This window comes from Anas platyrhynchos, chromosome 4, assembly GCF_047663525.1.
Source record: "Anas platyrhynchos isolate ZD024472 breed Pekin duck chromosome 4, IASCAAS_PekinDuck_T2T, whole genome shotgun sequence".
Taxonomy (NCBI): domain Eukaryota; kingdom Metazoa; phylum Chordata; class Aves; order Anseriformes; family Anatidae; genus Anas; species Anas platyrhynchos.
In genome coordinates this window covers 73657033-73889956 of record NC_092590.1, presented here as the reverse complement: position 1 = coordinate 73889956, position 232924 = coordinate 73657033, and the positions used below count along the sequence as shown (strand labels likewise).

The 232924-nt window shown below is 45.0% G+C and overlaps 7 protein-coding genes and 1 non-coding gene across 32 annotated transcripts; 4 read left to right on the top strand and 4 right to left on the bottom strand.

Moving 5' to 3' along the window:
- Positions 1–2206: 2206 nt before the first annotated feature.
- KDM3A (lysine demethylase 3A) lies at positions 2207–31694 on the bottom strand. The gene is made up of 25 exons (XM_038178761.2): positions 31220–31694; positions 28496–28651; positions 26596–26706; positions 24924–25026; positions 23934–24058; positions 23544–23616; positions 23370–23458; positions 21060–21211; positions 19111–19682; positions 17785–17986; positions 15224–15438; positions 11973–12125; positions 11758–11853; positions 11286–11413; positions 9611–9797; positions 9174–9343; positions 8125–8361; positions 7693–7864; positions 7124–7214; positions 6410–6540; positions 5493–5612; positions 5261–5400; positions 3679–3855; positions 3461–3595; positions 2207–2955 (listed from the first exon to the last, which is right to left on the bottom strand). Exons 1-25 carry the CDS (start codon positions 31388–31390, stop codon positions 2875–2877), a joined length of 3987 nt encoding a protein of 1328 aa, XP_038034689.1. The 5' UTR covers positions 31391–31694; the 3' UTR covers positions 2207–2874.
- Positions 31695–35735: 4041 nt separating this feature from the next.
- Positions 35736–101561, top strand: REEP1 (receptor accessory protein 1). Of its 8 annotated transcripts, none has more exons than XM_072037877.1 (11): positions 35736–35754; positions 69062–69134; positions 71843–71919; positions 73751–73871; positions 75466–75579; positions 80834–80899; positions 85019–85187; positions 91304–91339; positions 96940–97088; positions 98329–98396; positions 98477–101561. In XM_072037877.1, coding segments are annotated over exons 1-11 (918 nt in total). In that variant the 5' UTR covers positions 35736–35752; the 3' UTR covers positions 98520–101561. The 8 variants fall into 8 exon arrangements, 6 of the variants coding, with proteins under 6 accessions (XP_071893978.1, XP_038034395.2, XP_071893977.1 ...); XM_038178467.2 differs by lacking the exon at positions 35736–35754 and adding an exon at positions 47173–47276; XM_038178468.2 differs by lacking the exon at positions 35736–35754 and adding an exon at positions 47842–48029.
- Positions 101562–102257: 696 nt separating this feature from the next.
- Positions 102258–104386, bottom strand: MRPL35 (mitochondrial ribosomal protein L35). The gene is made up of 4 exons (XM_027455750.3): positions 104227–104386; positions 103926–104100; positions 102759–102903; positions 102258–102628 (listed from the first exon to the last, which is right to left on the bottom strand). Exons 1-4 carry the CDS (start codon positions 104255–104257, stop codon positions 102440–102442), a joined length of 540 nt encoding a protein of 179 aa, XP_027311551.3. The 5' UTR covers positions 104258–104386; the 3' UTR covers positions 102258–102439.
- A 64-nt stretch (positions 104387–104450) lies between these two features.
- IMMT (inner membrane mitochondrial protein) lies at positions 104451–121670 on the top strand. 4 transcript variants are annotated; one of them, XM_027455739.3, is made up of 15 exons: positions 104451–104611; positions 107953–108029; positions 108314–108503; positions 109496–109616; positions 110230–110310; positions 111374–111475; positions 112558–112694; positions 113398–113501; positions 114562–114697; positions 115776–115905; positions 117513–117527; positions 118768–118991; positions 119719–119850; positions 120268–120397; positions 120724–121670. In XM_027455739.3, exons 1-15 carry the CDS (start codon positions 104567–104569, stop codon positions 121329–121331), a joined length of 2232 nt encoding a protein of 743 aa, XP_027311540.1. In that variant the 5' UTR covers positions 104451–104566; the 3' UTR covers positions 121332–121670. The 4 variants fall into 4 exon arrangements, with proteins under 4 accessions (XP_027311540.1, XP_071893971.1, XP_071893970.1 ...); XM_072037870.1 differs by lacking the exon at positions 117513–117527; XM_072037869.1 differs by lacking the exons at positions 110230–110310; positions 117513–117527.
- A 751-nt stretch (positions 121671–122421) lies between these two features.
- Positions 122422–140815, bottom strand: PTCD3 (pentatricopeptide repeat domain 3). Of its 2 annotated transcripts, none has more exons than XM_072037871.1 (24): positions 140670–140815; positions 139375–139421; positions 138367–138406; positions 137153–137198; positions 136436–136504; positions 135163–135267; positions 134604–134727; positions 133431–133549; positions 132608–132681; positions 132234–132321; positions 132056–132116; positions 131687–131769; positions 130880–131024; positions 129811–129861; positions 128847–128930; positions 128241–128269; positions 127640–127743; positions 126380–126458; positions 126198–126288; positions 125714–125799; positions 125102–125250; positions 124682–124723; positions 123450–123608; positions 122422–123133 (listed from the first exon to the last, which is right to left on the bottom strand). In XM_072037871.1, the coding sequence occupies exons 1-24, from the start codon at positions 140738–140740 to the stop codon at positions 123046–123048; spliced, it is 2034 nt and encodes a 677-aa protein (XP_071893972.1). In that variant the 5' UTR covers positions 140741–140815; the 3' UTR covers positions 122422–123045. The 2 variants fall into 2 exon arrangements, with proteins under 2 accessions (XP_071893972.1, XP_071893973.1); XM_072037872.1 differs by lacking the exon at positions 140670–140815 and adding an exon at positions 139587–140515.
- LOC113843674 (small nucleolar RNA SNORD94) lies at positions 131837–131979 on the bottom strand. The gene has a single exon (XR_003497343.1). It is a non-coding gene; the product is annotated as a small nucleolar RNA SNORD94 (small nucleolar RNA).
- A 47-nt stretch (positions 140816–140862) lies between the features above and the next one.
- Positions 140863–172345, top strand: POLR1A (RNA polymerase I subunit A). Its single transcript, XM_027455734.3, has 34 exons — positions 140863–141029; positions 141530–141734; positions 142358–142507; positions 142593–142700; positions 143528–143613; positions 143716–143825; positions 144329–144415; positions 145028–145130; positions 145616–145778; positions 147575–147748; positions 147956–148078; positions 148862–149089; positions 151812–152066; positions 152402–152593; positions 153317–153460; positions 153831–154014; positions 155532–155614; positions 155733–155891; positions 156214–156312; positions 157196–157348; positions 157542–157624; positions 158218–158383; positions 158887–159108; positions 160441–160655; positions 161263–161430; positions 162386–162521; positions 163272–163429; positions 164245–164359; positions 165005–165118; positions 165963–166247; positions 166655–166855; positions 167610–167727; positions 168735–168899; positions 171546–172345. Exons 1-34 carry the CDS (start codon positions 140953–140955, stop codon positions 171644–171646), a joined length of 5130 nt encoding a protein of 1709 aa, XP_027311535.3. The 5' UTR covers positions 140863–140952; the 3' UTR covers positions 171647–172345.
- Positions 172346–198764: 26419 nt separating this feature from the next.
- On the top strand, positions 198765–231921 carry ST3GAL5 (ST3 beta-galactoside alpha-2,3-sialyltransferase 5). 14 transcript variants are annotated; one of them, XM_072037864.1, is made up of 7 exons: positions 198765–198859; positions 219605–219716; positions 221000–221114; positions 223379–223722; positions 225098–225284; positions 227780–227938; positions 229215–231921. In XM_072037864.1, exons 2-7 carry the CDS (start codon positions 219607–219609, stop codon positions 229476–229478), a joined length of 1179 nt encoding a protein of 392 aa, XP_071893965.1. In that variant the 5' UTR covers positions 198765–198859; positions 219605–219606; the 3' UTR covers positions 229479–231921. The 14 variants fall into 14 exon arrangements, with proteins under 14 accessions (XP_071893965.1, XP_071893967.1, XP_071893964.1 ...); XM_072037866.1 differs by having other exon boundaries at positions 198807–198859; positions 219605–219726; XM_072037863.1 differs by lacking the exon at positions 198765–198859 and adding an exon at positions 206022–206182 and having other exon boundaries at positions 221000–221108.
- The last annotated feature ends 1003 nt before the right edge of the window (positions 231922–232924 follow it).

Genomic DNA, 232924 nt, shown 5'->3' with positions numbered 1-232924 from the left:
CAGAGTGCCTGGGCTGGGCACTATGACGGGAAAGTCAGTGAACTTCCCCTCCTCTTCCCTGGACAGAAGGCTCTGCTCATCTGCCAATCCCGTAACTGATCAGGGCAGTTTTACAGCCAGTAGCCAGGCTGTAATAATTCATCTGGCACTGAAGTGAAAGGGGAGCTGCCTTCAGCTTAGCCCTGTCAGGTGCTGCTGCGTCATTGTCCCCACAACCACAGTGTGGTGGCAGCTGCTGTTTAAGTAGCACATTGTTAGGGCCTTAAGAGGCCAAAACACAAGGAGAGGTCTCTCCTTCCCAAGAAAGACTTCAGGCAATGTGATTTCAGGCATCGTGACTCACCGCAGGCAGAGTGTGAGCAACTCGCCCCTTTGTTCATCTCTCACCTAAGAGGCTTGTGATACTCCTGTGGTGCTGACAAAGGAAGCAGTTGCTAAGACTCGCCACCAGAAAAGCCTGTAATGGTATTCCAACAGCAAGAGCAGAGGAGCAGATAAGGTACGCAAACAGAAACCTGGATGCTGCCCAACAACATCCAGTTTCAGCCATAAAAGCAAGGAGGCACCAAGCACCCTTCCCTGTCATGCCAGAGAACAGGAAAAGGTCCCGGAGCAGTCAGTGTAACCTTAATGTTTGGAGTACCAAGCTCAAGGGTTCCCTCTTCACTGCAAACCTACCAAGAGCTGGACCAGGACACTTTGTTTCCCCTGCTCTTAGCACTGCAGCCAGGACAGATCCCAAAGGAAGAAAAATCACTCAGAGAGGCAGTGGGATGCAGCAGTTGAGAGCTGGGATAAAAACAGATTGTGTAACAAGGTTCAAACTCCAACTCCCAACAATGTGTCTCTTCATACATCCGTGCACATTTGCATGCATCAAGTCAGCATGACTCATGGCACTCGCTGGGTGGTGAGGTACCTGGCTGCCAGCTCCCCACACATGCTCTAACCAGGATCCAAGAGAAGCAATTAACTGCTTTGTTTCATTTACTTTAAACTTGCTACTGCAAGAAAACATTCATCTGAAACACTGCCTTGCCTCGAAGGATATGTAACTAGCTCAAAGTGCCAAATCAGCCTTGTTTTTCCTTCAGGAGCTGGCTCAGGCAACTGGAACAGGCCAGGCTGTTTATTATCAAATAGAGATGGCAGCAAGGGAAGAGGGAGGGACATTCTCACTGAACACAGCAGAGACAGGGAGTAGCTCTGCTGAATTTAAGCTAGCAGCAGCAGCTCAGTGAACTGGAACATTTCCCTGCCCCAGGAGTAGCAGAGCACTGGTGCTGACTCACAACTACCTGAAGTCCTCACCCAGCATTAGGGATCCTCTCCTGTCTTTTTGAATGCCTCTTCTTAAAAAAACAACCTAGCAGCCAGATCAACTGGCTACCCCAGCTCTAAGTGGTCACAAAGAACTCCACCTAGAGGCAATAAACACAGGATCAAGTTAATTATGTCTTCGTTTTGCATCTTTAATTCTGGATACCTCCTTCTGCCTCAATTTTGAGGCAAAGGAAGTAAGCGTGCCTATTCCCAGCAGACAAACCTTATCAGTCCACCATCTGCTAAGTTGATTAAGAGCCTTACTCCCTGCAAGAAATACAGCCTCAGGTACAGTTCCACTACTGAGGAACATGTAAGGAAGTTTCTCTCAAAACAAAAAAAACTGGCACAAAGACAGAATAGTTAATGCTGATCAACAGTAGCAGGTGAGTGTTGTGGGGAGGGGAATATCCAGTGTGTCACCATGTAACAGGGTTCCCCTCCCTCCTGTCTCATCCCAGCAGCTGTCCTGTGCAGTTCAGTGCTGAAAAGGGCACTGAGGAACACAAAAGTTGATTTTATTTCAGCTTGTTAGATGACAGATGCACTTCCCCTCTGCTTGTTTTTACAATTTGATTTTCTTTTTTTCAGTCTAAGTAATTTTAGAGCAACGTGCTTTTTTAAGACTGAGTCTGCAAAACTCACTTGATATAAACCATTGTACCAGTATTGGTTGAGAAACAGAAATCAAGCTAAACCATGTTTCGGTTAACCAAGAAAGCTATAAACAGAGCTATCGCTAAATTAAATACCATAAGCTTTCAGATAGTTAAAAAAAAAGTATGAACAGTATGATACACAATTTGCTTCTGCATTTCAAAGCACTGCACGAAATTAATTACATTTTCAAGAGTCAACTGAAGAAGCTGGGCAAGGAGCAATATCCGAAATAGAAGAATTTTATGTAGACCATTCAGTGTTAAAAACCAGAGAATCAAACATAAGTTCAAATTAAAGATCAGTTTCAAACAGAAGACATTTGATTAAAAGTTTCTTTTAACATTTAGAAATTTAAATACATTTACCTAAAGATGGTTAATCCCCACCTCTATGTTACTATACAATAGCTTAAAGCTACTTTTAAATGCTAGTTCTATGTTAATGTGAAATTACAGAACTGCATTCTTAGTTTATTTTTATGTAAATCGGTTATTAAATTGGTGACTCCATACTTCCTCCCACCCTAAAATAAATTTTTAAAAATTGGAGCTTTACAAGTCTCGGGTAATATTTTTCAAATGAGTAATTTGGAATAGTTTCCGACAGTTCTATAGGAGGTATTTTGTACAGTTTGGAGAGCAACTCCATATAAAGTTCTATTGCAACTGAGCATTCACAGTATGCCACAGTCCATACATATTACTACATATACATATCAGGTTTGTAAACATTGGAAGAATACACAGAACATAGTACCACGATCCTCTGGTACTGCTGAAAGGAAGATGAGGTAACATTCAGATAATCTCAAAGTCCACAGAGGTCCTGACTGAGTAGTTAAAACAGCTGCCAGCGCTTCTGTTTCATAGTGTGTGGTTAAGGCTTTCTAGTTTATGGTCTGCTAAGGCTGGATTCGTTCGCTCTCAGTATCCCAACTGCATCTTTAACTGCGTGGTATATGACATTCTTCACCTAGGAGGAAAAAAAGAGACATTTAAAGTTAAACAGCATGGTTTGGAGCAGTTTGGAAGACACTGACACACAGAAGACACCTGCAGAGCTTCCCCAACTTCTCTGCACCCCACGTGGCTCTCCTTTCAGGACAAACAGGCTCATCAGCACCAGCTCCACTCACATCACTAACTTGTGAGAACAAGATTCAAGTTCTAACAGGTTATAAACTGAAACTTAGTAGCCTGGGGAGAGTATTATGGGTTCAACCAGAGGAAAAACAGCAGAAAAGGAAAAAGGTAACACTTCAAAACTATCTCAGAGGGCCTCCACAGAGCTACTGAACATGTGTAACAGTCCAAACGCCTACTGAAATTCCTACTGAAATTCCTTTTTGGAGGTCCAATGCATTAAAGCTGATCCAAGTGTGAAATGTTCTATAGATGGCTAAATCATTACTGCATGGGTTTGGTGAGGATATTTTTTTTTAAAGGGAGAAAGGGGACAGGGTTCTCCTTGAGCTTACCTGCAATTTATCTTCGTGGTTTGTATGTGTATGTGACAGATATCTAAATTCCTGAGTGAGCCAGAAGCAATGCTTGACGTGCTCTGGGGATACAAAGTCTTCTGCAACTTTAATACAACTGTACAAGTTATGAACCTAGAGAGAACAGACGAGTATTAGCCACATGTGCAAAGGTCTGCCCAAGCAGTCAGACTGTAAATAGTGTCACTGGTCCTTGCCTGGTGTGGAGCTCCTGCTGGAATGAAAACTACATCTCCTAGAAACTGTACAATAGCCCAGCCTTGAACTCCATACTCCTGGTGAAGGCGTTTTCTTAGAGATCTGTCCAAGTACCAACTTTGATCATGAATAGGGTCGTGATCGACAGGATTTTCTTGACCTTGTTCTTCAGCAACCTGAAAAGTCAGGAAAAGAAATGTATTATAATATACCAGTCCTACTGGATAAGCAAGATACGTGTGTGGTATGACTTATGCATGCATGCCAGATTGAGTGACTTACACCACGTGGCCAGGTGTAAGAGCTGTATGCAACCCTTACTCAGTCCTTGGTTAGTGAAGGCTGCATCATTTTGCATTCCCACTCGCTTCACAGACACATTGCAAAGGTGGATACAATAAAAGCAAATAATTCCAATTTACAGTAAGAAGAAACAGAAGGCTTAAGTGACTCATGTTCCCAACAGGAGCCACTGCCACATGAAATGAGCACTCTTACACTACTACAGCCTGTCACTGGAAAAAACATCACCAAATGCAGCAGGTGCCTGCCCCAAGGCCAGCACTAGTCGGTGTTCTCAGTGACCAAAACAGAGGACGCTAACACAGTTTTCAGAAGACACCGTGCTGGGAAGCACAAGGACTTTGTATGAGAAGTTTGAGGGGTAGGAGGAGGCGGGGCGAGAATTGGGCTGCAGCCTGAGAACTCATTTGTGAGGAGATGAATGGCTTGGTTCTACCCCCAGGTAAGGTGCTGAAGGCCTCACACCTGCAGGCAAGTAGACTGGGAAGAGGTGTGGGATACAGGCATCAAAACAAACCACCACTGCCTATCAAGTTCAGCATCAAGTGTATCACGTATAGTATTGTATAGTATCAACAAAGAACAAATCTTAAACTGCTGTAGCTTCAAGCTTTTGTCCAAGACAATAGGCTGACAAAGCCAATAGTTGCTCAAACCATCCCATTTATCTTAAACACTATTTTTATTTTATTTTTTGCTTTTAATGTGCAAAAGATGTTCCAGAATTAAGATAACCAAAAACTCTGGACCATTTGTGATAAATTCAATACTGAAATAAGCCCTTTTGGATATAGTGTCACATTTCTTTCCTCCATTAAACTTTATCTCCCATGAAAACCATCTGCAGAACCTTGTACTTCTCCCCTCAATCCAAACCTCATAAAGGAAGGTATGGAAAAAACATAGGAGAAGAACAAGGGAGAACCACAAAGCACATCTTACTCTGACATCCCCTAAGAGCACCTCATATGCATGAAGATAGGTCTAGTTTAATTTTCTTTTTCTGAAATCTAACAGCACTACATTCATTCATTGCTTGTGCTATAAAAAGGGTGGACTAAAGCAGTGTATCTAGGTCTGGGGTAGCTTCAAACTTCCTCTCATTACCCTCCTACAAGATCCAAGTCACTCAAGAATTTTTGTCTTTGAAACAACACAAGTACGTTTGTTTCTGGTTTCTAGAATAAATGACAGAGAAAAGAGGTTTAAAAAAAGTCCAAGGATGTATTTGTTAGTCTACACAGACAGCAAAACAGTTTCAGATATAATGTTGCCTACCTTTTTAAGGAATTCCCGGATCTTCTCTGTATCTTTAGCAGCATAAATGTGCCACAGAGCTCCAGGTTTTTCTCGACTTTCAGTGAAGCGCTTAATTGTCAGTTCATCAGAATCACCATCTTGTATGGTTTTAAGCACTTCTGTTAAGAGTAAACACAAGCAGTTACTCTCAAAGTTATGCTTTCCTCCAACCACAGAAACAATCCCCTCCAGAACAAAAGAAAGACTTCACCTTCTTCTTGATCAGCCTGCCCTTTGGGGATACCCACATAAACCATTACGTTAGCTGCATCAGACACATCCAAATGGAGATTTGTCGTGCCGTATTTTCTATCTTCTGGTGTTATTAAGCCTGAAAAAAAAAAAAAAAAAAAAAGCATCCACTATGTTAGCAAGAGAAATAGAAATCTTATGCCACTCTAAGCAGAACAATCTCAAAAGCCCAGAGAGCATTCACTTTCATAAGCAAATGCCTCCAGGACAGCAATTTACTTTATTGCCAGACCCCTGCACCACATTATTTGTGTCTTAGTGTTAAATTTACAGACTACCACATCAGTCTGTACCTATATCTAGGCTGTAGGATATATAAGAATTACCTTTAAATACAGCTACCAGAGGGTTTTACCAGAGCAATTTAGAATGAAGTATACTCAGCAACAGTTTCTTGTTCACTAAAGGCAGCTGCTGCAGTATTTAGCAGTCAGGATCTCTTAACTGGCCATGATCATACTTAAAGTTTAAAACGTTTTTTTGTTTGTTTTTGAGTGACAGACATGGCAGATGAGCCAGCCATGGAAAGAACTGCTCAGAAAGAGATTAAAAATTAAATGATACAACCCAAAAAGGAGAAGTGTCCAGAAGTAACAGAACAAATACATGTGGCCAGCTATAAGAAACTGAGGCAGTATTTACACATGTGGAGCAAGCTGGAAGTAACTGGCAACAGGCTGCTATTGGCTTGAGCCCACCCAGACAAAAAACACTTTACATCACCACATAATGATCATCAGTTAAAAACGAGCCAAAATTAAGTTTTCCAATTAAGTAATTAATCAGATGATCTACTACTAGAAGGAATCTTCTAGTTTATAGTAAGCTTTGATTCAAACGTGTGCAGAATGACCTATAGCATGAAAGACTCCTTACCGTATGCATTGTACATCTTGGGGCCCAAATCTGGTCGTACGAAGTAGTTGGGAAGGCGAGAGGCAAGGTTGAGCTTGCCGCCTCTCCTTGTGTATTCTGGCAATGGAATATTTTTCATCAAATCATCAAACCTAAAAGGATACAGCACGATTTAGTGTTAGGAAATGATAAAAAGGCAGCAGACTAAAAAACAGCAACAAAAACTTTCTTCAGTCAAGAAAACATACTCCTTCATCCCATGGTGGTGGAATATGGTACACCAGGAAATGGAATTAAATAGGTAAGACTGGAATACAACCGGTGTATATATTTTTTTTTATTGCATGTTGCAACTGCAGTGTTATTTTTTTGTGCAATTATCTTAAAAAGTACCAGATAAAGTAAGTCGCAACACTTAAGACGGGTTTCATGAAAAACCCTTCAACGAACTTTAGATTTTTTAAATGCCTTCATTTTGAAGTTCCACAAGTTTAAGCAATCATAACCAATTTTAGGCACTCATTTTACTTATCAATATATATTTTACTACTTCAACAACCATAGAACTTGTTCGGCATTTCTAACTATGTCAGGCATCCCTGAGAAACAAAATGGCTCACATGTGACCAACCGCTTTTCAAAGCTGAAGCAGGCATTAAAATGTAACAGTATTTCTACATTCTATTATTTTGGGGGTATACCACATAAATGAACAGTTTCTTTGGAAATTCATACCGAGAAGGCATCATGTCTCTGAAGTCTTCTCCTGGAGGCCAGTCTTTAAGCTTCAACACCATTGGCTCTCCCTCTTCTGTCCTCAGACGACCTATTGTCAAATATTACCAAGCCTTAGTTTTCAATAGCTTGTGCAACTCAAAATGTAAAGGACCAACTGCAGCAAAGCCCAATTACCGTGTGAACATCAACCTTAGACATGATTTTGTTTCACTTTGCTGAGCATAAAGCAAAGTGAACCTACTCACTAGGAAGATCCTAAGCTTCTTAAGAATGCTTCCCCAAAAGACTAGAGGCAGCCAAAACATCCTCCTCAGGGAGAGTCCTTAACAGGGCTGGCAAAATTTCTACTTAGTCCATCATCCTGCAAGCATACATGGTGACAATACCTGGCAGACACTGTCTGCAGAAGAAAAAGCCTGCAGTGTCTTTTATTCTGCTTGAGGCTGCTAAAGGATGGCAAGTTCATGCTAGGGCAAGATTATTGCTGCTGAATATTTTAACTACTGGAAAACCAAAACAACAACAACAAAAAGCCATAATAAACAAGCAAAAAAAATCACGCTTACTTGAAATATCTTCAAATCCATCCCAGAAATCCCCTACAGTAGCGCCAGTGATGATTTCATTGGTCCTGCAGTTAACCAGATCTACTTCCTGTTGGCCAAATTCCTTCCTAAAGGACTCTGGTCTCCAGAGGTCTGCATTTAGTTTGTGATGCACTCCGGACACCATTACAGGCTACAAAGAAGAAGACACCCTTAAGAATCATTAAACACCAAAACCAGTAATCCCAACCAAAATAGGGTGGGTAATCCATATAACATACTGAACAAGTAGTAAGGTTTAGATCCTTAGATAAAAGGATGGATAAATGTTCAGGTAATCCATTTTATAAAGTTTTAGTGTTGGTTATCATTGCAGTAAGTTTTAACCTGCCTTTTACGTAAAAGTGCAAAGGATATGACTTGAAAATGGCCAAAGTAGCACATCTCAAATACCTGTCCCTGCTTCCAGCACTCCCTGAAGACGTTCCAATTACTTTCATTGTTGGGATCTTGAAGACATAGTAAGCGGTTATCACACAGCCAGTAGTGAGGCGTATCAAAGCCCATTATTGTAGGCTTTATAGTCAGTCCTTGAGGTTTCCTAGGCAAGTCTGTAATGGTTCTGTTTTGCACCAGGGAAGCAAAAATATCATCAAGGATTTTGGGTGTAGTCTTGAGTCCGTTGTCTGTCTGATTTAGGGGAAAAAAAAAAAGAACAGAAAAAGTTGGTGTACTTCTCTGTTGTCTTGTTCTTTGTACTGCAGACTTTAAAGGTGATATATTTAATGTTGATGAATTGATAACATTCGCCACTTCAAAGATTTTTTACTCCAGCTCACCATCACACAGCAAAAGAAAAGCCTGCAGAAGTTCTGCTGTCTAGAAATTCACCATCACTAAATGCCAGTGTCACTTCTGATACTGACTACAGCATTCTGGCAGAAGTGGTTCTACCCTGATTTCAGCAACAATGCAGAAACCAATGAAGTACAGCATGGAACAGGGCTTTCTTCATATCAAAGAACAGAAATGCAGTTTCATCAAAGAACCCTCCAGGCCAATATTTTACCCCACCACTTTCAAGTTGCATCTGTAAAAGCAAATAAAGCCTAGGAGTATCTGAAGCAAACCAGCCTGCAAGCTAAGTACAAGAAAGTTACCCAACACAAAAGGTTTTTAGCTCCATCTCCACATTCCTTGATGGTTCTCTTTGAGACTACTTAATGGACACACCAATTAATGCAGCTGCCAGACATTAATCCTGAGTAAATCTGTCAGCTTTATCACTTGCTTCCTAACCCTCATCAAGCAAGACTTCCTGATAGTTAATGGGGCTATCTGGAGCACTGCAGGAGACACTGAATTAAGTCCTTTTTCCCAAGCTAAGAAGGAATTTAACCTACTGTGACAAGTGTCTGTGATAGTTGATCACAGGTTTAGAACAGTAACCTAAGCTTGGTATCAACTTGAGCCACTACAGCAAAAAAAAAAAAATTGTATACCTTTCCTCCAGAAGAATTCAGGAGATTCCGCAAGAAACCTGTGTTGTTGTTGCTTACAGGTGTTAATATTGCACTGTTGAACGTCTGCAGAGCTGCAGTAGGCTTGGCTAAACTAGGGAGTGTCTGAAGAGGCTTATTCTCATTCTTTGAAACGGGTACAAGGAGTTTTTCTGCAATGAAGAAAAGAAAGAAACATCTGAAAATGAAGCAAGGATTAATCCTCTGAACCAAAACAAATACATGCTTTGAATTTTATTTTTTTAAAGGAGATGAGATGCTCACATATACATATGTACATATACACACACATCATCTCTCAATACACTGATGAATTATTTATTTTGCTAGACTTCCTTAAAGATCAACATTTTAAAATTATTATTTTAAAATAAACAAATAGACAGAAAGGGTTTACTCTTTACCAGTTCCACACATACCTTTGTTTTCTTTATTCACGTTTCCACTCGTTAGATTTGATAGCCAACTTAATGAAGGAGAAGTGTTCACTGAAGCAGTTTGTTTACTTCCAACTGTTGATTTTACAGGAGGATCATGTGTAGTGACTTGTGGGCTCAGGACTAAGCTGGTATGCTGAAGGCTGGTCCTCTCTCCAGGTACCAAGTTCTGGAAAAAAAAAAAAAAACCACAAAGGTGAGAACTTGATTAAATACAAACACTCTACGCAAAAATAGGTAAACCGAGCAACAATAAAGATACGAGTAAACAAAATAAGAAGGTTTGGCCCTCCATTAAGTAATCCGATCTCCACAAGAGGTCAGCATCGCATCTTAGTATGGGTGAGAGATGAAAATCCAGGAGAAACTGACCTCCCAACTTCAAGAGCAGATGGAGTCCCTCACTCCTCAAGATAAATAAAGATAACTGAGTTTCCCAGATTCATTTTTCTTGGACCACTTTGGGAACCAGATACAGTTTTAACAGCTGCTCTCTCGCCATGCTAGTAACAGCTGATGCTCAGACCAGGGCTAAGCCTGAGGTCTACTTCACTACATTAAAACTTGTCTGTAGAGCTTCTAATTTTTTTTTTTTCCCCCTCAAGAAAGCAGCAGAAATCCCCTTACCTACCAGGTCTAAAGCAGCTATGTGAATCAGTGCAGCTCTGCCCTGGCCAGCAGAACACAAGCACACGACCCACTGTACATCTCCCAGGTAGCTGAGTTATTTATTTGTTTGGAACTTCAACATTGCCAGGCTAATAACCACAACTACTGCTTTAGCCTGGGATTTCTGGCTAAATTTCTCTTCTCTGCTCAAAGACATGCAATCAAGAAATTATTTTGCACCTGCATCTGCTTATTGCTACATTTGTTTCATCTGTTAGTGACCGCTGATACTTGGTAAGAATTCCAAAATACGACATTGCATAAAATGCCTCAAACTGTAATAAGCTTATCCCCACACCACCTGTGCAACAATGTAAAACAATTATTTGCCTCGTTTTGCAGAAAGGGACACACAGAAAATTCAATGCTGCTCTTTGTTCAGGGTCACACAGGAAATCTTGAGAAAAAGACTGAAGCTAGGTCAGCCATACACTAGCTTTTTGACTACATAACCATCCTCCTTGCTTTTAACACTTCACAATGTTCCTCACCTCTCCTGTAGATTACTACCAACACCAAAATCAAGTTCAGCCTGCTTCTTGGGCTCAGGATCCCGTATTTCTTCTCAAAATAAATTTACAAATAAGTATATAGAAAATTGAAAGTACATAATTTAAAGGACACTGCTTTCTTGCAACTCTTTGCAAAATTAATTTAATTTGTGCATATTTTGGAAAAACACTGGGCTGCCTAAAGCCCATCCAGCCTGGCCTTGAACATTTCCAGGGATGGGGCATCCACAGCTTCTACGGGCAGCCTGTGCCAGTGCCACACTACCCTCTGAGTACAGAATTTCCTCTTTATAGCGAAATCTAAACCTACTCTCTTTTAGTTTAAAGCCACTGAACAAAGACCTACATGGTGAGGTTAGCAGCAGCAGTCACGACTGGCATGTCTGTGCCAAGTCTGACTTCAGATATGGGTAGATTGAGGCAAACCTAGGGATTATTTCAGGAACACAGAGAAGAGAGAGAAATGGTAGCAATACCTGTTTTGAATCCTCCTTTAGAGTTGGCTTTGATAGTGCTTTGAATTGCTTATTTGCACAGGGACAATTTGCCTTTATTCCCCATTTTGTTCGTACAGAGTGAACAATATCACCAACATCATAGAGTGCTGAAGGAAAAGAGTAATTAATGAAGCTCACATTTAATTAGAACACTCAGCATTCAGTACCATTTTTAAAGTTGCATATACCATGCAGCTGGACAATAGCATAGGAACACACTTCATCTTTACAAAGAAGTCACAAAACTTCACGTGTAAAGGTCAAAGATAACTGAATAGTACTAAGTACGCAGGCTGTTCCAGATTATGAAGTGAAACCCTTTGACAATAGATGCCAAGCTTTAACTAGCTTTAGATATCAAAAAAGTTGCTTACTGCAATATCAACAACATACAAAAGACAGCAGAAGCCAACAACTTTCTTTTCCCGTCCCAATCAAGTATTTTAAATACCTTTTCCAGGAATTATTTGTGTAGGCATTAGATTCTCTGGCTCATGTACCTGCCCCTTCACACATTTAAACCAGGAGAAAGTATCTGAGTCATCATCTGTAAAACAGCACCATTAAGTAGTTTTATTAGTACGCCTTTCATCTTCCTTTTGGAAAGCTACAGCTTTTCTTACCCACCTCTTCCCCTTTGTGTAAGGTAGGGATGTGCATTCTCACCTTCATTGAGGCTTTTTTTCTTCATCCTGTAACAATCGACGCACACACCGAAGCCACACTTGGAGCAGACCCAGTGAAGGTTGAAGATTGTGGTGTCGCACACGTCGCACATTTCTCGAACCCCACGAACTGCACGCTTCCAGGCTACCTGTTCTGTGGTAATCGACAGGTTTGGCAAAAGCATTAGTTTAAACAAAACCAAAATATGAATGCTAAATATAGCAACATTAAAATACTTTGCGGATACAAGAAAGGTTCTGTCTGTTCTCTATTGGAATCCCAAAACAAATCCTTTGTAGTCACAGATTCAGAAAAAGCACGCCCAGAACAGTCTGAGCAATCAAGATCATTTTGCTTTCTCCTTTGCAGCACCCAACTACACCTGTTACTCCTGACGTGCTTTTGTTCGTGTTAACATGCAAATTGTTGACACTCTCCTAATGGAAAATTCCACAGCTGCCCTAAAAAAAGAAACCTAAGCTGCTACTAGCAAGCTAGGCTTAATTTCTAGATTGCCAGTCAGTTTGGACTTGTCCTCTACAGTGTAGTACAGACTGCATGGCATTCTCTCACTTTCAGTAAGTTTTCTACATGTTATGGTGTGTATCAGACCTTCTCAGAACAGCTACCTGCTAAGTTGTTCTCTGATTTGTGCAACTGACTGTTCTGTTCAGGTTTATTACACACCCAAATAATTAATCTTTTCTCGCTTCAAGTCATTTCACGAATTCCCATAAAAAATCCCAAATGATGCCAAGTGTCTTCCAAAACACTGTGGGCCCTCCCAGGGCAGCGTTATGTACGTATCATTCATGCCTGTACTACATTTCATCATGTAGACAGCTAAAAGACTAGACTAGACAAGAAACAGCTTCTGCCTCCTACCTCCTCCACACTCATAACTTCTGAAACTTTTCTGCCACGTTTCTTAATGTTATGAGCAAGCTATGAAAGAACACCTCCCTAAAGTATGCTTTATAAAAATGAACACAAGCATGCCAGGATTTAAGAAAAGTTCCTTTTCCTCTGCATATTACTCATTAACTATGTATGGAACAAAAGTAGAATAGTTTGGCACAATTTGCTCATAGCAGGAGGTAAAAGTTGTTTCACTTCTTGCTTCAAGATTCTTCTATGAACCCAAGGCCTATCACCACTTCCTTTCTTTTTCTTCTTCACTTCTTAAAATTGTGTTGTATTTATTATTTTCTATGCCAATCCTTTAATTCCCCAAACAGAGTATGAAGGTTTTTTTTTTTTTTTTTTTTTTTTTTTGCTATTTTATATATAGTTTGACATCTCAGTTTCCTGATTCTGTCCTTTTGCTCTCCCTCCCATTCTTTCATTTCCTCCCTGTCACCTGACCCTGCCTTCTCTCTCTCTCCGTAGGCCTCCTTTTTGCAGGAGGTTGCCAAAGAGCTGTGTGACCTAACCAAGCCGTTCTTCCTCCACTGGTCAATCTTTCCCTACACAGCAATAAACGCACGTGTGCTTCTCCTATTGAAGGAACTCTTTAAGGAAACTCTCCCAAACCGTTTTCTCCCTCACAATTGTCTTGAGGCTCTACATACCTGCCACCCCTGCCTGAAGGGCTTCTTTGCCCTATCCTCTCTATTGCTACATGATCCCAAATTCTTTCCTCACAGTCACTCTTACTCAAGCTGCGTGATACCTGGGTCCAGAAGCCTGTTTCCAAGAATCTTTTCCACCAGTGAACATTCTTTTTAAAATTTCATTCTTTGCATTCTTTTTAAAATTTCAGACTGATTACCTGCCATCAGCAAATTCTGCAGCACCTGGCAGAATACAGAGGATGAACAGTTCTACCCACACCTGAAAAGCAGTAGCTCAGAGTCAATCCTTCTCTCTAACTACTAAGACATACACTAAGACACTAAACTATTTCCTTCCTAGTCAGGGCATTAAAAATCTCCTCCATTTTCATGAAATCGAATTCCCTTACACACACCAGCTAGGGCTATAAACAAGCAAAGAGGAAATCAAAACATTTCGCTCCTTTGAAATCACCTCCAGAACTGACATGCTGACATGTTTATGCTGTTGTTGTTTTTTGTTCTTTTTTTTAAGCAGAGTGTATTTGTTGCACATATGCTAACAGATGCATTATCTGATACTAAGAATACACATCTACACCCTTTGTTTCATGAATTCCCCCCCAGATTTCATCCTTCCAAAGCTGTTTTGATATTCTTGTCTGTATCTGTCACCCTAGCTATTGACACACTGACTCCAAAGGCCTGAAAGCATTCCAGTTCAAGTGAAAAACAGAGTTTCCAGGTTCCAAGTAGCCCAGGGCAGGACCCCACAGCAAGCATTTCTGAAATATTTCGAGTCTTTCCTTTCCCTTTTGAAGGCAGTCAATGATGTTCAGGTTTTTTCTTCTATTCCAAACCTTGGAGTGACTGGTAAAGTGACATGACATTTACGTAATGCCTATACCACCCAGCATGCAGAAGACACTGGGGTAGACAGTTTTCTAAGCTGTATTGCTTCTGTCATCTAGTTATAACAATAACTAAAACCAAACACCACACAGTCACAATTTTAAGAGCCATTCTACTCTGAGGAGTGATTTTTTGCTCACATTTGCTACAGAGAGAGTCTGATGTGACCAAAGAGCTCTGTAATACACTTTGAGGTTAGCCCTGCCTGCACCGACAGAGCTCTAAAAGCAGTTGCCCCATCAATAACATCTCTGGGCTGTCTGCAGTAGGGCTGGATTCACAGCTGCTTCAAACCGACCTACTGGAAATTGGTCCCCTGCTTTTAGATGGAGGAGAAAGCTTTTTTTACTGACTTTACAGGCAACGTTAGCTCCGTCATGCACAAACAACAAAAAAGGAGCAAAACAACCTACCAGAATCTGTGCACTCAACAGGAAAGCTTTATTTTACTTGCATGCTAAAAATAGCTGGTTGTCAGCTGCCTGCTGCTGTAGCCTTTTTTTTTTAAACACTTCATTTCATAACAGCTCTACACTTTCTTTGTGACACAAAAACTGAGTATTTCTGACAAAGAATGGTAGAACTATGGTTTCTCCCCTCCACGAGCAAAGAGCTGATAAAACTAATTCATGCTAGACCTTAGGTTTCCTCTGAGAGCAGAGGGCAACACCCAAGTCTTAAATGGCCCTTCCAAATGCTTGCAATGCATTTTCACACAGGTCAAAAACTTGAAGTTTCACGTAAAGTTATGAAGATAGAGATATTTTAAACACAAATGGCTCTTACTGTGTGGTTCGATCGTAGACATAACTTCCTTCTCAGATATTACGAGCTGACAGAAGTGGTCCCCAATGTTGGCCAGGATGTACTTTGCTGTGTCCAGATCCAGACCCACAACGTTTTTTGACAAAGGCAGCCACAAGCTAATAGCCTCAGGGTCATACTTGTTTGGAGTTAAGAAGCCTTCCTCACGCAGTAACCCATGCTTATTGAACTGCAACCTGGGGAAAGAGGGGGTAGGGGGAAAGAGAAAAACCCATTACTTCAAATGTTTCAATACTTCACATTCAGCCCAGTGAGTCAATGCTTACACTGTAAACGTGTACACCATACATCAAGGAGTCGAACACTTCATGATTGCAAAGGACATGACTAAACACACTTGTCAGAAGTGCTAGACGTGTTTAATATACTGCTCGTTTAAAGAAAAGGAGACTCATAACAGTTTCTATAGTAAGGTGGGCTTCCTAAAGATGTTTTTTAATCACACTAAAATTATCAGGTTATCATCATTTTAAAATTGTGCTTGCTTTAAGGATCATATCCAGAGGAAGCAACAGTAAGAGATTTATCTGGAACCAGGTGCAACTCAGAACACAAGTGTTACTTAAAAACACTATATATTTAAGTAACCATTGGTTCTGAAGTAGCTGCCAAAATGTTTCCAAGAACCCATCCCTTTTCTACAGCAAAGTTTGAAGATATATTCTCAAGTGATTCTGACAGGCAGAAAGAGTGATATCTGGAATTGTTAGGAGGTTAAGTAAAAAAGCAATCTACAGTTATGTTTATGTTCTCAGGAACCTTTTTATTAAGTGCTATTGAGGGAAGTTGACTTGTGATGACAACACCTGCTCACTGTATCACTGTGAGTGGCTAGAAAACATGCTGGTGGCTGATATTACAAAGAACAGCAGTTTTCAGGCTTTGCAGATTTCACATTCAATAAACACGGACTGTTCCATTCACTTTGACTTCTGAACTGAAAGATTCATCTGCAGTCCAAGTCTGAATTTTTTACTCTGAGAAGATGACTTAACATGGCCTGTAGTTACACACATTTGAGCATTTCAACAAATGCCACAATTATCCCAAGACTGACTACAGTAAATCTGTACCGGAGGATACATCACGGATTAGTAACGCATCTTCGTGTTTAAGCTTTCAGCTACGTGCCCTGCTTTTGGGTGTTGGAGAGAAAGGAACCTCAAGAAAAACAATGGAAAAGAATATTTTCTTGTCAATAAAATGTCTGTAGCTTTTCTGCTTTCAAGTTCTCTCTCTTCAAAAGCTCTTCAGGCATAGAACTTCTTTCTTCTACCTAGAGGCCCCCCAAAGAAACCCATTCCTCTGAAAATCAGAAGTAGAGCTAAGGATTGGTAAGCTTTCTATCTCCCTTGTGGGAGGTGGTATTTGTTTTTCTTCTCTTATATAAGAAGTGTTACTTTTTCCCTACATAACACAGTCCATATCTCAAAATTTAGATGGGTGGGGGGAAAATAAGTAGAGGCACGCAACATCTGGACTTGAGATCAAACAGTTCATGGAAAAAATTTATACAGCTTGAAAACAAAGGAAGGGACATGTTAAAAACAGCCAAACACAACAGTTTGACAACATCCACCCTGGACTTACAGATGTGCTTCAAATAACAGTTTAAAGCCCTTTTTGAAAGGGTTCCTTATGGTGGCTTAAGAACTGAAGACAGAAAACAACCAGGGGCCTTGACTGTTCAGCTCAAAAAAATAAAAATAAAAAACAGGCTCACAGGGGAAGATCTGAAGCTGCAGATCAGGTTTGGAGAAAGCAAACAGCACTCAACGCTCACTGGGTTTTCCTCAAAGTTGCCTTGCTCCCCTACCCCACCTGCTCTCCTCAAAACCCAGTAAGCACGCTGAGTAAGTGTTTTTATAGCAAGCCTAGAGAAACAAACTCCCAAGCATGAAGTGGAAAAAAAAATGGAGCAAAACACAACATGAAACCAGGGCTTTGCCCATCACTCTTCTATTGTTCTGGGCTGAAAGGCCATGGTCACTTACTGGAACTCTTCCCCAGCTGTAAATGTGTCTAACATTTTTCGTGTCCCACTGCTGAACCCTGGGGGACACGCACAGAGTCTAACCTCTCAATAGCACCTCCAATACTAGCAAGCTGAAGCACTCAAACTAAACTCCAGTTATCCCCCTGGCATTCAGCCCAGAATAGCAAAACAAACAGCTCAAACTCCTGCCAAAATATTTTCTATTCAAATGAAGTTGTTAGAAGATTTCTAAGTGCTAGAAAAACACACGCAACCCCTCCTTGCTTAGGTATCCTGGCCTTATAGCTTAACAGCTACGCGCTGACAGCCAGCAGTTTTAAATCAGAGCCCTGAATGGGAACAAGTCAACCACAAAGCTGTTCTTCACCTGGCCCAGGAAAAGAAGATCCATATTACAGCTAACAGTGAGCACTCAACAGCCCGCCTTGGAGAGAAGAAACAACAAGACAGATGGCCAACTCCAACAAGTGACTTGTTCTTCATGTTTAACTACCACCAAGACCTACGCAGTTAATATTTCTCTTACCTTCTGAAGTGAAAGAATCGACAGAAGACAGTGGACTCTCTCTGATCTTTGTTCTTTCGGTAACTGTCCAGGCGGCACTCCCTGCATTTATGCAGGTGAGGTGCGATGTTATTGCAGGAGCCATCCTGTACAAACGCCTCTCCGCTCTGCTGCAGCTTCTTCACTTTAGCAGCATCTGCTAAAATTGACTTGCGGACCATGACTGTGGGGAAGAGCAGTGAAAGTTACACAACCTTTACTAATTAGCTCATCATATAAAGGTACAAGCAAAGGTCTTGTCATGAAATGGACCTGTGTCAACCTTTCCTATACATGTTACATTACACTGAAACAAAATAATGTGTAGACCCACATAGTCAAGTTACACAGCCTGGGGACCCAACCTTAACAGATCCATTCGCCCCTCACTGAAATCTATTTTGAAAGAGTGGCTGCTTCCAACAAAAGCACTTCTTCCACTATCAGGGCTTGAGTATCTGAGCATGGAGGAGACTTCAGAAGTATTGAGGACAGACATACAACCCATCCATTTCACAGCCCTCAAGGTGCAGTGGATTTCAGCAGCTCACCATAGGAGATGCCAAACGTCTCTCTGCCTCCCACACTGCAGGTGAGACCCAGCAGTGACTGCTTGGCTGGCTGTTCACCCACCTTAGTTAAGGAACAGCACGTGGTAATACAAGACCAAGCAACTTGAGATTAGAAAGAGGTGGGTGTGCAGGGAGATTCCCAGAAGCAGGACGATCAGCTGCACCGACGCACGGCACAGACACATTTAAGGAGCTGGGCTCCTGGTGACAGCTACAGCAATTCCCATCCTGCCACACATGGAAAATTTGGAGCACAGCAAGTGGAACCAGGCCACAAATAACACGGTGGCCTTTTTTTTATTTTTCTTCTTGACAAGTCATCAAAGGAAAGTCCCTTTTGAACAAAGCTTTGTTGAGAACATCCACTTCTCATTACAATTACAAAATTCAGGGCCACAGCTAAAAAAAAAAAGCAGCCTCATTACACCATCAGCTTCTGCATCCCAAACAGAAATGTATTCCTGTAACCCGTTTTGCCATTCTGTTCTTGGAGATATTCTGTAAAAAACTTTGTTTCTAGGAATTATTAGTCCTTTTTTCTTTTGCGGGAAAGAATATTTTCCTGTTTTATTGTATTGACCTTGTGAAAGAGCCCACAAGTGACTCAAATTCCAGATCACTTGTTCGCACAGTCTAAATTACTGTTTTTGTGTACGTTACAAAGGATATACTTGTATGACATCACACAGAAACCACAAGGAGTTTCAAATGACAGGAAGTTTTAAAAAATACTTGCCATTATCCTGGATCTTGGCACTTCCAGTCCAGAAGTTTTCATTTTCGCTTCTCTCAAAAAGAGCCTCATTTGAATTTCTCCTAATAAAGAATTCCATGTCTGCGTGTTCGTCAATCTTGTTTCCTTTTTGGCTGTTCTGGCTGTTACAGCTGCTTTGTGATTTAACTCCAGACTCAGGAAGAGAGAGAAGATGAGCATCGGAGGTTGAGGGCCGACAATCTAAAGTCCTCTGCAGTTCAACAGTGCTGTTGACTCTTGGTATTGCTATGGGAGAGTTAAGGTGTTGCATCTGTTTTGCAGGAACGCATTCTTTTGGAAAGTTTGTGGTGGGCTTCATTAAAGGTTCATTTGTATTTTTCAAGCTGGTTTCCTTTCCGTTAGCTGAATCAGTTAAAGACGAAGATCTTGAGGTTGTCAAAGAGGTATATTTACCATTTTGATCGTTAGGATTTTGCGTTTGTTCTTTAGATATATACGTCACTTTGGGGAAGGCAATCAATTCATCCTTCAATGGTTTAACTCCAGCATTAAGACAAGAAGGATGAGTTTCTGGTAAGCTCCGTCTACATGTGCTGAAACATAACACGAAATACTTAGAGAAGTATGTGTCAAACAAACCACAGCATCAGCTCTTCAAACCCAGTCACGTTTAGATCTTGAAAGAAGTTTAATCATACTTTTAATTCTGACACTTGAAGATGTAAAGTTGTGCGAAGTTCAATAGATTTGTGTTTGATTTTTGTTTATTATTATTTAGAGCTGGAACCAAATGATAGAACTGTACATGCATGTAGATACACACAAGTTTAGCTACTGCAGCTACTCCATTACCTTCTCACAACTACAGTTACTTTTATTTTCTCCATGTAACTGTATAACCAAACATTTCACATGCATGTTTGGATTAGAAGGCTCCAATACTCCAGAAACTTCAGCAGGGACTGTGCTTCTGGCTGACACTACAAGCCTATATTGAGACAGTAAAACTACTCCCCCACAATAAGATCAGATGAAAAGTCACGTTTTCTACAAGCCAATGCCACTTCTTGTAAAGGAAACACAAATTCTGTGTATCAGCTATCACACTGTTTGTACTAAGTATATAAATCTTTGTGACAGAACCGGGGGTAAAGGCACCACATTGTAACCTTCGAATTCTGCTTTTGGAAAGGAGCTGTGGTTTGCACTCAGGAAAAAACAGTTACATGCTACAGTACAGTTCCCACACTTGCTCTAGTCAGAAAGCTGAATAAAGCACAGCTTTCATTTCAGACCCCAACTGCCTTTCCTCCCGTCACAGCTGCTGTAGAAATTTGTGTTTTTGAGAGATTGATCTGATTGAAAAATGCCTTGACCATGCCTCTTAAGAGTTACTTTTATCACAAACACAGCATCAGCTCAAATTTGTACAAGGAAAGTTTGGAGTGGTAACCTCAGTACTGAAAGGTTTTAAGCTCCATTGGATATTTTCTGGGCTCCGACAGATAACAAATAAGTTTAGAGCCAACACAAATACCTGTTGAACAGAAATGTAATTGAGGACCTGTACTTAATCTGTAAGCAAACAGCCTACAAGAAATGTGCCTGAAGGTGTCCTGTTTAGTTTTTCTCAGGAAGGCAGGTGGGGGACACGTCTGACAAGAAGTGGACACCATGGAAAGTCCTCCTGTACTTCTCATTCAACTATGGATGGGCACAATGACATGGGAACACCAGCTTGCAACACTGAAGGGCAACTACTTCAATTTAAAGACACCCCCCCCAACACACACATGGCAAAAGCAAGAAAATTACATACCCAGTGCAATTAAATCTATCACTTTCCTATGCCAATGTTACAGAAGACTTGAGTTACTACAGTTCCGTAAAAATTACTTCTGAGTTTACTCTAAGAACTTGAATTATTTTTGGAGGAGAGTAGTCCATGCAACCATAAACTGATTCCTTACCCCTGAGGAGTTTCTGCACCAAGGTTGGGAGGAGAGTTAGCTGGCAGGGGCAAGCCTTGATGCCTTTGGTCTTTATTAGCAGGAGTACATCCTAGCAATGCTTCACCAAACACCGTTGGTACTGACCGCACAGGTCCCTGACTCTGAGAAACCTGCAAGAAAGATTTTAACAGTTAAAATACTTAAAACGCCACCACCAAAACAAATACTGCTTTACAAGGTTAAGCTTAAAAATAAAAATATATTAGTGATTGTTTAAAAGCTTGAAGACCATTCCTCACTCAGTTCAAAAGATGTGAAGCCCTTTTAAACATTATAGCTTCCAAGAAACACTGTTCCTGTGAATTTGTTCCTCCCTCCTCCCAGTTACCACCATAGACTTCAAGTGGTGCATGTGACATTAAGGTGGAAAGGAAGATAGAAAGCTCTGCTCTTCCTTGTTACCACCAGTGCAAAGATCTTTCAAAGTTGGTTACAGTAATCAGAAACAGCTTTCAGAGCTCTTCTGAAAATCCCAGGGAAAATTAGAACTGTGAAGTTAAGAGTTTACCAAAAATCTGTATGTGAACTTCCCTGCAGTGAGAAAGTCTTTGCACCAGGATTCTACAGTGTCAAGCGAAGAAATCTTGTGCTGATTAAGTAACCAGCTTTATAAAGCTACAGTTCTTTTAGGAATACAACAGGCCTATCGAATTAGGAGTCCTTAGAAACAGTTGTTTTCCATGAGACTCCCTCCTCAGCTCTCAAAACCCATAGCCCACTCCCACATGCTCAACTTACTGCTGCAACTTACACCAGGCTCATTAACATCAACTCTAAAATATTTCCTTTCTGCTTTGTACAACACAGCTGTCAGACATCAAGGCAAGCTCTCAGAAAAACCTTGGGGTTTATTAACTCCACATTACAAGTCAGAGCGCTATCACACAGTGAGTTTAAAAAACAAGTTATAGCTTCAGCTTAGCAATCCAACACATTCACTCTGCCAAAATCAAAGAAATAGAGCTTATTTTCCTTATCCAAGTACACTTACTTGCAACTATTTTCTCAAAATGCGTACAAGACATTTCCCAAAGAGTAAAAAAAGTGATAAAAGATCCAGTCCTTAGAAGGAAGGCAGACCAGAAAACCAGAACTAAATAAACAGCAGCACCGCTTTAAGGAAAAACAAGCCATGAATTCAGATCGTGGTAACTCTGCTGTAGTACATTTGGAATATGAAATAAAGACTGGCTTTGTATGCATTGAGCGAGTGGCTCAATGGCTGAATGTGCAGAAAGCTCAAGAATGGCAAATTGAGTGCCTGAAAGACACTAAAGGTACTCAAGCATGAGCTATAGCAACAACACAAGCAGAGTATGATTGCGGTGCGTGAGCTACTTCATGCTGATTTGTGGCACAAACACTCTTCCTCCTCAGTAAATACTAGACGGATCACTCTTGTCGCTGAGGAATCTTATCTTGTACTTGCTACCTCCCTGCTGCATCCTTGTGAAGCTGTTAAAGATCTCTAATAATGATATCCAGACTGTAACTAGATCTACATACTGACTCAGCACAGAAACCAATAATCAAAAACACAAAACAAAAACACAAATAAAACATCCCCTACTACCACCACCAAAGAGCTTCCGTAAGGCTAGCTCCACCTAAAGTGTGATTTTTGAAGCACCAGGGCAAAAGTATAGGGTAAGTCTGAAGTACTGCTCTTTAGTCAAGCCAGTATTTGACATTTTCATTTCTAGATAAAGTTACTCAGATCTTCTCCTGGCCTTTCAGGGAGCTTTCTTAGGATGGAAACCTCCCAAGTCACTCAGAAAAGAAATAAATATTGGCATGCAGGTACCCATGTTCCCTTTTTGTACTGACAACATTCTTTCAGACCTTTATCTGTGTAGCTTGGATCCTCAAAGCATGCAAGTGTTGCTAGAGTTTTGGGGCTTAAGTACAGAGCTAAGTAGTTAGAGAATGAAGGCAAAAAGCAAAGGCTACGCACCTGAGAAGTGCCTTGTGCTTAATTGCACTGCAAAATACATGACTAGGCAGGCTGACGCCTGAGCGCAAGGAGGGGGCAGAAAACAATTCAGAAAATGAAAACCTGACCTTCAAGGTTTAGTAACTTTTTCTCTGATTACTGCAAGGCGAGATGTTTCTACCCATGCCTAGACAAGTTTCAGTGAACACAACGTATCCTCCCAGGGATTAGGTTCATTATTCCACTTTTATACCTAATCCTTATTTAAGGCCATTCTGAGAAGTGACATGACTAAGTTACATAACACAGACACACGTCACGCAGTAAGGCATTACCTCGGGAGAAGATTTTGTGTGTTTAGCATCAACGCTTCCACTATTCTCTGTGGATTTCCTTTTCACGCCCCCAATTTTTTTAGATTTATCTGGAATGGAAAGTGATCCAGATTAGTCCATTTTAGCACAAATTTCTGACTTGGTATCTGAAGTACAAACAATAACAGCTCTTACCACATTTTCCATTATTGTCATATATGATTTCAACATGAATTAACTCTGGATCGAGTGTTTTTAAAGCTGGAATCTTGGAAAGGAACGAAGAAAAACAACAGAGGAGTCAGTTAGAGGTGGAAGTTACAGTCTGAATGTATTTATCTTAGGTGTTGTGGTATAGACTATGCTTAGATACTTGACATTTGTTATTTGACAGTTCTACCAGCAGCACGAAGTAATACAGAAACACTTTGGGGTAACAGATTGCACTGCACCACACTGATCCCTACTTCCTCCTAGCTTAAAACGTAAAGGACAGAATTATAAATGGTGCTGGTGGGGATACAAATAGAAGACCCCAGCTGTTCCCCCACCTCCGTTTGTAAGCCCACCCCAGCTGGTTCCTACCTCCTGACAGTTGACTTCTAGAGTCCGTGTAGCTGGATTACCATTCACAACGACTGCTGTGAACCACTGGGTAGATGGATCCAGGCTATAAATTCTAATTTTTGAACCAATGATATTTTTTCCACCTTAAAAAATGAAAGAAAAATGCTTCAGAAAAAGGGTGCATGAAGACCATCACGTTATCCAGGTATCAATGTGAATTTGCCAACAGTACTGGATGCAAGATGAGTACATAAAACAAACTGAGAACCTTGAGACAACTTCCACATAGCTGAGGGAGGAAAATAAAAGCATGATAATCTACGTTCCAGCTATCTGCTTCTCTCAAATAGTTCAATTAAGCTTCCTGGATGTTCAGACATGCAGCAGAAGCCAGGCTGACCTCCAAATTTCAGACAGTAAGACAGATCAATGGACAAGGAAGCAGAGATTCTCTGATTAGATGGGGAATTTTCCCCTTTCCAGTATCAGGGATGACAACTCTAAGCCGTAATATTTTCCTTTCCACAAAAGCAAGATGTTTCTTGCATAAGCAAACATGACTAACAAAGATGCTTGTATCTACCAGTAAGCAAGAATTTGAGGCCAGCAAATCTAAAGACAACAATTTCAATTTGACTAATTAGCAGCCTTTGTGTAAAACTTTGGAAGTTTAAAAAAACACTACTTGAAGACAGCGAGTAACTCCCGGTAATTTCAGTGAGAATTGCTACATGTTTGTTAACAAACGTGTTTCACAAGAGTCAGGACACCTATACACATCTAAGTTGTGCACTCGCTCTTACAACAGAAGGACTTAACATTGAATTCCCCACAATTCCTCACATTTTCCAGTCATTGCTGCAAAAGCAGAATCAGTATATTTTCTTCTATAAAAAAGCTTTCATTCCTAGAATGGATTATTATAATTAACACCATCAGCGCAAAGATTTCCCTTTTTTTTTTTCGGTATTTATTGATGAAATTTTCTGCTACAGAGCATGCTTATACCTTGTACCAAGCGTGTTTCATCTAAGTGTTTCTTCACCAAAGCCTGAATTTCCTCATTAACATTTTGATCGTCCTTAAGATGAAGCCTGGAACTGTCCACATCCTATTTAGAAGCAAAATATAGAAGTTGGCATTAAGGATAAAGCTTCTGATTAACAAAGAGGCATGAGTATTTAGAAACAAGATAGCAGCAATTCATACAAGCCCAACAAGTTTCTCATTATTCTGTGTTCCTTCAGTTCCCAGCATATCATATTTATTAACCCAGACATCACTTCCTTACCACTAACCTGGGACAATGACCAACAAGCCAGCCTGGAGGGAGCTCTCCAGATCTACTTTAACATGGCTCTAAAGAACAAAATCTGGCTTGGTTTTACTACATCACTAATGAGAACTAAGTTTAACCAAACTAATTTAGGATTAGGTTCTTAGAACTAGCGGATACAGATTTTATAATAGTCCCAAAGAGCTGTAAATGCAGATAGTTTGAGTTTTGTTTCTATTTATTTTATAACAATAGTGCCTGGATCCAGTGCATGTCAAGACACCATTATACATTATAAAACGTTCATATGAATGAAAACAGAGGCAGCTACATCTAAATTGTTCATAATTATTCAGCACCATGTATTTACATCCCCTCTTCTATTTTTAACTAAAATAAGCTCCTCAACAACATTCAGCATTCCTAAATCGGAAGTTGAGAGCAAGTTTTTAACAATGGCTCAGAGCACCAGTAAGAAAAAAATGACTTTTTTTTTTTTAATATCCAAAGCACTGCTCTGGTATTTGTAAGAAGCAGAAGGCTCGAGAGCCAGCAGTGAGAGAACTGTTATTCAAGATGCCAGAAAATTAGCTTTCTCCATTGCAATATTGAGATGAGGCTTCCATATAAAGAAATCTTTACTTGCTTTTTGAGCCAACGCAGGCAAGCTGACAATCTGCAACTTGCATCTAGTTTTAAGACTGTTTTTTTGTTAGTTCCTCAGAATAAGTGGTCTACTTGCTGACTGGTGACAAGTTAAAGTAGTAGAACATTAATGGTGGCACTACTAGTGGGCTCTCCGTGGGACTAATTTCTACTTTCTACTAATTTCATTCAGGGTTTCAAGGGTCTTTTCTAGAAAAGTTAAATCCTTTCCCAGCAGCAGATCCTATTCCTCGTAACGCCTGACCAGTCAGCCACGCAGGGCAATTGTTTCAGCCTGCCTCTGCCTAATTTTCACTAACAAATTTTCCTCCTGGTGCTCAACAAAGACATTATAATTCAACCACCTCGTTTACATCCTGCCCACTTCCACAATTGTTTCAGATTAGAAGTCATGTGTTTCCATTGAGCAGCAAGATTTATTCCAGACATCTCTGCAATTCCTTTCACAGCCACGGTCACAAAAGGGAAACGTTCCAGATTTTCCCCTGCCATCAACACAATGCAACTGCTGCCACCTGAGCTGAATCTCTCTCCTGCTACACTCCCTCATCCAGCTGTGCTATATGACCTGGACACACACCACACCCAGAATTGACATTTATGAGTTGTGGCAATACACACCTACTCCAAGTTTTTACCCGTTTAAAGCCTTGCATTTAGAACACATTAACTACAGATATCTTAAACAGCAAGATAAGAAGGTTTACATGTCACGTTTATGATGCTATACAAAGTTACCTGGATGGGTGTCAAAAGGTCTTTAGAAAGAAAAACACATCTCTCTTCGCCCAGATAGCGCACCGACACCATTGATCCCAAACCAGCTTTGTCCACTAAGGATTTGTACGTCTAGAAAAGTGATAAGCATTTTCTTAGGAGCAGAGTAAGACCTCATCATGTCTCGTGTTCGTTTAGTTACAATAATTTTAGTTTTGCATCTGTTTCCCTGTTAAGGTCTCCCATCTACATGTAACTCTTGAAATAACGTAAGCGTATAATAAACTTTCTCATACAAGCCTAATAAAGAAGTCACTGGATTATATTTGAAATTCATTTCATTTATTAGAAAGAGTAACGAATTGATGTTAGGTGGCTGTCATTAACAATCATTAACCACTCATCCCAACATGAATGATTTACTAGCGTGAGGAGTTCCAGCTGGGGATGTGTTCATGAAGACCCCTCCTCATGGTAGAGCAGAGGGATATCTAGCAAAGCACTGAAGAGCTGCTGCAGGGCTTGCAGGTGAGTTCTTAAAGCTCACACAGCACTGATAACATACTGAAGCCTTAGTTTAGGCATGAATGATGACTTAGCCTCAGAGTTATACTGCTCCAGTCCAATGATCTTGTCTTCAGGTAAATCAAAGGCTTTAAGAACAGCCACGAAACAAAGACTTTAAGAAGCTTCTGAACTCTTCTTAATATGTACAACATGAAATTTTGTCTAGCCCTTCAGCTAACAGCCCTGAGTGGGTACACATTTGGTGCCTGGAATATCACAAGCAGCAAGAATAACTCCTCCTTATGCAAAAGATCCATTTATGCCCCATTTAAAAGAGAAGAGGAGGAAAAAATTGTTCTGATAGAATATGTGTGGGGGTTTCTGAAGGACGGGTCATGCAAAGAAAGATTTTCTTCCCCTTTGCTGCTTTTAATTCAGTTACAACAGCACTAGGAAAGGGGCAGTATCACTGTAAGAGCAAAAGCAATCACTCCAGGAGCTACTGGGCATTACAAGTTTTGCAAAGCCATTCTACTTGTCAGTACCATAGTGTCCTGTACACTCAAATCAATTGCTGTAATCAAAATTTAAATAAATAAATCCCCACATGCCTTTTGTGACCTTTCTTTCCTCCCTTGAGTGGTAGGAAAGGGGGAAAAACATCTTTGCCAAGGTAAATTCCAACACTGTGTTTTATCCCACCTCACTCCTACAATGAGCTACCTAACACATACACAGCATGAACTGAGCCTTTAAACACACCAGGGAAGGAAACCTTGTGGATAAAATGCAGATGTGAACTGTTCAGATGCACGTAAAGAACCAACAGCTAAGTTGAAATAAGCAGAATTTCAGAACATATCAGCAGAATCTAGTAGTAGATATATTGATATTACTGCAAGGGGAAGGAAATAAAGTTAAGGACTCCTCTTTCCACTTCTTCTCCCACCCTGTTTAGCTCTATATCCAGCGAGTATCTGTTCAGATCAGCTTTGCTTAAAACAAACCTCAGCTAACACGCACAGCTAGCTTAGGAGTAGCAATACCCAAAGCAGCCAAGTAAAACTACACTGGCTGCATACATTAGCAGAGAAAAATCCTCCGTTCACCTCCAGCAGCTGATCTGCACTGCCAGCCATGCATGGCAGTTGCAGGAAGCTTCCATTTCTGGCTTGGGAAGCGTAGCTCAGGTATTTATATGCACAAAAACTAGATCTCGCAAGTGATCCGTGGCAGACAGCCATCACGTAAGAGTCATTCAAATTATTTTTGTCTCACATCATGAATTACTGAAGAATTAACAGTACTTGAGGCACAGTACAAAGAACCTAAGATAAAAGTAGTGAGCAGTAAGCCCTGTGCTTAGAAGATGGCCATGCAGAGCCCAAGTGAGTCAGGCCAACCGTGTACTTGCCATGGCAGGCCACTGGATAGGCGTTATAGAACTGCCTTGAGTTCTTCTTTCGGCCAGCACCAGCTTTTGCTCCACCAGGAATGCTTTCATCTTATGGCAGTAGACCTCTATCCATCTTCTTTTTTCCCATGATTCATCATCAAATTCCACGCAAATCTGTGGAAAGGAAGGAAAGTAAATAGCTTAATATTCCATCCCATACAAGATAAACATCACGAACAGCAATTTCTTCTAAAAAATTAATTAGAAACACAACGAAAACAAGAATATTGCCCTCTTGTCACACAATTAAGTGATCACCAAAGCATCCTAGACTGACTTAGGATTTCTAAGTGTAGTTAAAATTAATTGGCTCGTCATCATTACTGTCACACAAAACATTCCCATTGCTACGTAACTCAATGACCTTCCCATCTCAAAAAGCCCTTTATTGATCAAGGGGAATTCGCTGGGTTAGCTGGCCCACCAGTGTTTACAGTCGGGGAAAAAAAGCAAACAAGCAAAAACAACCTTTAAAGGACTGCGTAGGACAGTAGCACATGCATTTCCCACTATATTTAGGGTGTTTGATGAGTTGTTTTTCCAGAAATATTTTCAGAATAAGAGTCCCAAAGAAAAACTTCAGTTATTTTATTGGAAGCCCAAGCGAGAGTAAGCCAGTAAAGGAGATGAAATTACATAGTGTGGTTGTTTCCTGTCTGCTTTTAATTGATATTCATCTCCACAAATCTCTGAAGCACGTACACAAACTTTTCAAGAGGAAAGCAGTTGTCACTGTGCTAAAAACATGTTTTCTTGGCCAACTTCTTTGAGGTGGCATTGCCATTCTTTGATAAGCAACACTGAGATGATCAAAGGATTGGGGAAAGAAAAAAAAAAAAACACCACCACAAGTAAAACCTTGCCTGGCTACAGGAATTTAAATAACTCGGTAGAGAATGACACCTTCAGAGATCTCTCCTCCTTCCCAGGAAATATCACTGTCCTAAATATAGCACCTAGCTCGTTTACCCTAGAAGTGGAGAAGCTTTAATTGAGTGAATCTTAGAAACTTCCCCTTGCGATCAGCTTCCCTGCGAGGGGAGAGGCAAGTAAGAGCACGCACGTAAGAGTGGCACGATCACAGGCAGGAACTGCAGCCCTGACGGGTGCAGAACCGAATTGAGGCATCCTGAAGTTCACGGAAACGGTGAAAGAGATAAGCAAACAGCACAACTACCAGAACCAGAATGGCTTGTTTTGGCTGCATTATCAACACTGCTCAAGCAGGAAAATACGGTTGAGAAAAGGCTTGCCAACATCACAGGCAATCGTTCATTTCTGGAGCTCGGTCCTGACGTTCTATGAGAAGCAAGGCGGGAAAGATTAAGGATTTCTACTCTTCTGGATGCTTTTTTCAATCCATCACTATCTCGGGTGGTCCTAGACATTGCTCTTCCTTGCGACAGAGGGAAGGAGGCAGCACGTATTTTGGAACGAGAAGTTCTCTATGCCTCGATTGTCTGCTTCACCACTTCTTCTACGCTTTTACCACAGATCGCACGAAGTTAATCGCTTCTGGCAGCACCGTAACCAACTACAAGGCGCTCAGTGGAGCACTGAAGTCCCCCAGAGCACCTGTTCCTTCTCCCTTTTAGTCCCAGAGGAAGCCCTCAAGAAGTTTTCTGCAACAACATCCTTCTCCACACAGCAAGTAAGGGACGGGCACGGCCCCGTGGGGCAAGCTCCACCCCAGGTACACACACAGGACCAGAAGCTCAGCCTCCAACAGCTCAGGACTCTCCACAACACCTCCCAAAGTTTGTATGTTCAAGAAATAAATGGAAAGCTGAGCTTCCTTGTTCAGAAAGGTGCTTCCTCGGTTAATCAGAGGTCACGAAACTCTCCCCGTTAAAAAAATAAGGAAACAATTTTAATGGGAAGACTTGTCATGGGACAGCCCACCCAAGTCCCTTGCAGAAACAAACTGGAGTACCAAGATTCTGTTACTGTACCAAAGTTTTGGCCTTAGTAAATACTTCATATCCTAAAAATACTTCAGGTAGCTTTCCTGGCTACAGTTTCTGAAGAGGTGCTTACAAGCTTCTGTCAAAGCCTCCCAATTTCCCCCCAGAACACACAGTTAACGAATTACACCAAGCTTGCAATAATTGACGGGGCACAGAAGAAGCCCACCAGCAATCACCATCAAGAAGCAGCCACCATGCAAGAAGAGCCTCCGAGCCTCCAGCCCCATGCGCGGATTTGCTACATCTGCAGCACTGATTGCAGACAACAGAAGCATTTGTTCCTTATCAGCCCTTTCAGAGCAGAAGAAAGAAATGCCAGCACTCCGAAAAGGAGCATTTTGGTTCCATAAGCACCTCCAGGGGAGAAAATCGCTTACAAGCGAGGTCTCCAACCACACTTGGGGAACACACAAGCAGGTAATTCCTGCACATCGGCTACGAGAAAAAGTTCTTGAGGCGCTGGTGGAACACAACCACCTCCAGTTAGTTCAGGGCCATTTCCGGCAACAGCGCCAGCACCTTGGGGCGCTTCAGCCGGCGTGCCAGCTGGGCAGGGAGGCTCACGGGGTTTGGCTTTCTCCTCCTTCCACCAACCTCTGCCCCTAAAGCAGGGGGTGTTTGTGGGGTCCGACACCCCGTGTGCCTCAGAGCCCGCAGCGGGACTCCGTGAGGCGAGCGGCCTCCCCGAAGGCCTGTGGGGGCAGCTGGCGCTTACCTTGAGGTCTGGCTTGGAGATGTCGGTGTGGGAGACGGCGCGGATCCTGCCCGCCTTCCAGGGCCACTCGGCCACGCGCTCCGTGTCCCAGGGCCCCTCGTCGTCGCCCAGCAGGCTGAGGAAGCGCTTGCCCACCAGCAGCGACCAGCTGCCCTCCAGCCTCAGCACCATCTTAACTCATGGAGGGGGAGGACGAGGCCGAAGAAGCAACGGAGAGCCAGCGGCCTCCCTCCTCACACCCCCCTCCCTCCCCCTCACCTCGTTAATTAATTAATTAATTAATCAATCAATCAATCAGCCGTCAGGAACCCCCCCCTCTCGTCAAAGCGGAGGCCCCCGCGGCCTCTTTGTTCCTGCCTCCCCCTCAGGAGCTCGCAAAGGGGGGCAGGAGGCGGCCGGGCTCCCCTCCGAGCGCCCCTCAGCCGCGCCTCGCCCGCTTCCTCCCCTCAGCGAACGCCTCAGCGACGCCTCCCCCCCCCCTCCCCTCCCCTCCCTTCCCCGCCCCCCCCGCGGCCTCCACACAGCGCCGGGCGCGATCGCGCCGCTCCCCCTCAGCCGCCTCAGCCGCCGCTCCTTAGCCCCGCCCCCCGCCGCGCCGCCCGCCGCTCCCATTGGCTGCCCGGCGCGGGGCCTCCCGCTGCGATTGGTGCGGAGGGGGAGGTGCCCGCGGGTGGCCCCGCCCCCAAGCGGTCTCTCGGTGTGTGTGTGTGGGGAGAGAGGTATCCCTCCGCAAAGAGTCCCTCCACATAACCGCCTCCGCGGAGGGTTCGGATGGGGCCGAGAGGGAGAAGCGGCGCGGTTGAGGCCGTTTCGCTCCGCGCCGCTTCTATCGGTGCGGCAGCGGAGGCGAGGTTTAACCCACAAGCGCCCCTTTTGGAAGCGGCGGAAGGATCCGCGGAAGGGCGAGGGGTGCGCTTCGGCCCCTTATACGTGCGATCCGCGGCGTACTCAGATATAGCACGGGGGGAGGGGGCACCTGGCGGGCGCTCGTGCGCATGTGCACAGTGGCAAGGTGCACCTGCGGGGGCGCTGCGGGACGCCTGCTGCGCATGCGCACAGGGCGCCGGGCGCCGCCACCTGCCCGCCGGGCGCCCCTGCGCATGCGCGCTGCCGCCCAAGGGCGGGTGGGGGCGCCTCGTGGCCGCCATCTTGTGTGGTGGTTTGGGGCTGGGGGGGGTGGGGAAAGGGGGCTCCTGGGCGGCAGGAGGAGGTGCAAAGGGGGAAATTAGGGCTTGTAGAGGTGTATTAAGGATATAGAGAGCTTTTGGGTTGGTTTTTGTAGCCATATTTAAGAGTTTATGGGTTCTGCCACCTCACATCCTCCATTCCTGTCATGGTGGACCTCCATGCCATGTGAAAGGCTGTGGCAAAGGTCGTGAAACCAAGAAGTTAAACTGAGAAACTGGCGGCGAGCAAGCTGGTTGTGTCGTGAAGTAACCTAACAAGACACGCCACTCATCTTTTACCACAAGACTTTCCTACGTGATGGCGTGGGAGGAAGAAGAACAAAAATGAAGTACCCAAGGCAAAGAAGTTATTGAGTCATCCGGCTCAGGGAAAGCAGATGGCATTCACCTCATGTTTTCTCCTGGTTCCTCCCATGACCAGAAACTTACCAGGCCCCGAATGCCCACCAGCTCTGCTGCAGACAAGTAGGATGTTCCTGCCATGGTCAGATCTTCCACCATTTTCTCAAGAATGTAGCGCTACTTGTGCTAAGTGTTTTCACAGAATCACTAAGGTTGGAAAAGACCTCCAAGACCATCTGGTCCAACCAGCCCCCGACCACCACTGTCACCACCAAACCATGTCCCCAAGCACCAGGCCCAACCTTTCCTTGAACACCCCTAGGGACGGTGACGCCACCACCTCCCTGGGCAACCCGTCCCAGTGCCTGACTGCTTCTTCTGACAGAAATGTCTCCTCATTTCCAACCTGAACCTCCCGTGGCACAACTTGAGGCCATTCCCTCAGTCCTATCACAGTTACCTGCAAGAAGAGGCTGACCCCCAGCTCTCTACATCTAAAAGCTTTCCCCACCAGTTTGCTGTAGGATTCTCCACTGAATGCTTAACTACTACATTCAAACACTCACATATGGCTCAAAAATTCCTTTTTCACCATGACGAGGGAATTCCTGTCCTTCATACTGGGGATCAGGCAGCCCAAATTCCCCGGTAACTTTCAGACTTCCTCAGTGATTCCTAGCAGTAAGATGAACCTGGCGTTACGCAACATTTTCAGCAAGGAAAATAAACGAACAAAAGTGGATAGTAGAAAATGAGTCTAATGCATGAGCAACCACAAACAGCCTGGAGAAATGCTCATTAACAGCCATCAGAAGGAAGAATGGGTAAGTTTGCTTCTCAGATTTAAATATTTAGCATATAGACCAGGCTTACAACATGGAACTTGCAATAAGATGCTGTATAAAGCGAGCTGTATTTGAAACTACCAAATGACTTGTGTTGCTATTGTAACAGCAGTTGCACACAATGTATTGTACATCCTACAGTGTGCGTTGTATACCCTCCTTATTTTAAGCCCTTAGTTTTTATGCATGGAAAACACTTGGACTCAAAGGGTAGCTGATTAATACATACAGGAAGAGAAGTGTTAGGCAATACAGAAGCGGTATGAGCTGATACAATAGATCTAACTGTTGGTAGCACACCAGTTGCCAAAGGGTAAACATTTTCTGCAGGCACCGTAATAAAGAAAAGCTTTAAGGAGGGATTTGAAAGACAACAATGTGAGGTTTGTGAATAACCAGCTCCCATGTGCAAAGAGTAGCGTGAACATCAGAAGTGGTTGTTGGAAAAATGATACGGTTTGGGTAGGATACCAGCCTGGAGGGCCAAGAGTAAGAGAACAAGGATGGGATGGCAGCTGGGGTGATGTTGTCCATGAATGACTTTGGAAGTTAACTCAGGTTTTTGAAATAACAGATGAGCCAATGGCAGGGTGCTAAGAGAAGAGTCATCTGATCAAAAAAGCAACATTCTGAATGTAAATAAAGTCAAAAAATCAGCAAAGACCAGATGAGAAGATGGCAAAGTAGACAAAGTACAAGTTGAGAGGGGTCTGGACAAGTAAGTGAATAAATAAATAAATAAAAATCAAGCATTCAGGGTGTAAACAAGTTTTCCATCCTGATAGAGCAGAGGTATCCAAAAGTCGGGGCTAGATGCTGAAGGCAGTTAATTTTATTATTATTATTATTACGAGTAGGGAAGATAATTAGCTACTTGCTTCACTTCCCTAGGATTCTTTATCCCTTGAAGGATTTAGATAATGACCAAATATCCTTTTAAAAGTATCTAGCTCCTTTAGGAGATATAAACTTGGGGTAACCAGTGAAATTTTATGTCAAGAATTAGAAGATGTAAGATGTTAAATTGTGGCTATAAACATCTATGAATTTGTTGCATACTTTGAGAATATATTTCCCAGTCCACTTAGACGGGATTTTAACCATACAATACAGAAAAATAAATACTTTTTTTTAGCTGATTATTTTATCGCTACTCATAATAATGTCCACAAAAACATATCTACTAGAAAAAAAATATCTATAAATGCAGACTCACTCACACTGTGTGCTGATAGAAATATCAAAATGCTCAGAAATGGCTTTCAAACAGACTATCACTATGATAATGGCACAGATGCAAGTATCTCCCTCTGGTTTATATACATCTGAGGAGCAGAATGCTATTCAAAGTATCTGCTAAACAAACTCTTGCTATAAATATGCAGGATGATTAAATTACAAAGCAGTACGTTTCCACGTTTCCACCTGTTCTGCAGCCTGCACGGAGTCTTTAACATATTTTTTACAGGCAGGTCTACTGACTGGGTTGAGATGCTAATAAGTAAACCTTTACCTCCTATTTGAGAAAGGAGTAATCTGTGCAAACAGGTGCTTTTTAAACAGTAAGCGCAGAACACACTTGAATAAATTCCTTCTTTCAGGTACCATTTAGTAGGTAACGGCAGGTTTCTCTTGTTCCCAGCCTTACTAGGAAAAAATATGGGTAAGAGGCTTTGGGTGAAGAGACTTGTGTTTAACAGTACACGTGGTAAAAGTTCTCAATAGCCAATTTTGTAACTTTCAATGCCGAAAAATTTCCGTATACAGGAATTTAAGCCTACTTGTCTGCGTATAAAATCTGGACATGCTACTCAAATAGTTGTGCTTGCAAGTTGGGGTCCCACTATCTAAAAGTATTAGATATCATCAATCACAAATATTTTACAGAAAGGGGCATTTTATTCAGAGTAGGGCCAGCACCTAACATTATTTTTTTTGTTCTCCAGAGATATATTCCCTGATAACTGAGGGCAGATGGTTTTTCAACACCCTCTTCCTGCATTTCCAAGTTCAGCCTACAAGTCTGCGTGCGGTGAGGACAAATGCTTCATGGTCAGTGCAAGATCTTCTGGATGCTGTTTTTTCTTAAACCTCTCCAGTAGCAACATTTAAAGGTCTGAGGTCTCAACCAAGCCCCCTTGGATAAGCAGAGAAAAATAATGTAAGTACTTCACCTCCTTCCATGATTAATGATGAAGGTGTAAGGACACATACTAAAAGATGAAAGCACACATGGTCAGACTACTACAGTGCTGGTCACCTAACTAGAAACATGGATTTGGGGGATGCTTAACAGCTTAATTTCTTTAGCATGTCTTGAAATACAGTCCTGAAGAATGAGCGATAACAGATGACTAGAAGCTTTGTTATTCACTAGCACCCAAATTGATGTCGTTTAATTATTGCTCTAATAGATAAGTAGATTGGTTACTGCTCCTGCTCAATCCAGTTGTTGGGTGAACAGATAAAAGCCTGTATGATCTCATTTCTGTGGCTCGGCCACATTACCTCAGCTCATCTCACACGGATCAGCTTTGCAGACTAGCAGAACTAGTTTCTGCTCTTTTTTTTTCCATACTACTCTCTTCACCATAAGTTAAAGTGAAATAATTTGCCTTACGTTGGTTAATGCCTTCTCCCCGTGTAAAGTTAAAGGAAGGACGTATTTGGGCACAAAGTACATTGCAGTGCTCCACAGAGTTTATTTACTTAGTGAAAAATCCCATAAGGGATGCTAAATTCTCTCTTTTCCTTTGCCATACGTGCTCTACAGTGGAGGGTAACTTGCTTTTCTTTCACTAACGACGAGTTAGTAGGATTTAGGTTTGCTGTCACAACCGTAGACACAGGGAATTGTGAGAGGACTTTTAGGATTGACTATTTAAGTTTTGATTGACCATTAATTTAACATTTAATTATTAAATTAGATGTAAAGTAATGCCCAGGGATTGGGAGTGGATTTTTTTTTTTTTCAGATTAATTGTAAATTTAAACAGCTGTTCATAGATAGAGTGATGCAGTAGCAACCTTTCAAAAATAACCATGAGCAAACATTAGACATGAGAAGTGTGGTTAGTAGTTATGTGCAGATTTGACTTTTGTTTGGAAAAAAAAAAGGGCCTTTCCCTACAGGTGTTACTACCTTGTCAGCTATTAATTGAAAGGGTTCAGGATAACATTTTTTAATCAAAGAATGCAAATCAGTATTACCTTGAGGCATACAGTTGGATCAAATCTTGGAGAGCACCAATGCAGCAGGAACGTTGTGGTGGTATCGCTACCCGTGTACGCAACGAGCTGGGAAAGCTGAGGCAAGTTATGCCATGAACTGTGAGCAACATTATTTAATGAAGAAAATTGTTCTTTGTTAATTAGCTTCACTTCCAGTAGCCTCACAACAGGCTGAGAGCAAGTCATGTTACTCATATTCTGCTTCTTAGCAATGTCCAGGCTCTTTCACTGCTGAAATAACTCAATGTGGAGTCGGTGAAGGCCAGCCAGCCATTGCTTCATTCCCTGCCAGTGCTAGAGAGGCTCTTAAGGTGTGTTACAAAGTGCTTCCTCCTGTCTCTTGTAAACAGCACTCTCTTGTGACCGAGTTTCTTTCCTTGGCAAAAAAGTTACACCTTGCCCTTGGACAGGAATTTTCTGCAACTCAGGCTCCTGGGAAGTGTAGCAAGGCTTTAGGTCAGTGAATGCTGGTGTACTTGATAGAAATGTTACTAATATTGACGGAGCCTGCTACATACTTTCCTAGGACTGCTTGGACAACATTTGTAGGGCTAAATTTGTTTTTTTGAAAGCCACATCTGTGTTCTGTTGGAAGTATTTGGGATGCTTTCGACCTTGGTAATTTGATGTAACTTTTGATAAAGTAGTAAACACAGAGAGACAGTGGTTGTTGTAAATTACAAGCATGTGGAATTTGAAGAAGAACTTTGCTTGGGTTTGAATGTATGTCCACTAAAAAGAGAAGTCATCATCGTGGGTATGTTGTTTATACTTTAACCTTACCTGAAGCACTGAAAATTCTTCTGCTCCCCACAGAGGATGCTGACTTCTTGACTCTAATTCTTTCATCCAGCCACTTACCAGCTGTCCTTTGAACTGGAGCAGTGGGTGTTTGGTAGAGCGTTAGCTCTTTTACCTACTAGTGTAATAGCTCCGATTCCAGTGGGAAAATACAGGATCTTCTAATGCCAAGGGTCAGCTGAGAAATAGCTTTCTTGGAAATTCCGCATGTGGTGCTGCTACCACGCTAACAAAATAACGCTGTTAGCTTCAGTATCACTTAAAAAAGGGGGAGAGAAAGGGGAATATAACGATCCCAGCTACTTGTGAATGTAGAAGAACTGGGAATATTTAAAACTGTAGATTTCTAAATGTGACCTAGTTGCTATAGCACAGAACTGGGAACCAGATCTGGAATCTAACACTCAGTTTATTATTAGGCAGATAATTTAATTCACTTCATTCCTCTCTGAGATGGGGATGACAATAATCATTCCTGAATCTATAATTCTTATGAATCGCTTTGTGTTGTGCACCTGAAAGATGATGAGCTACTAATTAAACATTATTTTAATCCTCAAATTTCCTTTTAAACTTTAATAAGTGTTTACATTCCCTAATGGCAGGGAGGAAAAAAAAAAAAAGCATGATTGTGAAGCAGCTGCTAAGAATTTTTCCCCCAAGATGTTTAATATTAAATGGGGATTGAGTCATCCGTTTCAGATAAAGAGAGGATGCGAGAAATAATACATAAGCAAGAGGAGAGATGGAGTCAAAGCAACAAAAAAGCTGGAACCCCTGTCCCTTTGAAGGAGCTTCCACCTTCCCCTGCTCTCAGCCCGAGCTGGAAATATGCTCGGCAGCTTGGGAGCAGCTGGGAATTTTGGGGAGTTTTTCGGTCTTTCCTCTCCTGCCGTGTGCGGTGGCCAGGCAGAGGGGAGCCCTGGCCAGTTTTAGGGGACAGCAGCTGGGTTCCAACCTGAAGCCTGCAGCGCAGCGGGGTGTCGGTGCTGGAGCTGGTGATTCTGATGTGCTTGGCTGTATTTATCGCTGTGAAACTCTCAGCAATTTCCTGCTCCTCGCTGTGAAGCTCCCTGCATCAATTGCACGTCAGTAAAACTAACAGATTCCTCAATCAGCTCTCTTCACAGTTGTCAAAGACTAATGCCTGTTCTCCCAACACTAGAGTTTTTTTTTTGCCTGAAGTTAAAACAACAGAATCAAAGCAAAATCCTGGCTCCAGGGAAACCAGGAATTTCATCTGTGTTTTTTTAAGAGACTCTGTTAATCCCGTCTTCTCCTGAAAGGAAGATCGTAAACTGTCTTGTCCCTTATCTCTTCTAAAAAGCTCTGCTAAAAATCTCTTCTAAGAACTCAAAATTGAACTTTTGTTGCTTCCTAATATCTAATGCCCTTACTAGCGTGATTACTAAACTGCAGTTCTCAAAAAATCAAACAAACAAAACCACACAAAAATCACCAAATATACAATATGATATACAAATATACACCAAACAAGCAAAAACCACCAACAACAAGCACAAACCAAAACACCTACATAAACAACCTTTCCCAGTTTCCTTTGCAGAGCACTTTGTGCTGTAGCATGGGCTTCTGGTGCTGCTTCTAGCTCTTATTTCCTATGCACAAATCATCACAGATTAAAATGTACAGTTTTAGTTTTCTAATGAGCATATTAGAGGCAGCTCCAAGTCACTCCCAGCTCCCTGTTGTCCAGCAGACCTGGACACACAAATAAGGTGTGGCTTAAAACCCATGTATCTGCCTAGGGACAGCTGGAGGTGGATCGTGGGTTTGTCTCAGAAACGAGTAGGAAAATATTTTAGGTGACTGAAGATAAAGCTGAAGGGGATTTTATAAAAGCAATGTTGGAAAAACACAACTCAGCAGATCGCTGATGACTTTGAATTTTGGAGGTGCTGGTTTCCCTGCCTCCCACCACGGAGCTGATGAGCGTTGTGCCCCTGGTTGTAGCAGCCATCGGATGTCTCACTGCGTGCCACATGTAGGGCACAAGCTGCCAATACAAAACACTGCACATTGAACCAACTTCACCTGCCAGCAGGCATCTAGTTGTCTGGGCACACTCCGTAGGGAGAGAAGGGAAGCGTCTCCAGCAGGAGATTCATACTGAAATAGGTGTCTGGAATAAGTGGGACAAATCACCCCCTAGAGGTGTTTTATCTTCCCCAGCTTCTGCAGAGCTCTCTGATTACTGACTCACCCTCCACCCTTTCGTTTAGGGTAAATGCTGAGCTAGACACTAACCTAAGGTGGGATGGAGTCGGTGCTGTTCTTAGGTTCAGACATTGTTACCTGAGCTAGGTAGGCACTGAATTCATTTTCATTGTCACGGAAAGCTTCTGTGAATGAATGTCAGTGGGAGATGCTGACGAGCTGATGAGCAGTACAGTTTATTTTCAGGGTTCACAGGTTTCCCGTGGGACAAATGACCTTACGAATACTGGAAGAATAAAGACAGGAGACACAAGAATTGGTTGTGGCCATAAAAGATCTTTTAAAGAGGGAAAAAGAGAAAGAATTAAAGCTCATTCTTTCATCAGAATATTTCAAACCACATCTATTGTTTGTACACGGAGTGCAAAATAGTAATTTATGCTCACAGGCTATAACAGATACCAAATAATTTAATCCTGTGTAAGAACTCTGAGCACTTACATTCCCTAGCACAGCATTTGTTAGCTGTGCTGCAGTGTGAAGGAAGGAACCTTTTTTAGGTTGACCATCTGAATCCGAATGTTTGCTCCCCGGATTTATCTTCTGTGGACTTTCAAAGTTAACAAAAAGTGTGTAGGGAAAATGGAAGCTTAACTAGCAATGGAAATGTTGCTTTATAAGCACGCAGTTAGCATAAGAAACCAGAATGTGCTGTGACTGCAAGGACTTCGTGAGCAGGCCGTGACATCTGACGGCTTACAAATGCTCGGGCGTGCGACAGGGATGTTGCTCCACCTTCACCCCGGGACCGGCGTTGTGACCAAACCTCTGCACTTTCATTTTCCTCTCTGGCATTAGCAAATATTTACCCACTTTTAGAAAGTACCTTCCCTTCTTGAGAGACGCACTGAATGAAAGCAGGGTGACATTACCGCCAGCAGGTAATCCTGTTAATCTAACACACACCCTGTGGGTATATTAATTATGCTCAATACCACTTGATCGCCGTGGTTAGATGCACAAAGGCTATTAGAGGGATTAACTCCTCATGTCTGCAGCTGCCCACTGTGCGCGTTTGCTCTAGCCCCAAACCAAGGACTGAAGTCCTCCTCCTCGCAGCGCGTAGGAGGAACACCCTTGACTTCTGCAGGACCAGTTTTCCAGCCAGAAAAGCGATGCCTTGCCCCAGTTGCCAGCAAGAGGTTTGTCACACAAAGGGTTGTCGAGCTCTGCCACGCTGCTGCCACCAGGGGAGACGACTTCAGTGCAAACTTCTGCTCTCCTCCTGCCCTACCAGTTCTGCAGAGGTGTTGTCAGGTTAAAGCTGTCTCACGCTGCTCTCTGCTGTGATAGCCGCAGCTCACAAAGTCACGTCTAGGCTGCTTTATAAAATCGTAGCCGGAGACAAAGCTCTCTCCAGCGTGCTGTAGCTTCAAAGCTGGCCCTGCTTTGAACTAGAGCTCGGAGCAGATGACCTCCAGAGGCTACTTGCAACCTGAATTATTCAGATATTCTACAAAGTCAGGTGTAGCTTCAGCGGCGTGGAGCTCGGCATAAATTGAAAATCACCCCCTGGATACCGAGGACGTACTCGTGTAGCTGTGTCGGAGAAAGCTCCGTGTTGCTACAGCAACACCTTTATCAGTGCCCCAACTGCTTTCAGGGTAGTGCTGGGAGGACGGTGTGATTCGCTGGCATGTTTCTTGGGGAGTGTAGGTGGATTTTCACAGTCCTGCCGTTGGCAGTGAGAGATTCATTGGCTTTCTTTCGTCCATTGCATTCCATTTTGGTGGTACTTGGGAGAATCTCCTAGCTGAAATAGACAACAGAGGATGGCTGAAACAGGGTCTGAGGGAGAAGAGAGTACAGAAAACACCGCCACCTGCATGCACAGCAATTAAAGGGTCTCTTATTGGAGCTGGGAGGGAGAGTCTGTGCTCACACACGCTTCTCATAGCAGCCCAAGAGGTTACATCTCATAGTGTTCCAGCTGGAGCATGGCTGAAAACTGATAAGAAAAATGGAGTTCCGGAACTAAGCCTCTTATTTTGGTTTTGTGGTAGTTTGTTGTACCAAAGCAGAGACTTTTAGGAGTCCCAGTTTCCATTTCCAGCTGTAGCCTTTTGCTGAGCAGTCGGACTGGAGGCCAATTTGTGTGGGAAAACTGTTGTTGCTTTCCTTGGGCAGCCACACGTCGCTCAGAGATGTGTTCAGACGTTATCACATCTCAGTACCAAAGGCTGGGAGTGCTCAGCGTGCTATTCCCGCTTGCTCTGACCTTGGTTGTAAGCAGGTACAAGTCCAGAAGCCATTAATTGGTCCCATTAAGAGTGGCATTAAAGCGAGTTGTTACAAGTCTTCAAAATGGAGAAACGTTTGTAGAGACTGGGTCCTCTATAAATATCCAATGGAAGATAACTTGGACGCTCTTATCCCAGTAGGTGCATTTGCCCTTTGTTTTCTGAAGCCTTTACATTGTTTGTTTGGATCCTGCTTTTGTTCCTTTTCAGTTTTGGAGCTCAGCCTTGTAATCCCAGGGAAGGCTATTAATTCTTGTTTGTTCTGCCACGTAATGGCAGAGAAGCAGGATGATACTGCAAGTTTTCTTATCCCCTGACTGCGGGGAAAAAAAAAAAAAGTTATATAATACATCCATATAAAGAAACTTATTTTCTCTGGCATCGTTTTACTGTTTCTATGATTAAATAGAGCTGCATCTAGCTGCTTTTAGGGTGCTGCGATTTCATACTCATGATTACATTTATGGTACAAGAGTCAGTGTCTTTAACGTGCCCCGTGCTCTGACACTCACCGTTTCTCTTTGCACTTGTAGCTGAGGAGAAAGCAGGCATGAGGCTTTGCACACCTCCAGAGGAACAAAAGGAGGTGCCCATGGAGGAGGCATTGGCTTACAGGAAGAGAAAGCATCTGTGCTAGGAGGATGGGAAAAGCCCTGGAGAAATTAGAGCTCTCCCAGCGAGGTTGCTGCTCACCTGCAGGTACTCCTGAGGAGCTCCCGGGGGGAGCACCTCGGGCAGGCGTGCCCGCACACCTAGCTCCCTTCTGCCTCCCCATGGGCTCTTTGCACAAAATTGAAATCTGGAGTCCTGGTTTGTGCTGGGATTTACATTGAGCCTGAGGGTCAACAGCAGCTCTTTATTATAACTCCCAGTGAAGTAGCACACCGTTACTGAAGCTTGATTTTACAAACCCCAGCAGCCTGGTAATTGCTGGGTAATTTCACCTGTACGCAGGGTACCTCTGAGCAGAGCGGTGCCTGCGATATCACACGGCTTGGTTAAAGGCCATCAGCAAGGGCTGGCGAAGAACCCCGCATTGCTTTCCTCTGTCACTGCCTTCAATTTTGTTATTACATCAGTCTGTGAACACAGTCTGTCTCTAGAAACTGCTAAGACCAGGCTGCAGCAGCCCTTTAGCTGTCCCCTGGCATAACTAGGGCTGTCCATAGCCTCCCTCACATTCCTTTGTTTCCTTGGAGGAAACCTTGTCTCTTTTGCCCATGAGAGGGGCCCCTTCACTCATTATTTACAGCTCCTGGTTATCTTTAGCATTCCCATCTGCATGGCGCCTGGGTGAAAGCTCAAGGCCATGCACTGACCATATTTCACTCGACATCCCTCTTTAACAAATCTCATGTTCACACTCGTGCTTAATTTCCTTCCTCCCGCCTCTCCGTGTCTGCTTTAAGGGCAGGAGCGTGGCTGAGTCATCCTCTGGTACATTCACTCTTGTAGTCATTGTTAAACACTGCACAGGAACAAAATTCAAAAATCCCATCCTTCCAGTGCGAGAATCTAAGAATTGATATTCTGGATCAGTCCAAAGCTCCCAATATCTTGGTATCTTCTCTGTAGCTGATACTTAGCACTCTGAAGAGCACACACCTGCAAATTTAGAGAGTAACCTTCCCCTGGTCTTGACTCAGGATGCATCAGTCACAGCAATTCACCCTTTCCTTTTTCAGAATGATCAAATGTCCCATTTTAAAACAAAATAGACTTGGTCTTGCTGCTGGTTTCCAGCCTTGACAGTGTATTTTATAATTAGAAGTCACTACTGCAGTTCTCCTTTTAGCAGTTTCCTTTCCTAGCAGGATGAACATCTCTGCCACACACGGCTTCTCACTCCAGCAGCCATGCAGACCTTTTGTGTTCAAGAAGAAGAAAAGCCTCAAGAGGAAGATGCTCACGATCTGAACCTGCTACGGGGAAATCGCGAGCTGACATTCCCCAGCATCCAACCAAGGTATCTGAACAGCTCGTCCTCCTCTGTTTGTAGGCTTTGTCAAATCTGCATGTCCTTGTTTGGCAGGGGCAGGGGGGAGCTTCATAAAAATATGGGAGGTGTGTGTCACATCCCTCAGAGGAGGCGGCTTCTCTTCTTTCCTGCTAAAGCAGGAGGCTCTACACTTTGATCAGAAAACCTGGTGGTTGTACATCACTGGGCTGAGGTGGAGAGATGGCAGTAGGTAACAAGGGACAAAGAGGCTAATTTGATTGTCAGAGGGACTCTAATTACAGTGGTAGCTTATTAGGGTCTTTATTGGAATTCCAGGCAGAAGGAATGAGTTCCTGTCCTTTTCTCATTGATTTACAAAATGCCATAATCCAAGAATTTTCTTCATCCTGAAATGGCCAAATGGAAAACATGCTAAATTGGGATCATTTTCCACAGAGCTGGAGGGCCTGCAGACGCCTCACAGTCACTAATGAATTAATCTGAGACACATGGATATGTTCCAAGGGAAAGAATTCTTGTAAGTAACATGTCAGCTACAAGAGAGGGCATGGGAAACAAAGAGCAGACTTCTCAGAAGCTTCTGATGCACAACTTGTGGCGTTCAGAGCTTAATACTTGGAGATACCGAGCACCACTCACTGATCTTCCTGCAGTAGAGTTTCAAATCAGAATATCTGGGGCCAAGCTGTCTCATTTCGGTTAGCTGAAGTGAAATGATAATTCAAGCGTGCTGGTCTCCACGTTGTCCCCAAGCTCTTGTAGTGAGTCACTGCGAGTGCAGAGCGGTTCTTAGCAGTTGCAGTTCCCAGCTCAGATGCCAGACCACATCGCTTTTCAGTCAAACAGGCATTTCTTAATCTCTCTTTGCTAATGGCCATGGCTCTAAAGCAAGTAATTCAATAAGAAGGCTGGAAATGGCAGCCAGGAAATGCTGACTGGCTCTTCATGCTTTAACAGTGCTCCCCGCAGAGCATTATTAACCTTTCATACCTAGTCATATCTGTTGGTGTGGAGCTGTAGTTTTAGACACAGGCATTTTTTTCGTTGCATTGAGGACCTGCATTCTTCTTGGATTTTGCTCTAAATGTCCACGTCGTCTTTTTAGGTTATTTTTTCCTTTTGCAAGTGGAATTCAGGAGGTAAATTGAAGAGATCACCGAGAAGAAAACATCTCCCTTCCAAAAGGCTGGCTAAATGTATCTATATACGTGTGTATGTATATATATCACCTGTACGTATGTTTCTGTGTATATGCATCCATACCTACGTACCCACAAACATATCCACACGATCTCTGATGGGTTGCAGAACGTCTATTTCCTGATCAAACTGTCTTTCCTCTCCTGGTACTTTTTAGGTACCATAGCCATCCTGTACAGGATAAGTATGCACGGGTGGTACATGTCTATTTTATTTATATTTGTGTTCATTTTGTTTATTATTTTATTTTCTTCTCATGAACCTCAGCACCTAAACATCACCACAGGTTTCCTGTCTGGTATTTTTCTCTGTGCCTGGGGATGTTTCCTAACTAGGTCATCTGCTCATCTCAAGGTATTCTGAAATGTCTCCAGAATTGTCTAATCTCGTGTAGGTTTGATCTGTTGAAGGATTCTTTGTCCCCCTCTCTGCACTGGCAATTTCCTGACCTTTTCTGGATCTGGTAACCTGCTGCGAGCCCTGCACATATCTGTTAGTCCCTCTTCTTGTCATGGCTTGGCGGTTGTGTGAGGCTGACACCCTCTCTCCTTGGGGCCAAAGAGGAATGAGTCTGATTCTCATCGTGCTTTTGGGGGTCTAGCTTTTCCCTGGAGGCAGTGAACTCGTCGAGAAAAACAGTTTCTGCTAAGAGGAGGCTACAGAGTGTTTAGGGCCGGGCTGGTGGCTCTCCCATCCCTTAGAAAGCTGTTTTATTTTGTTATTGTGTTTGGCCAACAGAGCTGAAATCATCCACTGGTGCAATCTGCCTAAGATTTTTTACTGCCTGACCTTCTTCCACTTCCAAAGCAGTTTCAAAATGTACCATCAAGCACCAAGTGGCATCACCACGCAGTTGGCTGTGGAAATTAATTCATATCCCTGCAGCTTTAACTCTTCTTGTGTCTCTTCATTATTTCTTTACAGACTGTGTCAGGCAGCGTAATAGCAAAGGAATCCTCTTCGCAGGCTGTTTGGAATATCACACGCGTAGTCATGGGGCTGTGACTTATCCTAAGACAGAGCCCGTGAAGAGAAGGTAGGGGGCATTGTCACCCTTCCACTGGTGACTCGGCAGAGTTTAATTTCTCTCCTTCACCCTCTGTTTACCAAACAGCCCTTGAAGCAAAGCCCTGTGCGTTCCCATGGGCAGGCTCCTTAGGTTTTCCATCACCAGACCTACTTTGTTACCCCTCTTTCTGCATTTTTTTGAGGCCCAAAATCAGTCCGCAACCATCAGGTAGTGGTCCTGGCAGCTGCTACAAAGCGGCAGCACAGGAGGGGTTTGTGTCCTGCTTACCCTCATTACACCAACATTTGTGCACAGAGATCTGTGCCATCTACTTGATATCGTCATGTCATTAGCTGTCATAACGTGCTGGAGCGTCTGCCAACTGCCAGTCTAAAATCCCACGCTAAACAATCCCGATACATAAAAAGCCTTTGATAACAGGTTTCCGAGAATCTCTTTGGCTATGGTATAGCAGCGAGACAGCTACAGGGTGATTCACCACCTTAGGCTTTGGGCTAGATGGCCTGATGGCTTCTTCTGGAGAGAAGCAGCTCTTCCAGAGAGCAATTTTGTCGGAGAGGATGTCTAATTGACACTTGCTCGTAGCAACAGCCCACCCCACGGCAGGGATGTTTGGTGGTGGCCCCAAACCCCAGCTGTGGTTCCCAGCTTGTCCATAACCAGCAAATTCTGGTGTTTGTCCTGGAAATGCTGCTTTGGCGAGGAGGTGGCAGCCTGTTGCGGGGCCCAGCGTGGGGTGGAAGTTCCCTCTGGTGGAGGAACGGACCCACTACAGAGGTTGGGGCCTCGTGGTGCTGCAGGTGCTTGGCTTTTTGAGGATCCACCTGGGAGATCGCTTCTGGAGGTGCCAAACTTCACGTGTGCCCGTGATGCAGCTTTAGCTTTTATTAAACTATGGATTTTGTGGGAATTGGGTTGAGAGAGCCTACGTGGGATTTGACGGGAGCCTCGTTAGGGAGGACTTTGAAGAGGAAAGGTGTTGGGTAAGGGCTGGGTGCTGCGAGGTGAGCTTCCCCTGGCCGAGATGGACAGGAGGATGGCTGAGCCACCCTCTGGTGGGCTGCGTGTTCCTGGTGGACAGGCTGGGAGAGCTGGGAGAAGGGAGGCTCAGGGGGTCCCCTTCGTGTCCCTAAACCCCCGAGGGGAGGCTGCAGGGAGCAGGGGCCAGGCTGAGAGGCGCTGGGCACAGCCTGGAGCCCAGGAGCTCCCCCTGAGCACAAGGCAGCCCTGCTGGGCTGGCCAGGGATGGAGCCTGGCAGGGGCTGCCCAGAGCCTGGGGGGCTCCTCCTGGGGGGCTCCAGGAGCCGCTTGGAAGTGGGGCTGTGCCCCCAGCTCGGGCTGCCCCTACTGGATCAAATCCTAAATCCCCAAATCCCAAATCCCCCCAAAATCCCCCAATCAGAGCCCCCCGCACCCCAACCTCCCCCATCCCACCGGGAGCTCCAAACACCGGGGTGAGGGGGGAAGCGAGAGCAGTGCTGAGCGGGGTGGGGGGGTGCGGGCTCGGGCTCCTCCTTCCTCCACCTCCTTCCTCCTCCTCCTCCCGGAGCCCCGGGGCCCTCCCCAATCCCCTCGGCCGGGCCCCAGTGAGGCTGCGCTGCGGCTGCGGGGCCGGATGGCCGAGCCCGCCCGCCCCGCTCCCCTCACTCGGGCGGCGGCCGGCGACGGGCGAGGAGCCGGGGCCGAGCCGGGAGAAGCAGAGCCATGGTGTCATGGATCATCTCCAGGCTAGTGGTGTGAGTAACGGGGAGGGGAAAACCCGGGGGGGCACAAGCTTGGGGACACGGCGGAGGGGGCGAGCGACGGCCCCTTGGGGTCGCAGAGGTAGGGAATGGGGGAGGCAGTAGCTTGTGGGCACCTTTGTTGGTGCTTTCCTTCCCTCCTCCCTTCTTTCCTTCCTTCCATCCTTCCCTTTTTCCTTCCATCCTTCCTCTTTTCCTTAAATCCTTCCCCTTCTCTTCCATCCTTCCCTTTTCCCTTCCATCCTTCCCTTTTCCCTTCCATCCTTCCCTTTTTCCTCCCTTCCCTCCCGCAGTGTCCCCCCCCCAGCCGCAGCCGAGGAGCGTGAGGCTCCCTGCACCTGTCCCCCAGCATCGCCCCGGCCGCTGCCTGGGAAGAGAAAATATCCCTGGAAATCCTTCCCAGGAAACCAGAGGGGGGGGAAAAAAAACACAACAACGAGCTCGGGGTGTGCCATTCATTCAGCTGCCTGAGAGATTCGGGGAGAAAAAAGGCGTTTTCCGTGCCGCCAGCGAAAAGAGCGAGAGGTTTGTGCGCAAGGTGGGGCAGCGGGGTGGCCGAGCTGTCACACACACACATGCTGCCTTCTGCAAACGTGGCTGGGGCACGCAGTCACGGCCATCTCTTGCCCCTTTTTCTCCTTCTGGTAGCACCAGCCCAGCACACGTCGTGCTCAGAAGGCACTGCGGAGGATCAGCGAGGGGCTGCCACTTTCCTTTGTCTGGCAGAGACATGCCGTGAGCTTGCACCAGCAGCACAGCCCCAGGGAGGCGTTTGCAAGGTCTCCTTTTTTCGCCTTACAACATGAAGCATCAAAAGAAAAAATTGGCTTGATTTTAGCCCTTTCCGTATCGCAGAGATGTTGTTGGGTGTGAAAGGTTTGGGGCTTTCTAGAGGTGAATTTAACCCCCGGAGGTTTATGGTCTGGATTCAGCTGCAGCTGTTGTTGGTCGGTTTGGGGTTTGCACTTCATTCTGAGAAAGCATCTGAAATATTTCAATGATTTAACATGAGCAGTGTACCTGCAGATATCTCTGCTGATAGCAACACAAGGTGTAGCGTGCGTTGCCCGTGGCTGCTTTCCTTTCCTCCCTACGAGGCTGATTCCCTCTTTGCAAATAGCTGTCATCATGCATCCAAGTAATCCTCTGAACAAGGAGTGTCTAAAGAGAGACGATAATTGAACGTGCCGTAGCACACACGCACTCAGGTGATTTCATCTAAGGCACACGGACGGGATAAAAATCAGATAGGGAAAGGGCGAAGAGCAGTTGACATCTGCATGCAGGTAATTAGCTGAGCACACAAACCCTCCCCAGCTCCTCAGCTGCATCTGAGCAGCGTGTCACAGCCTGACAGAGCTGTGCAAAGGGCGGTACCGATTGTTTGTTACACCTGAATGTCAATGGCAAATAATAATTCGAAAATGCGATTTAAATATTGGGCATTTGGTAGCCGCAGTCATAATTTAAAAGGGAATCTTGTGCAAGCCAGGCTCGCTCAGCGCTTCCTTTGTACCACCACTTTGGCTATACCCAGCCTTGGGGGATATTTTGCGCCAGGAGGTGCTGGTTTGTTGTGACCCCAGCAGGAAATTCAGATGCTGCGTTGCTTAAAATGCCACTTTTGGGCAGTAATATTATAAAAAAAATGAGGAGAGTGTAGATAATCTGATGTCCCCTCAGTTTGGGTGGCTGCATGACATGGAACAGCCCTCTGGGCTGGGCAGATCTGTATGGGTGGAGGTTACCTGGCAGTTTGGTCTTCTGAGCCCTTATGGGATTCCTTTAGAGAGGAAAATACAATTGTTTTATTATTATATTATTATTATTAATTTCATCATTTATACTGCCAATATATTGTCAAGTGCAAGGGCTGCTCACAGGAGAACCTGTTGCTGTGCCTTTTGGTGACCACAAGGACAGGCGGTGGCCACTGCGAGCTCCCCACGGGCTCCTTCCTTGCAGGTCGCCAGCCCGGTGCCTCCCGCAGCCCGGGGAATGGGGACAGCACAAGATGGCTTGGAAAGCCGTGCTCTGTGTGCACCGCAGCACAGGCCTGCAGCTGGGTTAGCAGTTTTGAGGCCACGGACTCCTCTCCATACACTGCCTTCAGCTGAGGATCGCTACAAAGATGTCATTTATCCAATCTGATTTCGAATCGCCGGCTCATCCATCACCGCTCTGTGCAGAGCCACCTGGTTAGGCTTTTTTTTTGTTCCTGCCCATGCCTATTCAGCTGATTTTCTCCTCCAATCTCGTTAGCTGATGAGGATTATGAGGGAAGGTGGCGCGGCGTGGTTTAGTCACGCTGTGAATCCTGCTGTCTGCTCTCAGGGCTTGCGCTGATCTCCGTGGGGATTTGCTGATATGACTCAGGAGCCAACCTCAGCTTTGGCTCCTGAGTGCTTTGTCACTTCCATTATCCCCGTCGTTTATCTGTGTCATTTATTTATTATCATTTTTAAGTAGCGGATCTGTGTTTCAGTGCCCTTTTACATGTGGGCCTTGGATATATTTTACTTAGCAGGCTGCTGTGGTGGTTTGAGCATCGGCATACCCGCGATTTGATTGTTGCTGTCTCAATCCTGGTGATTTCTGCTTGCAAAATGGTGCTGAAGGAGAGGAGGGCTCCTCGCCACCTCGGTGTGAAGGCAGGCAATTGACTGCAAACCATCTCTGAGGTCGTTTGGTGCTTAGGTTTTGCACTAATGCTGGTCGGGGGTGCGTGCTTGTTCTGTCCTCCAGCAGAACTGATGGCTGGTAGCCTCCAGAAGGGGAATGAGAGACATTTTAGAGCACTGCTATGGCTGAAGACTTTATTATTGTCAGGATCTGCTCTGGGTACCATACAAATACCAAACAAAAATGTAATCGTATCCCTGGACACCTTTTCCTTTGAAGACCTCAGGTCTCAGCCTAGCTGCAGTCCAGGCGTGTTTTGTTTTGTTTTGTTTTGTTTTTTTCTCGTGGTGGCAGGTTACAGATGACTTTTACAGAGGGCTGTCTGGGATTCCTGTAAGTGCAGTTGTTGCATCTTGGAGTCATTTGTTGCTTTGTCTCTCACAGTAACTGGAATGGGACAGCATCAGGGGTTAATTACAAACCCTTCTTAATTCATCCTCTCTGTGTACATCTCCAGGGACATCCTGGCACACCTGTATTTCGGTTTCCTCAGTTACACCTTTGGCTGTGGTCTGGAAGTATTTCAGAGTTAGAAGTGGCGTATATAAAGGAAGCCTGGGAATAACGTGGCAGTTTTATTCTTGTCCAAGAGCTGTGCAACTTGCTTCTTGTGCCCGGGCTGGTACAGAGCACAGGTCCAGCTTCGTGGGAGTCAGGTGCCTCACGAGGCCTCCGGAGAGCCTTTTGGTCGGGAAGACATGGCAGAGGAAGGAGGCATCAGCGAAATGAGGCAGGATCTGACAGGTCATCGATACGCGGTGGTGCTGTGTGGCTTCAGCCTTTGAGCTCCTGCCGTGAAGAGCTGAAGAGCGCATTGCAAATGTATGTATGGTGAATTAGCACGCTTTAATTACGCTTTTTTTTCCCCCATATTTGTTTTCTTTTTAAGAAAAATGTCAGCAGGGGCCTTTCTGGTCCCTTATGGTTTGCTGTGAAAGGGGGTGGCAGCCTCAGAGGTGCTCCCTGGGAAGTCCCAGTCCTATGGGGAAGTAACGGGGATTTGGGGCTCTGTCAGAAGTAGCCCGGTGTCTGGCTGCCGCTGGAAATAGGGAGAACAAAACCACAGAGGACACAAAGAATTCTTCGAGCTGATGAGGGAAATCTCCTCCCATCACGACTTCTCAGCTTTTCCTTCCTAAAACGTGGTACTGTTTTAGGGTGGGTGAGATCGGCCACCCCCATCCTCAGCTGGTGTAACCCCCCTGCGCCTGAGGGAGCCGTGGATGGAACCCACACATCAGGAATGAATTTCCATCACGGAGAAACCCGGCAGATCCTGCCTCCTCCTGCTTTCATGCGTAGGGGAGGCCCGAGGAGATTTATGAATGGAGAAACAAAGTGCAGCAGAAAATGGTAACCTGGGTCCTCTACCAGAGGCACACAGCCACAGGCTCTGTGCTGCAAGCCCTCAAAAACAGATCCTGCAGCCCAACATCTCCATTCCCTCTGCACGATGAGCCCCCAGCCCTCAGGGGCAGAGCCTGCTGGCCCCACAAGCTGACAGAGGAGCATCCAGTGCAGGTGCCACACTTTTTTTTGTCCCTGGTGTGCTGCAGGGGGTAACGCTGCCGCCTGCTTCGTCAGCCGTGACCCAGATTTCCCTGCATGAGCGCAGATGTGCTGAAAATGCTCTGAGCCCCAGAGGTGAAGGTTGTCTTGTGTGCACATGCATCCATCACAGATGTTACCGGTCCTGGTTTGGTGAGGCAGGATGTTTTACCTGGCTGGAAGTCGTGTCCTGGAGCTGAGGGGCTTGACCTTTGCAGCTGTCCTAATACAGGCTTTTACCTTTACGGGACCTCTTCCATTCCACTGTGTTTAACTACTTCCAAGTGATAATTTAGGCTTGTCCCCTCTGTGTGGTTTTTACTGTTATTTTGCTTGTAAAAGCACCGGGGCACAGACAGATCGAGTGAAAAGCTGTAGCAATGGGTAGCATCTTTCCTCCGCGCTCCTCGAGCAAGAAATTAATGAAAGAGAATCGGGCGCTGGGTTTGTGGCTTGTTCTAAGGGTTGTGGGAGAGCAAAAATACAGACTTAAATAGAAGCTACCTGAAGCAGTTAACCAAGGGCTTAAATCTGCTGAATAATGATGTGTTTCCTTCCATATCGTCAGGCATCCCACTACCTAAAGCTGGTTCCTTAGTCTCAGCAAAGAGATTTGGGTGCCGGTTACTCCACCTGTGGTCTCCAGCTGGCTGGCAGCCCACGAAAGGGCTGCAGCTGTGAACCAGAACCCCTCCTGCAGGCAGTTATTAGTTCTGTATAAACCGATTTAATCAGGTGTTAATATTTTTTTACTATATTTTAAGTTATAAGGTTTGTAATTATAACTACTGAGTTATGGTTTTATGAAGTGTTTTTGTAAAGTGTTCACATTTCAACATTTTACGAATTCCAAGTGACTTTCATATCATTTATCCTCAAGCAGCAGTGTGATGTGAGACGAGCTGTGTGTTCCTTTCAAAGGCTCAGCTGATCCAGGGATTAAAAAGGTTGAGGAAAAAACTCTTCCATGCTCTTCTTGCAGTTAACGGAGGGAGACAGACAGCCCTAAGAAGCTTCCATTAGAGGTAATTTGCTGAGTAAAGAGCTGCTTGGCCAGAAGGAAACGCTCTGTACCGAGAAGATAAAGGAGGGTGTGTAATCACACCTCCTGCTTCCAGGCACCGAGCAGAGCGTTCGCCTCTCTGCTTTCAGCAGGCAGCGCTGGGAGCGTGGAAACTCTCAGGCTGGTCGAAAAGGTGGGTGAAGAGGAGAGCACTGCAGGAGTGGTGGCCAGCTTGGGTTGCTGTAAAACCATCGTATGACACGGTTTCTTCTATGTCCTCGTTGAGGATCCGAGTCTAGATTTCATTTTGTCTGGCCATAGCAAAAAGTGAGGGCTGCTCAGCACATTTCGGGTAGCTCCTGGTGAGATGAGATGGCTCAGTGGAGGGAAGCATGTGAGTAATCAAGCAAAGCACTTACCTGGCAAAATCTCACTTTAATCGTCGTGTACTTGAGCTTAATCACATGCTGCTTTCTGCAGAGAAGGTGTCACGTCCTTTTGTTAGCACTCCTGTGCTTTTTAGAGGGTGGGAACCCTCAGTTAGGTTGTGTGGCACCCTAGGCAATAGGGTTTGGTCTCAGTTTGGTTCTCCCAAGTTCTGAGGTAATACAAAAATCAATAACTTGAATAAATGCAACTGTGCCTTCCAGGCAGATCATTTAAGATCCCAAACTCCCAGATGATTTCGCTGTGACGTTGTTACTGGTACAGTGCTCATGGTCAGTTTTGGCATCTCACACACGTGTAATGAGACAAGATCTCTGCTCTGAGGAGCTCCTCATTTAAATCACTGAAATACAGGCGAAACAGGTGGTGAGCTGAGTGAGGAGAAGGAACTAGAAGAAGCAACACAATGAAAAGTGGGGTTTGTCTGGCCGTGATTTGTGTGCTCCTGAAGAGGACTGAGATAACTAATCCTGCAGCCAGGACCCAGGAGCAGCATGCCAGGACTGGGAAGTCAGCGGTGCACAAAACAACTCCGTCATTTTGGTGTGAAGCACAGAGCAGGCATCTTCAGTGGTTTGTTTCTTTTTGTAGACACATTTTGTAGGATCTACCAGGGATTTTAGTTTGATCTGGGGGGTAAAGCAGGGATCTGCAGACCGCCAGGAGCTTCCAGCTAGCCTGAAGAAGAGCAGGGATGGTACTAAAGGAGAGAAGAAGGTTGTACAGTGAAAAGAAACGAAGAGTAAGCATTATGTTTCAGAAGAGACACACTTATATGGAAGCAGGTTTGATGTCAACTTGGAGGCTGACTTTGAGGAGTGACGGGGGACAGCTGGCGGCACTGGCCCGGTGTCGCGCTCAGTAAAGGTTTGTTTCTCCTAATGCTGCCCACTTGCTTGCTGCATCCCTTCCTATTAATGCACTAATTGCTGATAAATTAAAAATCACCCAATTCCAAAGGAGGAATCAATCAGCCAGTCAATAAGGCTGCGTTCTGCCTTTCCCCCTCCTCTCCCATGGAGTAATCTTTCGCTTTGCAAAGTGGCAAATTTTACAGGATGACACAAACAGTTACTGAAGAACCTATTTGTGAGGAGCTAGGAGGAATGCCCCTCACGTCTGGAATTTTCTGCTGTTTTGGACACGTCCCAGGGATGCCAAGGCAACGTTGGAGCCTACGGAACAATTCGGTGCTAGCAGCAAGCCGCAGCTCCCACCCCAGAAGCACTTCTGATCTGGCGAGTTCATGCTGGTGCCTCCTTTCATTCAGCTCGGCTGAGCTCACTCATTCTCTTCTTTGTTAGTAATTTCTAAATAAGTATTTTTAGAGAAAACCAGAAACTGGAAGGAGCTTCTTGCCTGGTGTTTTGGAGGGAGGCTCATGAGCAATACTGGCTTGGTGTGAGGGAGGAGGGAAGGAGCTGTCTGGTAGGTGTTGTATGGGCATAGCGAGAGTCTGGGTTCAGGTGTGCTGCAGGCTCCCTGTGGGAAGCGGGCAGGTTATTTAATTCTTTCCTAAGTTGGAACCTATAAAATAGACTTAGCGATAACTGTTTAGATGGCCAGAAGTTTTCTCTACATGTGGGAGGCTGACACGGGAAACCCAAGAGCTGGAGGATGAGCGCGAGATGGGTGGCTGGATGGAAACCAGTTGGTGGTCAGCGTTTGTGTTCCACTGAACATGTGCTTCTGCAAAACCAAACACAAAGCACTGTTCAGCTGGTATGGCTGCAAATCAAAGCAGAGAGGCCAGGGATGTAACAGACACAGGCTCTGAAATGAGGCTTTCTCCCTTCAGATCCATCCTCTGAGCTGGGGGCTGTTTGCATCTTCCCTGGCTTCCCTGCAGCCGTTTTGCAGTTGAACAAAGGATTCCACTTTCCAGGTTCACTGTTTTCACTCCGCTTATAGAGATTTCAGTCCAAACAGAGAGATGTTGCTATTTGGAAAGAACATCAATAATTAAGCTGAGATGCTCAAGAGAATATACCCCACAAGGCTGGGTTTGTTGAATTTAAGTAGATCATCATAATTTCCATGGCAACACGCTGCTGTCCTATATACAGAAAGGGTCTTTCTTGTAGGATCAAACCCGGGGAAAGCTGTTACTTAAAGCAGATACCTTAAAAGCACAGACAATGAAATAAAAGTAAACAGCTCCCTGCACGAATGTTGGCATTTTCTTGTGTTTGTAATGTTGTGCTAACCTCTTCCTGTAGCTGTCGCACTGCAATCAGTTCAACCAGTCTTCTTTTGGGAAGAAAGCATGATCTAATGATCCTGTCATAGTATATCATCCCTCTATGGATATATCATAGAAATATCCACACCTATAGGTATGTATAGTTACATATATTCACAACACAAACTACCACGGTGATCTTGAACAGATCTAGTAAAATCTCTGTGCCTTACTGCCTATAATTGTGTCTATGGCAGTACTCTCCCATCTCACAGCATCAGATAAAGCTTGTTTCATCAATATTTGGGTCGCATTTTGAGATCCTTGTGCCTGGTGTGTTACAGCTGGCTGTTAGATGGGAATCTAATGACAGTCTAGCACCTGCAGACTTAGAGGTAATGGATTAACCACGCATTCACTTAGAAGATTTGGAGATTTTTAGAGAAGAATTGCACCAAATCCTTGTCTCTAGTCTAGCAATCGGTAAGTGCGTCATTTTATGCATTAAAAAAAAAGAGGTCAGAGTGATCAGAGTACAGAATTCTTGCAAAACGCGAAGACATCAACCAAAGAACACCTCAGAAAAGGTGGGATTTCATAGAGAAGTTCTCAGCGTGGTCTAAAAAAAGTAGCAGCAAGGGAAACAAATCAGTTCATCAGTAATTGCAGGTCCTCCCTTCTGCCAGTGGAGTTAGACTAATTGATGCACTGCCAAATGTTAACAAGAACTGCCACAAAAATTCCCAGTCCTAGCTTGTGGTAAACCTGAAAGGAGCAAGGGTGGATGTTTTGCAGACAGAGGGAATAAATAGCTGGAAAATGCTGATTCAGTGCAAGCCTCAATCGTTTTCTTATTCCTAAGGCAACACGAGGGCTTCGGCTTGTGTAAGCTGGGGCAGCGAGCAATGGGAATCTGCCCAGGTGAGCATCCCAAGGCTGTGCTTGTGGCCTAGAAAGGAGGATGCCGGCTGGGTCCTGGAGGATTGGGGGTTACGTGGTGGAAATCGGCCAGTTCAGGACAGCAGAAGGCTTTTGTTCCTTTTGAGCCCCAAGGGAAACTGTCTTTGGGAGTGGCTGGCTGAGGACAGCAAGCGATATATCTCTGCCAGGATGGTTTTCCTGTCCTTTCTTTCCCCTTAGCGTTGGCAATTTTATCACTATATTATCATGTAGCTTTGCTTGTGCTTCAGCAACCAGAGCCCATCAGGTGTGCCAGCCCAAGGGCTGTCATCAGGACACGTGTGGCTTCAGATCTGGAGCTCTCCATGGAGCTTCACTGCTGAGCAAAAAAGCTTTGGTACCCTCTGAAAGCTGACGGGGAGGAGCGCGACCGCCTTTTAAATCAGTTGAGAGAATCATCAGGATTTATTGCAACAGACATCCCTGATGATACAAACCCCACGCATGTTTCTCCAGATTATTCCTAGATCAGTGCAGAAGGAGCAGAGCTGGTTGAGAGACGGCACAGAGCCAGAGCTGAAGATCTTCCCTGCTCTCCACGAGGCAGGACGTGCGTTCTAAGTGCGTAAAGACTGTGCCAGATTTTACATGGCACTGAAACCTAAACTACTTGGCTTTCCTTGTGGTTTGTGTACGATTCGTAGCTAATCCCATGTAAATCTGCTCTGTACGACATCTCCCTCTCCCTCCTCTAGAATTTATATATAGACTAGAGAGTTTGCCTCTTATTTCTTGCAGCGTGCCCTGAGGTTTTTGCACTCAGACATCCCGTACAGCCACTGGGATAGCCCCTTCTCCTTTCCCAATTATTATTCTGCTGCGGTTTGCAGATACTTGGCTGTAACAAATCAGATCCCCATTCAAAACGCCATTGTGCTTTAGGTAGATTCTTGCAACCGAGAAACCCTCCATCCAGGCTGTCAGTCCATAAATGGGAGCAGTCTCTAAAGAGCCAGTTCGCAGGGCACGTTTCAGCCCCACGCTGCCGTCGAAACAATTCACCATTTCACCTCAAACAGCAGGGCTTTGTTCCCGCAGGGTGGCTGTGGTCGTGCTTCTGTGTGAATCTTCTTGTCTGGGAAGGAGAACAAGCCCCGGGCTGTGGCATTTAGAGCAGCACGTTACAATGGATAAGGAGCGATGGAGAAGCACAGATAAGATAGCAGTGTGGGTGCTCCCACAAAAAGCACAAGCTGCCTTCTCCAGCAGCTGCTTGCTTTGAAATTTCTCTAGTGGACTTGGGAGCACTGCCTGCCTTTCCCTTTGCTTTCCTCTAAAGTTATTTCTGCGAAGTCTCCATCTGGCTCCTGTGCCTGGGTTTCTATTTCATGTTTTGTTCTGAGTAGCTGCCAGCTGCCAGTTACATATGTGGAAGAGAAGGTGAGAAGGGAAAGAAGGTGAAGTCGCTATGCCGAAACCTTCACTGTTCTGAATTGTACAATACACTGCTTTTTATTTATTTATTTTTTTTCTAATGCTCTCAACCACAGCCTAAAATTTAGGAATATGCAAGAAGTGAGAGAGCAAAACTGAATGCAAATGGGAACACGACAACTTCTGTCAGAATGACGATTGAATATCTGGGTAGCAATCTTGTTATCTGAAGCATTTAAAAAAACCTTAGTCAAAACCGTGCACTAAATCCTGAGACTGGATTTAAACCCCTTCATTTTATAATGCGTGCTTATATATTATGCACCAGGTCCTCTGATTTATCTTCTAGATCTGCAGGAGCGTTTGCATGCTCTTTTCTGGGAAACCATTAAGTCTGTGAATTTATTCTGAACCGAGATGTTCCTCTAAGCGCTTCCGAGAAATCACCTGCTGAGATTAAATGAAGAAATGCACGTGTTGGCAGGACCCAAGCACTAAGCAGGGCTCGCAGAGCTCACCCAAGCGTGGTGATGGAGGTGGTAAAGCCCAGCACAGAACAACAGCCTGGGAGCTGCACAACTGCACCTTCTGTTCCCAACTTTCACGTTGACTCCACTTGGGCCGTGACCAAGCTGCTGATTTCCAGGGGGGAAAGCATTTAATTTCCAGTCAGGTCAGTGGAACCTGTGGCTATTCATCATCTCTGAATGCTACATGGCATCTTGGGCTTCTCTAAAGATTTTCACCCTAGGAATCTCTCGAAGCAAAGCCTCTGAATTGCAGTTGATGTGGTGAAGGTCTCAGGATGAAGTGCTGTGAGATGCTTCGTGCTTGTCCTCACCGTGAAGTTTTTCCTGCACTTCATGTAATAGACAGTTGTTAAATTTATAAGCCATAATGCAAATGAATAGCAGTAGTGCTAGAAAAATCAGTGGAAGGTGAAGGAACCCCCTTCCTCTGTCTTATCTTTAATTTAAAGACCCAATGTTGACTGACTGAACACTACAGGGACTGAAATCTACAGTCCGTGGTGTAACAGGGATGTGTTTAAACTGGGAGAAGCTATGACAAGGTAGGAAAACAGTAGGAATTAAACAAAGAAATCAGCTCTTGGTCCAGAAGTATAAAACCTGGAGATAGCTAATGAGCTAGAAAGATCTGGGAGAAGCTGGGAGCCATCTCTTCATGGCAGAAAAATATTCACTTGTGGATGAGGTAGGGAAGTTAAATAGAAATGAAGAGATCAGAGATGCCAAGGCTCAGAAGAGAAGCTTTGTATCTTATGAAACATCCTGGAGTGCTGAGGAAATTTGTCTACGTTCTGATATTTCTACCTTAATGTACACATTTGTACATCAATACTCTTTGTTGAACAAATAATAAAAGTATTTTGCACAATCCTGTGCAAACCACATGAGTTATATCTGCCACATGTACCTGGAAAGTGGATTATAAATCAGAAATTACTAACTTTTACTGTGGTTCTGGGCAACATGCAAGCATTTCTGAGAGAAAGAGGTGAATTTTAGAGGCTCTGCAGCTGCATCTCCTCCTGAGAGGTGTGTTAGGCACAAGGTGTTTGCCCACACACTGTGCTGGTGTGCTCCAAGCTGGACCAAGTGGTGATCTCCTGCTCAGAACAGACAAGTTAAAGGCACGACAGATGCACGCTTGGCCTGTGAGTGCTGCACGGTGAATGTCCCAGCTGGGGAGTACTCAGCTGAACTTCCTGATTTCCCAAAGGCTTGGAGAGAAGTCATTGAGGAGGGTGAGGCTTTTAAAGACGTTGATAATTCTGTGCCTGGGGTCTTGCTGTGCACCCAGCTATAGTCCTGAAAATCCTCTTAGCATTAGTAGGTGAGAGAAATGAAAGCTTCCTAAGTCCTGGGGGGTGGAGTTGGGCTCTTACTAACACAGGTGAACCCTTTCCAAATGCTGAGTGTAAATCTTCTCGGGCTCAGTTTCATTTCACCTTTCAGCATTTCACCTGGAAAATGCAATTCTCCAGCTCCTAAAGCTCGAATTCAGACACTGTGCTGGAGACAGCCACTTAAGGAAGTCCTTTAAATCCCATTTCTGCTCGAGTGAAGCTTTTCTGGACATTACAGCCCCGATCCTTTAAAAAACTGATCACAGCATGGCTATTAGGCACGTGCATGGGTAATTAACTCTTGCTGTGGGCTTCCCAGCTCCAGCAAAAGAAAGAACGTGTGGGTTTATCTCCAAATACACGCCACGGGCTGTGGCATTTGGCACGCAAGTGGATAAACTGATAGTGACCTCCCGACTGGTGGCAGGTCCTGCATTACCAGAAAGCCATTGCATTTTGTGTGACATTGCCCAGCAAATGACATGAGAGCTCACACTGTAAATGTGTAGAGTCGAGATAAGGGGAAATCTCGCTGTTCCTCGAGCTCACGAGAGAAGCAAGAAGCTCTCATAAATATTCATTTTAGCTCCCTCGTTCCCTTTTTTAATGCTCTTGCTAATGGCAAACGAGTCCGTGTTAAACCCCAGCACGACGACAACGTGGGGCTGTTCTTCAGGCGTTCCCCTTGGCTGTCAGGTTTTGTTTTCCAGGTGGTTTGCTGGATGGCCGTTTTCAATATCTGTTCCGCTGTTTGCATCCTGGAGAGGATGCTCTAAAGCTGTCCGGCTGGCAGGGGATCTGTGGAGAGCTGCCAGGGATCTGGCAGGGGATCTGTGCTGCTCCGTGGGTGCTGGGTGAGCCTGGTTCTTTTTGGTGTCCACCCTCCCACACTCTACTGAGCCCTAACAGTGAAGCTCCTTGGTAGCTTGAAGCCATCCCTTATGTTTTTTGGGAGAAAACGAGGAGATCCAGTGGGTATTTTACCTCCTGACTGCGAGTAAGATGTGGAACAAGACTAAACAGGGTGCTTCTGCACCCTCACGTTGGCTTGCTCTTCGTTTCTCAGGTGAGCCTTAGTCCACTGTCTGCCCATGCATCCCATAATAAGTCTCATATCCCCATAGGTAGAAATTAACTTGCTGTAGGGTGTTCTGGAGAGCCTGTCCCATCGACTTCTTGTCGAGGCAATCTCAATTAGGGGTGCTGGGTGTTACCTGGGCTCCCCCACGTACCCTTGTGCTCCCTTGTGTGTGCAGAGCCCATTTTGTTACCCTGAACCCTAACACTGCGATTTCAGGTCATCCACTAAATAATCATTTTCCTTCTAATTTATTTTAATTAGAGACAAATAATTTTGCTGGTAGTTGAAGCTGAATTGGGAGGTGTCGCCAGGAGCTCTGATTGATTATTCATTAGTGATCGGTGGCTTCGGTGCAGAGCCTCGTTTCCTTCTGATTTCCTCTCCTTTATGTTCGGGTTTGACTGGAAGCTGCTCTGTATCAGCTTAGCTCCAGCTGGGGATCTCTCCCTCCTTGTTTATCTCAGCTGCAATATGCATTTCATTAAGACATTGTTATTATCCCTATAAAATGGAAGGATTAAAAAGGATGAATGAAATGAGAAATGACCCTAGAGGAAGGAACTCTATTAAATCCTCACTAGAAATTCTTGTTAAATGCAGACGAGAAAACACTGGGAGTCTGTCTTTTTCAAGCTGCATGACGGTATTTCATTTTCCTTTCTTTCTTTTCTTATATTTTCTATAAATTTTGCAGGTCCTAGTAAAAAGGTAGGTGCCCGGCCTCTCCCTAAAATGCTGCTGTAGTAGCCCGAAGAAATACCGAGCCGTGTCTTTGGGCCGGGAAGAAATGTGTTTTGCAGAGCCTGTGAACTCCCTGCAATGTCCCCGCTGTTAAATATAGCACCTGGCATTCTGATGCCACTGCTAATAACAGGGCCGAGGCGGTCTGAATATTGGGAAATTACCTGGGCGGTCATCTTGCCTTAGTTTTCCTACAGTCTCGGAGTTTGGGATTGGTTATTTTGCATATTTTCTGTATAGTTTCAAGTGGGTGTCACTGCCCCTCTCGTTTAAAATCAAGATAAAACCCCAATTAAATAGAAATAATCATAAATCAATGAGTGTGCGACCTGCTTTGCTTCTCAGGTCACTGATATTTATAAACCACTTAGAAATCCTTGTTTGAAATGCATTATCAAAGCGAGAAGAGGAGTTTTAAAGGGGTTTCGTGCTTTGTTTTCACTTTTAAACTTAACTGGGAGTCAGATGCCCAGGTCTGGAAGAACAAAGTGCTTAGGACCAAGGTTGGTCCCGCGTGTTTTCTGTGTGGCCGGTCTCTCCAAATGTTTGATCCAGAACTTGTGGAGGGCTGGGGGACCTTGTGGCACTCAGAGCAGCCTGCTTGATTTGTGTCAGTGGATTGAACCATTGGTAGCCCTGGACTGCTTGTGATTCCATGAGAAATCAACATTTTTCATGGCTTTAGCTGAATATTTGATGTCTTTCAGTCTCATTTGTAAATTATATCAGACAGCTGAAATATTCCTTGCACTTAGTTAAGAGCTTCTGTAGTCAGTCCCTGGGAAGCCAGAGCAATGTGACTCTGAGGAGACCACATTGCAGCTAATTTGGACGAGTTACAGCTTGATGTGATGCTTTATTCCTGTTTTTTGTCCCATGAGTACACCACTGGGAGTCCAGAGCTGTCTTTCAGCGAGGAGCAGGCAAACGGGAGCTTCTGTGTCTCACCATCTCCTCCGCCAGCAGCAGCACTTCAGGTTTGATGGCAAAACCATGTCCTGAGTTTCAGGATACACAGAGCACACAGTTATGCTCCAGACTGGGGTTCCTGTGTGTCATTAAGTGTGCTAATTCATGCAGCATCAGTTCAGATAACTCCAGAATAATCCTTGCAGCACAATCTTCGTGGTTTTACACGAAAATAATGAAGAGCTTCTTCGTTGCTGTGCGCTCCATGTTTTATAACCCTTTTAGCTTAGAAATGAGTTGGGTTAGGTTATGTATCTCTTCCCTTTCCTTTTTGTACCATGAGCCTACCATAAATCTGTAGGCTAACTCACAAACCAGATTTGAAACCATCTGTCATCTCTGGAATTTAATGTCAGTGCTTCTAAAAACGCCGTTTTTCCACATAATTGTCCCCCTCTCCAGCGTCAGAAAAAAAATCCCAGCCCTTCCCATGTCAAACACACCGGCTGGCTTTCAAATTGCCACTTGTTTGGCTTGGAAAAGGGACCGGGGTCTCAGGGCAGGAAATACCGGGACAGCGCTGAGCAGGGAAAACACCGCAGCACGTGGATGCTGAGCCCTGCATTGGGGAGCTGCGAAGATCCCGACCCGCAGCAGAGAACGTTTCCCTTCCAAAAGGCACAGGTTTTCTTCCCAGGATCCCATGCTAACGATTGATTTCTTCTCCTCCAAAAACGTCTGAGCGAAGCAGAGGGCTGCGAAGGGCAGGACCGACAGGGGAGGAGCGGCGGCACGAAACACTATCTCTCTCAGGCAGCTGCTCGGGGCCTGGTGGCATGTGCCAACACAGCCTTCCTGTCAGCCTGCAGCTTCCCACCGACAGCCTGGGGGTCCCACAGCAGCCCCCCACACACAGATCCTTCCAAATTTTGCCTCGGTGGCAAACAAACCCCCCTGGATCCCCTTCTCCACCAGGCCGGGCAGCACGGAGCGGAACAGAGCAGCCTCGCGCCCCATCTACCTGCAGTAAATCTCCTTCCTAAAATAGCCACAGAGCTGCGAGGTATTTTGATGGCAGCCACGCAGCCTTTTTCTGTCCTGAAGGGCTGCAAAGAGATCCTGGAGTTGTTGGCTCGCGTGCAAACTGGTGCTGTCCTGCCCAGGGTCTGAAGGCAGCCCGGAACAATAGCTGGGAAGAGGGAATTAGCTGCTTGATCTTGCTTGGGTTTAAGGTACGGCACCGAGGGGTGTCGGGGGAAATGTCAGCACTGGGAGGTGCTTCGCTGCTGGTCGGTTTTGTAGCAGCACTCATCAGGTGCTAATGTCCTAACGACCCCGATATTTCCTAAGGTCTCCCCATCTGTGTTGCATTTTAGCGAATTTTAGAGCATGTCAGCTCTTCACCTCTTTGTGCCTCCCGTGTGAGGAGGGAAAAAACGTGGCGTTAACTGGAGAGGAGCGTGCTCTGCTCAGGGAGGATCAAAACAACTTAAATTAGAAGCGCCAAGGCCAGCCCTCGCTCCTGCTATTTCTGCAGTGGGGGCAGTGCCAGCTGTCACCCCCAGGGTGAACGGGACGGTTCCTGGAGCCACCGTGCAGGACGTATTCTGCTGCAAAATGACCACGAGGGATGTGCAGGAGCCGTCTCCCGGGGAATACCAGCCTGGAGCCTCCTCCTCTGCAGCTGGTGCTTCCCGTGCCCCAGTCCCTCTGTGGCTCTCCGGGTTTGGCCTAAGTGACCGTGTCAGCCCCTTCCCTGACCTCGTGCCCTGCTTATTTTCGCATCCGCAGCTGTCAGATTCAAACCGGGAACCCAGGGCGCAGAGATGGTGCCGGTTATTTTTAATCTGGGGCGCTGTGCAAGCATTAATTGGGGCTGATAATGAGGGACCCGGACCTCCTGGCACCCTTCTTGACGGTCTCAGCCAGGAATGCTGGCGTGGTGACAGCTCAGCTGCTGCTCCATGCACAAGAAGCGTGCACCAGCCACCGAACATGCTGAGGAAAGAGGAAATATTTCAGCAATTCCTGCACGTGTCCATCCCTGGGTTCGAGCAGAAGCTGGTCAGCTTGGCTGCCGGGTGCTGAGGGTATGGAAACATGAGTTATTTGGGGGAAAATAAGGGCTGTTCCGTTCAACATGACAATGTACCAAATGTTTGGGCGCAGTAACTGGATGAACACAACTTGGCTGGCTTGGGACACGGCTGGAGCTGTGCGGGTGCGTTTGTAAGAGCAGGTTGCCGTGCAGAAAATACAGATCCACAGGGGTTCCTGGAGGTTTTCTCAGTCCTGCTCAGTGCCCGTGGGAATTGCTGAGATTTTCCACGTGTTTCAGTGGCTGCTGCACTGATGTAAGTTAGCGTTACGTGGACGTGGCTGTAGGAACAGGCCCCTGATGAGGAAAGCAGCACCACCAAGTCATCAGCACTCGAGATGTCGCACGAAGCCCTGCCAGCCCCGGTGCCGATCCCCAAGTACGCGCTGTTAGGAGTGTGACCACGTCCTGCTTAGCCTCTGAAGGTCAGATCGCTGTGCTGGGAGAGCCACAGGAGGAAGAGGAAGGACGTGATAGCCAGGGTGGAGTGTGGCTGTGCCGGTAAGTGGGACAGGAGGAGGTTTGGTGCTGCTGCAGCTGCTCCCCTGTAGCGTGCCAGAGGCTGCTGAAGAGAAGCCAAGGGTTCGGTTGCTTCAGTATTCCCCTGGTAATCAGGAAACCCCGCGATACAGGAAGCTTTGTCCTTTCCTGTGTCGTTTAGTGCTGAACTTGAGTAAGGAAAACAAAAACCAATCCCAATCCTGTGCCGTGTGACTGCATAAACAAATCCAGTTGGCTCCACAGATCAGCTCGGTGCGATAGAGAGAGTTCCTCCTCCTCCTGACTCGGTTCTCTTCATGTAGCTGAGCATCCCCTCAAGCTGCAGCAGAAGCAGGAGCAGTAGGAGCACCTGCATCTCCTTTTCCACGCTCTTTGGGTATTTTGGTGCTTCCCCCTTCTAACCTCAGTTGTCTTTGCTGTAGGAGAAACGATTTACAGAGCAATTAGCTGCTTTTATGGATCTTCCCTGGTGCGCTTCCACGCGCTTTCACCGCCCTTCTCCTTTCCCCTTCTGCATCTGTTGTGTCCCTTTGGACAAACACCGACCAGAAGAGCACATGGCAGTCCAGATCGGGGACTGCTGCTGCTCTGCCTAATAGGATTATAAGATTTCCAGCATTAATCCTTATCCTCCTCTTTAGGCAGGCTAACCTTTTACTTAGATTTTTGCCTCCTGTTGCACGATTAGCTGACTCGTCGGTGATTTCTTTCCAGCTGCTCTTCTGGCCTTTTTCGAGATGCAGAGCTCCTCCAGAAGGAGACTGGAGGCACGAGGAGGACCTGGGGAGCAGCAGGGTTGGAATTGGCATGGTTTGGGCTGCTGCCCTTTAGATTTGGGCTGTCACGGTGATTTTGTCAGGCACCAGCTTGATTTAGAAGCGATGGGTTGGCACACAACGGAGAAACAAGGAGCACGGGAGGTCCAGCACATGGGAGAAGATGCAACAAAGAGCAGAGTGCGAAGCTGGTGGCACTACAGCTGCTAAAGGAGAGGAGGGACAGAGTGGGACCAGCTAAAGGACCAAAGCAAGGGTTGGTAGGAGCAACATTTTTCAGGCACTGGAAGGGGAAGGTGAGAATATTGATCAGTAAATCGCACGGGGAGGCTGGAAGGGGACTTAGACAGGGAAGGGCTTGGTGGCCTGGGCGGAGGGACAAAGATGGGGCTTGTTTGTGTGTGTGCCGTGCAGAAGGAGCAATTTGGCAGCGGTTCGAGCGTGGGGCTGGAGGAAGGCAGGCACCAAAGATAACTGATTGCACAGGAAACCTGGATGAGGGGGAAGAGACGAGTATTGTCCTCAGCAGAGAGAGGAACTGGGGGGCGGAGGCAAAGGGCTGCTGTGTGCGTGTGACTTAAATCTGCTCTACTCAAGCCTGGTGAAGGCAGTAAACCTCAAAACGTTGGAACGTGTCCGTGTGCAGGTGTTTGTCTCCCTAACCCTGCGCGTGCCTTCCAGAAACACCCAAATATCTTTCTTTTTCAGTTTGCATGGCATACACAGAGGTGAGGTGGCTCCGGGCCTCATCATAAGCTGCAGCAGCAACAGGCTGGGCTCCAACATTCCCCAAAGCAGCCTTCAGCCTGGTAAACCACAGCAGCGGGGAATGTCCTTATAAGCACACAGCACGCCGGGCGAGCTCGCAATCTCCAATTTAGGCAGGGCACATCGTCTGGCTACCGCTCCTCCAGCTTTGCATATGCAAAAGCACTGCGGAGTTTCCTTCCCTTGCAGGAATCTTCTCAAGTGGTTATTGTCTGCAGCTAATCCGGGTCTCGCGATCCCACAAAGCGTTTGCTTCTCTGGGATCCAGTTACTTACTGTTTCCAGCCAAAATCCGAGGAAATGAACATCGATCACTCGGTGATGAGTTGCAGGAAATAAAAGCGTGATGCGGCAGCCTGGCCAGGCCAAGAAGGAAGGGTAGAGATGTGGTATTTTTTCCTAAGCAGAGCCAAAAATATTATGGATGTGTTTGGCCGTTTTTTGGAATATTGTGGAGTTTTTCGGAGCACTAATTCCTCGGGGTAGCTCCTGCTGCCGTTGAACTCGGAGGGAATATTTGTTATTAGCTTCAGTGCAAACAGCATCGAGGCATTGTCTGCGTGTTGCTCCCTGCCTTACCCGGTGTTTGTTATGATATTTCCAGGGTCAACAATGCAGTTGGTTTCCCAAAATCTTTCTGAGCATTCGTACTAACCCTTACACGCAGCACAGCCCCCGTGGGTGCGAAACAGCTTCGGAGCTGCCTGTTTCCAGCAAACCTTTCTGAAACCAGCGTGAAGCCTTCGTGAAATGCTGAATCCCCTCCCTCAGTAGCTGCCTTTCTGAAGCCTGCTTTGTGCTTCAGGTTTTGCTAAGCTCTGCCACAGCAGGCATGATGAACAGCAGGCAGATTGTCTTTGGTCACTCTGGATATCAAGGCGTGTGCTGGCTCACTCCAGTCTTTCCCACATACCTTCCTGAGCTATGGGAAGCACAACGGCACGCCGCATCCCAGAGTATTAATTTTTAATGTCCTATGCACAGTAATGGACTCAGCTGTAATTACGGGTCTCCCGGCACACAAACACTCCTGGCAGAATGGAAAAGGCAACTGCGGCCCCACAATTAGGGGCTGAAGCATCGATCCTTTCCATTCCCAAAAGCGACACAAGCAGCCATATGGGTGTAAAGCAAGAGCTCTGGTGGAAAGGGGGGGATTTGAAAGCCAATAAACATTCCCCTGCAGCCTGTTAAATTCAGACTTTGCAGCATCATCCTGCTGCAATGAATAAAACCTGGGCAGGGCAAAGCGTTTCCGACAAGCCTATGCCTACGTCGAGAATAATCGAAGTGAACACGCAGCCAGGCAGTGATGCAGAGAGGAGTTAGGATAGAAATCTCTCTTTTTTTTTTTTTTCCCTGCGGTGCTATTTTTAACGTAAGGATCCTTATTTCTTCCTTGCATGAAATCTGGAAGCTGACAGCCTCCCTTGCAGGCTTGGAACTGGAAGGAAACCGCCTGAAAGGAGGGGAGATTTCAGGAATGATCCTATTGGCATGTCTTGGTGGGCAAATTCCTCCTTCTATAATGAGCTGAAATGAACTTCACACAACAGCACAAGGTTATTCTCTTTAGCAAGTTAAATGTAGGATAAGGCCCCAGCATTCAAACCCTCTGGCCAGTGCCATTTGGATGCCACTTTATTCTCCACCAGCTTTTCAGAGTTTTGAATAGGGGTTTTGAAAGGATTTTAGATAAACAGATCTCGTTTTGTCCTGCCTCCGAAAGCAATATTGCTGCATTCCTGGTGTCACACTGGATTATTTCAAAACCAGATTTTTCATTTCCCTTTTTAAAGTGTGGTGGTGGTCCTTTTTTTTGGTGTGGAACTCATAAAGTACAGCTCTAGAAACCGTTCCAAAAGGAACAACAACCTGAATTCCTCAATTCATGGCAATGGCAACGTGTTCTCTGAATGCAATGATGCAAAACGAGCCCTATCCTGTACTTAGTGCACTCAAGCTTGAAGTGGGTCCAAACATTTTTTACTAATGCAAGAAATACATTTAACAAATCAAAAATAATAATATCTGTCTGAGAGGAAGTCAATTTAATTATTTTTATCCTTCTTTTTTTTTTTTCCAGGCTTATCTTTGGCACTCTCTACCCAGCGTATTATTCTTACAAAGCCGTGAAATCGAAGGACATCAAAGAATATGTGAGTAATGGGATCTGGGGCTGTGCTGCAGGGTTTGTTTTCTAAGATTGCCCCTGATCACCTTGTAAAGGTGTCACCTGGACTCTGGGAAAGCTCGCAAGTCTGTCCTGAAGGTGGGCTGCCCGATTGCCAGGCAGAGTCTCAAATAAAATGACTTGGGGTCCTGCTTCTGGCTCCTCTGCAGGATTGGTGCACCCTTTGACAAACGCATGCCATTTCTCTGGTGGTGCGAGCTATATGCAGCAGACATAAAAGCTGTTTGGCACCCAAAGCTGTGCGTGTTTTCCTTTGTTTCTGAGGGAGCAGTATAAATCAAAGCCTTTTCAAAAAGCCTTGAAGCTCTAGCTGCTCATTCAAAACAAGGATCAGAAGAGGCAGCTCGAAGTGCCTGTGACTGAATCTGCAGACAGAAACATCCTTCCTTGTGGAGTGACCTATTTACAGGCACGTCTGGCAGCTGGCTGTGCTGTCTTGTCCTTTTACTAAAAAAAAATCTTCCTGGGCTCCCAGTTTCTCAAAGCAGAATTTAGAGAAAGTGAAACTGGAGAGAATCAAAACCACTTGGGTGCTGTTGGAGTCCTGTAGGATTTGCACAACCTAGCCCTGTTAAATTCATTGAACCCAGCTCAGCTTCCTGATCCTGATTTTTCAGTCCTCTCAGCATCCCAGGGGTAACAAGGCCATTTTCTCCTCTGGGAAACAGCCTAGATGGCCATCCCATTAAGTCCTTGGTGTGAGCTCAGCCTGGGGCTCACCGTGGCTGCTTAGATTCTTCCATTTTCTTGTTCCTATCCACCAGTTAATAATTTTTGATGTTTTGGGAATCAGAAATGTTAGAGAACGCATCAGATACTTAGGGCAAAGTGTCCCCACAGCCCTCGTGCAGCTGTGCCTCTCAAGCTTTGTGCACCCCTGGCTTGGAAGGGCCGAGATCCCCCGTGTCCGCCACTGATAGGCACCACCTCTCTAAGTCCTTCCTGGCAATTCTTTAGCTTAAGGGTCCAATTCCTGTTAGAAATTCAATTGCAAAAGAGAAACTCACGTATCAAATCGTGACGCAAGTGTGGGAACAACTGGTCTAAGACCCGGTCTACACTTAAAACTCTTTTTCAGTTGGCACACCAGTTGGAGGCAGGTTAGTCAGCAGCCCGATTAGAAAGAAAAGAAGCTGTTTACACGGCCACAGTACAAACTCCGTGTACGAGTCTAAACTTATATCACCGTGGTTTATTTTTATTCTGCTTAGTAACAGTCGTTTTGATCGACGTTGTTTTAGGCCAATCTAGGCCCATCCGCACCAGATCTCCGTTAGTGTTTAAGAGCTTTGCTGGCATTGACGTGGAGCTGACAGAACCGTGCTGGCAGCGAGGCTTTGAGGGAGTCACAGTTATGTAAAAAGTCTGGCAGAAGCTGCCCTGGGAACACAACTCTCCCATGCGTTTGGCACTGCCACTCCACTGCTGTAACACTAAATATAAATATATAAATATAAATATAAATGCAGGGGGAGCGGGCGTACAGCTGGGTGACCAGTGCTCAGGGAATAATTTCAGTACTTGTAGGCAGATGGAGAGACACTCCCGGCACTGTCCCCACATCAGGGCAGGGGATGGGGCAAGCCATTTCAGATTTATTGCCATCTCAAGTGTCCTTCCCCAGAGCAGCACCTGGTTTAGGTGGCCCTCACCCACTGCCTGCTTTCCAGCCTCCCCTCATTTTACTGCAGTTATCCCAGCCTTAGGTAGCACGTTGCAGTTCTCTAATTCAGAGATGTCACGGATTTTGCTCCCTTAAGCTTTCTGATATTGCTGTAAAGCCACTCAGGAATCCTGGCTGCATTTCTCTCTTTGTACAGTTCATTTTTCCAAACAAGAATGACTTGATGTTGGGGTGGTGTTTTTTTTAAAAACTAAAACAGAAAATTCCATAGGAATATCTATTCTGAAATATAGCCAACTAGATAACAATTTCAATTAAAATGATGTTAAAACAACAGTTAATTTTTCCTTGGAGATGCAGACAATTAAAGCTTTTTGAACTATCAGTGGGTGAACACAGTGACAGCGCAGCGTGTGCTTTTGCCACCGGTGTGAGGCAAAATGCTCTCACCTAAGCCCTGAGCAGGGGATTTAAGCTGAAGCACTTGCTCTTGTCCCTGCAATGCCCCTGCTAAGGGTATGTACGTGGGCAGGCACCACTGCTGCATGCTCACTCAGTGAGCTGTGCTCCCATCACTGTGCTCCTGGGTCATGGGCTGGGTCTCTCTGCCTCCTCCTGGACACTTTCCCCTGCCTGTAGATATTATGTCAGTAAGTACATTTTGTCTTAATTGCAATTTAGTCCACACCCTAGTACTAAACTTTGTTGTTAAGATGAGCCAAGTGAGGTTTTTAATGCCCTGTGACAGGGCTGTGGTTCTTTCCTGGCCAGAGGAGCTTCCTCTGTAGGGACTCTTTGGTGTGTCAAGCTGTCCTCCTTGTCATGAGACCAGTCCTTAAGGCTGGATTCTTCCTTCCCAAGGGTTTGCGTGGAAATCTCATGGGTGTTATGAGGTGGGGGAGCCCCGGCATCATCAAGTCCTTAGGGATTAATAAATATAAAGCTTTTCTTCTGTGCAGGTTGGTCTCTGCACTTGTGCCTGTACAAGATGCTTACAGGGTCTTGGGGCAAAATGGCTGTTACTGAAAGCTGCCTCTGTCTTTTACCAGGTCAAATGGATGATGTACTGGATCATATTTGCGCTCTTCACAACAGCAGAGACGTTCACGGACATCTTTCTTTGCTGGTGAGTACCACAGGGGAAGGAGTCTTTGACCTGAGATAGAAAGAAAATTGAAATGTTTGTAAGGGAAAACGAGAGCCCAAGAGCTCACTGTCTCCTGAACATGGGAGTAGCATCTTCGGGTGCACAGAGGTGTTTTGTCTGGAAAAGCCACGTTTGCTTTCTTGGTGCTGTCATGAAATGGAAGAAAAAGGGTAGAACCACAAGAAATCAGTACAGGAGTCTCCGTCCCCTGGCTTTAGGAAATAGGTCTGTGTCAGATGCACATCCGATGGCTGAATTGGATGCTTGCAGAGATCATCACATAAAAACCCGTAGCTTTAGCTACAGGCACAGTTCTGAACCTAGGCAGATGTGTCCTACAGTAACTACACTGACTTTAGGATCAGGCAGAAACAGCCCTGCAGCACAGGACTTTGTGTCTAGGTTTTTCTGCACGGGTTGTTGCTCTTCAGATGTCTTGTCAGGCCCTTTCCTGGAGAGCAGTGACAGTCCCTACTGCCGAGGGCTCGCTGGTGCCAGTGGAGAGATGCTGGTGACCTCCATCAGGGTGAGAGCACACGAATGCCCAATTACCAGATTCAGTTCCTTAAATTTGGATGCTCAAGCTTGGAAATGTTTGCTTCATTGCCCTTTAGTAGAGCATCTTCTAAGCTAGGGGAAACCAGCGAGCTCAGGAGGCTTAAGGCTGAAGATTTAAGGGTGGTGCGTGGCCCTCACCTAGAGCAGTTCCAGCACAGCACCGCGTGCCTCCAGGGAGTGGGGGGGACTTGGCAGCATGTCAGAGCCCTTGGAGAGGAGATAAGACATTTTTGGCTCTTTATCTACCTCCACTGTGCTCATCTGGAGTCTTTTTTTTTTGGAGGGTGTACGATATGGGTCTCTCTGGAGGAATGACAGGGGTCTTGCCCAGCCTGTGAAATCAAGTATGCCACAGAGATCCCCACGGAGGTGGAAGAGCAGTTTGCCAGGTCCATGCTCGTGGTAGAGCATCACAGAGACCCAGTGGATCTGGCCTGGATGCTGTGTGGCCCAGCTGGCTTAGTTGTGGTTGAACACAGCTGTGTGCTTGCTCCCCACAGAGTGGGAAGGAGGAGAGAATCGAAAAAGGTAAAAGTGCAAGAACTTGTGAGTTGAGATAAGGACAGTTAATAGGAAAAATGGAAAAAAATAGTAAAAAAACAAAACAAAACAAAAAAAAAACAACACAAGTGATGCACAATGCAATTGCTCACTACCAGCCCAGCCAGTCCCCAGGCAACTCCCCCCAGCTTTATTGTTGGGCGTGACGTTGTGGGATATGGGATAGTCCTTTGGTCAGTTTGGGTCAGCAGGAAAGAGAAGGAGAAAATTCCTTGCTCCAGTGTAAGCACTGCTCAGCAGCAACTGAAACATCTGTGTGTTGTCAATGCCATTTTCATCCTAAATACAAAACACAGCACTGTGCCAGCTACCATGAGGAAAAATAACTCCATCCCAGCTGAAACTAGGACAAAACAGAAAGGCAGAGAGCTGAAAGGTGCATAAAAATATCAATGAATACTGATCTGCTGGTTTGCTCTGTGCTTCCTCTGGCGATGCTATGGAGGCAGCATCTGTGCTCTCCGCGGAGTCTCTTCCAGACCATGAACTAATGGCTCTGATACCTGAGTAAAGGTAGGATGAGCTGAGATTTGTGCAGAGGTGAGAGGATGTCTTTTGGTCTTTGGGTTCTTCGATGAGCAGAAGCTGCCCAGAACCAGCCTGGCCAGCCCCACTGGGTTGTGCCGAGCATCTCTAATCAAGAGCCGTGGTTGAACTGGGAGAGGACATTAACAGCTCTTTTTTCTTCTAGGTTTCCATTCTACTATGAGCTCAAAATAGCTTTTGTAGCTTGGCTGCTGTCTCCATACACAAAAGGCTCCAGCCTCCTGTACAGGAAATTTGTTCACCCAACACTGTCTTCAAAAGAAAAGGTAATCACAGGTGCCCAAGTCCTGCTTGGGTGGAAACAATCTGCAGTGTGTTTGCTCCATCTTCATATCACTCATTTTTATTGAAGGACTGGGAGCTGCTGATTCTCTTCCTCTGTCATTTGATCATCTCTTTTTGGTCGGTGTTTTTGTCCTTTGCTGTTGTTTTTTTTTTTTTTCATAAATACTGGCATCTGTTCAGCTCGCTCACATGCATTAGTTCATCTTCGTGCACTTGAGAAGCTGGGAGGGAGGGGAATGAAAACGCCTCCTGAGCTGCTTTGCACGTACTAGCTGAATATAGCTAGAGAGCTGTGTTGTGGCTGGACGTAATGATTTAGAGAAGCAGGGTTCTGGCAGCCAGGGCTCCTTTATTTTGTTCCCAGCTCTGTGCAGCAACGAGACAAAATAGTCCAGCCTGCCAGAAAGGGGCTTAGTGAGCACTTGCCAGGCTGGGAGAGACGCAGCATGTTGAGGTCCTGGTTTGAGAAATGGCCTGCTGAAATTCACGGTATTAATTTCAGAAGAGATATTACAGCTTGAATCATTTGCCTGCCTTGGAGACTCCTGTGGCTGTGAACGGGACATTGTCAGGCAGATCCATTTGGCTCACGTGAATCCGTGGGCTGAGGATAGCTGTCAGTCACACATCAACGTACAAACTGCCAAGAAGTGAATAACCCTTTCCCACATTGCCAGCTATGGCAGTGAAAGATCTTCGTTTAAGCCATAAGCAGCACATGAACAGCTGATTTCAGTCCTGTCCAAGAAGAACAGTGGGGATCAGTCCTCTTTTTGCTTCCTGGGAACTTCTGCTTAGGCATCTCACAAACTGTGCTCGTGCATTTTGGGTTGCCACCTCTTATCTACCAGATATAGGGAAGGGATCACTAAGAAGCCAAGAGCTTCTCGCAGATTGCATTTCCTGCTAACCCAGCCCATCTAGTAGCTTAGCACTGAAACTCATCATCATCCATCATCATCCAGGCCCTTGTGTCTTGGGGTGGGGAGCACAAAGACAGGGACTTTCACTGCATGTTGAGCAAAATCCAGAACCTCTGAACCACCCATTTCCATGGACGTGTTGGAGCCGGACACTGCAGCAATGTGCAAAGAGATCTCAGATACATCTGAGAGCATCAGTCCTGGCTCCAGGGCAGTAGAGCTGCAGCTGCCCAGCATCATATTGTGACTCCTTTTTAACTATAGGGCAACCCAATTTGTCTTCAGAGTCTACAGACTGCCGTTGGCAACAACACACCCTGGCCCGTTCTGCCCAGGTGGAGGTGTCTGTCCTGCCTCCAGGACCTCTGCATGGTGGTTTCCTTGTGTAAATGTATCCCAGCTTTGGGTCCCGATCTTCCATTCACAGAAAAAAGCTGAAATGGAAGTTACTGCTCCCCTGCAAACCCTTCCTCTTTGCAAACGTTGGCTGTGAACCTCTCTCCAGCCAAGGTGGGGGAAATGGAGCATGTCTACCTCTATGACAGATGACCTGGCCCTGCCGAGGGTCTGAGGCTGGGACCACTCTGATTTTGTCCCTTTTGTGCTTTTTTTTTGTTTGTTTGTTCATTTATTTTGTTGTCTGCTGTGACAGGAGATCGATGACTGCCTCGTCCAGGCAAAAGACCGGAGCTACGATGCCCTCGTGCACTTCGGGAAGCGGGGCCTGAACGTCGCGGCCACGGCGGCTGTCATGGCAGCTTCCAAGGTGAGGCTGTGGGTCAGGATGGGGGTGTTAACATCTCATAGAATCACAGAATCATAGAATATCCCCAGTTGGAAGGGACCATAAGGATAATCGAGTCTAATTCATCTGCATCCATTGCCAACGGCAGCCACAATGTGGAGGGGGAGACAGAGCAGAGGTGGGGATCCTGTCACTGGTTTTATCATGCCTCCCTCTCTCCCATTCACCAGCCACACAGGTGCCTCTTGGGCTAAAGACACTTAAGTAAGGGTGGTGCTCAGGGAACCTCCATGAGGTTGGAAAATGCAGGATTAAGGCCAGGGGCTGCCCCAGGCCTCTGCTGAATTTTTATACATTCCATGGCATTTAGTACCCAGGCGACAACGTTAGCAATGCTGTGCATCACAGCTCTTAGTTTTCACTGCCAAAATAGGAGCATGGAAGATGCTGACTCCAGGTGGACACAGCACCCTGTCCTGGGGAAGAGTTTTTTCCCCTTGCTGGGGAAGGGAAAGGCCACCTGCCCTGCAGTTTATCAGTTGTTACGCTGAATTGTTGAGAAATCTGGAGCATCTACTGAGCTCTAATTCAGGTACTGACAGGCTGCAGGGTTTACACATGACATAACCTGGTGTATAACTCTCTGGAGACGTGCTGCTGTTATGTAAGAGTGCACGGGACGTGGGGTTAGGTGTTTTTGGGAGAGTGGCTTCATCTGAAGAGGCGTATCCTGTGCTCTGTTCCTGGCTTCGAGCCAGAGCCAGACAGCAGCTTTTATCTCTTTCTTTGCATAAAAGCTGCAAGGAATTGATAACTGTGTTTGGTGGTTCTGCTCTCTGGCTGTGGATTACCATGGCTGAGCGTGGATGTGCAGCTATAGCAGCTATACTTTGATGTTTTGGGGGCAAAACTTGTAGAAAAGAGAGTTCCTGTGCAAATACAATGCCCCTTGCAAAAGGAGTGTAGAAACATGTGGACAAGATGGATGTTGATATTAGGAAAAACTCATGAATGGGAGTTGAAGGAAACTCTTTCCCTCTGCCAAATGCTTTTTGTACGACCTTGGGCACATCATTTAGTATTTCCTGGCCTCATCTCCTGTAAAAATGAGTAATACATCCTTGGGATGCTAAATGTGTGCAGGCTATTAAGCGTGGTGAACTGAAGACGTTATAGAAGTGGGAGCCCCTGGGATATGCCATGAACACATAGGATGACAAGGATATGCAAAAACTGTTCCAAAGAAAAGCCCCAAATTGCCTTCTTTTACCCTGCTGTCAGGCCTGTCTCATTCTTCTGAGCTGTTGCTCTGCTAAACGGGGACTGCTGGCTAATCCAAACCCGGACTGAGAGGTAGGATAAACGTGGTGCTAAGGCAAAGCTCTGTGCTTTGTGCCCAAGGCCACACCATTTGTGTGACACCCCCGTGGCAGCAGTGCTTTCAGTGCTGTTATGTAAACCTGAAGAAGTCACACCATGGACGTAAATAGGCTCCGGGGAAGCCTGCTCTGCAGCACTGCCTCTGCTTCCTACAGCGTGCTGCAGACTCTCTCTGCTAGAGCTGTCCTTCAGGACAGAGTGAGAAACAATGTGTGAATCCCAAAGAAACTGATTCCTTGTTGGGTAGCCCCCAAATATGCAAAACTCTGTGGTGTCCAGGCCCACAGGGCCCACCTGTTCATCTTGGGACTGAAACAACGCCTTCATCAGCTCTTCAACCTGAAAGAAAAGCCAGCACCACGGTTTTTCTTCCTGCTGTTCTGCTTTGTTCTGCTTTTCTGGTGTTTCTTAAGATTCTCACTGCCGTGAAATGCAGCTCCGGTGGCAGCAGGAAGCTGGGCAGAAGGGAGAAGACCCTCCAGGGTACAAGGAAGCTGCTGCTTTGCTTGAGATGATGAAGCTGCCTTTCATTGCTGGAAGAAACCAACCCATGCTGTGATTCCTGTGGCACATCTGCCGGCCTAACTGGAGAGAAAACAGATAAAATATTGCTGCCTGTGATGGACCAGAAGAATCTCTTCTGCACACTACCTTGGGGATGGGAAAATGAGCGAGAGGAAGTCATTGGGTTGAGTAATTTATTTTTATGGTAAAGCAAGGACTGTTCACGTCTTTGCTTCAGCCTTGAGATTTAAGTGACTCTGAATACCTGAGAAAAAACAGGACTCCTGACTTCTTTCACCACTTCAGCACGTGGCCCCCAGCATGTTGCTTGCTTCTGTGCTCCTCAGGGTGCGATTCCAGGGACAAGGGGAGCAAATCTAACAGCTCTCCTCTTCCAAAAACCAGGGCAATGCTCCTGCTCCCACTGGGTCACTCTGCACCAGCCTTTTGGACCTCCTCAGGTTACCTCTAAGGTATCATAAAACTAATCCAGAAAGAGAAAGAAAGGGAGTAGTGATTTTTTTTTTTTAATACATGAAGGAACCCATGAGTGTGGACTGATGCCTGAGGGCCTGAGCCACAGAAGGGAAGGGACAGGAGTGTGGCTGGAGGGAAGGAAAGTGAGATCCCCCCTTCCTGGCGCTGGGAAGGAGGCAGTTCAGCTCTGCTCCTCACGGCACCGCACCCTTAATACCTTCTCACTCTTTTCAGCTGCTGGTGAATGTATGTCACCACCCTTCCTTGCCCACTTGAGAGGGAGGTGTAGCAGAGGGAGATTATCCTGTGTGAGTGAAGTTTGGAGGGCTAATTATCTAGAAAACACTCTGAGCTGACAGGTGGCAAATAAGCCTGCGGTGCTGGAAAAGTTTCCAGGGAGGGGAAGGAGAATCCTATTGGTAAGCCTTATCCTGGCTTCCCCTGTAGGAGGTTTAAGGGTATCCAGCAACCCCTGATAAGTGTGGGGTGTAGATTGGGAAGTGACTCCCAGAGGAGTCACTGGGTTTCAGCCTGTAACAAGTCAACCTGTAAAAGGATCTAAAGGCATTTAAAGGATCTAAATCTAAAAGGATCTAAAAGGATCTAAAATGATTTTAGGTCTAAAGTTCTTGGAGGTGTCTCCCCTTGTGCATAGCCCTGCCCTCTCCTGTCTCTCCGAGCTGCAGTAGCTGACTTTTTGTGCTCCCACAGCGGTCCAGACCCACGATCTCTTCTCTTTGGTGATGAGATCTTTGCTCAAGGCCTGTGTTTTCATCCTTTTTATCCCCAGTGCAGCACGGGGAGGCTGGCTCTCTGATCACTGTACACGACAGGCTGCTACTTAGATATTTATCACAGGCTAAGGTGCTGCAAGCTGAGCGCAGCCTCGTGCATGTTCCTTATCTCTTTCCCTTATCCCTTTCCCCTTTCTGTCCTAAACACCACCATGGTTAGCCAAGTGCAGGCTTCTTTCCCTTCCCTTCTGCTCCCCTCCCTATCTATAGAATCTATTTTTGGTGCTGTCCCAGCAGACAGAGCATCAGATTGCTGTCTCCTTGCCCCTGCTTAGGTGCTTGGCACAGATCCTTTACTCTGTCCCTACAACCCTCCCATTACCACTTTTACACTCTCCCCAGCTCACCGACCCTCTCCTTAAGGTCCTGGTTTTCCCAGATCCCGTTCCCTCATTCCTCACCCTGGATAAATGAATTCAGCCAAACAGGTCAGTGCCATTAGCCACAGCTCCGCTTGTCATAAAGGAGAGCTGCAGAAAACGTCCTGCAGCCATCACAAGGCCACGGTTCTTGATACCTGACCTTCCTCAGCCCTTCCTCTTCCCACACGTGTGTAGGGCAGGGAGTGTTGGCACAGCAGCTGGTGCTGAGAAACCCTCCAGGAGCCTTTCTTGCGTCAGGAAATAGGGTCAGAAACCCAAAGTCAGAAGTATTACAGTGGGAGTTGGAAACCCAAACCTGTGGGAGAGAGATGCTGCCTGTGTGCCACGGCAGTGGAGAACTGCACTTGTACTTCAGCTGGGAAAGAGAGAGGCAGGGAGCATCCATCCCTGTAAGAGAAGGGATTTGTAATGGGATTTTGTAACAGTGAGGTCCCACTGCTTGCAGGGAGAGTTTCTTTGCTCACCCAGTGTGTCACAGGACGCTTCTGTCCAGCCTGCTTAGTGCTGCTTCTGGTCTGTAACAGGGCCAAGAGCTGCAGAAGTCAGGAGTGGTTCAGAGTACAGAGTCTGAGAAATTTATGTGGACCTGTCAGTGTTATCTGCACACTCCTTTTGAAAATAGCATCCTTTAAAGGATCTCCACGTGGGGTCCAAAACCAGCGATCTCGTGGCTGAACTGTATTAAACCATCAAAGAGTAATAACACACAACTTTCTTGAAACGTGCTGCCACTGACCACTATTTCCGGAATTGTTCCTGTTATTGTACAATGCATTTTTCACTCTGAGGTCTCAAGAAACTGACTTCCCCCCCAAATCAATAAAACCTCCACGCAGAGCTACAACCCAAGCAGCTGATTGCAGCTTTTCCATCTTGTTGGCTCTTACGCTGGTGTCTCGAGGAGCAGACAATAGCCAACGAATGCACGGCACCAAACAACAAATTCAGACAGAGCCCAGGCTGGGAGAGGCAGCGACAAGCAGTTCCCAGAAGAGGAAATGCCAACAGGCAGGGTGGATGAAGTCAAGTTTCCACCATCAGCTTTAAAGCCAGCCGGTTTCCTCTGGAGTCTTCAGCACTGCCTGACACCCCCAAACGGCGTGGCTGCTCTCAGCCAGGCACGGCACACAGGCCCTGGCCGTAAGGACATTGCTTGTAGGTTCTTTGTGTTCGTGTGGTTTGACAAGGGCAGAAAAAACCTGCCCCCAAAGCCCCCAAAGCCGGCGGGTTTGCTCTTGGTGGGACCTTCTGCAGGTAGGCACCATAAGCTTGGGCACAAGCATTGCCCTCCTCCTTAGAAAAAACATTCAGTCACCAGGTCTAAAATGACTGCGGAGCATCCTTCACCTAATCCGGCCTAAATTAGTCATAAACACGCTCTGTCCTTAATGGTTTTAAGTCTGGAGGAGGCTGGATGCTGGGGGTTTCTCCGCTGGGAAGCACCTGTGAGGTGCAACACGCGGCAGCCCCGTTGCTTTTAGAATTTGCTGAACTCTTCAAACACACTTCCTAGCTTGCACCCTGTCAGCTGGGGTTGTGGGGTGGCTTCTTCACCCCTCTGGGGGAGCTGAGGGTGGTAGTGCACAGCTGGGTGTCCCTGCTTGTTGTCTGTGAGTCCCCGTACAGCAGTGCCCAGCCTCGTGCTCACGCCTCACCTCGGTTCCTTGTGCTAAAATCTCTCTTTGTGTCAAAGCGTGTACGTTTGTTGCCACACTTGCTCTCTTTTTCCCTTGCTAGGTCTCTCAGCTGCTTCATTTACCAACTGACATCAGTTACTTGTATTTGGACCAGAAAAAAGGGCAGGTAATCTGCTGAGTGCTTACATTAACCTCTAACCAACATCTGCCTCCCCGTAGGAGTGGTTTGAGCTGTTTTCAGCTGAGGCTGCTCTGAGGCCAGCCGCTGTCTGCTCCGCTTCCCGTAGGTAGATCCTGTGTGCTGTGCTCTAAAAGCCTTGATCACAACAGCAAAACGCCTTCCAGGTCCTCTGCTGGCAGTCAGATGCCAGCAGCCAGGCAGAGCTGTGTTTGTGGAAAACCCATCTAACTCGGGTTGTTGCTGCCGTGTTTGCTTCTGTTTTCCCACTGATGGGTAAAGGCAGCCTGGCGCTGCCACTGCTGCGATCCCATCAGCCTGGTTGGGGTTGACGTGGAGCTAGTGAGGCCAGGACTTGGCCCAAAGGTGGGGAAGCACCTCTGCAAGCATGTCCTAGGAGTTTGTGCCACACCTCGTGGTGAATATCTGCAGGCTGGTGGCTGTCACGTGCATGCAGACACGTCTGCTGCTGGGGAGAAGGACTGACTGCTAACCTCAGTTACAGCAAAGAGGGGACATTAACAGGGTTCGTATGGTGCTGGAAGTGCAGTGAGCGTGGCTTAATGTTCCCTTGCCTGTCCATTAACATGACAGAAGGTGCCCTCCTGTATTAACACCGAGCGTATTAAAAGCTTCTCTCGTATGACTTGACATTTTTCATCCCTGATTCGTGTCTCTTCCCCACGCTGTTGCAGCAGCAGAACGGAGTCTCTAGTTAAGTGATTTGTTTTGAAGCCTAAATAATGTCCACAGACTTCTTTCAGATCGTCAGACTGACGGCACGATAAAATCTAGACGCTGTTTGTTTATATTTGGATCAGAGGTAGTGGGACTTTGTGATATAAATTGCAGGTTTTAAAATGATGTGCCTGATTTTATTTTCCTAGAGCCTACGTAAAGCTACCTACCTTTGTGGAGGAATTTCTATGCATAATCCTATTGTACATAAACCCAGTTATTCCAGACTCCTAAATCCATCTCCCTCTAAAAGGTTTCACTTCAAACGTGAGTGCAGAGATTAATTATAGAAGCCAAGTAATTAAGACACCGCCAGCTATTTCTGATGCAGGGCCTTTCAGAGTACCTGTTGCAGCACTGGCTTCAGATTTTGGATCCTTCCAAGATTTTCTTTCCCAAGCCATATTGGTTGTGTTGGTGTCTGTGGCCTGGACATGCAGATTTAACATCACTTTTGGAGATAAGTCTGCTGCGTTTAGGGGAAGGTAGCCTGCAGGTTAGCTTGCTCTGAAAGCTCACTGTTGGGATATTTTGCCCCACTCTTTAAAGCGAAAATAAGGAGAGAATGTGCTAGGCGTGAGATGTAAGGTACAACATCACAACACTACAGCTACTGTTGTGACCAAAGCAGGTAGAGACGTACCCAGATTAGTTTTAGATTAATTACTGTGCCGGACGGATGAGAGCTTTAAGTTCCCTTAGAATCCCAGAGAAGCTTGTGCAGCTTAAAAGGCCATGTGTTGATGGACGACGACCTGATATCCTTGGTAGATCACATCTGAATGAGGTCGATACCAACTGACATCAGTTACTGGGAGCTGGTATTTTTTACTATTTGCCTTTTGTCCTGTTCAGTACCGTTGAGGGCTGGCCCTTCTCTGCCCCTGTCCCTGAGAAAACCAAAGCAAAGAGGGAACTGTCCCGTGTATGACGAGGTTGGTGAGTCCTGGGAGAAGAGGTGGAGGAAGGAAGCCTACAGAGGTCCACTTTCATCTTTCCCTCCGCTGTGGGATGAGCTTTCCTAGGGAGCAGCAGATCCGATGAGTTTGCTAGCAGATACCCTGTAGTGAACAGGGAAGAAAGACACGCCTGCACCCATTTGTTGCCACCGAAACCCCACCTGCCAAAATCTCTGGGACATCTCTTGTGGCTGTAGCACTTGGAAGAGCACCTGTATGATCACAGACAAGATGGTAAACAAAAATCCCCCAGACAGCTGCTCTCGATGTGCCACTTGACTGTTTTCACCAAACATAGTCCGAGATGTCTGCTGTGCTAGATCTGTTCTGATCTTGGTTTCTCTTTTGTTAATAAGTGATGTCTTATGGTGGAATAATAGTCTGTACAGCTGGATGAAGACTTTATTGCTAAAATATAACCGCAGCAGGGCAAACCCTCGCAGTGTTGTCCCTTCAAATCTTTGTGATTTCATATACAGCAGTTGCTTATGTGACAGAGAAAGGGCTGGTAATGGCATTGCCATTTTACTTTGAAACCGTCCTGATTCTGTTGTAATCATAATTTCTGTCGTGTTTCCATTTGGGCTCAAGTAGAAATGTGGCAACTGGGAAAGAATTGTGGTCGAAGTGTTATTTTGTGCCCTACGAGCACTGAAATCCAGCTTGTTCCTGCAAAGTCTGAAGGTGCAAAAATCTGAAAGCAGAAGACTGGATGGGAAGTGAGCAGGATTTCACGTGCTCACTGTCATCGCTCAGCCTGAGCCCTTCCTGTTCCTGCTGGATCTGAGGTTTGGACAAACTTTCATGGCACGGTAGCAGCGGTAATGTTTGCTGTTACCTGTGTGATAAGCAGCCTCCATCCTTGCTGGAACAAGCTCAGGTAAAATTAAAGCAGAAATCAAGAAAAGACAGGCACGTACCAGGTCCTTATTGTAAAAGGAATTAATATTACTGGGAATTAAAAGGAATTAAAATATTCCTGGGGAAGTAATATTGGGCGAGCTGGCTGAGAGGAGGTTAAAAGCTGGCGTGCTGCTGACACTTGAGCTGGTAGCACAAGAGGAATACAGCGCTCGTGTTACACCCCCTTAGCTATTGCTAAGCCCCTGGCTTTGCTGCTCCAGTCATTCTGCAGCAGAAAAATATTGTTTGGTGGTCTGATTGCTCCCAACCATCTCTTGCTAGGGATCTGGCTGTGCAGTCGTACTGTGGGGTAGGGTGTCTTGTTTTTTCTTAACTGACACCAGCAGAAATAATTTTAGAGCCAGGCTCTGTGTAAAATTAAAACCCAAGTGTACTTTTTGTCAGTTTTATATATATATATATATATATATATATATATATATATAAATATATATAACTGACTGGCTGGCCCTTATATATATAACTGACTGGCTGGCCCTTCTCTGCCCCTGTCCCTGAGAAAACCAAAGCAAAGAGGGAACTGTCCCGTGTATGACGAGGTTGGTGAGTCCTGGGAGAAGAGGTGAAGGAAGCCTACAGAGGTCCACTTTCATCTTTCCCTAAACTGGTATATATATATATCAGTTTATATGCTGAATATCACCTAATGCAGCCAACAGAGAAGGACAGGTAGGTTCAGTATTGACTAATTTCTGACATTCTTGCTCTGTGGCAATTGTGTTGTGTGAGGATCTGAGGATCACAGAACTCAAGAAGATGTGCACTGATAACCAACCTTTTGATAAGATGTAGTTTTAATATAAGGTATCCTTTAAAGGTTCATTTAGAAGGAACAGCTCTGTTCCTTTCACCAAGGAATATGTTTGTTTCTTGATTGAGAGCTAGTCTCAGAAGAAATAAATTAGGGTGTAAGTTTATTTATTCCTTAAGCTGCATGAAAAAGCACCAAAATATTTCTTTGCATTTAAGAATAACTTTTTATTACCTTAAGATTTCAAATTTTCCGTGCTCTGGAAATTCTCTGTATGACTGACAGCTGCTGGGTGAATGTCATCATGGAGAATTACCTTTAAAAGGAATTTATTTTGATGTAGACCATTTAATTACATTTCTGAAGCCAAGGACCTCTTTATCTAAGATACTAATGAAGAAAACTACCGGCAAGAAAGACTCAGCAACATCCTGCTCCTTCAGATGTGGCCAAGGCCTCTCTGAGCTGAAATGACTGTACTGAAGAATCAGAGATACTGTCCATCAAAATTTTGAATGATCCCAATTTGTGCATAGAAACCACTGCAAAAAGAAGGGCAAAGAGGGGGAAATGATGTTTTTAACAACTCATTTATGTCCTCTCTAGGTTACCGGACCAGGCAATGTTTTCTCTTCCTATTTTCCTGATGGATTTCAATGAGCTAGGGAGAAGAACGGTTCAAACTACAGTTTGATCTAATTTTTGTGTGTCTTATTTGCTTGCTTGTTTAACCAGGGACAGGGAGCCTTGTCTGAGAGACTAAGGAGCTTTAGCATGCAGGACCTCTCGACCATCCGTGGAGACAGCAGCACCACTGTTCCTCCGTCGGTCACTGTACGAACAAGTAGCAAACAGAGCCAGCCAAAACCATCCAGAAGTGCATCGGAAGGCACTGGCAGCTCAGGTAAGTGCCAGCGCTATTTTCAGCGGTGTGTTGTCTGGAACATCACGCAGCCGAATGAAGTCATGCCGTTGGCAGCAAGATACAGAAACAGCCATGGCAGGCAGCGCATACCAGAGCTCGCAGGACACAGCCACACTGTGCACTGACGAGGGAACAGTATCGTCGTTTGGTGGTTGCTATTCCTGGCTGGTATCAAGGGCTGGATGTGGGCACGCAAGGGAGCCAGCATCAGTCTTTGCAACTTGAGATGTAAGGTTTAAGTGCAAGCAGTGGAGGGTTTTCAACAAGAGGGGCTAATGGAAGTGTCAAAAGCAGGGATAAGAATGCAAGATAGTGGGCAAGGGTCATAACTATCATCAGAGCCTCCGTATGGTGATACAACCTCTCTCTTTTGTGCTATCTAAACATAAATATGAGTTCTAATGGATATCTGGTTTGAATTAGTCCGACTCTTACTTCTACTGAACAGTACAGTAGCTGTCCCTTGACAGCCCTAGGTCAAGAACTTCATCGCTGATGAAGCCTGATGAGAAATAAAACCTGTACAAAGCACTGCTAGAAACAGAGACCAAGGTCTGACAGCTATTTATTATAAGGATGTGTGCACAGGTGCTGTTACGGAAAGCAAGTGTCCCTGAAAAGCAAAGGTTTGTTTTCAAATTCTGAAAGAACAACGGGGAGAAGCAGCGTGGTGGGAATAAAACCCGTTCCTGAGGATTTGGTTGTGAAAATTTATTTCAAGCTCGGTTACAGAAATCTTAGTGAGCCTAGATCCGAAACATTTAATTAGGGATACCTGTGCAGATTAGTTCTGCTAGAAAATTGAGAGATGGAGCATTGTCCCAAGCAGGAATTCCCAGACACTGCCAAAGATCATGCAACTCAACTGCTGGGATGAGAAACCACAGAGGGTTGCAAGCCTGTCTTGATAGTTTGTGAAACATGGGCTGGTAAGTTTGAAATTTAAAAGTTTCATCATGTTGAAGTCTGTGCAGACATTCACTGTGTCCCAAGCCTGTGTAGATTTCTACCCCTTGTAGTTTGCTTTAATTTTGGAAAGCGTTAGAAATGGGGTTTTCTTCCTTCTTAAAAATTTCTTTCAAGCCCTTTACAAATGCTGAGAATTATAGCTTGTAGACTTCTCTTTATTTTTTTAGCATCATCTATTGAATATTTTTTCTTTATAGATAGACTGAAACAGCTAATTTGATTGCAGCTTTGCAGTGGTTTTATTTGATATTTATGTAGGGTCTTGTATGCACGTAGCACATATTGCTTTTGCTTGTAGTAAACAGTCTGAAGGTAAAGTGGTCACACAGAATAGAAAACTCCTACTCAAAAAAATAAACATTAAAACCAAATTACATGTAATGTAGAGCAAAATAACAAATGGCACAATTAAAGCATAATCTACTTAATGCCAGGGTGTGTAGAGCAGTCTTCGTAGTTTTGTTTTTTTTTTTTTTTGTATTTTTTTCTCAAGGCAGCAAACTCAGCTCTTAACACATACAATTTTCTGATTTTGATCTGGTTTCTGTGCTGCAGGAGGAAATGTCAAAGTGGATCTGTGAAAAATTGGATCTGTTCATCGATTTTTCAAACTGAGTCTAGTGTTTATCAGATTTTTTTTTGTTGTTGTTCTGAAAAAATTGAGAATTTGGTTTTAATTCTTCTCTTAATGAAATTGACACAGATTTGCAAAATCTTCTGAGAACTCTCTCTCCTATCTCCCTTTGTGACCTCCCTCATCCACCACAGCCAGCATAGCCTGGCACCTCCAGCTGGGGATTTCAGCCACGGGTGGCTGCATCGTGCTGGGTGGATCTCTCCTGTTTTGTGTGGGCACAGTTATGTGTGTAACCAGAATGATTTGAGAGGAGAATTGAACAAAGTCACAGTGAATGTGAGCTCTCAGTCAGACAGTATCACACCTTGAGTGTTGTGTTCAAGTGGAGCCAGCACTGTTATAGGCACGCCAAGGCCAGACCTGGCCTTACTGCTTCACATCCCATGTTCGTTTAGATGGATATTTTGATGGATTTTGTTTTCGCACAGAAATTTTAGCCTTCTCCTTTATATTCCTGGCTTAGAGATAATGGGACTGCCTCGGTCTGACATCAGAGAGAGTCAGCAAAAATTCCCCGGCCTGTTTGACAGGAGGATGACTCAGCTGAAGGGCTCTGCTTTCTTAAAAAAAAAAGGTCTTGGAAGCCCCCAGCCCCCAGAAGGTCTGACAGCAGTAGCTGGGATACCTAAAACCAGCTTACATTAATAGAGAGCCTGGCTGGGCCTGCAGATGCTACCTGCAGTAGAAATCCTGCTTTATTGAGGCTTTCAGGGAAGTCTTGAACAAACAGGTCCTGTGTATGCAAGCGAGGCAGAGTGGAGCTCAGGAGGAAGGGTCTGCATTTCAGGGTCAATACCTTAGCATATTTCTCACGTGGCTTTCCTGTACACCTCACATCAGTGAATATACCCCGTAAAATACCTGATCGGTGAAAAAGTGCTGCCTGTGGATTGGTCCCCATTTCTCCAGGAGGTTTCTCAGTCGTAGTAACAGCGCTCTGCCTTGTCACTACCTCCTGAGAAGTTTCTAGCCAACCAAAACGTCCCCATTTTATGTTTTCTTTTATTCTAGCCTTTATTTTCCAATCCAGGCATCTGAGAAACTGCAGGTGGGTGTGCTGGGATGGTGATGATTTGGGCGCCATGCCCATAGCCCTTCTTCTGCCATTTGTTCATTGCGGTGCTCCTGCACTCACCCATTTCCCTGCACCCTCCATTCCCACCAACCCACTGCAATCCCCTGCGAGTGCAGCTCCCAAAGCCACTGCCCGAGCTTCCAAAGGATCGGTAGGTGCAACAGGGACAGGAACCCCGAGTGTTATTTTGTCTGGACATGCTCAGAAGCGCATCTCCGTGCCTGGGAGCGTGTGTGAGCATCTCTTGGTTGTGCAGGGGTTACAGTTTTTGATGAAGCAGTGCGCACACACTGCCTGCGGCACTGCTTTTGTAACATTTCTGAAAACTCCTTTTATTTCCCTCCTGTGGCTCTCAGGGGTGCACAAGGGCTGAAGAAGCTGTTTGCCATCTAGCCCAGGCTCTTCATTTTCTCAGGATGAGAGGCAGCAGCATCAAGGAGAGAGCAGGAGCCTTACGATAAGAAGAGCTGCCCTCAGGCCATGGAGCAGGCCAGCCAGCCCTGGGAATATCAGGAGTTATTTTCTCATCCTGTCAGGCATCTCTTTGATTTTCACACGAAATCCTGCCGGGGAGCTGCCCTGCTGCTCTTGGCCTCGGGTTGTGGCAGTCCCCGAGCTGGGAGGGTGTCGTGGGGAAGCAGTGCTGCTGCCTGCACTCCCGCACACACTGCCCCGCACTGCTGCCTGTGACAGCTCTGGCAGCATTCCTGGTTTTGGTTTCTTGGGTGTTGACCTTTCTCCTTACACGTCTATATTTTTTCTTGTTGGTTAAGCCAGGGGCTTGTGGGACCTGCAGTGAATTAATTCAGCGTTTGGTTCCGATAAGAAATACTTTCTTTTACAGTTTCTGTGGGGTTATTTTTAACTCAGCCCAATTTGCTGCTAAACCTCACAGGGGAGCTCCAAAAAACTCTGTGGAGAGATGTGGAATGAAGCCAAGTGGTGAGGAACAGGAGGCTCCTCAAGCCAGCTTTGCCACTGAACGAGTGGCACATGGAAGGACAGCTGCACTCAAAACAACATGGCAGAGACAAGAGATGGCTCTTTAGGTCAAGATTACAGTTCAGAGGAGTCCCTAAACCCTGAGCACTGTAACAGCAGCCAGATGTGCTGTGGGGCTTGGTGTTGCTCAGCCCCAGTCCTGTGTTTAAGAGCAGATGCGGTGTTAAAAGGAAAGCGATCTGGAAGGACAGGGATGGAGAGAGGTCTGCTGCCTCCCCTGCACACAGGAGACAGCTGAAGCTCAGGTTTGTCAGCATGAAACCTGCTCCCACAGTGTGAGCACTGGGAGGGGCTTGGGTTCTGGTTTCACATCTCTCGGCCGTGCTTCCAAGCCCACCGAGAAAACTCTCCCGACACCACCGGGCTTTGGCTCTGGCCACAAGCTGGCTGCAGGACCGTGCTGTACCCTGCCTGCAGTAAACAACTGCTTGGCCTGTTTCATTTCCACTGTTGTGATTTTTTATAACACCACTGGTGCTGGTTAGCCTGATTTGTGACCCTCTGAATTCCCTCCTGACAGAAGGGAATCGCTCCGTGAGGAGCTCGGCATGTGGTGAGCAGGGACCAGGGGCGAAGGGTTATTTTTGCCCTCCGAAGAGTGTCTCATGAGGTCAAGACATAGAATGTGCCAGAGTTTGAGACAAGGGGAGTTAGCTCCTCCTTTCCTGTACCTTTTGCTGCCTTTTCAGTAGCTGCAGCCACCCTTTAGCCAGGCACCGAAGGCAGCTGTGCTGTTGCTTGAGCAATAGCTGAGATGCTCGGCGAGCTTAACCCGCCGTCCCTGCTGCCTTTTGTGCCGACAGCTGAGCCATATTCACACCCATCCCACAGAAACACCCTGCTCCTCCTCCTCCTCCCTGCACCCGGCCGAAAGCCACACGCAGAGGACACGAGGAGCAGCGTCTGCTTTGCCCTGCCTTGAGACACGTGCGTGAAACACACGCACCCAGGGCTTGCCCCTCCTGCGTGTGGCAGGCCGGCCACCTGTCCTCTTTACCCGATCCCTCACTTCGCTCCTAGCTCAGCATTTCTCCATTTAGCCTCTTGGCAGCCTGCTGGCAGCCGGGGATATTTTAACCTCGATGTGTGTCCCAACCAGTGCTTCTCCTCCGGGCAGAGCTGCCCCTTGCGTTTGGGAACTGTAAATGTCGTGTGGCTGCTCGTCCTTATAGAGATCTGGAAGCCCCAGAACCACCTTTCCCAATATTTTTCAAGGCAATCCTGATTTTCTGGCAAATGCCCGGTTACAATCCACATACAGAAGTGTCTGTATTAACAGGGGGGCTTTTGCACTTCGTAACCTTCTCTTACTGCCTTAGAGACATCCCGAGCAGTGCAGGTAAAGCTCGTTCCCTCCTGCTGTGACTTGAGGAGTGGGATTCTGGCCACAGAGCTCAGCCCCAGGGTTGATGCAGACATATTGTGGTTGCTGATGTCAGCTGAAACCTCCAGTGTGAGCGCTGGAGCCAGCCTTTATTTTGGGACAGTCAGAGGGACATCCTCCAGCGAGCACATTCGCTTGATGGGACATCGGTGTCCAGAGCTTGCACTGCCTGGGCCGAGTATCACATCCCAGCGCAGTGCCCGGAGCGAGTGCCCTTTCTGCTGAAGCTTTCCTCAGGCAGAGCTCGGCTTCAGCTGGGGTGACCTCAAAGCAGAAGCACAGGAGAGGCAGGGCTGAAGGCCAGCTCCAGCTCTGAGGGCTTTGCAGTACACAGCAGAGGTGTGGCAGTATCAGTGCTCGGGAGATGCCCGGGTGTCTCTGTCTCCACTCTCCAGAAAAACTCCAGCAAGGTGTCTGAGAACAGCCCGCATAAATCTTGTTGTAGGAGCTCTCCAAGAATAAATCATCATAAAATTGAGAGCAGTTGCCTTCTATGTAAAATCAAAAGCTAAACCCACAAAACTCAGCAGACTCTGTGTAAAATCAGAAGCTAACCCTGCTAAGAACCCCTCGAGCTGGCCCAGCCTCCTGTCTTTTGTACAAAGGCCACAGCCAGGCAGCTCTTGACCTGGGACGGGTCCTCACACCTGTGATTTAAGATTGGGGATCTAGGAATGTATTTTAGAGGTTGCACCCGATGACCTTAAGAGGTCTTTCCCAACCTAAGTGGTTCTGTGGTTCTGGATGCCTCCAGAAGCCCTGTGGGTGACTGCAGTGCGTGCAGAGGTCCTGCCTCAGCCCCCTGCACCAAACCTGTGTCGTGATGTGCAAGCAGGGCCAGGGCACGCAGTGGCAGCCTCAGCACCCGTCAGCACAGCCTCAGGTGAGCCCCGAGCTCTGCACTGGTGCGGAGAGACACAAACGGGAGCCCTGGAGTCCACCTCGGGACTTCCCAGCAGGGGAAGCCACCGCTGAGCATTTCCCGAGGCTTACCTGGGTGAGTTCCTAACGCTCGGCTCCTCTTCCAGCGTGCACGTGCTGCTCGGTGTGCCGACTCCTCCGAGGTGAGTGCCGGTTTTCCTGCGTCCCTCCCGGGCATGGCCGTGTCCCCCAGCCTGGCTCCTGCTGCCCCTCACTCACCGCCTGCCCTAACACCAGGGAGGGAGCGAGGGGAAGGCCGGGCTGCGAGCCCCTCCGTGAGCCGTGTGTGTGTGTGTGCTGATGGCAGTGCTCACCCGACTGACACGGGGGGCTCCCTGGAGAAAACCCTCCCTCCTTTCTCTCCTGCCCTGCTCTGTTCCCGAAGGCCTGGCCCACGTTTCTGTGTGATGGGCAGGACATCTGCGTTTGGGACGGGCAGGATAAGTGGCACAGAGCCTAGGAGCAGACCCTGGTGTGATAAAATACGCTCGAACGGACTCTCCCTGCTTCGTTTTGTGCTAGAGATGTTTTTGGAAAACGTCTTTCTGTCCCCAGCACTGCTCACATTGATAAACTTGGGATGGTGGAAAGGGACTTGGGCAATTCCTGGGCACCTCGGCTCATGTGCTTCGTGTTCGCTGTGCCATGTAGCATCACGCAGCAGTGATGTTTGGTGATCCCAGCCCGACCCTCTGTCCCCTTGCACACCGAGTCGGTGGCAAATCGAGCCCTGCAGCTGGTTTGTCACCCTCCCTGTTCTCCTTTTCCAGCTCTTTGCACACTGAGTGTGCCATTCCAGGAGAATGAAGCCCGTTTAAAGCTGCCTCTGCTTACCCAAACCCGAAGCACTCAGATTCACAGGACATATTATTAGCACCCTTCTAATCTGAGCCTGAAACGATTTTATGGATTTGCCTCTTTAGGGGGTATTTATAAAAGAATCACCAAATCCCTAAGTGCTTAATCAGCATGAATTCATCTCAGGGAACTCATTTAATGATGCTACAGCGGTAATTAGCCCAGTGCGTTTACCAACTGGGCCCAAAGTCGTGTTGCTCTGGTTTAAATTGAGTGCTCTGCCTCTCAGATCAGCCTGCCTTGTTTTTTTTTTTCCTTGACATAACCCGTGTCAATAGGAATACTGCAAGGCTCCAGCCCCAGGGTCCATTCTGCCTGCACGGGCTGGGGCTGCCCGCTCCTTTGAGTTCTTTCTCAAAGAAAAGAGGGTGAAGAGAGAAGCCGAGTTTGCTTAGCCAGGACTGAGTCGTTCTGCACTGCTGGCAGGGATCTTCCCTTGGTTCAGATCTTTGGGCGGCCACTTTCAGGACACAAACACGCCAAGTGCTCGTTCCCAAGGAGGTTATCATCCAAAGGGGCAGGTGGGCAAGCCTGACATCGAGCAGGATGTCACGGGCTGTCATAGCTCAGCCTTTTTGGCAGGAGCAGTTCCCTCAGTGCTCTTGCAGGTGAAACGGAATTGCTCCTCTTGCTGTCTGACTCACAACAACCCCACAGCTCTTAGGAGGTACTGGGTACTATCCTGAGACACCCTAGGTAATATCCTCGGTAGGATCCTGAGAGAGGCAGCGACGTGTTAACAGCAGCTTGGGCCAAGGACCACAGCTCAGGACCTTCATCTCCTGCTCTGGTACCTCCACGAAACGCGAGCATGGGCATCCTCCCGCGTCTTCTCGACAGCTGCTGTCTCAGCTCCTCTTGCTCTTGTTCACTCGGTCAAAAACCTCGTTCCGAGCTCCTCCCAGGGCTGCAGCCACGTTTCTGACAAATCTCTTCCACGTCCAAGGCCTGTGGAAAGGCAGCCCGCAGCCCCCAGGAACACAAGGCAATTCCCTGGGGGCTTGCTTTCCCCTTCGGGAGGGACAGGGGGAAAATCTCCAGGGATGTCTGCTTGTCTTCTGGTAAATGCTGACGTGCTGGGTGATGTCCAACGAGCCTGCTTGGGCCTTGTGTTTAAGAAATTATCAATTTTAAGAAATAACCAATTTCCCAGTCAGTGCTGGGATCGCAACTAACCCATGCTGCTGGGGAGAGCTTCCTTGGCATGGCTGAGAGGGGGGGAAAATTCAGTCTTTGTAGAGAGTTAAGGGATTTATCATCCAGTGGATATCAGGAGAACTACGGCTGCATGTATCCAAGGGGGGATTTGGCGCTGAAATGCTGATCGGGTGCCTCAGGCGTTGCAAGGAGCGTGCAGGGACTCCGGGAATGACCAAGGGGAGTGTTTGGTGGACGTGGCACCGCAGGGCTGTGCCCCGTGCCAGCCACCAAAACCACAGCAGATGCCTTGAGAACCACAGCCTGGCAGCCAGCCTGGCCTCAGTGTTGCCAGCCCTACACAGGGGCTGTCAGAGCTCCCCGAATGAAACCATTGAAACAGTCTGGGTCACCTCATTCATCTTCCTACCTAGTTTTGCTCCCAGCTCTCGTGCTGGGGATTTACAGATATATATATTTTTAACCTTTCTTTCGCTGAGCTTACAGGCCAAACAACGACTTGCTGTTGCTCCAGGCATTTTATGCCTCGAAATTTCCCTCTTAAATGCTGAATCAATTTCTTACAGGTGTGACTTGTGTCAGTTCGCACCCGTACCAGTGGCAACTTGGGAGTTTCTCCGGTATTTAAAAATATTTTAATATTTATTTGAGTAATATCCCCAGAAAACCAGTAGGCTCTTCGAGTACGTTTGCGTTTTAGCAACCAAGTCCAAACACCCATGGCTGTTTAATAACCTCCAGTTCAACCCCAGATGTTATGAAAGCAAAGGCGAAGATTTCTGTGCTCTGAACCCATGCTCCTTCCCCTTCTCCACCCAAATGCCCTCCCCTAACAGTTTATTCTTTCCTTTTTCTCTATGTAAATATTACGGGACGCTGATGTAAGTGTTACGGATCGCATGGGTTTTCTTCCGAGGTGTTTGGAGTAGCCTAGCACTTAACACCTTAATCACTCGTGGGCTGTGCTGGCATTAACTGGTGCCTGTGTTGACGATGTTGGTTTGGTGTGGTTGCATTTGACTTCAGCTTCGGAGAGCTGAGCTCCTGCCTGGCCCTGCTCTGTGGCTGCTCTGGGTTTGGCAGTGAGGAGTGTTGGGGAAGGACGGGACGTGGGTCAGTGCCTTTTGGAAGTGATGGCAAATTTGTCTTTGTTCCAGGGAAACGAAGCTGATCACCATCACGTAATAGCTGCTCTCTTGCTAAGTGCAGATCCTGGAGGATCCCCCAGAAAGGCTTAGCTTTGGAGTGACTTCGTCTTCCCTTAACAATACACCGCCTTGTTCCTGCTGCTCTAGTCTGTGCCTCTGGTTTGTCCGAGTGTCCCAGGACTTCCAGAGCAAGAAATATTGCCTGGGAAAATAAAGGGGATCCACCTCTCCAAAGCATTGGGGAGCCAGATTCCCACTGTATTCCCGTATCCAAATATTTCCGTGTCCAAATATTGATTTATCAAAGTCCTTTGCTCGTCTGGAGCTACTGGGAGAGGTCCTGACCTCTGTTACACGTGTGTAAACCCACGTAAGAGTTAGTCTAGTCAGTAACAGAGCAAGTGCTGGCAAGGCAGCCTGCTCCAGAATCATTTTGTTGGGCTGGGTTTTGCCAGGGAGATTTTTCAGTCCGTGTAGAATCACCGAGAGTAATGACGATGAAGATCTGGCCCCACGTTTCCTTGCCCATGCTGGGTTGTTCCCTGTGGAGCATTTAAGAGCTTTGATCCCAGCTCTGCAAAATGCTCCAGCTTGCAATATGCTCAACTTCAGGACTTCCCACCCAACGTGCTGGTTATATTACACGGGTTCCCTTGGAAGGAATTAGGAGAGGGTGAGAGGGGCTGGAATTAAGGGCTCTTTAGACCACTTACAGTCAGGGTTTGCCTTGCCTTAGAGAATAGAGGAGCATAATCTGGTCCTGATGCCAAAAAGCCATGTTTGCAGGAGGCAGCAGTGGCTTCAGCCTGGGACAGCAGCGGTTTTCCCAGCTGTTTTCTGGTTTTCCCAGAGAGGTGGGAGGTGAAGGCACCCAGAGGGCTCCGAGGTGGGCAGTGAGAGCCTCCTGGAGGTGAAGCCCTGCCTGGAGCCTCGGCCCAGCTTCCAGGGGATTTTGGGAACCTCTCTGCTGTGGGGTTGAAGCAGCGTGGGCCAGCCTGGGGGCTGAGCTCTCCCCCAGGCTTCAGAGACCAGCTCCAGGCCAGGGACGGAATGCTCGGGGTGCTGGGGGGAGTGGAGGAGCCCACGGGGGTGCTGTGCATCTGCCCTGCTGCTCGTGGAGGCACAACACAGCTCGCAGCACCTACAGGCTGTGCCCAAGCTCTGAACAAAGCTTTTAAAACAAGCTTGTCTCCTTCTGTGCTTGGCTTGGAGAGGCACCGAGGGCCATCTCCTGCAGCCAAGAGGACCCAAGCGAGGCTTCTCCTGGATATCTCACTTCCCACGTGGAAGGAGAAGATTGGAAATAAAATACAACGTCCCTGCACCGGGATAAAAGTCAAATTCCAGCTCTCCCTGAAAGCTGTCTCGGTGTGTCCCAGCCGGCACACGCGAGTGGTGGTCCAGGGGTAGAGACACTCTACGTGCAGCAGCCACAACCTGAGCCTTTAAGGGTCTGAATCAGTTGTGATCAGACTTTTAAGAATCCTTTTGCTGGAGTCTTTGCTCCAGCAGAGTCCTGCAGTGAGGCTGAGACACAAAGTACATTATTTCTGTGAGACAAGAACATCATTTCTATGTGTGTTTATAAAAAAGGGACCCAGCAACTGTGATTCACGTCATCTAAGCACCAAACACGTCCACTCCTGCCATGTTTTAGAATAAAAAAATAAACGTGACTGGCAGTTAAGCTCAGAAAGCTCCAGCCCTGCTGGGAAGAAACTGCTCGCAGAGAGGCAGGGAGCTTGGTGGTGCTGGGTGTCCCCTCTGGAGCTCTTGCTTTGGGCTGGCTGCTGAAAACACCACCTATTTTCACTGCCTGGATTTGAAGCAGCAAATGCACTGTCCCAATAACCAGTCCTGCAAAGATCATGTTGTAAAGCACGAGGAGGAGAAGCACCAAGCAGGTGTTAGCGCTCTGTAGTCACGGCCCCACACTCTGCCTTCAGATCCATCAGGGGCAGCAGGCTGTGGGGTTTGCTCTAGGGACAGGAGAGGACTTTTCCCCACTGACCTCGTAACAACACAGCCTGCTGAGAGTCCTTTCAATGCCCGTTGAAGTTTTTGGTTCACTTCAGTGGATTTTAGGCTGGGCTGTAGGCTGGAGCTCTCCCAGCTTGCAGCCAGGTGTTGCTGCTGCACTTTGTGCACCCCAGGAAGCTCTCCCCAGGCTGTGCCCCAGCACTCCCTTGGTGTCTTCAGAGGATGCTCCTAAAAAACAGGACATGTAGGAACGGTGGATGAATCAGCAATTCAAGAAATCAGTTATTCCACTTATCCCTGAGCCAAACAAACTAATTTCTTTCTAGAGTCAACCTCCAGAAAACCAGACCGTGAATTTAGTCTAAATTCCACATAAATAATCCAGGTAGAGCTTGTCATGTCTTTGCAAACGAGGTCCTTTTGATTTCTAACCCCTCAACTGCTGTTACTGAGTGTGCAGTGTGACCCTCTGACCATTAATCCCGGGAGGTGCATGGCCTTGCAGTGAGCTGGGGTTTGGCGGGGCGCGACTCGAACCATGGCTCATCTTCCTCCTGCTTTGTCTCCACGTTTAGCCCGTAACCGGCCACGTTAAGTAGATGTGAAGGATAAATACGATAAATACGAGCAGCCCCGGCAGGCAAACTGTGAAACGCAAGGCTCTGTGTTCTCAGATGATGAGGACAACGCTTTGTTGGATTGCGCATCCACCAACAAAAGGCCCAAAAGGAAGGATCAGCCCCTTGAGGTACTTCTGCTGTCGAGGTTCCTCCTTCTGTGATGTTCTTTGGCTAGCTGAATGAACTCCTTTCTTTGGTCTAAAAGCAGAGTCCAAAAGCAAATAACCTGCCCGGGCTTTCAGGGGTGAGTCTTGCTCAGTTTCCTGCACGTGTGGGTATCAACCCCTTGTTTTTCCTATCTGGAGAGGAATTGCTCTTTTCATCCCTGAGACAAGGTTCTCGGGGGGAGAACTGCTGGCACCCACAGCCAGGGAGCTCCCAGCTCAGAGCCCGGCCCCTCTTGCTTGAGTGCGCACCCAGCCAACCCCACCAAAAGCAGCGATTTTGGGATTTCAACAGCTTTTGAATCAGGCCTGGGATTAACAAATATGGTTTGTTAACGCCCTGGGCATGGAGCCGAGGCCTGCAGCCCTGCTGTAGCGCTGGGATTTGAGCCAGGAGATCTCACCGTGGGGAAGGGGAATCTGGTTCCCTCTCCCCATCTCCTCCTGGTGGGATGGAGAATCACAGGCTCAGGGGATCGCTTAGGACTTTAGGACTGATTTAGGATATTTACTGGGCAGCTGATGGCTGCTTTGCTGTAAGAGTGGGCTGGCTTCCCAAAGAAGCCCTCTGCCAAGCTGCAGGAGCTATCGCAGGGCTCCTGGTTTACAGACGGACACCGAGGCAGCAGCTCAGAGCCCGGGTGGATCTCTGTCTGTGGCAGGATCCCTGATGCAGGGGTAAAAATTCAGAGCAGCTGTGCTCCTCTGCAGCAGCTGGTAAGCATTTACTCTGTGATTCTGACAAGAGCCAGGGCCAAGCTGAAGCTTTTCAGAGGGAATAATGCACCGCAGACATCATTTGTTGTTGTTTGCTTACTTGTCTACGCTTGGAAACACCACAGCGGGCTTCCTAGCACCGCTTTGCTCTCTGGATCCAGAGGCTGCAGGAATTTGCACCAATTTCCCCGGGCTGCTTTGACCATCGTGGGATTAGGGCTCTTCAGCCATGCCTTAAACCAGAGGGGCAGGTGTTGGTTTGGCTTGGTTAAGGGCTGCAAAGGTTTTTGGAAAGGTCCTCAAGAAAAAAAGTCCTCAGCTGGTGCTTCGTTAATGAGCTGCAAGGCCCAGAGATACTTCTCTCTTCCTTCATGCCTGAAACAGGATCGTTACCGCAGAGGTGCCACACAGACGGGTGAGTTTTAAGGCAAGAAACCAACATTTCCTCACACACCGATGATATTTTCTCTCTGTTTTGCCTCTGCAGGCACCGCCTAGGACCCTCAGACCTCGCTTCAGGAAGAAAAGTACCTCGTCCTCTGCCACCGAAACAATGTGAGTGCAACGAGCCAATCGCACCCAGATCCACAGAATGTCTCTCTTCTGCCTTAACGAGCTCCTCGATAACCCTGTAGGAAACAGCAGCGGGATGGATGTGCTCGACGTGCGGCGCTGTAGACACGGCCTTTCTCTCTCTCCACTCTCTGTACCCCGTCCCATGCTCCTCGCGCTGTCGGTGGCACGGTCAGGGCGGTCTGACGGAGCCCTGCAGATTCAGAGCCCTCTTTTTGTTTGCAGAGCGTCCCCTTCCTCGTGCTAGTCCCGTCGGGCCGTGCATTTACAGTTCTCGTGTGTGTCCGCGTGGCTCTGGCTCTGTGGAAGGCAAAAACACTCAGCTGCTCACGATGCTACACGGACAGCGCGTTGATTTGTGGCTTTACCATTAAGGAAGGGGGCTTGGGGAAGCCACGGATTTCTCTTCCCTCCCCTTCCTCCTCAAGGCAGTGGTGGTGGAACAAATATTTTGGTATTCTGGCTGTTCAAAACGCCTTGTTAGGACTCGTTAGGGAAGGCCGAGCTGTGATGTCGATTCTCCTCCTGCAAGGATTCTCTTCCTTTGAGCCAACCATCGTGCTAAAGAGCCAGAACTCAGAGAGGACGAGGAAGAGAGGTGCGAGGTGAATGCTTTCATCGAGGCGGTGAAAGGGGAGCCTGAATTTTGATCAGCCTGAGCCAGGAGAGCTTTGTGTGGAGAATTTCCTTCTGGAGCAGGGGGTTGGTGAGAGCCGCAGTGTGTTTGTGTCCATGTAGATGTGTAAAAGGAGGGGAAGACGTCCTAGGGTTTGTGTATTTGTGCTTGGTGTCTCTTGTAAGTGTTCCGCATGTGAATTCACACATCCGTTAAGCACGTGGCCCCTCGTGTTTGCTCTTGGCCCTAGACTAGCTGAAACCCTTCGCGTTACCCAGAACTGCCCTCACTGAGGGATCCCTGCGCAGCCTGCACCACGAGCAGGGCTACTTGGCTACTGCAGGGGCAGCCCAGGATGCCAACAGCCTGTTGGAAGGCAGCAGGCTCAGACAGAAAGCTGCAGTGGCCTTTGTTCTGCTGGATGCGCATCACGATCCTGGCTGTCCCTGCCTGAGGCAGCCCCAAACTTTCCCCCAGAGCTTCCCAGGTATGCGGGGATGAGTGAAATAGGCTGTGCGTGCACACAAATATTTTTCTGACCTGGCTGGGAAGTGGGAAAAGCAAGCAGGTGCTTCCTGAGTCTGCCACAACATTCGGCCCCATTGCCGGAGAATTTTATTTCCTTTACATGTGCTAATTAATCGTGGCTTGCAATGGGTGAGAAGGAAGAAGTCCTCGGAAAGTAAATTGTAAAAACCCCAGAGTCCTAAATAGCACTTACAGAAGAGTCAGTCCTTATAACATAGTCAGCAAATGCTTTGAGGAGCTCAGCTTGTGTGTTTTATTTTTAAGCAGCTTTGGAGTTTGTTTGATTTATTTTGGCAAGCGTTAAAAAGAAAGAAAAAAAACTGCCTGCGGTGTTAGCAGAAATAAAATCCTGTTGCAAGCAAGCTACGTTTCCCTGCTATGCAATAGGCTGCCATAAGATAAAAAGCTGACAAGTTTGCACTCAATTATGCCAAAAAAACCAACAAACCATAGAGCTACAACAGCATCTGACAAATTCTGTTCTCAGACACGCTGCGCTAACATTGAATCTCACTGAAAATATTAATCGTGTCTAATCTGCTGTTTTATTGTAAACTTGACTGTTTAGATTCTCTTAAGTGCTGAGGTGAAATCGTTGACAAGGGAGTTGCCTTATATCTCTCAAAACATTCACTGTATAAAGGAGAAAAATAAACCTTTTCGTATGTCTGGCAAAAAAATAATAATAATAATGTATTAAATTATCAACTGAGCTGTATATTTGTGTATAGATAGACAAACGTGAATGCCTCACCACGTCCACGTAGTGCCCTAGTGTTCTGTCCACAGACCAGCCGTGTGCTTTTGGTTTCTCCTCCTCCCCATGCAGGCTGTTTACAGGTTTTACAGGTGTTGCCCCAGGTCTGTCCTTTCACCCTTTGGCTGTTTATTTCGAATAAACGCCAGCCATGAAGTCCTTTCTCCAGCTTTGCTTCAGAGCCTGATTCAGTGAGCAGCCTGCCTGCACTGCTGCTGACCCCTCGTGGCAAGGAGTTTGTAGGTGAGCAAATAAATGCAGGCCCTAGGAAAGGCAGCCTCTAGAGCTCCCAGCCTTCAGCCAGCACAAGGCTCAAGCGTAAGGTGCAGTATTTTAAGTAAAAATGAGGCTGAAGAGAAACTGTATCTGGTCCGTGGTAAACGGGGCTGTGAATTACTTCACCAATTTACCATAAATTCACCTCAGCTCTGAGGACGTCAGGCTCAGGGCAGCCCGGTCCCATCCTCTGTGCCTGTTCTTGTCACAGCAGGCAGTGTCAGCGCAGTTTGTGCTTGCCAACTGCTGAATCAGGATCACATCAGCCAGAGGGACTTCATTTTATCACTGTAACCACAGAACAATCCCCCACCAATTAAATTGTGTAGGTGCAAACCCAGCACGGAAGGAAAACCAGGTTATTTACTGCTAGTGAGAGGGAGAAAGCTGCTGGAAATACAGCGCTCCTCAGCCTGGTGTAAACAACCTGCTGCCTCCGCCTGCGCCCTGAACGCCGTGTTCCCACCTAACGAAGCCCCTGCACTCGTGACAGAGCGCTCGTTAATCACAGTCCCCTTCCTGCTGGTTGTTTGGGGTACCTGTTCTGCATCTGGCATCGTACTTGAAGCAGAGAACGCGGTGTCAGGATTTGTGTTTATCCAAACTGAGTAGGGATCGTCGCCGTGTACTCAATGCGATTGCTTTGCTGCGAGCAGCAGAAGAGCCCTGTGCTGAAGCCTCCCAAGTGCGGCCGTCACGACTCCAGAGGCTGACGTTTCACTGGTTTTGTCACACCGCTCGATACACATCTTGAGTAAAGTCTTAATCTTTTCTTTCAGGAAAACAACGACGATGACATCCTTAGTCTGTTCAATGTATCTGGCAGGCCAGAATCATTATTTGACTGCTGTATTATTTTTATCTCAATTCTGGCTGACTGTATATAGATGTACTCACTAAGTGCTGCATGTCCTTCGGAACTTTTCTGTATGATGAACTGGAAAAAAAAATACAGCTACTGAACACTCTGCGTAACCTGTGAGTTCTTTGAAACGCCACAGCCTCGGGTAGGCAACCATCTCCTGCCATGCCGGTGGCACTGGAGCTGACAAACAGGGAGTACCTAATTAATAAGGGGTTAATCATTAGGAAACATTTTGAAGCTACTGCATTTCACATGCTTGCTAAGTTACCAGTGGTGGTCTTCCGTACACACAGGTGAGCAGATGTGCAGTGCGTGAAAAACAAGGAAAGACTCAGAGCTGACTGCTTGCGGATGTAGATTAGGACCCAATGAAGCCATTGCACTGCTCAAAAACCAACATAAAATATAAAATTCCAGTCCCACGGTGGAGCTCTGCCATGAAATTTGGCTAATATGTTTTTAATTGGTTAGCAAAACCACAAGTAACCATTTCCTATGCTAACATGGAGACATGGCAACAGTGTCTGTGGTACCATAACAGGCAGCAACACCGAAACAAAATCCCACTCTTCTCTCCTTGGTAGCAAGCTACCAACAAGCAGGGACATCAAATACCTTGAGATTAAACATGTTTCTTTAAAAAAAATAAGTGTTTTGAGTTATCTGCTACCTTTTATTTTAGACTGTATTCATCCACATACATGATCTTACACACAACCACAGGAAACAAACAGATTTCAGAACACTTAGGTGACAAGCTTGGCTCTCACCCTCTGGAAGTAAAATACAAATCAATCCTCGTTTTAGTCTTGAATATTCCTTTATTTTGGGCCCCGATACCCACAATTCTGACCATAAATAAACATGCATATGTTTATTTATAAAAGTAACATATTAGATTTATGATCTAAAATTCAGATACAGGGGCCATACCATGCAAGACACCACCTCTTTCCTAGAAAGATGCAAAAAATAACAAATCTCTACACACGAAGATTTGTGCGATCATGGTACTTCTGGTAGGGATCATCAACGTACCAGTTTCTTCTTTTCCAGAAAGAAGTGGTCATTTTATCGAGGAGCTTACACTGCGTTCTGGTGCACAGCACCATCTCTCTCAGACGCTTCTTCTGGGCAGCAGACTTCTTCCACAATTTCTTCTTGTAGCCAGACTGTCAGAAGAAAACACACAAAAAATTAAGTCTCCCTATGCACCCTTCCATGCTAGTTACTAATGGAAACAAAAACAGCCCACTGTCTGTAAACACAAAGCTTGTCTGTCTTAAAAAAATAAACTCTTACCTTTCTCCTCACCCAAAGGCCATTATGCAGCCGGAGAAACCGGTCGATGACAGCTTTCACGGTTTTCCTCTTTCCCTTCCGTAAACTATAGTAAGTGACGGTCCTCATGGGCTGCTGAAGTATGGTTGGAAGCAGAGGTGTGACTCTAAAGGAAAAAAGAGGAGGAAATAGAACAGGAATGAAACAACGCTTTCATTAAGCCACTCACTGGATTTTTCACATAATGAGAAATCAGAAGTGCTCCGACTTGAGGATTAACAAAAATTCACGTCACGTTACAACACATCATTCAGCAAGCATACCTACCAATGCTAACTGCACTGCTGAGCTTCAACAGAAATAAATTAATCTTTCAAGTTATAGAACAACTTTTCCATCTACTCTAAGCGTAACTAAATATTTAAGAGCAAACATACTCAACTGTTATTAGCATTCAGAACTTTCAGAGTATCAATGGTCAGCAAGAGAAACAGTGATTATAACAAGGCTATTTGTAAAGTCAAGTCTACACCTACAAAGTATACACCATTATACATCCTCCTTCAAGCATTATGCTCAAGTGGAAGACTTGGGATTCTAATTAGTTCCTGTTTGATAGACCAAAAAGCAGTAAGTAGCTTCTTAGCCAAGAAAGAGGCCACCTGCTTCTTGCCTAAGGTGCCAAGGAGGGAATAAGCTTGGTGAAAACAACTGCCTGACAGGAAGGTGTAGGGAGCTGGGGGTCGGCCTCTGCTCACAGGTCACTGTGATAAGACTGAGGGAATGGCCTCAAGTTGTGCCAGGGGAGGTTCAGGTTGGAAATGAGGAGACGTTTCTGTCAGAAAGAGCAGTCAGGCGTTGGGACGGGTTGCCCAGGGAGGTGGTGGCGTCACCGTCCCTGGGGGCGTTCAAGGCAAGGTTGGGCCTGGTGCTTGGGGACATGGTTTGGTGGTGACAGTGGTGGTTGGGGGGTGGTTGGACCAGATGATCCTGGAGGTCTTTTCCAAGATTAATGATTCTATGAATTTCTGCTCCTCACCTGCTCCATCCTTCCCTTGCTTTACCAGTGAGCTCCGGCTGAGGGCAGGCAGCACAGAGCAATGCCTACCTGCCTCCTCACCCCCCCATCCCTCAAGAGGCTTCCCCCCACCCCAAAATCACCCCAGCACCGCGCAGACCGCCCCCTACCTGCCGAGGACGGAGGGGAAGCCCCCAGCGGGCAGGCTCCCGAGGGGCCTCAGCCCCTTCCCCAGCGGCGGCGGCGCCTCCCTCAGCCACCTGAATCCCCTGCCGGGCACACCTCGCCCCGCGCCGACGCCTCGGGCTGCCCGCGGGGCCCAGCTGCCGAGCGGCCGGAGGAGCCCTGCGGAGAAGCACAGCTCTCACAGGCGGCGGCCCTGAGGCGAGCCCCGAGCCGAGGCGCCGCCATTTCGAGGGCTCCGCGCTGCCCCCCCCACAACATGGCCGCCGCCCTCCCTCAGCAACCGACCCGCCAGAGCCCCGCGCAGCGCCGCCGCCATGTCCCGGCCGCCACAGGAGGAGGCGGAGCGGAGCCAGAGGAACGCCCCGGGAGCTCCACGTTGAGGGCGACGCTGACAGAACCGGGAGGAGCCGCGGCCCCGCTCCGCCTCACGCCGCGCTCCAAAATGGCGGCCGCCCTCCTCCTGCGCGCCTCAGCGCGCCCTCCGCTTCTGATTGGCCGAGCCGCCTGTCACTCACCCCGCCCTGTGGAGAAGGCCCGCCCCTTTCCCCGCGCATGCGCGCTGTCCGGGTCCCGGCGGTGAGGGGCGGAGGCGGGCGGTGCTGGCGGCGGAGGCGCACGCGGGGCGATGCTGCGGGCGTGGCGGCGGGCGGGCGGCGCGGTGGCCGCGCAGGTGAGCGGGAGGAGGGGGGGGGAGCGCGGCGAGGCGAGGCGGGGGAGCCCCGGGCCGCCCGCCGCGGGGCGTCCTCTGAGCGCCGCTCCGGCGGCTCGCAATGACTCCGCGCGCGCGGGCCGCCATTGGCTGCCGGGCCGCTGAGGGACAGCCGCGGCAGCCAATGAGGCGGCGGGGTGGGCGGGTGCGCGGCTGGGGCGCACTACAACTCCCGGCGTGCAGCGCGCGGGCTCTGCTTGGAGCTGAGCGGAGCCGCGCGCGCGGGGCATGCTGGGTTTTGTAGTCCGGCGCCTGTTTCCTATTGGGCCCCGCGGTGCATGCTGGGTGTTGTAGTCCTTCGGGCGCGGGGCCTGCGGCGGGCTCCTGAAGGGGGTCCCTGAGGGGGGCCGGGGCCGCGCTGAGGGGCGGCGGCCGAGAGCGGCGGGGCCCGGCCGGGCAGCACGGGGGGGAGGCGGCGGGGGCAGGGCCCGGAGGGAGTTGGGGAAGGGAGTGACCTTGGGCCGGGGCGCCGGGCTGCCGGGGGGGGTTGTGAGGGACCTAAGGGGGTTGTGAGGGGTCTGAGGGGATCCTGAGGGGGTTTGGGGTCTGTGAGGGGATCATGAGAGGATCTGAGGGGTGTGGGGGGATCTTGAGGGGGTTTTGGGGCTGTGATGGGTCTGAGGGGGTTGTGAGAGAATTTAGGGGGCTGTGAGGGGTCTGAGGGGGTCGTGAGAGGGTTATGAGAGGATCTGGGGGGTTGTGTGGAGGTTTGAGGGGTCTGAGGGATGCCCACAGTCGCTGCCATCCCCCCCCCCGTATGCAGTGGCTGGGGGTACAAGGCAGGAGAAGGAGCAGGAGGGATGTCAGGTGAAAAATCCCCCCCGTGTGCTCTTTTTCTGGGCCTTTCCCCGTCCTCACGCTGCTCTCTCCATGTGGTAGTGTGGTACGAAGCCTTTTTAAAGCAGCCTCTCGCTTCTGGAAGACACAAGGATTTGTAGACAAGGTTACTGCCTCTACAAACTCCCCAGCTTCTGTCTTCAGGCTCAGCCTCACGGTAGCACACACATAAAAACACCAAACCCCCTTTATATTATAGTCTACTCCATTCCAGCTCCGTTACTTTTCCTGTCCACACACTCCGTGGATAAAGTGTGACCCTTTACACCACCCCAGCAGCCGGCGTCTCCTCTGGCAGCTTTATAGGGCCTGGAGAGGTCTGCCCAGGTCATCCGATGCCAGCTGAGGCGAGGGCCTGGGGAAGGTTTGAGCCAGGAGCTGGGAAAACAGCAAGTAGGCTGTGACATCTGTTTGTCTCTTACATCCCTGTGCACGTGTTCAGCCTCTAAGAGTACGGCCAGGATGACTGTGCGGCTCTGGGGAAGTGGGTATTGTGCTCTGGAGTTTGGAAGCCTGCCTTCAGTCCATGAGTTTGATGGAAAAACTGCAGACACGGAGATGCCAGGGCGTTCCCTGGAGCTTTTTTATCTGTACCCTTGCAATTTCTTTCCTTACTTTAAAAAATGACTTCTTTTTCTTCATCCCTAGTCACGTTTCTTGCTTGCTTGACAAAGGAGGCTTAGTTTGAGCAGCAGAAGTGTGTTTGGAGGCAGGTGGGACCACCTGAGCGTTCACCTGGTGGGCAAGCTCTCTCAGCACACCGTTATATTGATGTGTACAGGCAGCTGCTGGTCCCCTGGGGTTTCTGCAGCTAAATCCTGGTCCTTTTGGTTGGCAAAAAAAGAAACTGGATGTGAGAAACAAGTGTGTTACAGCTCCTTGTGCAAGAGATGTGGAATTGTGGCCTCTGGCCTGATCTGAGGTGTGTTAAGGAATTTCTCCCAAGGAGAGAACCACACTGGTGGGGTTATTTTCCCCACTTGCACAATTGGGACTGAGCTGCTCGCAGTGCCCTGCTGCAGGGCCGGTGCTGCCTGCTCGGATCCATACCGAGGGGATTTTTTTATTGGTAATAAACACCTGCTAATGGTTCAGTGGGGAGATGAGAAACTCCTCCGAATTTTCCCAGTTAGGGCGATGTAGTGGATTTAAGCAAGATTTTTACAGTGGCAAAAGGCAAGTAATGCAGCTTGAAAAAACTGCTGCTGTGTTTTTTGGAGGGAATAGTGTATTTTGGTGAGAGGGAAGGAAGCCAGAGTGGGTTTCTGCTTATAAAATGCTGCTGAAGGCTCATTTCCAGGTGAGCTGCTCACAGTGCCACAGACCCAGAGTTTTGGAAGGGAGCGAAAGTTCAGCCTGCAAACCAACCCCGAACACATTGGTTTTGTCTCTTTGCTCTCTGCTGTAAATGAGAAGTTCAGCCAAGGCTTGTGAAGGACTCAGGGGTAAGAAATGCTGGTTTCCTCTCACTGTCCACGCCCTCCTGTTACTAATCAGAGAGTTTTGGCTGACTTTCTGGAAAAAAACAGGAGTTCAGCGTGCCTGCCTCTCCTCTGCGGTGTTGGATAAGGATGGGAGCTGACCCCCAAGACGTGTGCTCGTTACGTGCTGCCCTACGCAGACGTAAATAAAGAAGGCTCTCTCCTTGGCTCAGGGCTTAGTGAAGCATCCCCTGATCCTTGTTTATGGATTTTGATTTTAATTTTTTAACTTTCTAGTGGCCCAAAACACTGCAGCTGTGGGAAGCGATCCTTTTGGGACTCAGGCATGGATCTCCCCTGGGTCCTGTCTTCCTCTTGTAGCAATTCACGTGTGGAAAAAGAAAAATGGAGGGGGCAGTGCTTCTGCTTGTTCTCGGGATTGGAGTATCTTAACCAGCCTTTCTGGTAAACCTGCTTCTGGGGCTAAAACAGGAGATAAACATCTGGGGTCGTGTCATTTGTGTTAATTAGAATACAGTGGTTTATCACTCGCTCCATACGGTAACTTCATTTATATTATAATCTGATCTCTGTTTTGATCGAGGTGTGTTTGTAGTTTTTTTAGAGAAAGTCTTGGTGTGGGAGCTGGAGAAGAAATAGTTTGTGCCTTCAAAGCAAGGTGCAAGTGTTTAAGCAGCTCTGGTTCTCTGCCATCACAGCTGAGCTGTGGTGAAGAGAACCCAAACCGATCCAGTTGTGCCACACAGACCGGAGGAAGGGAACATAAATAGTGAAAACAGAAGCAGAAATAACTCGGGATGTTTTTTTTTCTTGTTTTTCTGAAATAACTAATTACTTTTTACGATGCCCTCAAGCTGCTCTTGCGAGAAGTCTGTTGTTTGGGGGGGAAAAACCCTGACATCGCCGCCTTCCCTTGGAGCCTGTGTGAGACGTGGCGGTGGAGCAGTGTGAGCTGAGACGCGAGCCCGGGTGAGGAGAGGCCTCGGGGTGCCCGCTGACTCTTGTCTCCTCCTCTCCTTGCAGAGTTGCCGGTGTGGGAGAGCAGCGCTGCGCCCCTCACGAGTGAGCCGAGGATATGCGACTGCCTCGGGGGAGTCGGGGTGCGTAGGAGGGTTTTGGGGGGTGGGCTTGAGCCTTCTGTGCCCTCTGCTGAGGGTGAACCTGCTGCTAAAGTCCACATGAGAGCAAACTGGTGGTGGGGGTGGGATTTGTTTGGTTAGTAGCTTTTATTCTCCTGGTTCCTTGTGTTTCTTGCTTGATTGATTTGGATCTAAACAAATCCTACTGATTTGAGTGCTGGTCAGAAGGGAGGTTGGGGGTGGTCGCCTTGAACCAAGCTGGGATGTGATTTACGTCATTTTCACTCTTTCCTTCCCTCCAACAGCGTTTCTGTAGGCAAAATTATCGGTGCCAGTGTCTTGTTTGTGGGTGGAGGAGTAGGGGGAACCGTCCTGTACGCCAGCTATGACACGCAGTTCCGGGAGAATGTAGAGAAAACCATCCCCTACTCTGACAAACTCTTCGAGATGGCTCTTGGTCCCGCACCTTACAGCGCGCCGATGCCAAAGAAACCGGTGGGTGTTTCCTCCCCCAGCACGCTTCATTCCTGGAATTTAACTAATTTCACTGTTGCTGGAGGTTTAGTGTAGTTAGTGAGATTGTAGGATTAGAAAACTTCCATTCTGAGCTGAACTTACTTTAAAAAGATCTGAGAACTTCTTGGATCAATAAAGCTTTGAATAATGCATAACTGTGCATGAGTGTCACAGTCTGAAATCTTAGTGATGTGACCCTGCAAATGGAAAAGCTGATACTGCCCTCAGCACTGCACTGGAGATGGAATCTGTAGGTTTCTCTGTCACTGCATCTGAAAGAAAACACTCCCTGCTTAAACAAGAATGCTGAAAGGCTCCTCTGGCTGTGGCTTTTCGGAGTTATCAGAAGCTTTTTGACCTTCGGGAAACCCAAAATATTTTGAATTTAAGAAAGCTGTCCTAAACAAATAGCACATCAGTTAACCAAAACTGCCTCTCTTCTGTTTTCAGCTGCAGGCACTTGTGGTAAGCTCCTGCTGCCTCCCAAGCACTGAGTAGCTCTTGAACAAAACAGACTGGTCAGACTAAAATCATCATCTGCCTAGTAAAGGCTCCAATTCAGATGTTTTTATCATTACCTTGTGGCTTTACGTGATAGATATTAAAGAATTAATACCATAAAGCCTTGCAATGATTTACACTTGAGTTAGTGCTCATCTGTCCTGAAAACTAGCATCCAGGCCCTTTCGAAGAGCAGTCAGTGAGGTGGTGCAAATCTGATTTGTCCTGTCAAACCCACACCATGCCTGTAGCATCTTCGGCCACGACTCTGTGTTCTGTAAAGATTCCTTCTAAATTAAAAATGAAGGCAGGCAATTACATGGCCTTGCTACTGTTTTCATGCTGTAGTTTGAAGTTTAGGTTTATGATTCAGTTGTCTAGGCGTGGAAATGTTCTTCTGTGTTTTAATGGAACTGGTGACATGCAGGCTCCTTGAAAACTGGTGATATTTATTCTTTTTGCTTTTCAAGATCCAGCAAGGTCCCCTGAAGATCTCATCTGTAGCAGAAGTAATGAAAGAATCTAAACAGCCTGTTACCAAATCCCCAATAAGCAAACCAGAAGCTGTTCCTCCTGCAGAGGAAAAAGAAGGTAACCTTACACAATGTCACACAGAGGGAAACAAAGGAGCTCATGTTCTCTTGTTCTGTACACCCCATAGCAGATTAAAATAGTCTATTGGAGTGGTTGAAGATGAGAATGTTAGAATTTCTTCAAATTAATACTGTTTTCTTCTCAGCCATAAGAATATTTGTCTAAAAAGGTTTAAACTATTTTTGCTGAGTTTTTATGAAGTTCATTTACGCTAGAATATTTGGATTCTAATATAAATAATGACTGTCCTGCGTAGTTTTGGATGTGAGACCCACCAGAAAGAACACTTTGGGTGCTGGACTTGGAGAGGATTTCTCTCTCCCTGTTAAGCAAATGCAAGAAACTTCACTTAGGATAACTGCTGGGCTGCTTTTAAAGCAGGATCAAATGGAATCGGTTTAGAGAGGAGCAGTTGGCATCTTTGTTCCTTCATCTGCCACGTTGAGTGAAGTTCTGTGTGCATGTGTAATACTGAATGTTGTCTGTCCAGAATAAAGTAATGCGAATGTCCAACTAATGTTTTAACAGAGGAAAAAAAGTCTTTATCTCCCTGTACTCACGTTGAGCACGTGCATACTAACTGTTGGAGTTCTGTAACTGTACTTAACAGCAGGCACAGCTGCAGCACAGATCATCTCTGCAACAGGCGTGGCCGTGTCGGTGCCAGCTCCGGGGATACAGCCTGAAGAAGGTGAAAAAGAGCATACAAACGCAACAAAGAAAGCCCAAATTTTACATATTTAAGTGCATAAATTCTTATTCCTGTGTTGGTATTTGTCATTTGTGAAGGCACTATTCTTTGTGCCTTTTGCAGAAGAACTTGCATCGTGTTAACAGGTTTTTAGGATACCGAGACAGTGGGATTGATAGCTGGGGCAGGGACAGGGATGGATGTAGGAAGAAAGCCTGCCTTTGTGCTGGGCTGGAACGTGCACAGTCCAGTTTGCCTCTGCTGCTTGTGGCTTTCTGATTGTGGTTCAGAAAAGCTTGTCTGTGCAGGGCAAAGTGAAGCAACTTCATTTACTGCTTAACTGAACAGGAAACACTAGTTTCTCTCTGGGCTATTTCAGATGAGAGTAAATTAATTTCTTTCCCTATTAACAAGCCATTTCGTAAACTTACGCAAGCAAGAAGTGAATAAATCCTTCATTTAACATCAACATTATTAAAAGGTAACCCCATTTTTTTTTTTAGATGCAGCCCAAGTCTGAGATCTGGGTTCTCTCTTCAGTTTACAGGCAGACTTAGAGAGAATTAGCTCGATGTTAATTCCCTGTTTTGGAGAGTAACAGCATTTTAAGCAGCCTTAGGCTAAGGCATTGAGTATAATCTTGACTCACTGTGGCCCTCTCCCTAACCTGCTTTACATTGGCTGAACTCTCCAAGCATGCCAAAGGGCAGATGAAAAAAACATGGAGAGAGATTTACTGAAACCTTGAACTTGGCTCCATTTTAATTCTTGCTTTGCCTTTGAATTTTGTGTATCTTTGTAACTAGACAACGTACAATGTACAGATGCATGTGAGGTATCCATGCTCCTGTCTTTAATTTTAAGAAGCTTTGTGCCAGTCCTTTGCAATTACAAGTATAAAAAAGCTTGAGGCAGTTTTGGCATAGCTTCATGCAGAAGTCAGATTTATAAAATGATACTAACTCTGCAAATCGATTTTTGAAAATAAAGTTACTTCCTTACAAGTAATCCAAATAGTAATTTGGACTCTCCAATGAAAGAGTTTTACTCTCTGCTTTTGTAGGTAAAGAACATGAAGTTTCCCATGCTATAAAGGAACGCTCGCCAGAAGAAGTTGCGGCCCGCCTTGCCCAGCAAGACAAGGAGGAACAAGAGAAGATATCGGGTGAGTCCTTACCATCACTTTTCCTGTGCCTGTTGTATGGGACAAAAGGATCGTTGGACTCTGGCTTATGCATCTGTCTTTAGCCTGTGTTGTGCTGGTGAAGAATGCTTCAGCCACTCACAAATAACTGATGATCAGACAATAATGAAAAAAAAAATATGGGGTGGAACAAACCTCTGAGCTCTTTGGTCTGACCTTGCGGAGTTCGGGCAGTCTGCTCAGGGCCTTCTCCCCTGGGACTTTGAAACTCTCCAAGGATAGAGAGAGATTGTCCCACCTCTCTGAACATCTCTGCCCGTACTGCTTATGGTGGAGAGCTTGTTGCATATAATTAATTTCTGTTGTTTCCACTTTAGTTATTGTCTCTTACCCTTTCTCTAGGCACCTCTGAGAAGTCTGTTTCTATTATTTTCTGTAATCCCTCTGTATTTTCCTCTCAGACTTCCCTTCTTCAGGCTAGAATAAGACCTCTCCAGTCCCCTCACCATCATTGTGGTTCTCCATTGTTGTCTCCCTGCTGAGAATCTCAGAAAGGGACGGAGTGTTCCACATGTGGTCTTGTAAATGCTGGGTAGAGGCAGACTGTTCCTTTGTTTGATCTGCCACGACCTGTTGTTTGATGCAGCCATGCTGATTTGGTTCCTGCTTGAATAATTAGTAGGTCATTTGGGCTTGTATCCCGATAGGAATGCCTCCATCACCTTCTGGGCTGGGAGGAGTAACTTTGTGGCTGGAATATATCTTCCTTGGGGAAAACAGGAATATTTACTTGTTTCCTCTTGATAACCACTGCAGAAAGTAAAGAGGGAAAACATCTTCTGGACTAAATGCACCCCTCTGCAAACGCATGATTAAGATCTTCCACTGAGTAGTCCTACTGCTCTAAGCGCAGTCTTAATTTTCTGAGTTAGGAATACGTTCTGATGACTTTTCTTCTTCCATAGGCTGCAGTGTAGTTTCCAAACTGACTCTTTTGGGTCACAGAAAACAATGTGAGGAGACATTTGAGGAGATGTACAGGATGTAATGTGTCACTTTACTAATTAGAGTTTAATTCAGTTCATTATTATTTTTTTTTCCAGCCCTTGCAGCAACATTAGAAGGAGCCCTGAGCTCTACAGCTCGTGTAACTCTCCAGGCGATTACGGCACAGGAATCTGCTGTGCAAGCAGTGAATGCCCACTTACAGATACTGAAGGAGGCAATGGACAATTCTGAGGTAAATTGGACAAAGGGGGACTTTGTATATTCTGCTCAGCAAAACTTGCCATCTCACAATTGAAGTCGGAAGCTTTTCATGCACTGGCTTAACGTTTATCAGAGTTTTAATGAACCATTCCACTTCTGAAATGTGTAGTTTAATAATAAAATGCTTCTGAGTTTGACTTTTTTTCCCCTCCAACTCATTAATTCCACTTTTGCGAGTAGAAAAGTTCAAGTGATGCTGCTGGTCTTCACAGGTAATGCAGAGGGTATAACTGAATGGTTCATCCAATGAGCTGGGGCATACAGACAACTAAATTGAATTTTGTACTGAGTAAAACAAATGCCTTAAGAGTTTGTTCTTTAGCTTGATACTTAAATGCCCTGTATTACTTTAAAATTGCTTTTAAGTGTCAAACATACAGAGATTTGTCCCAGAACGTTGTGGCACCATACTGTGATCCTCACACATGCCTTGCTGTGCGTACAAATATCTGTTGCTCAGGTGGAACAAAATGTTAAGGATCAAACAAAACAACATAAAACATTGAAAGGAAGAAATTCTTAAAACTTCCAGCTACATTGTTGGTAAAACAAAAGCATGTTGGTCAGACTGAGTGAAATGAGCGTAGCAAGCTGTATCTGTACAGGCTGTTATTTCCTGGGTAACTTTATTGTAGTGATTGTGATAACCCTAACGAAAAATCTGTGCTCCTTAGGCTGCTGGGGAGAAAAAATCCGCTCAGTGGCGCACTCTGGAGGAAGCACTGAAAGATCGGAGGAGAGCAGTGGATGAAGCTGCTGATGCCCTTCTGAAAGCCAAGTATGTTCCTGGTTTTAAGACTCAGAGTGGTAAGGTGATGCCACCCATGAGGGCTGGCAGGCATTAGATGGGTTTGGGGACAGTTTGTAAGGCTAGATTTTTCTTAGATGTGTGGTTAGTGAAAAGTTGAATTCTGAAACAGCCTGCTCATAACGTCAGGTTCTGAATAAACTGCGGTGGTGTGCACTGAGTCTGGTGTGCAGGCTCATCACCTAGTGACTGTAACAGCAAAAGTAAGCTGATGGACAAAAATGCCTCCAAGTTGTTTCTATAATGAGGGTAGAAATAAATTTGGAAGCTCTTCAATGCTTCTGAGGCTGAGGGGACAATGGGAGGAAGAAGGGAACGTCCTTGAAGTCGCACAGTTGTTAAGCTACAAACTCCTCTTACCTGGAAGTTGCTGTGCTGACTGGGAATTGGTAGGAGGGGTAATTGGGGGTTGCAAAGAGTAAAACCAAGCTAGCCAAAACCCCAGATATGCTAAAAGATTATTGCTAACCAAAACTGCAGGTGATCAAAGGTTATTGTTAGCTTTCAGTCTCTCTACTGGATGCCTCCACTTCCAACGAGTTATTTATTTTAAAAAGCTTGTTCCTTGCTCCAGTGAGGTTATTAGAAATCTCTGTTGGTTTGAATGGATTTGGAAAAAGAAGGCTTGTTCCTTGACTTCCTAGAGGAAAATGGTTCTCAATTACCAACAAAAAAAATTATCTTTTACAGAGCTCTATAAATATATATAGAGAGAGCTCTGTAGAGCTCTTTTACAGAGCTCTACAAATTTTCTCCATCCTCATTTATCTCTACCAGTCACCAAGTCGTAATTTTACCATACGTAACTCTCATTTTATGTGGAACGGAGCCACTGACATCTCTAGGCTTCAGGCTGCAGAAGAAAATCTTTAATCTCAGCATTTTTGGTGTAGAGCCGGTAGATGGGAAATGTCATTGGAGTTACCAGGTGGCTTTTTCTATAAATACAGATGGTGTCAAGTAAACTTTTCTCTGGGGTTATGTTGTAAGACCTGTACGTGTTAAAATTAGCAGCTGCTTTTATTTTCAGAGAAGAGCTGGAGAAGACAAAAGGTGTAATTGAGAATGCCAAGAAGTCTCAGATCGCAGGAGCCAAATCTCACATTACTGCTGCAGAAGAAAATCTTCATCATATGATTGTCGACTTGGACAACGTGGTGAAAAAGGTAATGCTTCCACACACTGTTTTTAATCACCATTAGAATAACAACTACTTGGCAGCTTGTGCAGAATTCCCTTTCCAAAGTCCTCTGTAGTATATTAAATACTTTTAGTTTGAGTTCTGGCTTTTTTTTTTTTTTTTTAAGCTATGGTCAGTCCTTGAACTGATTATACTACCAGTATATAGTCCTGACAAAGACTTTGTGAGAAAAACCTGCTCTCTGTCCTGAAAATCTCCAGGCAGCTTGATTGGAGCCATGCTTTCTTTGGGCAACTTGTAGCTCTTCCTGTCTGATGTTGAATGGAATGTAAAAGATTCAGACAAAACAGTTAAATGTGTGGCATGATGTGGTGTGCCTTCCACACGGTGTTTTCATGTTCTGCTGGTGGCAGCTCCTCTTTGGCAGGGCACAAGAGACTTAGGAGTCACTGAGTGCTGCTTTTTAACCTTGAAAGGAAACTTTGGAAGCTCTGATAAAAGACACACCTCTGTAATCGCGGGGCTGGGGAGGAGTAGGAGCAATGTGTGCTAATGGCGTTGTGGGTAAATTACAGCTCAGAAGACGGGAAGAAAAGTAAAGGTGAAATTTGGCTCCCTTTGCAGGCCAGCTCCTGCACAGGGAGACAAATTCCAATTCCATTCCTCGGGTGTAATTTCAGTGGTGAATTTATTTTAATAGCAGGAGCATCAGGAATTAGTGAGAGGAGGGCAGCTCTCTTAGGACTGACTTGCTAGGAAAGGCAAGGTAACAAGTGTTCAGTAACGGAGGAAAAGAGCTGCACATCTTTAAAGATAAATTCAGCATTTAAGTTGCTGCTTTGATGCTGTCTAGGCTACAGGCTGACTGTGCTGTTAAGGTGTGCATGTGAGAGGAAATGGATTTGTGTAGCTCAAGCAAATAATGACTGTACACAAGAGGTTTGATAGCACAGGCTGGTTTTTCTTTTCCCCAGGTGTGTTTGTTTTAGTTGGACTGGGGGATAAAGATCTCTGCCACTAACTCAGGGCCCGGTCTTAAATTACGTGTCTCTGTTTTTGATATTAGCCTTGAGAAATAAACTAATTCATTTTGTTTGTTGCAGGTTCAGGCAGCACAGTCCGAGGCCAAGATAGTAGCTCAGTATCACGAGCTTGTGGCTACAGCTCGAGAAGAGTTTCAGCGAGAGCTCGACAGCATCACTCCGGACGTCCAGCCTGGCTGGAAGGGGCTGAGTAAGTCTGGCACTGCAGCGGTGCTCCTGGCTGGTTGCCTTGACCTTGTAGTGCTTCTGTAGTCCTGCCTGCTGGACTGAGCATTCAGAGTCCTTTTTTCCTCTGGTTTGGTTGAAAATGGGTTCACAGGAGTAGGCTAAAGCAGGTGTTAGTGCCTCGGTGCCTTCTGTTTCCCGCATGACATGGAGTGCTGATGTGGTGTGCTTTTTTCAAAATTAGGTGGGGTGTGTTCTTGTTTTGTTTCATTTTTGTAATCCATGCACTGTATTTTATCAGTCACACTGTTGTGAGAAGGAAGGCAATACCTACACACAGTGAAGTCAGCACGGCCTGTCACGTGCTCTGCTTGATTTAAGAAACAGCCCCGGTCACTCCAGATTTGGATCCAATGTGTGTTCCTGTCTGGTCAAGTATTTCTCTGGTTGATTCTGTCATTATAGGTATTCTCATAGACTGCTATAGCAGAGGAGTGAAGAGCTCCCTGAATTTTTCTAGGTCATCACTGGAATGATAAACTAAAAGAGAGATTCACAGTTCTTTACATACCCTACATGTACATACCCCAGGATGTTATTTCTAAGTGAAATTGACACAGGAACTAATCTCAAAGCTACTACTCCTACAGTTCTTTGCCTGGGATCTGACATCTCACACACCCATATTTTTGAGGTGCTTGGGTTTTTTTCAACTTGAGCTCTTTTCTGCTTTCGTTACAGTAGAAAAAAGAGAAATGTGATTTAAAAGTGTAGTTAGAATCTTCCTCTTCTTAGAGGGATAAATGTATTACGAGTTGTTGGAAGGCTTATGTACTGCAGTGTTTTAATGTACTAACAGATCTCACATGTTTATGGTCGCAGTGTTTAGAAGGATCATGTCTGAGTTACAGTACATTTTCCTCTAGTTATAATATGATTTGTTTGTAAAAATGATCTCTGGAAAGGTCCTTTTGTTTTGTTTGGTTGTTTTTTAAAGTTGGGAAAATATTTTTAGATTAACAAGCTGTTTGCAGTTGCTGTGCTGGCTTACATGTGTAGTCTTTTGGGGTATTAGTTCTGAAGAAAAGTTGATTTTGGCACCCTGGAGGTGGAGCTGCCATTCCTAATGCAGGCTAAAGGGTGAATGAACATCCTGGTTTTGTGCTCACTGCGCTTCGGTGGGTGGAGAGGGAGCCTCCTGGTAGCTTCCAAGCATTCAGTGTCATACTGCTGTGACCCACTGAAGTACACGGGACTGAGTTTTTGGCAACTCTCCCTGCTGCTTGGGAATTTGGTTCTTCCCAACTGCTTCTAAGAACCTGGAAACATCAGACTAAAACTTCCAGCGTCCTTTCACTTCTCTGCTCCCAGCTCGTATTCCTTGCTTTGGCTAAACGTAAAGGTTAACCTGGGGGTTCCCAAAGGTAGGTGTAGTGACTGGGATGTTTTGGGCTACATCTTGCTTGTAATGTGGAGACTTCTAGCCTCAGCATGCTGTTCTTTTACATTCCTGAAGACTTGGACTCAACACTAAGATAGATACAAAGCTGTTTTCAATTTTTCTTTTGCATGACTGACTTGCAGTAGTGAACGTACATTAACTTTTCCAACCTCTCCTCTTTCTGTTTGCAGAGATAACTGATTTAGGTGAGTTCCTCTAACTTCTTATGGTCTTGTGAATATCATCTCTTTTCTCTTTGTCCTTTTTTATGTGTGGTACACCACTGTAAATGACATGCAATACCAACAGAGGTGAAATGTTGCATTCCTAAAATATTCCATGACCGAGTTATGCTTTGGGATCCCTTCCACTCATGTTGCATGTGCTGCTTGAACCACAATCTCTTTGTCTAACAGCGCTTGCTTGCCAGGGGAGTGGGATTGTTGGCTTCTGAAAACCAAGCTTGCTTTCTCATTGCAAATTTAAGCTGTTCAGTAGCTGCTGCTGAGATTCCAGTGAGAAACAGAAACTTTGATCAGTTCTAATGAAGCTACATGACAGGGTTTTTCCTCAAGTAGGCCCAGCTTGCAGTGCTCCTGGCTTGTGTGAAGTGCTGGATGCGCCAGCTCCTGCTGATACTGCTAAAACGCCCAGGTACTTCGTGTGCTTGAAAAGCCACGTGGGGCACTCTGAGCTGGGTCACCAAAAATGATTGGTTGAATTTGAATTTAATCATGATTGATTAACTCTTTGATTCTGAAGATTTTTTTTTCTCTTTGGAAAGAAACCTAATGTAAAGCTCGAGTTCAGTAAAGCCCAGCTCTGTTTTAATAGCAGTAATTTCAGTGACTGAGCTCTTTAGTGCTGCTGGCTTTCCTAGAAGAAAAGTATCAAACTTCTTCACAGATCCACATCTAGTTATGAGCACTACTGCTCTTTGAATAGCCAAACCTGAAAGATACAAACTCGGATAACACAGCTGGTTGTGAACAGTTGGCCCAGAGGACTGTTAAAAAAGATCCTTGTTTTGGCTCTCACCGTGCCTTCAGATGTTCACAGGATCCCATTTCTGTGAGCTTGTACCCAGCTAGCCCTATCAGTCAGATGGGGGTTTTTACAGATCCTGCTGCTCTGTGTGCTGTTGGAGGGAAACACACGGTGATGTAAAGACCAAGAAAGGGACAGAGTTGTCAACAGTCCTCTCTAATTGTAATTACAGGAGCGTAAATCATAGGTGCGAATGATTTCGAAGAAATGAAGGTCATTTCTCTCCTGCTTACGTTTGGTTTGGTTCAGAAAGGAACATTGGCTGGGTATTAGCACTAGTGAAGGGCTTGAAGTGCTCAGAAACCTCATTAAAACGTGCTCCCATTTCACAAAAACCATGTGTGGAGCCTTAGGTGGCCGTTTCTCACAGCCCTGCCTAATGCCCTGTGTTTTCTTCAGCGGGGCAGCTGTCGACAGACGACCTGAATTCTCTGATTGCACACGCCCACCGGCGCATTGACCAGCTGAACAAGGAGCTGGCCGAGCAGCGGGTGAGGGAACAGCAGCACATCGAGCTGGCCCTGGAGAAGCAGAAACTGGAAGACAAAAAGGCACTCGAGGCAGCTGTGGCCAAAGCGCTGGAGCATCACAAAAGTGAGATTGAGATCGAACAGGAGAAGAAGGTAAAGTGGCATAACCCATGTATTTCAATCTCCAGTGTAAAAAGAATGTAGAAGAGCTAAGGAATGTGCATGGGAGGGCAATCAGGGTGTTGTGGGCGATGAGAGACTTGAGATAGGAGTCCTCTGCCTGCGCTAAGCATGGAAAGATTTTAAACAAGATTTTCTAATTTAGAAGGGTGCTGTTGTACAGTAAACCAGGGAATTAGTTTTGCTTTTTTCACATTACTAAGGATTTCACTACAGCCTATTATTTCTGACAGCTGCTGCTTTAAAACTGTCATCTTCGTACTATAATCTTTGCATTTAGTGGAAGGGTGGAAATGGCACAATCCTTATTAAAAAAAAAATAATTAGAAACACCTGAAGCATTTTCATGTTTATAATTAAACCTGCAGCATACATCTTGTGCTAGCTTGTGCTCTCTGCAGTGGATAAATGTTTTATAGGTCAGGGGAAATGAAAGGGTATTACAACTTCTTGCTGTTAAACAATTTAATATAGGGAAAAGGGAAGGCATGTTTTGTTTAGAAGCTGATTTATAAATGTCAGTGCTTAGTTTGTTTTACTGTATTTTTTGTGTAATAATTTGATACCAGCATGTATACCAGGTATTGGCACTGGGGAGTGTGGGGTGGTTCTGCTCCAGGTGAGCCCTGATGGCTGATAATCAGTGTGTGATGGGCAGTTGAAAGGCGTGGTGTAATTCCAGCTGCTCGCTTGTGTGCAGGTTGAAGAAGTCCGAGAGGTGATGGAGAGCGAAATGAGGACCCAGCTGCGGCGGCAGGCTGCTGCCCACACCGACCATCTGAGAGATGTTCTTAAGATCCAGGAACAGGAGCTGAAGGTGGAGTTTGAGCAGGTAAGGGGGAGAGGCCTTGAGGAATGGGTTCAGTTTGGTTCAGTGCTGCTGTTGAAGCCTTGACAAGCATGAACTCTGCAGGGTGAGAGTCGTGAATCATCTTCTAGAAGACTGAAAAGGGGGCTAGGGAGAGGAGTCTGCCTATCTTGTATAGGTGAACGAGTACTTGAACACAGAGGTCTTATTCTGAGTTGTCTTAAAAGTTTCTACTTTAGGTGAGAAGCTTGTGAGGATTAAAAATGCAGAAACTGTTAATTTCACCATAATAAGGCTTCTTACTGGTATGATGTATTTACCACATACATGGTAAGGAAACATACACAGCAAGGAAAAAAAAAAACTATGGCAACATTTCTTAAAAAGCTGAATACAGTTCAGCAGCTGTTACTGGCCTGCTGATAAATGTTTCTATTTCAGAACTTATCGGAGAAGCTCAGCGAGCAAGAAATGCAATTCAGACGCCTTACTCAGGAACAGCTCGACAACTTCACCTTGGACATCAACACTGCCTACGCCAGGCTGAAGGGGATTGAGCAAGCAGTCGAGAGTGAGCATTGGCACTGAAATTGCATCTTGATAAGGAGCAGAGTCAAGTCCCCCAAGCCTGTTACCAAACCTGGTGTCCAAACACAGGATTAGATACAGCTTCTGTGTTTTGGGTTGTTACAGCTGAGTACCCAATGCCTGCCAGAGCTGGTTCTACTGAAAGCTGCCCTAGGGCTCTGTGTGCAGGGACCTGGAGCATGGAACTGGCTTGCTGAGAACACAAAGGGCAAGGGGTAGCTGTTTCTGAGGGTTTAGAGGGATAGCTTTTGGTGCAAACACTTTCCTGTTACTTTTCCTGTGTGCATGAGTCCCCTTGTTATTTTGCAGGCCACGCGGTAGCAGAAGAGGAGGCCAGGAAGGCCCACCAGCTGTGGCTTTCTGTGGAAGCGCTCAAATACTGCATGAGAACAGCTTCAGGGGACAGTCCCACAGAGCCCCTGGAGAGCGCTGTGAAGGCCATCAAGGCCAGCTGCTCTGACAACGCCTTCACAGAAGCCTTAACGGCAGCTCTGCCCCAGGAGTCCCTGACACGAGGGGTGTACAGCGAGGAGGCCCTCCGAGCGCGCTTCTACACCGTGCAGAAACTGGCCAAGAGAGTGGCTATGATCGATGAAACCAGGAACAGCTTGTACCAGTACTTCCTCTCTTACCTGCAGTCGCTTCTCCTGTTTCACCCCCAGCAAATGAAGCCGCCCGCCGAGCTCAGCCCCGATGACCTGGATACGTTCAAGTTACTGTCCTACGCTTCCTACTGCATCGAGCACGGAGACCTGGAGCTGGCAGCCAAGTTTGTCAACCAGCTGAAGGGAGAGTCCAGGAGAGTGGCGCACGACTGGCTGACCGAAGCTCGGATGACCCTGGAAACGAAACAGATCGTGGATATCCTGACTGCGTACGCTAGCGCTGTGGGGTTAGGGACAACTCAGGTGCAGTGAGCTAGGATGGGCGCTTCCGAGGCAGTCGGGCACTTGTTGGTGCTGCAGGGAAATCCACTGATCGCCTGAGGGGTGCAAACCAAGCAGCTGGCGGGGGCGTGAAATCCAAGCACGGGTACTGCCCTGTTTCTTTGCACTGTATTTAACTTCACCACCTGTTGTACTTGTATTGGGTTGAGTTATCGTGACAACCAACTTCAGGAAGCTTCTCTACAATTCGTGTTAACAATTTTGTTTCCCCATCTTACCAAGCCGGCTCGTGATCCAACCAAAATAATGTTTGTAACCTCCTGATGATTTGCCACATTGTCAGCTGAATAAAACCAGACTTCAACCACCTCCCTCCTGCTCTTCAGTTTCCTGTTTAATATCAAATATACCACACAGCAGCCTTTTTGCATAACCTGTGGAAGGCAGAATTTACCCTCTGTACTTGTTCTGTTCTCAACGAGAAAGAATTCACTGATGAAATCAATTCAGATTGGTACAGCTGTAAATAAAACATTTACAGGTACAGGTTTAAGCAGACAAAAATTAAGTGTCAGAGCATGCATTATGGTGTCCCCTTCCTGGCACAGGGCCTGTTCACCTCCTGGAGCAAACACTGCCTTTGCCCAGCTTTACTGCAAATCTTACTAGAACGTGAGCAGCACCTTACTTTGAGCTTTAAGCTGGAGCTGTGCCTGCAGCAGCTGCTATGTCCCAAGCTTGTTACTGGATTATCCCTCAAGTGCCTCCCACAGCAGTGAGCTCTGACTTGTGCTGCAGCATCGGGCACACCAAGGTCAAAGGCAGGCAGGCAGCTGTTAACTCTTCCACTGCTGGGACAGGGTTTAGCACAGTCAGGAGCTTTGCAAGTTCATAAACTATCTCAGAAAACCTTCCACGATTCCTTTGTGAGCTGAGAACGGGTGCAGCACCACTGCCATGAGGGCTGGCTAGCTGCACGGCAGAGAACAGAAGAGCAGTTGTCCATCTTTCCAGTCTCCTCCTCAGCTTTTTTGCTCTATTCCATACAAATTTCACTTGGTGGTCTCTCACAGACCAGCAGCGATGCTGTAATCAACAATTTTTGATCACAAGACAGAGCTGTATTTAGTGTCAGCCATTTATTAATGTGGCAATCTCCAATCATACAGGCTAACAAACAGCAGCTTTTTAGCCTCGACAGTCCAAAGCCTGTCCCCAGACCCCAAAAAGGATGAGGAAATTCAACACCACAGGTGATGAACACTGTGTTACTTACAGTGTTTACATACAGATTGAACATCATTTTTAAGTCATTCATGAACATTAGCATGAAAGGAATTAAATCCAGCACAGGTTGACACCACAGGAGGCCCAGGAAAAGTCTTGCTTAAGGAGCTGTGCACGCTGAACAGCTCCCAGAACACAGCACTCCTCTGTCCCTGCAGCCCCTGGCGCTGCAGGCACAGTGTGAGAGGTGTGGAAGGGATCGCTGGGTACCCCAGCCCACTGTGAAGTCCCCAAAACAGTGAAAGAGGACAACTTCTTGGCTGCTCTGCAGAGGACAACGTCCTCTTGTGAAGAGGTTACCAGTGGGAACAGCCTGGAATGCTGCAGCACTGGGGAGAAATCAGCTCTCGGCAGCTCCCAGAAGTTGTCTCTTCAGGGGTTTCACTTCGTGTGGGAGCCTCTTGACACCACAGCTGCAGCTGCTCCTTGATTTCGCACAGGGAAGGCAGGAGGGCTGCTAGTTGCTGTCACTTTCACTGTCACTGTCGCTATCGCTGTCACTATCGCTGCTGTCGCTGTCGGTCTGGATGCTCTCCAAGGCATTCCTGTAAATTTTAAACCCTTCAGTCAGCATCAGTCCCCTGTAGCAGCCTTTCGTAATCCCTTCCCCATAATAACAGAGTTGAGCAGCGGGCACAGGTAACCCCATAACGGGGGTTACATCTCCTCCCAGGTGGAATAGCATCAAAAACTGAGGGGTTATTTTTTGGGGGGTGAATCCATCAGCCAATATAAAGGCACGTCGTTCTGAAAGCCAGTTCCCTGCCACCCCAGCTGAAGAGAAGGCTCCGCACAGGAATTACCCCTCCGACACTCGCCTACTACACCCCTTTAGCGGTAGGGACAAGTACTCCGACTTACCTCTGGCTTTCAGAGAGTTCAAATTCCTTCTCCGCTCTGCTTTTAAGCCTGTGTGCTGAAGACAGCCCGAGGGACACTGCCAGCTTCACCAGCTTAATTGCCTCGTCGGGGGAATTGGTTTGTTTAGCACAGTTCAAGAACTCATCCATCACCCGGTCACTGCAAGAGAAAAGGAAAGCAACTGATTGTGGGGCCCCAACTGAATCGTGGGGCCCCACCTCAAGTGCTGGCTCTGCCCCTTCATCACCCGTGACAGTTGCTGGAATCACCTTTCTTGCCTCTCAGCAGGGAAACAAGTCTGCAGCTCGTGCTGTGGGGAGCAAGGGACATTTCAACCAGGATACCCCTTAGACCCATTTGCTAACAGCAGGGGAAGCTCCTTCCTTTCACATCCATGATCCACGGCAGCCACAAGCCACCAACTGCACCACAACTTCTCAAGGAGAATTGTTCTCCTTTCCTTATTCCCCAAACTGAGACGGGCCTCTGGGGTGGCTTGGCAGCATCAATCTTCCCTGGCCACACTGGCAAGCATCTGCAGAACCGACAAGTGCTGTCACCTGCTGCCCTCAGTACCAAACACCCCAACAGGTGCAGGAGGCCACACAGAACATGATGCATCTCCAATTTAAGATTGGATGTCTTAGACTGAACATCTAAGGTGATCATTTACTTAAGCACCAAGCAGCTTTTTCTTAAAACGCATTATATTCCTTAGAAGTTGTTTGCTTCTTCAGACAGGTAATTGTTCCCCAAAACTCCTTAGAAAGAGCTAACTGTTGTAGCCTACCAGGGTGACATGTAAAATTTAGGATCTGACCTGATAAACTTGTGCTTCAGAGGTATCTGGATTTCTGAAGACCAGTGCTTGCTTAACACTGCACCGGAATTTTTGTTTTGAGCACACGGGAAATGAGATGTTCTCAGGAATGCTGCTTAAACTGACTTTCAACGCAGACTTAACCAGTGACACCCTTCTCCATGTCCCACAGCTTCATTCAGTGACATCTTAAGGATCGACCCCACAAACTTCCCTTTGCATCTTCACCTTTCCTGGGAGGCAGGAAGGTCTCAGAATGCATCAGCTGGATAAACAAACACCCAAGCCCACAGGGACAAACACACACACTTTGGCAGTAAGACACGGAGCACTACTGTTGGTTGTGATAGAAATGCAAGATCCCAAGCAGGGGGGGACTTGGCACATGAAGTCAGAACCTAGGTACACTCACGTGGGAATCCTGTTGGCTTGCTGGAAACGCTCGATCACCTTCCTGATCAGAAGAACAAAAACAATATAAGAAACAAAATGCACACAGAGGAAGAAAACAGGTATTAAATCTCTTAGAGAAACCCTTGCTGAAACCCAGGCAAGCTCTGTGTTTCCTGAAGAGCCATTCCCCCAGGTTTGGAACAGCTCCCATGCCATATTCTCACAGATGCAACGTACGCCAGCTAACATCACTGAACGTGTGAAATACTGCATGAAACATCAGAAGCGTGACTGGTGACAAGTTTAAAATCTTTAGAAAGGTACTTGTCACTTCTTTGTTTCAAAGAAACCAGCACAAAGAAAGCATGTTAAACAACAGAACATCAGTCACTGAGCTTTGGTTTCTGTGGTTAAGCCTTGACGACAGCCACACACGTACCAGGCATCCTGCGTCCTCCCAACCCTGGAGAACAACACGGCAACGTGGCCCAGCGCACTGCCCGTCCATGCCAACGGGGCCTGCTCCCTCCAGGATTGCTCGTGGACATTTTTGATGTCTTCAGCACACTTGGCAAACGCCAGCTGAGTCTGTGAAAAGATCGTGATGTTAATTCCAACAGCTCTTGAATCAGCGTATCCTCTTCAGTGCCATTCTCCAACACCCTCTGCGTACACTACAGGTCTGTCCCGATGTGATTTCATGCTCTGAATTAACAGCAGTTAATCCTGGCAGAAACCAGAACAAACAAAGAAACCCTCTTATGTCAGGACAATTGGCTCAGCAGCCCTCACTGCTGGGCTGGGTTCCTCTTCCAGACCCTGGTATGGAAGCGATCCTCTTCTACGTCAGTTTGAGGTTTCTCTACAAGTTGAGCACAACCTGGAGAGCTTAGCAGACCTGCACAAGCTCACACAGATGTAAGAACTTGTACCAGCATATGCACAGGAATGGGATTTCTAAGGTCCAGGGACAGTAACACAGCTCAAATACAGCCTGTGTCATATACAGAAACAGGGACACGCCTCTGCGCTTTTCACTGGGCTCCCCTACCTCTTCAGGATGCGTATCTCTGCTCATCAAAGACAAAATCTCTTCCAACAGGTCTTGTCTCCTATTAAACCCGAGCAATTTCATATCTGTTTAGATAGAGACAACAGTTAGTAGAATGTTTTCTGTGTGCTAGAGCCTGAATCTGTATTTGTTTCCCCTGTTTAAGGTGCAAAGAATTTAAATGGAATTAAACCTGGACTGTTGGTTAAGATGCTATCTGATGAGCATTCAGTTTTCCAAGACACTGACATTTAACTAGCACCAGCATTTATGGCATAACGGCACAGCCAAGGTTTCTGCAACAGGCAGAGCTGATAGCAGACTTTCTCTAATGAAGTAACCTCACCACTGTACTCAGCAACAATGTCCCTCACAACAAAGCATCTCAATGTGGCTATTTTGAGCACTAGGAAGCTCTCCCCCTGCTCACTCCTCCAGTCTCCACCAGAGGAGCTGGCTATGCGACCACGTGGCTATCACTGACCTTCCCAGACTGATGGAATTGCTTCCAAGTGATTGGCTGCATCCAGCGCTTGAAGGAGGTCCACGATATTTTTAGGACTTGGATAGAAGAGCTGAGGAAGGAAGAATCACTTCAATGAACTGTAACCGTGCCCTTTCTTCATTCTAAAGCTTGAAAGCTTGCTAACAATAAGATACACTTACCGAAGGGGGCATTTCTCTGTACCATTTCAACACAACATCAATTTGTTCCATCATACACAACAGTGAAAAGAATTTTGACCTATGGGAAGGAAAAAATGCTGGTTCAGTACCAATTAGATCATCTGGACCAGAGAAGGGCCAGCAAACGATGGTGCTCTGATCATAATTGTGTTGCACATCATGGAAGTTTCACTGTACGACTGCAGAACTACAATTAAAACAAGCAGTAGCATTTTTTGGGGGAGAACTTTGCAGTGACATTAGGTAATTGTCAGAATTAGAAGTGGTCCACTGCATTTTAAAGTCCCTAAACAATGCACCTTTTCTGCCTGATGCCAAGTTTGAGGTACCTGAACCCCTCTTGAATACATTTCAGGTAAGAAACCACTTGAGATTAATTTCCATTATTTTTTCTTGACTTACTTACAGACTAAACAAGGCCAGATTGTAAGAATCACCTCTGAAACTGCATCTTATTTTGATGGTAATTATTTTCATGAACTTACTGGAGCATCTCTAGTTGCAATGTCTTAGTAGGCTTTTCTTCAAATCAGCCTGATCCAAGTGCTTAATTACATTCAGTGACTACAGCAGTTGATGACATTGGTCAAGATGGTTCAGATGCCTTGATTACACAGGCAAATAGTAAAATTACTTGAGAGTTTGGTGCCTAGATACACCTGGAGCACTGCAACGTCTCTCTAAAGCTGCAAGCAGAGAGCTAGTCCTGCTGTGCGTGCTGGTTTGGTGCATCCACCACAGCCACCTCCTGAACTGCCATGCTAAGTGGCCAACAGGGCTGCAGAAAATTCAGCTGGTTAGTGGAGTTGTGGCAGGGGGATTAAGCTAAGCCAGGCAGTGAAGGGTCTGGGTTACGGAACTTCTGTTCCTTCCCTGGCCTCTTGGCTGGATAACAGTTTTCCTATAACACAAGGGACCACTGAAGAGGCATGACAAACAGTTTGATGATCATCTACTATCTGTTTTACACATCTAGCCTTCTGACATTTACGAGCTCATGAATTCATCTGACTTCTCACACTCCAAGACACTTTTGGTTTGAAAAAGGCAACAAACCAGAAATACATCCTAAGCTATCACTGTTCTTAAGAGGTACTTCGTCACCTAATTGCCGAAGTGCACATATAATTGCTAGATGATATTCAACAAAGAAGCATTCTGCACAAGCTCTGAATTCTAGTTTACATTCAAATCGATAACAATACACAAGACACCAAATAAAAGCTGCATTTCACTCACCAATAGGAATTTAACTGAGACATGTCCAAGAATTTCCAGTTATCTCCCTTCTCCATTGCCTTATTTAACCGATAAGCAAGCTTGATATCCTTAAGGTCGCAGCACTGCAATAAACCAGTCAGATTTTAAAGATACCAAGTGTAACACAATACGTTCTTCTGAGAATTACTGGCAAAAAAGCAATTTTGTGCACTGACTGCCTAGGCACTGTGTTTAGGTGAGACAAACAGGCAATTCCCTCAGTGGGCAAAAGCCAGAGCTGCTTTCTAACCTAAACTGAAACTGCAGAGGCTGTCTGACAGCTGCAGGGTTGCTAGGAGCAGGAGGCAGGGCACAGAAGACAAGAGCTGTGTAGCTGTCTCGATCAAGAGACGCACACATCAGGCAGACAAGTTCCCATCTTTGAAAGTATCAAGCAAAAAAAATGAGAAATCCCACAACATAGAATTATGGAGAAAAGTTACAGGAGGTGACAAACACAGGTGAAAAAGGGAAAGATGCTGAGTGCTAAATCTTATGAGACAGCCTGGAAATCTCACAGGCAATTCTGAAACAGCTGGAGGGCTCAAAGGAATTGTGACCGCAGGGAAGAGGTACTTACCACTTGCATAGCAGTGGCAAAAAAATTGGCTGAAATGGGAAAAATGAACTGTTAGTTTCCTGCTTTTGAAGAGACATACAGTAGCTCATTAACCCAGCCTCCCATGGGACAGACAAGACATCTTCAATTAAAAAGCTGAATCTGTAGCTAAATTTGACAACACAGCAGGGATTCTGACTTTGTGTGGAAACTTTGCCATGGTTGCCAGCCAGTGTTCTGGGGGCAATTACACTGCTGGGCTTTTGGAACCAGATTTCAGATTTAAGCAGATGATCTGTTTGAATGTGGGCGGTTTTACAAAAGCTACATTCTCATTTGACCCAAACCAGCAATATTTGTAAGACAGGCAAGTTTAAAAATAAAAAAAAAAAGTCAGCCATTTCACCCTCCTGCTTCGTTATGCAACAGAGATAAGTGTTCAGGCAGGTCACCCACCTCTTTAGTACACCCCCGAGCTGCCCCAAAATATACAAATGTATCAGAAGGGGTTGGTAAAAGCAAGCCACACACATTCTTTCCAGCTGGCTAGAACTACTTGGAATTCACTAGCTGACTCTTCAGAGATGTTTAAGCAATGTAGCTTGTCAGATATATTGAAGTTCGTACCATCATCAGGGTCCTGGGCAGTGAAACTCCTCTTTTCAACATCCTCCAGCACCTCAGATATGATGATGGATGGGCCAAGATCAACTGCAGGACAAAGAGACGAGCAATATGACAGTTGTGCTATGTGCTCCATTAGTAAAGAGTTTGCAAAGATACTATGGAAATGGAAACTAGCACCACAATTACAAAACAAATGTCGAGAATCTCCTGTCTGTGCCCCTATTTGTGGTGTTCCACATGAGCTGTAGTATTATTTGCACTACAAGTTGCCCTAGTATCACCATATTTTCACAGAAAGTCAGGGCAGGTTCAGGCAGAGATGAGTACTTTCTAGCAAGGAGTCCAACAGACCAGGAAGTTTGTTTGAAGGCAGCTCTGGGAAAAGCAATACATTCCAAAAACAAACAACAAAAAAGATTCCAGAGCAACTCCTGCACACATGTTATAACCCAAGGACTGCAGTAATGACTACCGTGTCTGTTCTCTTCCCATGCCAAAGGATTTGTGGCTAAAGGATCTCCAACAGCTGGGCTCCCGCCTTCTACCACAACTATTTCAAGACAGCTCCAAAGCACAGAACTGTTGCAGAAAAACAGAATCCTTGTGTGCTTTCTTCCCTGTGAGTAAACAGTCTATAAAATCACATTACACTCAGACCCAGCCTCCACAGAGACTGAGTAGCATTTGCTCTTTAGCTATACCAATTTGAAGCTACAAATGGAAAGGGGTTTTCTTTCCAGTTTTGCCAGTTCTCAAAGCACGAGGACTTTGAGACTCAAAGTTAAGATACTCTCTAACTTTTTCTTCACTCAAGTAGAATCAGACAGAACAGTTAACACTAGGATTACACACATAAGACGTATTTTATGTCCTAAATCAACAGCTTTCATCCATGACACTTGGAAAGCGTTTAAAGCAGGTGTTAGACAGGACATACTCACAGACAAGTTGATACTGCACCTACCAGATCTATAAAAAATAAAGAGAAGATGTTCATACGTTGCAAGGCTAGGCTCTGAAAAGAAAAAAAAAAAACATTGAGGTTACTTTGGTATTCTTGGCTGAGCTTTATGCCCAAGCTAACTCAGTCTCCACGCCTTCTAGTCAGGCAGCATGCAGAATTTGCTCTATCATCGCTCTCCCTTTCCACCCTAACGCTGGACCAGCCCTCAACCACACATTACAATTCTGAAAAACGTTATCTGAGGGTGGACCATCAGCTGGAGCATCACGTTGCTGCAGGACAAGCAGCCAAGCTTCCTGCTCTAAATTAACAGCAGCAATATTCCATACCTAGTTTTCCATTCTGCTCATTAGCATCTCCCTACTGTATCAGCAGGCATGTTACAAGTCAAGGTGCACTCTACAATGTCACATCAGCTGTGTGAATATTCCCTGCTTTTTAATAAGTGGATGGCATCACCAGAACATCTACATCAAGAGCTTTTCTTCTGTACTGTGTAGATACACAAACCTCAAATGGCTTGGGTGGCTCATTAGATGGATTCCTTGATTGATAGGAAATTAACAAACTCAGCTGACTGCTGTGAGTGTATTTGTATTATTTACTATTTCTACCATAATACTGCAGTAAGGATAGTCGAGAAATAGTGCATGGGCTAGGACCTACTTCCCACTGCATAAACACACCTGTCCTCAAGCAGCTTGATGTAACTAGAGCTAGCGATGTAATGACAAACATGCTCCTCAACTAAGGGACTGTAACACCAAAATGCTTTGTTACTTGTCCCGAAGGGCTAAATGCAGCCACGACCTTGTAACTAGCAATCAGTAGAGAACAGAGACTCTGAAAACAACAATTCAATTTAAAATCTGCAGGCCACAACTAAAAATTACACCTTTTTCTGTCTCAGTTCTCTCGCAAAAGGAAAAAAAAAAACAGCAAAATCAAGAACACAGAAATACTTTTTCCCCCTGGCCTTGAACTTTTTCCCTACAGCTGGAAATGCTGTGTTGCTTGTTGCTGAGCTCTTAAGCTAGCTATTCTGGAGGTGGTGTTCTGGTTCTCTTACCAATTTTGAGTGCTTCCATCTCCTTTAGTACTGATATAGCCACACTTCTGCCTATGCCACCACACCGCCTCAGAGTCTTCAGCACAGCATTAAACGTTATCAAGTTTGGCTGCACTTCCTGTTGCACCATGTGATTCAAGAAGACCTTCAAAGACAACAAAACACACACAAATCCTCAGGGTTTCATACATGACGGATCACAGTTCCACTTTCAAGCGGATACAGGTGCATTTCACCAACCTAATCCTTCTCACATCCTGCAAGTGAACAACACTGCCTCAACTATTGTTTATTAAGGAAGTACGATCTAATCTTTAATTAATTTCAAGGAGAAACAAGACTACAAAGTTGCATCACATTTGATCTTGGAGGTTGATGTCCAGAATATCAAGGAAATTGTTAAGTTTCCTTACTAACCTTCCTTACCACTGTTATGTCAATAGAACTGGAACCTCTAATGTTACCCCTCAAAATTCCATTTCCATCACAACACTATGAATTGCAATTCAGAGAGGAGTTTTTAATTATCTCCCATCATAATTTCCCAATTACTTTCTGGCTGGGCAGCTCTCGGATCAGTAAGTTCTCAGAAGGCAAACTGTTCTGCAAGGACAAGGTTGGGTTTTGTACATTTTTCACTCCTTCGCAGTTAGTTTGCGTTCTTAAACTAGCAAAATTCCTTCACAGCAGGTATTAGTACCTTACAAAACCCATGCTAAAAAATGAGCTTTGTAACAACTGCAAACTTGTACCAATAATGCAGAGCCAGCCCCCACACTTCTACTTCTTCCCCTTCTACCTCCTTACCTTGACTAATTCCCATCTTTCTGGGGACCTGTCCTTCAGAAACGGGACTGCTGCAATCAGGGCATTGAATGTGTGCACATCGGCTGAAAAACATTAAGATAATTCACTTTAACTGACAACTGTCGTCTAAAGAGAGCAGTTTGTTACAACATGGCTCAGTTTCTGGCGAAGTTCTCATGCAAATCTGTTTCCAGTGAGCCGGCCACATGCCAGCTGCACTGAAATAAAGAGTTTGCATTCAGCTCCCATGATCTAGCTGAGGTCCGTACCCCTGCGCCAATCATCATTGCCATGAAAGAAATATTCACATACCCAACAACTCATTTCTGCTACTCAGAAGACCATAAACCAGAAGAAGCAGGCTCTTACCCTTGTGCCTTTCATTCAGCAACTCTGTGTACATGTCATAAGCTTTAGCAGAAGCCCCATGCTGGAAAATGAACAAAGAAAAATAAATTATCAAACAATGAACAAAGAAAACGAACCATCTCTGTGTGAGATTTCAGCAAGTTAAAAAATACCTCTCAGCACTGAAAGGTGACTTTACCTTGGCCATCCCACGGATCATAGTGCAATAGGAGTGTGCATTCCTCTCTGGCATTATCTTAAATATCCTTTCAGCATCGTTGTTCTCCCTAGAATCAACAAACAAGCTGGATGTTAACTCAATTACAGATACCTTTATGAAAACAATTTGAAATACAAAACAAAATTATGGGCTGTACCTCTAGGGGCTGACATTCAAATAGATTAGTCCTCATCCATTGAGCTATTCTACAATCACTTACTAGACCTCCACCAGCACTTTCAAAGGAGCTGTATTTAACAAGTAATGCATGCAAGTATGGGCTTTAACTCAGTTTTATAACAATACAAATGCACAGTCCACTGAATGCAAGAATATCAGCAACATTTTTATACCTCCATCTAGAGCCAGATGAGCGTGGACCTCTTTGGAATGGTCTCTTTGGAGTTTTCTGCTCTGAAGCATTCACCTGAAGAGATTTTTTTTCAGAAATAAGTTTCTCACAATTCAAAGTTCTCAATAAACATCCAACGATATGCTTTGGTAACAAAGAAGTTCAATAGCTATTTATAAGCTAGCAAAGCTGTTGTTTTTCTAAAATGAGTTACATTAAAATGATTTGCATTATGATGTTTGGGAAACTAGTTAAATCAAGAATCCTGTTTATGTTACTAAACATACTCATGAGGCAAATTATATATAATTTGTGGAGCTTTTGGAAATATTTAGACTGTATCACATCACGTATAAAACCCTTTCTCCCTCAATCCCCCCAGGGACAGGTCGTATGTAACGCATTTCCTGCTGACCCAATGACCTGATAACTCTGAGCTCTCAACTTCATTAAAACACAGATTTTAGGGTTTGGACTCAAATAAAATGGCCATGCTCGTCTATATTAGATGTACTACAAGCTGCCATTGGAGGTAAGCTATAAAACCAAAGCTGGCAGTGGGAAAAATGTTTTTAAACAGGTCAGCAGAACTAAGCTGATGCAGGGTTCTAGCTGCGAAGTTCATCTTTAGGGAAACTACTTTTGCTAGAAGGTCAGGCACAGGATTTTTATAGCTCCTGTACTTCCAGGGAACATCGACTGCATCTGACCCACCTCACGCCATCTTCCAGTTAGGGAATCACAGTACAAAGATCTTGACGTCACCTCCACACACTCTTACAACTTATGAAATAAATAAATAGAACTCAGCATGTTTTTCATACCCCTGATTCTTCCAAATCCTCTTTCTCTTCACGTTGTTCTTCCTGAGCAGATTCTCCATCTCCATAGAAGCATAACAAATCTAGAAGGCTGTTTGTGGTCTCCAAAGATATAGGGGTACCTACAGGAAATAACGACGTACAGCAGTCAGAGGAAATAAAAAGCACACTGTTCAATGTACAGCCTTGTCAGGGCATCTTTGACCACCACTTGGTTCTCTCGATGTTTTCTAGCAAGTCTGTAAAACTGAGGTATGAAATTAAAGCTTCCTTGGAACCACTTACAGCAGAAGCCTATTTTAAGTAATCAGGCCTATCTGTTTTTCTATTAATGCCACAGGAAAGGTAGAGCTTTCCTGACCAAGTGGGAGAAGGGAGTCACGGCTAGCAGCCAAAACTGTGAATCAGCACAAGCACAAACACCGCTGCAAATGGAACATTGAGTGCTTTTCACTACTTCAAGGATACATTTCCAATGAAATAGATTTAAAGCCAACAAGAGAGTGATTTGATGCAATCTTCTTTCCATCTTTCAGTGCATATGAGAAGGTCTCACCTTCCCAGTAAGTTTTCCTCCTTCCGAGGCTGTGGCAGTTCATTTTCTAGTGTTTACTCCCCTTTTGCCCACGACAGAGGTAAGATCCAGAGTAAGGAAGAACCGAGAAAGACTCATTTACTGCAGGCAGGGCACAGACGGGGCACTCAGCTGGTATGCTGAACCAGTCTACCACAGCAGTAAAGAGCTTAGTACCACCTTGTATCATCTGTCTCTTGGTCAGGAAACTCCTTGTTCTGTGTCACAAAAGTGACATCAGACAAGCCACGGATAGGGAAGGCCTAATAATTCTGGAGAAACAGTTCACCAGAGCAATGACAGTCACAAAAAAATTACTAATGTGGTTATGAAAACTGCCTCCATATGAAGCCTAGGTCTCCACACACACTCTGGATGTAGTTACACCAAGCAGCACGGAATTCTGTCATTATGCATGGGCTAAACTATGCTCCCTGACAGCCAAATTCAAGCAGACAAAATGAATGTGAACACATGAAGCAGTTACCTCTACAGTTCCAGTAGAAAGTGACTAACTTCTGTTAACCTGTGCCATCTACTAAAACACTTTTTCAACAACTTAAGTAGAGCTCCAGCTCAGAACGTGGCAGGCAGCCACACACCTGCTTGCAGGAGCTGATCGAACAGGTCCACGGAGGCTTTCACCATCCGGAGGTTGATGCGCTCTCTTAGAGCTTCCTCGTTCACTCCTTCAAGCTGAGGTGTGAGAGTCACAGGCATCAAGCACTGAAAGCACAGAGGACAAGTTAAGCACATGCTCAAACCTTCTCATTGTTGAAACACTAATCAAGTACGTTTAATTATTCACCCACTACACTGCTTTCATTATCTTTCATTGGCTAAGAGCCTTTATTAGGCTCTCCCAGCCCAACAGCAACAGTCCTTGTGGTGCTGAAGGACACACATCCTCATCTCCCGCTTTCCTACACATAAGTCAACATCTAAACAGCATTTCTTTCCTTACTTTTATCTGAAGAACCTGCATGATGTTGAATCTACTGCAGTTTCACCTTGAAAACACTGAAACCACTATTTCTTTCATAGCCGTCTACAAACCAGTTATCAAGATTATCTTTTTCCATTAGTTTCTGCCCAGTCTAACAGTTGATTTCACTACCCAACAGAACAAATATGATGGAAATGAAAAGCAAAAAAGCTTACTGGTACGTTAGGTTCTGCAAGAATCTTGTCAAAATATTGAGGAAATTGCTTAATAATGTATTTTGCAGCATTTCGCCCCGACTCCTTCGACAATGAAAGCACGCGCTGCATAGGAAGGAGAGAGAACAAGAGTTTGATAAAGAAACATGTAACTAAAAAGATCAGTGTGAGGAAAAACATTTTCTGTAACACTCAGCGTTCTGATAGGATCAAATTAAGCACACATTGTATTTTCATCTCTTCGTAAAAACATGAGGACAGGACAACATGCCACATGAATCTTCTGGTATTATGCAAAGTTTAGGATGTTTGTTCTTTAAATGAGACAGTCATTTACTGCTATGGTATTAGTCAAGGAATGAAGTTCTGTATCAGATGCATCTGAACTGTTGCATTACTACCTCAAGGTCAAGCTCATCTCTCTTTTTAGAGGTATGACATGAGGAAGTTTCTCTCTTGTTTTTATTTTCAAGAGCATCACTAGCATCACCCAATTCTCATTCGCAGCTTTTCCTGAAGTTCTACAGTCAGCTCCTCCTTCACTGCTTCTTTTAGAACTTCGGGCATTTGAAAGCCTCCTTCACCTTCCTCTGGTCTCACTGCATGGCCGGCATGCCAAAGAACTGCTGAAGTCCTCTCCTAGTCCTATCACTGCATTGCCAAAATGTATCTTAGTACCACACACAGTATTCTTCTTGCCCTTATTTTCAGTTCTGCTTTCTCCTGCCTCAGCTTTGCACTTTTTAATCTTATGCAAAGGCAACATCACAGACAGACTCCTTTCCTTCTTCTTTTTATTATTGTCTCATTACTATTTCCATAAACCTATGTTACCAAATAGCTGTTCTGTGAATACAATTCCTGGCAGTTGGGCACAACAACTAATTAAATGTATGCAGTAACAGGCACACCAGTAACCATCCGTGTTTTAATTCAGATATAATTCAAATTGAGATTTTGTGGTTTAGTTCAACACTTGCAATACCACTTATTCAGGAATATTAACAGAGCTGTGGCAGACAGAAGGTTCCTACACTGCAGGGAAAAAAAAAAAAAAGGTAACTTTGTGTATGCAGGTTGGCTTTGTCTAGAAAAATGTTACAGTCGCTGTGTGTTCAGACATACACAGAGGGGAAACGAGAACAGGAATTCCGAAGAGAATTCTGATCTTTCATTTTCTTTTGTAATTAAAACAAGGCTTCAAATAGGTAACATTCTCATAGCCTGGGCAAAGGAGGGAGAAACTTTAAAGGATTTCAAAGGAAATACTCACAGCATTAGCTGAATTTCTTGGCATCAGGTAAGGGTCATCCTGGAACATATAATGAGCAGCAGTAGGATCCTGTAGAAAGGAGAACCCAGGACTGAAACGCTTTCAGTTATGAACGCAGGCATGCTGTAATTATCACACCCCTTCAAGGGACAGCAGGCACGATGAACAGCCCCATCCTAACCAACACGATCTGCATTTTACAAGAACTCCACTTGCAAGCAAGCAGGACCCCCAGCTTTAATTGCCTCAGGAGATCTGAGGGACTTACAGGATCAGATTCAATTTCCAGAGTTCCAGACAGTGTTAAAGAAAAGCATCACAGCATTAATTGCTGCCCAGCAGGAATAGACACTGATTGCTCTTTGGAAGGCTGACGTTCTAGACTGAGATGGGCAAGAGGCAGACGGGACTGGAAAGCTAGACTGGTAAAAGAACTTGCTTCTGGTTTTAGCAGAAGTCTTGTCAAAATATTAAAGCTTTTCCTGTGATATTTTTAACTACAGTTAAAGAAGTTCCAGCTCTCTTTGCACTACAAAGAAACTTTAAGGACACAGCAAAAAGTGCTGAGCAAAAGAGAAGACCCTATAAAACACAAATGCAAAAATCCTGTCTTTAATTTCTGGACAAGGCAGAAGTAAAAGCCTCCAGAGTGACAGGCCAGCATGTGAGAGGATGAACAACCCAACCTGCATCCGCGATCATAACAAAACTACTTACCCTATTCACAGTAGAAGCCAATGTTTGGAGGACAGCTAGTTTATCCCTAAATGTAAAAGAAGCTTTGATTAATGCTGGGTTGCAGATTTTTAGTTCTATGTATTACAAAATAAGTACAGGATTATCACAGCCTGTAAGGATCTTCAGTTCTAGAATAGTGGGTTTGCTTCACTTAGAAAACAGCACTTTTCTCAAGAGACACAAGATTTAAATGCAAAACCAGACACACTCCTGGAACTACAGGGAAAAAATAGACTTTAGGAAAACCAGAAGAATTTGTGTATTTCCTGCTACCACCAGTTACCTCAATATCTATTCTGAAAGAGAGAACACAGGGAAGGGACAGAGAAAAAATTCCCTGGAAAGCTCCTCTTAGAGCCCCTTAGGGCTATCCCGGCTCTGAGGGACGGGAAACACGAGGTCCTCTCTCTAAGAAGAATCTTGTGAGGAAAACAAAAGCAACAAAAGAACCTACACTGCTTGCAACTCCCCTGTCTGTGGATCCTTAAGACTTCAGTTGTGTTTCAAGCTGACAAGTGTTTAGGTGAAGGTGGTCTTATTTGGGGTTTGAGTACAGACACCATTTAGCTATTACTTTATTTTTTGTGGTACAGTCATGCAATTTCAGCTGAACTGCTTTAGAGTACTAGGAGAATCACAACAAAATAGATTTTGTTCAGCTGTATTATTTCTGAACAGGATTTCATTCAGCAGGCTACCGATGGCCATGTTTATTTCACTGAAAGAAACATTCCTACATGCAGGCAGCCAAATTAAATTGATTTTGCAGATTTCTAGCAAACGCAATCTTTTGTAAAGTAACTGAATTATGCTTACAATTCTTATAATTTTTTTTGAAAGAGAGGGCAGAAACAGGTTGTGCATGCTCTGCATTAAGGGGAAGAGCCAAGAATATTCCCAGAGCTTCCAGTCAGCAGCAACCACTCCTCCAGGAGCATTAAATCTAAGATTACAGCAACCTTACTTTTCCTCTTCATCTTTGTGGTACACATTCAAGTGAAGTACTAATCATAACCAAGATAAACAGCATGTTTTCTCCTAGAGGAAAAAACAAATCTCTTGTAGTAGGCAGCAATGCAAGACTGGTTTTGGTACAGCCACGTTCCAGTCTCATTCACAGACAGGTTATGTTCAGCTGTCTAGCAATAATTTTTTTTTTCAGGCCAAGAAATATTCCAACAGTAAACACTCACCAGGTTTTCCTTCGTGGAATCACAATTTCTTCTTGAGTATCTATGAGAAACAATATTAAAAAGTTATTATTAAAAGCTAACAGGTGTCCAGAGAAAACCCTAACCTGATCAAAGTTGATGATTTGAGCTAATACTGCTGAAAAGATTTCAGGAAAGTCTTCAATGCCAGAGTCTGGCATAGGCCACAATTTATTATTGTGGTGGTAACAGAAAAGGCTGGCAGGGAGATCAACAGTCCTGCAGAGACAGGATCAGTTTTTTTTCCCTACCTCGAAGAGATCTATCCACTTACACATCCACATTTCCTCAACCATCCTTTCTCCTGTACCTTACAGCTTGAGCTCCAACCTTCCCAATCCTTTGCTTTCCTGCTCTCAGTCCCCGACTTTGACGTCTGCTGCCTCTGCCCATTTGTCTTCCCCAATTCAGCTCGCCTGAGTACTGCAGCAAAGCACCCTCTCCACTTCCAGCTCCTGCAGCCTGACACCAACTGATGGCACAAAGAGCTGAACAAAGTTCCCAGCGAAGATAAAAAGACAGTGCCAAAAGAATCTAGAGGTAGTGAGCAAAGCCCTATAGCAAACTCATTCACAAAGGAAGATGCAGGAAGTCCTGATTACAACCTCCAGAAGCACTGCAGAGGTGCTCCTCTCCCACAGCCTGTAGCAGCAATATGGTACAGAATGTGGAGAAGAAAACTCTGAGGATTAAGGTGAAAATCTCCTTGCTATTGGATGTTGTCACTATCAATTTTATTCTGTTTCAAGGAGCAGCTGGACAGCTGATGGAAGTGAACAATTCAGTTCATGCTCTCTGATCAGAGCTGGCTGGTGGTAAGGGTAATCAAACAAATTAAGCCAGGAAACCTCTTCACAATGAAGATGAGGGGAAAGAGAAAGTAATAAAGGGAAAGAGGGTGCTTAGTGTCTTCTTTATCTCATGACAGAGTATATGGTGTGAAAATTAAAAAAAAAAGGGAAGAAACAAGTAATTGAAGTACAACCATACCTTCTATGTTTTCCGCAGCCTTCTGAGCTGTACTGCTGGAAGAGCACCTATAAACCAAACAGTTTTCAGTGTATAGCAGTCACGCTAATATAACAAAAACAGATTAATGAGATTCTGGACTACGAGTCAAAGTTAATTAAAACGTTAATGAGGAAAATATAACTGGAAATGTTGTATTGTTAGTAACCCCAAACGACTGTTATAAAACTCACATTTGATGTTTCTCTTGTGGCACTAATTTCTGGAGACAAGAGGATATGCAAATAAAATTGCATTGGATAAATTTTATGATTGTTTTGGGGGGGTATCATGGCTTTAAAGTAGTTTTCTCAAATTATTGCATCTTAGAAAGGAAATCCTGCATGGAAATTAGAAAAGCCAGTCTATGTTTTAGAGGTGGGACCTTGCTGAAAGCAGGACCTTTCCTTAAGCACTCTAGACAAGCACGGTGCTTTTATATGCTTTTATACGAGTGGAATACCATGAGATGGGAGGTAGTGAAAGCAGACCTGTTTACTTCCAGCTGCGCAGCCCCGGCAGGGCTGCAGAGCTAATTTTATACCCAGGGCTGCAGAAGACATATTTGTATTAACTTGTTCTTTATGTGCTTGCACGTGGGTCAGAGTTTGACATAATGCCTTCTTACATCTGTTCAGGCTTTACTGCTTTTAACGTAAAAAAAGCCTTACATTAAGGTACTTTTTCCACCCCTCATGGAACATTCCAACACTAAAGCCTTATTGAAACTCTGACAGGGAAACGGCCTTTAATGCTGACCTTGACCCTAAAGGGGACACTGTTAGGGTGTTTTTGTGCTTTGAAGCGCCATGAACAGCTGGAACTGCCCCTTAGCCCCTTATCAATCCACACGTTGATATGACCGTTTATGGCTCCCCCATCTCAAAATTTGGCCCCCAAACAGGTGGTATAGTTGGCTCAAGACCCCTTCCCACTGGAGCTGCCCCTTTTCCAGCACTAAGAACCACTTTACCACCTCAACCCCCCTCAGGAAACGAAAAAGATCCTCGAAACCCCCCAAACCTGTCAGACTCCCCTCACAGAACCCCCCCCCTCCCCCCCCAAAGCCCCCTCAGGGGCATCCCCGAGGCCGCGCATGCGCAGAGCCCAGCGGCGCGGACCCACCCCCAGGGCGCATGCGCGGCGTTTCCCGCCTCACTCCCCCCCCCCCCTCCCTCCGTCCCCTCAGGGGCTTCTTCCTCACGGCCCCACTACCCCCAGCCCCTTTCCCCCCACCCCGCCGAGGGCTCGCCCTTTACCGGCCGCCCAGCCCTTACCGGTAGCCCCTCCGCCTGCCCAGCGCCACCGCCTGCCGCCAGGAGCCCGCCGCCAGCCGCCCGGCCGCCATGCCGGCCCCCTCAGCGCGCAGCGCCTCCTGGGCGGCGGGGCCGTACCACTGCCGAGGCGGGGAGGGGACGCCAGCCCTGCCCCCGCCGCCTCCCCTCAGCCGTGGTACGTCCCGGCACCGCCTCGCCCCTTCCCGTCCCCCCCCTCCGTTCTTTTCCCGCGTGGTTCCGCCCGTGGCGCAGCGGCCGGGGGAAAGCAGCTCGCCCCTTCGCCATGAGGCCGCCCAAGGTGGTGCCGTGGTGGCGGTTCGCCAGGGTGTCCTTCGGGATGTACACGGCTGAGGAGATCAGGTGAGCAGCCGAGGCGGGTTTGTTCCTTCCTCCCTCCCCGCCCCCCCGCCGTGCCCTGAAGAGGTTTGCATGTGGATGGCGGACTACAACTCCCAGGGTGCTTTGCGCGGGAGTGCCGGCTGGGCTCTATGGGGTAAGGCCGTGAGGCATGCTGGGAGTTGTAGTCCCGGTGCGAGTTGGCCCTCAGTGATGGTGGCCCATGGGTTCCCCCTGGGTTCCCTCTGGGCTCCCTGTGGGGCTGTGGGAGCCAGGAGGCGGCGAGTAAAGGTTATTAATAAAGATCTAAAATTAATATTTACTGTTTTATGAGCAACTGTACCCAGACAATGTGGTTAACCATACATAAATCCCTGTTGTGTGTCCACCATGCTCTTAAAAATGTGTTTTTATCACTAAAATAGTCACCCAGGTGCTAAATGTCAATGCTGCTGGTCATATTCAAGTCTATGCGGCTTGGCTGTTGGCTCCAGCTGATTTTTGACCTTTTCTTTCATCTCCAGGAAGCTGAGCGTGAAAGCCATAACAGATCCTCAGTACCTGGATAATGTGGGCAATCCGTCCGTCAACGGGCTGTACGATCTGGCGCTGGGACCTCCAGATTCCAAAGAAGCCTGTGCAACTTGCATGCAGAACTTCAGCAACTGCCCGGGTCATTTTGGCCACATAGAGCTGCCTCTGACTGTCTACAACCCTCTGTTTTTTGATGTAAGTGTGCTTAATTATTGTCTCGCAGGTGAAATGGCTGACGGTGTTCAAGCTGTGGTAATTTGTAGTCCTTAAAAACAGAAAAGGTACTAAAATCTGCTTTTTCTCTTATTTTAGCTGTAGTTCTATTTAATAACCAGTAAATGTAGTCGAAAAGCTTTGTTGTGTCATGATAGTTCAATGAAAATAGACTTCGTAGACTTTTGCAAAATATGTACTTTGCTGTAGCTATTATTTTGTGCGCTATCGATAAGCAACATGGGGGGAGTGTTGATCACAAAACTATATCACCAACTGCAGGGTCTCATGGCTTAATTAAATAGATGGCACAGTAACAACTAGTACTTGTTCTCTTTGAATTGCTACTGCAAACTTAGATGAACAGCTACCTTCTTTTACCTTAGAATCTCAAAGTGCTTCCTAGACATTTAGGACATGGTTGAGCTCAGAATAGCAACATTTGTATATTTGTCCCTTTAGGTCCCCTTATTCCAAATAACTTATTCCAGAAAACTGTGCCAGTATGGATGAGACTCAACAACCTCTCCAGCAATGTGCTGAGTGACAATGTGTGTGTGAGCTAATATATCTACTAGGATAACTTTTTCCTCTTTTCTTCCCAGAAATTATACCTTCTAATTCGAGGTTCTTGTTTGAACTGTCACATGCTGACATGTACTCGAGCTGTGGTTCACTTACTGCTGAGTCAGCTGAAGGTTCTGGAGAACGGGCTGCTTCATGCTGTCCATGATCTTGAAGTCGTCCTGAACAGGGCAAGTACTCTGTCTTTTTCCATTCCTTTTTGAGTTGATACTACTGTAAATACAGACTTATCCTTACCTATTCCTTTTCTTCCAGTTTTTAGAGCAAAGTGCAGATGCAACAGCTCTAGAAATTGAAGAAGAGTTAAACCACCATGTCCATGAAATGTTACAAAGCCAAGAACCAAGCGATCAGTGTTCAAATGTAAGTAGAATCAGTGCTTCTCTTAGGATACCAGATTTTGTCCTTTTAATATAGCCATGTGCACAAGTCTCTGCTTGACTATGTAGAATTTAGATTTTGTCTCTGAAATCTGAAGTGTGTTACATTTAGAGTGTAATGTCCAAAATTAAGCTTAAAAATATTTTCTTTGCTGGCCCATAAGAACTTAGAGTAACTATTAGGTTTATATAAAATACAATTTGTTTTCTAATGGAGATGTTTTTATAGTATGGATAGGATATAACATACAGAAACTAGGCTATTTTTACCTGCAGCTAATGATACCTCTGCACAATGTGCCAGCTGTTTTGAGCTGCAGAACATTTTTGAGCTCAGGCATCCAGCAGTTTTGCAGCATAACATACATTAAAAACTTTTAAATTACATGATTGTAATTGAATTCTTTTATTTTAAATGCAGTTTAATGTACAATGTTAGTAAAGGGAAATATTACTAAGTTTTACCATCTTAGAGCAGATTTACCTATAAGCCAAATGTAGTTCCTTAAACTTGTTTTTTTCAAAACCAACCTGAAACCCTTTGGAACTCATGTATTCACGAGCAGTCAAAAGAAGAGTGATTTTGGTCAATCTTCTAACTTTTAGATTGGAGAAGACCTCTAATTAGAAAAAGCTTTATAATTTGGCACTGTCTTGAAGATTAAAGATTATTGATAAACTTTAAAAGCAGGGAGATGAATGTTGGGATTGTGTGTGTAATGCTGAGTTCGATTTAAATTAGGTAGTTTAATAAACTTGTGTCAAATGTTTTTAATTATTTTCAGTATTTTTAATTCCTCTCTTTATCAGGTAAAAAATGTTTGTGAGTGTAGAAATAAACTGATAGCACAGTTCTGGAAAGCACATATGACTTCAAAGAGATGCCCAAACTGCAAGTAAGTTTAACTACACGAGGAAATAAATAAGTGGTGTAGAGTAAAATGCTGTAAGTCTTTGTATTAACTCTTTTTTACCTTTGTGTTTTTTTTTTCTTTTAGATCTAGAAGGTCACTGGTGCGAAAAGAACATAACAGCAAGCTGACAGTAACTTATCCTTCCACAGTGTATCGTAAGTCAGGAGAGAAAGGCACCGTGGATGAGCCAGCAGGTAAAATATTTGCCATCCTGACTGTAGCTGTTGTCTCATCCAGTTGGGTATTTCATATGAACCTTGGTTCCACTGGTAATACTTGAGTCCTGTTTGCCTTTTTCAGCTGTAGGTTGACTCTTCGTTTCTGATTTGGTCAGTGGATGAGATCATTCAAAGAAAGGGTACAATTCACCATTAATAAATAAATTAAATAAATATAATCAAATAAAGCATACACTTTAGCTGTAAAGAATTTAATGTAAATGTAAAGAGTTTTATTTCAGCTACGTATAGGTATTCACTAGTCACATAAATGGCTTATTTATTCCATACTGGGAAGGCTCATTTTATTTAATTTCAAATCGCCAAAGCAAACATGTTAATGATGCTTTATAATAGATGTTAGCCAGTGTATTTTGTGTCATTTCCACTCCTTTTCTTTGCTGGAAACACTGATTGTTGTAAGCCAAGAAAACCTTTCAAAATAACCATGTATCTTTTGTTTTTTTATTATTTTTAAGCTATTGATGAAACACAATTAGGGAAGAGAGGGTACCTGACACCAATGACTGCCAAGGAGTTCATCATGTCTCTGTGGAAGAATGAAGGTAATGGTTGTTAAGAGCAATGTTGTCTCCTGTTTTCTTTGTCCTTTACTGGACAAAGTCTGCAAATGTTTTTTTTCATATTAAATCATTTTCAAATCTTTACCTTTTGCCTGGAGGGCTCCTGGTTGCAAGATAAATGTTTATGACAGAAGGGCTGGTACCTAGCAAAGGCAGAGAACTGAATTCAGTAAAGTAGCTCTCAGACTGTGGCTCCTCACAAAGCTTGGTTGTTGTTCAGGAAGAATATGGTGTTCACATGGTGCTGTGTCTACTATTCCCCACAGTTACATTGGTTAAAGACTGGGAATGTATTTAGTGGTTTCTTCTTTAGAGTTTCCTGTACACTAAAAGTATGCAGTTGTCAGGAAAAATCAAAGGGTTTCATGTATCAGTCACAGCCAGTGATAAAAAAATACATATATATTTGACCAAAAAGAACAATAAAATTATTTCTAAAGTACCTATGCCTAAATGTTTTTATTTTAAACAAGCTCTCTGGTATTTAACTTAGCAGATCATTTTGATTGACCAAGTACATCTGGGGGATGAGGGGTTAGATTCCCCAGAAAAAGCAGCATTAATGTGTTTATCTTTTCTATTTTTTCTTTTCAGGTTTCTTTTTGCGTTACCTCTTTCCTGGGATGGATTCCGATAAGAGTTCAGGATTTAGTCCAGATATGTTTTTTTTAGATCTGCTTGTAGTTCCGCCTTCAAGGTAAAAATAAATAAATAAATTACCCAAACAAGTACAAAACAAATCATGGGTTAAACCAAATACTTTTCTCAGGAGTCAGAGATGCAAACACCTCTAGTACAGGCACTGGTATACTAAAATGTCAGTGGAGGCTTCAACAAACAAAAGTGACAGCAGTAACTGATGATAACTTTCACCAAATGCCTTTGACGTTATACTAAAGGAGTGAAATAGAAGTTTTGAAAAAAGTGTATTTTGGTATTAGTATTTCAAACTATTACAGAATATTAGGATGTTTCAGCAGTAGAGTGCTGGTAGAATGTCTTGTTAAGGAATTGTTCCTCTTATGACTGTGCCAGTATAATAAATAAAAAGTTTCAAATGCTCACTGTTAGTTTAAAGGTATTATTTTTTCCAGCCTTGAAGACTTAGCTTAGTGTGTTTGAGATTTATTATACTGCTTTTTGGTGATGCTGATCTTCTAAAATGATCTTGATCTCCTGTAGGTATCGTCCTGTGAATCGTATTGGAGATCGGATGTTCACGAACGGTCAGACTGTCAACCTGCAGGCTGTCATGAAGGATGCCAAACTGATACGGAAGCTCTTGGTTTTCATGGCAAAAGAACAGTGTCAGCCAATTAAAACTGTAGAAGGTGAAATCCAAACAGTAAGAGTTGCTTGTTATCTTATTCTTTACTATTTGGATATGTGGGGTGCAGTTTGGGTAGGTTCTTGTTTAAACTGTTTCAGTAACATTTTTTGCCTGGGCTGCTGGAATATATGCTGTTAGATGTGTTCTCTAGGTATTTTTGCTCACATCTTTCCACTCAGCTCTCCAGTTCAAAGGGAATATCCTTTTATGCGGACTTCTCTAGTTGTGGTTTTTATATTAGTCTACTGTATGTGAAACTCCTATTACTGGAAAATGAAATATTTACAGCAGAAACAGTTTTATTATAAAACTTTTCGAGCATCTTATCAAATTAAAAATGGTGGTGGAAAAAAGCCACTTTATCTTTTAAGCCTAGTAGAGCCAATTGTGGTCCTGGTTATTTTTAACCATTAATGTCTAGATGAACTAAAAAAATTCCAAATAGCCATAATTAGTAACAATGCTTGCTTACAGCCAACCAGTTCACATGGTAATATGTGTCACCACCTTCATCCAGGCTATGTGGCTTCGTGCCGTTTTCCTATACTTGTTTTGGGAAGACTTCAAGGAGAAAGCTAGGGACACCTCAGCTTCTGTGTTTAGGCTGTGAATCATGGAGTTTGCTTACAGAGGGAACTTTCTGCATGGTGCATTGGACTGTGAATTTGCAGAGCACTAAATATGTGCATGGTCACTCTTAATTAAGTAATAAGTGCCCTTTTCTAAGCACAATTGTCGTACAATATGCAACTCTCTGTGGAGTTTTAAGGTTTGGGACATGTATCTCTTGCCTTAGAAATCCCCATTTTGAGAACATAACTGTGAAGAAAACTTAAGGTAGAATCAGTCTGGATATCCCAAGCTTCTGCGTGTTACATTTTTTCCTTCTGTAGTAATGGTTATACCCTTGTTTTGGAGTGTCATCTGTATTCCAACTATTTTTCCTCCACTGATACGAAGCCTAATAATTTTTCTGAAAAGTTGAAACAGTCTAATCTGCTCAGCCTTCATGGTGCTGCACACACACGGAGGAAATTCTGCATCTCTGGCAGAGATACTGCTCTACAAGGCGAGAAACTTGTATCTAATTTGTGAAAAAATAATAGTAATGCAGGTTAACCAACACACTTAACCCACAGAGCAGAAATTGATCATAAACATACTGAAAACCTCTTTTCATATTTATTCATGAATTGTGTTATTAAGGGTTCTTTGATACTAGACTTAGTTTCAGCTGGACTTGGTTTGCATCCTGAAGTTTAAGGTTTTTTAAACGTTTTATTTTAGTTACTGAGAGTTTGGCCACTAGGTGGAGATGTGCTCTTAAAATGTTTAAGGTGACAATATGAAAAAATGTGTTTTGGAGATGACTGGTATACAGCCTCCTAGACTGTGAAAACAGTGATGTAAGTGCTGCAAGCTGTTGGATTTGTATTTTCATCTGAAAATAGGGCTTCCTGGGAGAACAGTGGTTCTTAGCCTACGCTGACTAACCAGTAAAAAGCTAATTTGGAAAGAGGACTGTCACTTACCAAGCAATCAGCTAGTAAAATGCCACTGGAATATGTACATGTGGTCTTTGGATATCTCCCATCCACGTCAGTTTCTAAACCTTGACAGCAGACCAGTCTGAAACACTTAGGTGTGTAATAAGTGTAAACATATCTTTAATTTTATTTTTTGAGATGTTTTCTTCAGTGAGGTGCAAAATAGTGGTTAGTGTTTTCTTTGTCATTTAACACTGTGATTTCAGCTTGGTATACAGTAGGTATTTTGTGTTAAGTCCAATTTCCTGTTTTCTATTTCTGCAGGAAACCAGTGAGAGTAATGAACCTCTGGACCATTCTGTCCTGGCTACAATTCCAGGACAGACGATTGCAGATAAGCTTTACAACACCTGGGTTCGTCTTCAGGCTCACGTCAACATTGTCTTTGACAGTGACATGGACAAACTAATGACTGAAAAGTACCCTGGTATTCGTCAGGTGGGTGGCAGGGAGAGTGTTAGAGACTTTGTGTGTCACAGGCTGGTAAAACAAGAGAAATGGATGGAATAAGAACTAAGTGTTATATTTTGTGCTCGTTATTTAGGGGTTTTCATGATACTCACTTAATCACTTAATGTCTTGAGACTTTGTCTCATGTTGCATGCTTTTCTCTCACATTTTAGTCATTAACTTTTGTTTTCAAAGCTATTAGAGAAAAAGGAAGGACTCTTCCGCAAGCACATGATGGGAAAACGTGTGGATTTTGCAGCTCGATCAGTCATTTGCCCTGATATGTACATTGGCACCAATGAAATTGGCATTCCCATGGTAAGAAGAAAGAAAGGAGTATTTCTTTATGGTACAGCTGGGGGCTGAGCTATACTCTAGTGTTTTCAGCTACGCAGTAAACAGTTTAAAACGTAGAGATTTACTGACCCGTCTGGACCTTTTCCTCCCTCGTGCATCACAGTTGTGTCTTACCGTTGGATGTTAATGAAGAAAGAACGCTGAAGAGCAGGAAATTCTTACCATTAGGCTGAACACTAAGTCTAGAAAAGAGAATGATTTAAAAAAAAAAAAAAAAAGCTTCCTTGGCTTATGAATTAGTGCTAACTTTCTAAGTAGGTTCTGTTTCTCTCTTGATCTTTGTACAGTATCTTGTAACAGGCCTGACAGCCTTTAAGAAACAGCCATAGATAAGTCTCAAGCTTCATCTTTAATAATTCCCAGAGGTTACACCAATCCTCAACTTGAACTTCTCATAACCAGTCTCTTCTGGTTGCCTATCTGAGAACAGTGAGCCTGGTGTTATAGTTTTTTCCCCTGTATTGTCAGTTTGTTTGCAGAATCTAAAATCATGCTAGGTTTTTAAATTGCTAATTCAGTTTTTCTTTCCTGCTCTGTAAAAAGGGCATAGTTATTATTGTAGTGCCTTTTGAAACAGAAACATATCCATTTGGCACAACAATAGGTTGAGAGGATGCACCCAAAATAAAAATAATTTATGTTTATGTTATCTGAGTTAATGTTTGACCCTGTGTCCTCAGTGACTTCTGTACTAAATGAAAGCTGAACAACTGGTTATTTCTCTCCTTTTTCCTTCCTGTCTAGGTATTTGCTACCAAACTGACCTACCCTCAGCCGGTCACTCCCTGGAATGTCAAAGAGCTGAGGCAAGCTGTCATAAACGGCCCAAAGGTTCATCCTGGGGCCTCCATGGTCATTAACGAGGACGGGTCTCGTACGGTGCTGAGTGCCAGCAGCCTGACCCAGAGGGAAGCCATAGCTAAGCAGCTTCTCACCCCTTCCTCAGGTGCACCCCCGACAGGACTGAAGATTGTGAGTATGACAAAGACTTGGCTTGGCAGAACCATTCTGTCTGTGTGGTGGGTTTTTTAAGTGGTAATATTGTCCGTGGTGGTGGTTCTAACAGGCTCCAAAAGACACCATGAGCAGCGTTGTCTTGTCTTTTAGTAGGTGGCTTGGAAAAGGTTGAAGGAGTTATCTGAAAATAAAAGCTTGATACTTTTATCTAATTTTAATAACCATTTTTTCATCCTCAGTTTTGCTCATCTCTTAACGTGCAGTGTGTGGTGTTCATCTTGTCATGCTGCTGAATAGTCTTTCACTTACAGCTGGCTGTTCTTGGAAAGTCTCAGTAGTATGAAAGATATTGTTAATCTTAGGCTTTTGTGTTCCCCTGCCTCCCTGCCCTTCTCAGCCATCTTTAGAATTTTTTCATCTCCGTTAGAAATACCAAAATGTTCTATATTTGGAGCAGTTTGGTGGTGGTAGCTGAAATTCAATGTGTTTGTAGAGTAGGTGCACCACAAGCAGCTGATGTGCCCTGTCTGCCACCATGGGTGCCCATGACCAAGTTCAGAGTTGAGTCCTCCCATTTTTTCATCAGCCATGCTGGGAGTGGCACGGACTAGAGGAGGAATGTTTATTTTTTTGGTACTGACTGCTGTAAGCTAGGATCCCTCTCCCCTTCACCATCTCATTTTGCAGATGGCAAAGCAAGAACCAACCCCACTGACGCCCATCTGTTCGTACAGATGCTAACATTTGTGCAGTGCTTGGTGCTTACATCAGTTGTTTCTTTGGAGCTGCTGGAGGATTTGAGTTCTCTGTGCTGCTACTCAGTCAACCTTTGAAACTTCTCAGTTGTGATGTTTCCCCACCTTGTGAGCGTTGAGAACATTTTCTTAGGTGCTGGGGAGAATTGGTGTGGAAATGGCAAATGGTCATTTCATGCTGCCTGTTATCATACCCATGTCTAATAGAAGGGGATTTAAGATTTAAGATTGAGCATTTCTGTGATGTCTCTTCTTTCAGAACCTATCACAGGGATAAAAGTGATAAGTTACAATGCTCTTGCAAGTTCTGTGTTGCTTCTGTTTCCTGGATGAGCCTGAAGCCTTTTAAGAAGAGTTTTGGTTTTTTTTCAGACGAGAAGAACCCATGCACTCCTGGCTTCCAGCCTAGGTGGCTGTTAAGTAAAAGTGGTGGTTGAGCTTTCACCTTTGAAAGCCATCCTCTCTCCTCAGGGTTCATCAGTGCAAACAGTATGTGCAGACCTCTGACAGAGGTTGATATCCAAGACAGAGTAAAAAAAGCTGCTTTTGGTCAGTTCTGACTCAAATGCATGTAGGAAGATCATTAAATGGAGCAGTAAATTGGTGGACAGCTCAGTACTCACTTTTTTCTTCTCTTACCTGAATTTCTGTAAAGAGTCCCTCTTTTAGTGTATATTTTTTGGGCTGAGAATAATCCTTCAGGGCCACACAGAATCCTACATGTGGTAAATACACAGTGAAGGGAAACAGGCTTCTGGAGGGCCTCCAAACATCAGGGCTCAGGCATTTAAGTTTTGGCTCCAATTCTGAACTTTGTGGGGATTTCTGGATAAAGCATTACATAAAGTCAATCTAAAGTTTCCTTACTTGCAAGGAACAAATGATCTCCCCCTTAAGTTACACGCCGTTCTGAGGCCCCAGACTGTTGCAGTGGGATCAGCGAGGATGCCACCCGGTCTTCTTGAATACAAGGTGGTGCTTGAGGCTCACAAAGTGTTGGTGTGATGCGTGAGAGCTTGAGTGGAAGTCATTAATTCCTTGGGTGATTACTGCACCAGACTGCAAAGCTGCATCCGTCACAGATGCAGGGTTCTGTGGCTTTAGGGTTGTCAGTCCTGCTCAGTAAGAACTTCAAAATTTCACCTTGGCTTTTTTTTTTACTGGGATGACCTGCTAAACAAACATGAAAATTGAGCTCACTGATGAAATAGATGCTGAAGACTCCCCCAAACCAGGCTATGAACACATCGTGTAATGTTAAGCACAGCATGTTTAAGCTCTATTTGCTCCTAACTCTGGAAACAGCAGCATGCCTGCCGAAATCTTCATATACTCAATTAAGCACTGAGTATTTACACTGTACAAACAGGTTATCTTGAGCTGTTGACGATCACTTTGATGGATCTGTAATAGTGTCTATATACTGACAAATTAAAGTGAGATTATTTTGAGAGGCTGTGTTCTAGATGAGAGTTTGTTGTATGACCTCCACCCTGTGCTTTATTCAAACATGAAGTTAGAACTCAGAGCTCCTTGGCCTCTTCTCCAGCTACCTGGTCATATTACCTTACTCCAAGCTGTCCAGCACTGGCTTTATGGTGACAGGAATTATCAATTTGGCTTTGGGCAAATTCGGTTTATTTTCTCACTTACAAATAACAGAATTTCCCTTTTTCATTCTTCGATGCGTGTATTGCCAGGGGAGAGGAGAGCCTGGCAGGGTGTGGCTCGCACGCTGCTACCTTGGTTTGATTGCTGTGGTTTGTGGGTGTTAATGGAGCACAGAGCAGGCTTAGGCTGTGGTTTGGTAGAGAGCAGAGAGCTTTAGGAGTAAGTAGTCTTGATTGATTCTCTTAAACCTTTTGCACGGAATGTTAATACCAGGAAGAAACTGCTTTGAATGCGTGTGTGCTTTAAGATCCATTCTTTCCAGAGGCACGCATGGAAATGTTTTATAGACATCAACTGAAATTCTCTTGCAGGTTTGTCGTCACATTAAAACAGGAGATGTGCTTCTACTGAACCGCCAGCCCACTCTTCACAGACCCTCCATCCAAGCTCACCGGGCCAGAATCCTGCCTGGAGAAAAAGTGCTGAGGCTTCACTACGCCAACTGCAAGGCTTACAATGCTGATTTTGACGGTGACGAAATGAATGCCCATTTTCCACAAAGCGAGCTGGGTAGAGCAGAGGCCTACACTTTGGCCTTCACTGATGAACAGTATCTAGTTCCAAAGGTAAATAAAGCTGTCAGATAAACTTCCTTCATGAAATCACATTGTTTAATTTTTTTTTTGCCAGCTGTGCTCAGCAGATTTTTGTTGTTCAGGCATTGTTACTTGCTTCTTATCTCCCCAAACTGAGTTGTGATGTGCCCTCTCTAAAAGAGAGAGAACATCTAAACAATCTTGTTCCTTTTAATTGGTGATGCCTAGGAGAGATTTAGAAGACAGCTGTACTGTGATGAAGCCTTCTTAAGAAGGAACTTTGATGCTTTTATCAAGCTAGACTAATTTGGGAAGCTGCAGGCACTTGCCCCCCACCAAGCCTTTTTTCTTCCAAATTTCTTTAGGATGGCAAACCACTTCCAGGACTGATCCAGGACCACATGATTTCTGGAGTCAGCATGACAACCCGGGGCTGCTTCTTCACGAGAGAGCAATACATGGAACTTGTTTACCGGGGCCTGACAGACAAAAAAGGAAGAATTAAAGTATTTCCTCCTGCCATTATGAAACCACAACGACTATGGACGGGAAAGCAGGTAGCTTATAATTTATTGGGTTAAAGAACACTGGTGGCTCCAAAGTAAGCAGAACACTACTGTTAAAATGAGTGCTGCTGGGGGCTGATGAAAAGCTGCATCCTGTTGTCTAAGCAAAACCATATCTGAACTAAACCATCCAGATCTTGATTGTATATTCTCACTAAGGCTGTAAGAGTCTTTTCATTTAAAATGACAGAATTAGCATAGTACTTTTACTTGTTGCTCTTATCAGTCTTGCACATAGAAACATAATGCTGCAATCATCAGAGCAGAGAAGGAATTTGTCAATCACAGTAAGCAGAGCTTGCTGAAAGTGGAAAGGTAAAGTTCCACCAGCTGCTGCTTTTAAACCTCTGAACTTAAAGGTTTTAGGTAAATACTCTAGTATTTGAATTTTTGGTTGAGATTGTCATTATATTGATGTAGTATCTGAGAAGCCCAAGTGGATGGACAGTTATTTTTCCCATTAACAAGGAAATTAAAAAAAGCTCTGGTGCCATTTGTTTCAGAGTAATTGTGTCTTATTGCTCTTTCAGATGCTAGAGTTGCAAAAGCATATTCCTTTCTTGTAAACATCACACTTTTGATTTTTTAAAGGTTTGTTGTCAGTGAAAAATATATGTATAGATCGTTGGTTTCCTCCTATTTGCCAAATTCTTTACAGTGAGAAAGGAATACGGGAAATAAATAGTTCTTGCCATTCTTTCTGCTTCTTTGTAGGTTGTTTCTACGTTGCTAATAAACATCATTCCAGAAAATCACGTGCCACTGAATTTGACTGGAAAAGCTAAGATTGGTGGAAAAGCCTGGATAAAGGGACCTGCAAACAGATGTCTAAACCTTGATTCCATGTGTGAATCGCAGGTATGCTGGTGCTACACCTCTGGAGGCTGGGCTGGGATGCCTTTTAATCTAAATAGGTATGGAGTAGAGGAATGGGAAGGGAAACAGAATGATGATGAAATTAAAAACAGGCGTTGAAAGATACTGACAGAAGGTGGTAATCACAGGGTAGGGTTGAGTGTAAAGAAAAACTCTCTTCTAATCCTGCCTGATGCAGATTCCATCTAAGTACAGGTAAACAGGTAATATTGGTGAATGTGTTTAACTGTTCACCAATATGTGGGCTTTTAAAGCTTTTTACTTAAAGCCTTCTTTTCATGTGTCTTATTTACTCAGAAAAACCTGAAAAGGTCATCAAATTTTTTTCCTGAAGAGTTGTTTTCTTTTTCAGGTTATTATTAGAAATGGGGAATTACTTTGTGGCGTGTTGGACAAAGCTCACTTTGGCAGCTCTGCCTATGGCCTGGTCCACTGTTGCTATGAAATCTATGGGGGTGAAACGAGTGGGAAAGTGCTAACGTGTCTGGGACGCCTCTTCACTGCTTATCTGCAGCTCTACAGGGGATTTACAATGGGTGAGTAACACAAGGACTAATTCACCAGGGCACTGCAGCACCTCACGAGGTATAAAACAGACAGTGTTGGGTAGAATACATGCCAAGAGTTCTGTAAATAAACTTCCACAAGACAGTGTCCTTGACTGGGATCGCTGTTTGCCGACTTTTTTTTCCCCCTCACTCCTGTTTTTTACATAGCTGGCCTTTTAAGCATGAGGAGAAAGTATAATCGTAAAGATGTCCATTAAATTCTCTCATCTGTCCTGCCTGATCAAAGTGTGAAGAGTGTAAATGTCTCGTGTTTAAATTTCATATTGACAAAACTTCCTATGAAGCTCCATTTTTTTTTACTTCTCTGAAAAGAATGATTGCACAGAAACCATAACAACTGATAAGTGAGAAGGGAGGACTTCGAGGGGTTATTACTCAAGTCTAGCATACCTCATTCTACTGTAAAACTTTTGGTAAATATTTGACTTTCATTACGGCTTTGCAAACTCATGCAAAAATGCACTTGGCAGTCAATAAAAAATTGACCCTTACTCTGCTTCCTCTTCTTGCAGTAGTTAAAATATTTCAAATGACCGCGTAGAGCTTTGCAAGATGTTCTTATGCTAATGAAAAATTTATGGTATGTAGCATCAGGAGAGTTTAAATTCACTTGTGAAGGCACAACATAATCATTTGGAGTTATGTAGAGCAGTAGTAAGCTTTGACAGCAGCGAGGAAACAACAGTCTTCTGTGAAACAGAGAAAAGTGGGAGATCTGTTGAAGTAAGACGATTAATTGCCTCTAAGATACAGAAAATATATCTTGAAAGCAAGGGCACAAAAGCTCACTTGACAGAGATAATGAGCAAAGAGCCTGGGATCATTAGATTTTTAAAACATCAGAAAAAGGGAAATGGAACTGGAGCAGGAGCCTAGTGTTTGGTGAAGATGAGATGATTTAGCACTGAACAAAATGAGTCTTAGAGATGAGATTAATGAGGTTCAGAAGGAGTCGAGGAAGAAGAGACAAGTTCATAATGGGAAGAAGAGAGCAAGGACTGGACAGTGAAGGGACATGTAATGGGACCGTTAAGCTCCTTTGCATTATAAACCTCAGTACGAAAGAGTCCCACTGGTCCCCACAGAAATGCTGAACGTGTAGAGTGTTGGAATAATTTGGTCTGGGAGAGGGACTCGTGGAGGTGATGTAATGCAGCTCTCTGCTCAAAGCAAGTCCTGCCAGGTGAGCTTGTGCAGGGCTGTGTCCAGTCAAGTGAGTATCTTCAGGGATGGCAGTTCTACAATCTCTCTTGGCCAGCATTTGATCTTGGATACTGTGATTTTTTTTCCCCTCTTGAAGAAATTTTTATTTCCGTCTATCTTTAAAAGCCAGACAAATGTGTCTCTTTCAGTCTGTCCTCATCCATCATGTGTTTTATCCCTTTTAGTGACCATTTTTGGTGACTTCTGAAGGAAGTGGTGAATACATTCACAATTGTTTCTCTGTTTGGATCATGATGTGGTCTGTCTGTCTTCTTTAACAGGGATTGAAGATATCTTGGTTAAACCTGAAGCAGATCAGAAGAGACAAAAAATCATTGAAAAATCAAACCAGCATGGTATTGAAGTAAGTCGTTTTTGCAGAGCTTTTTTTTCATAATAATTAAAAAAAAAAAAAATTAGAAAATCCGCCCTATGTAATCATGTCTGCTTGGCACTTAAAAAATCCCTTGTTTTATTTTCAGGCTGTTAGAGCTGCTCTTAATTTGCCAGAAGCAACGTCATGTGAGGAGGTCCAAGGGAAATGGCAGGATGCCCATCTCTGCAAAGACCAGAGGGATTTTAACATGGTTGATCTGAAATTCAAGGAGGAAGTAAACAATTACAACAATGAAGTTAACAAGGTTGGCATCGAGGCATCTGTATATACTAATCTTGTTTGGAAAGTTAATTTCATGTTGATGAGGGGTGCCTGACTGTTCTGGAGGCTGGAGCTTTCCATTTGTCCCCAGCTTAGGCTTCAGATACTGCCTTGCCAGTACCTCACCCTCATCCTCCCTGAATAAGATGGCTTAATATTCAAGATGCTTTTAAGATTATAAATAGGAATGCCTGTGATTTGTCCTGGTTTTACTTCTTAAAGCCTTTGACAGGAATTGCTTTGGTTCATTGTTTTATTACTAATAGTTTTGTTCTGTTCCCCTCACCGCTATTCCAACTCTTTAGGTTTGTATGCCCCTTGGTCTGCACAGGAGCTTTCCGGAGAACAATTTGCAATTGATGGTACAGTCAGGAGCCAAAGGATCCACTGTAAATACAGTACAGGTAATGACAGTTATAATTACTGAGCAGCTATGAATATTGAAGTAATTTGTCCAAGAGTGCAAGTTATTGAGTAGGTCTTGTATGATTCTCTAATTGCAATGCAAGTTTTTTATTGTGGGCTTTGGGAATACAAGTTTTTGCATGGAAAAGTTTGGGAAGAATATAATAAAGACCTCAGCAGATAATTTTACCTTTTTTTTTTTTTTTCTTTCCAGCAGTTCTTAGTGCATTAAGGATTCATAGAAACTGCAGGCCTTCTTGTTGGAAGGAATGCTGCAGATAATACAAACAAACCTCCTGCAGGAGAAAGAATTTTCCCTGGCTCTTGCTGGAGACTGACCCCTCAGTTTCCTTCTTCCACTGCTGTAGGAACAACAAAATCTTACTTTGAATTTAGTGGAAATGGCAACAATGCTTTTTCATTTTGCCTTCTGCAATGCAGACAAAACACCAAACACTCTGTAGAAAAGGGCTATCTAAAGTACCAAAGGTTAAGAGGGTTTTTTTGCTTTTTTTTTTGTTGCTGTTGTTCTGTTTTTAATGAAATGCTGGGAGGTCGTAAGGGTAACAAAGAGAACTAATTATTTAAAACATTTTAGTTTCACATCTCCTTATATTAAAATATTAATACAGAATGTGAATAGAAGTGTTGAGGGTGAGTCAAGGGTTGGAATAACTTTATTTAAAAAGACCAGATGAGATCCACGTCGTTACTGTCCATCAGTAGCAAGAACACTTAATGAACATAACATTTACCGAACATTTAATTGCTTTATTAAGTTTTTCAAGAAAAAACATTGCACTTACGTGAGCAAAAAGTTATATGAAAAAGTGATGTTTCCTTTTATCTTTCCTTGCCTGTGCTTTTCCTGTCCACATGCAGATCTCTTGTTTGCTGGGCCAGATTGAGCTGGAAGGTCGAAGGCCCCCGCTGATGGCATCTGGCAAGTCTCTGCCGTGTTTCCAACCTTACGATTTCTCCCCTAGCTCAGGAGGATTTGTGACTGGCAGATTTCTCACTGGAATCAAACCATCTGTAAGCTTTATACTCATTCTGCTTATACTGAAATTTATTTAGATCTTACTATTTTAATACAGAGTTTTTTACCATGATAGATAAATCACCTATGTATACCCTGCTTTCAAATGCAGCTTTTCAGAAAGAGTATGAATTACCAGTCTTTGTGTACTTGTCAGCAGAACGCTGATGGGATTGTGCTTATGTTTAGGAATTCTTCTTTCACTGCATGGCTGGCAGGGAAGGTCTTGTGGATACAGCTGTCAAAACCAGCCGTTCTGGGTACCTACAAAGGTAAGAGGGTTATTAAAAAATTCCAGCCTTTAAATTACATTTTTTCATAAAGTATTGTAGGCTGGAGGAAGTGCTCAGGTAGTTTAGATTAGCTTTATAGCATACTTAATATTCACAAAAAGAGTTTGCTGCTTGAAATTCTCCTAATATCCTGATACAAGGAAAGATACACATATTCCTGGCAACTCATTTTTTTTTTAGGCCACGTTGTGGGCCTAATCTTTATTCAGGCCGCACCTGCAGTGTATAGAAGAAGGCAGAAATTCTATATTGTTTTGGAGGGTAGTGAGGGGTTCTAAAAGAGTTTCCTTCTTGCACACAGCTGTTTGTGTGACAACAGAAATAGCAAGTAACTTGCTGTTTCATTTTAATCTTTTTCAGTCCAAGAAAGTTGGATGGAGCAACATGCAGAAAACATTGCAATATCATCACCTGTTTTGTTTGTATGTCATGTCTAAGTTTTTTTTGCTTGCAGAATTCCTGATAAGTCCTTAAGTGAAATTAATATTTTACTGAAAACAGTATTTTTTGTGTTAGAGTTATCATCCTTGTTACTGTGCAACCTCAACGTGTTTTAATTTTCTTTGAGATAGGTGTATCATAAAACATCTGGAAGGACTGGTGGTTCAGTATGACCTGACTGTACGTGATAGTGATGGCAGCGTTGTGCAGTTTCTGTATGGAGAAGACGGCCTTGATATCCCTAAAACTCAGTTCTTACAGCCTGAGCAGTTTCCTTTCATTGCTGAGAACTATGAGGTAGAGCATCTAAATCTTAACTATTTACGTGGTGTGAAGGGGAAGAGTGAAATATGCGGTTAATTTTTGGCATGTCCATTAGTGATCTAGTGGCGTAGGTGTTTGCATGTCACTTTCAGACTATGCTACATTTTTTTTTGCTATTGTTTTTGAAATATGGAAGTGATTATTAAGTCTGTAGAATGATTTAAGTGGCTTGAAATTCATTAGAGCATCAAATGCTCTCCCTGTTGTCTCTTCTGTTTGAACTCTGCAGTTGGATTCTCATCAACTCAGGTGATGTAGTTCAGCCTGTTAAGTTTGATAATTCCATTTTACCAGTGTCATTTCAGTTGCTGCTTAAAGAAGGGTAGCACTAGTCACGTAAAAATAGATGGATTTGAAAATTGTTTCACTGCAACTGATCCTTTTCAATTGCAATAAATACCTATTCAGTTTGTTCTGCCTGTGCAGCTACCACGAGTATAGAGAGGAAAGTAATCATGAAGGTAACTTTCTTGTAGGTGATCCAGAAGGCAAACCATCTGGATGAAGCTTTAGCAAGGATGGAGTCCCACCAAGCCAACCAGCAGTTCAAAGCCATCAGAAAGTGGCAAGCCAGGCACCAGAACTCTGTGCAAAGAGAAGGAGGTTTTCTGATGTTCTCCCAGAAGAAAATGGCAAGTGTAAAAGCACAGATGCCAGCAGGAGAAAGCAAAAATGGAAGAGATCCTGCTACTTTACAGGTAACACGGAAGCAGTTGAATTGACCTAGCCCTTTTTTATTTTTTAATGAAGTTGCAGAATTCAGTGACTTCTGTTGCTCTGATGTGTTTCAAGGGCTACTTAAACAAGTTATCTTCTGAAGGGATCGTATGTCAGCTGTGCAAGTAATGAAACTGAGATTCATTTATTACTGTTTAAAGTCTGTGGGCCATAGAGCTAGGACAGAGGCCAAAAATTGAGGTAAAACAGGTTTTAGAAAACAGCCCATAGAGGTATTTTTGTGTGTTTTACACAGAATAGAGGTCTTGAGCCAGCCCTGCCTACTGTTTCAAAAAGTAAGCTTATGTATTCTTGTACGTCACGGCACTAACATATATGGCTTTTATCAGAGAATGAATATATGGCCACATGCATTCACAGTCTTACTTTCACTATGAACTTGCCCTGTTGTGATGTGGACAGTTTGCATAAAACTCCAGATCAAAGGTACTGGGATAAACTAACAGAAGTTACATGTCTACGAATGTTATGCAGTGTCACTAGTATATTTACTCAGCTATGCTGAATTTATGTTGCTATTGGTGCATCTGATAGCACCCAGAACAATTTGGCATGGGGATTCATTTGTTTGCTTTTTTTCTTTCAGCAGTAAGTAGGAAAGAATGTATATTTATCTCTGTCTCGGTATATTATAAACCTCAGTGGACAGATAACCGTGTCACAAGAGAGCTTCTCCTTCATTAACAGCAAAGCTTGTAAAAGCTTTTAAAAGCATTTTCTGTATTATTTTTTTTTGAAGTCAGCATTAACTTTTTCCTCTATTAAATGCAACATATGAAGTGTTACCTGAAAGACTAGCCAACTGAAGACTAGAAAAAAGAAAGATGAGCGTGTATAAGATGCAAGCTGTGTTTAAGATTTCTTCTGGATTCCTGAGGTTGAGTGTAGACAACTGAAAACAAGAAAAGCTCTTCTGTCATGCTAGCTTTGGACAGGTGAGGTGCTAGTCAGCTAGAAGTAAAGATTAAAGCAAGTCAAGGGGTTTCACTTCCAAGTTAAAAGCATTCTTAGTTGTATTTCACTGGTTTCTATGTAGTTACTATGGGTAGATACTTGATCTCAAGTGTATAGAGAATCTTGAAGACATTTGGGGTTAAAATTGTAAGTACCAAAAACGGGGAACGCTGTATTGTAGCTGAGTTGTGCTCTACTGTGTGTTCCATACACCCTTAAATGTTTTGCAGGCGATCTTTTCCTTCTCTGTTGCTAGATCGCTGGTGGAAGTGGTGATACTTTGCTTTGGTCTTACTGTGACTGAACCAGCTGGCTTAAAAATTCTCTTTTATTTCCAGTTACTGAAGATGTGGTATGAACTAGATGAGAAGAAGCGAAGAAAGTATCAAAAGAAGACCAATAAGTGTCCTGACCCAAGTCTTGCAGTTTGGCGTCCAGATACACATTTTGCATCTGTTTCAGAAACATTCGAAAATGGAGTCAGAGATTATATCAAGAAATGGGAATGTGAGAACAGAGGAAGTTGCATGCAACCAGCACTTTCTTCCGATAGGTAGTAACTTCTCTATGCTTGCTTCTCTGTGCTGAGCCCCTCAAAAAAGTAGTTTTGGACTGAGTTTGCTAAAGATGAAAAGTCTTTATGAAGTTATGGTTTTTGTTGTGACCTCTGTGAAGCAAATTTGTGGGTTTCAGAATGGTTCTTGAAAGCCAAGCATGCATACTGCCTAGTGGAGAGGCCCAGGTGGTCTGTTTGTTCCAAATCTGAGTTTTCTGTGCTGGTAAGGACTTCGGCAAAGACTATAGAATAAAAGCAGCACAGGGGTGTTTCCATATGCAATGGTTAAAAATGAAAATATGCTCTTGCCACATCTTGCAGTCAGCAAGACAGTTGAGATGAGGAAATGAGTGTAAATAACTCTTTTGACAACGTGGGAATTAGCAGTAGAAGACAGTTTGTTCTAAGCTCGCAGTTCTGTGTCAATGAGCTGTCAGATCAAATGAGGATGAAATACAGTTTTACAGTTCCTGAAGTGTATTTGTCCAGAGCCTACCAATAGAAAATGGCCGAAAGAGATAACTTCATTGAACTTGGAATGTTTCAGTCTGCACTGAGTTTTTTTTATGTTGAGCTAAACATCTGCTTATTTATTGCCTTTCAGATTAAAGGATTTGTTGTATTTAAAGTGGCAACGATCTCTTTGTGACCCAGGAGAAGCTGTGGGTCTTCTTGCAGCTCAGAGTATTGGGGAACCTTCCACACAGATGACTCTGAACACCTTCCATTTTGCTGGCAGAGGTGAAATGAATGTGACTTTGGGTATTCCAAGGTGAGAAACCCGTGTTCTCAACGAGTCCTTTGCTATTTTTGGCACTTCAATTTTTTTTTTTTACCATACTGGCAGGTGTGTGTGATCTTGAGAGCAAATGATCATTTAGTTTAAATGTCAATTGTACCTGTTTAGAAATATCTTAATGTCGTACAATTTTATGGGTGTTTTGGCTCACTTTCCAGACACAAAAGATCTATGGAGATCTCTTACTGGGTGCATAACAAATGACTTATTTTGTTTCTATTTTTTATTTGGCACAGTAAAAGCCTAAAGAAGCCATGCTTTGTGGGTTTGCCCTTTGCTCACCTTTTCTTCCCCTAGTATCTTTTAAGCCTGTTTGGTTTTCACACAAAAAAATTCACTGCAAATGACTACAAAGTCTTGCAGGATTATCATCACCTTGACAGAAGGAGACCTGTTTTTATAGCAGCAAGGTTTCTCCTGGCTCTTCCGTGCACTGACAGGCATTTTGCAAGCACACACACGTTTACCAACCAGTTATCATCTTGTTCTGAATCGCATGGGTGCTGGCCATGGCTTTGTAAATGTGTGTGAGGGATGAGGTGGCAGACGGTTGTGTCACTTTAGTGCAGCAGGGGAGAGGAGAAGGCACGAGGAGCATACATTATGCATCTGTAGGAAACAGGCTTCATTAGTTCTTCTGTTCTGGGAACAACTTATTACCATCTCTGTTTTTTTTCCCGTAATTGGAGCGATAATCTAATGGAGTCGGTGAAGCTGTGCCTGGTGAGGAACCAGGGAAGTGGAAAGGAGTGGTGCAGTGGTAACCGCAACTCCTGATACGTATGGTTTTGGTGGGACTGGCAGTTGCTGCATGCTGGTTTATTTAATAAGCATGCAGCTGCATGCTGTCTTATTAAGTGAAGTAGATGTTTATTTGATTGCAGAGTGCTTTTACTGCTTCATTTGAAAGATCATTCTTTATTTAAAGGTTGCGGGAAATACTGATGGTAGCCAGTGCAAATATTAAAACACCAACAATGAGCGTTCCTGTGCTTAATACCAAGAAAGCTCACAAGAAGGTGAAGCAGCTTAAGAAACAGCTCACAAGAGTGAGCTTAGCTGAGGTGAGCCACCAATTCAGTGTATCCTTAGGGAATCTGCAAAACACAGTTTCTGCTTTGAGCTTATGGGTTTGTCTGGCTTTGCAGCAGTTTCCGTTTTTGTAGGCTCACCTGTGGGTGCAAGATAAGGTGGGTCCTTTCTTTTCACTTCTTGCCTACTGGACATAACACATTGAAAGGAGCTGGAGTTACCGTGGCCATATGAGACTTAAATTCAATTTAATCTGTAGACATCATCACAGGCTGCAGACTATAGAGTGTAAAGCAAGTGTAATAGTTTAGACATAGCAATAGTATAATGCAGGGGAGGATTTGTGTTTCCTGCTATAGCCTTGTTTGGCTTTTTCTTGGACTCATGCCTGCATGCACTGTCCTCTTCTGTCTTATTTCAAGTTGGGGTGCAGCAAGGATAGAGTTAAGTCAGCTCTACTGAACTACTGTCATGTTCGATGGGCAAGTAACATGCTTCAATGAAATGAAGCTGTTGGCCCCCTAAGAAGTGTGGCCTCTTGTGCAGAAGTGGGACAAGAGGTGAGCCTGTTCTCCCATTGTCTAAATTAATTTTTGGGAGCAGTTTAAGCCAGAAGGATTGCAGTAAGGTGGTCATCTTCCCCAGGAGCTGCCAAAAAGCCCACAGAACAGTTTTCCAGTTAGTCTTGTGTAATTCTGGTCTCATCAAAGGCACTGGAGTTGTGGGAAGTAAATAAAGTGCCTTCACCAAAGGAGTTATGTTCCTGCTTGTTGCTTCTGTAGGTTTTGCAGAAAGTTGAGTTAGAGGAATCCCTGCGTGTGAAGAGCAAGCAGGACAAGCATCGCCTCTACAAAATCAAATTCCACTTCTTGCCCCATGAGTATTACCGAGAGGAGAAATGTGTGAAGCCCAGGGACATCTTGCACTTCATGGAAACAAGGTTAGTTTGCTTTCAGATGCTCTCATGTTTGTTTTTCTTTTGCCCTTCTGTGGGCTCTGGGGGTCATCACTTGTTTATTATTGCTGTTACGGCTCTCAAAACAGCAGTGTCCTGAAGACATGCTTGCAGAAGCATCTGCATGGTGGATTTTTGTCTCGAGTGAAGCTCTGTATCTGTGGCTTGGCTACAGTGCAGAATTCTGTTGAGGCACATCTTTCTTGTGTCTGTGATATACTCAAGAGAAGAGCCTGTATAAGCAATGTTGCATTCCTCATCTTTGGATGCTTACGTGTTTATTAGCAGCAAAAATGTTTGAATGCTTTAAGTATCCCTTGCTCTCATAGAGAATAAATACAACTTGTGGGGCTTTTGTTTGTTTTTTTAAAAGAAGAAAGTAAAACAGGGAACAAAAAACTTCACTGATTTGTTCTTCATTCAAGCTGAGTTACTTTATATAACAATTTTGCATGTGCTTGTTGGTTTCAAAAAATAATTTTAAATGTGCAAAAGCAACCTCTCTCTTCTGAAGGTCAATATGGTGTGCTGATTTTATGTCTAGATGAGCTTATAACCTTTGGATGCATCACTACATCTATAGTTGTAAGAGAGGTGATGCCAAACTTTTATTCCTGAGGAAATGGGAAAGGGACAAGAAGAAAAATTAATTGCCTTATCTTAGAAATATTTTTGTATCCACCAAGGAATATGTCATGTCATGAGTTGACTGGCTTCTTAAAATACATTCTGTTTATGATAGCTCAAACTTGACTGCAGCGTTGCTGAACTTGAACCTCTTGGGTTGCTTCTTCTTTCAGATTCTTTAAAATTGTCCTGGAAACAATTAAACGGAAGAGTGCGAAGATGGCATCTTTTACTGAAGTCAGCACACGGAAAGCAACTCGGAAGGATTTAGATGGTGACGGAGACAAGGTACAGAAAAGCATTACCTGAAATGTCCCTCACTTTCCTTACCTGTTTTTGAGAACTGGAATTTGGGAAAACATCGCTTGTTTTGATGTGAATACTAGTTGTGTCAATACTAAATTACTTCTTAATCAGTTTCTTTATGTATAAATTCTCTTTGTATTTTCATCAAATTAACAAGGAAATAATTGTGTCCTATAAAATCCTAATTTACTTACACATTCTAAGCATATGATGTTATTTTAGTTCCACTGAGAAAAAACTTTGTGCTCTCTGCCCTTGGATCAAGATTGTTTCACAGCACTGTTTATTGAAACCTTTAAGAGAAGATCCTTTATTCGTTGCAAAAGCTTTTGCATATTCCTTCTGCCACTGTTCTCCCAATGTAGATTGTCATATAAGCAGAGCAATAGCTTATATATCTAGTAGAAGTTCTTGTTTAATGTTAAAGCTATCACTAATCTGAGTTTTTTTGTTTGTTTTTTACAGTAGTGTTATTATAGAAATCAGTTTGTTCTTAAAGGTAGAGCAGGGGATATCTGCCTCAAAGATGGACAAGGGATTGTTAGATTACAAATCTAAAGCCCTTGGATATAGTTCATGCTTTCCAGCAGAGTCAGCCCGATTGTCTCGTCTGTTATGGATTTCTAGGCACAAAATAGTCAGGAAGCTCCCGAAGAGGAAGAGAAGATCGTTGATGCAGAAGCTGATGAAGGGGATGGTGATGCTACAGAAGCAAAACGGAGGAAGAACCAGGAAGAAGAGGTAATGATTTCATAGGTGCTCAGCACTGCATTTGAATTCTGTTTCCACTGCCCTGGTCTGAGTTTGGGAAGGAAAACTTCTATTGAAGCAGAACGCCAGCAAGAAAGCCAGTAATAATAAAATAAAAGGCATAAGGAGGTCTCTAGTCTGTGCCGATCAGTTTTAATTTGGACAGGGGGAGAAATCTATAGCAGGAAATGTGGACTGAGACTTCCGATGATGTGCTTTTTATGGCTGAGCCTGGTCGCTATAGTTAAGAGTAATACAGAACTGTGCAAGTTAGAGAGAAAAGATCTTTCAGATTTTGTTCGAAGCCTCCTTCTTCAGCTATTGGGTAGATGTGTCTGGCAATCAGATTGTCTGTGCTGTACTTCCACTTAACTTTGTCTTGCTATTTTCACGTTTTTTCAGTCGTGTTTAAAACTACAGTGCAGTTGTTAAAAATATTCTGGCTGTGCATGTTCATTCCATGCTTACTATTTCGTAATTAGTGTACAAAGGATGGTCAGCTGCAGTTTCAGCAAGAGTAAAAATCCTGAGGGATTCCAGTCATCAGAGCTAGATTATAGGAAGAGCCTTTTGGGGCTTAAAAAAATAAATAATAATTCTGCCATGGTTGCAATAAGCTATAGCTTATTGGTTGCATTGAGAAATAACAGCAAGAGAAATAGAGACTGAACCGAATCCTGCTGTATTCTCTTTGGAACAGGATTACATTTTCATTGTGTCATAGGCAAGGTACTTGCAACTCATCTGTCAAGAATATTCATGAATAAAGCTGCTTCATAGTGTGTTTGTTTCTGTATGTTCTCTGGCCTATGTAATTACATCATTGTTTTTTTAGGTTGATTATGAGAGTGAAGAAGAAAATGCAGAAGAAAATGTTGCTGAGAATCCAGAAGATGAAGAGGCTGAATCAGATAAAGAAGAGAGGGCTCAAGGTGCAGATGAAGGAGATCAGAATGGAGCAGATGGCGATGATCCTCAACATCTTTCCTTTATGTCTCAGACTAAAAAAGAGAGAAATCTATTACTCAAGTCAGCGGAGATGCGAATAAATGCTGTCCTGAACAGTCACCCGTCAATACAGGATTACACGTTTGACACTGAAAATGAACTTTGGTGTGAGGTAAGATGGTGGTGCCTGGAAGCAGCTGTGTGTGGCTGCACAGTGGCTGCCCGCAGCTCTTGTAACACGGTTCTCTTAGTGGAGTGCTGCTGTTTTGTCTCATCAGCAGTCCCCTATTAGTACAGCAGAGTGGAAGTGTGTGCCTCAGCACAAATATTCTTCTTGACGCAGTTATTTACAGCTGACTTTTAAAACCCCAATTAAACTTTTTAAAAAGACAACTAACATGATTGTTTATAAGTAAATATATTTATGACTATAATTCTAGTCAGACATTTATGTTCCCAAAGCACACAATTAAAATAATCCTATTTGACTGCTTTTTGCCTAGAAAGAAGTAGGTTCCTGAGCCTAATGCTCAAGCATTTTTACAGAAAACCACTGCTTCTGTTTTTTTCTCTTTCTAGGTTTCGTTGGCGCTTCCGCTGATGAAGGTGTACTTCGATCTCTCCTCTTTGCTTCTCTCTCTGGCACGGAACACGGTCATCCATGAAGTGAAGGGGATCACCCGGTGCTTGTTGAATGAAAGTACCAATAAGCAAGGAGAGAAAGAACTCATTCTGCATACTGAGGGGATAAATCTTGCGGAGCTGTTCAGATACTCTGATGTATGTGGTCTATTTATAATCCTGAACTGGAGTGATCTCCTGTGCTCTACAGAGAGGGCGTGGATGATAGGTGTTAGCAGGGTTGATGTGAAACCTTTTCAGCTCTTAGGCTTCCTTCCTTCTCCTTTTTCCCCCAGCTGCGTTCAGAGTTCAGTGAAGCCTTTTCTCAAGGGTAAATTGCAAATTGTTTTTTTGTGCAGCAGCCCAGTATCTAATGACAGATAATTCCACACTATGCTTGTAACTGTCTCTATAAATGTTACTTGAGGGAGTTCTTCCATCTAAATGAATTGCAGTACTTGGAGATGAATAGTTCTGTTATGCCATCTAGCCCATAACTCTACAAATAGAGGATTGTTTTATGCTACGTATTTTCTACTGCTTTTGTTAAAAGTTCTGGTTGGTTGAGACAGACGGGGCATTACATTTCTTGGAAGACTTTAACGTGTCCTCCTGCTGCTAGGAATGGTCAGTTGGTTTGTTTTCTAAACAGTTTTCTCTGTGCTGAATTTTGATTCTGACTTGAGTATAAACCACAATGATCAATTGCTTATAAATAAATCTCCAGTGTCGTTTTTGTCCCAGTTTGGCTCTGAGCTACTGTCTTGTTGTGCAGCTTTTGGTGGTGTTTAAGCTAATGAAAGGTGGAGGGAAAAAAGCTATGCTAGCTTGCTTAGCTTAGCTTAAGCTATTTGGAAAAAATAGAGTAGTTACTGTGCTAATTTATATGTGTTTTTTTTTTTTTGTCTTTCAGATTTTGGACCTGAACAGGCTTTATTCCAATGATATTCATGCCATGGCTAAGCATTACGGTATTGAGTCTGCCCTGAGGGTCCTTATAAAGGAAATAAAAGATGTGTTTGCTGTATATGGTAGGATTTGTTTGTATCTTTGAAGATGGTCTTTATTGTAATTGCCACATTGCTCACAGTTATGGCTCTTCGTTATTTCATCATTCTGATAAAATAGTGCCTTCCGTGAAGAAGTCGTTAGTCAAGTTCTGTTTAATCTGTAGAAAATTCACTAGACAAGGTTGAATTTATCTATGCATCACAGATTTTTTTTTCTATTCCATTAATGTGCAAGCTGGAAAGTCCAGAGGAATTAATAATTAACATCTGAGGAACCTGAACTATGTTAGACCTGCACAGTGGCCCTGAGAATAGAATTAATCTTGCCTCATTCTAGCTTTTTAATGATAAGAGTCTAGGCTCCTTCTATAGTTAAGCTTATAGTAGTTTCTAAAACAATAGAAACAGCATTGATACTGCATTGTCTGAAGGTTTGTCCCTCTGCATTATTGAGAGTCCCAGTTTAGGGAGGCTGCCTGACTTGTTAAAGCTTGGCAGGTTGAATTTGCCTTCAGTGAGCTAAGTCACACTATGAATTAAACTCTTGAAAAGAGGGAAGATGAATGCAGTGGGAGTTTTAGCAACCAGTTTCATCCAACAAATTTTTCGGCTGGCAGCCCAGAATGGTCCAACCTTCAAGTTGTTCAAGAACTGGTAGGTAAATGTTGACAGAACTGTTAATGATCTCCCATCTCTCTTGACACCGCAGTGTTACTTAAACATAAGTACTGTTTCTTTTTAGATCGAATGGTTTTGTTTGTCCATTTTTTTTGTGGATGCCTAGCATCTTACACAGAAAAGTACTGTTTTATATTAAAATGAGGAGCACCCAGCTTGGATATTTGAGGGGAGCAGCTACACCAGCTACATACTAAGATCTGCAGCCACCAGAAGGATGTTAAGAGATGTTCTCCATGTTGATTAGATCCAGGGGATTAATTTAGATTAGATTTTTTTATTTTTATTTTTTAGAAAAAAATACCTTAGCACTTGAGTGCTCTCACAATTGCTCTCTCCTGTGTTCTTAGGTATTGTGGTAGACCCTCGGCACCTTTCACTTGTGGCAGATTACATGTGTTTTGAAGGAGTTTATAAACCGCTGAATCGCTTTGGAATCCAGTCCAGCTCCTCCCCTCTGCAACAGATGACGTTTGAAACCAGTTACAAATTCCTGAAGGAAGCAACAATGATGGGTAAATGGTTTAGTTTGAACTATATCGCTGCAGAATTTCACATATGCTTTGTTTTCATCATAAATTTCCACTATTTTGAGTAATGTATAATTGTGTTAGAAAAAAAGGCCAGAGGCTAACATTTTAATTAAGTCCTTGCCTAGGAAAATGTTCCAGACATGTTTAATAAAATTCTGTCAGTTTAAATGAAGTCAGCTCCCACATGTAATCTGTGGGGTCTGTGATTCCTGTCTTTAAGAATTAGATAGCCTTTTTTTTATAACAAACCTTAAAACTGTTACGGTTTGTTATAGCAAAGCCTTAAAACAGACTATTAAATCTGCCTTTTTCTGCCTCTGCTTAGACCATTAAAGTTGTCATCTCTGCTTGGTTTTCCTGTCTCTGTTATAACTCCCATGTTTTCAGCTCTTCTGCTCTAAAATTGCCATTTTATTGTGAGAACAGTCTTCCTGGTTGTTAATTTGATTTTGGATTTCTTCTGCTTTGTAGAACTTTACTATCTTTAGGGTCTCCCCCAAACGCAGACAAAGGCTCAGATTCATTTGGCTGATGGTAGGTTTCTGGTGCCATTTCAGATAACCAAGAATATGGTGGCCTTTTCTGGCCCCTATTTGCTGCTCTGGAAGTTGTGCAAATCTCTTTGGGTTCTCTGCCTTGTTCAGCAGACCATGTATCTGCATGGATCCTTTAGGGCATTTAAATGGCACTAGCCATCTGTATTTAGGAGTCCCATCCAAAGAAGTTATGTTTTAGGTCTGTCACTGGACCGTTCTCTCTCACATTTGGGATATTAATTACATGACCTTTTTGCTCTGTTTTTTTTTTTTGTCACTTGCCTGTTGGATGCTCCTTCTTGGATGCTCCTGTGCCCCCATTTTGTAACCTAATACAAATGGGAAAAGCTGTCAACACAGTCTCTTCAACTTAAGCTTCCTGGCACAGATGTCAGGGGCAGAAACTTTTGTCACTTAATTCCTTTCTCTTAATGCTGTTTTGCACCTTGTCTGGGAGGGTAGCTTTGGGTTTTACAACAGTATTGCTTACCAGTGACTTAGAAATCATCCGAAAAATCAGAAAGGAAAAGTGTAAATTTGGAGAAAAATGGAGCAGAAGAGGAAGATTTTTTGCACAGTTGCTTTCTCAGGATGTACATTGTAGCTCATGTTGATTTAGAATTAAGATAAAGGTTTTGTCAGGTGAAACATGATTACATTTATGGATAATATCACAAATAAAGACCTGAAGTGCATGCTAATAGAAGGGCATGGCGAATTTGCAGGAAAGCCACACTGCTTGCAAGTGCAGGGATTTATTGATTTCCCCAAGATGGAAACCAAGTCGTAATGTGGATTACAGCAGTCTGTCTCTAATTTGCTTTAATGCAGCTGATAACTCCAGTGTACATTTAAATAGATACTGTGCCCACTTACAGCCTCAATCAATAAGACAGAAAAAGGAAGGGCTACGACCACGGGGCACTGTTAAGGGAGCAGGAAGTGCCACGAGAGCACAGTTGTGACCCAGCAGATTGCTGACCAGGATTTGGTGCAAGAGCACATCTGCATCGGAAGCGAGATCCTTCTGGCTGTTTGCTCAGAGAATAACTCTTTGTGAACGTCACGTGAGCAAACAGGACAGTTACGTCTTTGACCTAACAAAGAACCTTTTTTTCCCCCTTTTCTCAGTTGACACACATTTAGGAGCAGCGGTTTACTTGTACAGCTGTAGCCGAGATCCAGGCAGCAAGCACACACCATACGCTGCTATGGCACTGCACCTCCCCCTGCATCCTCTGTATAAGAAAAAGTTAGTTCATAGTAGAATAAAGATGACCCAAATTTACCAAAAGTTAAACATTTATTTTTTAACCACTTTTCCAATGTGCTTTCCTAAAAAAAAAAAAAAAAAAAAAAATGCAGCTTGCTGATATTTAGAATGAATGAAAACAAGCCTGGTTGCTTTAAAAACAAAACAAAACAAAAAAACAAACAGTGAAAGCAAAATGCAGCAAGCATTGGCCAGACGTGTCATCTGGAGAGCTTCCAAGTTTCTGTGACAATATTTCGCTACGGTGAGTAACCACAAAATCAAAGGAATTCAGGGAATGTCTCTCCAGTGAAAAGTTCTCTTCATATCTTGTCAGAAGGATTTAAAATCCTTATCAAAAGGATTCACTCTAACAAAGAAAAAAGGCTCCACGGGAGAAAGGCAGCAAATGAAAAGGGTTTCTTTTTGGTTTTGCTTCACTGATGCATTTTGTTTTTTAAGCAATTTATTTAATCAGCAAAATGTGTTCACTGGAAGGTCAAATCTGTTCTCTTGGAATTGGGAGTGTATTATCTTTTCCTGCTGAATAGGAAGAATTTAGAAATGTGCAGCCTAGTTCTCTGCTTATACACAAAGACTGGGAAGAGAAATTTGTTGTAGGGAGAGGCAGGAAGAGTTTTGGAGTTCTGCTGTCAGAAATATAGATTCAGTCTGAACAGTAGGTGGCAATGCCTTTCTGAAACTAGGGAGGCTGAACCAGATGAGTATGTAAACTCATCTGAACCAGATGAGCATGTAAAATAAACTGCTTTCTTTTCAGCACTGACCTTTGAGAAACCTTTGGAAACATCTAATTTGACTTTCTGAATTCTGTTGTAGGTGCTTACGACGAACTGAGATCGCCTTCTGCGTGCCTGGTGCTTGGAAAAGTTGTTAAAGGAGGGACTGGTTTGTTTGACCTCAAGCAACCGCTTACATAGTGTTTTGTCTGTAATTTAAGGATTCTGCTTAAAGTATTCACTGTAAGGTGCATATGTATGTGCCTACAGCATCTGTCACAAGCACACACACTGTGTTTCCAGTTGTCTTCCCTGTGCCAACAGATGTGTTAATCTGGCTACGTGATGGACCTCAACTATTTCATGGAAATGTTCGCACCTACAGGAGCTGTCCCTCGGCCCAAAGAAACGTTTATTTACTGTTCGTCAGTGTTAAAAATGGGATTATTGGCTTACATGGAAAAGAATAAGATGAAATAGACTGGCTGGGGTTCAGACAGGCTATGCAACAGCCTTGGCAGGCAGAAAAAAAGTAGAATCTGTTTATGCTGTCTGAATGTGTGGGGCAGAATCCCATCTGGGTGAGCGGTGCCAGTTGCCACGTGGTTGTGATACAGTCGATCTCTTAGCCAAAGACAGGACCTCAGAACTTTCCTGGGTTCTCCACACATCTTCCAACGTCTGCCCTTGCAGCCTCTTTGTACGGAACAGATCCTGGCACAGCGAGAAACGAGACATTTGTAAAGGTTTTTAATCCTTAAATGGCAGCCTGAGCAGCTGTGACAGTGACTGTACAAAATAGTCCTGTGAGTTATTAAAACAGAGTTTTCAAAATATTTTTGCTTAAAGTTTTATATCAAAAAGGATACTTAATAAATGACATTACAAAGAAATATTATAGACGTGGTGTTCTGTGGCTGTGTTACTGAGGGAATTTTGTCACGCGGCCAACAGCCATGGCTTTGATGTCTGCTAAATAGCCGAGAGCTATTATCTGCCCTTCAGAAATCAGACTTTCTTGCTTACACATTTGTTTTAAATCAGACTGAAATGTTAAAATTCTTTGGAGTTTGCTCACTACCGTATGGGTGTGTTTTCTGACTGGTTTCAACCTTCTGCCATTCCCCGTGGCACCCCTGAGCTAGCAGCTAAGTGCCAGGGCTGACTTAACCAGCTGAGGAGCTCCTGCTTCCAGTGGAGCTGCACTAAAGGGATTACATCAGACAGTGGGAGACGTTGGCTGGGGATTGTGAAAGAGCCTCTGTGGGATATCTCGATTGACTCCGTTCTGCTTCAGACCCTTAAAACTGTGTCAAATGCACTGCAAATTGCACCGAAGCTCAACAAATGCATTAGACCTGCAGTTCTCCGGTTTCATTCTGCAGATCTCTTCACCAAAGACTTTTTTGTGTCTCTCTCCAGCCTTACCACCTGCTAAGCATTTCTCAAAAGTGTGTCGTCACAGGAAGTAATTACTTGGATGCAGTTCTTCAAATGGTGAGATGGGAAGGAGCAAACGTAGTAACGAAAGGCTGTTAATTTCAGACTGCAGCCTGTAGCATTAACGACCACTTGTTGAGGAGTATCCTTAAGAGATGTTCACAGTCCTGCTGCCAACACCACCTGTGCCACATTTTCTACATGGAGATGTGTTCTTTAGCTCTGTAAAGAGCTTAATATAACTCATTCATCCAAGTGTTCCTATTGCTTCTAAGTAAAACGAAGAGATCATTGTGATTGTGTGGTGGTGATGAGCTGTCCTCGTAGCTATGGAGCCGTGAAATAAAGGAGAACCTGGCGGTTTTATACTTGGGGGTAAATCCAACGAGAGGTTTTGCATATTTGAAAAATGGTTATGCATGAAATGATTCTGAAGAGGCGGTGGGTCTTCTGAGCGATTTGAGGATGTCCTTTTTGAGGCACTAGCTTCCTTTTCTGTTGCTGCTTGCTCCTCCTGTGGTGAGAAGCACTGCTGTGTGCTGGTGGAGCAGCAGCCAGCCAGGTGCTTTAGGGAGATGAGAGGACACCAAGTGAGGTGCTTGTAAATGTTGCACAGTCGTGTTCTGAGGAAAGATACCGAAATGCTCGTCCTTCAGTGAACGTTGTGTGCCAAAGAGCTGGTTCTCGGTCCCTGTAGAATCCATTTAGCAGAAAACAGTGATGAATTGGGTCAGCAAGCATGCCACCAGGCTACCTGATAGTGAGGAGACCTTTAAAAGTCTGCTCTGGCTGGGGCTGGGTGAGCCAAGCTTTGCTTTCAGTTCTGAGCTGTCTTTAAAATGTAGGTGCAGGCCAGTATTTCTGGTCAGTACTGTAGTAAGTCAGAGTTATTTCTCCAGGAAAGCCCCTGACAGTACAATCCAGATCTTAACTGGTGGCTGCTGAGAAGAACAAAGTAGGTGGCTGCTCCTGGGGACAAAAGGGATAGGGGAGAGAATACGGCAGGGCCTCAGCTGTGTCTAGGGATGGAGAAACCTGCAGATTTTGGCATGTAAGTGGGGTTGGTTTACACTGATTCTTCATGCTCTGTAGTGGAAGAAGGGCAGCTGAGGCAGCAATTACCACTAATCTGTAGGGTGAGCACGTTGGCCAGGGTCTTGACTGCATTTTCTTCTGAGACAGGAAGAGTTTGAATTTTCTCAACATTCGTGTGTGCAGAAAATAGAAAGAGAAGCAGCGTCTGGCTTCCTGCGCTCAGAAGACGTGGTTTCTATTCGTAGGACACGCAGTTCTCTGCAGCTAGACCTTGCACGTCTTACAGTTTTCTTCTTCCTTGCTCCTCACAACAAGTCCTGTTGCTGTACAGTTCATTTTGAGGATGTGAGCTACCTGCCCTCAGCCTCCTGCGAGGGGGCTCTAATGATGTTTGGTGCTCTTGCTGCTTTTGTAATTGTACAAAACAGAGAAGCAGGGGCAGCTTTGGAGTGAACGGCCCCTAAGAGTTGGCAGTAGATGTGATTTCCTAGAGGAGAGGAGATCATGATTGAAAAGATGGAAGAATGTCTAGAAGTTCACTTCAGAGGTTTTAGAAAAGAATTAAGCTTAGCAAATGTTTAAATTAAATAAGAATCTGTAACTGGGATGGCACACGAACAAAGTGCCTTACTGCTCTGGATCAGAATTCAATTTAATTTTTTTTTTTTCCGCAGATTTCCTTTTTTCTGTTTTCTGTCCTGGTTCTCTCTAGTGGCAGATGAAGCTCGATTAGTAAGAAGTGGCAAAGAACCGCGATAAACAGCACTGGGAACCTCTCCTGCTATTTCTGACTGCTTTCTGCAGGCTTGGTTTGAACGCACGCTATTTCCAAGTCTTTCTTCAAATGTCTTTGACTTCATAATTTTGGCAATTATAAGAAATAATTTAAGACTAGTACTCAATAGTCAAACTTTGACGATTTCCTGGGGTTTATATGCTGCACTTCCTTTTGGAGGTGATTCCGCAGTCAGATGCAGCTGGCATTGCAATGCTTTTTCCAGGGGAACCAGCCGCTCTCGTAATCATCTGTGCCGTGTGGTGCCAGGTTACCCTAAGACTGTGAAAACGCAACGAGAGAAGAAAAAGTAGCTGACAGAGCTGCTTCCTAAATGTGTTCTCTCCATTAAGGACACCGTACGGTCCGTCTGGCACGCTGTAGGTTTTATGTTTGGCTGAGTGTGCGCTCCAGGAACTGGTAGGTTAGCACATGCAGATATGAAAGCTGGGGGAAGAGGATGTAATAGATTTAAAAAAATTATTTAAATCTATAGTGAAAGGAGCTTCTAGTTAGTGAGACAAGAGGGAAGTAGCAATCCTCAAAAATCTGGGAAGTCTCCACGTTGTGCTTGCTGTGATGTGTCCTGGTTGCATGGTGCAAAAGACCAACCCACTTTGGGAGATTTGTTGCAGACAAGACAGGGCTAAGAAAGCTTTTCCTTTTGTTGGTAACGTTCAATCAGTTTGCCTTTATTTGTACAGCAGTTGGGAAATGAGCCACGTTGAAACTTCATAAATCATCATCGGAGGCGTGGTCTTGTCAGGACGCCATAAAGAAATAAATCCAAATCGGGCAAAACGAATAGCTGCAAGTAGGAATTAACGCTGCTTTCATCTCAGAAGTGAAGCTGGATATTGGAAGGCAAGGAGCAGAAAAGTTTGTTTGCGTGGTGGTTGTGCTTGTGACCACATGGCCGGCTCCAGCTGGTGCAGGGTGGTGGTGGGGTGGAACTGGGGGGTGGAACTGGGTCATCCTCAAGGTCTCTGCCAACCCAAACCATGCTGAGACACCTGGGGTTGTGTGCTTTAGGTAAGGGCATGATAATAACTAAAAAATGGCAAATGCAATGTTTAAGTACAGCCAGGGGAGAGGAGGTGAGGTTATGCGTGGTTGTTCCTAAAAGCCCAGTGTTGGGAGCAGCCACTGAGGATGTGGGAGGCTGGATTTCGGCTCTCTTGGTGCCCCGTAGGGATTCAGCCTGCCTCCTGAGCACCCCAACCACCAGCCTGAGGCCCAGCACGGGACGGGGAAGCTTCAGTTTTCCTGCTCGGAAGCTCCCTGCTGCTGCTGGAAGGAACACACAGGTCGTAGGGGTAGGAAAGGGAGGAGTTAGTTCTCTGTTCCCAGGGGAAGGTAGGGGAAAATGAGGCCATACAGTCCCTTGGGCTTTCTCGGAAGATGAGAAATCTTTTTCCTTGTGCTGCCTCATCCAAAAGGGGAGGGAGAAATCCAGCCTCCGGACAGGATTATGGCAATCTTCTTCCTTTTTTTTTTCCCTCCCAGGGTTTAAAGGCACTCTGCTGGGATGTGAAAGACGAGGGCTTGAGGTCCCGCAGGCAGAAGAGGGTCACTGAAGCCCAGTGTTACAGACGAAGCTGTGACCCCTAGGTGAGGCAGCTGCCCAGTTCTGTGCTGTTCCCAGTTCGCTCTGTAGCCTCGTACTGGTTTGGTGAGAGCCAGAGGATGCTGCTGGTGGGAGGTGGACAGTGGTGGAGCAACACAAGTGCCTGGATGCTGAGACACTGGGGTGTTTGGGGGTTACAATGGGATGTTTGGGGGCATGATGGGGAGCTCAGTGCTGTAGGACGAGAAGTCACAGTATTACAGAGCTCTGGTGGTTGCAGGGCCTGCTTGGGGATCTCCAGGAACCACCTGGATGTGGGGCTGGGCCCCCTGCTCGGGATGGCCCTGTTGGGGCAGGGCTCGGAGCAGAAGACCCCAGAGATCCTTGGCAGCCTCAGGCATCCCGTGGTTGTGTGCAGGATTCCTCCCGGGGAGGCGGAGGCTGCAGGTGTTGCAGCACATCTCTCCTGGAGGTCCGTGCCACCCCACGCAGCTGCCGAACCCAGCAGAGCCGTTGGCAAGAGCAAGCTGGAGAGCCTGCTCCCGCTCTCAGAGCCAGGATTAAGCAAGCTGCTCGTTAATGAGGCTTTACAGTTTTCTGGCTGGGATTCCTCAGAAGACTCAACGATGCAATCACCCTGGAAGAGTTGAAGTTTGATGGCAGAGCAGGAGAGGATGTCGGGCTGTTCCCGTCTTCTGGGTGCAGCTTTGGGAACGGGAACGTCCCCGAGCTCCCCGCGGGGCTGCGCTGGGTCTGGTGGGGCTGCAGCCTGCTCCGTGGGATTGCTGCCGCAGTTGTTTGGTTCTGGAGCCCTGCCTGGCCTGGGTAACGAGTGCTCAAGGAGTAGGAGCGGAACATTAACGCGCGCTGCAATAAATACGCAGCTGCATTATTAATGGCACATTAAAACCAAGAGGGTGAGCAGAGCAAATCGCGCGCTGACAGCACAGCAGCTCCGCGGAAAGCTCCCAGGGCAATACCTTGGATGGAAATCAACGTTCTGTAAAACACTTCAATCCGGGGTGCTTCTGCTTTCCATTACCCTGCGCTTCCGCTGCGTGGGAGCCTGCGTTATTTCTGGGAGGTGCAGAGTTGGAGAGAAGCTCTTCGGCTCCGCCGGCCTCGTGGGTGTCAATAATTCTGCAAAACGGGGCTGCGCCCTCAATCCTAAAGGATCTGCTTTAATTTGGGATGGAGATCCAGACCCGAATTTTAATGGGAGGGGGAAGACGGCTGGGGCTGGGCTCCTGCTTTCGCCAAGCCGAGGCTGGGCAGGATTTGGGGCTGGCTGCAGACTTTCCTCTTGCCTTGGATCTTCGTGGTGCAGCTGGGGCTGAGTGAGGTTAAATAGCCCAGGGCAGCAGCAGGGAGTGCCCGCTCACCTCTCCATGCAGAAGTGGGTCAGGTAAATCCCCAACCAGGCTGGACAGCAGCAAACCAGCTTTTGCTACATCATTTTACAACGCCCCCCTTGTGAAATAACCCACACAGCTTGCTGCCAGCCCTTCGAGGAACAGGAGGATCCCGCAGGGCCTTAGGAACAAGCAGCATTGCCGACCAGCTCAGAGGAACGAGCAGGTTTGGGCGCTGCCCCTGCTCTTTCAGGGCTCTGCTGCTGCTGCCCTGCGGGCGTGAGGCTGGAAGCTAAAGTCCCGGCGCTGTCACCCTTTGGGTGAGCTCTTCCGTGCTGCTTGGCGAGGAGCAAAGGCGGTAAGCAAAGCTCACGCAGCAGCTCTGGTGTTTTGCATCATGTTTTGGGGCCAGGCCAGAGCTCTGGGGGGATGAGTGGTGCTCAAGCAGCTGTTTTAAGATGCTGACGCCTCCGCTCCTGCACCCACCCACTGGGGCTGCTCCCTTATCTGTGTGTAGGATTACGAGCCTGGGAGCTGCTTCTCTCTCTCTCTTCATTCATCTGAGCTAATGCCCGCCCTCCTCCAGCTCCCTTTCCGTAGGAAACCAAAACCCTGCACCCACGCTGCTGGCCGAGAGGTCTGGAGGACTCCAGCTCCTGCCTAAGACAACTTCAAGTGTTCCTGATAAAAACTGTGGGGCGGGACACCCCTCTTTGCTTTTCTTCAACCTGCGGCTGACTCAACTCATCCCAGCCCTTGGATGTTGGGTTGGCTGAAGTCCTCGCTGGGATGGGGCTGGAGGACGGCTCACACAGATGAATGGGGCAGGAGTGGGAGCCACAGGGTGCTCTCCTTGCCCAAATTCCTTCCCTGCCTCTTCTCCATCGCTCCCGAGCCCTCGGCTGTTTGGGTCATGACCACAAGAGGCCCCTGCTCCCTGGGGGGCGGTTAGGAGAGCTGGAAGTGACACCCATTTATTCCCTTTCTGTCTGGGGAAATCCCCTTCCTCCAACTTTACAGCCTGGGGAGCCAAACTGAAACAAGCTGAGGATTTTATTGTGCTGCTGGCCGGCCCCACAAGCCGTGTGGGGCTTTGCAGCACCGCAGGGGAAGCACGGGTGGGAAGGGAAAGGGCTGGGGCTGCTGGGCACAGCCTCAGGGGATCACCAGTTTTCTGCTCCTCGGCTCTCTGCTGGTTTGCAAAGGAAATATTTAAGGCGAGGGTTGAGTTTTTGACACAAAATTGATGGAGCTAGGAAAAACGCCTGGGAAGGCAGAGTTGTTCCAGGGAAAAAACTGTTACTAAGTTTATTCAGCATGATGAAATGAGAGTGCAATAGGATTTGGACTCCCCAGCCCTGCGTCTTGTGTAAAATAGGGTTTTACAGATGAGAAAGCTGGAATGCAGCTGTTCCCAAGGGTCAGCCTGGCTTTGGCTTTTCACCTCCTTGGGTCACAACAACAAAAAAACACAAACCCAAACAAACCCCAGAGCACGGCCCCAGTTTTCTGGGTGCGAGGCAGCCAGACGGTTTGTTTACTGTCAACCAAAGGACGTCAGCTCTGCCTTGGTGCAGGGGAGGTGTTAAAAAAGGAAACCCCACAATTTTTGGAGTGATCTTTGATGTGAGAAGGTTTGTACCAGCCCGGAATAAAACCAGTTTTCACCATTTTCACTTCTCTTTGATTTTTTTTCCCCTCCCCTAGCACTGTTTTCTAAATCCGGCTTCAGTTAGTGGAGGAGTCTCGTGGATATGAGCGAGTTCGTTCACTGCGTAATAAATCATTTTGGAAAACATCCGCATGCAATTAAATAAGGAAAACTGGAGATGGATGGATGCTGCTGGGGCTCAAGTCGCTTGGAAAAACGCAGCTGGTCCTTCCTGGGGCTGTTTGTCCCCCCTAGAAAATTGACATCAAGCATTTTTGTACTGGAATCCACCTGCAAGAGTCCCAAACGTGCCCCTCACCACCATCGCTCCAGCTTCCACCTCTGTCCTTGTTCAGGGATGCCTCGGCGTGGGCGAGTGGGACGTGCTGGAGGATCTGAGAGGGAGGCTGGTCTCTTCCCAGGAGAGAAGTGGGAAGGGGAGGCTGGAAAGCCGTGACCTCTTCCCCTTTCCACCTGCCTGCTAAACCTTGGGGAGGCTGCACCCCTCCACCCTGCTGGGCTGCTTGGCGGTTCCTCGCTGCTGTTATGTGCCTCTTCCTGACACGCTGAAAGGCTTTGGGCTTCCCCCTGAGGCTGCAGATGTTCCCCGCAGGGCTTTCACCTCTGCTTACTGCTGTGGCAATGCCAGGAATCGATTTCTTCACACCCAGCTGCTGCTTCTGGCTGGTGGCGGAGAGCAGCCCTGCGCCCAGCTGCAGGGAAGCGCTGCTTCGGCTTCTCGGGGAAGGCTTTAAGAGATCCCAGGAGAGGAGGTGATGCAATTTCCCTCTCTTCCCTATTTCCTTGGAGGCTGCACTCAATCTTAACTTTTTTTTTTCTTTTTTTTTTTTTTTTTTTTAATGCAAATACAAAAAATCAAGACTCTTTTTTTTTTTTTTTATTACTATTTTTCATGGGAGAGTATTTCTTGGGAAGCTCTCTCCTTAGGCTGAGACCTTTATCTTATGACACCAGTAGCCACTGGCTGTTGGGATGCAAACAACTTCTTCAGGCTTTAACCGGGACACTTAAATTTGATCAGAGGGATGCTGAGGATGCCCTCAGTCCTGCTCGGTGCCAGCAGCACCATGGCAATCACTGCGTCCTGTGTGTGCCATCCACAAAGCATCAGCTCCGCATCGTGGCCCTGGTGTCCTCGTGAGACCTTACATGGCTTAGAAATTGAGTTTTCAGCCACGGTGTGACTGAAAGCAGTGTGAATTTAGAGGGGTAGAAGTTGCACGGTGCGTTACAGCAGCTGTTTGGGACAACGGGCTGAGAAATGCTGGGTAAATGTGCTGAGATTAGCAGTGGGAGAAAAAAAGAGTGGAGAGGAAAGGATGAGTGGTGTCCTGGCACTGCTGTTACAGCCAAGCTGCTGGGTTTTGTGTCTTGATGGGGGTGAAGGTTGCTCTGTCACTGCCAGGATTTTCCCACCGTGTCAGAAAAATACATCAGTGACCAACTCTTACGTGCTTCCATGAAGCTTTCCAGGTCTATCAGAAGGCTTCCAAGACTTCTTAATCGTGCATCTTTGCAGAGACATGAATCTATGCCAGCCGAGTGGCGATTACCACAGTGCATGACCCAAAAACAGGACCAAGTGCTGGATGTGGGGTAACACAAAGCTGAGCTCTTAGCCAGCGTGGGTGTTTTTGTACTGTGGTTTGCATTGCCTTTTTTATTTTTTCTGGCTCAACAGCAGCAGCGCTGCTGCAAATAAAATGCTGTCCCTGGTTAGCTGAGGACGGGTGCAGAGCATCTCAGGCTCCCAGTTGCCCAGATGCTAAAGGAAAGGGGAAAGCTGTGTGCTCAGAGCAAGTGTTTGTAATGCTCACAAGATCCGGGCTCCGTTCCCAGCTCAAACACAGATGTCTCATGTGAGCTCAGACAAATCACATCACTTCTCATGCATGGGGGGGGGAGATGCAGTTGATACCCCTCTAATAGTTCACAGCACGCTTTGAGGTTTACCAGCAGAAGCCACTGCTTCTAAGGAAGGGCTATAAACCTGCTTCCTGACTGCATTTGCTGTGCATCTCGGCTTCATTTCTGGTCGCCTCCGAGACACAACATGCTGTTTGTGATGAACTCTGAGAGCCCCGTGAAGAGCTCGCTGGCACTGTTGAGTCAGTTCTTGTTGTAGCACCCTGCAAACCAGAGTCATCCTGCGTTTTGCTCAGCTTGGCAAGAACAGAATGATGGCTAGGAAGCAGTCTGTCCAAGATCCTTACTACATTGTCTGATTAAGGCAGACGAGACATTTCTGTAAGCATTTCTGGCTTCGTCATGCACAAGTCCTTTGCTTTGCTGGTCCGAGGAAGAGGGAACATTTCCTAGCACCGGAGCTGTCACCACCTGCGAGCACCAGCTGTGCTTTTAGCCTGAGGGTTCTCAGTTCCCCTTCCTGCCTTCCGACCACTGGGAATTGTCTTGGTCCAGACTCCAAGACGATGGATCCAAGGAGGATCTGGAGCCTAACAAACCACTGCCCCTGCCTCTTCGCTGTTTGCCTTTGCTCTTCGGTTTGGGGCCAGTCCAAAAAGCCCCAAGGCTGTGTGGTTCTGTGCCTGCAAACCTTGATGGTTTGGCAGAGGACTCAGGTGTTTTTGCGGCAGTCCATGCTTTAGCATCCCACAGACTGCTATAATCTGCTCTGCCCCTCCTGACAAGAAGAGTAGGGTGTTTGGGAAGCAGGCAGTCCATCTGAATGCAGCTCTGTCTGCCAGATAATTCCCTTCTGGGGGAGAGAGGTGTGATGAGGCACTGACGAGGTTTAACTCAATTCCCAGACATCGATTACACTTGCTCTCAGTAGTGTTTTACAGGCAATTACTCCTTACACTACACTTTGCAAAAGACAGGATACACAGGGACTCAGTTTCTTCCTGGGTATTTTTGTCTTTTGGAACAGTTTCATAGTAGCTTAGGTTCCTTCTCTATTTTTAATCAGTTTCAGCCGATGACTCCAGTGCAGAAACCCAAACCACATCTTCCCCATGGCAGGAAGTCCCCATGAGATCACAGCATCACAGAACTGTAGGGCTTGGAAGGGACCTCCAGGGATCATCAGGTCCAACCCCCCTGCCAAAGCAGGTTCCCTAGAGCAGGCTGCCCAGGTAGGCGTCCAGACAGGCCTTGAATATCTCCAGAGAAGGAGACCCCACAGCCTCCCTGGGCAGCCTGTCCCAGCGCTCCGTCACCCTCACCGTGAAGAAGTTCTTTCGCGTGTTGGTGCGGAACTGCCTGGGCTCCATTTTGTGGCCATTGCCCCTTGTCCTGTCCCCACAAACCACTGAAAAGAAGTTGGCCAGATCCCTCTGTGTCCCACACTTCAGGTATTTGTAAACATTGATAAGATCCCCTCTCAGTCTTCTCTTCTCAAGGCTGAACAGCCCCAGGTCTCTCAGCCTTTCCTCACAGGGGAGATGCTCCAGGCCCCATAACATCTTTGTTGTCCTCTGCTGGACTCTTTCCAGGAAATCCATGCCTTTTTTTTTGTACTGTGGAGAAAATACAGACCACCAGTATGCATGGGTGCCAATGAACAAGGGAATCTCCAGAAGCCAGGCAGCACAAGTCTGGGCAATTCCTGAGAGAAACCCCTGCTCTGCCAGGTCACTGCCAGCACAGGCCTTCCTCTCCCCATCCACCCATAGGCCTGGTCTTCCTCAGCCCTGTGCTTTTTTGTCTCTCATGTGCCTCACAAGGCCCAGGGGGTCCCGTTTGTGTCCCTAAACCCCCGAGGGGAGGCTGCAGGGAGCACAGGGCCAGGCCCTTGTCATGGTGCCTGGGGCCAGGCCGAGAGGTGCTGGGCACAGCCTGGAGCCCAGGAGCTCCCTTCTGAGGCAGCCCTGAATTTGCTCACCCATTAGCCAGCTGGAATTAGGTTGGTTTTGGTTTTCTAATGGGAATTTCATTAGGTCGAAGCGTGTACTCGTGTGTATTTTCCCTGCCTCTTCGATGACCCTACAGAGAATTTGGAAACAGGTTGGACTGAGAGGCTTCATCCAACAGCACAGACCTTCAGCTCTGACTGGGCTCTTTCCTTCTCTCGGTATGAAATCACAGCTCGCCCCAAAGGCTTGGGTGACAAAGGAACGGCAATTTTCTAAATTTGCTCTGAAATCTGCAAGGTCTGTGTTTGATTTTCCAGCTGTGATTGCTTCCCCCTCTTAAAAAGCCACAAAGGCGATAACTATCATGGTTTTATGTCATGCAGCGACGGGAGATTTCTGATGGAGGTCTGAGTTCTTGAAAACTGTTTTTGTTTGTGAAAGAGGAAGTTTCTAACTGTGAGGGTTACAGGGAAGGACTTCAACATCAGAACTCAGATCACTGAATGCAGAAAACAAAGTAAACTCCCCATGAATTACTTTTAGGAAATATTACGGTATTAGTTAGCCTCAGGTTATGATTTTCTGGGATAATTAATACTAAAAGTAAGGAAACATCTCATTTGTTTAGTAGTAAAGAGTTAGGAAGATGAAAAAAAGACACAGATGAATGAATGGGAGGAAGGAATTAATGATTCGTGTTTCCAATCAGCAAATCCATGGATATCTTTTCAATGGAAAGGTGGAAATTATTCCTGAGCAACCAGAGGCCAAACCATCGAGCTGGGTTGTATCCCACGTCACTTTTGTCACCACCAGGGAGGAAAGCGGGGACAAGGACACGTCTGCAATAGCTCCTCAAGGCAGTGCTACCGTGAAAACACGCCCAAGGCTGCACGGAAGGAGGGAGGTGGCGATTTCCTATAGGTAATGTGAAGAAGCACGCTGTTTGCAGCAGGTCTGCGAGCATCCCCACTGGTGTGGCCCTGGAACACGAGCTCTGGGGTCACCAACGGGGAGGAGAAAGCCAATGCCACCCCTCCTCCTTCTCCTGTAGCTGCTGGGTTGGGGATGAGTCCTTTGGACCCCAGGGCAACGTGAGAGAGCTAATCATTAACTGCTGGAACAAAATGCCCTCTCCTCAGGTGAGGTTTTACTGCCTGGGAAATAGCAACATATGGGGTTTACTTTGGAAATATGAGAGAGGAAGGGTGGTTAACACAGCTCTGTCATCATTCTGTGCAGGATTTGCCAGAGAGGGGATGGCAAGGGCTGGAGGGCCCCAATCAGTGTCCTGAATCCCGGTGTCCCTCAGCCCCACTACCTCTGTGTCTTCCCATCCTGAAACATTTCCTTCTGCCTCTGCATCGCTCAGTCCACCTCTCAGCATGTTCCCCATTCCCCAGCTCCTCCTAAGGGTGCCAACTTCCTTGGTTTCTGTTTTTTGGTTGTTTTTGTGAAGGCTGCTGGCCGAGGTCCAGCACGTGCTGAGGCTGTCGCAGATGTACAGCTCATCCAACAGGCACCGCTGTGGCCCTAGCCACTTGTCATGAATAACCCCCCCCAGACAGAATCTTTCCACTGCAGAGCTGGCTGAAATCAGCTCCTAGACCTAAAACGTACTGGGACTGGGAGCCAAACATGAAGGGCTGCTTTCAAAGATGGAACCAGGTTAAAAAATATATATATGTGATGAAGGTTTGATACTGGCTTCATGCAGGGCTTAAATGTCACCACTCATGGGTTGTTATTAGCAGGGAAGGAGAAGGCAAAGATGTAGGGGAGGAGAGTGCCCTTGTAAAGGTCTCTCTGCTCCCACCTGTACCCGACACTAACGATTTAACGCACATACCCTGAGCCATTGCAAAGCTCAAAGCTGAGCATGCAGAACTCAGTGTGGGCTCTTTCAGGCCTCTTCAAGGACAACCCAAACCCATCCCAGCCCTGGGTCTGTCTGGGAGATGGGTTCAGCATGTTTAAATGAAGCCTACCTCTTCCCAGCACAGCTGATGAGATGAGGACACCTCCACTGGTACTCCATGGCCAGAAGATATAAGAGCTCACAACAAATTAAGAACAATCTTGCAGAATTTGGAGGCTTTTCTCACTCCTTACAAGCATTCATCACACTGGGGATCACATTTTCCTGTCCCATTCCATTCCAAGCTACCTGCTTGCTCTCCATCCCATATGGATCGATGGAGTGGTTGGGAGCAGGTAGAGACATCCCTGGGGACGTTCCATGGTCAGTGTCTGCAGGGTGCGAGACCGTTGGCACTCCGCAGCTGCTATCAGCTCCCCAGCTTAGCACTGATGTGACTGATTAACAGGCTGTTTGTATCATACTAGGGGATTTTTAAAAGTCTTATCTCCAGGCTGAGAGACAAAGCTTTTTGTTCTTCTGGCTGCTACAAAGGAGACACGCCGCTTTCTCATGGATCCTTCCCTTCTCCCCCTTTTTTTTTTCTTCTTCCCCCCATAGATTTTCATTTGTGATGTGGTCACTTCTCATTAGCAGAAGCATAGCAGTTATCTCCAACCTGTTATCTCTAAAACATTTGATAGTGTTTTTTTCTTCCTCCTCCACAGGGGAGGAGGCATTGTACCACTTCAACTTTTCAGGAAAGATTGAGTGCAAATAATCCTCCTGGTGAGCAAATGAGAACTGTTGAACCCACTGACCCACCATTAAAAAAAATTGCACAGCTCTGAGCGTGCAGACAATTATGCATATAATAACATATAATAAAACCTGGTCCACCTAGTCGTGAAGAAGTTAATTGCAGTGGTTTCTTTGCTGAACAAGACTAACAATTCCTGCAAACAACGAGGTTGAGGTTTACCTGGACATCTGCGTGTTCAGTTATGCTGTCTATGTGTGCAATGAGACCTGTGGCTGTATGTGCAGTGCCTTTACGAGGCTGTGAGTAAGTGGCTGGGAAGGATCAGAGACCAATGTCCTCATGGCCCCGCACATGCAGTTGCCTTTACGTCCATCCAGACAAACAACAGAGCAAGGCTTTCCTCTGAGAAACCGAGGCTGCAGCTTTTCTGGCTCTGATGAAGATGGTTCAAAAAACAGAGCCTGGAGCTGGAGGAGACACATCTTGGTGATGGAGAGCTGTGGGAAATGAAGTGTGATTTATGAGGAGATTTAGAGGTTGCAGGCGGGGAGTTTGGCTGAGGGCAGAGAAAAAGCTGCTCCAGTCACTGAGAGACAAGAGGTCTCTCCCCAGAGAGAGCACTTGTTCCCCACAGGTCTCACCCCACAGAAGTACTTGTTCCCAAATGCTTACTTGGCTGAGAATTCAAAACCACCACAATTCTGGGTTAAGCAAATTAATTGTTGCCTATCTATTAGGGAAGATGCCTTCACCAGAGTACGTACTTTTGGTGGAGAAGCACATGCTTGGAAAATGATGCAAAGTTTGACCTGGGAAATACTGGCTTCCCACACCTGCGTGGCTTTGAAGTGCAGGGCTAGCTGCAGCCAACAGCCCTGGGGCAGGCCAGGCTGCCAAAGGAGGGATTTCAGGAAAGGCAGCAGTGTCTGGCTCAAGCAGCAGCTGTGAAGAGTCCAAACTGATGCTCAGGGAATGGCCGGGAGGGTTTCACAGCAGAAGCCACCTCTCACCCTCCTCTTTGATCACCCTCTGCTCCAGGTGTGGGGTGAATGAATTCCCACTCCTTTTCCCCACCAATTTGTTCAAATATCCACTGAGCAGCTGCAGCTTGGTTGGAGACCATTATCAGGCTAATGAGATTTTTGTCCCAACACAATGTGACTGCTTTTAGGAAGTCTCCAGAGCAACCCCTTGTGCCCAGTCCTGTTGCATATTGCTCTTAGAACCTGAGCTTCTGAGTTACCAGCCTGATTTTCCCCTAGTTTATTATCATTGCTTAATGCAGACGTGGTTAGCTGGTTTAGGGCAATACTGACTTGCCCCATACATGACTACAAGGATGTTTATAGTATCACCCCCCTGCATAGCAGTGGTGACAAGAACCTGCACTCGTCGTGCCATGATGTGTAAAGCAACAGCAGTGCCTGCCCCTCACTCCACTACAGAAAAACAAAAACAAACTAACAAAAAAAGGGTCTTGAAGGCCGGAGGCAGATTTGTCCCCATTTCAGCACAGCCTGCAGTGTACACATGTGCAACTTTCCCAAGCAAATCCCTTCAATAGGAAACCAATTCTCTCACTCAGCTGAATGCCAGCAAGCTCCTGGGAGAAAGGGTTTGAGGGGTTTGAAGTCCAGCAGTTGAATGCAAATTAATTCTGGTACAGATTGAAGTTTTTCTTTCTTTCATTTGTACTTTGGCTGATACTGGTGGGTGACAAGCTGCAGGATCCCCAGAGTTTCTGCCTTCTGGTACTTGTAGCTTCTCCCCTTCATCTTCATCACCCTCCTGGCAGGTTGAGCTCTACCTGTCACCCCTTGTCAGGAAGACAATCAATGTAGTGGAGGTGGAATAGATGATTTATCTCACTTCTCCAGCTTTATCTTCTATGCTTCTTCCCATTTAGGATTTGCGGTCCATTCAGAGGAGAGGTGAATTTATGGTGGTGGCTGTCTGCCGGCCTTCCCTGTCTCTGGGCCCATCAGTGACCCAGCGCAGCGGTGGGGAGGAGCTGCAGAAGCCGTTGATTTTGGAAGCCCTTTATACCAAGATTTAGCACCACAAGGATGTTTTCACCTTCAGGTCTGACCTTCACCACCCGTGACACCAGGTTGCTGGCAATAAACACACACAAATCGCAGGGCAGGTCTTGCTTCAGCAGGCGGCCTGGTGCAGGCCTAGAGCAGGCCTGGTGCAGGCTGACTGGGTGTAGGTTGTGCAGCGGGTCACAGAACTGCTCATCACCTCATTTTAGGGTTTGGCTGCTATCCCTGTCACTGCCAGGAACACTTATAACCTCAAACAGGCAAGCCAAACCCAGACAGGCCTGAGCCTTAAGGCCTCATGTAGGGACAAACTGTTTTCAGCTAATCCCCCCCCTCCCCAGCACACAGGCATGTTCCAGCAGAGCTGGGCTTACCGACACCATAAATTTAGGCTGGAGACCATCCGACATCTGGTCATAAAAAAATGAGGAATTGATGACTCAATGAATTATTTTGCTCTTTCGCCATATCTAGATTTTGATCTACATTAGCTAAACCAGCTGGGGCAAGTTTTCTAAATTGATTGTAAATTGACCTAATTAGAGCATTAAGAGCACATAATGGAGATGTACTTAACCCAATTTAACCCTTCCTTAAATCAATTACACTAGAATTTAGTAATTTGCAGGCAAGCTAAACCAATTTAAGAAAGAGTTAAGACAAGTTAGGTAGCCTTGTAGTGCAGGTCCATATCACTTCAGGCAAATTAAACTCCATCTAGTGCATATTCCCCTGTAGCCAGACCCCAGCCAATGTCACCCAATAATATACGCTTAATTGATTCATAAACTCAAGCTTTTAAGGCCAGAAGTGCCAATGACTGCCAGGCCATCACAAACCATAGCATCTCATTTTGTTCCACCTACACCTCACCCACTACTTGTTTCAGTAAGTCAGTTATATTCCCCTTCTTTAGGAATTTCAGGGTCTTCTGCTCCAGCTTTTGAACTGATGTGCTCCCATCCCATGTGGACACTGTATGTGGCCTCCAGACGAGCGATCACAGAATCGTAAAGGTTGGAAAAAACCTTCAAGACCATCTGGTCCAACCATCACCCTATCACCAATGTCACCACTAAACCATGTCCCCAAGCACCAGGTCCAACCTATCCGTGAACATCCTTGAATGGTGATGCCACCACCTCCCTGGGCAACCCGTCCCAATGCCTGACTGCTCCTTCTGACAGAAGTGTCTCCTCATTTCCAACCTGAACCTCCCCTGGCACAACTTGAGGCCATTCCCTCAGTCCTATCACTGGTTACCTGTGAGAAGAGGCTGACCCCCAGCTCTGCACACCTTCCTTTCAGGTAGTTGTGGAGAGCAATGAGGTCTCCCCTGAGCCCCCTCTTCCCCAGACTAAACAAACCTAGCTCCCTCAGCCGCTCCTCAAAGGACTTGTGATCTGATGTGAAAGCCCCAACCTTAAGCTGTGATGGCATGTGATAAATGTCTGACAAGTCATGCGGTGTGGGAAAAGTCATTCTGCTTCAGGGCAGGAGGACAGCAGATAATCTGCTAAAACATTCCTTTCAGTGAGCATCTGTCTTAAGCTGAAGACCTCAGAAGAATGGGGAAAACGTTGGTGCAAACTACCTGTGGACCTGTTCCTATAGCTGCAAACATCAGCTGAGATTCTCATCTGAATTAGTCTGGCCTCAGCTTACACTTGCTGGCTCTTCTGCTGCCTTTTCTGACTGTTTTGAAGAGCATTTTATAGGGGTTTTGCTCGCAGTTATTTTTTTTTCTTCCCTGTGAAGGCATGTCAGCTTTTTAATCGTTATAAGCAATGTTACCATCCATGACTAGTAATTGCTGTTGTTACAGATGATAGGAAAAGACAAAATTATGTGCGCATCAGGCAGTGGGCAGGACAGATGGGCGATTTCCAAGCTGCTAAGACTTGATTAATTAGAGGCTACGTACGTTTTCTGAGGAATGGCTCTGAGCTTGGAAAGATTAAGTTGAAGGGAGCAGAAAATCCTTGCTGTGGCACTCCACCCTTCTGAAAATGGCAGTTCCATCACTCGATTCCTCCTGCTTCCTTTTATGAACTGAATTCTCCTCCAGCTTGTCTGTATGGGCACTGCCCCGTGCCCCCTTGAGTCCTCCCTCCAGCCAAGTATGGTCCTGCTCTTCCAGAAAACAAGAACAAAGACATAAACCCAAGGGAGGAGGAGAAATGAAGCTCTGAGGAGCGCAGCCAGCACAGATTTGCTAGGAGGACAAGTATGTGGAGATGCAGCTCCAGGGGACCCCAGCAGTGAAGCAGAAACAATGAATGAGGGGGAAATGGGAGATGGCTCTGGGACACTCAGAAGTGTCCTGCAGGTCAGACAGACACCTACCTGCTGCTGGTCTCAGTAGGAAAGCATCTGGATGGAAATCTGTGGCTAGCACAAGCCTGCAGCCCGTGCACGTGCAGCTGAGTCAGCGGGGCATCAGGTACAGCATGATGAGCCAGCCAGCTGGAGCAAGAAACTGGCTGAGAAGAGAATGCTCCTTCCTGGAAATGGGATAGAAAGCAGACAGGAAGAAAATGATTTGGGAGACAGAGTGCTGGGGGAGGTTAAGCATCACCAGCTCCTTTTGCAGTCTGTGGCACTGCTGGGGCAGTGAGGCTAGCATACTTTGCTATCAGAACAGCATCAGGGCACTACTGTGAAGTCAAACAAGGTCATGGTACAGAGAAAACAAGTCCTGGTGCAGTGTTTTTAACTGTCCATGAACAAAATGACCTGGGGATACAAAGCTGGCAGTGAGGTACTCCAGTCACAGAAACACAGCTTGGGGCTGGGGGCTATAAGGAAGAAGGATACTGCTGCAAGGGAAGTTGCTCAACGCTCCAGGTCTACAGCCAGACAGGGAAGAAGAAAGTAAACACTTTCTGTCTGAGCTATGTCCTGCATCTGCTCTACAGCAGGGCAAATAAAGCATCCTGGAGGCACAGCCAGAAAAGTACCGGAGCGGGGGCCAGGCACGCAGGGTGGTCCAGGCATGCCAGCACCAGCCACTGCACAGGCTGGGAAGCAGCATGATTAATGCAGGAGACACGGCCGTGGCAGCAGAACCAGAGGAGAGCCGCCAAACTGCGATGAGGAACTAAATGGCATCAGGAAGGTGAGATTTCTCATCTCTGTTGTGTGCTGAAATCTCACATGTTCCTCCAGCGCTGCCAGAGGCTTGAAAAGTGGCCAAACCCAGTAGAGGTTTATGCAGGAATGGGACTTGCCTTCCTGTGGGAATAGTGCTCCAAGAGTCCTTTTCCAAGGTCTAGCACCTGCCAAAGAGGATTCTTCCGTCTGTGGATTTGATTTGCTTTGAGTGCCCAGGGGTAGGTCAGGTTGATGGTTGGACCTGGTGATCCTGAAGGTTTTTTCCAACCTCGATGGTGCTCTGATTCTGTGTTTCAAAAATTAAACATCAGAGATCTCCGTGCGCCCAACTGACAGATCTGAACAAAGCAAATTCTTTCCTTCATAATAAAAGCGAGGCTAATTCTTGAATTATTTTTAGTATTATTTCCATAGAAACAACCATAACTGTCAGGGGGAAGAGCAAACTGCCTGTCGCATGGAGCTCCCTGCTCACGGAGCTGCAGCATCTCTCTTGCACCTTCCTGCAGAGCAGCAAGGAGCTCTCAGCCTCTGTAATCGGGGAGGCAGCGAGAAGGGGTTTGGGCAGCCAGGGTGCTGGGAGGGGAGTGCTTCACCCTTGGCATCGACATGAAGAATCTGATAAGTGCAAGTGTAAAACAGAGAAGTGGTCATCTGTAGTGGATCCTCACAGCTGAGTCTTGTGGTTGGAAATGGTTTTGGCAGTGTCGCAATTTGCTATGGGATGGTTGAAGAAACATGAGCAAAGAGGATGTGTAAAAACACAGGTTTTAGTGCATTACTGATGCAAAGAAGGCTTAAAATTTACACTTTTTTTTTCCTTTTAGATATCCTTTGTCTAATGAAAAGCTACGGCTGATTTACTACAAAGCAAATTGTCGACATTTGTGGTGAAAAAGAAGATGAAGCTGCAGCTCTTAAGGTGCTAAGACAAGGCCATGCATCGATAGCAGCGCCCTTTACCCAGCCTGCACCCACTGAACACGGGGGCTGTGAAGCTGAGGACTGCCAGACGCAGAGCAGTGCCCATGGCCTGAGCCTCATCCAGAAGGAGGATGAAAACCACAACCCCGCCGAGCAGCTGGAGCAGACACCGGGCACCGGGAAGCTGGGCAGACGGCACCTCTACCCGGGGCTGGACCCAGTCCGTCTGTGCCGGGGCTGGCACAGGACCCAGCATTGTGCTTAGCATTTGCTTTCGGCTCCCTGGCAGCTGCATCACTCCAGCAAAGGCAGATGGGCAAAAGATTATTTATAGAAATAATTACAGAAATGCGGTCCGGCATCAGTTGTTTTTTTTTTTTTTTCTTCTTTTTTTTTCTTTTCTTTCCATTGTCTCTGAGCAGACATGGAAATTCTGTGCCAAAACTTCTTCATTCCACCTTCATCCCCACACAGGAGGAATGTCACATCGTGTCACTTCCAAGTATAGAAAGGACTAAGGGTGCCTCTGAGGTAATTATATCTTCAGCAGACCTTTCAGAAGCTGTTCTGTATTAAAAGCCCATTTTTTCACTAGAAATAAGTAAAGAAGGTGGAGGCAAGTACACCAAGCTCTGTCTTCTCACCACTAATTAAATAGTAGCAATATTAATTTAGCAGAAAGCCAAAGACCTAATTTTCCGAGGCAGTAACCCACCTTATATCCATAAATTTCATGAGAAGCAATAAAACATTTACCCTCCCCAGCACAACATAAACGATCGGGTGAACCTATACATGAATGCAGTTATCAGATAAAGGTATGTTGTCAAAGAAAACAAATAAGCTATCAGCAAAGTTTACAATTCCTTCCCAATTTGCTTTAAATAACCCCCAGTCTGCGACGCATCTGTGTGGTTTGCAAACAGGCTGTATCCTGAGAAATCAGATAAATGACTTCTGTGCCCTGCTGCTGCTGAAGAAGGGCTGCAGAGAGGTGACTCACATCCTCGCTCATGTGCGTGTCATCTGAAACAGCTTTTTGTTGCCTCCAGTTCTGCAGATCCCTGTTACTGTCCGTCAGGGTTTGTAACGCCTGATTAAACGAGCTTTTCATTTTCTTGCCCTCTTCTAGTCTTTTAATACCGTTCAGCCCTGCTGATGGCGAGGTCTGGGTATCTGCTTGCCTGACGTTATGTATCTGAAATCTGATGCTGTTTTTTCGTGAGTTTTGTCAGACCCAACCTCCAGGCCTCCCATCACGATGAGGATATTTGAGTCAGGCGCTCAGGGATTCCTGTTGCAGCAGCCAGAGAAATGGATGTATTTAAGGCAGGATCCACCGCCCATCACAGAGCGACGTAGGGTGAAGATACCCTGTGCTGGCCATATGAAGGAGACCCACTATCATTTGTGACTCCTTCAAATGACTCCCAAAATCAGCAGGGACATTTCCAACGAGTTTTCGAAGGGCTTTTCATTATAGGCTATGGCAGAAACATTTGTCAGCATAACCACAGCAAGTGTGGGTACCACTGGCCAAAAATGCTCCAGGAAATGCTGCTGTGAAGTCATCCCACTAATACACCAGCTGAAATAGAAAACTCACAGAAAACACTCATCTTTTCATTCCAAAAGCCTAAGACTGAGCTTGGCCCCTATGGCCACAGCAGTGGTGAATGTCCTTAGTGCTCAGTGTTCGTTATTGGATAGAAACTGAGGACAACGTGCAAATTCTGTATTTCTTCCGAAGCCCATTTCATCCTCCCACTTGTTAATGCATTGCTTTGTCTCTAATGCTTTCAAACTAGTAAACTTTAAAGTGGTAAGTATTTAATAGTGATATAAGTGCACTTCCATTTGGGGAGGGAAATTAAATGCAATGCTACAAGCGTGTTTATACTAATAATATTTGCGGCTTTTCCTGGTAGATGCCTCCGCAAAGCAAACAAACAGTCAGAGGAGTTCATACCCCTAATGAGCGCAGTTACGGTGTTTATACGTGATTAGAACATCAAGAGCCAGGCTGACATAGCCAAAGTCCTACCAACAGAGCTCGCTGCCTGCTGCACTGCACACCACCGGTGAGTGAGCTGAAGCCCCATCCAGAAGCAGAAGTGCTGGGAAATTTGGCTGCCCCCACATGCGCCAATACAGCAGTGCTGCTCCTGCATCGGCGATGCTGCAGCATCTCAGCTCTGCAGCAAGCCCTGCTCCGGCTGAGGTTTTGCATCCTGCCCCACGGTTAGAGGGGGATGTGTTTAAAAAACTAAAAATAAAAAAGCTTGGGTTAACCTCAGGCATCTTCCTGGAGAAGGAAATGCCCTGGCTCTGCTCAGCTTGCAAGGGAAGAGAGCACTGCAGGGCCAGATGTGGCATGGCCGGAGGATGGGAAGAGCAGTTTGGATAGAAGGGATAATGGGAAGAGAGGATCTGGAAGTGCTGGTGACGGGGAAAAAGGCAAAGCCAGGAGAAGCCCAGGTCTCTCCCTCAGGCTTGGTGCTGCCGTGGAGGGCAGGAGTGGGCAGCCCTGGTGTGTTACAAGGGATGCAGTGAAATCCTCTTCCCCATGCAAAGCACAAGGCTCTCAGCAAATAAAGGCAACGTTTTGGTGGGGTTCCCAAAACTGCTGCCACATTACCAGGTGGCAACAAGGGACACAGCACATTTGGCCATGGCAGCAGCTTCACCAGCTAGTGCCAGCTCAGTTCTTTATTCAGCTCAATGTACTTGTCCTCTATATACGAGGTGTTCCTCAGTATGGATGTTCATATGCATGGAGACCTGCTCTATGGAAAGATTTGGGGATTTAGTCATTCTGCTGCTCATGCTGGGAGAGAGCAGCTAAAGCCTACGAGCTCCTGGGTGTTCAGATAGTGCCTGAGTGAACCAAAAATATAAATACAGCTCTGTGGTCAGACCAAGAGGGAACACTGCCAGCCTGGTCTTTGCTTGGTGTTGAATGAGAAACTCCTGTAATGATTTCTGTGCAGAATCCTGTGGTTTAGAAGATAATTGTAAATATATGGTGATCTCCAAGAGCTGAGAGCTATGGGACACAAGCTCTACAGGAACAGTGAATACTTAGGATGGACTGATGTGCCCTTGAAGCATCCAATTCCTATAATGCTATGGGCATTTTCAAGAGCTGGGGAGGGTCACTAGCACATCTAATGCTAAACACCAACACGGGAAGACCTCCTATGGCAGGTGCCAGCAGGGTATGGAAGAGGACCAGCATCTTAGAGATGCTAGTGTTCCCCAAAACTGCACGGTGAGTAAGGGTTTGCTGAGGAGGGAGAAGAGAAATGCAAAATCCAAGTCTTCTGGATCCAGTCAAGATGCTTTTACCTAAGCCTAGAGGTAAAATGACATTAAGGAAGAACAGTGAAGTCCGGAAAAGGGAGCTTAAAGCAGCCATAGTGAATGACAGTTTTACAAGTTTTCCTTATAACTCCTGTAATCTTTCCTTCCTTCCCTTCAAATAGAGGCTGAAGGTGACATGGACAAAGGAGTTGCCTTCGATTTCAAGATTGTGCACTGACAAAAAATATTAAAATATGTTTTGGCAGAAAGAGAGTGTTCAGAAATTGACAGGCATTCCAAAGATTTTATTTTTTATTTATTTTTTTTCCCAACAGAAATGCAAACAACATGCAATAAATAGAACGAAAAAGACAATGCAGACCTAAGTCAAAATGAAGACATGTCACAACACACTCAGTATCCGAAACGTGGAGAAGGTCCAAAGATGCCTCCAAGCAATTCTGCAGCTGGGTATTCAGGTTACATGCTTTTGCAGGAAGAATTCTCTATAAATCTATTACCTTGTCAAAAACACATTATTTCTGTTTCTCAACCTGAAACACCACATCTTAAGCAAGTCATTTGGCAGCAGCTGGACGGGTAGAAATGGCATGTGTTGGCTCAGGGCGCTTGGTTTCGAGCTGGCAAGCAATGCTGTTCTCTGTTGTCAGCGTTGATTTATCTTGGCCCAGGCTTCTCTTTTGTTCTCTGGCACAACTTCAGCAATATTAGCAAGCGAGCATGATTTAACATTTGTGCATTTCTAGGAAGAGTGGCTTTATTTCTCCTGTCAAGATAAGACATTCTCCACGTGCAGGAAGCGTTGGTGGTCTCCCTGCAGTGAAGAGGCTGGCAGGTGACTCCTGCATCCAGAGCAGGACCTAAAAGTGCTGCTGAGCTCTACGTGCACACCCCTGCCTCCTGCCCCCATGTCATTAGGCAAGATGTGGGCATCCTTCTTGTAGTATCTATATGGATTTACTGAAAAAAATTTGGAAGGCAGCTCTTTTTTTTTTTTAACCCCAAATACCTGGTTTAGCAGTGACTTGGACAGATCTCCTTTTGGAGATTACTCCTCAAAGAAAACCCGATCCTGACAACTGGGGAGAAGACCAAAAGACAGAAAGAGATGCTCTGGACCTGCTCAGAAGATGCTCTGGTCATATATAAGGCACATGTCTGACCACTTGATGGCAGATAGAGGCACACGGACACCACACGTGGTGGGTCCCAGACCATGCTGTCCTGCTGGACTGCACGTGGTGCAGAGGAACAGCGACGTGTTGGGGCAAATTGTTGAGAAAACAGCCTTGTTCCTGGAGAGGAGACAGCACCCGTGGGATTATTACCTTCCATATGGGAGACTTGCCAAAACTGCTCAGCGTGGTGTGGATAACCTCTGCTCTCAGAGCGCCTGGCCACGTCTCCCCAGAATGAAAAAGGGGTTGTTTTGGCTGCTTTGGCCCCGATCTGTCCCTGCACAGCCTCCATCCTGCCTGCTCTTTTTCAAGGTTTTTAATTGTTTTGTCCTCCTCTGTTTCCTATTATGGCACAATAAAGCTGTGTGCTGCGGAGAGCACACTTTATTTAATTTGTTATGCAGTTCAGAGAAGTAAAAGAAACTCTTAGATGACAGATTGTCGGCAGATCCTGAAAACCCTGTATAAACTCATGATACGGCCAGGCCCTATTTATTCACGAAGTAATACAAAGCAGGACCCTGTCTGTTTATGGCTCATTGTCAAAATACACTCTTCACGCTTTCCTCAGCTGAGAAAAGCCTCCACGGGCTCTGGTAATTGCTCTTGTGTCTGTCAAGCAACTTTAAATCCACTTTCCTCCTCCTCCTCATTGCCCCTTTGGGCTTGCAAAGCCAAACACACAAAAAAAAACAGAGAAAATACAACACGTTGCAGTACAAACAGCACCGTTTGGGCATGTTTGGTTGTTCAGAGGTCAGTGATTACCATTCAGCAGCTCTCATAAGTAAAAATCCCCCTCCTCCTAAAGCAAAGCCTTAGGCTTCAACTCCAGGGCGGGTCTGGATGTGACGAGCATGGCAGCTTCAGCATCGCTGCCTGGTTATGATAACAGGGCTAACTTACGGTGTTTTGGTAGGCAGGAACAACTGCTGGGAAAGCATACAGTAAAGTGATCAACAGCTTACACATTTGCTCAGTTTCCCAAATATTAGCAAGCCTGAGGAGAAATCCTTTCAGGCCTGGCACAGAGCAGGACTTGAGCTATAAGCCCTCTCCCCTTCTGCAGCATCTTCGTATCTTCTACATCACCCTGACTTACAGTTTGTGCCTGGCAGCCTTGGTGCAGTTCTCAATGTTACCTATTCAGCAGCTTAGCCTTACTTACAATTTCCCATTCTGCTGCTCACACGAGGTATATTTTTCTTTAAGCACAGCTCTCTGGCTTATCTTGAATGTAGCCTGGGTACCAGGAAAGTGCTCGTGGAAGCTGAGTGACTGGCAAGAGGTTTTCTTCAGTCACGGCCCCGTTAGCCTCTTCATTTTTACTGTATTTTTTTTTTCACACTTTTTTTTTGTTTTTTTTTTTTTTTTCACTCAGTGTGTATCTGGTGTACCTCAAGCAAAGATGCTGTGAAGATTACAGTGGTGGCTTTCTCAGCAGCGTGGTGCTTCGTTATGAGCTCACAGCAGGCTGAATCAGTGAAGACGTCAGTTCTAGCAAGGTTGACACCCAAGTCTGGCAGCATTTTGTGTGTCTGAGCATCTGTTTGAGTGAACGTAGGCTTGCCGTGAGATACCTGGAAATTAAGAATGTGACTCATACAAACATCCGCAGGGTGTAACTTACCCAGCCATGAATGAAGGTCACGTTGGGGTTTGGCTGAGAGAACCCGACACACACAGGTCCACGGGACCTGACAGGCTGTGTCCACGGTGCTGAGAACCAGCTGATGTCCTTGCAAGGCCACTCTGTAATCTTCAAAAGGGCATGGAGGTTGGTGGGCAACTGGAAAAGGCAAATGCCAAACCTGTTTTCAAAAAAAAAAAAAAAAAAAAAAGGCTACAGAATCAACCTGGGGAAAACAAATGGGTCAGTCTCACTTCAGACCCTGAGAAAATCATGGAGCATGGCCTCACGGAGCATGTTGCTGGACACCTGAAGGAGAAAGGTCTAGCAAAAGGTCTGGATTTACCAAGAATAAATCACGTTGGATCAACCTTATTCTCTTCTAAGACTGGATTTGTGGATGATGGGAGAGCAGCAGATCCTATTTATTTTGACTTCAGCTTGCTTTCAACAGCATCTCCAAGAATATTCTTGTACCAATTTAGGATGTTATGGTCTGGATCGGGGGGCAATGGGATGGGTTAAAACTTGCTTGGATGATCAGGGTCATGGCTAATGAGGTGTGCTCCTTGGGGTAATTCGGGGGTCTCTCCTGGGACCCGTCCTGTTTAACATTATCCATATTATTCATTGTTATCCGTGACAGAGTGCCCTCTCATCAAGCCTGCAGGAGACACAATGTTGGGAGGGCCAGCCCATATTATGGAGGGTACGGCTGCCACTCAGAAAGACCTAAAACACCAGAGGGGAACCTTTATGAGTCAACAGAACCTTTATGAAATCCCACAAGAACTTGTGCAAAGTTCTGGGAAAGGAAACACGCCCGGCAGTGACACGGGCTGGGGAATGACAGGGTGGGGAGCAGCTCTCCAGAGCTGAATTTGAGAAGATGGAGCCAGGATCTTCACTGAGGTACAAGGTAGGGGAATGAAGAGACATTGATCAATTGGAATGTGAAATCTTCTGACTAGATACAAGAAACCCCTTTCTCACCATGAGGAGAGTCAGATAGCAGGGCAGGTTGCCCAGGGATGTTGTAAAAACTCAGTTCTTTGACATTTTCAAGGCCTGACTGGGTAATGTCTTGAGCAACCTCATCTGACCTCAGAGCTGACGCTGCCTGGAGCAGAAGTTTGGAGGAGAGATCTCCTGAGGGCCCATCTCATTTGAATCGCCCTATGTTCCCAATGTATGCAATTGCAGTATATCCGCAGAGTAGTTTATTTACAGAGGGGAATGTTTGCTTAACTGATAAAGAACGGCACAAAAGTAGTGTGGTCTGTGGCATATATGTACTTCCAGTGAAACAACCTTTTATTATGTTCCCTCCTCAGAGAGACGCCAAAGGTTACGGGAGATACGCTAAGTAAACAGGCTAATCAAAACCACAATGTTGGAATTCAAACCAGCGACTGATAAGTGCTAATACTTAACTCCGAAGAAAACTGCTAATCTGCCTAAACAAAATTCAGGAAAAATAAATGGTATCAGTGATCTTTACTGGGTGTTAAAGATTACGTTTCCATTTGAACGTGCCATCCTGATAGACGTATCCATGAAGGTCTGGGGTAGGGGAGGAAGAGGGGGACGAAAGAAGCCAGAAGAGTCTTTCTCCTGGCTCAGGCTGGTGTGATAGCGTTTTATCTTCTCCGGACAGGCTGTCTGCAGACAATCCCTTGTCCAAGATACGCCTCCCAGGCAGCTGAGCCATGGGGCTCGCCTTGTTACAGCCTCCCAGGGCTGTTTGGCACAGCAGGCTGGGCGCTCTTCTCCTCCTGTATTACTTTCCTCCACACGCTCTTCAGAACTACTCTCAGACATCTGCAGTCTCACGAAATGATTTAAGGTTATATTCGCTCTCTATCACTAATGTTTTGTGGCGTTAGGTAATTGCTTAATTGAGCATTCAGGAAAGCATTAATATATTTTTCTCTGCAAATGCATTATTAATATATACATTACAATCTCTGCTGTTAAGGCTTTGTACAATTATTAATAGACTTACAATGATATGAACTGGACGAAAATATTTTCTTCGAGGGAAGAGAAATGCAAAAGGATACGGATTGTAACTGGTCTACCATCATTTTAAGTTACTTATTCGTATTAAAACTCCTTTACTCCAATAGTCCCAAGCCTGTCTGCACCAGCCAAAGTGGAAAGCGTGACTGTTTCTGTTCTGCTTCCCTTCAGTTCACAATGCCAGCTTGGGTGTTTGAGGAATAACTGCTTCATATCTACTCATTTTGACAACTGACTTGGCTGCAATACAACGTTGTTTCTTTTCCCCAGACGAGCACACCGTATATAACACTGCCTCTTTCTTCCAGGCTCTATTTAGGATTGCACTGACAACCTGTCTTCCCTGAAAGTGGGAAAGGCAGCACATCTACGCGCATTAATTGTTGTTAATGCTTCTGGGAAGAACACATTAAACACTTTTAATGAGATTTTTTTTTTTTTTTCAGAATAGCGTGCAGTGCTGAAAATGTAAGTGTACTTAAATATAATACTGAGGTACAGGAAATGGTGAAGGGATCAAGGCAAAGACAAAAAAAGAGCTGCAGAAGAAAAAAAAGTGCTCAGGGAGATTATAGCAGCCGGGTGTCTCAGGGTTGGGAAGTAATATTCTGAGGCTGACTGTTAAAATAATCATTAAAGCATAAAAACTGATACTGGGTCGGATCAAAGCTCCATCTAGCCCAGCCACCTTCTGACAGTGGCTGACAGTATGTGAGTAGGAAGGGTGTAAGAACAGGGCAAACATGTTCTGTATTTCCCCTTGATACTTTCCCAGCTCTAGCAACTTGCCAGTCAGGAACTTGCTGAGCTAGAGCAAGAGTCTTTGATGATTTTTCAGTTGCTTTTAAAGCCCGCGTAAAGTTTTGGTATCTACAATATCCTGAAGCAACAACTACCGAGAGCTTAATTACAGGCTATGTGAAGAATTATCTCCTTTTGTTTGTTTCGAGCCTTCCTAGTTCTGCTTTCATTTGATGTACCCCAGTTCTTGTACCTGAAAAGCTAGAGAACAATCTCGATTCCTGCTCATTATTTGGACCACTGAAAATTTTATAGGCTGTGACCCTACTCCCCCACAACTACAGACTGAAGAGACCCGATTGAGTTAGCCATGCCCCCACCTGGAAGCCCTCGTGCTGTTTCTGCTCATTCTGTTAAATGTTTTGATTCTCTTCCAGTTCCAAAATATTATTTCTGAGTTGGGCTACTACACTTACACAAGGAATTCAAGACATAGGTGCATCAGTGCAATGACATTGTATAACATTATTCTTTCTGGTTTGACCTCTTTCTCTCCTAATAATTTTTAATACAATCGTAACAATTCTCAATTTGATCACTTCTGAGCTCTAAGCTGAGGTTTTCACAGCACCACCTCTTGTTACCTCACGATTTTTTTTCCTCAGTGGTAAAAGTCAACTCAAAGCTCCTCTCTCTCTCTCTCTCTCTCTATATATATATAAAGCCAGGATTATTTTTTCTCATACATTACCCTTTCATATTTATCTGATTTGAATTTCATCTGCTATTTAGTCTCTGAATCAACAAAATTATTTGCAGCTCTTCACAGTTAGCCCTACTCTGAAGAGCTTAGTATCATCAGCATGTTTTGTAAGTCACTATTGACCTCCATTTCTATCAATTATTTGTCCATTTCTCATGTCCCTTAGCAGACTATTTTTTTTTTCTTTAAAGTTCATTTCAGGAGGAATCTTACTGAGTGCTTTTCATCAGAAGCAGTTCATTGAATCTCTTCTGGTCCATGAGTTTGCTGTGAGCCACTAATTTTCTCTACCATAGCTACACTGACTTCCCCTAAAGTGTCTTCTCTATGTGTCCGCTAAGTCTCTTCTGTTCTTCGGCATAATTTTTACTTATTTGTCTAGCAAGGATGTCAGGCTTCTGGTTCAACAGTTTCCAAATCCCTTCAAAGAACTGGTGTCTCATCAGCAACCTTTCAGTGCCCTGTGATGCTGAGGTAGTTTCAAGTGAGAAGTTAGGGACAGAAGTTAGTACCTGCTCTTCCTCATCTCTGAGCTGCTTGAAAACTCCTGGCTGAATGCCACCTGGTCTCAGCAGTTTGCTGCTGTTCATTTTTCAAACATTCCACACTTTTTTCTAGTTACACTTCACCTTGAGACATGTCTTCCAATCCCTCACCTTAAAGAAGCTTCCCAGTATTGGAATTTGCCCCAGCTCATCCATGCCATTCGTAAATGTAAAAATCCATTTAGTATTTATTCTGTGGCTGTATCTTTGCCATGTGATCCTTCTTTTTTGCTATCTATTTGCCTTACAGACTGGTCAAACTCTCTGGGAGGCTTCCTGATTTTGTTCAGAGAAAGATTTATTATCTTTGTTCAGAGAAAGATTTATTATCTTTTTTATCTTTTCTGAGCTGCTCCTAAATCTCCTTTTCTGACTTGTTTATCATGCTCTGGGATAGAACCCATCAGAGCTTATGATTCTTTTTTTCCCTACTTTGGATACAACTTCTACATATACTTGTTGAAGGAAGACATCTTCATCCCGTAATGTTCCGTACCATGCTATCAGTTGTACAGTCTGCCTTGTAGAAATGCTCTGTTCTGGTGCAGTTCTTCTTCCTCCAGAACAGCGTCTTTAAACAGTCTCCATGCCACCCTTAAATATTTTAGATATTTCCTTTAGTTTCTCTTTATTAAAAAGTACATGTATATATATATATATTTAAATATATATTTTTTTTATTACTCCTCTTTTCTGAAAGGAAGAGGAGTAATTCTCTTTTTTTCTGGTGCTACTAGGGTTTTGAATCTAAAGACATTATGGTTACTCTTACAGTGTCCTTGTCAATAGTATTATTACGGTAATAATATTATGGTATCTTCCCACTGAGATTAATAATGTCTTGGCTCCTGCCTCTGTTCGGAAGAAGGCTGACAGGCCATGGTTTTACATGCTGTCCACAGGGTGTAGGCACACTGCATAATTTTTTTGGTAATTGGTCCTCTATTAGCATAGCTGAGGTGTGTGGGTTTCTATGGTGGATTCTTCTTTCCATGAGTCTGTCCTTAACCTTTTCTGGAATATATTTCAACTTTTTTGTGACTAAGTATCTTCTATCACCAGTAACAGAAAAAAATTATCTTCCAAATATGAGCGTCATATAGGACATGAAGATAATAAATATCTATGTAAATTTGCCTTTGTCTTGCATGCAAATTGGACAGATTCCAGCTATACAGATGACTAATGTCATTAGATGCACTGTTCTAGCTATACAATTTATGTGTAACCACAGGAGAAATGTCACCTTTTTAAAATTAGCGTGGAAAATGCAGCCTGCTTTTATAGCAACAAGCACCTAGTTACGGAAGCCCTCTGTTGAGAAAATGCTTTTCCTGTGAAATACAGCATGACTGTCTAAGCATTTCTTCTCTAGTACAACAGCAGTGCCACTATTCTGTAATTCAATCATCAATCAGAATAAACATTAAAGCATAACGCAGCTTAATAAAACCATTAGACTGTGCCACAGAAATAATTACAAAGGCTGGTAATAAGAGAGAGCCATTTACTTAAATGGAGCATCATTTACCTTACCCCACCCAGTCCCAGTAAGACAGCTAGGACGTGGTAGACAGCAGAATCCATGATTCAGACTCTTTCCTAGAGGGCAAAATTGACCATTAAACCTGAAAACAGGTCTTGGTGTGGATCTAATTATGCCCAGAGCTGAGATCTTTGATTCACCATTAAAAACCAAAAGGTTTCCAAGGTCCTAGTTCCGCTACAGGAATTTTTACAGAAATCGTTAGCCAGAAACTCACCCAGGAGGCAGTTAAAATAGCAATCCAGGTGGGGTAAGAAGGCAATTAAACAAACAAACAAAGGACAAACACAAAACATTGAAAATAACACAAGCACACCAACCTAAAACCAGACCCGAATAAATAATTTTCTTTGAGCAACTGATGCATATGTCAAAGGGATGGTGCTTTTAGGGTTGTTTAAATAAGGATATTGAGGACAAACAAATTGTGAGGCTTTCAGAAGTGCTCTGGTGCCTAATTCCCATTGATTCAGCAAAGAATTGACCAGATGCACTCCCTTTCCACGCCTAGCTATATGTTTAATCATCTAAATGTCTCTGAGCATCGCTATGTCTGTAACCACAGATCTCAGAGATCATGGGAATGACCCTATTACAGCGTCTGATGAGACTCTGCCCATCTCTTCCCCCATCCTCTCTCCCGGCGTGGCCCCACGGTTTGAGCTCTGCGCACACCGCCGATCCGCTGAGATCACTCCTGCAGTTTTCTGAGAAAGGAAGAATAGAAAGCATCTTTGTTGCAGCTGCTCTTCTTCGAGGCTGCTTGCAAAGCCTGGTTGTTTCCCGGCCGAAGCCTGATGTGACGGGCCCTGTGACACCCTGGGGCATGCCTGACTGCACAGTCGGGGTCTTTATTTGCATCTTCTGGCTTCATCTGTAAGTCTGAGGCAATGAATGGTTCCTTGCAGTCACGGAGGAGCAGAGATAAGGGCTGATCCCAATGGATCTTCTGTGTTTGGTTATGCCAATGGCTGAAAAAATGGAGAGGGATTTTTTTTATTTTTTTTTTGCATGTGAAACTTATATATTTTCCTAGAATTATACAAACAGCCATCAAAGATCTGACTATAAATCTAATACCAACAGCCAACAGAACACAGAAGCGACGTGTTGTCTGTTGCAGAGATTAAGCGACACAGTTTAGCAAGAGCTGTAAAGGAGAGACCAACATACCGCGAAAAAGTGCTTCTACATTTACGTTAAGCTCACAATTTCAAAGAATTTTAGTCTTCCTGCTTTGGGACACCGCCAGTCCCATACATCCTGGGGAGAAACACCACACGAGTGCCATTTCCCTGTCGCCGATCTGCACCCAGAGAGCTCAGGGACCAGTGGCTGCCCCAGCCACAACTGTTGTTCCCGTTTCCCAGTAATCCTCGAGATTTGGGGATAATTTTTTTAGACACCGCAGCGATAAGCACCCTATCAAAAAGAGAAGCTCCTTGCCAGCACGACCCGCAATGCTTTAATCAGTTTCCTTGCTTAATCAGCTCTTGCTCACAGCTGGTGCACAGCCTATATAGCTTTGCACCAGTATTTTTTTTTTCCCTCAGATCATTTATTTTTTTCTCATTTATTTATTTATTTATTTATTTATTGTTTTTCCTTGTGGTTCAATTTCTGATAGTGCCATGGTAACATCAGATGGGCTGCAAGGTGGCTTCCCCTCTCCTGTAGGTTCAGCACCCGCTGGATGCCTGCGATGTGCCACAAACTCGGGTGCATTTTCACGCTGCCTGTTGGCAGGGTTTATGCGGCTTTTGTTGAAAAATAATAATAAAAAAAATCCCTAGCAACTGCAGGGGGAGGGCTGAAAACCTCCACACACCCGAGGCGTGGGGATTAGGGAGCCGAACAAAAGCAATTAAAATTTCATGCTTTTCGGTGGCAGATCTCTCGGGTTCGTCTCGGCTGAGGGTGAAAACGTTGCAGAGAACCTAGAAATTCTGTGATTCTGTGTGAAAAAACGAAGAACTTCTTTACCGAAAGGGTTGTTAGACATTGGAACGGGCTGCTCAGGGAAGCGGTGGAGTCACCATCCCTGGAAGTCTTCAAAAGACGTTTAGATGTAGAGCTTAGGGATATGGTTTAGTGGAGGACTGTTAGTGTTAGGTCAGAGGTTGGACTCGATGATCTTGAGGTCTCTTCCAACCTAGAAATTCTGTGATTCTGTGAAACAAAGGGGAGGGAAAAGAGCGGGGAGCCAGCGCCGGGCGCTGCTGTCCTCTACCGGCACGCAGCGCCGCGAGGGCGAAATAAAACACACAAAACCCCCATACACGCGAGCTTTTCTCATTTTATTCTTTCCTAAAAGAGCAGAAATGGGAAGAAAAAACCCTCAAAACGACAGCAAACCCAACATAACCACCCCCTCCTCACGGCGGAGGGCTCCCCCGTCAGGGGCGGAGAGCTCCCCTCAGGGCCGCAGCGCGCAGGCCCCGCCGCCGGCCGCCTCCGCCCGCCCCTCGGCCCGCGGTGCGGGGCCCATTGGCTGCGCTCCGCCACGTGCCGCAGCCGCCGCCGCCGCTGCTGCTGCTGCTGCCCCCGCCGGGGCCGTTACCTGCGGCGGGGCCGCGCCGCCCGCCCCGATGCGGAGGCAGGGCGCCCGGGCCGAGCCCAGCGCAGGTGGGTAAGGGCGGCGAAGGGGGTTGGTTTTGGGGGAAATCCAAGGGTTTTGAGGGAGGATTGGGGCGCTGCGCGGTAAGGAGAGGCGGGTTATTGGGTCGGGGAGGGGGGCTTTTCCCTCAGAAGGGGCGTTTTCTGTCAGAGAGGGGGGGTTGTTCCCTCACAGAGCGGGTTTATTCCCTCAGAGAGGGGCTTATTCCTTCATAAAGGGGTGTTTTTCCCTCAAAGAAGGGCTTTTTTTCCTCAGAACGGGGGCTTTTCCCCTCACGGAGGGGCTTATTCCTTCAGAAAGGGGTGTTTTTCCTTCAGAAAAGGGCTTCTTTTACCTCAGAGAGGGGCTTATTCCTTCAGAAGGGGATGTTTTTCCCTCAGAAAAGGGCTTTTTTTCCCTCAGAACGGGGGCTTTTCCCCTCACGGAGGGGCTTATTCCTTCAGAAAGGGGTGTTTTTCCCTCAGAATAGGGCTTTTTTACCTCAGAGAGGGGCTTATTCCTTCAGAAGAGGGTGTTTTTCCCTCAGAAAAGGGCTTTTTTTCCTCAAAACGGGGGCTTTTCCCCTCACAGATAGGGGGGCTTTTCCCTCAGAGGGCTGCTTTCCCCTCACAGGCGCTGCCCTCCGAGGCGTGAAGGCTCCGATCTCTCCGTGCTGTTTTTATTTATTTATTTATTTATTTTTATTTTTTATTAATTTTGAGGGTGGGGTCGCCTCCACCACGCCAGGTGCGGGGCTCTGCCGGGGAGGGTCAGGGCAGGGCGAGGAGAGGCCTGGCAGCGCCGCGCCGCCGCCCCCTTCCCTCCCTCCCGCCCCTATCCCTGCCCCTATTTCAGCCCCTTCCCTGCCTCATCCCCCTTCCCTGCCCCTATTTAAAGCTGGCCCCACGGCAGCCCTGGCTCCGGAGAGCTGGCCCCGGGGAAGGCTGCGGCGATGCAGGTATTCCCCGGCTTTTTCGGGCCTCTTCCCAGCGCCAGGAATGCGGCTGGGGCTGTTCGGAGCCATTCTGCCGAAATAAAACGTGTAGGCTTCTGCTTGCCTGTGGCTTGCCATGGTGTTTTTGCGGGTGATTTTCATTTTTTTTTTTTTTTTCTCTCTGCGCTGGAGCGATCGGGAGGCAAACCAGCAATTATTTCTGGTGCGGCTGCCAAAACCTTCCTGTCTTCTCCGGCGCTGCTCAGGGAGAGTTCTCGTGCTGAGTTGGATTGTTTCTTTCTATTTTTGGTAGATAAGATCGAAATATAAGGGTGATGGAGGAGAGCTGTTTATCTTACGTTTCTCTTTAGTTATGGAAATTAATGGGAAACGTTCATGAAATCGGTGGGGGTAAATGGCTTTCCCATGGCTGGCTTTGCCGTAACACGGAGATCAAGGGAAAATACAGATATGTATTTCTTTTTGTCCTGAAGACGGCTTTTTGAGGTAAATGCTCCTGTGTGGATATATGTTTACGTGTCTAAAGTGGATGTGGATTTTTAAACCCAGCTTACAGTTGAGATGCAAGCGCCTGGCTTAGACGTGTGCACCGGTTCCCCGCAGACCGTGTGTTACTCCCTCCGTCCATCCGTTCTGCTGCAGCAAGGTTGCTATCTCCCTTCCAGCTCAAGCGCCAGGAAACCTTGAGCTGTCTGCCGACCCCTCTGCTGAGGCAGCAAACTCAGGGAATTTCACGGAAAGGTCAAAATGCAGCTGAGGAGTTAGAGCGTGTGAGAATGGTTTGGTGCCTTGGCCGCTTCCTTTGGGCTGGTGAGGAATGGGCTCACCTGGGCTGTGGTTTCCTGGAGCTGCTGGGGATGTAACCTCTGTCCTTCTGTGGAGCGTGATTAAATGAGCCAAATGGTTGACAGACAGTTAGGGGCAGGATGTAGGAAAAGAGAGCGTGGTAGCAGCAATTTCCTTTCAGCAAGGGAAACAGGCAAAAATGTTTAATTTTGTTTGTTTTATGGGTATCTGGAGATGAGAGATGTGGAAAGGGCTGTTAAGTGCTGAGGTTGCTGTAGAGCTCTGGTATTTGATGTGAAGGTTGTTTTGCTTGAGGAAGAAGTCCTGGAAAACTTCTGAAGGTCTCGAGCTTTGATCAAGGCGAAGTTATTGAACAAGACTCAACCGATACTTCAAATTTGTCGTGGAGTAATTTTCACGTTACAGGCGAGTCTGGACAAAACTTGATCAAACACAACAGCTTAAAGCACCTGATGCCTTGAAACCGCAGAGCGCTAATTCAGATGAAGGACCTGATGACAGAGACGTCTCCCCTGCTGCAGGCAACTCTCTTGTGAGGTCATTCATCAATTATTAAGGACTTTCTTAGAATGTCTTGTAGGCTCTTGCCTTCCCGTAGGACTAAGGGAAAATTATTCCTCCGCTGCCCAGGAGTCCTGTGCTCCTAGTTCATATATATTTATGACCACTTTTTCCTGTGTGCTGACGTTCTCCTCCTGTTTGTTTTCCTCTGTGGTGTTTACGTGCTTGGTGTGTCTCAGGGTGAAATCGCAACTTGTTGCGTGGAGCTAAAAAAAGTCAAGCTGTTGGTTCTCTTCGGGAGCAGCTCATCATTTTCTCCTTGCTCTGCAACCTGTTAAGTCCTGAAGGTTTGACTTCATAAGTTAGCCACTAAAATTGATTCTAGCAACATTTTTTGCTATATTGTAAGCCTTTTCTTCACGGTACACATCTGGCGTGGACTCTTCTGCTTGTATAGCCTCAAGTGTGAGTTTTGCCATGAACTCTTAAGGTGTCAGATGATACTGTGGTAAAAATGCTGCTGTACCATTAACATTGCTCCATAATTACTAGTTGTTCGGTGCTATTCTGCTGCATAATTCAGATGTAATACGAAACATCTTGGCCGTGGAAGTCTGCTGGCATGTTTCCTTAGCCCAGTAAAGATTAATGCTATGCCCTGTCTTTTCTGACCGTTTCTTCTAGGGATGATTTATTCTCCAAGCTTCCCATGTAAGGGGAAAGATCTCGTTTGTTTTGGCTTCCTCGCAGGGGCTCAGAAATACCTTCCACTGTGTGAGATTAACTTGCCCGGGTAGGGGTGGGTGCCGTGCTGATGTACCGTCGTGCTCTCTTCCTCCTCTCCGGGCTGCTGAGTTCATCCACAGAGCACCGACCGGTGCTTGCACGGATGCAGGGCTTGTGGTTTGGAGAGGAGAACATGTGGCAGAAAGGAGCGTGCGAGATGTGCCTGGGAGGGGTGGCTGAGTGCTGGCTGGGGACGCTGCGCTTTGCTCCTCGTGCACGTTCCCCTGCTTCAGCTTGAGTTCAGAGGAACGCCTGACCTCGGGTTCAGAACATCCTGTGCAGACAGGCTACCGTTTCTTACACTGGTAACCTATACAAAGAAAAACTGGCATCTGCTGGCTTAATTTTTTTAAAATTTTGTTTAAATTAAAAAAGGGAGGGGGAGGCTCAAAAGTTTCCTTTGCAGGGAAGAAATCTATCTTTTTAATACCACGCTGTTCACAACAGCAGTTCTTTGACTCACCTGTTGGTTCCTGCTCGGCTGGAACGCTGTCCTTTTGTGGAGCTCGTTTGAGAGTCAGAAAAATTCCAAATTCAGGCAGTTTTCTTCTGTCACAGAGCACCGGTTGCCTCCATAAGCATTGCAAGGACATCTAGATGATAATTCTTGTGCTTGTGTTGGAGATATTTGCTGTCGTTCACTTCGGAGTACCTGAGGAAGGTTTCACAGCAAGGCTTAGGAACGTTTGGAGCACTCAGCTAGAGGAGAGGGTGCCAAGGCAGGAGTGAAACTGAGGGTGAGCCCTGTTTTGAATGTCTTTGCCCATAACGTTATTTTAACCGAAGCTCTTAATATCTAGAAAGCTTCCTGGGAATGCTGCTGGAAGGAAGCATTCTTTCGGGAGGTGTTAGCCTCTGAATATCTCTGATAGTGTCCATAACTGAACCGGATTTGAGCTGGAACAAATTTTTGTGTGTTGAGGTCTGGCTGACCCAAGGTTAAGAGCAAATCGTAGCCTAACTATGTATATCCTTCCTAGAGGAAAGGACTGGGCAAATAGACCCGATAATTTCAGCTTAGTAATGATTTCATGAGCTGCTTGTGGCTGATGTTGCAAAGAGGATGTAGGAATCTGCCATTAAACAATTAGAAGAAAATGCAAGGAGAGAAAAATGATGTTGCCTCTGAGTTGCTCTTGCTTCTTGCTGGTTTTCTTGGCTTCAGGCAAAACAAAAGCTCCTGCCTGTGAACCTGTCTCTGGCAGTGCCTGCTAACTGCCCTGAAGTTTTCCTTGACTCCTCCTTTTGCTTTTTTTGCCGATTCTGTCCACATGTGTAGGATACGTTACTGCATTCTGTCTTTCTGAGAAGACAGATCTTGACCAAATGAATTTGAGATTGCACAGGGTACGTTGTTTTTTTACTTTCTATTGTCTGATTAAAAAGCCTTAACATTCAAAGTTCATTTGGTAAGACGCATTATACAGTAATGTAATCAATGTCTGTTGTAGGTGCTTATAACCGTATTACAGGCTAAACTTCTCTCTGCCATCAAGGAAGTATTGTTTCTACAGACTTTATTAAATTAGCTGCAGCAACGGACTCTACTGCTCATCAGAAGAGGCATGTCTGTCAAATACTCATTCTTTGTACTGTTCAGTAGTAACATGTACAAAGCTGATAAGGTTTATCAAATGTCCCGGTATATTAAAGTACCCACGCTACTGTGGGGTTTATATAGTGGCAACAGAAGAAATACTTGACAGAAGTCTCCAATTTTGTACCTTTAGTTCCATTTTTTCCCTCCTCTGGGAAGAAATTGCAACAGCTCTTAGACTACTCTCTTCTTATTTACAACCATTTCTGCTAAGAAGTGGTAAGGTGATGATCAGAGGATTATTTGAAGATAAACATCCAACAGTTAGTCCATTGCTACAGATTGTAACCCAACAGCCTTTCATGCTGCTGCAAGTCCCTGATAAGTCTGCCTCAGATCTTTAATATCTCAGGAATTTTTCCTCATGCTTCTGGTTTTAAGGGATTATTGTCATGTGCTGCTGGAAAAAAAAAGTCTTAAGGAAGATATTCAAAACTTTAACGTGTTGCAGAAAGAGATTTCCCAGTCGGAAACAGTTCCTTTAGAACAAATTGTCTGTTTCTTTTCATTCCCCACTCTTTCCTGTGTATTCTGTTACTCTGGACAAGTGGGCCCATTCAGATAAAAGGATTTTGACTTCCATTGTGTAGGTTTGAGATCCAATTTCAGCATCTGGGCAACTCTTCAACTGGCTTTTAAAACCTGTGTTTGAGATTTGGCTTAAAAATTTGGATTCACTTCTGCAGCTGCCGTTGGAAAGAAAGGCAGTCCTTCGCCAGGGTGCAGTTTCTGGAGTTTCTCGTGCTGCAGAACGCTCGTCTGTTGTTCTAGGCTGGTTGGTTACCAGTTCCAAACTGGTTTTATATTTAAGAAAAACCCAGTGTTTTGGGTGGATAAAAATAGTCTACTTTATTGCAGTTGTAAGGTAGGAGCGTGACTTGGCTTCAACTCTTTTTATTCTTTGCATCATCTTTTTCCTCCCTGAATATTGTTGGGAGAGGGCTTCATCCAATGTCGATTAAAAGAGAAGGTTGTTTGTAATGATTTCTTTTAAACAGGACAGAGCTTATTTGCAAAACTTCTTTCATACTGGCTTACTCTTTCCAGTCAAGAGATGAAGTTCAAAAGCAAAGAAAGGCTCTGAGGGAGTCACAGATTGATGCAGGAGACCGGGGAGGGAGAGCACGTTGAGCATAAACGATGGGGTCTCGTAGCAGAGAGAGCCTGGGTGGGCCACGGCGTTTGCCAGCTTGTTTGGAAATCTGTGGAAATAACCCACAGGTGTCAAAACCTCTGGTCGGAAGAGCTGATGGTGACCTTGCTCAGGCATTTTCAAGAGCAAGATGAAGCCATGAGGGGCAGGAGATGCTCTGGGGGACACGGTCCCCAACTCCTGCACTGCCCGTTGCCTCCCCAGAGGAGTTGGGATTGGATCCGTGTGCAGCCTGGGGCAAAAAAAAAAAAAGGGCGGGGGGGGAACGGAGACGAGGAAGTCTGGGAAAAGGAGGAGAGAGGTGTTTACTCATGGGTTAATCATTTTTTTCCCCCCTCAATGTTTGAGTCTGTGGTTAGAAGTTGCATTAATTAGAAATAAATTCAGCTAAGTAGAAATTCCCCAAGTCAAGTCTGTTTTGTCCACTACAGTGAGCTCAGCAGGATTGGAGGATGTGGCATGGAACTGTGAGCACTTTCCAAGTTTTCTGAAATCTGTATAATTTCCATTTATTTTTTTTAAATGTATCTACTGACTTTTTTATCTTCTTTTCTTTGTAAAAATTTTTAATTTCTTAGGTGCTATTTTCAGCTGAGAGGCTCTCTTAACAGATGGCTCTTAAACATTTTGTACATCTCAAAAGAAGAAGAAGAAAAAGGCAAACCACAAACTACTATCCAGTTAATAATTTTCCCTTGTTTTTTTTTTTTTTTTTTTTTTTTTTTTTTTTTTTTTTAAGATCTTTTCTTCTTTGATCTCTGGGTTTTAGTACTGCAGAAGCAAACAAAATTTATCCTAACTATAAATTTTACCAAAGTAACTTTTCTTTTGTTACTTAATAACATGCTATTTGCCTATTGCTCTTCGTTAAGGCTTTCAAGATGAATATAGTATCTCAGCTATTTGGTCAGTAAGGAAGACAAAATGTGTGATCTGTTCCCTGGGCACAACCCTGGCAAGCAGTCACAGATGTTAGTGGTGTAGTTGTCCCCTAATTTTTGTCTGTTTTCCTCAAATCTGTCCCAGGAAACAATCTGTAAGCGATTAAAGTTTCCTTAAAGGTACTCTAACCCTTTGCGTGAATTTTTGGAGTATGTCTGTGTTTAAATAAAACAAGACACAATTCCAAAAACAAGCCTTGAACAGGGCATGCAGAATTCATCAGTGATAATGTGTGCAGCATCTTAGTGAAGTACATCTTGCTAGAGTTTCTTCTGTGTACAAACACCTGTTCCTTTTACATTTCACCATTGTTTTCTGAAACACAAATGTTGCTTAAAATCAAATAAGTTTCATTTTATCATTTACTGTTTTTAGAAGCATGTTTCTAAAGTAATTTGTGCATATCTGATTTAGAGAAGGGGACATGAAATGAGCAGGTGCTTCTGGGGTGTTTTGTGTTAGTTTTACCACCTGATTTACTGCCTGTTCAAGCCCTATTGCTCTTGACTAGTGATCACTTTATGTAGGGTGTGTCTTCCTTCATTTGCCCTGGACTTTATACTGCAACTTCCCAGTGTTCTTACATGAACTTCAAAAGCTGTGCACCAAGACCTTGAGATGGACTGTCTTGTGGATGACTCAAAGTTTGCTGTTTCTATTCCTGGTAGTACCGGGAGAGAGAATATTGATTTCTATTTTCAACTCCCACAAGCTTCAGGTGTAGTTAATGTTGAGCTAGATGCTATACAGCTGTAAAACAAGATATCTCTTGTCCTTCCGCCTCAGGCAGCTTTCTCATGGACTCAATGATCCTTGTGGGTCCCTTCCAACTTGGGATATCCCGTGTGCAGTTGCAGGCTGCTGATATCTGTCCATGTGCAGGTACTTGCTGAGGTTGGATGGATAAATTCCTGCAGGAGTGGAGTTACTGCCTAACAGTAAGCGTGTGGGGAGACAGAGGAATGTCCTTGAATTGGACAGGTGAGGGAGGGAAGTGGAAACTGCATCCACTGCCTGGAGTTACAGCTCAGGGTCTTTAACAAGAGGATGGTGAGGGATGTAAGCGTGCCTCCTGCACTTGTCTACAGCCTGCTCTGGTTCTGTCTCCATGCCTTGTAACCCAGCTGGTAGAGCTTGAACAGCGGGGCTGAGAGTCCTTCCCTTTGTCCTCGGGTATATCCAGGTGCTCCACATAACCAAATGCAATTGTTCAGGGCGTGGCAGTGGTTGGGTGCAACTCAGCACACGCTGCTTTTTGTTGCTTAGCATTCCCACATAAAAAGACTTTAAGTCCCAAAGACTTAAATTAATTGCTTCTGAAATACTCTAAGTGTGGAAATCTTGTCTACTTAAGAATAACAATGAGACAAAAGTAAATTATGGTGAAAAGAATAACACCACAAAAAGCTTTGGAGTGTGTTCCGACTGATGGACAATTTAGCTTTCACAGCAGCTTTGCAGGGATCACTTAAGTTCAGTAGATGAAAAGCAAATTTAAGTCCCTCGAGTCTTCACTAATTACACCACAATGGGTAGCTATGGGAATGTCAATGCAAAATGTGATTGTAAGGCATCGTTTCTACTGAGGCATCTTTTGTAAGCAAATTGAGACACTTAGGGCTCTCAAAGCAAATGTTGTGCTGTCCCTTTCTGAAGGGGCACAGTGGTGTTTAAATGCAAACAGCAACATCTGAATATATGTGCTGCAGGCATAGCTGCTTGGCACTTTCTTAATTTATAAACTGCCAACTTAACTGGTTTTCTCTGTAAACTTGAAGACTTACTAGGACACTTCCCACCAGCTGAGGCTGCCCAAGGCTCCATCCAGCATGGGCTTTTGAACACCTTCAGGGATGGGGCATCCACAGCTCCTCTGGGCAGCCTGTTCCTGTGTCTCACTCCCCTTACAGTGAATGATTTCTTTCTAATGTCTAATATACATATATCCTTTTTCAGTTTAAGACCATTCCCCTTTGTTCTATCATCCACCACAACCCCTGAGTCCTTCTTTGCAGGGCTGCTCTTCATGCGTTCTTCTCCCAGTCTGGGATTGCCCCCCCCAGGTGCAGCACCTTGCCCTTGGACTTGTTGAACCTCATTTGGTTTCCATAGGCCCACTTCTCCAGCCTGTCCAGGTCCCTTTGGATGGCACCTCATCCTTCTGGGGTATCAGCTCGGCTTGGTGCCCTCTGCAGATGTGTTGTGGGTTCCCTCAGTCCCATTTTCTGTGTCATTGATGAAGATACCGAAAAGCACCGGTCCCAGGACAGACCCCTGAGGGACACCGCTTGTCACCAACCTCCACCTGGACATGGAACCACTCTGTGTGACACTAAGCCAATTCCTTATCCACTGGATGGACCACCCTTCAAATCAATCTCTTTCTAATTTAGGGATTAGTAGGTTGTTGTGTGGGACTGTGTCAGAGGCCTTACAGAAGTCCAGGTAGATGCCATCAGTCGTCTTCTCTTGTTGGCTGATAAAGTCCTTCTACCACAGAAGGCCACCAGATCAGGCAGGCATGATGTGCCCTTGGGAAGCCTTGCCTTATTGACTCAGTTCAGAGTGCAGGATCGAACTCCAAACAATTTGTAACAAAAAAGAAATAATAAATCACTTTACTGGATATAGATATATATATTTTTATTTCATCAGCAAAGGGATCGTCTTAAGTAAACAGAACTGACTAAAGTCAGCCTGAAGCAGACTGTTGCAGATGAAATGAAAACTGACATTATTTGTCATATAAACAGACTAAATAAAAATACTGAGTATGCTAAATACTAAGAGTTGGACTCAAAGAGCCTGTGCCGAGATGATTAATGAAATTCTCTGTTTCCTTGTTAATAAGCTCGCTTTCTTCTTGCACATCCAGGATGAGTGAGGTAAACTGGAATTTATTTTGCTCAGAGCCAGGGCAGACTGATGGTACCCATTCATAGCAGCCTTGCATTCCTCACTAATCCCCTTCTGTCTTCGCTGCTTTCTACCTCTTCGGTTCCTTCTCTTTCAGATCTCTGCAGCCTCCCCGTTTCTTTGTTTTGAAAGGCTTTGTGAAACCTGCGTCTCTTGGAGGAGCTCTCAGTGCAGTGCTGTAGCAGGAGGTTCTCATCTGTGGAAATTCTTGAAAGCTGACTGCTCGCAGACTGCTTTTTGATGATTTATACTGCAGAGGAGACTGGCCGTGGCGTTCTGTGCTGCAGGAGCACGTTGTTACATTAGGCAGTATCACATTTTTTATACATCGAATGGGTTTTCACAAGCGTTGCCATCAAATTGCACCGAAACCTGGGGCCTGGGGTCAGAAAGACCGATCTGCAAACAAATAAAAATCTGCACTGAACAAAGCAAAGGCAGCAAGGCTTTCATCCTACCCTCGTATTTCAAGCCGTAAAACTTTATGGGTTTGATTCAAACTGCTGGATAACGTGTGCTTAATCTGGAGCGTATTCCTTCATAAATTCTGCTGGTACTAGGGCCAGAACTCCCTGCATCGCTTGGCGTGTTGTTGCAATACTTTTTTCCCAGCAGAATCCTCCCCTACCTAGTCTGGCAGTAGCTGTTCCATGCAGAATGCTCTGCTCTAGCTTCCTATGGACTATGACCAAAGCTCCTTTTTATATTGCTTATCCAAGAGATAATTATTACATTGTTCCGTAGTGCAAACTGCCGAAGCTTGTTACCTGCTTTTTTAATCAGCTTTTTTTCTTTTTCAAAGCAAGGCTCCCTTTTTTTTTTATACTTTGCCCCAGCTGCGTCTGTGGAAGCACCAGATGGAATTATTGTTTTATTGTACATGCAGCACCGGGTGATCACGTCGGTGCTGTAAAGCCATCCATGTCAGGGAGCGACCTGCTTCCCTCTCGTCAAACAGCACCGAGTGCCCCTTGCTCGCGCTGCTCCCAGCCAGTCTCCGCAGTGACCCGGCTCCATGTGCATGGAGCAATCCTGGACTTTGCACGTGTTCTGCAAGCCTTTGCTCGTGCTCTCCTTCCGCTCTGCAGCAGGCTCTGATCGCTGCTCGCCTCTTGCACCGTGTGGGACCATGCTGGCCGTGAGCTGGGGCTGCTCCCAGTGTGTGCTGGCAGCGTGATTGCCGTGTGACAGCTGGTCTCCAGGACATGCGGGTATACAGCTGCTGGGTCCATCATGACTTGATAAGTCTCTACCCACGTGGGCTTGATAGGTTTGCTGAGAGCAAAATGGATTTGTAGGTACCTGGTGGTGTCAACACCCATTTTTCCTCCCCTGCGCTGATTTTTTTCAATTGTGTAGATGCAGTCAGAGGAGACAAGATATTGCTCGATTGATTGATTCCCTTGATCAATTCCCTGTGACCTGCAGCCTTGTATCCTCATAGATTGATTTCCAGCTTAACTGCTAGCATTCTGGGGACTTTGGCCATTGCTTAACCCTTGGTTTTGGTTTGCATTGTTTCAAGGCAAGCATGTTGATACCGACCTGTTTGTTCAGTGCTTTCAGACCTGCTGGAGTGTTGTGTTGAGTAAGGTATTGCTGCTCTGTTACAAAGGTCTGCAAATGCTTGTGACAGGTCAGAGAGTCTGTGGCATTGAGAAACAGAGCTAGGTGGGTACTTTGAGGTTCTTAGGCAGCTTGGTTATTTCAATATTGTTACGTTAGAGGTGAGTGGTGAAATTTTCTGCTGGAAAAAAAAAAAAAGGCTGCTTTTTAAGCTGTTTTGTGGTATGTGACTGCTTGCAGGTGGCTCTAGAGAGCATCACTTAACCGTTGTCTGCTCTTCAAAGGATGGAAGGTGCTGGCACTGATCTCTGCCCTGCTGCTGCTGTTTGTGGCTTTTGACCTGTGGTGAATCCTGGATTCATTACTGAGAAGCGACGTGTGGTGGTGTGGAAGCCTTCGTGTCATCTGCTGAACTAGATTTCAGTGGGTTGGACTGGAGGAGGGGACCTGTCCATCTCACCAGCTCCTTCATCCTGGTGTCTGAGAACATTGGGTGGCTGTTCGAATAGACGGTGGTTCAGAGTGGCAGTGCAGGCTAAGTTGAACGGGCAATTGCCCCACCTCATTTTACTTTATATGGGGACAAAAAGAGAATTGGGAATTGCCTCTAGATAAAAGCCTTCTCTTAGACCTGATTTTTTTTTTTTCTCATTAAAAAAACAACTTCCCTGTGACAGCTCTTGGCAAGAGAGCAGGAGTGTGAACGTCCTTGCAGGGCAGAGCAGGGAGCCTTAAGCACCGAGATCAAAGGCAGTGAGTAGGGCTGAGCTCTGCTGCAGGGGATCAGGCTGTTTGTCCTGTGGATGGCTGATCAAAGGCAGCTGCTTTGGGAGGTCAGTAAGGCCCTAAAAACCTTGTCTGTGCCCCTTTCTGGTCAGTACAAAGACAGCTGACTTGTGTAGTTAGACTTTGCTTTCCGGTTTTGCTCCCATCTTAGATTAATGGCAGCAGCCTGTGAGAAGTTGGTGTGCCAGCCTGCGTTTTTTCTTTCCAAAATCAGAATAGGAGCATGCTGATAGAAACTTGTGGGAGCTTACACACTGTCTCCTTCCTGCCAAGTGGTGAGGTTGCTTCTTGTTAGCACTCGGTGAGTGACTCGCCTATCTGTGCAGGGGTGCTGTGCATCCCTGCTGGGCTTGGGGTGTTCTGGGGGGAGCTGCTGCTGGGCACAGAAACTGCTGCTGTGCTGGCAGCCTCCTGGCCCTGCTGCCCTCCAGGCAGAGTTTTCTGCGTGTCCCTTCTGGTGCTTGCTGCTGAAGTTGCTGACTGTGTTGCTGGGGCTTCTGAAGAGGTCAGACTAATGGTAAGAGAGATATTGATAGACTGGAGGACTGGGCAATCACTGGCAGGCTGAGGGGAGGCCTCATGGCGGCCTGCAGCTCCCTCACAAGGGGAGCAGAGGGGCAGGTGCTGAGCTCTGCTCTCTGGGGACAGCGACAGGACCCGAGGGAACGGCATGGAGCTGGGAGGGGAGGGTCAGGCTGGGGGCTAGGGAAAGGTTCTGCACCCAGAGGGTGGTCGGGCACTGGGACAGGCTCCCCAGGGCAGTAGTCATGGCACTGAGCCTGATGCAGTTCAAGAAGTGTTTGAACAACGCTCTCAGACACAAGGGCTGATTGCTGGGTGGTCCTGTGTGGAGCCAGGAGTTGGATTTGACGATCTTAGTGGGTCCCTTCCAACTCAGGATATTCTGTGAGTCTAGGTTCAGTTAACCTTGGGAAATTGATTGGAGCTGTGGGTTCCAGTTCTGGGGATGGGATGGTGCACGCAGGTTTTGTATGCTGGAAGCACACTTGAATCCTGCAGGGTGTCACAGTACTTGGACATCTTGATTCAGGCGTCCTAAATAACCCTAAGCATGCTACACAGATTTTTCTGTCTGGATTGTAATGAATGCTCAAGCAAAATGGTGCTTGACTGAGATCAAACAAGTGTCCAACAAGAGTTGCAGTTATTAGACTTATATATAGAAACATTTACATATTTTTAGAATCATTTCCTGGCACTGCATCCAAAATGAATATGTTCCTGATCATAAGGATGTCGGGAGTGATTCAGTATTCCTGACATGCACAGAAAGAATCACAGTCTTTGCTGGCAGATGGGGCAAGTTGAGTCATTTGAACATTTGAATGTCCTTTAAACTTTTTCTCCATTCAGAAAAAATCATGATAAAACCTTTTTCTCTCTCTCTCTTTTTTTTTTTTTTTTTTTTTTTTTTTTTACAGCAATGCTGAGTGACACTAACTCTGTAAAGCTGAAAAGTGATCGTTCGCCTCCTGTGCAATGGTGTAAGGTAGTTGCACATGAAGATGAGAAGACCAATCTGGTTTTTAAAAGGTACTCCCAAGTAAGTGTCATTGCAGTGGTAATATAGAGGCAGTTGCTCTCCCTCTAGCTTGAGCAGTTACAAAAAGGATGCAAAAATCAAGGTATGGGATTACCACAGGATCTGAATGGAGGCTTAGGCACCCAGCTTTTGCTGGGGTGCCTAAAATACTTGGAGGAGCCTCGATACTCTCATAGTATTACACGTATTTTCCCTAGCTGGTGTGAGATCCCAGTATTTTGCTGTCAAGTGCTTCCGGTCTTTTTTTGGATCCAAATAAGTAACAATGTTAAGCCCTTTGCATGGTCTGATAATTGGGGAAAATGAAGGCCAGTGAGGTTTAGTGGGTTTATTTATCTATACAAGCTTTTTTTTGCTTCCCTCTCTAAAATCTTGGGAACCTGTATATACATTTAGATTTTGTCTGACTGAGTTTCAAGAAGTACTGAATGCTTTATAGCTTACGTATTTTTTTAGAACATTTAAAAGAAGTCCTCTGGCAACCATAGGAAATAATTAATTTAAAAAGAAAATCAATGATAAAGCTCAAACTATATACCTGAGCGACAACCACAGTCTAACCAAATAATGATGTAATTTTTGCAAATCAGTTTGGAAGTGAGTCAACACCGGAGATCAACACTGAGTCAACAGTGAGATTCCTTAGTAATGAGAAATGAGTAGATCAAAAATGCAGATAACCCTTTGAAACTGAGTGAAATAAGCTATAGCCCCAAAACGTGCAGAAGAAAAAAGAATTATATTAGTCTTCTTAACATAAACCCAAGCATCTAAATTCTGTGGTCTGGCCTGCCAGAGAGTTGAAATTTTGTTTGTGAGTGGTGGTTATCTGAAAACCTTGCAATTTGAGTTTTTTTTTATTATTTTTTTTTTTTTAAGCACACAACTTGCATGGAAATGCGTATTTCAAAATAGCGTTTTCTTTACAGTAGGAAAAGTCACTTTATGGTTTCTTTATATGATCAGAAGTGTTTGGATCCATCAGAGATGCATTTAAAATATATGATGCAGGTATAGGAATATGTAAAATCAGTATGCAATGGTTTTCTTATCAAAGCATCTGTATATTTTCATACTTCCCTGCAAGTGGCTCTTAAGAGTTGTGAAAGACTTGGAGGAAACAAAACCATCAATTATCTTGGTTTGAATCAAATGCAAATATTCATTTGAAATTCTTCAACTGTCTTGAAATTGTTTAAAAATACTATCTAGGAGTTAGAGGGTTGCTGTTTTCCCCTTCTCCTAACCCCTACGTGAACTTATTTGTTTCTAGACTTCTCGTACTGTTTGTGGTTGGAGGGTGCTTCCTTTATATCCTCAAGTTACATTTTTACCCTGAAGAATGTGACAGAACAAAAACACCGTATGTGGACCTCGATCGTGTAAGGGTTGGTATTTTTTGGTATTTTTCTACTTGGTTAAAACAAAAAGGTTTTGTTAGTCCTCCGTGTGAGTGTTATAAGGGTTTGTAATGAAGGACTTGAATGCTGAGATCATCCTGTGAGGGGAAAATATATTTTGTTCATGTTTTCTTCATGGTGTAGAACTGTTGGTTTTTTTTCTGTTGTTTGTCTATTTTCTGCTTCCTGTGGAAGTGCAAAAGGAAACGAGATTTTTAGGGGTGAAATGATCCAACTGTGTGCCTGTTAAAGATTAATGTATGAAATAGCCACGCCTTCCTAACACGGTTACTGATTAAGACCAGAAAAGCGAAAAGCAGCGAGCCTGTAGGGTTGTTCCAGTCCCCTGGGAACTGGGTCAGCCACCAAGGCACCTGCAGCAGGGCTCCCCCTGGGGTGCTTTGAGCCCAGCCCCAGGGTCGCAGCTCCTCAGCACTGGGCCCTCCTGGCCCCAGCAGGAGCAGAGGTGTTGCCTGGCTGCCACCAGGTGAGTGCTGCCCAGAGGGGACAGCCCCAAGGGAGACTAATGTCAGGCCAGCTTTCAGCTGATGCTCAGCTTCAAGGAGCTGCCTCCTCTGCTCCTTGCTTGTTACCTTTCTGCGGTGTTGGTGCAAAGCTCATGATCAGGAAACTAATGCAAATGGAAAGTAACGCTTCTTTAAAATCAGACCCAACACATTCAACCAAGAGGTGGTTTTTACCCAAGCCAGTTCCCCAGTCTGCTTTACTTTGTAGCTGTTCAGATGTTTTTGGAATCACAAGTCTAACGTGCAGGAGGGTGCAGCTCTTTATTTGTGCATTTACTTATTAATTTAAGGTAGCACATCTGCTGCAGTTTTGCATGTGTCTTTTAAGCTTTCATAACAGAAGCCAATAAACCGTTCTTAGTGTTCTTGCTGACACTTCTCTGCCTTTGCTACGTAACCTGTATCTCAGCATCACTGTATGAGCACCCTTCCTTCCCCACCTCCTTCAGAAGGCTTTTTACAGGTTCACCTTGCCTTCCCTTTGCATTTCATTTGACTTCTTTTCTCAGTAACACATTCTTGCTCCCAAACAACTACAACCGTAATCGAAGCAAGCCTAAAAGACTGTATGCCCAGGAAGAAGTTTGGTGTTTATGCCCAGATTTGCAGAGCCTGTTGTGGCAGAAGTAGTTCTGCAGATTGATCTCTTTATTTAAATAAAATACATAAACAGCTTGCTTCCCATGCCACCTTTTGTGCACCCAGATATGCAGTTCCCCTTCTGTAGAAGTACAAAAGGGGAACTGCATTAGCACTAGATTTGATCAGCACACACTCTGACCTGTGTGTTTGCCTAATGTAGTTTTTTTTTGCTTGTTTTGATTAAAGTGGAGGAAAGATAAGCAGAATTACATTGGGGAAGAACATATGCAAAAGGATTATTTTAAGTGACTAAAAATAATCTTTGCTATTTCTCTTCTTCCTTGCTTTAGATACCAGTTTGCCCCCATTTCTGAAAAATGTGTATGATTAACTCTTTTTAATGAGACAGTTCGATTTTTGTGGTTTATCTTACAGCTTAGTATTTTTTATGGAGTTTGTAACCACAGCCTTTAATTTTGGTGACGTGTCTTTGAAAGAAGACATAAAACGCCCCCACTCCCCATCCCCCTTGCATTCTTCGAGTTGTGGTTTAGTCATTAGCAATACCATTAGCAATACTTCTGGAAGAAGCGTTGCTTTATTTTGATTAGTAAGCAAGTCCAACCTGCCATTTGACACAACTTCTAACCAGCTGGTATGTCTCTGGTAAAAACCTATGACAGGCAGAATTTGGGTCATGCAGTTGAGCAGTGGAGTAGAATTCCTCTTGCTGTCTCACTGCTGAATTAGATGGGAGAAGGTAATTTTAATTTTTCTTTGTAAGTAACAGTACGGGCATTCTCCAGCAGCTTTTGGGGCAGGTCTTTCTTGAAAAAAGGTAGCATTTTCACTTCCCTGTTTTCTAAAAAACAAATTAGCCTAGTAAGAAAAAAAAAGAAAAACGAACACCTCCTATCCAGATTTAAATGATTGTATGGAGAGACATTCACTTGCAGGTTTTTACCCTGTGCTGCTTTTACCTTGTGCTGCTTGAAAATGTTTTGTATTTCCATGTTTAAGTTTTCTTTACAAAACCCAGTGTTTGCTTAACTGCTGGTTGTCACCTGGCGGGTTGCTCTAAGAGGGCTTTTTCTGTTCCTGAAGCTAGCTTTCCTAACAGAAATCATGTTTGTTTTCTTTTAGAGAGCACAACAATATGCCAGTGCTGTGCTGCAGGAACAGTGCCGACCTTCTTACGTGAAAACAGAAATGGGAAAGTTATTTGCGGAGAAATACAGCATGGACATATCTCCCTTTGTAGGAAAAAACATAGATGAAGATGAAGCTTTATTTAAATACGGACCTCCCTTTGGATTTCACAGGTTCTTTGATAAGCTTAAAAATCTCCTCGAACTCTTACCTGAGCATGATTTGCCAGAAGATTTGAAGTCAAAACACTGTAAACGTTGTGTTGTTGTTGGCAGTGGTGGAATTCTTTATGGATCAGAGCTAGGTCACTTACTGAATCAGTTCGATATTGTTATAAGGTATGTATTTTCTATTTCAGGCTTCAGACTACTTCAGCTTTACTTTATGAACTGATGTTGCTTTTTGAGGGGAAAATATCTCCAACTTTTTTTGCAATACATCAGACTATTTCTGAAAGTGCTTTTTCGAAATTTACTTGTGAATTGATAGAATTCAAAGTCTTAAGAGCAGAGTAACATTGTGTTCACAAGGCAGGAATTCAGGGTAATGATTTGTGGACTTCAGATACCAAAAAGTACAGGCACAACTGAGGAAGAAACCAATGAGATCTTAGAGAAATAAGCAGTAGTGTTTTTATTTATTCATATATTTAAGCTTTCTGAGACAGAAAGGAGTCCTAAAGACTGTCTTTTCCCCCTTGTTTGTTTGGGAAGCTTATTTGATTTTTTAACAGCTGTTTTAAGCACGATAAAAATGCATTAGTGTTTCAGTATCCAGCTTGCTTACACACTGCAGAGCATGCTGCTTATCTTTCCTTATGTTTACAGGAACAGTGCATGGTTTCTATGATTACCTGTATTTGCTAAAGTCCAGAATATGGTCTGTATTTGTGCTTTCTGAATGTTACTGTTGGAGCTGTTCTTAGTATTTTGAATCATGTGAAATCATAAATTTGTAATATAAGCACTCTCATAAGTAGCTTTGTAAACAAGTCTTATTCCTTTTACAAAGGGAAGAATGGGTACAGCAAGTCAATACCTCTTACGTAAAGGTGAACAAACCGTGACATGGAGAGGGGCAGAGAACTTTCATTAGTTGTTCTTTGAAATTAGGGCTGGCTGCTTGAAAGTGGCTTTCCCGTTGATACAGAAAAAGTTTCTTCTGTTCTGCAGAACTGATGGAGCTGGGTGACACTGTTCTTGTAAGCAGTGTGCTTGCTTCTGATTTATTTATTTTTTTGTGAGCTGGAATGATGCAAACCCACAGGATGTGTTACTTTGCCCTGTGTGTTTGTGAAGGGATAATTTGTGTGCCTTTGCTGTATATAATACTCGTGTGTGTGTGTGTAAACAAAAGAATACAGGAAACTGCCTGTGTGTTTTCTTTCCCTTCTGTTAAGATTCTCAGTTGGCACAAGGCAGTGAATGTGAAATTCTGCAATGCTCTTCTGAGTTGCTTTTCTATTCAAGTTCTTTCTTTTGAAGTTTTGCACTTTTGCCAGCTAACCCAGAAATAGAACTGGCTTCTCATCAAAGATAGGGGATGGATGAGTGTGAGAGGTGAGGAACATGGAGATACTGAGAAAACACTGTACTCTGCTCTGTTAAAAATAATCTGCGGGCCAAATACAAGTTCTTTGCTTAGTGTCTGATGTTTTAATGAGTTTGCACACTGCTTATTAAATACAGTTTCTCTCAACCTTTTTTTTGTTAGGCTAAATGATGCGCCAGTCCAAGGATACACAGATCACGTTGGTAACAAAACGACGATACGGATGACTTACCCAGAAGGAGCCCCGCTTTCTGAACTCGAGTATCCTCCTGCTAGCTTATTTGTGGCTGTTTTGTTTAAAAGTGTTGATTTCAATTGGCTACAAGCAATGGTAAAAAACGAAACCTTGGTATGTAAAGTGGCAGTGGCATGTACCTATATGATCTTGCTGTTCAGTTCTTGTTGTCTAATGCTTAAGAAGTTGACTGATGCCCTATTTCCTGGTTTATCATACTGGGGATCTTTTATGTAACTTTTTTTTTAGTTATGTCTCCTAGTTATAGTTGGTAACAGCACTCGGGTTAAGCCACATGCTGACAGCAACAGTTTTTTCCACTGATACTGGTAGATTTCAGACACTCAGCTACGTGACATATTGAGTGTTTAATAAAGTAGAACTAATTTCACCTTAGGTTTCAGTGACTTCTTTGAATCTGCAGAGCCTGAGGTTGCTGGCTGCTAGTCCCACATTTTTAACCATTTAAGTCTGTGCTCCTTCAGTGGTAGGCTTGCAGTTGTAACTAACTGAAAAACTGCAGTTGTCACATTTGTCTGTGGTCTTCCAGAATTAGAAATTACTCATTTCTCACTGAGTGTTTACAGAAGTACAGATATTCCTAAGGAACTGATAGAAGAGCTCTGTGTTTCCAAACTCTTTAAACTGGTGGTTTTTGCTTCTTTCAGTTTGCAGGCAGGTAGTTTCCATAAGCTGAAAACCCCTAGCTAGGGTTTTCTGTCCACAGATTGGAAACAACTGTTCTACGTTTTTTGAGATAGATTGAGAAGGAAGGCTGTCCAATTTCTGAACAATATGATGCATAACAGTTTAGGTACTCCAAGTTCCCTTTTTAATTCTATGATTTATTTTTATTTTTTATGACATGAAGGCATACAGAAGGCCTGTTTAATATTGACCGTGACTATCCACTACTACTTTAGTCCAGGGATATTGCCTTGTTTTGAATAATCAGGGTATGTTTTGTATAGAGGAGATATTCCTGAGTGCAAATTCTAGAGTTGCTGCTATATAGTGATTTTTTACCAGGGACAAGACGATGTTGGCCTGTCCTGTTGGTCCTGCAGGAACATGGTCATTTTGCCAACCAGCAACTTTCTAACTTGAGTTGAATCCCTCTCTCGTTGTACAAGCTGTCTGGCTTGTTCATATTTGAAAGATTTGTTTTTCAAGAATGACTAGTACGAGGACGCCTTTTTGAATTAAAATCTGTTTTTGGGGAATTGAAAATATGGTTGCTTTTTGGCATCTACGACATCCTCTGTCAAGGAGTTCAAGTATATGTTTTATGAAAAAGGTACCTTCTATTGAGTTGCATGTCTTAAGAGCAGAACTGGGGTATTAATATATCAATATTATTTAAATACACAATTGAAGAGGAGAAAAAGAAAATCCCGGTCTATCCTCGTACCTGGTCTTCTGGTGTCTGGTCCCAGTCTCCTTGTCCTGCTCTGTTAGGCTTGGCATGCTCATCTTTTCCCAAGCTCTCTCCTTCCTACTGTTCATGTACTGTAGATGACTAAACGCTATGTTTATATTTGTGCTGGAAAGGAGCATAAAGAAATGGGATTCTGCAGAACTTAATCAAAATTCTGGACCAGACTGCCACATCTCTGTGCTGTCCCCATCAGTGTCTGTCCATTCGCACCTTTTTCCGTGTTCTGGTGTTTTTGCTGTTACAGAGAGACAGTTTTGGGAAGTGCTCTGGAAGCTGAATGTTTTTACTTATTGTTTCAAATATTAGGCTTTCAGTTGGTCAGCTTCCTGTGCAGGCACTGGTACTTTACTGAAGCGTTCAGAGCACAGGTAGAAACATGGGACCACAGCAAAATACATTTATTTATTTTTTTACAAACTCCATCAGTTTAAGCTGCTGTGGAGTTGCACCTTGTAGAAGGAAAAAAGCCTGTTTATAAGATTTATAAAACACAGGCCTATGCTGCAGCCATGTCAGTTCTATCATATGTGTAGTGTTACGTGTCATGTGGAGGGATTTGTAAAACGAGCCTGAGCGAGGTGTGTGTGTTTTTTTTTTTTTTTTCATTCGTATGCATCTCATTGACTGCACATGGCAGGAGATCAGAGACTAGTTTGCTGAGTCTAGTGTAAATCCTCTTGTGAAGTGGTACATTCATCACTAGGTGGATGTTGTCAAACAACAGCTGTTCACTTCAAAGCCCGAGCAATTGTTTTAAGTCCAGCGCTCGCTTCAGCATGACCTGGTTAATGTTTGTGGAAAGCTGATTCCCTTTCCTATTTCTTCAAATGCTGCTGCTGCTTGGTTGTGCTGGGGAAGGTCCGGAGAACCCAGAAGAGCTGGTGGATATGTTGGCTGATTAAACACCAAGTTCAGTCAAACATTCAGAATGAGCAAACTTTCCCCCTGCTACCCTCTGCAATTCCAAACGCTTTGAAGGTTTTTCCTCTTCTAGGCCAATTGCTTGAACAGGATGCTGGTATGTCAGAACAAAATCAGCTCTAAGCTGTTTCCTGAGTTTCTCAGTATCAGTAGTGAATTCTATAACTGATGTACCATGTTTGCTGTACGCTTGATAGTGTCAGAGTTTCCGTTTGGTCAACTGTTTTTTGTTTTTTTTTCTTTCTCTTAGTCTCTGTGGATACGACTTTTCTTTTGGAAGGAGGTTGCTAAGAAAATTCCTTTTACATCAAAACAGTTTCGGATTCTGAATCCAGTCATCGTTAAAGAGACAGCTCTGGACATTTTACAATTCCCCAAGCCTCGATCAATATTCTGGGGTTGGGATAAGGTAAGAAGTTTCATTTTAGGAGAGAAACTGTATAAAAGAATAAAATAAGAAACTGAAAAAAGGTTTTGGCGGTTCTTTCAGTATAGATCTTCTGTGGGATGTCAGCTGGTCTGAAGTAATGGAATATTAACTGTCTCTCAGAAGACTTGCATTTTCTCTATTTGTGTAAAATCAAGTCAGGATTTCAGTTCACCTCTTTCAGATGAGGCCTTACGCCTGTGCACGCTGACATGAGATGTCCTGCTTTACGGAGCAGCAAGACCCAAATTCACTCCAGTAGGGTGTTCACTTACACATCATTTTGGCTGGTGTTAAATATTCAGAACAGACTTCTGACTGACTGGTGTGTTCAGAGCAGCCCTGTTAAGGCAATCACCTTAATAAGATCACCTGCAGTCAGATCTGTCTCCAGCAGTGGGGAGAGCATGAGAAGTGTAAAGCAAGCTTCCCTCTGGCAGGTGCTTCCAAATATGGGAATTGCTGCATATGCCCTCCTGCTCAACACCACTGCAGTGAACTACTGCTATATCCTCCTGCTGTGTCCTGAGCTTTAGCAGTGATGAACTGCCCAATTTAATTAAGCACTGCATTTTTGTTAAATTTCAACTATTTGACAAATTGGACATCAGTAGTTCTCTTGAGCTATGAGAAGTGCTGCATAACAATAGCCGTTTTACTTTGCGGGAAGGCTGTTAATGGTAACGCGCTGCACAAATGTTTTGAAGGATTTTCACCTCTTGGAATGTTTATTTATCTAAATAATGTACTATACCGAGCTATTTATTTTCTATGTGTATCCAAATATACTCACATTCAAAAGCTGTTCAGTGAAAAGTAATTTCCTGAAGATTACTGCTGGAGTGCTTGTTGTCCAAGACTGAAGCAAGCACATATTGGGCAATGCCAAGTTGTAACTGCCTGTCAGTTGGTTGAGTGTTTGGAGCAAGAGCTTACTTGCAGTTTAAATTTACTTAGTAATAGGGTGTCTTGCCTTCAGTTTACAGTAAAAAATGTAGCATTGAAAGCCAAAATTACTGCTAAAGGCAGTTAGTCAAATTGTATCGATATTTGGCCCTGAAATGTTTAGTTTCACTTGATCTTTACTTATTTTTTAATTTTAACTGATTATAATTTTAATTGATATTAACTTCTAAGTGAGTAGAAGGAGTAGTCAAATGTATTAAATACTGTGAAGTGTTATGGAACTGGTAAAGGAGAATATGTGAAGCCATTTGAATTCAACAGGCTTTTCTTTTTTCCCCTCTGTACTTTTTAGAATGTACCCACGATCGGGGTCATGGCGGTTATTCTAGCCACGCATTTATGTGATGAAGTGAGCATAGCAGGATTTGGATATGACCTCGATCAGCCCAGCACTCCTTTGCACTATTACAACAACCTCTGCATGGCTGCCATGAACAGACAAACTATGCACAATGTGACAGGTGAAACAAAATTACTGCGAAAACTGGTCAAAGAAAAAGTTATTAAAGACCTCACTGGTGGGATACATTGTGAATTCTGCAGCAAAGACAGCTAGTGGTAGAAGTGCCCAACGGTTGGATTTGATAAATCCCAGAAGCTTCATTGGAACAACTTTTTCACTGTCCTCAGTAGCTCTTAAAAGTGTGTACAAAATGGACTCGGAACCTCTGCTGCCTTTTTTAATGTCAAATTCAATTTGTTGGACTTTATTTTGATGTTGAATTTTACTTTTGCACGTTATTGTGGATAGCTATGTAAATACAACGTGGAGTTCAAAAAGATCCATTTAAAATATTTAATGTTTTAAGTTGTGGAAGAGTTGTTGTTTTCAGATGTATAAGGTATGCACAATGCTAGCCTGAGTTGTCTGACAGCATACAGTAATTCTCTTCCCTTGAACTACTGTTGCTGTGGATCCAGCTCCTGCTGTATGACTCCTTTTCAAAAGAAAAGCAAGGCGTGTACTTCTCAAGTCTCTCACTTGCAACTTGACCATTTTGTTTCTCCTTCAAATATAAATATTCCTTTGTTTTTGTGCTAATATTTCTTTTGGAAGGAGGAATGTGGGAGTGGGGGCGAAGAAAAAGAAACTGTTGTGGCAACAACTGTCAAGTAAGTACTCTAGCATTCATGCTTGATGTTAAAATCATTGGTGCATTAATGTGTCAAGTTAGAATCCTGCTTTATCATGAGGCATGTTTGGATCCCAGGGCGTGTTGTAAGGTGATGTAACCAGTAGAAGGCTTTTACCTGAACCTGGTCTTGGACATTTCCGTTCTTTCAGACCTAGACAATTATTTCTAAATATCCTAAATACTTAATTTGCACCAGACTTCAGCCACCCCAATTAAAGAAGTGGCTTTAATACCTCTTTTTTTTTTTTGAATGACTTGAGAATTGCTAGGTCCATAAAACACCAGTTTGTATAAACCTTTCATTTAGCAATAATACAATCTATGACTAGGCTAAAATTTCTATTGATTTACTTCACAATCCTTTAGTAATTAATTACAGCTATTGTAATCTTAATAGTTTACACTGACGATAACCCGTGTGAACTCCAGTGTTGACTGTGTAATTGAATGGAGAGGCTGAACTGTTAGTTTTTCCAGATCTGCTTGTAAGTCAGCAACTAGCTGAGTGCGTGTAAGAAGAAAATCACAAAATCATGGTGAGAAAATATGACCTAGCAGGAAGCTAAACGGCTATTAAAAGCATTGTGCTTTTCTAAAATAACAACAACAAAAAAAAGTAGCCGATGTGAATATACGCTCTTGTGACTGGAAATCAGTGCATTGCAAGGAAACTGGACCGCGCAGACCCGCGAGCAGGTGTAGTTCCTTTCGGTTCTGTTACCAGCGGAATAGCAGGGGTGACGGTTTGCACTGAGTAGCATTGTTACGCAATCCACTGGATGTGAAAAATGCTTTTTTTTTTTTTTTTTTTTTTTTTGGAGGATTGAAAGCTTTCAATCTTTTCAAAATTGATCAAAGTTTGGCATTTAAATATTGATACGGACTCTCCACATAGTGAACATTCCCACTTCTTTATTTTTGCTATGGGCTAACCTAAGAGCAGTATTGAGTTTAAAATATTCAAGCAGCTAATGAGGGAAAGCAAGATCATGGTGGTTGCCGATTTTTCAGGGGTTATTTTCTCCACGGAGAGGAGATCGAATGAACGATAACGTTAGGCCACAGGAGCAGCAGACTGGTTCTGGCCGTTACACTGAAAGGCAATAAAATGACATCAGATCGTAAAGCAGAATTCTGAAAGAAGTTGTGGACCTCAACTTTCCCAAGTCCCATGTACCTACGTGTCCTTGAAAGCCAGTTGTGGATGATAAACAAATATGAAAATCAGATTCTTGTCTCTGGCACTGTTTGTGTTTATAGCAATAATATTAATCTAACTTCTCCTCCTCAAAACACATTAATTTTTGTACTAGCAATAAATTTCTAGTTTTTTTTTTTTCCTGTAAGTATAATAATTATATTGTTTAATTTAAAATATTTCATGTGTGAAGAGTTTTATACAGATGGTCTTTTAGTTAATATATTGAAATGTGCTAATTATTTTCTCCTGGTATTTAAACTGGAAACAAAGTACCTTAATTTTATTTAGGCATTAATGAAATTATGGAAGAGTTCAGAACGTGTGCGTTGGGAGGATGTCTTGAATACACCAGTAGCATGCGTTTCAGAGCACTTGATCCCTCACCAGTTTTGCTTTATTCAGTAACTTGAAAAATAATCAGTTGATTAATGTAAATGCCAGTAGCTTTTTGGAGATATGATGTATTTATTGTCAGATTCTCAAATGATGTCCATGTGGGGTTAGATTGTTTTCCCACCAGTTGTATGGCTCGTGATAAAACGTTGTTTTTTGTTGTAGTGTTTATGGCATTGAGTATTCCTGCACAGACTCGACCATATGTGAAATGGCAGCAAAGTTCGGGTTGCTAAAAGCAATAAACTGATGAAACCACTTTCTATTTACGTATTTGTCTTAGTTTGTCATTTGTTTTGCCTCGCTTATTAAGGTTCTTGCATGTTTTACGGAGCCAGCTTAAAGTTTCAGTGCGATCCCAGGCACTGAAGATCTCTGGCTGGTTCTTCAGTCCGTCTCCTTTCTTCTGTGCCTTTTTGGTACCTGTCATTGGAATTCCATCTCTGGTACCTGGAAGGAGGGAACCCATCTTAATCCATCTTAACAATGACCATTCCACAAGCATCCAGGTTCCTGAGGTTAATGTGGATGAGAAGATTTCAGACTGGGTTTTAGCACTGGCATTAAACTCAACGATGGGTCTCCTTAAGGAGGTGGAGACAGGTCTGTGTCTTCTGGTCTGTGACTCCTCAGTCTTGCTCGAGGTGAGTTAACAAGAAGAGCTGTGTGTCTGTGCCGCTGTGTCCCAGAACTTAGCCTTTGCAAAGAGTGCCTTGTTGCTTGTCCATGTGCATTACTAATGTTTGTTTAAAAACATCAACAAAGAATCTGGGAGCTGCGCTGGACCTGTTGTGTTGCACAACAGAATTGTTCTTGGTAACTGTCCTAGGAGGAATCAGTCGTGTGTTTGTCTGACCTGTGAGGAGGCTGATTTTTTTTTCCTGGTTCCTGTGCAGGGATGTGTCTGTGTGTGTTTTAAACAGCTTCAACTTTCTTCTCCTTCCGCTCTAGAGTGGTTGTGAGTACTTGCATAATCTCTTATACTTTAGTTGTCACCTTCAGGTGAGATAAATAGAAATTCTCACATCAGGACTAAACACTTCTGAAAGCATTTGGAGGATTTTAAAAACTTGTGAAACTTTCTTTCTTCCCTATTTTTTTTTTTTTTCTGAATTGTATGGCTCTTTAGAGAATGGCAAAAGAGATGAGCAGCTTGCTTACTTTGGCTAGGTCCTGTTTGTTCAAACAAACGCTGGGAGCTTTGAATTGCCAAGTGCGAATTTACGGTGCTGTCTTCCAAGTCTATATGAATCCTGCGCCCAGGCAGTTTAT

Bases quoted from the DNA above. Each gene is read 5' to 3' on its own strand.
- ST3GAL5 (XM_027455727.3), top strand. From the start codon at position 206,146: ATGCGGAGGCAGGGCGCCCGGGCCGAGCCCAGCGCAG. The intron at 221,115-223,378 runs GTTGGTATTTTT...GTTTTCTTTTAG, and splicing joins TGGACCTCGATCGTGTAAGG to AGAGCACAACAATATGCCAG. The intron at 227,939-229,214 runs GTAAGAAGTTTC...TGTACTTTTTAG, and splicing joins TATTCTGGGGTTGGGATAAG to AATGTACCCACGATCGGGGT.
- POLR1A (XM_027455734.3), top strand. From the start codon at position 140,953: ATGAGGCCGCCCAAGGTGGTGCCGTGGTGGCGGTTCGCCAGGGTGTCC. The intron at 160,656-161,262 runs GTAGTAACTTCT...ATTGCCTTTCAG, and splicing joins CCAGCACTTTCTTCCGATAG to ATTAAAGGATTTGTTGTATT. The intron at 164,360-165,004 runs GTACAGAAAAGC...ATGGATTTCTAG, and splicing joins TAGATGGTGACGGAGACAAG to GCACAAAATAGTCAGGAAGC.
- REEP1 (XM_038178467.2), top strand. From the start codon at position 47,188: ATGGATTTTGTGGGAATTGGGTTGAGAGAGCCTACGTGGGATTTGACG. The intron at 69,135-71,842 runs GTGAGTAATGGG...GTCTTTTACCAG, and splicing joins CGAAGGACATCAAAGAATAT to GTCAAATGGATGATGTACTG. The intron at 91,340-96,939 runs GTGAGTGCCGGT...CACGTTAAGTAG, and splicing joins GGTGTGCCGACTCCTCCGAG to ATGTGAAGGATAAATACGAT.
- KDM3A (XM_038178761.2), bottom strand. From the start codon at position 31,390: ATGGTGCTGAGGCTGGAGGGCAGCTGGTCGCTGCTGGTGGGCAAGCGC. The intron at 12,126-15,223 runs GTAAGAGCCATT...CGATTACCACAG, and splicing joins GTCTACGATCGAACCACACA to AACAGGTAGCCTGGAAGCGT. The intron at 7,865-8,124 runs GTATTTGAGATG...TCTTCTTTGTAG, and splicing joins AGTGCTGGAAGCAGGGACAG to CCTGTAATGGTGTCCGGAGT.
- PTCD3 (XM_072037871.1), bottom strand. From the start codon at position 140,740: ATGGCGGCCGGGCGGCTGGCGGCGGGCTCCTGGCGGCAGGCGGTGGCG. The intron at 136,505-137,152 runs GTAAGTAGTTTT...TCCTTTCTACAG, and splicing joins TGGCTTCTACTGTGAATAGG to GATCCTACTGCTGCTCATTA. The intron at 128,931-129,810 runs GTAGGTGCAGTA...TTTGTCCTGCAG, and splicing joins CTTTATTTTTTATAGATCTG to TTGATCTTGGCCCATCCATC.
- IMMT (XM_027455739.3), top strand. From the start codon at position 104,567: ATGCTGCGGGCGTGGCGGCGGGCGGGCGGCGCGGTGGCCGCGCAG. The intron at 108,504-109,495 runs GTGGGTGTTTCC...TTGCTTTTCAAG, and splicing joins CGCCGATGCCAAAGAAACCG to ATCCAGCAAGGTCCCCTGAA. The intron at 118,992-119,718 runs GTAAAGTGGCAT...GCTTGTGTGCAG, and splicing joins AGATCGAACAGGAGAAGAAG to GTTGAAGAAGTCCGAGAGGT.
- MRPL35 (XM_027455750.3), bottom strand. From the start codon at position 104,257: ATGGCGGCGGCGCTGCGCGGGGCTCTGGCGG. The intron at 104,101-104,226 runs GTCGGTTGCTGA...GCTTCTCCGCAG, and splicing joins GCTGCGCGGGGCTCTGGCGG to GGCTCCTCCGGCCGCTCGGC. The intron at 102,629-102,758 runs GTAAGAGTTTAT...TTCTTCTGACAG, and splicing joins GCCTTTGGGTGAGGAGAAAG to TCTGGCTACAAGAAGAAATT.